The sequence below is a fragment of the Fundulus heteroclitus genome, chromosome 21, assembly GCF_011125445.2.
Source record: "Fundulus heteroclitus isolate FHET01 chromosome 21, MU-UCD_Fhet_4.1, whole genome shotgun sequence".
Taxonomy (NCBI): Eukaryota; Metazoa; Chordata; class Actinopteri; order Cyprinodontiformes; family Fundulidae; genus Fundulus; species Fundulus heteroclitus.
In genome coordinates, this window is record NC_046381.1 from 14287707 (window position 1) to 14575847 (window position 288141).

Consider the following 288141-nt stretch of genomic DNA (forward strand, 5'->3'; position numbering starts at 1 on the left):
CACTGAAGCACACAGAGGTTGACGCTGCGTCTTTACGCACGATCCAGCTGCTGATGTCTCCCTCTTTTCAGCTCAATGCACTTCTAGACTGTTACAGTTTATAACCATTATCATCACTTTTCACAGCAACAGGTTTCTCAGTCAGTCACTGCGCTGACCAGACAAATTTCTATTGCTCTCGTCAGTGCGGATTTTACCCCCGTTGGTGCGCTGCGGGGAAAATGCATAATTAAATACTGTAAAGGGCTCCTATAAAGGGAACAGGGGTACTGACAGATCTGAGATGAAGCCCCTGATGTTACAAGTTCTTTAAAATGACCCCTAAAAGTGCGCACCTGAATTAAAGCACGAGGCAGCAGCCCACCGAAGCACCACTGATTCTATGTTGTTAAAAACAAAAGAGCATGAAACACAGCTAACTCTCCCATTGACTTTAACTGGCACACGTTGCTACCGATGTGAGGACATTAAACGTAGTGATTCACGTTTTGAATGGTGAACGGTGATAAAAGCACCTGCTCCGAGAAAAAGGAGGGGGGAGAGGAGCAAGCGCTGATGCACAGAAATACGGTGCATGTAGTTAAAAAATGCAGAATTAATAAAAACGAAACTTATAAACAGACCAAGTGGCGTTTTAAACTGCATCTGGTTAGCAGAACTGTTTTATGATCCAGTGTGCAGCCATTCATCTGGCAAAATCTGAGCCTCTTCCCGAAGCAGTCACGTGGTACAGCCAGGCAACGAGGCTTTGGACGTCATCGTTTTCGGCTCCTCCCCTAAATGAAGCAAGCTTTGATACAACTGAGCTATATTATACACTGGAGTGCTGATTTTGCCGAAAAACTGAAGTCACTGGCCGCCATCTTGCTACTCCCTACAGTATATAAAGAGACATTTATTTTAAACAAATGAATTAACTTTGCAACAGAGTCAAGATGTAACATGTTCAAAACAATTATTAACATATGATTTAAAACAAAGAATTACCGTTTATAAACACCTTGGACAAATAGACAACACCTACAAACATACATTTGATAAATAATAGGAATGGAAATTAATTTACTCTCACAGAATCCCATAGGATTTGGTTGCAACAACAAAGCAGTTTTCTGGCTGTGTGAAAACGTTTCATATAGTCAGTGGATGTACTAACACTATCATTTACTAGGAAATCAGGTGCTGAAATATTTGACATGTTATTCATATTAAATATATATATATATATATATATATAAATATGTGATGATTTGCTGAGGTTGAATCCAATGTAAACCAGACACGGAGCTGATGCTTGATGGTTTTATTAAAAAGCTGATGACGATCCACAGAGGTACAGGACAGACATCCAGGGAAAAACAAAAAGCTGGGGCAGACTCAAAAAACAGGATAGATCAGGTCGGGCAACAGGCAGGTAAAATAACAGAAATACTGAGGTTGAGTGATCTTACCATGAACATACGGGCAGACATCGGAGGTGACGTTTTGGCACTGGAGACTGATCAGAACGGAGTTTAAATGGAGGTGAGAACAGGTGAAAACACTGGAAGTTAATTGCAGGCAGGGTGGAAACTGAACAGGTGTGCTGAGTGGTAATTAGATCAGCTCCAGTGCCAGAAACGTTACAGAGCCCCCCCCCCCCCCCCCAACCCCCTTCCCCCCCCCCCCCCCCCCCCCTCAAGGGTGGATACCAGACGCCCTCCAACGTCCTAAAAAGCCCAAGGAAAACAAAACAAAAGTCAGACCGGGCGGGTGGAGGGGGCTACACGCTGGAGGGTCAGAGTCTGAACAAAGAAAACAGTTAATAAAGCCTGACTACAGGCTGCTAAGGTGGGAGCCTGACTACAGGCTGCTAAAGTGGGAGCCTGACTACAGGCTTCTGGAGGCCCCGGGCTACAGGCTTCTGGAGGCCCCGGGCTACAGGCTTCTGGAGGCCCCGGGCTACAGGCTTCTGGAGGCCCCGGGCTACAGGCTTCTGGAGGCCCCGGTCTACAGGCTTCTGGAGACAAAGTCAGATCCTTGGTAACCAGAAGTATCAGGACCAGCTTCTGAGGGGTCTCAGAAAGTGACATCCAATACAGTCTCTCCCAGAGTTGGCTGTCCATGAGGGCAAAAAGGGGTCTAGGCTTATAAACAACACCGAGAGGCCCAAAGTCTCCAGGGGACCACGGTTGCTGACTCCTTTTCTGAGGCCCAGGGTGCCCGAAGAGCAAAAGATCCCCCTGGGTTCCCGCCTCACAGGTCGGCGACGGACCCCTCTGGGTTCCCACGTCACACGTCGGCGACGGACCCCTCTGGGTTCCCACGTCACACGTCGGCGACAGACCCCTCTGGGTTCCCACGTCGCAGGCCAGTGGAGGCAGGTCCTCCTGGAACCCCTCACAGGACTTGGGCGGGGGCAGGTCCTCCTGGACCCCCTCACCGGACTTGGGCGGAGGCAGGTCCTCCTGGACCCCCTCACCGGACTTGGGCGTGAGCAGATCCTCCCGGACCTCCTCACCGGACTTGGGCGGAGGCAGGTCCTCCCGGACCCCCTCTCGTGACTTGTGCGGGAGCAGGTCCTCCCGGACCCCCTCGTTGGGCTTGATTGGAGCCGGGGCGTCGGCCGGACGCTCTTTTAATTTCTGTTCCAGCTCCTCTGAATAATGCAAAAATAAAGCCTCCCTGAGACGCTTAATGATGGGGCAAACGTCCTTACTTTATTCTCCAGGGTCACATACTCCGAGTCACAGATGCCAGCAGGGGGAGCTGTAGGCTTCTCGGCTGTGGGAGGCAAGGAACTCCTGTCCGCTGGACCGGAAGTGGCCCGAAGCTGGGATTCGGCCCGGAACGGCTCGTCGGGTGGCTGCCCGCCTATGCTGGACGGATGGCCGGCAGGCGAGCGCTTTTTCCTTCGGCGGCGAGAGGGCGGTTTTTGCAGGGACACGGGCTCTTCATGTCGGAAAGGGGCCGAACAAGACCGCGGTGACAACCGCTCCCCTCCATCAGAAGACAGCGGCGGACCAGGAAAGAGATCGGGACGGAGCTCCCGCACCACGTCCTCACCAACCTCTTCAAAAAACTTCGGGTTTATATAGCACAATTCAGTACAAAGACAATGCAAAGTGCTTTACATGATTAAAATATAGCAAAATAAAACAGAATAAAAGCAAGTAGGAATAAAATGTAGAAACAAAATAGAACATTAACAACAGTTAGACTTAAAAAAAAAGACGACACACGCCTCGAAGCCTCGGCACATCACGTAACATCACTCGGAGCTCAACTTGTGTGTCTTGTCTGTTCTATACTCCTGGTCAGTATTAATGTATTTAGAAGCTGTATTTAATGTATCCGTAAGAGCTGACAAAACTGAGGGGCGAGTAAGAAGTTACAGTATTGAGTTTGTGAAGAGTGTTGAGTTGAAACGGGATATGTTCGTGAAAAAACTAACTAATGCTAATGCTAGCAAACTTTCTGCTTGTGTGAAGCGAGGCAGAGACAGTGTTAAAGGGACAGTATACCATTTCCGGTTTTGGAGTAAAAGAGTAGCATTGATTCATAGATATGAGATGGATATTCTGTTTAGACACTGGAAACATTTAAAAGTTCAAATGTGTATATATTGAGGTATTTACATTACCACAGAGTTTACTATTGCTTTTGTATATATATCCATTTTATTCAATTTTATTTTATTTTATTCTTATTTTTGTCTGCACCATCAACACCAAGTCAAATTCCTTGTATGTGCAAACCTACTTGGCGATTAAACTTGACTTTGATTTGTTTGTGCAAAACATTCATTTGTTTTGTGTTTTTCTGACTGATTTGTGTTGCTTTATTAACTCAATACTTATAAATGTCTCCCAGGGACGACAGCAGCATTCAGGACAAAACGAATAAGCAGAAGAAGCAGTTAGTTATCAGCTATTATATAGGTTACAAAATATGTTCGGTCTGCGAGTGTCATCTTAATTATACATAGCAGAAGCAGTCGTAAAATGGGCTTGCTTTTAGGTTTAACATGGGATCTATTGTCTGTTCGTCTATTATGAAGTAATTCCTTAATTGACATTTATGTTTTAAACAGGGGCCACAGAAGGGACCCAGGCCCTCATCAACTGGCATGTTCCCAATGAGGGCGTATTTACTGGCAGGAAGAATTCCTCCTAAACCGACCGGCAGTAAGTAATTTTACCTAAGTGTTTATGTTCAGCTCTTGTGACAATAAACTTATTTTCTATTAAACTAGTGATTTTGTGAGAACCCCTGGCCTGCAGGTCACACCAAAGCAGGCCTAAAATAAGTGGTGCACTTGCATAATATTAGCTCACATGTATTATTCACACTACATTTCTAGTATTACCAGAGAAAGTTGAGGATATTGTACAGATTAACTAAAATGGCAAACCATTTGACTTGATCTGAGACCAGTGGCAAGGGGACAGGGAGGCCACTGAAAGGGGCCATAAATTATTGTCCCCTTTTGGAAAACCTTGTTGACTTGTTATGAATAAAATCTATACATGTTTTTCCCTAAGTGAGTTTCTTTTGAGTGAGGACACAAAGAATTGAGAGGGGAAAGAAAACAATAGTAACAGTATATAAAGAGACATGTATTTTAAACAAATGAATTAACTTTGGAACAGAGTCAAGATGTAACATGTTCAAAACAATTATTAACATATGATTTAAAAGAATTAATGTTTATAAACACCTACAAGCATACAATTGATAAATAATAGGAATGGAAATTAATTTACTAATTATTTAATGTGTTTTTACAGGTAGTGGAAAAAATGAAATGAAGCAGCATGTGTACATAACTACAACCGATCTAGGTTGCCGGTGACGCCGCCCCTTCCCTCCCCCTCCCTCCCTAGCCTTGTTTTGACATTAACAGCTGCAGTCAGACGGACCAAGTAGAAATACATGAAGTGGAAATACAGACGGAAATAAAAAGGGCAGGCAAAAATACGTTCGGTAAAAAAACTGTTGGAAACGTTAGAGGCAGAAATAAATAATTGTTTCAGAAATAGAAGGTTAAAATAAAATAGAAAGAAATATTTATGGTGGAGTTAAAACATACTTTAAAAATTTAGTTTTAAAAACACGAAGTAGAAATACACTAAGTGGAAATACAGAAGGAAATAAAAAGGGTAGGCAAAAATATGTTGGGTAAAAAAACAGTTGGAAATGTTAGAGGCAGAAAGAAATGATTGTTTCAGAAATAGAAGGTTAAAATAAAATGTTTCCGGGGAGCCAGCCCTTGGCCAATAGCTGTAAAGCTATTGGCCGCCCCTTCCCACCCCCTCCCTCCCCGGCATCGTTTTGACATTAACAGCTGCAGTCAGACGGACCAAGTAGAAATACACAAAGTGGAAATACACGAAGTGGAAATACAGATGGAAATAAAAAGGGCAGGCAAAAATATGTTGGGTAAAAAAACAGTTGGAAATGTTAGAGGCAGAAAGAAATGATTGTTTCAGAAATAGAAGGTTAAAATAAAATGTAAATAAATATTTATGGTGGAGTAAAAACATGCTTTAAAAATGTTGCTTTAAAAACACGAAGTAGAAATACCACTGCATGAAAAGTGAGATTTTCGTCCCCTTAAACTACCGCAGATCTCCCTCATTTTCGGCAGTTGACGACAATTTGCAACCAGTGCCACAATTTGCAATCAGTGCCACAAATTGTCGGAACCGTACAATGACGTATGTGGAGAGCGATCAGCTGTACTAATGGCCCTAATTAGCATATGAATGCAGCGAACCCGCGCGGCTGGCCAGGTCTGACTTGAATAACATACTCAGTATTGGATGAAACCACTACTTTCAAACAAGTAAAATCACTTGTGATTGGCAGCAAAACCACACGTGGCCAGGCCAGTATATATATATATATATATATATATATATATATATATATATATATATATATATATATATACACTGGTAGGCTACCATCAAGGACATGACTGAATTTATACAGGAAATCCCAGGAAGATGTTTATGCAAAGAAAGAGCTTTATTACAATAAACACAACTATATACAACGCGAGGATCTGCCCACACATGGGTATCCAAAAACTACAACTCCGTGAACTGTCCGTTTGCCTCCTCGGGGTTGAAGGTAACTGGCAGCATTCTCTCCGAGGCAGGGCCGATGTGCAGACGCCTACTGTGCGTGGCTCTGTACTTCGGCGTCGCCTCTAACCGGGACTGCAGCTTCACACAGAGTTCAGAGAGATCCGGCCTACGAAATGACAGCGGCCGTACAATCCATCCAGAGACCCCGCCAACGACGCCATCTTCTTCGCCAGACATGAGGTCGACGGTGGCGGACTTCCAGAGTTCCACTTCCTCATCCGCTAGCACACTCTGCCTCGATTCCAGCAGCTGTAAAAAAAACAATGAATCAGTACTATGCGATGGGATGCACTGCGTATGGACACAATACATCTATCAATGCACCTGAAAAATAGTCACCAAATAAAGTATTACCCTCTTTCTTCTTGCTCGACTCCGAGCTGAATTCTTGGCAGCTTCCGCCCGCAATGAGTTCTCTGGCTGCTTATATCTGAAGCTCCTGCGTACCGTCTCATAAAACATCTTACAGGCGGCTGGAAAACAATTAAATGAGAGTGGTATGAATAAAAATCAAACGCAAGTCACAGTAACATTAAACAAGGAAGGAGAAACAGTAAAACAAGTCACTTACACACAATGTCATCTTTATCAACATCGTGTAAATCTGGACTTGCAGATATTGCTCCGAGCAAATAGGAGGTCACCGCCTCATTATGAGGCGTGCTTAGTCTGTGAAAACAAAATGTACAGTTATGATCGGTATCTATCCTATGGTATATATACGTATCTATTTCCTTTTACCACAGAATGAAAGCATATTCTTTAAATCTTACCCTTGCTCCGGTTCATAGCGCCTGTAATTTGTCTCCGAGTTGTGAAGACGGCGTACTGCTTCCTGTGAATCACAAAAAATACACTTTAATAAAGCTTGTTCTTGCACGGCTACTCTTAGCCGTAGTTTTAGGCTAGGCTGCTTTTAGCTTAGCTAGCAGTAATCAAACATGTATTTACCGCTAGCTTGGGATTGTGCACCCGTCTTCTCTTCTTGGAATTTGTCTCTGCCGCACAGTTGTTCGACTGCAGAGCCGCCATCTTGTCCTCTATGGACAGCAACCGGGAGTGTACCAAATTCTACAGTTGAGTGAACCGCTCATTCATGTCGGCAGCATGTTGAGTAAGCTGACGAGACAGTCCACTGATAGCAATCAGCAGTTTCTTCTCGTCAGTCTGCGGACTGGCTGAAAGTTGTAGTTCGCGTCCAAGAGGAGTTGAAGGCGAGTTGAACGCAAGACGTCGTCCAGCCATTGATCACGTACAAGCTGTTGTGGTTTTATTTCCTCTTCAGGCTCAGAAGAGGACATGAACACACAGGAGCTTCTTCTTCTTCTTCTTCGTGTGGGAGGAGTGTGAGTGAAGGAGCGGAAGAGAGAGCGCGTGAGAAAACTCTGTTTGAGTGTTTTTGTCTTACTTTTTTTCTATCCTTTTTCACTGGGTGAGTGTAAATATTGTGTATATAGTTGTTTTACTTTGGTTGTTAGGGTTTTTTGGTGGGGTTTGTGGGGTTTGGTGGCCGTCGGGTTTTGCCCGGCGGCAGGTCGGCGTCTTGAACGCCATGGTGGTGGGTGGTGGTGCTGGCGTCTTCTCCGCGCTGACACGGAGGAACGGCATCAAGGTGGGTGCCGGGTCTCCGTGCAGCGTGGAGGACATTTGTTTGGCGGTGGGTGAAGTTATTGGGCATGGTTCCATCAAGTCTGCGGCCCGCATGAACGGTGCCGCGGTGTTGTTTGTTGAGCGGGTTAAGCAGGCAAACCTGTTGGTCGAGTCGGGAATCTCGGTGAACGGCTCGTTCCTTCAGGTGTCGCCGCTCACGCAGCCCGCTACCAGGGTGATTTTATCAAATGTCCCTCCGTTCATCAGCGACGAGTTCCTCGTTAAAGAGCTCTCGTCACGGAAAGGTGGTTTCCCCCGTTAAAAAGATTCTGTCGGGGTGTAAATCACCTTTGCTGAAGCATGTTGTCTCCCACCGGAGACAACTCTTCATGATCCTCAACAAACGTGACGAGGAGCTAAACCTGCGTTTCCGGGTGAGAGTGAACGAATTTGACTACGTCTTGTTCGCCACCTCATCCGGCATGAAGTGCATCGGCTGTGGACAGGAGGGACATTTGATAAAATCGTGCCCAATCAGAGCCGGGTCGGCTCCGTCGGGCTCCGCGGAGCAGCAGCCTGCCGCGGTGGAGGAGTCTGGCGCTGCGGGGAACTCCAGCGTAGCCGCGGAGGAAGCCGTGGCATCAGCTCCGGTCGCTGGAGACCAGCAGGAGAGTTTAGTGGAGGAAAAGTCGGTGGATAAAACATCTGATCCACAAAAGAGTGATTGTGTGGTGAGTGAGGGCAGCACGGTGGTGTGTGGTGGTGGGGAAACTTGTGTGACTGGTGAGGAAGTGAAGACTCAGGGTGAGATGGAGCAGGATGGTGTGTGTGGAGATCAGGAGGGTGAGACTGGCAGTGAGGTGACTGGTGTGTGTCGAGATCAGGGAGGGAAAGGTGAGGCGGTGGCAGGTGGAGGGGAGGTGAGTGTGGAGGAGCCTGTAGTGGCTCCTGTGGAGGAGCCTGTGGTGGTTCCTGTGGAGGAGCCTGTGGTGGTTCCTGTGGAGGAGAAAGGCGAGGGGGCGCAGTTGATGGAGCAGGAGGTTCCTATGAATTTAAAAAGACGTAGTAAGAGAAAAAATGTGATGACTGCTTTTCAGATCAGTAAGCAGGTCAGCAAGCTGGCCACAGAGAGAAAGGAGGTGTCAGACAGTGAGGGTGAGCTGTCTGACAGCAGTGAGGTGTCTCTGTCCCAGGGTAGCAGTGCAGAGGCACGTTATCCTGTTGAATCTTTTAATAATTTTCTCCAGGAAACAAATACAATACCTAACACAAAACAAAACAACCCAGACAGGGTGAGCAGAAGAAAATAGTTCCATCAAAAACCAAAACCTAAACAAAAAACAACCCAGACAGGGCGGACTAAAACCATCAAACATGTTCCAAACAAAAAGGTCTCTAGACTCAAAAGTCTGGTAGACGTCCCGAAAGATGACCCCGGCATGACAGACGTTCCGGAGAGCGTCCAGGAGGACGGCCCCGGCGAGTCGGGATGTCCGGCGGTCGTCCCGGCAGGCGGCCCATGCGAGACAGGATCTCCGGCGGACGGCCCAGGCGAGACAGGATCTCTGGCGGACTTCCCCGGCGTGACAGGATCTCCGGCGGACCGCCCCGGCATGACAGGTTCTCCGGCGGACGGCCCCGGCGAGTCAGGATATCCGGCGGACGGGCCTGGCGAGTCAGGATGTCCGGCGGGCCTCCAGGAGGCCGTCGGCGGAGCAGGAACCTCGGAGACCGGCGGCGTAGCAGGAACCTCGGAGCGGCGGAGCAGGAACCGTTGGCGGGGCCTGGAGAGGGAGAAAACAGAACCGGGCGCCGGACTACAGGCTAAGGGAGGCGCCGGACTACAGGCTAAGGGAGGCGCCGGACTACAGGCTAAGGGAGGCTGCGCCTGGTTACTGGCTACAGGCGGCAGAGCCTGGCTACAGGCGACTGGTACGGGAGCCTGGCTACAGGCGACTGGTGCGTGAGCCTGGCTACAGGGGGCTAAAGAAGGAGCCTGGCTACAGGCGACTAAAGAAGGAGCCTGGCTACAGGCGACTAAAGAAGAAGCCTGACTACAGGCGACTAAAGAGAGAGCCTGGCTACAGGCGAATAAAGAGGGAGCCTGGCTACAGGCGACTGAAGGGGGAGCCTGGCTAAAGGCTGCTAAAGAGGGAGCCTGGCTACAGGCTGCTAAGGAGGGAGCCTGGCTACAGGCTGCTAAGGAGGGAGCCTGGTTATAGGCTGCTAAGGAGGGAGCCTGGCTACAGGCGACTGAAGAGGGAGCCTGGCTACAGGCCTGGACTCCTCGTGGGACTTGACGGAAGCCGAGGCGTCGGCCGGACCCTCAGAAACAGAATCAGGAGCCGAGGCGTCGGCCAGACCCTCGGGGACAGATTCGGGAGCCGAGGCGTCGGCCGGACCCTCGGGACAGATTCGAGAGCCGAGGCGTCGGCCGGACCCTCGGGGACAGAGTCGAGAGCCGAGGCGTCGGCCGGACCCTCGGGGACAGACTTGGGAGCCGAGGCGTCGGCCGGACCCTCGGAGACAGACTCGGGAGCCGAGGCGGTGGCCGGACCCTCGGGGACTGGTTTGGGTCGGCTATAGAAAGTCTGGAGGGCTGACCTATAATGTCCCACTACCTCTTTTAATTTCTCCTCCAGCTCCTCTGAATATTGGATGAGTAGAGCCTCCCTGAGATGCTTAATGATGGGGACAAAAGTATGGGGCTAAAATAGTAGCTTTAACATTTGCAAATGTGTGTGGAGAGTTGTGTGTCTGTATCTCGATTTGTGCGTGTGCAGTGGGATTTGTAAATGTGTGAGAAGATTTGAGTGTCTGTACAACAATCTGCAAATGTGTAAAACTACTTGTGTGTAATCCGTTTTGCAAATGTGTAAAAAATCCACAAATCTGTATTCAGATCTGCAAATGTGCACAGAGATTTGCAAATGTGTAAAAAATCCACAAACCTGTATTCAGATCTGCAAATGTGTACAGAGATTTGCAAATGTGTAAAAAAATCCACAAATCTGTATTCAGATCTGCAAATGTGTACAGAGATTTGCAAATGTGTAAAAAATCCACAAATCTGTATTCAGATCTGCAAATGTGTACTGAGATTCGCAAATGTGTAGATCAATCTGTAAGCACACACAGAGACACTTGTGTCTGAAGTGTTTTTGCTTCAAGACCCAGAAATACAGACAAATCATACAGACAAAGCATGTGTTTAAACTGTACTTATTTTCCTTTTCTTTCCATAGGGCATTATGTTTTTTATATTCTTCAAAGTTGATTGTAAAATTGATAAATGCTTTGAGCGCAATAGTGCCCAGAATTCTAACAAAGACTTTTGTCTGTTGTATGTAAAAGGATTTTCTCATGTTAAATTTTGAGATCCATGTATTCATCTTTTTAATACTCATAGATTATGTTCTAGTTTGGTCATCTTCTGGAGGTAGAAAACTTCCTTTCAAAAGGATCTTTCAGAGCACTTGTTAAAGGTACTTTTAATGTATGTTCTTCTGTGAGTTGATGTAACATTGCAGTATAATGTTATGTTTCTAAGGAAAGAATGAGTTGGTTTGATCACAAACCATAACACTTCATTTTGTAATGGGTTTTTACCAAAGATTCATTAAAGGTTTTCATATATCATTCGACCATATCGTCATTGTCAAACAGTACATAACTTGGGTCTCAGTGTTCAGTAACAGAGAACTATAAGTCTTGCTGTTATAAATATAAAAAGTATGTCTTGAATATGAGGAGCAGTGGTGGGGTTTACAGAACATGTCATTTAAACATTTTGTGTCCTGCATGATAGATCACAAGGCAAATGTGAAGTTAGATTTCTTGTTATTGTCCTAATATATGTAGCAGCATATATTTACTGTCAAACACAACAAGAATCACAGAAAATATAAAACCTAGCAGCAAAATTCAAAAAGTATGTACGTCATGATGAAACCTTTAAGTACATGGGAATCGAAGAAAACAGAGGTCTGTTTTTTTTCCCCTCCATCTGTATTTCTTTGACTGCCTGTCCTTTATGGGTTGTGGGGTCTGCAGCTGCCTATTTCTGACTGTGTGGGAAAGTGACAGGTTCATTCTGAACAGGCTCACAAGGTCATTTGCTCCACAAACTCTTTTTTTTACAAGAAAATATCACACGTGTCACAGGTTTGTGCGTATATTAGCTCTTAAAAATAAGCATAACTCAATTGTTTCATCATGTGTGGACGGTGCATGAAGAAAGTTCTCTGTCATCAGAAGGTATGATCCTTCGAACTGTCTCATCACGTGTGAACGGTCCTCTGAAGACGTTGGACTGTGCAAGTTCCCGCCGCTTGCTCAGAAACCTGTATGAGATTGTCTTGTTCACCAAAAAGCCGTGGAAGGGTATACATCATGTAGGACCGGCAACTTGGAGCAATAGTATCTCTAATCTTACGAATTATGTTCCATAAGTGAACCACTTTAAGAGTTCTTCCTGAAAGACAAGAAAATAAACAAGTTCTTAAAGTACATACTCCATATTTAAAAGCATATATCATATAGTATTTATCTTTTACATTCAAACACACCTCAGTGATATTTAAACAGGTGAGTAGAATTGGCTGCTTATCCAAGAAGTCACCAGTAAAGTAATCTGTATTCTTCAGTTTTTGAAAAAGGTTCATCCAGTACTGGCTGTTGATGTGCTGGCTGTGGGTGCTGGATCCCACAATGAAGTAGTTTTCAGGATAGCTGTCATCAAGACGCAAAAATCTTTGAATGTCTTTCATTGTACCATTCTCTGTCTCCATGTCGATATGAATTCTGGCTGTGGTACCCCCTCTTTTCTCAACCTCTGAAACAAAATATCCAGTAGTAACTTTTGGACAGCACCATCCATGTATTCAGCTTTAGAGATGCCAACCTGTAAACACAGCAGAGATTTTGTTATCGTTCTTTCAAGTTTTTTATTTTAAACAAAAGGTAAAAATAACAATTAATTTACTCTTTCTAAAAATTGAGCACGTTAGTTCTGCTAAATGTGAGAAGCTAAATATTCCAAATTCAAAGTTTTCAAGTATTTAAATTTTGTGTCAGATCAAATGCACAGGCATTCTAAGATGCAAAAGAGAACATTCATGCTTTTCTGGCTGTATTTTTAATGTAGCTATCTTAATCCTGGTCCTCCTTAATGTTTTTGTTTATGGGAATTTTAAAAAGTACTTTTACAGAATTCCCATCAGAAGGAGAATAGCTACTGTTTAAAATTGTGATTAAAGGTTAGACTGGATCAATGTTTAATTGCTCAAACCTAGACTGCAATGCAACAATGTTGTTGATTAAGATCTGTTTTCTTTTCTGAGTATCTGAACTGTTTAAAAGCAGTAGAGCTTTCTGAGCTATCTAAAATTTTAGCTTCATCTAAACCTTCTACCTGTATGTTAGACCCAATCCCAACCAAGTTGTTTAAGGAGGTATTCCCTCTGATCAGTGGTCCTATTTTAGACATGATTAATCTATCCTTGGTAAATGGATATGTACCACAGGCTTTTAAAGTAGCTGTTATTAAACCTTTACTTAAGAAACCATCTCTTGATCAAGATGAGTTAGTAAATTACAGACCTATATCTAATCTTCTTTTCTTATCTAAAATTCTTGAGAAAGTAGTTGCTAATCAACTATGTGAACATTTACAAAGTAATGACCTACTTGAGGAGTTTCAGTCAGGCTTCAGAGCTCATCATAGCACTGAAACAGCTCTGGTGAAGGTCACCAATGATATTCTCATGGCCTCAGATAATGGACTTGTGTCTATACTTGTCCTGTTAGATCTCAGTGCTGCATTTGATACAGTTGATCACAATATTCTCCTACAAAGACTTGAGCATACTGTAGGGATTAAGGGAAAAGCATTAGGCTGGTTTAAATCTTATCTGTCAGACAGATTCCAGTTTGTTCATGTTAATAATAAATCTTCCTCAAACTCTAGGGTCACTTGTGGAGTACCACAGGGTTCAGTCCTTGGACCAATTCTATTTACTATATATATGCTTCCGATTGGCAGAATTATCAGACAGCATGGGATTAATTTCCACTGTTATGCTGATGACACTCAGCTATATTTATCCATAAATCCTGATGAATCCAATCAGTTACTTCGACTGCAGTCATGTCTTGATGACATCAAAAGCTGGATGACTTTAAATTTCCTGCATTTAAATTCTGACAAGACAGAAGTTGTAATCTTTGGGCCAGAGTCTTCAAAAAATAAAGTTCTTAATCAATCCCTTAATCTGGATGGCATTAACTTGGCCTCTGGTAATAAAGTTAAAAATCTTGGTGTTGTTTTCGACCAAGACATGTCATTTAAATCCCATATTAAACAGGTTTCCAGAGTTTCCTTTTTTCACCTCCGGAATATCGCCAAAATTAGAAACATTCTGTCCAGGAGTGATGCTGAAAAACTAGTCCATGCATTTGTTACTTCAAGGCTGGACTATTGTAATTCTTTACTATCAGGAAGTCCACAAAATGCAGTTCGAAGTCTTCAGCTGATTCAAAATGCTGCGGCAAGAGTTCTGATGAAAATCAACAAGAGGGATCATATTTCTCCTGTTTTAGCTTCCCTTCATTGGCTTCCTGTTAAATCAAGAATAGAATTTAAAATTCTCCTTCTAACGTATAAAGCCCTTAATAATCAAGCTCCATCATATATCAGAGCTCTGATTACCCCGTATGTTCCTAACAGAGCACTTCGCTCTCAGACTGCAGGTCTGCTGGTGGTTCCTAGAGTCTCTAAAAGTAGAATGGGAGGCAGATCCTTTAGCTATCAGGCTCCTCTCCTGTGGAACCAACTCCCAGTTTTGGTCCGTGAGTCAGACACCCTATCTATTTTTAAGACTAATGTTAAAACTTTCCTTTTTGACAAAGCTTATAGTTAGAGTGGCTCATACCCTGAGCTATCTCTATAGTTGTGCTGTGATAGGCCTAGGCTGCTGGAGGACATCAGGGTCTTATTTTCTCACTCTACTGATTTCTACTGTTCTTCAGTCTACTGTTCTCCAGTTTTGCATTGTATTACATTGAAATGACTGTCGTAATTTCAGCTTTTAACTTTTGCTCTCTCTCTTTTTCTTCATAGTAGGTACACCTGGTCTGGCGTTCTGTTAACTGTGACATCATCCAGAGAAGACGGCTCACCCGCTACTTCCATCTAATGTAGAACAGATTACTAGATCAATGTGTGCTTCTGTGCTTTTTTGTTTCTCTTGTTGTGTCTCTGTTCTGTCTTCTGTAACCCCCAGTCGGTCGAGGCAGATGACCGTTCATACTGAGCCCGGTTCTGCCGGAGGTTTTTCCTTCCCGTTAATGGGTGGTTTTTCTTCCCACTGTCGCTTCATGCTTGCTCAGTATGAGGGATTGCAGCAAAGCCATGGACAATGCAGACGACTCTCCCTGTAGCTCTACGCTTCCCCAGGAGTGAATGCTGCTTGTCGTGACTTTGATGCAATCAACTGGTTTCCTTATATAGGACATTTTTGACCAATCTGTATAATCTGACCAAATCTGTATAATATGATTGAACTTGACTTTGTAAAGTGCCTTGAGATGACATGTTTCATGATTTGGCGCTATATAAATAAAATTGAATTGAATTGAAAAGTAAGTTTAAAAAGACATCAGAAAAAACAAATGCAACAACTAATAAACTGAGAACAGTTGTGCCTTCCTGCCAGGTGCTTTTATTGATAAATTCTGATATTAACTTTTGAATTTGCAGCAATAATAATCGATTATCAGTTTTTGCTTTTCTCCTTATTAAAGCATAAAGCAGTAGTTGACTGGGTTTATTAATGGATCTGATATAAATAGCTGTCCTTTACTGGCTTGTGAATAGTCACATTAGAAAGCTCTGTATTCATCACTTTGTTTTGACACAATAAAATATGGATAAATGTAGCTTTATCTAGCCTCACTTTTATTGTGTAGAATACACATACTTTTAATTAGCCTTACGAGTGTCGAATTTAAATTTATTTTAATTACATTTAATTCAAATACATAAAGGCATAGGTACTTTTGCAGTCACAGGCCCTGTTTAGAGTACTTAAACGGTGTAATTCCCATGACGCACCACTAGTAGCGCTGTGATTTTTCAAGCTCCGGGTCAAATTGCCCAGAAGAAGAAAACAGCGGCTGGCGGAGGACTGTTTCGGCTGCAAACTGTTGTAAATAAACCCACAGCTATAGCTAAAAGCCCCCCCTAAGCAACAGTTAAACCTTGTAGTGTGTAAATGGAGAGTACAAAGGCAACGCAAACCTGTTTTCACCGTGTAAACAGAGCCAGAGACTGTACTACAGGGCTGCAACTTGTGTTTCCATAGCATAGTTGTTAAATATAAATAACTGCCGAATTGATAAAATTTCAAGTAGAGGACTTGCTGTATATGCACGACTTACCTTGTCACTCCTCAGTGCAGAAATACATTCCTCCGACAAATGACGACTTTTTAAAAAGAAATAAAAGGCGCCCCTCCGTCTCTCCTCTTCTCCATGACACTCAAATATCCCGCGAGCTGATGCCGGGGTATGTTGCGTTGTTATGATGAGACAATTATCTGGTTTTAGCAAGATAAGTCTCTCATTAAAACAAGAAACCTTTGCCGTTAAAGGGAGAAAGTTATATAGTTGTAACAAGTTGCCTTATCAGCCGTCTGGAAGCAAAACGCTTTGGTAAAATCCTAGAAAGTCACGTGACCTACCACAGCCGGAAGAGGCAGCCTGTTTGCCTGTGAGCCTGCGCTCAGGGCAGTATGTGAGCCTTTGAGCCTGTGAGTCTGCGCAAGGGGACACAAATCGAAAAGATACGCATACAAATCCTTCCACGCATTTGTGCATCTCACGCGGCAGAACAGTAGCAAAAATCACGTGTGTAAAGAGAGCCAACCGAAAAACCGCTTGACTTGTAACCAATGATTTGTCTGTATTTCTGGGTCTTGAAGCAAAAACACTTCAGACACAAGTGTCTCTGTGTGTGCTTACAGATTGATCTACACATTTGCGAATCTCAGTACACATTTGCAGATCTGAATACAGATTTGTGGATTTTTTACACATTTGCAAATCTCTGTACACATTTGCAGATCTGAATACAGATTTGTGGATTTTTTACACATTTGCAAATCTCTGTACACATTTGCAGATCTGAATACAGGTTTGTGGATTTTTTACACATTTGCAAATCTCTGCACATTTGCAGATCTGAATACAGATTTGTGGATTTTTTACACATTTGCAAAACGGATTACACACAAGTAGTTTTACACATTTGCAGATTGTTGTACAGACACTCAAATCTTCTCACACATTTACAAATCCCACTGCACACGCACAAATCGAGATACAGACACACAACTCTCCACACACATTTGCAAATGTTAAAGCTACTATTTTAGCCCCATACAAAAGTTCTTATTTTATTCTCCAGTGCCAGATACTCGGAGTCACGGTCACCAGCAGGGGGAACTGTGGGCCTCTTGGCTCTGGGAAGCGAGGAACTCCTGTCTACTGGACCGGAAGTGGGCTGAGCCAGGGGTTCGGCAGTCGGGTGAGACCGGACTGGCTCGTCGGGCGGCTTCCCGCCTATGCTGGATGGATGGCCGGCAAGCGAGCGCCTCTTTCTCTGGCGGCGAGCCGGCGGACCTTGCTGGAGGGTAGATGCATCTTGACGGGACGCAACCGCTGTAGCCGATGGCGGTCTTGGCGGCTCCTCGTATAGAGAGAGGAGCTGCATCGGATCCGGAAAAAGATCCGGACGGATGTCCCGCACCACGTCCGCATGCACCTCAAGGAAAAAATCCAAGTCTGGACGGGAGCGCTCCGAGGAGGACAGACTGGAGGCTTGTGGTGAGTGTGCGTCGAGAGCCGGCATGTTGGATGGTATACCTGGCTCGTGCAACGTAGCAGCTCCTGAGCAGAGAAGGTGTCTTAGCGAACGGTTCATCTTTATGGCCGGGACTTACTGTGATGAATTGTGTGGAGATGAACCCAGAGTTTAGCCAGACGCGATAGTATTTCTTTTGTGGTGTTTATTGAAGGGGGGTGAGGGAATTTGACAGGCGAACAGACAGGTTCCAGACCGATAACGTAACAGACGTCGAAACTGGACAGAGTCAAAAAACAAGAACTGGTCAGACATAACCAAAATACTGGAGGCTCTTACCAACGAAAAGAATGCGAAGTCCCGGCAACAAACAGAAAACTAAGAGAGGTTTAAATAGGCGGGCAGACAATGTAGCAGGGAGGGACCAATTAACTAAAACCAGGTGGAAATGATCAAGGGAGCAAACAGAACAAGTCTAAAGATACAAATAAGCCTAAACAGAACACACAAAACAGGAAAGAGCTAAATTTAACCAAATAAACATAAACCAGAACAGAACATTACAGTTGTGTTGTTTTTAGCCTTTTACCCAACATGGATAATTTTAAAATAGCTTCTTTAAACGTTAATGGAGCTAGGGAGGCTGTTAAACGCACCATGATTTATGAAATAGCAAAACAGAAAAGAATCAGTGTTTTAATTTTACAAGAGACGCACAGTGATCTTAACAATGAAGCAGACTGGTGCAAGGAATGGAAAGGAGAAGCTTTTTTTAGCTACGGCACCTTCCAGAGTTCTAGGGTGGGCCTCCTCTTTTCCTCAGCTTTTACCCCGAACTCTTTTAATGTAGAAAGTATCGTCCAGGGAAGGTGTCTTTTAGTAAAAGCTCAATTTGACCATTTTAACGTGGTTCAATATTTATGCTCCTAACGTCGGTGCAGAGAGGAAGCATTTTTTAGAGAAAATTGGGGAGAGGTTGGGAGATTGCGGGTCTGACGTTTTTTTAGGTGGGGATTTTAATTGTACGAAAAATGAATTGTTAGACCGGAATCACAAAGAGCCTCATCAAGCCTCCCAACAAGCCATGCAGCAGCTGGTCTCATCCCACGGCCTGGTGGATGTATGGAGGAGGATGCACACAGGCTCCAGACAGTACACTTGGTCCCACAGTAAAGAAAACTGCCTCTCTTTAGCACGTATTGATCGTTTTTATTGTTTTAAACATCATTTTAATGTGTTTAAAACATGTCAGATTTTACCAGTAGATTTACAGACCACTCTTTGCTTTTAGGGAATGTTTTTATCACAAACATTTTACCTAAAAGCGCCTACTGGCATTTTAATCTGGCTTTTTTTATTTTATTTTTTTTATTAGTTTATTTGTCAGGGACAATGCAGCGCACATTATTGCATTCATTGTAATAGACAGAGCCATAACAAAATGTGTAGATGTGTTGCATGAAAGGTTTCTAGCCTATAGGCTAATTTGCAACCCCAGTCCCCAGTCAGGCCTTTATAAAATACATTTTCCTAAAACGTAGCTCACATTGCACAATCATATATAAAATACATTATAAAAGACAACCATTAACATTTTACACAATCCTAACAACATTACACAAAACAACACCTCACATCCAACATAATCATAATGACTCAATGTTCACATATTTGATTTTCTTTCAGCCAATGTTTCACCTTTCTATTAAATGTTTTCAGGTCAGTTTCTATTTTTATTTCCGTTGGTAAATCATTCCAAAGACGGATCCCTATCACTGAGAAACTTGACTGTCCAAAAGTGGTTTTGCGCCCCTCTGCTATAGAGTTGCCACCCGCTGCTCTCCTAGTGTTAACTCTCCGTGTATTTATTTTTGTCACAAAAGGACAGAGTACGGCTGGAGCTATATTGTTTGTGCATTTAAAAATCATCTTAAGAAAAGAAAACTTAATAAAACTATCAAAATCTAAAAGCTTATATTTCTGTACAATCAAACAGTAATGCCACCTAGTTGGTTTCTGATCCATAATTTTCAATGCTTGTTTGTATAGTGATAAAATAGGTTTAACTGTTGTCTGGGAGGCTTGGCCCCATACAGTAACACAATAAGATAAATGAGAAAGTATCATGGCATGCAAGAACAGCAAAGCTGCTTTAACAGATATATGCTGCCTTATCATTCTAAAACAGTTTAGATTTATCCAGAAGGTCTTACAGAGTTTATTAATGTGTTTATTAAATTTAAGTTGGGAATCCAGAATAATGCCTAAAAATCTAAATTCCTCAACTTCCACTATCGCTTCTTGATCTAATTTAATGGTACATTTTGCTTTCCCTCTTATTGAGAAGCACATAGATACCGTCTTTTTGACGTTAAGCGTCAGATGATTTTCTTTAAGCCATATGGATATACTCTTCATTTCCTTGGTAAGGGTCTGTGCAACGATAGTTGGTGTCTTAGCTGCTGCATAAATTACTGTGTCGTCAGCATACATTTGGCAGTTGGCTGACTGACAGCATGTAGGTAAATCATTTATGTATAAACTAAAGAGCAGAGGCCCCAGAATGGAGCCCTGTGGAACACCCATTGTAGATTGTAATGGTTTTGAAAGCTCTGTGTTTATTTTAACACGTTGCTCTCTATGCTCCAAATATGAAGCAAACCAACCAATGGTATGTTCTGATAGTTTGAAGGTTGAAAGTTTGTTCAAGAGTATGTTGTGGTTCACAGTGTCAAAGGCCTTTTTTAGGTCTATGAACACTGCTCCCACAACACTACCCTTGTCCAGCTTACTCTTAATGTTCTCGGTAAGGTAACAATTAGCCATTTCTGTAGAATACCCTGCTCTAAATCCAAACTGCTTAGAATTTATAAGTTTATTACTTTCAAGATGTTCTACTAACTGTTCTGTAATTACTTTCTCTAAAATTTTAGATAAAACTGGCAGTATTGAGATTGGCCTGTAATTGCTTGCTTGGCTCTTTGCTCCAACCTTGAAAATCGGTGTAATAATAGCTTGTTTCCAACTTTGTGGGAATTTACCCACTCTGTTGGAGAGATTTACAAGGTGGGTTATTGGTTTAATTAAGGCAGAGCAATAAGTTTTAACAAATGCAGTATCCAACCCAAATGCATCCTTTGTCTTTGATTTATTTAATTTATTAATAGTTATACGTACTTTTTTCCTCACTAACCTCTTTAAAATGAAAAAAATCTGTTTCATCAAACTTTAAAGTCTGCGAGGTGGTTGCTGGTTCAAAAGTCTCAGCAAACCCCTCCACAGACTGAATAACAAATCTGTTCAATTCATTTGCAATAGCTGAATTGTCAGTGCTGATAACTCCATCCACTTCCAACTCAGCTATTGTTTTTTGTGGAATAGGCTTAAGTTTTGTAAGGCTATTGAGATGCTTCCAAAGAGATGCACTATTTCTTTCCGATTCTTCAATCAATTGCATAAAATAAGCTGTCTTTGCTTTACGCAATTCTCTGACCACTGTATTTCTCAATCCTTTAAAGTTTAACAAGTCAATATTAGTTTTAGAGAACAAAGATTTTTTTCAATTCAATGTCTCTTTTTTTCATTAACTGACGAATGTTGTTGTTCAGCCTAGGTAAGGAGGCTTTACGTTGCATATCCTTAAATGTCTTACTGTATTTCTCAATCAGAATTGTTAGGGTTTTGTCAAGGTTTATGCTCTGATTTATGTTTTTATTTCACAGATTTGTAAAAGGAAGTAATGTATCAATTGGTTTTGTCACGTGGTATGGTTAATAAAAAGCCGAGTTCAGGTGGGTCAGGTATGCCCCGCCCCTCCTCTCTCAGAGCACAAACGCAACCAAAGTGTGGAGTCCTGTTTCTGATGCCGAAATCTATCTTCTGGATAACGGGTCTAGCTGCTGTGTAGCCACTTCTGTCAACAGGTTATGGGCCCAGGTACACACGGAGAACCAAGTGAAGAGTACCAGAAGCGCAGGTGAACCACCGCCAAGGAAAGACACAATACACAGCACCATGAACAGAAGAACTACAGAAGGGAGTAACCGGTGGTCACGGTTGGTTTTTGACGGAGATGCGGAGAAGTACGAGCTGTGGGAGACAAAGTTTCTTGGCCACCTTCGGTTACAAGGGTTAAAGGACGTAATTCTAAAGAAAGAAGAGGAAGCCGGACAAGAAGAAGTTGAAGACACGAAATATGCAGAGGCGTATGCAGAGCTTAACTAATTCTTGGATGATGCAAGTTTATCGCTAATAATGCGTGAAGCTGCTGATGATGAACGGAAGGCTCTGAGGATTTTGAGAGACTTTTATGCTGGCAAGGGTAAACCTCGCATCATCAGTTTATATACAGAACTGACCTCACTGCAAAAAGTCAGCAGTGAAGATGTGACAGCTTATGTCCTAAGAGCTGAGGCCGCTATAACAGCATTAAGAAACGCAGGTGAAACTTTGAGTGATGGCCTGCTCATCGCTATGATTCTGAAAGGACTGCCAGAGTCATTCAAACCATTCATCATTTATGTCACACAAAGTGAACATAAAATGACCTTTTCTGACTTTAAATGCAAATTAAGGAGTTATGAAGACACAGAGAGAATACGCACGGCTGCAGCGGAGGACAACGTCATGAAAGCCCGGGTCCAATCAAGCCTAAAGCACGCACAGGTGCGGACGAGTGACAGGAGAGCAGACGGCATCGACCAGGTGTGCTTCAGATGCGGACAACAGGGACACATAGCTGAAATGTGCCACCGCAGGAAATGGTGCAATTTTAGCGAAAACTCCACACACCGAGAGGATGAGTGCAGGAGAAGACAAAGACAGGACGTGGCGTGGACAGCTGCTGAAGAAGAGGACGGTAAAGAATATGTTTTCCGGCTGAGTGATGCTGACCAGGAGATCGGGAGGCGTGACGGAACCAGAACCAAAGGTCTGATGGTGGATACCGGAGCAACCTCGCATATCATCACAGATCCTGGCAGATTTAAAGATTTTGATGACAACTTCAAACCCGAGACACATTGCATTGAATTGGCTGATGGCACCAGATGCAATGGAGTGGCGAAGAGGAGATGCAGAGGTGTCCCTGATGGACAGCAGGGGGCACCCCCACAAGACAATTCTTAAGCAGGCACTGTACATCCCCTCTTATCCACAAGACATTTTTTCTGAAAAGCAGCCACAAACAGTGGGGCAACAGTGATCTTCAAGCAAGGACAAGATGCTTTGGTACACGGAGATGGAACAAAGTTGCCCATCAAAGAGCACAACAGACTGTACTATCTACAAACTGTGAGTAATGAATTGAATGACCAGTGTAAAGGTTCTTATGACATGCAAACCTGGCATGAAGTTTTGGGGCATTGTAATTATGATGATATACAAAACTTACAGGGTGTTGTTGATGGAATCAATATAAAGGGTAAAAATGAAAAACCAACAAAGCCATGTGAAGTGTGTATTCAAGGTAAATTTGCCCAATGGAAGAACAGGGAACCAGATAAAAGAGCTAGTGCTGTGTTAGAGCTGGTTCACACAGATTTAGCTGGACCAGTAGATCCACAGTCTAGAGAGGGCTACAGATAACTTAATTAATTAATTGATATGTGTTGTCATTTACCGATGACTTTTCTAGTGCAGTTTTTGTCTATTTCCTAAAATGTAAGAATGATACTGTGCAGGCAACAGAAAAATTCTTCGCAGACACAGCGCCCTACGGCAAGGTAAAATATATACGATCTGATAATGGTGCAGAATTTACTGGGAAGCTTTTCCAAACATTACTGAGTAAACATGTAACGAGTCCGGCACCTGTGAGGCCCGTTTAGCTAACGGCCCCTCACCCCTTCTCGTCTCACCCGGTCGGAGATTTGGCACACAGAGAAAAAAGGCAGTGAATTCAGAGGCAAAAACAACAGTTAAACATATATTTATTACAATTTGGAATTCCAAAGTGGGAGACACTTACACGTTTATCACAGCATCGAATACCTTAAGTTCTCTGCCTGTGTCTGAAGCCTGTCTCAACACATACACGTTATTCCCCCCCTTTTAAGACAGACAGTCCAAGCGGGGCTGGACCTACATGAGACATTCAGTCTGCTGAGAGAGAACATCTGTTTCCTAACCTTTGACCGTTAGATCTAATCTCTTCTATTAGCTCAGTTCCTGGGGTTAACTGGAACAATAGTAAAACCTTGTGACATGCACTTTTTAACAGAGTTATCTGCTCACAAGACTGTCATACTTCCTTGCTTATGACATACTCACTGAAGTGTGAATCCAACCATTGTTATACATCCTGATCTGTTTAGGTCACTGGGTTAAAGTTAAAATCTATATTACTTTAAACTACACTTACTAAATATACGTGATTATATTTCCATAACAATTCCCCCTTTGGACTCTCACAAAGAGAGTCCACAAAAATGCAGATACTGAATATAGAAGCATAAAACTAAAATTGTGAGACACAGAAAAAACACACCTGTGAATTTGGTAAACATACTGGAGCAAACATCAGAAACAAAGCATGCAAAAATTAACCTTAGCAAGTCAAACACATCCAAATCAACACAGTGAAATAAATCAGAAAAAAATAAATGAGTAACTCATAATCAGCATAAAAATATTACCAAACCATACTACAGTAAGTAATAAGGCAGTATCACAAAATCAAACACATGCAAAACAATATATAGATGCATAGAACAGCAGAAAATCAAACTGGATAATACCGGAAAAATCACATTATATCACCCCATGATACTGAACCAACTCCAATCTTACATCTTTCAGAGGAGGTTCTGTCCCCACCTGTAACATCTGATTATTGGGAGAAGACGAGGTAACTGTGCCCTTTTCAAGAGTAGTGACAATAAAGCGAACAGCGAGAGTTCTCAAACAGGGGACACAGCAGCAGCCGCACGTAACCAAAATTGCCAAAAATACTGACAGAGAAAGCATCATAGAAATAATTAAGTTCTTCCATTTACCCAGAGCCTGTGTCAGCCATTTATCCAGAGGATTATCTATTCCTGATTGTTCATGCATCGTTTTACTCAGAGTCCTCAAACCTTCTAAAGCTTTAGTCACCAACCCATCCGGTGCTGTATTATTAGGAATAAACGTACAACACATATCTCCAAACATGGCGCAAACACCCCCTTTTTCCGCCAAAAGCATATCCAGTGCCATCCTATTCTGAACAGCCATAAGAGAGGTAGGAGCTAATTGTTCAGCTAGCCCCTCAACTGCATCTCTAGTCAGATTAGACAAACGTAACACATTGTAATGTATGTAATTAATTCTATCAACATTCTTATTAGGAGTAATCCAAAGGAATATGGATTCAAAACCTGCTGCAACCTGGTCTACCAACTTATACCTGTCGGGAACCCCCCTGGGGACCCCGATCGAATCTATGTATGTAGGAGAATTACGTGCCAAATCAAAATCAGAACTACGCTTAATTCTATGTAACGAGTGTTCCTGGTTTAAACCCGGTCCCATTAACAACAGTGGTGCCACCAACCTTACCATGGCACACACACCCACAGAGTCAAAAGGGATCCGGACAAACAACTGTTTTCCGCCACAATAATAATACAAACCAGCTCTCGCCCATGAACCTATGCCTTGAAAATGAAAATAAAATTTACACCACTCCGATGGAATCACACCTAACGTTGATAAAGCCTCTGTCCCTTCCCCTGTGAAATTAAAGCACACATACTGCTTAATGTGATTACCCGGAGTAAACGGCCCAGGGATAGTGTCGTTGTTTATAGGTGGGAAAAGATCATGATAGTATTCACACCCCACCGAGCGGCCTTTTGTCAGTCCCAAAATGCAATTATATCCTGTAGGATCCTCAAAAGGAAACAAAGGTGCTGGTTCTGTTGTTAAAATTGGCCTAGCTGCGGCACATGCTACACAGCTCTCAGCCGTATATTGTCTGGCAGTCTGAGCCATCCAAGAAACCCACAAATTACGTCTCCTATCCCCTGTAGAACTCTTAAGAATGTTACCAGGGGTCAATTTATTATAATCTACATGAAGTCCTCCTGAAGAGGACAAGGCTTTCCCCACTTGTGGTGAAAGAATCTGTACTCCAGAAGTAGTCGCATTATGTAGAGAAAGTTTAATCAAACCAACGGGACCGTTATCCCATGCCCCTGTTCCAAGGACAAGATAAAAGCCTGACGGACTAATACTACAAGGTCTGGGCTTAGTAACTCCACTATTATATGCAGAATAAACCCCAGTGTATGCCCCAAAATAAGGATTAATATTCAACCCTGAAATGGTCAGGATAATGGGATTAACACCTTGTACTACCTGATGATGGCCTTTGGTAAGGGACAATGCTTGTTGTAATAATTTATCAAATCCCCCATGGCGCACCGGAACAGCCTCATTTCCGGTGTGCCACCTCATATAAATCCAGCGGTAGCACCAAGGTACAGGGGAGTCAGGAACCCCCTTCGGCAATACACAAGCATAAACATCAGATTCCTGCCAGATTGATGGATCACTACCACAATCTACCACTGAGCATAAATCGAATTCAAATACAACCCTTGTACCCAAAGTGTAATGCAGTTCAATACCACGATGTTGAGTCAGACAATCATCTGTATCCTGAATGGCCCGCTCCTGACGCCTGATAGGATCAGCAGCACCTGCTCCTCGAATAACAATGCTGAAAACAAGCATGCACAACATAAGAAGTAAAACCCATAAACCCAACGTCAGCCGCCGCTGAACCAATCCAGTACCCAATTTCTGCTCCATGTGTAACTTCATACAAAAACCAGAATATTCTAAATGTAAAAATCGAATCTGTAGACCAGGAAACACTTGCTCCTTCACCTGAAAAAATGTTATCTATAAAGAGTATGAAACAAAAATAAACCCTCGTTTCAGCTGAACAAAATCCTAAAACTATTACCAACTTACCATAAAGGTCCTTCACCAGCAAATGTAACCTAATGACTGTGTACCAGCTCAAACAGGTCAAAATATTATAGAAATATAAGATCAAAAAATATTGTAAAAAGTAGATCAAAACATTTGTTATATTTAAAGCTAGAAAGATAAAAAGCATAGAAAATCCCACAAATGATCACAAGGTTTTCGTTTTTCTTTTTTTTCTTTTTTTTCACAATGACATCAACTTCTTTCTTTCAGACGTTCGTAGAAGAAGGGTGGGTCCCACAGCCACTCAATACAACGTGATGAATCTGCAGGCTGGGTCTTCAACACACAGGTAGACTGCCTGTGGTGTCAAGAACCAGAGGGTGTTATTGTGACCCTGAGTCTGGTTCTATGCACAGCTGACTGAGCCCAATCAGCTGATCCGCTCCTTTAAACCTCCTGAACCTCCGTCAACGACCTCTGAGGTTCTGCTGCTGGTGCACACTGGCTCCAATGAAACCACGTATTACCTTTTCCTCCCAACCTCACCGCATGTGAGGTTCTCTCGATCACCTTGAAGGGTCCCGTGAACCTCGGCTCTGACCACTTTCTTTTGATGACCTTGAGCCAAACCCAGTCGACGTCCGGAGGTGGCGTTCCTCTTTCTCCTTCCTTGGGATGTCCACGGACCTTGGTGTACGCCTCCAGCACAGCCTGCAACTGTGAGAAGTACTCATTACTTGTCAGACTCTGCAGGTCGTCTGCAGTTCCCGGTGGTCGACGTTGGGGCCCAGGAAAGCTTCTTCCCGTCTCCAGCTCGTAAGGAGTAAATCCTGTGGTTGAATTAACCGAAGACCTGATTGACATCAGAGCGAGAGGCAAGGCATCAACCCATGATAGTTTCGTTTGCGCACAGATTTTAGCCAACTTATTTTTCAAGTTCAGGTTCATTCGCTCCACTTTGCCCTGCGACTGGGGGTGATACACAGTGCCAAACCTGTGTGTGAGCCCTAAACTGGACTCCACTCGTTGCAGGTCCTGGTTCTTGAAGTGGGTTCCATTGTCAGTCCTGATCTTTTCAGGGAACCCGTGCCTGGGAATGTAATGGTTAATGAGGCATTTTATCACAGTTTTGCTGTCCTCTCTTCTAGCAGGCCAGGCCTCTGGCCATCCTGTAAAAGCGTCCACACACACCAACAAATACTTAAAGCCTCCAGCAGGGAACACCATGTCTGTATAATCAAGAATCACTTCCTTTCCAGGAACTGTGATCAAAGGAAATCTGCCCTGCAAAGGTTTCAAAGTCCTCTTCGAGTTAAATTGCCCACACAGTGAACAACTTTTTACAAAATGTTTGACCATATCTGACATAAATGGATGCCACCAATGGTTCAAGTTGTCCATCATCTGTCTGACACCCACATGTCCAACACCATGTGCCTCAGAAAAAAGCTTCTGTTTCAAACCTGGAGGAAAAACCAGTCTGCCATCTGGCCCTCTCCAGCAACCTTCCTGCTCTGAGGCTCCTCTGAGCCTCCACATATTCTTCTCCTCCGGAGCTGCTCTGCTCTGAAACAGTTTAATGTTACTCATGCTCAACTCTTCTCTCAGCTCATCTTCCACCGTCACCATCATCATCTGAGGCGCATATCCAGCGGCTGCTTTGGCAGCCTGGTCTGCAGCCTGATTCCCTAATGCAATGTCTGAATTACTGTTATCATGACCTTTGCACTTTATCACGGCAATTCTGGCCGGTAATAACAAAGCATCGGCCAGCTCTCTCATTTCTATCTCGTGTTTTATAGGTTTACCCCCCGCTGTCAAAAATCCTGCTCTCAACCACTGACATAACTCCACATGAACTGCACCTGTAGCATATGCTGAATCTGAATATACATTCACCACCTGATGTTCTGCCAACTTTAATGCCTCAATCACCGCTATTAGCTCTGCTCTCTGTGCTGACTGAGGTCCTTGTAACCTTTCTGCCTTCCTTGTTACAAATCCTGAGCCTATTCGTTCAACAACAGAATAGGCTGCCCTGAGCCCTTCACTTTCATGTCTGAAACAACAGCCATCTGTGAACAACTGTCTCACCTGTGGGCCTTCAATAGGACTAGCTTCTAAATCTGGTCTCACCTTCTCCATCCTGGAAACCAATTCTTCACATTGATGAGGTTCGCCATCCGTCATGCCATCTGCCATGTTCACACCTTCATGTGTAAATGTGATGTTGGGTGCTTCCAAAATTTTGGACAGCCTGTGTTGTCTGAGTGCAGTCATAGTGAAGCTTTGTGAATTCACATAAGCCACAACACTGTGAGTTGTCAAAATGGTTAGACTGTGTCCCATGACTAAATGTGCAGTCTTTTGAATCATTCTGGCTATTGCTGCTGCATATTGTGTACATTGGGGGTGACGTTTTTCCACGTTATCCAACATGACCGATATATACATCAAAATTTTTCTGTCACCTGTTGTTCTCTGAAACAAGATGCCATTTAAAGCAAATCTGGTTGCAGAAACATCAAGAAAAAATGGGATAGAGTAGTCTGGAAGAGTCAATTCAGCAGCAGATGCAAGTCGTTGTTTAAGCAGAACAAATGCTTCTTCCGCCTCCTGAGTCCAAATCAAAACATTATTTAGTTTACTCATACCTTGCGCCTTCACGAGGTCCCTCAAAGGCTGCGTCAGGTCTGCATAGCCAGGAATATAGTTACGGCTGTAACCAGTCAATCCCAGAAAAGACAGCATGTCTTTCACACGCAGCGGTTTAGGATGTGACAAAATGCTCTGTTTATGACTGGAGGACATGCTGGTCGTTCCTGCGGAGATGACACGGCCCAGGAAAGAAACCTGTTTTCTGGCAATTTGCAGTTTATCCTTACTGACCTTAAACCCATGTTCATGGAGGTGTCTCAGAACCAGTTCTGTAGCCTGAAGACAGATCTCAGCAGTTGGTGAAGCCAACAGCAGATCGTCCACGTACTGAATAAGGGTGGTGTTTCTTGGCAGAGGACATGTCTGCAAAACATCTTTCAAAACCTGATTAAATATACCTGGTGATAGGGCAAATCCCTGTGGCAGTCTGGTGTAACGCAGCTGGCGACCTTTATAAGTGAATGAAAAAACATCTCTGCATTCTTCAGCCAAAGGAAGACAGAAAAATGCGTTCGCCAAGTCGATACATGTGTACCACTGCTGAGAGGGCTCCAAACTGGAAATGGCCACATATGGGTTAGGTACAGGGATTGTAGGTGTTGTCAAAACAGAATTTACGGTTCTAAGATCATGTGCCATGCGATATTTACCAGTTTGTTTCTTTTCCACTGGCAGAATGGGTGTGTTCCAGGCTGATACAGAGGGTTCTAAAACTCCAGCTGTCAAAAGGCCTGCGATGGTGTCAGCAATGCCTTCCTCCGCTTGAGGTTTATGTGGATACTGATTCACCCAAATAGGAGAGTCAGTCGCAACCTGAAATGAAACTGGAGCACATGAAACTAATCCCACATCCGTGGGACTGGTTGCCCAGAGTTGTGATGGGAGAGCATCCAACATCTCTGCTGCTTTATGATGGTCGGTACGTTCCCTGCCATGGTGTCGAGTCAAAAGCTCATGTTTCAAAAGAACTTTGTCAGTGACATCACAGACAATCTGATATGTGTTAGTGGAAGTTGAAAACAGCAAACCTGGGACGCTGGTCCGTGCCCAATCAGTAGTCTGGAGGGAACGCTTAACCATCCCTCCTAATTCACTGGCCTGTCGCTCAGAATGGAGAGAAAGAGAAATATGAGGAAATGCTTCATCTGACATCATATACCATTGCTGTTGTTCAGGAGTTAACATCACTGCGGCTGCCACCCCTTCAGGGGCCACATATATGTTCTTAGATGTGACTGTCCATGGGTTACCTTCAAGTTCTGCAGCAAATGATTCCTCATACCAATCTGCGTGATTTCTGTCGTAGAACAGAGTGACGTGTGGAGGATCAGGTGGAGTCAGGTAGGAACTTAGGCTTTGAATCCAAGGCTTCCACAGCTGGAACACCGAGAGAACACCAGCTTCAGCAGGTTCTGTTAAGAGTCCCCAGTAGATGTCAGCAAACTCTTCCCCCACGGGCCGAACCAGATATTGTCCATCCTGGAAAGTGTGACCACATGCTAGAGAAGAACCGTCCGGAAAGGTAACAGTCAAACCTTGAGGTCCACAAAGCACTGCGGCTCCCAGTTTAACCAACAAGTCTCTTCCCATCAAATTAACAGGTGTAGATGGAGACCATACGAATGAATGATGCAGTTTCTGGTTTCCAACTTTCACCGGAAGTGGTAAAGTCATCGGCAGACACTGTTCCTTCCCTGAGAAACCCATTAGTGACACAGTCTTAGTCGACAGCACAGAGGCAGATGGCTGATTGATTATAGTGGAATATGTAGCTCCAGTGTCGACTAAAAAGTTAATGTGTTCTTCTCCAACCTTCGCTGGCAGCATGGGGTCTGTGGTACTCATGCTGCTGGAGTCATTCTCAGGGATGTGTCAAAATTGTCCATAGAAGTTTTCTCCGTGCTGGGGGTACTGACCTTGCAGAGGCGGGGCCATATTAGGGTTTGGTGGCACCATCTCACCTCCTGGTGGGGATTGACAATCCCTTGCCCAGTGTCCAACTTGTCCACAGTTAAAGCAAATGTCGACAGGTGCTCTCCCAGGTCCGCCATATCCACCTCGAGCTCTCAGACCACGGTTCCAACCTGACCGTCCACGCCGTCCACCAAATCGCCATCCGAATCCACGCGCAGAACCCGCAGATCTGTAATTACATGGAGGATAGAAAACAGGAGGGGGGATCCCTCCCCCTTGCATTGGATTAAACTGAGGTGTCCCCATCGGGGATGGAGCCCCAGGTGATGCAACTGCCGAAACCATTACATGTTCAGTTTTTTCTTGTTTACGTTTATTTACCTGCTGTCGTGCGTCTAATAATTGCAATTTGATTAATTGATCATGCATGTCCTTTTTCTCTTGTTTTTTCTTTTTCTCCGCATCCTGAGCAACATGCAAATGATGTACAAGATGTTTTTCCCAGCGGGCATACTCACAGCCAGGCATCTCAGGATTCTGTTTCATCAGCTGTGACACCAAAGGAGGCACACCTTTCAGGACTGCTTCCCTGAATAATTCACCCAAGTTAGAACTATCCCCTTTTGGATTTACACCTGTGTGTTTAATCCAACTCTCTTCAGCTCGAGTAATGAAATCCTTTGGATGCTGTAAGGGATCCCAGTCAAACTTGGGAACCGCTGCAGGAGTTGATAATGGGAAATGTTCTCTAATTGCGTTCCCCAAACGAGTGATAACTGAAGAGAATAAAGTTTCATCTCCAATATTGGATGTTCGAGCTTCATATTCAATGTCATCTGCAGTTGAAGCAGGAACACAACGGCCTAAAACAGCTCTAAAATCACCCAAAGCCAGTTTAGTTCCTTTAGTTAGATTATCAAGTTCGGCAAGCCACAATCTGCCACCAGCTGCAATACTAGGCAATTTGTCCACCAGGGCTTGTACATCACCAAATGAATAAGGGACATAGTTTTCTGTGCCCACATTATTTTGTAATATAGGCATCTGCACTCTAGTGGGACCTTGAGAACGAGTTGTCATTGAATGCATGCTGTGAAAGCTATCCTTTAAATTTCTTCCCACACCACGAGTGCGTGGTGTTCTCTGTCTCCTGGCAAATTCTGCTTCTTCAGTAGAATGAAATAACCCATTATTATCAACCATGTCTTCTTCAGCATGCGTTTCTCCCTGTAAGGAGAAATCCAACAGTGGCACATTTAACAAATCAGTGGCGTTGTCCTCCTGCCAAATCCCTTTTAGTGACATTTTTACATTAACCTCAGGCTCCAATGAACATGGGTTATTAAACTTGACATTAGTTGATACTGCTGGTAATCTAGTTCCTGTTTTATTAAGATCAACATGATTTAAACCTGTTGCTGGTTGTGTGTCTTCTGAAGATACAGAAGAACAGTCCCTAGAGGGCGGTCTTACTCCAGGGTCCTGGGCGTGCAACGCATGCTCCTCAGGGCCTGCTTTCGTCATCTGACAAGCTGTAGGCGGGGAAGAAGGCCTGTTAACAGACTGAGACGAGTTCTCGCGAGCAGCTCGAGCGAGAAAAGGCTCACAAGACTTAAAAGGAGTGAGGGATATGGGTGGTGCATTAAATGACGTATGCGGGTGTTGAGCATTATCTGAACATATATCGCCCCTTGGAGTATATGCCGGGAGCGTTTCTATTACTAATTCTCCGCCTCTAACATCCAGAACTGGATACAATCCGGAAGAAGTAGTGTTCATATTGTATGGCGGAGGAGATTGTACTGTTTCTTCTTTTGTTTCAAACAAATGTTTAATTCCCTGCCAAATTACCAACAGTTTTTCCCATGATTTAACTTCTCTATCTGCCTTTTCCTGATCACGCTTTCCAAAATGCAACCAACCAACAGATTTTTGTCTTTGAATGCAATCATTAAGGTGTTTCTTACTTTTAGCATATTGTTTCACCAAATACTTGCCCAGGGGTTCGCTGTGTTCCAGCCGTTTCTCTTCTGCCGTAACGGCTCCAAGCACTTTCTGTCTCCACGCCGACTGGGTCTTTTTATCTAACTCTTCATGCGTTTCAACAAAACCCATCAGCGCCTCAACTTGTTCACCTAAGGACTTCCAAGGGGCAGATCCCCATGCGTCGTCCTGAAACTCCTGATCAAAAGCTCCCGCCATTATCCGGGCTATACACAGCTTCCTGACTCAGCACTTTTCCACCGCAAAAAGAACACGTGCAAAGCTTATTCACTGCCACACATACGCATGCGTAACCACCCGTTCACACACACACACACAAGAGACTTCGAAGCTGCGCACACACAGAGACAGACTCAGACCGGAGCTTCTAATCATTCAAACCATGGATCCCATTTAAACCAAAATAAAATTGTTAAACCGACCAGGACAGACAACGTTTAAGACAGACAGCCTTGCGCGCGCAGAGGGTCTTCTTTTAATACCCTTCCACTCGACGAAACCAACTATTCATTTAAATACCACCTCGGTCTAATCGTCGTGCAATCAGAATCCCCGTTCTGATGCTAGAGAACAATATAAATGTCCCCTTGGGGCCCCTTTTTTTTTAATCTTTTACAGCTCACTTTAAAGGTCTTGCTGTCTTAGCCTCAACTTTTAGATGGTTTTGTATTCTTGGCCGTTCCTATCGCTACGTTTCTTTGGAGAGTCCCCTTTCTCCGAGGTAACGTTCCACCTCAGTGTTAAAACCCCAGACTCGTCAGTCATGGAGAGGGAGCGACCAACTTCCGAGACTATTTTTTATCTTTGTAATTTTATCTTTTTTATTGTCTTTTATTTTATTTTTCAACAGCCTCACAACTTAACGGCTTCTTGGCTTTTATCTCTTTTATCATTTCTATCTTATTTTACGGTTTTCCGACGTGGACATACAGATAACTCTCATTCTCTCATTTCTCGGTTTCAACATAAATTCTATTTAAACCTATTTGTACTGTTCAGCCTCTGATATTTTGAGAAGAGATTCCCTAAAACCAAAAGCATCACTCAATTTTGCCTACACAACTAAGGTTTGCCAATGGAGAGAAAATCTCCTTACCTGTTTTGGGTCGACCCGTGATGCTTATGGCAAGGTCCTCCTTCGTGTCCAATATTCAAACAGACTTTTTACTCACAGCCAAAACCCGGGTCACGGCTCCAGTTAACGAGTCCGGCACCTGTGAGGCCCGTTTAGCTAACGGCCCCTCACCCCTTCTCGTCTCACCCGGTCGGAGATTTGGCACACAGAGAAAAAAGGCAGTGAATTCAGAGGCAAAAACAACAGTTAAACATATATTTATTACAATTTGGAATTCCAAAGTGGGAGACACTTACACGTTTATCACAGCATCGAATACCTTAAGTTCTCTGCCTGTGTCTGAAGCCTGTCTCAACACATACACGTTATTCCCCCCCTTTTAAGACAGACAGTCCAAGCGGGGCTGGACCTACATGAGACATTCAGTCTGCTGAGAGAGAACATCTGTTTCCTAACCTTTGACCGTTAGATCTAATCTCTTCTATTAGCTCAGTTCCTGGGGTTAACTGGAACAATAGTAAAACCTTGTGACATGCACTTTTTAACAGAGTTATCTGCTCACAAGACTGTCATACTTCCTTGCTTATGACATACTCACTGAAGTGTGAATCCAACCATTGTTATACATCCTGATCTGTTTAGGTCACTGGGTTAAAGTTAAAATCTATATTACTTTAAACTACACTTACTAAATATACGTGATTATATTTCCATAACACATGGCATTAGACACGAGACATCAGCCCCGTATTCGCCACACCAAAACGGCACTGCAGAGCAAAACTGGCGTACACTTTTCGACATGGCGAAATGTATGCTAATAGAGGCCAACTTATCTAAAACAATGTGGGTATACGCAGTTCAGACAGCGGCCCAAATAAGGAATAGGTGTTTTAACAGACGTACAGGGCAAACCCCTTATCAGATGATTAGGGGGAAAAGACCAAATTTATCTAGGATGCAGAGGTTTGGTTCAGCCTGTTATGCTTACAAACAAGAAAAAGGAAAACTGGATTCAAGATGTGAGGAGGGAATTTTTGTAGGATATGACAAAAACAGCCCAGCCTACCTAATTTATTTTCCTCACAAATGTAAAGTCTTAAAACATAGATTGGTGAAGTTTTTAACTAAAAATGTGATGGAGCAAAAGACACAAACCGACATAATATTAGAAGATGAGTTTGACATGCCTAATAGGATCACAAAACAAACAGATGAGTTTAAAGAGCCAAATCAGGAGGAACACACAGAGGAGGAAGAAATACCTGAGCAGAGTCCAGCCACCCTTTTAGAGGTGGACAATAAAGATGATGCCATTTGTGATGCAGACCAAGATACAAAGCGTTACCCTTCTAGGCTGAGAAAAAGGCCAGATTACCTAAATGAATATGTAACAGGAAAAGAAATCGATGACAAATATTGATTATTGCTACAGGCTTCTGTGTGACGTACCTTTAACATTTGAACAAGCTGTACATTCTCAATACTCAAAAGAATGGAAAATAGCAATGGATGAAGAAATGTTATCTCTTAGAGAAAACAATACATTCACTTTAACAACCCTTCCTGGGGGCAAACAAGCAGTGGGGGGGGGGGAGGGGGGTTTGGGGGAGTGGGTTTATGCAGTAAAAAAGAATGTAGATGGAACTGACAAGTTCAAAGCTAGATACGTGGCAAAAGTATTTTGTCAAAAGAGGGGTATTGATTATGAAGAGACTTTCTCTCCTACTGCAAGTCTGACCAGTATTAGAGTTTTGATGCAGAAAGCAGCACAAGAAAACCTTATTTTGCACCAAATGGACATTAAAACCGCTTATCTCCATGCACCAATAGATTGTGAGATATACAATCAGAGGGTTATGAAGAAGAACCAAACGGAAATGAACGGGTTGTGTGCACATTAAACAAATCATTATAACAATACCCTGCATGATTATCTTTGTGAAAACAAGTTTGTGCAAAATCCAGCAGATTATTGTGTTTACACCCAGCAGACAGAAAAAGATAAAGTCATACTTATAGTATGGGTGGATGATCTGATCATCGCTGCTACTGATGAGAACGTACTGAACAGTGTCAAGGAGGTTCTCATGGCAAGATTTAAAATGAAGGATTTGGGAAAGCTGAAATATTTTCTTGGCATTGATTTTGAACAAGGGGGAAACTGTGTAAAAATGTGTCAGAAAAATTATGTACAGAGAATACTGCAGAGGTTTGACGTGCAGGACAGCACACCTAGAGCTACTCCTTGTGAACAGAAACAGGACTACAATGATGATGGGAAAACGATGGACAATGTTACAAAATACAGAGAAGCTGTAGGCAGCCTAATTTATTTGGCTTCTTGTACAAGACCTGATTTAAGCTTCATAGTAAGTAAGCTGTCACAGTACTTTGCAGAACCAACAAAACAACAATGGACTACTGTGAAACATGTGTTAAGATATCTTAAAGGCTCTTCTGAAAAAGAACTGTGTTACAAAAAATGTGAAAATGGAAATCTAGGATTACATGCCTACAGTGATGCTGACTGGGCAGCTGATGTAAAAGATCGCCGTAGCACAACTGGTTATTGTATAAGTTTGTCTAAATGGGGACCTTTGGTGTCTTGGAAAACGAAAAAGCAGCCCACAGTCGCATTGTCTACTTGTGAAGCTGAGTACATGGCTTTAGCCGCAACCATTCAGGAATGTCTATATTTGATACAATTACTTAAGAGCATTGACTGTTGTGAATATGTACCAGTTAAGATTTATGAAGACAACCAGGGGACCATAGCAATAGCCAAAAACCCTGTAAAGAGACAGCGCTGTAAACATGTTGACATAAAGTGCCACTTTGTGAGATCAACTGTAAAGGATGGCAAGGTCAGTCTGTATTATTGTCCAACAGAACTGATGGTAGCAGATGTAATGACCAAACCAGTAACTAAATTCAAGTTAGTCAAGTTTGACAGTTTTATCTTTGGAATGTAATTTAAATTGTAATTGTATTTTGTCAACAGTCTCTTTAGTTTTGTGCTTCGACTTTTCTCTAACCAATTGATATTAAAATCACCAAGAAAAACAGATTCAGTTCGAGCATTTAAATATTTGAATTTTTTTTCTAAATTCTCATAAAAAGAAACATCATGTGAGGGTGGGTTATACAGCACTATAATGTTAAAATTCATCTTAGAGGATAATACAACATTTAAAGCCAAACATTCTAGTGGTGTATCCAGTACGATTTCATTACATTTTAAAGTATCCCTAACATAGAAAAGAACCCCCCCCCCTCCTTTTTTAGATGTTCTATCCTTTCTATAACAAATATAACCAGGGACATCAATCATGCTGGTCTGGATATTACTGTGCAACCACGTTTCGCTCAACGCTAAAAAATCTAAATTAGAATCAGTTAGCAGATGTTGAATCTGATCCCATTTGGGCAATATACTCCGAATGTTTAGATGTCCGCCTAGAATTCCTTTGGGCTTAGACGTAGGCTCCCATATTACCCGTGCATGGTTTACAGTCTGAAAAAGTCTGAATTCTCCTTGCTTCCCTACTGACTGGCTGCTGTCACCGCTTGGGATTTCTGTTACCTCGAGGAAGACGTCCGTCCATCCGGAGCTCAGCCGCTGCACACACAAACCACCTGCCGACGCACCCATCGTCGAAAGGCCAGCAACAGCCGGGCCCGGATTCAACTGCACGTCGCCAGACAGCAAAATCAAAGTCAAGAGAACACCAAAACCACGCCAACTGCAGCCTCTCCGGCAATCGTGCCTTCTCCCGCGATGGGTAAGTCCGATTTCTTTGGTGTTCAAGCAGATGGCGATGTTGTTTTGTTTGCTTTGCGTGCCGCGCCGGAGGTGATCTGATTGTGTGGTGGTCGAGTAGATGACAAGGTATCCATATCCAAAGAAGTTTAATCTCGGTAATCCTTCCATATTTTCTGGCTGATGGTTGTCAGCTTGAGACATCTGTTTGTTTGCGCTTAGGTGTTGAAAAAGTGGCAGCAGCAGAAACCAGCAGCAAAGCAGGAATACGCAAACATTTCCTTCTTCTCTATGATTATTATTTAACAGGTTTCTTTGTTTTGTTCATAAGCCAATAGCTTTGTATTAGTATTGAAGTGGTGCCTGACAAACCACCCAACACATCTTCCGCCATTTTGTTTTTGGTTCAAAACAACATATGATCATAGTTTTAGAGAAGCTTTAAGTTATTTTTGGACTATTTTTTGACAAAGAAAGGGTGATTTTACTTGTCTAAGGCAGTGGTGGGACCATGGAAAAGTTCAGATCAAGCAACTTTGTCAGCAGCATACTCTTAATGTCACTCGTGACGTCACCAGATCTATCAGAGATCTGGAGATGAATATAGTGGAACTAGAACATTTAAGTGAGTCCACAGGAAATCGAGAGCATATTGAATCTCTCAAATCCAAAAGGCTAGTTTTAGCCAACCTGCTGGAGTCTAAAGTCCAAGGCGTATTGGTCAGGTCTCGGGTTCAGAACATCACAGAGATGGATGCTCCCTCTAGCTTCTTCTTCAGCTTGGAGAGGAAACGCAGGCAGAGGAAGGTGATCCATTCCCTATTATCCGACACAGGGCAGCAGGTGAGTGAACCGGGCCAGATTAGGAGGAGGGCTGTTGAGTTTTACTCCTCTCTGTTTGAGAGTGAGTATAAGGAGAACGAGGAGCTGTTTGGGGAGTTCTGTGGTGGGCTGCCCCAGGTCTCTGAGGAGACCAACGTACAGCTGGAGCGCCCCCTGGGGGTACAAGAGCTGCACACAGCCCTCCTGAATATGCAGGGCCAGAAGGCCCCAGGCATAGATGGTCTTACGGTAGAGTTTTTCAAAGCCTACTGGGACATCCTGGCGGAAGACCTACTGGAGGTCTATAATGAGAGTTTGGCCACTGGTTCACTTCCGCTTTCGTGCCGCAGGGCAGTCATCACCCTCCTGCCCAAGAAAGGGAATCTGCAGGACATTTAGAACTGGCGCCCTGTGTCTCTCCTCTGCACCGACTATAAGATCCTTTCCAAAGCCTTGGCTACTCGGCTGAGAGAAGCTATGGAGCAGGTCATCCACCGGGACCAGACCTACTGCGTCCCCGGCAGGTCCATGGTAGATAACATCTACCTAATTCGGGATGTTTTGGAGGTCTCCGGTTCATTGGGTTTAAGAACGGGCTTGATCGCATTAGATCAAGAAAAGGCGTTTGATCGCGTCGAACACAGCTTCCTGTTGAAAACTATGGAGAGGTTTGGGTTCGGCGCTGGTCTGATCGCCAAGATCAAGGTGATGTACAGTGGCATTGAGAGTATGCTAAAGATCAACGGTGGTCTGTGTGCTCCTTTTAGGGTGCGTAGAGGTGTTCGCCAAGGCTGCGCCCTGTCCGGGATGCTCTACGCACTCTCCCTGGAACCCCTGCTTCAAAAGATACGTTCTAGTGTTCATGGTTTGGTTTTACCTGGTTTTAATAGTAGAGTGGTTTTATCTGCCTATGCTGATGATGTCGTTGTTTTTACTAGAAACCAGCAAGATGTTGATAGACTGGCCGAGATTACAACTAAGTTCTCATTTTTATCTTCTGCGAGGGTGAACTAGGGAAAAGCGAAGGCCTGGCAGTGGGCGAATGCCATGAAGGGCTCCCGGTTCTCCCTCAGAGACTTTTATGGAAAAAAGATGGTTTTAAATATCTTGGTCTGTTTTTAGGCAATGAAAACACTGGAAAAAAAGAACTGGGAAAACATGGAACAGAAAATAGAATGTAAACTAGAAAAGTGGAGATGGCTACACTCCCACATGTCATACAGGGGAAGGGTTTTGGTTTTAAATAACCTTGTAGCATCTCAGCTGTGGCACAAACTTTCCTGTTTATTTTTATTTATTTATTTATTTATTTTCTCCCCAGTGTCCTGTCTAGCAATGTGGCAATATGAATTGATATCTTAATGCCAAATAGAGCTCGACAGATTTTACTTTCACAAGTGGAGCAAACAGCTTTCGCCATAATGCTCCGCTTGATTTGTGCATGTAAATAGCTTTATTGGGATTCCTGTAGGGAGAATTTCAAATTATATAGACACTACAATGGGAAAGTAGGAGAGTAAAAGAAAAACAAGAAGAGAAAAAAAAGAAAGAAGAGGTGAAAGAAAGAAGAGATAAAAGGAAGAGAATGATAAAACGTCCTCTGTCTGCTCCATCACCTGGAAAGAGACACAAAAAGAACAGCACAACCAACAGACATAAAGCAACAGATACAGTCGTGTAACACCTTGATACCATTGCTAAATCATATGTATTATTATTTAAGCTAACATGTGCAATGTGATACCTAAAAAAGAAATACCTGTAAAAGAAAATAAATAAATAAATTATAGCCTTTCTGCATATAAGTGAACATTTAATAACTGGGACCCAGCACCTGTGGGAGTTTGTGAAAGTGCACTAGTTTAGGTGAAAATTATCCAGAAGGAAATAGTTCGATAGTGATTGTGGAGAACCGAAGACCCACCTTCCCCGAGCACAGAGGCAGGAGTCAGGGGACCCGTAACCCCGGACTCCCAAAGGGACCCCCAAAGCAGTGCGCCCGAGAGGGGCCTTCACAGGAAATCTGCAAAACCCCCCCCTCCTGAGGAGAGAGGAGAGACGACCCCGAGGAAATCCCCCAGCCACCGCAATGCCGATGCCACCAAGAGCCGCGGGGATGAGCCCGTGGGCTCCGCCGGCAGCCGGCCGCGCTGAAGTGGTCCTGGCCATGGGCCCTGGGGGCCAGAGGCCCCAGGGGCGCCCCGCCCCAGCGGCAGGGGCGCCCCTGTTTAGACTTTCCTGTTTAGACCCACCGTCTGGTTTGTTGGCCAACATACAAGCAAAAATTGTCAACTTTTTTTGGAACGGGTTTCATTGGGTGCCACAGTCTGTGTTGTTTTTATCCAGAGAAGAGGGGGGCCAGGGCCTTGTCCACCTGGCCGGGAGAACAGTAGCTTTTAGATTACGTTTTGTTCAGAAATACCTGGCAGGGTCCCCTGACTTAGTGTGGAGGGACGTGGCCAGCTGCATTTTTAGATAGCATTTTAGATTGTAAATAACCTGGGGCTGGATGCGGCTCTGTTTTTAACTGATTTAAATCTTTTAAAGTTAAGAGGATTGCCGAGGTTTTATCAGGGTGTTTTTAAATCATGTGCCCTGTTTAAATTAAAGCCATCCCAAACGACTAACTCTCTGCACTGGCTTTTACAGGAGCCTTTAATCTGTGGGTCCAGGCTGGACGTGTGTGACGGCACGGGACCAGGGCTGTCGGAGGCGCTGCGCCGAACCAAGACCATAACCGTGAAACAGCTGGTGAAGACTGCAGGACCGTCCCTCTCCAACGTCGAGGCCATGGGTTTTGTGATGGGGGTACGGTCTGCCAGGCTGGTGCGGCGCTTCCTGGACCTCCTGAGGGGAAAGATGTCGGCCAAGGAGAGGAGCCTCCTCCGTGCTTACTGTGAGGGACAGAGCCAACCAGACCCAACGGACTCCTTTCCTGGCCTGATCCTGGATCCTGGTTTCCCAGAGAGAAGTGGACCTCTGCTCTCCAGCCTGGACCCACAGAAGATGGTTTTATTCACTATGGAGTCTGCTCTAAGGTGATGAATGAAAGACACCTCGAGAACCGCGCAGTATGTCTCTGGACTGCTAAACTTCCTGGTAGAGCACCCCAGTGGAGGACTTTATATAAGCCTCCGATTAAAAAGCGAACTGGTGATCTCCAATGGAGGATTTTACATGGTGCCATCACCACAAACTCATTTTTATCCGTTATTAATCGGGCTGTTTTAAATGAGTGTCCTTTCTGCAGTCTGTCTAAAAACATTTTTCATGTTTTTATGGACTGTAATAGACTAAAGACAATTTTTAGCCTTTTAATGAATGTTTTTAGTCTTTTTGGCACGGTTTTTACTACTTCTTTATTTACTGGAGGAGTGTGCCAAAATAAAAGTAATAAGGCAAAGGCTAGACTTTTAAACTTTTTAATTAGTGAGGCAAAGATGGCTATTTATTTGTCCCATAGAGACAGACTGCAGGGAGGACCTCACCTTGATGCTGTGGCTCTGTGAAAGTGCAACGTTAAAGCCAGGATTAGGCTGGAGTTTCACTTCCACAGAGCCACGCAGAACATGGAGGATTTTATGCAGTTGTGAGGTTTTAACAAGATTTTATGTGAAGTGTCTGAAAGAGGAGAACTTCAATTTAACAAGCTTCTTATTTAAGAATTTTATGTTGATGACACTTGTTTTTAACTAAATTGTTTAACTGGTTGAACTTTTTGTTAATAAAGTTTTGTTAAAAGTAAAAAAAAAGTCTTCGGCCGCTTCTCAATATGCGTTCTTGAGCGTTCTCGTGTGCTCGTGACACGTCATCAGCCTCAGCCCGAGCACTGTTCCATTTGCCGAGAACGCCAAATCGAGAACGCGCCGAATTCCCCGGATGTTGTTCTCGCCCGCCCTCTTTATCGAGCATGCATCAGAGCAGACTTGTGCGTTCTTCAGATTGACCGCTTGCCCAGAATGCACCGCGGCCGCAGCTTGATTCGAGACAGCGCAAACAGAGCTCACAGCGGTAAGTAAAAAATTCCCTTTTCTGCTGCTGTTGTTCTTGAAAAGTACGTTTTCAGATCGTTTGAGGCGAGAACATTATACTTTAAGCTTCCCTATGTGGCCTGTTTACAGAGTTAGTGCGTAATTTAAAAAAAAGTAGTATGCATAATACCGCTGGTTATGATTTATTTGTTTTGTGTTTATCTGACTGACGCGTGTTGCTTTATAAACTCAATACTTGGTGGAATAAATTGTAAATGTCTCCCCAGGACGGCAGCAGCATATAAAATAAATAAATAAATTCTATAAATGTTTTTCCTATCTAAGTGAGTTTATTCTGAGTCAGGACACGAATAATTGAGAGGAGAAAGAGGGAAAGAAAATAATAGTAATAATAGTATATGAAAAAACAGACATTTATTTTATACAAATGTTTTATCTTTGGAACAGAATGAAGGTGTAATATATTCAACAAATTATTAACAGTTACTAACATGGTTTAAAACAAAGAAATAACTCCTATTAAGATCTCATACAAATAGACAATGCCTATAAACTTACAGTTAAAAATAGTTGGAATGGAAATTAATTTACTAATTATTTAATGTATTTTCACAGGTGGTGAAAAAAATGAAAAGAAGCAGCATGTAAACATGACTCCAACTGATCTACATTAGGTCAGGTGTAGTCATGTTCACTTAAACATGCAGCCAGCTGCAGCAGCTCCCTGTCTTCAGCTGCCAGATGGCCATCCTCCTCTGGGTCCACCTCCTCATCCTCCACGTCTAGCTGGTCACCTGCTGCTATACTAATATTGTGGAGGATGCAGCAGGCGGCGATTACTTTTGGGGCAAACGTCAGGCGGACCTCCAACGCCCTGAAGAAGATGGAACACCACCGTGTCTTCAGACCACCAAAGACACACTCAATGATGTTTATCAGCCCTGGCGTGGTATCTGTTGTAGCGTGCCTCCACTAGACCTGTACCAAATATAAAATTAACTTGTAATTTAGGTAATATGCTGATATGTCTTAATCTTCTGTCCAATTAAAATAATCTATGTATCAGCTGTGTGTCATTGTTGGCTCTATTTAAGGACAAGAAAGTAAGAGATCTTACTGGCAAGCTGTTTCCCTATAGGATGCACCACAGGCCAGCCAGTAGAGGGTCACCAGCACCTCTATCTCCCGTAGCCATCAATGGGCCTGGATGGATGGGCAGCAGCTGAAGGAGGAGGACGATGGTGGCCCTGTTTAGCCTGAAGGCTGGTTTCAGGTCTCCTTCATTAAAAAAATATTTGGAGGATTGGCACAGAGGTGTTTATCCTCACATATATTGTTTCTGTTTCTTCCTGTAAATAAAAAATGCCAAATGTTACCATAATTGTTTTTTGTCACCTTTTCTATGCATAAAACTATACCTGCTTTAAGATAAGATAAGATAGTCTTTATTGATCTCACAATGGAGAAATTCACTCGTCACATCAGTTTATACAAGAAGGTGCAGAGTATTATAGTTCTCAAGAAAAAAAAGATAAAATGTATAGTAAACGTAACAAATGTCTTCCCTTATCTGGTAGTTTTACCATTTCACTTAGAAAAAAATGAGCTGAACTAAATGCACATAATTTATAGATTAATCACTGTAAAGGTGGACAGACATAAAAATATGTTTTTTCCTTTCTTAATCAATGCTGTGAAGGTCAGGAGGAGCAATAAAGTAGCTTAACCCTACTGTTATGAATGTTAAAATTGGGTCTTCATTTTAATTATTTAATGAAAAATAGTCACAATTTCAACCTGATCACGTTTTTAATACCATCCTCAGTGTTTTTTTTAAAGATAAAAGTAAGAAATAGGCTGTCAATCTTAAAATGCCTACCAGTTTGCAATAGATGGGCGAGCAAAGAATGCCTTCTGAGCCTCCTCTGCTGCATCAATCTTCTCCTTGCTTGGATTTGCCTCCTCAACTGCATCACCTCCTCTTCAGCCTACTGGTAAAGCTGACCAACAACCAAAGCAATAGCAATATTGCTCGTATTGCTCATTTTGCTTCTACAAAGTGCTGATTTTTAAAAAAGATTCAATCGCCTCTATAACTACAAGAAATACAACTCCCAACAAAGACATTCCCGCTATTGCTGGTTTAATACCCACAATTCTGTAATTTTTTTTAGATATTTTTTAGACTTTTTAGAAATTAATAAAAAAACGTTTTCAATAAGATATGATGGTGTAGTGTATAAATAGTTTTGAACGTTAAAGAAATGCTCAAGAGCTGTGGGTGTGATGAAGTCACGAGTATACTTCTGTTCCAATACACAATACGTGCTGCGTTCTCACGTTCTCATCAAGTCCGATCTTCCTGTGTTCTTACCAAGAACAGACTTGACGAGAACGCGAGTCCGTACTTGAGAAACGGCCTTCTTGTTCTTCTTCTTCTTCTCTTCTATCATGGCGGATCGCAAGCAACTTTAAGGTGCATACCGCCACCTACTGTTCATGAGTGTGTAGCAACACTGTTTTACATCTATTAAATTCTATTTGTTAATTTTGTATTCTGAAGATAATAAATAATAAATAAATAATGCTTTCCTTAATCTATAAATATCCTTTATATTTCCTTTATTTCCCAATAATCCTTTAAGACTCCATTCTTGGCCTGTTCTTGTATTCCCAACAAGTTTGTAAAATTGTTGAAGTTTCATTTTCATCCATACTACTTTTAATTTTCATCCAATATACTAAACCTAATTTCATTCTTCTGAATTCCAGTGGAGTTTCTCCAGTCTCTACTAAAAGAGCATTGATAGGTGTTGTTTTCACTGCTTCTGTGCGTATACATAAAGCCCTACTTTGTAATCTATCTATTCTTTGTAATGTTGTTTTAGCTGCTGCTCCATAAATAAAACTCCCATAATGTATTATTGATTTCATGAGAGTCCTATATATGTTTAATAATGATTGTCTATCTGCACCCCAATTATTTCCAGCCACAGCCTTCAGTAAATTTATAACTTCTAACTAAATAACACATTTTATGAAGTGATCAGTCCACATGTGAAAAACCAGGAGACTTGTTGATGAAACTTCTGGCCATGATGCTTTTGTCATGGCAATCAACCTTCAAGATTTCTGACAATGCCATCACATCACTTCTTCTGTGCATCAAACATTTCATGTGGATACTTGGAAATGTTGTCTGTGTGTGCTAATTCCCTCACTGCCTTTGCAAGCAATATTCCAAAGATTTTGGAATATTGGAATATTTTGGTCCGTTGCGCGGACCGGACGGCTCGCCCTCCCCAACACCGGCTGGAGGTTGCTTCAGGGACGCCCGCTTCCCTCCCTCCGCTGGCGGGGACGGAGAGGAGGGGAGGGCGCCCCCTCGTACCTCTGCTTGAACAGCAGGATGCGCTCACGAAAACCTCACGACAGCCGACTGAATTTCAAACATGTTTGATTTTCACGATCGTCCGATTCCTGATCGGGAGGTAGTCGTGAGAAGCCAGTCCCCCCTCCTCCCCCCTGTACGATCAAGCTGAAATTCGTCCCGATTCAAAAAATGCTCGCACGACTGAAGAATCGGCCCGAAAAGGGGAAAAACTCGTACAGTGTACGCCCGGCTTAAGAAAGGCGAAACCTCCCCCTGCAACACTGATTTGCGTTTGTATAGCTCACAGCATTTTCATTTACATGTTAAAGGAGAAGTCCGGTCAAAATCAGAATTCAAACTGCTGAAAGTACTTTAAATATAAAACTACTACATACTGTGCAAAAAATTATACATTTTTTTAATTAAGAATAATTCTCATTTAATCATGTTTATGTGGAGGAATCCATCTTGGTCAAGAATATTACTGTCACCTCCCATTTTTTGACGTCACTCGGCGGACCCGCTGTTGAGCAAGTTTCAACGCTCTGTTTGTCACGGCGCACTGTTTTCCAAGATGGCGACGACTGGTGTTCTGTACGAAGCAGAGAGTGATGAAGTACTTAGTGACAGTGATGAGAGTTTCGTGGAGCTATCATCATCTGATAGCGATATGGATTTTTAGAAGAGTTTCTTGACAGAAACCGGACTTTTGACGGAATCCAGCGTACCTATTTACAGTGCAAACTCAGTCGGGTCCTACAGTATATATATATATATATACGCGTGTGTGTGTGTGTGTGTGTGTGTGTGTGCGCGCGCTCCGCCTCAACACGGCTTTGGCGGCGCTGCAGCGGAGCGCGCGCACACACACACACACACACACACACACACAGCGGAGGAGAGATCGCGCTGAAGTGACTTAAGTTATATATTTGCCCCCTAAATAGGGCAGGTGGTCATTATTGTATAAATATTAAAATATAAGAGCGTTCCAGCACATGCTGGGGCGGAGGGATACCACATCACATGTGGTATCCCTCTGCCCCTCTGGTCGATAACCATCCCCGTAAATTCTAAATTGTAAATTCCAAATTAAAAAATAACTTACCGAAAATCCTCGCTCTCATGTCATGTTCAAAACATTCTTCTTCGAAATGGTCGCTGCATATGACACGTTTTCTCTCTGGCCAGAAGTTAGATGGCAAATCTGCTCTGTTCAAGTTGGCAATCCAGCAACGAGCCCGGTGGCTCATGAATCGGGAAGTTGAAATAAGCAATGTTTTTTCTACTTTTACCAGTTGTGTTGGAACATCCGATGGCCATGCACGTGAGCATTGTTGCTTCAGCAAAAGCTCTTGGGAAATCCGAAAAAAATATTGATGATCGCAGCTGTGTAGAAGGGCTCCTATTGACTTTGCATGGAAAGCGGAGAGAAATGCTGTCGCCGCTTCCGCTTTTCCACGTGGCGGGATGTGATGTCAAACGCCCCTTACTGCCCAAATATGGGCAGTAATGTCAGCCCCCATACACAGGGATTCAGACGACAATTTATGTTTTTATTTTCTTATTGATTAAAGATAAGTTCATTAAATAACCACGAACGTATTAGTTTTAGTTATAGCTAATGATACCCTGATTTTTCCTTGTTGACCGGACTTCCCCTTTAAAGCCTCCCCTAGAATTAGGAGGAGGGGGTGATGGGGGGTCAACTGCCAAGGAAGGCCCACGTCAATTTCTGACAATTCATAGCAGTTTTCGGTGTTGACTGCAAATTACAGTGAACAGCCGTTAACCTGAACTTCCACGACAATCTACAGTGCCGCATAGTGACGAAAATCACACTTTTCATGCAGTGTACACTAAGTGGAAATACAGAAGGAAATAAAAAGGGCAGGCAAAAATATTTTGCCACATTTAATGGCACACAAATTCATATTATTAGCTACTTTTTCAACCTATTTTTATATTATTAAGTCCTTCATTTCTTTCTGTGTGTATTTTTTTTTCTATGGAGGATTGGTCCTCCATAGAAAAATAAATACCGGTACCAAGTCCCAGATTCTGAGTATCGGTTCAAATGACAAAGCTACCCATCCCTATGAGGACATTTAAAGGTCCTTCAGACAACCCTGACTCAGGTGTCTTTTGTAGTGTTTTTTTCACTGTCTTCTTGCTTAAATCAGCACTTTTATTTACCCAGATTCCCTTTTATTAGGTAAAAAAAAACATTTGGCACAGTTTTGGGTACATTTGGCTAAATTGTGCCAAAAGCACAGCTCTACTTGATACACTGGCCACTCAAAACCTTTGTGGCGCAAATATGCTAAAATTGATTCGGTTCTACTTTGTTACAGTTATTGTCAAGGTGTGGATCTATAAAATCTGAGGCTATTGCTGGGTTTTCACACATTTTTAGTGCTTTGCGCGGTTTATTTAGAAAAACAAAATGGCAAGGCTGAACATTTTGGATGTTTATTGGTTTAATCGTAAATAAATCAGGCACAGTAACAGTTGTGATAATGGTTCCTCTTGAGAAATATTCTTTTATGCTTTACCTTTACACGGGTACCAAAAGTTTGCTTTAGACCTTTTTAAACTGTGGGGCTGTTCTTCATTTATTTTGTGGTGTATTTTCAGACAAACTACTTCTAAAACCCCTAAGGGCTTAACAGGTTTTTAAGGTTCAGAAGGGAAACCCTGTAAGTCAAAGAAAACTAATTAAGAGTACAAATATTTTTACAATATTCCTGGATTTATTGATTTTGTTCAGCATGCAGCAAAAATTGTTGAATCCTCACTGCTGTTAAAAAGCTAAATTCTCTATCAGAATGTCCCTAAAAGTTAAATTATTATATTACGTTAATGACAAATCAACAACAATTTGTGTTGTTTTTGTTTGGGGGTTTTTTCTAAAGGGAAACATTTGATTTTTCTGAAATGAAAAAATGAGTTAATCTGGTTAAAAAGTTAAATAATAGCAAGTTATTTTTGCAAACCTTAGATTTTATCAAAAAAATATAGTAATAAAAATTGTAATAATGCAGTAATCACTGTGATTAAATCTGAATATATATAATTGCTGCAGCATTGCTTAGATCCTTGATAAATTAGAGTTTCTCTCATCAGATGCTGCCTATTCCCTTTAGGCAGCAAAAATTTAATTAGAATTATCGATAGACTTGCATTGAAATTGAGTTAATTAACTAGTGATTGTGTTTATATGGAACATAATCGAATTTAATCAGAATTATATGAATCTGATGTAATTTAATGTTTTCTGTTTTTTGTTTTTACAGCACAGAAACTTTATTTGGTGCCATAATAAAAACTTACTCAATGCAGCATTAGTTACTGCATTGAATACCTTGAATAAAAACAATCTACCCTGATTTGACAGCCTTTACAGTGTCTACTAACCATTTAGATAGCTTGTATTTAATTCACTTTGACAGTAGATGTAGACTAGAAACGTTCAACTTCTGAAGAAGTTGAAGAAGGCGCCCGCCTGGTGGTGTGGGTAACCGTTAAAGGCAAACCTTCTGAGTGTTGGTTAGGCTGAGAACTTGTAAGAATTATAATTGTGTCTCTCTCTGTATGCAGTGGAAAGGAAAATGTAAGCTGTTCAGATCGAATGCTGCTTATTTCAAATATGTTTGGTCGTTTAAAAATTATCCTTGGTTGTAGGCTTTTATTGCTTGGGGATTTTAAATCAAATGTTTTTAGAGGTTCTTCTTAAGCAGAGGTTTGATACAAGTGTTTGAAAAAAGATTTGTCTTCTATGTAAACGGTTGTCATTAAATAAACATCAGAAAACAACACAGGGAAGACACTAAAACCAATTGAATCAGTGTGCTGACACTGTGGAAGGTAAGACAAATACTCCAATATTTTCCAATATTTTAGTATTTAACCTTTTGCCACGGGTCAAAACTTAAGACAGGGCCTTACCTCCATTAGCACTCAGAGTCTCATTGGATTAGGCACTGGACAGCACCTGTGGTGACTACAGAGCCCAGCCCGAAAAGTCTGCAGCCATTTCAGCACTGGACATTTCTGTACCAGATTCAATGTGTTTATGGGTAACATATGACAAAAAGGTGTGCTCAACATAATATTTAAATATGTTCATGTGACACAAACAAAACCTACACCTTCTGGAAGTTGTAGCAACCAGATACTTAGCAACAACAAGCTTATGTTTCCATTTTCAATGTTTGCTGTCTTTATCTGCATGGGTGGTTCTCCCTTGCATTGCTAGGAATTGTGGGGCCCTAGAATGAAACCATTACAAGCACTGTTCCAAAGTTGGCAACATTTTTAAAAGAAGCCTTTTTCTATCATTGTGCACTTGTGAAATAAACTCCTAGTTTACTTAGACGCTTGCACTGCTTTTTCTGTTTTGTTACATTTGTTGTTTATTTGGATTTTTTAAGTTGCTTTCCTTGTGGTTTTCCCATAATTTAGCATGTATATTATAATATATAACTTTTTGCAATGGAGTACTGTCGAACACAGGTCAACAGCTTTGGTTATTTTGTCTTTAGCCCCAAAAAGGCACTTCTGACATTGACTCTGGTTTGGAGGGTCCTGACACAGAATACTCCACATTATAAGTCCATACCTGGTATGTAGGTGGTCTTTATCCACCAACTCTGTGTTTAGTCTTCTCATTGGGAAGCTTTCCCCAATTTATTGAATAGATTCTTGGCAATTCTCGCAAAGAATCTAGTTCTTGCTGTTGCTGGGGCACTGTTTAGGAGTAAATGTTTTCCTTTTGCTCAATTTTCTTTAACATGTTTGTATGTTTATACATTTTGCATGTTAAACCTTGTACTAGTTACCATTGTCATGTATACAAATAAACAGACATCAGTATACTGACAATAAACATATTTATTAACTGAAAAAACAGAACAAACTTTAAACAGGCAATAATTGTTAAAATTACACCTACAGCATGCTCTAGGATAAAGAGAAATCAAACAAAGTGAAGTAAAATACATATATCATATCATGTGTAATGGGCATTGTCTGTAAAAAACAGATCAGCTTTATCTTATAGGTGATGCTAATGACACATGTCATTGTTTTCTGTGTCCTGCATGAGGGCAGCTGTAGAATGTTGTCTTATAACCAAATGGCCAATCTGAATTAAAAAAAAATATATAAAAAGGTTACACGCAGTTAACAGACCACAGTCTGTTAACTGTGTGTAAGTATAAGAGATATCAAAATAATTCATTCACTTTGAATATCAGCAGGCTTTTGAGGACTATGGTGCTCATTTTAATGTTTGTACAAAAATTGGTGTAGGCACAGTGACGATGTAAAAAAGTGCATAATTTTTACTTTTGTTAAAAAGAGAAAGAGACATATTAATACTTTATTGTTCAGTTAATGGATTAAAATATAAAAAATACACAATTATTCAAATAATACTGAATAAATGTCATGATTCAGAGCAGAGGACCCAGAATTCAACTAGACTAGCAGAGGTTCGGTAAAATAATATTTATTAACAAAATCCAAAAACCAAAAAGGGCAGAGAAACAAACAGTCCAGTTGGGCAGGCAAGGCAGGAACAGACAGAAACAGGGTGGCTCAGATCTCTGGGGAACAAGGGGTCAAAAATCCAAAAGCAAACCAATAAACAAACTTGCAGGAGGAGACTCACCCATACTCAAACAGACGACCTGGCACTGATGTCTGGTCTCAACAGTTTATATGGAGGTGGAAGCAGGTGAAACCGGTGAGAAGTGATTGCAGCAGGGGTGGAGTTAGGCAGGTGTGCAGAATAAGTAATTAGACCAGACATCAGTGCTGAGGCTCAAAACAGGAACAGATCAGACAAATCTAAAAAGCTGACAAGACAAGTGGACAGAAACAAACTACACACCATCTAATAAAGAACAAAACAACCCTGAAGTACAAACCTAAAACAGAAAATAAAGCTAAGACTAAAACTGATGACAAAACAGGAAAACTAACAGTAAACAAGAACCTAGACAAGACAAAACTCAAAGCAACCAGAGAACCTAAGGAAGGAGGGCAAAATACCTTAAACATAAACCAGAACAGAACGTGACAATAAAAATAAGTAGTTTTAGGTTATTGACCGAATTATTACACTGTTACATATTCATCTATGGGTTTGTTTATCATTGTAGTTCTATAACCTGATTGGTGATTCAGGCTGAGTTTCATCAAGCCTTTATAGTCAACGTTTTCCCCTCAGCAGCAACACTAAAGCACACAGAGGTTCCCGCTGCGTCTTTACGCACGATCCAGCTGCTGATGTCTCCCTCTTTTCAGCTCAATGCACTTCTAGACTGTTACAGTTTATAACCATTATCATCACCTTTCACAGCGACAGGTTTCTCAGTCAGTCGCCTCGCTGACAAGTCAAATCTCTATTGCTGTCGTTAGTGCGCTCTAGGCGGTGAGGTGGGCGGATTTTAGCCCCGTGCACTGCGTGCGAGGGATAAACAGTGGGAGAAATGCATAACTAAATACTGTAAAGGGCTCCTATAAAGGGAACAGGGGTACTGACAGATCTGAGATGAAGGCCTAATGTTTCAAGTTCTTTAAAATGACCCTTAAAAGTGCGCACTTGAATTAAAGCGCAAGGCAGCAGCCCACCGAAGCGGCACTGGTTCTACAAGAGTATGAAACACAGCTACTAACTCTCCTATTGACTTTAACTGGCACACGTTGCTACCGATGTGAGGACATTAAACGTAGTGATTCACGTTTTGAATGGTGAATGGTGATAAAAGCACCTGGTCCGAGGGAAAGGAGGGGGGGGAGCAAGAGCTGAGGCACAGAAATACGGTGCATGTAGTTAAAAAATGCAGAATTAGTAAAAACAAAACTTATAAACAGACTAAGTGGCGTTTTAAACTGCATCTGGTTAGCAGAACTGTTTTATGATCCTGCGTACTGCCATGACTGGTAATGGACCGGTCATCTTGCAGCAGCTCTCCCTCCGCCCCCTCCCCTCCTGTGTACGCGGTACAGGACCTTACCGGCTCACTTTCACCACTGTTAAGACTAAAATTATTCATAACTCCGATCACTCTTCCTGCTGCTCTGTTAAAAAGAACTGCAGCAGGAATTACTGATGGCCACAAGCTGTGAAAGAAGCCGAAACAGCTCAGCAGAAGGCGGAGTTTTGTCGTCCGCAGCCCAGAGGGGCTTTGTGATTTTTATGCGTGAGAAATTCCATGTTTGCGTGTGAAATGTCATGTGTTGCGTGTGAGCGTGTGAAGTCAGTGAAATGCGTGTGTCACATGGTCAATGCGTGAGAGTTGAGAGCTATGTAAACATATGAGAACATGCCACAATGTACACAAAATGTACAACCAATCAACCATATAATAACACACAAGATCACTTTAACAATCATGATATATCAACCGGGAAAAAAAAAAATTATCAATAACTTCCCAACATGAGTAATAAATCTACCTTAGTATAAACTTCATTTCTCTTACAGAGTATAGCTCAATCAAACATTTCTCTTTCACACAGCCATGAAATAGTTTTAAGTTGATCAGTAGAACTCAACCCCTCTTGGGGGATTTACATTGACCAATACAATTTCATAGTGACAGTTGATTAACCAATATTCTTTTCTTGTTTTGTTATACCAATTAATATTATTCATTATAACCATTATTCATTAATGATGTCAGATTCAACTCATTTAAAAAAAAATTGACCAGCAAAATAAGTTCAATTTGATTGCATTTTATTAAAAAGGGTTTTAGTTTTCTTCCAGACATAGACAACTATTTTGATAAATATGTTGTTAGTATTTTTTTCTAAAAGCCCAGCAAATGTGAAAAGCTTCCCAAATTTTTATAACCTGCCCTTAAGATATTTTTGTTCCAGCTCAATGTGTTCAAAAGAAGCCTAATTGCGTGGAACCCTGCATAATTTGTTAACGCTGAAAACACTATTACTTTTTGTTTGTTTATTGAGATTTTATTGAGAGTTTCTTTTATTAGTACTGTAGGAGTTGTCACAGAGCCACTGTTCAGCCTGTAGCATATAAAATGCTTTTTTTTTTTTTTTTTTTTTTTAAAGTGTTGCCCCTCCTGAAAAAATGGGATTTGTTTCTTCAGCCGGTCCGAGCATGAATTTGAATTGCTCACAGCTCAGGTCTTGCGTTATTACAATGCGATTAAAACTATTTCCAAGCGACTTGCATATGCTGAACGATGACAATGAGAAAGAGATCTTTGCATCACATAAAGATGATCTACCATCAGGATTAACATTCAAGCAGGAAGTGAAGTTGTGGCACACAAAGTGGTCATCATCAGTGGAAAAACCCAGATCTCTCCCGGAAATTCTAAGGATAACAAATATGAAGTGCTACCCAAACATTTCTATGATTCTTCACCTTCTGTCAGTTATACCATTTACGAGTGCTTCTGTGGAAGGGGCTAACTCGAGCCTTAAAGCAGTAAAAACTTTGCAATGGTCGACTATGGGACAAGAAAGGTTTATGGCTTCGCTACTTATGTATGTCCACAAGGACATTGATTTAGACATCAACAAAATCATAGACACATTTGCCCCGAAGCATCCCAGAAGGTTGACATTCATAAACCCATTATCATCGTCATCATAAAGTTGAAGGTGTTGTAGAAGAGAACAATATTCTTTGTCAAGTCTTACTGTTCTATTATAGGCTTATGGCTTAACTTCACCATACATATTCATTGGTTTAACTTACTTTAAAGTTTTTTTTCTCAACATAGTTTATCTTGTTAAAATATATTCAAAACTCCTTTATCACTTGAACCATACCAAACTGTTCTAAGTCCTTGGGTCTTTTTATTTCATTTTACTAAATAAATATCCTTCCCGGAAATAAAGAAAATCTTTGTTTGATTAATTGTTGATATAGATGATTTTTTTCCCAGACTACTTTTTAAGCATGTGCAGGCTGTAAAAACTGAGAGATTTTGGCTCAAAAATCCTTTTTCAATTACAATAATGTAATCATGCTAATTCCACTTATGTTCATCCATTAAAATTATTATCAATTCAAAAACCCTTAGATGAATAATTAGGGTAGTGTGAAAGAGTAAAGATGGCATTCTTTGGTCATTTAGCCTCACATTGTCTTGACATGACCCTTAGATGTGCACCCCATTTTGAAAAATCCTGGATCCGCCCCTGGACAATGTTCTCAGATTTGGAGGAGCTGATGGTCATCCCGGCTGCTTTACACTCGGCTGTGAACCGCTCCAGTGAGAGCTGTAGATCACGCCCCGATGAAGCCAAAAGGACCACGTCATCCGCGAATAGCAGAGACGCAATCCTAAGGCCACCAAAACAGATCCCCTCAACACCTTGGCTGTGTCTAGAAATTCTGTCCATAAAAGTTATGAACAGAATCGTTGACAAAGGGCAGCCTTGGCGGAGTCCAACTCTCACCGGAAACGAGTCCGACTTACTGCCGGCAATGCGGACCAGACTCTGACACGGTCATACAGAGACCTGACAGCCCTTATTAAAGGGTCCGGTACTCCATACTCCCGGAGTACCCCCCACAGGATCCCTCGGGGGACACGGTCGAATGCCTTCTCCAGATCCACAAAGCACATGTAGACTGGTTGGGCAAACTCCCATGCCTCCTCCAGAATCCTGCTGAGGGTATAGAGCTGATCCAGTGTTCCACGGCCAGGACGAAAACCACACTGCTCTTCCTGAATCCGAGATTCGACTATCCGACGGACCCTCCTTTCCAGAACCCCTGAATAGACCTTACCAGGGAGGCTTAAGAGTGCGATTTCTCTGTAGTTGGAACACACCCTCCAGTCCCCCTTTTTTAATAGGGGGACCACCACCCCAGTCTGCCAATCCAGGGGTACTGCCCCAGGTAAGTTAGCCAATTTTTCTACAAAATCAATTTTAAACAGTTGTTATTGCCTAATATCATTCAACCAGTTTCTCTTCTTATGAAGACATACAGGACTGTTATGGTTGCCTAATAACGTTCATTCATGAAAGAAGTCAGTTGTGCTGTTTCTGTTAAAACATTTCTAGAGAAAAGCAAAGGTGTGACCTCCAGTTTTTCTCTCGTACATCTTAGACTGAGACAAAATATTAACGCCTCGGCTATTCGTCAGAATTTTGTTATGAAAGTGTTGAATGCTAACAATATTAAGAGTGTGTCAACACAGAACGGTATGCATTCAGTTTTGTGTAAAGTAAATAAAAAATGAATATCAAATAGTAACTCTGGGATGGTAGGAAGGTTCAGATAAAATCTGTTTGGTAAACTGCTTTCTCATTGCTATCTTTATCTTTTAGACATGCTTCTCTTTCTATCAGAAACACATTTCTCAGTTGAATATAGTTACTATAAATTCAAATATATCAGGTGAAAGTATATTTTGGGGGTAATATTGTGACAATTTATTTTTTTTACTTTACTTCAATATATATCGAATAGAAAAGTGATGGTTTATGCTCTTTTTGAAACCTTAAATTTAATAACACTGAAACACATTTCCTTCAGGATCATTCTGGTAGTATCACAAACTAAGCAGAGTTTTTTCAGCAACTGCTGCTCAAGTGACAGTAAAAAAAAGCAATAATTATCTTTATTTGTCATTGCAACATACTATATTCCAATGAAATTCATTCTCTTCAGCTAATCCCTTAGGGAGCAGTGGGCTGCCACTGTGCAGCGCCCAGGGAGGATTCTGGAGCTAATGATCTTGCTCAAGGACCCAGAGAGGCCGTCTGTAGGATTCAAACCCAGAACATTGGAGCCTCTCCAGGTGCCCTGCCCTTTAACCACTAGACCACCACTTCTCCTAATGAAGCCACGGGGAGCTATTAAACGTTTTTCTTGGTTGTGAAAGAAAAATGACTGACACGTAATCTGTCCATACAAACGTCAAGCCTCAGTCTCATTAATGCCCAACCTGCCGTTTCTCTGGAACTGTAGCAGCTATAAAGGAGGATTTTAACCTGTTTAACTAGAACTGGGTGATGAAACATTGTGTTTAGACGAGAGAAACGGTACATTTGTTTTGTTAAGTACAGGAAATGCAAAGCGAATAAGGCATATAAAATGCAAAGATTACAGTCTTATAACCTTGAAGTTTTCTTTTTGTGGTTTAAGGTGGACAGCGGAAAACACTTTGAACTGTTCTGTCTTTGGATTTGTTTGTTCATTGAAATATAGTTTACAGCTACTTCTACTAGTTCTACCCCACAACCAAAATTTTAAAACATTAAGAACAATACAAGGAATCATGTGAAGCTCTTCTAGTAGAGTACAAATATGTTCAAAACTCAACTGACATCCAACGGATTTCAAACATTTCAGACAACAGAAGTCATCATCAGAATGGTTGTCCTGATATAAGAACGGTCAGATGCAAGGCCTGCCACTGAGGAAATCTAGAAGTTCTGTGATCTTGTGAAAGGTAATTTGTTGGGTTACCTTTCACAAATGGTAACATTCAGCTCCTGACGGTTCAGTGTTTCTAAGAGTTTTGTTAAGACTCTGAGGCAGAAACCACCACAACAACATAAAAAGATGAAAGCATTTATTGGGCATTTAACAGAAGGAACACAAATGTATGTTTTGGCAATCAAACACACACTATAACAGTATTGTAAATGAAAATTGTTGTAGTTTAATCTCAGGATATAAAACTGTTCTTGTTTTTTTGTACCAGATCCTATTACAAGTTGAAACCCACTTTAAATTAGAGGTTTGGCGTAAATGGCTCAAGAGGATCATGTTTTTTGTGGTGCTCTTGTACCCCCCTAAGTGTGATCTTCCAGGGGAACCGTAAGCCCACATACATGAGGTAAATCAGCAAATGAAGGTATTGCCCTTCTTCCACCTGAACCTGCAGGAAGAACAGAAATTACACTAAAATTTATAATAAAAATTATTTCAGAAATGACAACAATTCAACATTCTTCCGTCTACGCTCACATCTTTAATCTGTTTGAAGTGAACCTGATCAGGAATAAAATCAATATTTTTTCACCTTGATGAGCATGGTCCATGGAAATGCACTGTCATTACCCCTGTATTCAGTCGCAAAAAATTCCTTATAGGTCCTCTTTGTCTTTTCTTCAACTCCACGCTGTACCTGTGTATAGATGAGCTAAAATAAGGCTTCATGGCACAAAAGGAAGTTCCCATATAGAGAATGAAGATTAACTGAATCTTACCTCAGTGCAAATCTCCTGAGCTTCTGCAGTAGCAGGCCTTGGTGGTGACCAATTTCCCACTGTATGAGCCATTCTGAGGACGTCTGCTGATTTTACCAGTGAACAAAGTCTCTGCTGTTGCTGCCAAATGCTTTACATCTGTTCGATGTCAAACCTTTATATATACCATAGGTGCTGTGGTTACGGGCAGGTAGGTGGTTCTTCTGCATGATGGGTGGAGCTTTGAGTTGACAGCACTCACCTAACTGCATTTGATGCTAATACTGTTGGAAATACTTATCAAATTCTTAGCTATAAAAAGTCACCTCTTGTAGGGCTATTTTAACTTTGAAGCAGCTTTAGTGTCCATTTCACAAAGATTCAGTTAAAAGAAGAGCTTATAAAGTAGCCAATATCAGAGCACATTAATTAAATTAATGCCTAAAACATCTGCTGGAGTCTCAGTGTCAAATGACAAGTCAGTCTACCAACGTTGGAGAAACATTCAGGCTTATACATCAGCCGCTTTACTGGGTGCTTCTGTTCAGTTTCTTTCAAACAAAGAATCAGAATGTGACGGAAAGGGAATTTATGAAAATTTGAAAGTGTGTTCAAGAAACTTCTGATGTGCAGGGATTTCAATACACAACCATATGTAAAAAAGGATTTAAAGAAGGGGAAATTTTGCAGTAGTGAGAATAAAAAGCTTTTGTTCGTGCAGCATGTAAGAGGAGAATGAGCTGGCTGGTTTCAGATGACAGAAGGTATGCTAGCATTTATTGTTTCTTTTAAGAGACACATACAGAAATGTTCACTTTTCTACTTCAATTAATAGTTAACAAAGAATTGGCTTTGCTTTTTGCCTATTAGATTTTCCCAGTATATTCTCACATTTAATAAAGTGGCTGGTAAGGAACTGATAGGAGATTTGGTTTGATTTTGTTAGCTAAAGTAATCTCTAATTGCAACTCACATTTGTCAGTTCTGCGAGTTTTGCCTTGAATACGGTTTGTCTGTTAAACAAAGGTTCTGACTTAGAGGAACTGTCAATCTAATCTTTACATCTGGAAAATCGGATGTTAAACCTCCTCCTTTATCTAAGAGGTGTTTAAACAATAATGACTCATGACTGAATTATGGAAAACCACAATATGACCATAAAACTTTGGCATATACAGTATTTTATCTCAGTTTATTAAAATCTAGATAAAAAGTGTAATTTGAGACTAATTTCTGTCATTTGAGAATAATTGAGACTTATTATTATTCTAAAATGACATTAAATTTTATATCAAGATCAATGCAACGTGGATTTGAGATAAATGAAATGAAACTGATATCAGTGTATTTGATCTTAACTGAAACATACCAGCGTTGCAGCTTCAGTGACAGCATCAACAATGTTGTCATATTCTCTTGCGGATCTGAAATATAAATAACTGGTCAGCTGTTTGATTAGAATAAACTACATTATGAAAATATGGCACAATAGTAGGAAAACAACTAAAGGGGGCAAATGTGGATAATGCATAATTAGAACCACAGCAATTGGACTTATTGTCGCATCTATTGTAATCAATAACTCCTTGTTAATGACTTGTTAAAAACAGCCCGTGTTTTAGCACATTTTGCTGTTCTCCTGCAACAAACTTGATAGGCAGAGCTGTACAGTCTCATGCAACACATCTGAAAAAAGTACATTATTAAAGTAGTTTTGTCTTATGATGTGTAGAAATGTTGATATTTCGTCTGGCATTATTAGCATGCTGCACTGTGCTTTATTAATAGTCATTTTAGTTTGTAATGCCTGTTTAATACGACTTCTGAGTTGTTTAACTTGATAGTAAATATATTAACTTGTCTGCTGTGGCAGTTAATAAGCTGCTGCAGTGAGCTTATTGCCAGCAGGAGTCACTGCTGCACTTTGTATCCAATAAGTATTTTTTAGGTTAGTATGATTTTGTCTCTGTTGCGATCTTTACTCCCTGACACAATTATTAGCCAACTGGGTATAGCTTTAACACCCAAAAGACAGAATTTTGACTTCTTCTCCAAAACGTTGAGAGAGTAAGAAACATTTTTGTCTCAAGAACGTGAAGACTGGGTGGCAGCCCCCCCCCCCCCCACCCCCCCCCCCCCCCCCTCTCCTCGAGGGCTCCAGGAAAAAAGTGGTCGTCAGAGAGTCTGGTCAGAAGTGCTCTGAACTTTTGTCTGGGGGGTGGTCTGGGTTCTGAAGGCGGATCCTTGGTGGCTGTGGATGTGAAACACTCTTTTTTTTTTTTTTTCATGTCACACATTGTTAAAAATTAACACTATTCAGCCATAGTGTAATGGCATAATATATATATATATATATATATATATATATATATATATATATATATATATATATGCTTTAAGCATTAGGACATTGCTTTCTTATAATCCAATGGAAACATGTGAAAGTGTTGTGTTTTCTGGGAATTCTGTGTGACTAAACAAGATTTTGGATGGTCTGAAACCCAGAGTAAGAAATATCACCAAGTGTATTCAGTTCCCTGGATGCATATCAAATGCCAAAACAATCACTTCCAGTCAACTCTTGAGATTTATAAGAGAAAGATATGAGAATGAGTTTGGGCTTTTCTTCCAGGGCTGACTTGTTCCTGGCTAAAACCATTAAGGGCACATTTTAAACATGTCTGATTTTTTTAAGGTGCCCCTGGCACACACCTGTAGTTGCTCATTGGAACTACCATGTTACTTCAGCAACTATGCAGAATTTAAATCATAATTTTGCTCAGTATTAAAAAGTGGAGTGTGTGTGATGGACATGTCCTAAAGGAATAATTTGGTTAGACCTTGATAGAAGAGAAGATTCCAATTTTATTCTGCTATGTTTAAATCAGTCAATAGATAATACTGTATAGTGCTGAACACATCCGCTGTAGAGAGGAAAAACTTTAATTTCTTATTACATCAAAACTTTTGTGATACTGAAAGTTTTATGTTTTGTAAAATGCAATTATCAAGCTGTTTTTTTTTCAAGAAAGCCACTTTATTCAGCATTATCAAAAAATAGAAACAATGGAATGTATCCTTAAAGTAGTAATTATTGTGCTGTATTTAAAAAGATATTCAAGAAAGTAAGAATGAATATTGGCAGTATAAACTATTTTCTGTTTAGAACATATTACAAGTTACACATTTCGTCTCAAACTACATGTAAGCTAATTAAAATATTGATGTTATTTCTAAGCCAATTACATCAACTGCCCTTGTTTGTCAGGTATGGAACAATAGCATCATGTCCTGAAAAATTTGTTCAAATTTTCTCAATAAAACAAATTCTTACTAACTTGATAATTTCCTTTTGCAAATGACAATTAAAAAACTCAGGGAATTCAGTTAAAAATGACAATGGAGTGATAACTTACTGCTACATATATTACAGCATGGCTAATATTGATGATGAAGGTTTTTAACTGAATAACATACTTTTTGCAAATCCTCATTGCTCAAGATATCATTATGATAAGCAGGACCATGGACAGTGCCTTAGTAAAAACATGTTTAAAACAGTTCTGTTAATGAGCATCTATCCTCAGCAGGTCTATAATCAGGCAGCAACAGGTGTTCCCTTATCAAAGATCTTAGGTCTCTGTAAAGTCCTATTGCCTTTGGAGCCTTATGAGCAAGTACCATGTTGTTTTCCTCCATCACCAACAAACAAAGCTCATGCAGGTCAGCATCACAGGAAAGGTCAGATTTCCACAGACTGACATCCTCTTGCAGAACAAGTTTGTCGTAATCTACTGTATGCCAGTAATCTTGTGCAAGATACAGCTCAGAAACGTTACAGAAACATACATCAAAAATAGTTTTCCATAAAACAAGTCTTGCCCATTTCCACCTGGTCGAATCCGGTTATCATCCCAATTTCTCACAACTGTGTCCAGTTTATTCTGCAAAACCACATACACAATTTTTTACGTAACATTTCGATTGCCAACTGTTAACTTAAATTCACTGGTTATTTAATTGATTGATGTTAGTCTTTAAGATGGCTAGTATATAGTAATAGTAATGATTTTAATATGTAAAGTTCTTACATTGTTTAAAAATACTTATATATAGCCTTATATCGGTGATGGTAATTTATCATAACAGAAAGGCAGCATAAAGATGGAAAACAATTATTCAGTACAAAACAAAACATTTTATGTTAGACCAGTTTTTTCTGTTGTGTTCTTTCCCCCAATAGCTTAAGTATTAGGCACTGTACCATAGCATTCCATCTTTGTTTATAAAGTACTTAAAAACAACCAGTAACTGAAACAAAGTGCTGCACATTGCTACAAGCTAAAACACATCCATTAAAAACTATGACAAAAAGATAATGCATTACAAATACTTGAAAGAAACAATAAAAACAATTTAAAATGAAAGTGGTAAAAGCTAAAGAACAATGGTGGGTTTTAAGGCGAGTTTTAAAGCTGGGCAGTGAAGGAGCCTCTCTTATGTACAGGGGCAGTTTCTTCCATAATTGAGGACTAACAATAGAAAAGGCCCGGCTCCTTCTGAGCTTCCTCTTAGACCTCGATGCCTCCAACAGATGCAGTTTAGCTGACCTGAGGGTCCAAGAGGGCGAGTAAGGATGAAGAAGTTTAGAGAGGTACGACGGGGCAAGGTCATTCAAGCACCTAAAAACAAAAATGAGCCAATGGAGTGGGACCAGAATAGGCGCTGTTTTTGGAGCGCCTGTTAAAAGACATGCAGCAGCGTTTTGAACCAACTGTAGACGAGAAAGCAAAGGCTGATTCACTCCAACATAGAGTCCATTACAGTAATCCAGGCGGGATGATATAAAAGCATGGATTATGGTTTCAAGGAGTTTTCTTGACAGAAAGAATTTTAATTTTGCCAGATGCCTTAAGTGATAAAAAGATTATCTAACAATTGCTCTCATTTTACCATCTAATTTAAAATCAGTCAAACTTAAAACCAAAATCAGTGACACTTGGTATAAAATGTGCTGTTAGGGTCCCAAATCAACAGTGCTTGGGTCACAGGAGTGACTTGGTCCAAACATGTTACCTCAGTTTACCTCAAAAGTTAGAAAGTCCATGGCTAGCCAAGCTTTAATATTTTCCAGACAGTCCAGTAGGGCCTTCACTGAGAAGCCGTCACCGTGCTTCAGGGGCAGATAGAGCTGACAATCGTCAGCATAGAAATTGAAAGGAATTCCATATCTCCTGAGAATGGAGCCTAAAGACAATAAGTATAAAGAAGAGAGTAGAGGTCCTAAAATTGAGCCCTGTGGGACCCCACAGGAGCGCAAGATGAATCTGTGTTTGAAATGCTGACAGCGAAAGATCAATCAGCCAGGTAGGATCTAAACCAGTACAGAGCAGTGTGCTGAATGCCTACTAAATTATTTCGATGTGATATTAAGATATTGTGGTCAACAGAGTCGAAGGCAGCAGTTAGATCAAGCAGAACCAAGACAGTACCAGAATCGCATGCCAACAAGACATCATTGACAATTATAGCCATATTCAAAAAGATGTTGTTAAAGTACATCGAAAGCAACATTAGTGAGTTCAAGTGGAAACTGTTTTTAGGGGTACCTGTTTATGGAAGAGTCCATTTGGAGGCCATTTTGTCTGCCAGAAAATTAAGGCATTTAAGCAGAGAAATTTGAGATGTTCAGGAGGGAGGAGAGATTCAGGTCAATGTAGCTGAGTGCACTTGATGTTAATTTTGGTTGTTTTAAGTTCAGTTATTATATTCTTTCACTGTTTTTGTTGTAAATAAACCACCTGCTACACTGGACATCATCTGCCTACTGCCTTCTTTAGCCACTTTGGCCAGGCTATCTTACACCTGCTCTCTTCACCCTTTTCACCCAGGATATTTCTGCTATCCACCCCACAAACAAAGTAGAGAGGTTTGCAAACAACACCCCTGTAGTGGGTCTCATCTCCAACAATGAATCCCACTACAGGGATGAGGTCAGCAATCTCACACAGTGATGCTCCAGGAACAACCTGATCCTGAACACCAGTAAGACCAAGGAGGTAATAATAGATTACAGGAGGTCCAGGAGGACTGAAAACGCTCTGTCACGATTTGGGTTTTGTTTTGGTTTATGCTTGTTCTTTGCTTCATTTTGATCAGCTCACATCTCTGTTACCTGTTCAGTTCTGTCTCCTCCCAGCAATCTGCCAGCTCTCTTCACCACTCATTCTGTCTCTCCCTGATCACCAGTCACCAGCCAGTCAGATCTGCTCACCTGTCAACCTCCAGTCACTAACCAATCAGTTCGGTTCACTTCAATCTCCATCTCCCTTTGATTATTTCCACCTGTCACTGGTAATTAGCACTCTGCTCTGTTCACCTGTTCACCTCCTTTTTTAAACCCACTTCATCCTGCTAAAATCTGCCAGATCATTTACAAACCCATGGTGAGTTTTGTTCCAGCGTTCTCTTTTCTGATTGACCTGTCGATGCAAACCCGATTGTCTCCTGATTCTGAGCCAGCCTGACCCCTGAACCTGTTTTTCCTGCCTTATCTGACTGCCTGCCTGTTTTGCCTGACCTGGTTCTGTTTTTGGATTTTCTGAGCTTGCCTGATCCCTGTCTGTCTTACCCTGCCTGGTTGTGTACCGAACTTGGATCTGTATCCCGACTCTGCACTTGGATTCTGTTCTGGATTATCCGGCTCTTTTTTGATTACCCGGTTTTTGACCTTCTTTAATCATACCTCCTGCTTGTCTGGCTGAATACTGGGTCGTCTGTCTCCGGTTCATGGCAACGTTCCTCTGTGCATATAGGGGGAGGTGGTGGAGCTTGTGGACAGAGTTAGGTTCCTGGGAATTCACATCTCGTCCGACCTCTCCTGGACTGTGAACACCTCCCACCTGGTGAAGAAGGCCTAACAACGGCTCTTCTTCCTTAGAAAACCAAAGAGATCTGGACTTCCCACTAAAGAACTTATGTAGAGCTACAATAGTGTGTGTTATGTATCAGCGTAACTGTGTGATATGGGAGCTGCACAGTCCAGAAGAAGAAGGACCTAGCACGGGTGGTGAGAACAGCGCAGGGTATTGTGGGATACCGTCTAAACGATTTGGACTCAATTTATGCAATACGAGTCCAAAGAAGGGCCAGACACATCTCCACTGATCCCACCCACCCAGGCATTGTGCTCTTTGCCCCTCTCCCATCAGGTAAATGCTTCAGAAGCATTAAATCATAAACAAATAAACTTATAAACAGCTTCTTTCCAAGAGCTGTAAGGGCAATAGCCCCCTGATCACCCCACTTTTACTAGCCCATCATCACATTAATGTTATTGCCTATTTGTAGACTATTATGTTATAATATCTAAATGCACATCTCTGTAAATGAAGCCTCAAATCACTGCACAAAAGCACGTTATTACCTCATTATTTGTTATCTGTGACTTATGAAGAACAACCAGTTCATACAAACTTTAAAAATCATCTTTTTAAAAACAATTTTACCTTATGAAAGCTATACCTGGGGGGGGGGGGGACTGTAACCTTTGTTCATCGTTTTTTTTTTTTTTTGTCTTCTTGCTGGAGTGGCCAAAAAGAAATTTCACCACGGTAACACGCCGTGACAATAAAGAATCTTTGAATGAGTGGAAATATACTCCTCCTTAGCCAACAATTTAATTTCTTTAATCTGCAATGGCCGCAATCAATTTTGTTGTGGAAATGATGACAATAAAGTCATAAAAGTCTGGATTGCTCCCAAAACTTATTTATGCATTGTTTTGTTTTTTTTTTGCATCAATCAAGCTTTAGCCTATTATACAGTACTGCAAAGATTTATTTTGCTTATTTGGTTAGTCATAGTCGTATAAATTCAATCTTATAAATATGATTAGCCCTCAATCTCAAACAGGTTCCTGTGGTTAATAGTCCAGGTCCAGCGTAGAAATAACTTTTTTTATCCACAAAGGCATGCGGCCTGCAAGTGTTGAAAGCTGGGTCTGGGTTGTTATAAAAGTCATGCCTCTCTGTTGCCAGTCAAATGGGTTGGACGGTTCTCAAGAAGAACCCTTCCTCTTCTATGACATTTAGCCCTGAACTTGTTTAACTAGTTTTCAAAATGGCAACGCAACATGAAGGTTGCATACTTAGGTTTTTTTCAAAAATCAGAAACAAGCGTAATCCTTAATTCATGTTTATTGATGTGATTTATGACATTTAACATTTCTGTTACAGATTCCAGCGCTACAGAGATTTAACACAGTCCATCTGGGAACTGAACATAGTTGGATTAAGCTGGCTGATAATACAAAAAAAAAATTCTTTAAAGCATTAATCTGGAGGAGACTGAAACAGGATTTGTTTTCACTTTAGCTAGATGTTTTGAATGGATCAAGATGATCGTCTTGTTTGTAGCCACCATTGGCTCCTAGAAATTGTGTTGTAAATGTGTCCCCCAGCAGAGGGCTTTGGAAGATCATCAGATGGATGTAATCATTTTCTCCAACCTGAACCTGCAGGGGGAAAAAACTGTCACTTCAGTCCACAAGAAGATGAAATCATGTTTAAAAAAAATATTTAAGCTGCTCTTGTACCCACAAACTTGCTAACTAAAGTTTTTTTTTATCCTGATTGAATTACCTCGTTCAATAAAAATGCAGCACAAACATAGGTGACTTGAATTAAGCAAATACAAACACAATCACATTCATTACTATTAAATAATATGTCAAAATATAAAATACATCTTCATTACCTTGATGAGATAGTTATACCCTGCCACAACCTGTGACCGGTATTCAACTGCATTGAATTCCTTGTATTTTCTGCCTGTTTTTGATTCTGAAATGTTCCACATCTGTGTGACAATCAGTGAAAAAAGATGTCAGAACGGAAAGTTTGCAAGGCAACATTTGGACAAAGAATAAATAATGCTCACCCATTTAGTAAGCATGCAAACTTCTTCATCCGCTGTCTTTGGGGCTGACCATCCTCCAGCCATCCTTTTTCTGTTTGCTACTTCTAGTAAAGTAAAGTATCTGCTGGTATCAGGCTCAAAAGTTTAACATGAGTTGGTTTTCAAGCATATTTATACTGTAGGTGCTCTGAGAGAGAACAGGAAGGTGGTTCCTGATGATGGGTGGAGCTCAGTGTGGAAACACCTCCAGATTTATGGGTAATGTCTTACTTCAATGTCTTCAAGAATTTTTCAAGAAAGGTGTTGACTGAGTGACTGTCAGCTATTATCTACAAAGACAGATCCTGTCACAAGGCAGAGAAAGGAAAATAACTTTTACTTGGGGTTGAAATAGAGAGAAAATGAACATACACAATTAAAAGGGAAGCAGATGACGGTTTAATAAATGACTAATTGGTGTTAAAGTTTTATTCAGTTCTGCTTCTGCTATTAACAACTAAAAGATAGTGACAGTGTTATAAGAGATCTCAAATACCACAGTGTCCACCTTTTAAAACCAGTTTATGTCAGCAACTCCCTCACTTGTTTCTACTTCACTAGTTTTTAACTCTGAATTATACGACTTCGACTTTGAAATCCAAAAATGTTGATCTGTGCATTGTTGCTAATAGAAATAAATGTTAAAATAACAAATGTTTCAAAATGTTTGATGTCCTCTAGCAGTGAAAAACCTTCAGTCCAGTAATACACCTTGGCTTGCAGACCTTGATAATTATTTAGTCTTAATCTAATCTTAGTCTCAAAGAAAGGGTCGACCTTGTTCCCTGAAATTGAATGGAGCGCAGTTATTTAGTCACTGTTTAGTTAATTAGAATAACAGTAACTAAAAACTGCTAAGTAAGGTGTACACTGTACTGAAGGTTTTGCTATGGCGCATGTAAAATGTGATGTTAGCTATACTTAAGTTTGAGTTTGAGTTTTATTTCAGAGTGAAAACTAAAGTTTGGTAACTTTTTACTTAATAATGTGGGTGTTTTAGGTGTATTCATGTGTACAAGTTTATTGTGAACAGACTGCATCTGTTTTGTTTTTCTATCAGTTTGTGCTCATTTCTGACATGTTGTGCTTTAATAATTTAAGCACTAGGACCATCTGAACAAAACATCTCAAGTTACATTAGCACATTAGACCCAAAAGTTACAGCTTTTAACCATTTAGATTTATATTGTACTTTATATTACTTTATATTCTACAATTTATTACTTTTTGCTGCAGCTAAGTTTTCATCGTGACGTCACAATAATCAATTAGGTTTCATAACTCTATAGCAGTAGTGGTATATCCATCACTGAAGTAAGTTATGTGGCATCTTCCTAAGTTACTTTCTGATTAAACACACAGAAGCACAGAAACAAGAGCTTCAGCATCTGATCCTTCTTATGTACATGTAAGAAAAATGAGAAATGCATGTGGTGACAGTAAGAAGGGAAGTGGAGGGGGTTTGTTGCTGTCTCCAGTGCTAATGGGCAAAAGGCGGGGCACACCCTAAGCAGGCTGCCAGTCCAATGGACATTATTTGTATTTGTGCTTCTCAGTTTTGATTTTTATATTAAAATCTAAAGATTTTCAAGCTTAGAAATGCCTCAAATAAAGGGGACTGTCAAAAGAAGCTTATTTTTCTCGTTCTTGTAATTGCATTTGTTTTGCTAAAGAATAACCGTTGAACATTTGTCATTGCCTAATAGCAGTTTTGTGTTGCTATGTTTATGTCTGTTACATGTCTTTGAATTCCTGCATGAGAAAAACACAGAGTTCAACAGAAAGAGGAGGATCGGCATTAAGTTATTAACATGTGAAGATAGGACTGATGCCAAGTTCTGGCAGGAGCGTGGTAATGATTTGGACAACCATCCTTATAGCAGACTCCAATATCCAAAAAAGAAGCAAACAAACAAAATATCAAAAATATAAACTGTGAAACTAGATAAAAACAGCAGTATTAACAGTGTTTAATCTCGGTTATATTTTAAGAATCACACACTGCCACTATGGGCAAATGTAGTTTCTCTACTCACAAATACAAACAGGATAGTTATTGTTGCCTAATAACATAATTTCATAAAGCAGTCAGTTGTGTTGTTTCTGTTGAACCATTTCCAGAAAAAAGCTAAGGTGTGACTTCCAGCATTTCTATTGTAAATCTTAGAGTAAGGCAAAATATTGACACCTCTCTTAATTAGTCCAAATATGTTCAGAGTTGTTTTGTAAAAATGTTAAATGATTACAAAAGTCAGTGTGTCAATACTAAATGAGCTGTGTTTAGTTTTATTAAATCTAGATCAAAACTTTAGATGAAATAAAGTCACTTTGGGAATAGGTAAGTTGAGATGAAAGCTGTTGGGTAAACTGCTTTCATGTTGTTTTGTTATCTTTTTATCAGAAACACATTTCTCAGTTTAATACATTTACTCAAAATTTAATCTGTCAGGTGAAAATATATTTTAGGGTTAACAGTATGGCAAAAAAATATGTTTGTTACTTTAATAAATATGCTATAGATGGTTTAGCCCCTTTTTAAAACTTTTTATTTCTGGTAGACGTTAAACATATTTCTGCTATTAAACTAAACCAGGATTTGCTCAGGAATTGACAATGAAAAAAATAAGAAAAGAACTATTAATAATCATATTTATTTGTCATTGCAACATATCCATCCATCTTCCCTGGGATCACGCAGGGATCAGGTTTTAACCCTATTGGGATCGCGAGGGGTTGCTGGTGCCAATCTCCAGCTGTCAATGGGGGAGAGGCGGGGTCCACCAGTCCATCTCAGGCCAACACAGAGACAAGCAGGACAAACAACCATTCACACACACACTCACACCTAAGGAGAATTTAGAGAGGCCAATTAACATAACAGTTATTTTTTTGGACTATGGGAGGAAGCAGGAGTACCCGGAGAGAACCCACGCATGCACAGGGAGAACATGCAGGGTCAGACTCAAACCCAGGACCTTCTTGCTGAAAGGCTACAGTGCTACCCACTGCACCACTGTGCAGCCCTATTGCAACATATGTTAGGGAGCTGCATGTTTAGGCTAATGGTCTTGTTTAAGGATTCAGAGTGGAAGTCTGTGGGATTGGAACCCAGAACCTTGCAGCCTCTCTAGGACACTAGTGTTGTGCTCTCTAACCACTAGAACACCACTCCTCTTATTGAAGCCACAGGCAGCTATTGAACATTTTTCTTGGTTGTGAAAGAAACATAACAGACTGACAGTTGATCTGTTGCAGCATACGTTAAGCCTCAATGCTCAACCTGCCGGTTTTCTGGAACTGTAGTAGGTGTAAGGAAGGATTTTAACCTGTTTAACTAGAACTGAGTTATGAAACATTGTGCTCAGACAAGAAAAACAGTACATTCATTTTGTTAAGTACAGGGAATACATGACAAGTAAGGCATATAAAACATACAGGTCACATCCTAATAATTTTTGAGTTTTTTTTTTTTTTTTGTGGTTTGAACTGTCTTTGTTTCTGTTTTTGTCATGATTTATGTGAACCCGAACACAACCACACACAAGCAGAGCTTAGTTTAGAGCAGGGGTGTCAAACATACGGCCCGCGGGCCGGATCCGGCCCGCCGAACAATTTAGTCCGGCCCTGTGGCTAAATGCATTATCATTACAAAAAAATAAAAAAAATTTCTCTCCAGTGTCCTGTCTGGCAATGTGGCAATAAGATACCACAAAGAGCTCATCAGATTTGACTTTCACAAGTGGACAAGATAAAAGGAAGAGAATGATAAAACAATTATTGAAAAAAAAACATGTACTTCGTTTAATTGAAAATATGCAGTTCCTATATTGTCCACGAGGGGCGCTGTGTTTTAATTAGCAGATTAAGCTTCAGGTGTGGAAAAATTCAAATCATTTCTTAATTTTTATCGGTTTGATGTATTTTGTCATGCAGGACAGTGTTTTTAAGTTCCAAAAAATGTGAATAAATGTTTTTCAACATTGTATAATCACTGTGATCAGTTCTTATGCATAATGCACAAGTAAATGTTTAACTGAGTAAAAGTATTGTTGAAATTGCACACACTTTTCTTAAAAACGCTGAGGTTATTCATAATATATTGTGTAAAAGTGAAATTAACTTAATATAAAAATCAACAACAAGTCCACATTTATTAGTTCTATTTAATCTTGCAATGAGTTAACGCGTGTGGCCCTCCTGAGATCAGATTAAGCTGAATGCGGCCCCTCAACCAAAATGAGTTTGACACCCCTGGTTTAGAGAGTTTATTGAAGGTGGTGGATAGTGGAGGATGGATAAACCAACAGTCTGTACCGGGCTGGAGCAGGAGGATGGTGATGGCAGGAACTGGCAGTTCGGCAGGTGAATACTTGCAGTACAGAGCAACAGCAGGACATCAGGGTGAATACTTGAAGGACCGGATTAACAGCAAAACATCAGAGTGAATACTTGCAGGTCTGAGGCAAAGGAAATCCACGCAGCCAGGAGCAGCGGTAAACAGACGAGCCGACAGGGAAGGGCAAACTGAGGGAGGTTTAAATAGTGAAGCTGACAGGTGGATTGAGTCCTGGCTTGATTAGTGACTGGCAGGTGTAGATGATTGCTGACTTAGTAACATGAAAATTAAACTTGATATTGTTGATTTATTGCGAAAGGAATCAGGAAGCAGAGGATACCAGGTCATATTTGATTTTTTTGAAACAGAGTGGGTTGTATAATAGGATATAGTTTTTTTTTTTTTTTTTTTTTTTTTTGTCATGCGGTCCACACTCCATACCAGTTGGTGGCGGTAATGCTCACCTAAACGTTTTTTGCCAACCGCCAATAAAAAAAATCAAGAAGAAGAAGAAGATGATTGCTGAGGTGAAGAGGAGACTGGAGTGTATGGAGGGTGAAAAGTGCCCTGAATATGTGCATGGTGCAGCAGACAAAGCTGCACCATGACAGTTTTTGGATTGGTTTGTTCAGTGAAATTGTGAAATTTAGTTTACAGCTACTTTAAAATTCCACCCTACAACTTAATTTTTAAAACATTTAAGCACATTACCAGGAATCATTTAAAGCTTTTCTCATTGAGCTATTCTTGATGTAAAGTGGAACCACTTTCCAGTCTTCATCCAGTGTCACTGGATGCATTTTGCTCTGGCTTTAGTTTACTTAAAGGTGTGGTGGACGGTCTTCTTTGATTTCTAGGCGGATCAACTTATCTATTGGTTGTCCCACTTGCAAATCATTTTGACGTGCTCACCTAACATCAATGTATGTGCATGTTCCTTGCTAATTTTCTCTTGCTGCACATGCACACTTTTAGTGCTAATGTATCTAGTGAGCTTCAGTTTTAGCCGCTCATTGTAGCTCCACTGCTCTCCCCATATACTTTAAAAATGGCTGAGAGTCGCAAGTAGCAAACTGTGTACAAGTTTATGAGAAGAAGAGGAAGGCATCTGAAGAAAAATATAAGATCAGCTTGTTTATTGGAAGATGGTTTCACACAGTACCCCCCAAAGAGCAAAAGAACAGGTAGGAAAAATCATCTGCTATACCTTTAAATCAACAATAAACATGGGCAGATTTGATCCCTATATGCAAGCCAAGACTTTGTTTAAAGGTGGGCAAGCTGCATTAGTCTCTGTGATGTATCTTGAATGTTTCCTGGGCACAACAGAGTCATTCTGGGGCATCAGGATTGATTATTTGCGTCTGATGAGGACTATGACATGATTACTCAGCAAAAATCAGAAAAACTTTACTTCAGATCATGTAAGGACTGCAAGCATCTTTTAAATAATTAGGTTACCATTTAATTTCTTGAAAGGATTTTTCAGAGATTTTATAGTGACGAACCTGCTTGATCCTGTGAAAAACAGAAAATCTGACTCATTATCTGTCAGCACCACGTCTGGTATCAGTCAAATCTTTACAACTGAAGGAAGTTTGGTTGCGAAAGAATAGAGCGACGAGTAAGGTTACAGATTTTTTTTACTTATGCCAAAAATGTCAAAATTAATTTTTTCTCACCTTTATAAAGATTTACTTATTGGTTTTCAGGGAGTAACTTTTGAAAGATTTTTGCAAGATTTTCATAAATCAGAACTAATGAGAGCTGAAATTTATGGAACACGTTTGAGTTATTTACAGAGAAAGCCTTTAACATGATAAATAAGATAAAGTTATTACTTTTGGATTTCTCTGTGAAATTCATTGAGTTAGAATCTGATCTGCTAATTGATTCAAATACAATTTTGTAGCCTAAAAATATTGGTCTCTCCTACTATCTGTAATTAAGCAATTTGTGATTTATTGATGATTATATGTTCAGTCTTACTGTTTAAAGATCTGAACTACTTAAGGTTCTTCTGAAAGGTTTTGCTCCCAAGTAAGAAATTAACCACAATAAAATGTGGCCCGTCCACCTGTTCTGAAGTGGACTCACCTTCCTGTCTTTATCCAGAGTAGATTCTGTATTAATAGGTTCCAACTCACCAGATGTTGAGCAGTTCAGACTGACAGCAGATGCTTTATCTCCTCTTCAGACCAGCAGATAACATCAGAATGTCTCTTATGCCACGAAGGAGGTTCAGGAGATCTGTGATCAAATGAGCTACAAGCCTCCCTTGTATTTCTGGTCAACTTCTACGCATGGCATTTTTGACCTTTAAGTACAACTTGTTTAATTTCTACACAGGTGAAGACCACAGTAGGAATTATCGGCAGAAACTTAGAGGAGTTTGAAGCATTTCTCTGCAGGAAGCAGAAGATTGTCCCTTCAACCAGATACCAAGTGAATGAAACTGATTTTATATAACATTATTTAGAAGCTATTAACAGGTGTCAATGCATTCATTAGCAGTGTTGCATCTGTGTCTTTTAGGCAGCAGTGAGTGTGTATCGAAAATCTCTGAAAATCCTTTCAGTAAATCATGTCAAACTCTCAATTTGGATTATTTCCAACAGTGGACAATTTTTAAAACAACAGCAATTTAATCATGTGAAATTTTCAATCACGTGAAAAAGGTTCACATGATCTGAAGTAATGTAACGTTTTCCTGACGTTGGCGTCATCAGGCCTAAATAATCAGCTCTGGAAAAGTGCACAGCAGATTTACAACCTTTAAATAATGCATTATGCATGTGGGGATCAATTCTTCCCATACTTCTTGTTTGTTGTTAATCAAAGCAAACTAAAGCCAGGGCAAAACATATTAAATTCACAAGAAACTGCAAATTATTTTTACACATGAGCAGAAACAGGTTAAAAAAAACAACCTGTTATGTGGCTGATTTAAACAAAAAAAAGAGCTGATGACAAACGTCCCAGAGGATACAATTGATTGTGATGCATTTGGTTTTCCTTTTTCCAGCAAGACAATGCTTCGACTTCAAATAATTTCTCCCTGTTTGTTTTTGTTAACGCATTTACCAGTCACTTCAAGATTAAATGATGCAGCAAAAAGCATTGATACCTTACTGGGGTCAAAAAGCTGAAATCAGAATATATATTATATTATATGATGTTATATTATATTATATTATATTTACCTTTTAATGATTTTGACAAAAAACAATTAACGTTTTTAGATTAATTTTGTGCATTAAAAACAACACATGAGTTAGTCTGAATAAAAAGGCTAAATACTAACGTGTTAGTAACTTATTTTTGTACACCTGAGATTTCATTTAGAAAACAAAATAAAGTTAATGGATAGAGTTGGATGGAAATTAAGTTAATTAAATAGTATTTGTATTTCTATGGATCACGATCAGATTCAATCAACAGTCTATGAATGTGATTGCATGTAATTGAATGTTTTCTCTTTTTGTTTTTATTGCACAGTAATAGAACCTTTATTTGGCTCCATAATAAAAACTGAACTGGAGTCAATGCAGCATTAATTACTGCATTAAAAACTACTTTAAAAAAAGTCTACCCTGATTTAGCAGCCTTTACATTGTTTCTGTGAAACTACAGAAAATAATAAATATTGTTCAAAAACGTTTTTGTTTACAAAAAATAATTATTATGTTACTTGTATTAGGATTGTGTTAGTGGGAACTGTAATGATAGCTAGGCAGCAGCTATGGATGGATACAATTTTGTTGAACATGTGTAACATGATGTCAAAATGATGTCGATGAATCTATTTTAGGAGGGTTTATGTCAAAATATCAGGGTTGCTCTCCAAGTTAAAAATTAATGTATATATTTTATGTTGATGCTATACTTTACTGGTCTTTTTTCAATTTAGGTATGGGCCTTTGCAATATATAGATTAATAGACGAGACAGCTAAGAAACTGCATCTCAAAGTTAGTCACATCATGATATTATCCTTAAGTTTGCCTTTAAATTCAATGTTTTTACAATAGAAAGATGCTTTGGATTTTACCAGGTAGAAACTTTACACATTGAACCTTAACTAATATCCAGACACTAGGGAAAATGTTCCACACTGCATTTGGGCATTAACTATCTTTACTAATCATTGAATTTTTTTTGCATTCCACTGAAATGTGTCCTTTGTATTTAACCTGTATATAAAAAAATAAATAAATATATATATATATATATATATATATATATATATATATATATATATATATATATATATATATATATATATTCACATATATATATATGTTCATTACTATTTAATTTCATGGTGTAGTAACAAATTTAGACCACTAGAGGTCAGTGTGTCCTCTCTGTTGAACGCTCTTACACATTAACCTTGGCCTGTGTTTGACTAACAAGGAAGTGTAAGGAGTATTAACCCACTGCCCTGTACTGAACACCTAACTCTAATCCTCATCATTAGGCAGCAAATAAATGTGCTGTACCTGCCTCCAGTTTCATATACGCAACAAACACATTTAGTATTAACTCACAATTATTCTGTTGTATAATTAAGGCCCCCAGCTTGGACAAGCATTACTCTGAAAAGACCACTCAACCATATGACTTTGCTAGGCTCTGGATGGGTGAAGGGGACAATCAGGTATAAAATTATATGTTGTTAGTGCTGGATTGTTGTGCCACATAATGTTTGTTACCCTGAGTTTTTCAGATTTGTGATGGACGCTTCTCTCAATCTCAATGTAACAGCGGCTTAAACAACTTGGTGTTTCATCAGGACCGTGTTACCACACTGGCATCTTTGGAAACCCTGACAGTATGCCTGTAAGTATACAGTAGTTAAATTAGCTCTGCTAATTCTGCCAAGACAAGATATCAGAGTCAAGCCAGAGGTGTGTTGATCTGGGTTTTTCCACCTATTCAACCTGAAAAGAGTACAGTTCAAATGCATTCCTAAAAGGCCAAACTAAATGTGCCATCTGTGGCCAAAATGAATGCATGTGACCAGAACCATTGTTTGACAATTGTAGACAAATTTCCCCACTATGGGACAAAAAATGTATTTCTATTCTATTTTATTATCTTGTGTTCTGTGTCTTACAATTAAATTTGAAGCATATCGATGATTGACCTGACCTCAATTATACAAAATATGTCAAAATGTTTTATATTCATGTCGTATTTACTTTGCACTTAGGTAAAACACTAGAACGCACCAAACTAGACAATACTGTATAGTTATTTTTTTATTTCCTTTTTTATTGTTTGGATGCTGAAAAGAACTGAAAATGTCATCAGACAAGCTACAGCAGTTTGCATCAAACTGAACATCACAATTGTGTTTGAAATTCAAACTAGAAGTTAGCTTATTCCCCTTCCTCATAAGAGTGAAATTAATTATATGTGAGTTAAGCATGTGGTTCATGATGCACTATTAACTTCAGTAATTTGACCATACTGTTGAGCCCAGAGGTCCAGTCTCTGCCTTATATGGAAACTGGTCTTGCCTTTAGGACTTCCCCTAAAATAGTCAGCCTATCTGATGGGAACATAAAAAACAGACAGTCTCTAAGCTTGGCCTCTGTTTTGTTTTTGTTTCTCACTTAGTCTCATCCTGAATTTCATTGTTCAGTTTTAACAGATGAAAACAATGCAAACGTTTTACTTCTGTTCCTATGCGGCCACTTTATTGGTTCTGATTACCAGTGATGGAGTAACACTAAGCACAAAAATAGCTTGTGAGATTGTTGGTGTTGGATTTGTGGAACATCAGCAAAGTGGGTGCCTTTAAAAATGTTTAAGACTTAAAGCGTTTTTTGGCTACAGTTACACCAATGGTATTACAGTATATGAAATATGTATGAAATGCTTAATTTTTCAATTATAAATCTGATCTTCTGCTCTTATACATGTGATGAGAGCTACTGTGACCTTTTCCTAGAACCAAAAGTCAAAGCTGAGTCCTAACACATGTAAATGCACATGTAGTATCCATTTCTGTTTTTGTTCTCCTTTACTCATGCATCAGAATCCAGTGCTTTAAATGTGAGGTGAGAACTTCACTGTTTTGTAACATTGCTTATATAAATGCAAGTCTGTTTATAGATCATGAGTTATTCTTATGTCCTGAAAGCTCTCAAAATGTAGAGACATCACTGCGTTCTGCCTGGGGAGGGAGGTACCTACCTCCACAACCCCGTGAGTTTTTGCCTTTCTCCAAATTTTCCAAAGGCAGCACAATTGACATCTCAAATTGTAATATAAGAAACTCCTTTATTGTAACACGAAATTTAGGTGTGAAGCTGGCAAAAAAAACTTACACATTACAGTCATAAATAACAGCTAATCTAATCTAAAATTATCAGAAAGGCTAAGATAAAAGTAAAATAAAAAAATACAACCAGAGTAAGCATTGCAAAGTTATTGATAATATAATACTATGGCATATTCAGGTAAAACAAAATGAAATATTCAAATTAAACAGAGTAAGGACATCAGCCGATTTAAACAACGATGTGACAAAAATATGCAATATGCATGATTGTACAAGGAGCACAGGCTAGCAGGGTAGCAAAAAATAAACGTCTGCATCTGAGAGACGTTATAAATGATTCATGATCAGATCAGAACCCATGCAACCATTTCCATGTTGTAAACACTTGTTGAATCTGTTGTGAGCAGCAGAGATTATAAAGTCTAGTAGCAGCTGTGATGAAGGACCTGTGGAAGCGCTCCTTAGATCCTCTGGGATGCAGCAGTCTGTCATCGAAAGAGCTCTCCAGCTCTGCAACAGCTCCATGCATGGGCTGGGAGACATTGTCCATCAGTGATGTTATTTTTCTTCCAGTTCTTTTGTCTCCCACCAACTGCTCTGGGTCCAGGGGATCCAGGGGTCCTTGGATGACACCTCTGTCAGTAAGGTGGGTTTGTGCCTGCAAATGTGCACCACCAGATTCTTTGTTTTTCCTGCATTTAACCTGAGGGGGTTCTGCTGGCTACTACGCTTTCTATCCACTGTCTGTACTCTGACCCATCCTCATCCGTGATGAGACCAACAGTCATCAGAGAACCTCTGAAATTATCACTTATAAATCATCTTTGTTTGCTATTTATTTCTGTTATAACACAGTTGCATGTATTTTCAAATGTTACAATGGTTATATCATAAGAAATAATTTACCTTAGTAGTTTCCTTGCTAAGATTTAAGTTGGAAGGAAAATATGAGATGTATTTTGGGGTGGGGGGTGGTGGTTATACTTGTGTTTCATGTTTTGAACACACGGCCATGTTTGATAGTAAACATTACTAGCAACAAGTCACATTTACAAAGAATACCACATGCACTAAATCTTTATCATCTTACTTTTAAAGTCCTTTATAAAAATAGGACAACCCATTAAAAGCCAGAGTGTCTTCTTAACACATCGGACAAGTGGATATTTAATATTGAAAGTAAAAGTGAAATACAGTGAAATTCAAGTAATACAGTGACATATTGAAAACAGAAGAAACTCTATTTTAAAACATTGTGTATCTGTATATTGAGGAGTGAAATGGGACAAACACACATTCATTCTGATTCATAATAGTTACAATCACACTGAAGAGTTACAGATTAGCTGCACAAGAATGGGGTATCATTACTCAGCAGAGGCCTTCAGAAAGAAGGTTGTGAGAGCTTGTAAGTCTGGCCAGGGTTTTTAAAGACATTTAATTTGATTTGGAATAATTAATTCATCAACCTACAAGTGGAGGACATTAACAACAGCTGTCAAACTCCCCAGATCTGGTTGTCTTAGCAGCTTTACTCTGACAGCAGACCGCAAGAAACTAAAAGAAGTCTCCAAAAATGCTGAAATGTTGTCACAGGATCTACTGCAGATTCTTGCTGCTGTTTAAAATATAATTGTTTTGGACACCAGGATGGAGGGTGGTGTTGAGTGTGAAACAACAGCATTCTAGCTGTGAAGCATGGAGAGGGAGGTTTCAGGTTTTGGAGATGTTTTTGCTGCAGGAGGATCTTTCCAGTCTATTATTAACATATCTATCGTGAATTCTACCATGTTGTTGAGGATGTTTGTGAAAAAGGTAGTTCTGTCTGGGATGATTTTTTTTTTTTTTTAGCCAAAGAGGATAACGCTAGCTATTAGAGTAAGGTGTCCAAACATTTTCCTCTGAATATTTCTTTTTGTTAATATATTTAATTTAAAGGACAAAACAAAGTCTATTTTTCTGGTTCACCTGCAAATAAATCAATATGGTTTCCAGAGTTAAATTAAAACAAATTTGGACATTAAATGCAAATGTTTCTTAATGAAGAACTGAATATTTCATGGGGTGTCCTAAATGTTTCAAATGACCGTGCCTTTGAATGACAACTTCTAGTTGCAGATTCTTCAGCTCATCTTTTATTTATAGACTCAGAAAAAGACGAAGCTGACTCATAAGACGGTCCTAAGCATAAGCAAACTATACACCGCCTACGATGACCAAATCTGGGTTGTCACATTGCCAGATTTTCTACATGTATTTGCTGTTGGACTCAGATAAATGTCACTAAAGGCTGCAAGAGAGAGCTGCTATTAAACATCCACTGCATGTTGCATATTTTATTAGTTGTGAAAAACTACTATTTCACAAATTTGAGTATAAAAATCCATCCATTCACTGTACTTGCTTATCTGTGATAGGTTGAACAGGGGAACACCCTAGTAGTGCTTATAATAACAACAAACTAATTCAACTAACTGATTATGTTTAGTTAGTCAATATCTGTTCAAGCTGCACAATTAGCATATTTCCAAATGTCAAATTTTAATAAAGTCATAAAGTCTACAACAGGCTGATATTAGATAACAAATACAAAGTCCAATGTATGAATTTATGATTTTTTTTTGTGCCAGCTTAACCCAATTGAGTGATTTAATTCAATTCAGTTTATTGAGATACAAAAAATGGATTCTGTTCCATTGCTCTAAGAAAATGCTTTAGTTTTGTTGGCCGGTGTAACGTTTAAAGTCTCAGTTCTGAGGTGTATTGCACCTGAAACATTCAAGTAATGACTGATGAGTGGTGACAGAATTAACATGCTTAGAAATCATTTCTACTTCTCAGTGCATTTTCATGCAAGATCCCATCCCTCCACTCACTCTTTACCAGGATAAAAACAAAAATAGGAAAGAGCTAAGTCTGAGCTCTAAAGTTTTAGTTATATCTATAGCGTTATCACTACTCTGTTATGCATATTCATGTAGAGTAAGAAAAATATTAAGCTTAAGGCTTTTTCTTAAGTAGCTATATTGTGTACCATAAATCCCTTTACAAAAACACTAGTTATATTATTATTATTATTATTATTATTATTATTATTATTATTATTATTATTATTATTATTATTATTATTATTATTATTATTATTAGCAATTCCAATAACAATTGAACTAGGGGTTGAAACCTGTGTCCATGCAGTGGCCTAAAATATCATGGACTTGGGTTTTCCTATATTTGCAATGGCGATGCCTGCTTTACCTTTATTCCCTAAAATATGTAATGTACCAATTATCCAATAACTATATGATGTAAACAAGCAGAGCACTCAGACAAGTGCTGCAGAAACCCACAGCTCAGGTGGGAGAATCTGTTCTGAAATCCAATAAAGAATTATGTGGCTGGTGTGCAAGGTGTCAGAATATAAATCAACATTTTTGGGGGGGTGGGGGGTGCCAATGGTTTCATGTTTTTAAATAGCAATATCCCACAAAATGTCTGTTCCTCGGAATATAAGACCTGCTTATATTTTTGATACAGAAAATATTAGCTGGATGACAAACAAAACATCAAAAAACGAGAGCAGAAAATGCATAATTTATGTGTTCCAACTTAAACTCTCCTAAAAACTGGTTATCAGTGCAACTAATTGGACTGCTCAGTTTTAGAAAAAAAATTGTGTTACCTTTACACTAAGACATTCCCCAAAAAAGTAAAAAACAAAGCAACTGGACTTGTTTTCCATAGTATGAAATTTCAAACTACGGAAAACAAGTCCAGTTGCTTTGTTTTTTACTTTTTTTGGGAATGACCATGACATGGATGACTGAGAATCTTCACCAGCATACTTACACTAAGACACTAAGCTTTTGCATCTATTCCAAAAGGTTCAAGAACAGCATCTACTTTAATCTGGGTATGCTTTTTGTGCGTTTTTTTTTTTTTTTGTTTGTTTTTTTGCCATTTTGGGGGTTGACAGTTAAAAGGTTAAAACGAAAGTCTCCTAAACTTTTTTGTTTGCTTGTTATTTAGTTTTGTTCTTCTTTAATGCTAACAAAACGTGCACTAACCCACAACAAAATCAAACACGGTCCTGTCGACAAGGTTAGTATTTCAGGTGAACATGGGCCCACCGGTCCGTGTACCTTCAGGCAATTCGATTTTTTTTCCGGAAAACCAAAACCACGGTTTCTTTAACCGGGTCCCTGAACGTCTCAGCGGAGGAAAGCCGCTCCGTGCTGCCTCACCGCGGCCGCTCCGTAACGTTACGTGACGTCGCTTCCTCTCTCCAACATGGCGCAGGAGGCAGGTCGTTGACGGCAATCTGAGGGATTTACCCCCCCAACCTTCCGCGTTTATGTATGCGTGTCTGCTAAGGGCTCCCGCGGCTGACAATTAGCGAAGGGATACATCTCCGTTCGAGGCGGCTGCAGGCCTCCACCTTCCTCCATTCCCTCCCTCCCTCCCTCCCCCGTCTCCTTGGGACCAGGCACACCTCGCTCCAGATTCCGGTGCGACATGTATGAGGGCAAAAAGACGAAAAACATGTTCCTCACACGAGCTTTGGAGAAGATACTGGCCGACAAGGAGGTGAAGAAGGCTCACCACTCGCAGCTGCGCAAAGCCTGCGAGGTGGCACTCGGTAAGTTCCGCCGCTTTCGCATCTCCACGGTCCCGACTTGGACCCCATTGATTTCGACACGTCACGCAGCCCTTTCACTTGTTATTTATCCCGGAACAATGTCGCAGTGTTTGCCCACCAGCAGCAGCAGCAGCGGCCCGCTGCTCCCAGTGAGGTGGGGCGGGTTGTTGTGTTGTATTATTGGGGGAAAAAATCAGTGTTATTTTCCGACGTGGCGTGGAAATGATTCCGTACGGAACACGGAAATGCAGCAGCAGCAAGGAGGACTAGTGGGTGTTTGCTGCGATGGGCAAGAGCAGGCCAGAAACATCGCTCAGAAACAAAGTAGCGCGAGAGAGAGACTGCAAACACTGACGCAATTTACACTGACAAGTTGTTGGTAAAACGACCCTAATTGATTATGTTTGTCCCCCCCCCCCAAAGGTGAGACTGTCCCCCCCCGTGTCTTCCTGGAACACCGTGAGCAGGTGTCTTTGTCCTTCACTGCGCCCATTGCTCGCTTAGCTCTCGAGTCGCCTATCGCGCAGGGCTCTCCCCGGCCTCTGGTGTGTTGTTGCTACGTGATGTGTAAGGGGGCAAGAAACGTGAAGGAATACTCTGTTCACGGCGGCACCGTTCTTCTGTCGGTGCCGTGTCAAGTGTCGGAAGCCCGATGTGGACTTCCGGTTATAGCCGCATTAAAAAATATGCGATAACAACACGCAGTGTCAACTAAAGCGTTAAAATAAACTAGTATTGTGTATGCTGCGTTTGACTCGTAACAATAAGGCTCGTAATGTGTGTTTACTGATAAGGCGCTTATAAAAAATAGGAAATACGACTCGTGATACGTGCTTTTATTTTGAAGTAAGCGCCGGTTACATCCGGTTTGATAGAGGCTGCGTTTGCTAGCTTCACGAAGCCGTTTGTTAGCATGTGTGTGTAACGAACTGTTTGCCGAGGCTTGAAGAGGGATTTTGTGCGATCAATAGTTTGTTTTAGTTCAGCGAAACTATAATCAAAAATAATCCCGCAGCTCAAAGCATACGAAGCCGATGAGGTGATTCTGTTTTCCCGGCTTTATGGTCCTTAAAAATGGTGTACAGTGGCTAGCAAAAACAAACTTTTGTGTATCTTATTGGACTGCTATGTGATAGACCAACTAAGGATATTGTGAAGGGAAAGGGGTACTTTATTTTCACAATTCCCAAAAAGAAAATATCAGAAAATTGTGTACCATAATTTTAAACAACCCCTTTTACCATGTTACCCCTAAATAAAGTCCAGTGCAACCAATTGACTTCAGAAGTCCCCTTGAGTAGTGTGTGTTTATTTATTTTTAAAATGTTTATTGTGTTTTGTTTGTTAGAGAACATTCATGAGCAAACTGCATCATGTAGACACAGCAGACAGACCAGGGAGAACGATGTGGGAAGGTTTAAAGCAGGATTAGCTTCTGAAACAACATCACATTGAAATGAAAAGAGCGTGGCACATAACCTGCAGAGACAGGGTAACTAGGGAGGAGTTGTAAAGATCCACAGCTTAGGTGAAGAAGCTTTTAGAAACTATTTGTCACCTAATTTTACAAAACTGCCCTTTTTAAAAAGGGCTAGATGGAGTCCTGTTTGGGACTCTTTTTTTTTTTATACGTGCCATGTTACGCACACCCACGTAGAAGAAGGTGCTCTGGTCAGATAAGACCAAAATCTAACTTTTTGGTCTAAATCTAAAACCACTCTGTGGAAGAAAACTAACACTGCACATCACCGTAAACACAGCAACCCTACTGTGAAACACAGGGGTTAGCAGCAGTGGGGATGCGTTTCTTCTGCAGGGACAGGAAAACATAATCTTGAATTTAACAGGAAACTGGATGGCGCAGATATACGGGGCAATATCAGAAGAAATTTTGCAAGAGGCGGCAAAAGACTTAATATCCGCACAGAGGTTCATCAGAAGGACAACAGTCCTGAACCTACTGGCAGAGCCACAATGGAGTGGTTTGGTTTAAAGCAGTAGTCATATGTTAGAATGGTGTAGTCAAAGTCAAGACCCGACTCTAACAACAATCTCCCAAAGTACAGTTTAGGTTCTGCACTTGAGTCAGATGTGCTGACTACAAGAGCGTACCACTCTTCTTGGACTCTTTGATACAGATCACGTTCAAAACTATGTATCGTTTTCCTTCTACCTCACAATTATCCACTATTTTTTTTCTTTATTTGTCTCTTACAATTCCAATAAAATACATTGAAGCTTGTTGTCACAGGACAAAATGCAGAAATGTACCAAGTATTTCAAAACACTGTGTTTCCACCATGGGACTTTAGACAGATACAAAGTAGATATCTTCATATTGTAACAGTTCAGTTGACATTTCAAATTTGCTAGCAGAAGGGGAAGCCCTAAATAACGATAAACATGTCTGGTACATACACTTCCTTTTGCTTCTAAAGGCTTTATAGACATTTGACAAAATATGCATACCCCACCCCCGGTAAAGTACACTATAAGATGCACTTTTCACCTCTGGCAGGATCACATCTCCTAGATAGAACACCTAAATCTTAGGCTCTTTATCTGCTCTGTTGCCTGGAAGTAGCCCGTGCTTCCTTTTTTTTTTTTTTTTTTTTTTTTTTTTTTTTTTTGGTTTCAGCGCTGTCAGTAACCTGACACCGTTGGAGAAACAAAGAGCCCATGTTATGGAGCAACCAAACATCCTACCTGTTCTGACAATGATGCCGTTATTGTCAGGCCCGGTGGTGCAAGAATTTGTATTGGCCTGGAAGGTTAAATGCTCCATTTATGTTCGCTCAGACTTGCTCTGTTTTGCTGCACCGACCGACCCACCCACCCACACAAACGCACATTCATCATAACTCCTCGCTGTCCGTGCGGCTACAGAAAGACAGCGTCCTTGAGAGTTGTTTGTGTTTAACTTGTGCTTAAAGTGTGGGGTTTGCATAGCGCTGCTCCTCCGATTTGTGACCTTCCAGACTTTTTCTGAGCATAAACATCTTAATTGACATGAGTAAGCGATGTTGTTTTCGGGCTGCTTGGAAAATGCATTTAGTGCAATTATTTTACTCAAAAAGCAGAGATGGATTAGAGTTAATAGTAGCAGCAGAATTCTCATATCAAAGGTGTATCCAAGGTACAAAGTAGGGGGGAAACCTGTTGGATGGAGCTGAGACACTCAGATTGTGCAAAATGAGAACCTCTGCACTGAGCGTTTGCGGCGGCATAGTAATCGTGTACATCCAAAACAACTGGGTGACCCAGTATACTGAGTGACTTACATAACCCCCTCTTGCTCCCGAGACATCTCAAAGAGAGTGTCTTTGTCGGTCTCCGCTTTGCTGTCTAAAAGTCTTCCAGTTGGAGATTGCCTCAGTGTGAAAACTAGCTTTTGCGTGATAGTTCACTGCCACAGAACAAGGGGCTGATCTGAGAAGCTTTACCTTTTTGCCAGACAGTCTAGCACCGACACCGACCTTTCTCCTTGATTTTTCAAAATGTCACTCTGTGCTTTCACAAGAAGTATATTATCTTAGTTTCCAACACTCTCCGAGCTACAGCAGCAACAGGGGTCCTTTTATCTTCGGATCAGTCAGCCGGCTCCTCAGTGCGGAGCGGTCTGATGGGAGAGAACAGAAATGGGGTAAGACTGACGGTTAACTCAAAATATCAAAGGCCCTCTGGCTGTATTTGGTCATCACTTTTTCCTTTTTTAAGCGGGTTCAGGCTTTGGTCCGTCGTCGTCACACAAATACGGTTTCAAATGTTTACAGATGTGGCTGATCGACGCCGCTTCTATACTCAAGCTAAAATGGAGAGGATGTATGGATTTACGCCTCAATTTACAAATCATTTGCCGAACATGCAAAAAATAAAAGGTTGAGTATTTCCTTCCAGGTTAGTTGTCAAGGCCTGGGCCGAGATGGCATGATAACCCTGAAAATGGTGTCCTGGGATTGCCTCGGGCTGCAAGACATTAGAAAATCTTGCAGAGGCGATAATATCTTGTGGTGATGATGTCAGTTGTGAGATATGCCTGTTTTCTTCTTTCTTATCTGTGCTTCCTACACCCTTTGACCTCTAGCATTTTGGGCAATGCATCTACTGACATGAGATTCTGTCCAACTGGCTGAATGTTACCATAGCATGGAAAATGTAAGATCATAATACTTGGAATATATTGGGCAACAGTTATTGCACTCCATGCATTCTTTTGCATCGAATAATATAGTTGATATTGCGTCAGTGATATATATCGTCCAGTGTCCGTAAAAATTGTAAAGATTTTTCACTTGACCGAATCGCTTAATTCAAAACAGAAAAGTGCATTTTTTCCCCCCACAAGGGTCAGTTCAGGGCCCATTATTTTGTTTTCATCTTCTTCCATTGTTCTGCCATTATTCTGTCTGTTTCCATTATTTGTTTCACATCTATGCTGATGACATCCAATTGTATGTATCTTTTTAACTGCACCAGCTGGATAGGCTTTCAACCCTCGTCGAAGTTTATCTCGGCTCGTTGAGTGTCGGTCCAGCAATTTCCTGGTTTTCAGCAAAGTTGGAGACCTTGATAATGGTTCCTACTCACCTGTGTTCTAAACTCAATCAGCTAGTTGTTTCTTTTTGCCCAGTAACCAAATCCGATGTGAAAAATCTTGGAGTTGCATTTGACTCCTCATAGGGCTTTGACTCTCACATCAAATCTATTTCTCGTTTCTGTCTCTTTCATTTAAGAAAGATTATCAATGCTTTGGTGTCATTGCATTTACTACTCCAATTATCTTCTTTCTGGTCTGGAAAAAGCATCAATTTCATGCCTGCAAGCTATTCAGAACGCAGCAGCAGCTGCAGCAGGCAGACTTCTTACTAAACCAAGTAAATACCCTCATATCACCCTGGTCTTATACTCCTACTCTGGCTCCCAGTAGATTAAAGAGTTGGGTTTTAATGTCTTGTTCTCACCTACAGGGATCCAAATGATAAGGCTGCTGATTATTTGTGTCAGCCTTTAACCAAACACTGCAGCTCATGGCCTTCGATCCAAACCCGAGAATCTGCTGGTTGTTCCTTGTAAAAGGCTAAAAACTAAGGGAGATTCAGTCTGTGGCCCTTAACTTGTGCAACATCTGAAATGGTTAAGAGTATAACCCCACCAAAGATCTGGTAGAAGAGACTCAGTGAAGGAGTCAGCTGGGCCGGTGCTTTGGGTGGATTCTGTTCTCACAAGCATGCTCAGCTCTCTTCTGTGGCTCCTGTTTTCCAAGTAAATGACTTTATTGGGTAGTTTGGAGCTAGCTCCTTTGAGGTTATGACATGGTTTCCAAAGATCCTTAAGTTGCTGGCTGGCCATCTTCACTGCTAGTCCATAGCACAAATGGTAGCCATGCTCTTTCGCTGCAAAACAACCTCAGTGAAGCTTTAGGTCAAGATGGTTGAGGGGAATGTCTGAATCCATATATCAGTTTGTCTTTCAGACCAGCTAAACTGTTGTGTGATTTGTCTCTTCTGCCATATTTATTTTACCTGACTCCGCCAGATAGATTTGCTCCGCATATCCATCTGGAAACCTTCCGTTGAAGTAATTTTGGGAAGGGGCGAAAATACTGGTTAGCTGATTGGCCTATGTTGGTGATAGACGGGCCAAATGAACCAATCAGATTCGTCGTCGCTCGTAACAGAGCGACGACGAAAACACAACCACAAGCCAAGCTACTCTTGCTGCTGCAGGTAAAGGCTCGTTAGTTCAGCAAAGAAATACTCTTTAATTCCGATAAAACTTGCTCGATAGCCACGCTAACGCTAGTTTCATCGGCTGAAGCCGCCATGCTGTTAAGACTGAACTGACGCGCTTCCCGTTGCGTCACACCTCAACCCGCCTCAAAGCCAACGCTGATTGGACGTTCGTTTGGTGAACGGCTCCAAATTTTCTTCAACGGAGAGTATCCAGACTGATCTGCGAGTGAAACCTTGAAAGCTCGCGAGATCAGGATGGTCTCACGAGGCTAATATTTATTACCCAATAAAGTTATTTTAATTGAAATGTTGGTGCAAATAAGACAACGTTCAATGGTGAGTACCAAACTTAACAAGCTTTAATGTAAAGTTTAGAGATTAAAACTGGGGTATGGAGCCCAACACATCACTTACTACTCCATCTTAGGACCTACTAGAAGGCCCTTTTTCTTTTTTTAAATTGACCAGGGTGCCTGGGATGTTTTAATTAGGAATCCACGACATTTATGTTTTCCTGGGGTATAAATAAGACACAATATAGATGCTTATTTCTCTTTATTTGAATGCATCTTCACCAAGACTGCTAAGACTGCTATTTTAAGTAATAAAATGCATACATATTTTTGCAAGTCTTGAAATTTGCATAAAGATTTAGATAGCTCAGACTCTTTTCAAGCTGTAACCCTTAGATGTATATTGGAATATTATACAAGCATGGTTCCCTCACTAATGGGCTGCACAGAACTGCCTTTATCTTGTGTACATCTCCTTCCAAGCCTACTTCCTCCAGCAAGCTTTTTGCTTTCACTTTTATTTACAAAGCCGCTAGAAACTCCAGTTTAGGAAAGGTCCGCTACTCCAAAACCTTGTTACTTATATTTGGTTTAATTCTCGTTGTTGAGGCCTAGTGCCCTGCCTTAAAAGCTAACCTGCCTCAGGGAACCTGATTTTAAATTGAAGGGTCATTACCAGGCTTCTGGTGGACTTGATGACCTGCTTAGAAGGTAATTAATGCTGATGTGTTGGAGCAGAGAGACGCCTAAAAAATACAGAACAGACTGACAGACGCTGATTCCGGGGCATCAGTTGTCTTTTGAATAAAGTCCTGAAAGCAGGGATTGCTTGCCTGTTATTGAGTTAATACCAGGAAATGATTCCCCCTCTGTTTGTTTTTGTTTTATCTTTACTTTTTACTCACATTTCTTAATCATTTCACTCATAAATTGCTTTTCCTGCACACCTGATTTCACCTCTGATATATTATCCAGCAGCTCATCATACATTTTCTCATTTCTGTCTAGCGTTTGATATGAATCTACTAATTGATAAACCAAATATCTGGTATAATGTATAATAACAGGTTTGTAACCTAGAGGAAATTTACCGCTGACCCTGTTATACTGTTTAGGAAACAACGTGAGAAGAGGACGTTGCTGTGATCTCTTTGAATACTCTGTGTTTGCAGGGAGAGCAGACAGTTGTTACATCTAGGCCGAGCAGAAATTGGCACATATTTTCTTTCCTGCAACATTTGTGCTGGTTTTGCACCATACGGTTGAAATGCAGCGGTCCTGTTTTGTAGGTCAGTTTTTTAGTTCGTAACTCTCTGACTAGTCAGTTCCCATTTTGGGCTGTTATGATTTTCTTTTGACGTGATAAACACTATATAGATAATAAGATTATTGACGGTTTTTGGGAGTAATACTTTGTTCACAGTGTAACATTTGCTTTTAAACCAAAGTTTTACAACAAACCCCATCGGTTACATGTCTTCTTTATCTCTTGCTCTCGCTCTGTCCTTTTTAAAGCATCAAAGTTTGTGTTGCAGAAAAAGTCAGATCCAAGCTTTATTTATTTTAGCGTGCTTAAAAACACACACAGTGACCTATGTGGTTTGAGATAAAATACACAAACATACAATTAACAAAAACAGATGATCAATATAAAACCAACACCCCACTAATATAGAGAAAAGATGGGTTTTAAAAGAGATTTTAAAATGGCCAGGGATGAAGATTGATAATTAATTGAATACATTTTTGCCAAAAGGCACAATGCAAGTGTCCACTGTTGCTACACGCTCGTACAGGAGAAGTAAGTGCTGCGAGTCTGTGAGTCGATGCAATCTGTTGGCGTTCCTTAGATAGAAAAATTTGAATTATAGACTAAAATCTGGACTATATTGCTTGAAAACTAGGATTTATTGAAATGGATGTTATTGACTTGGAGTCTGTCTGTCTGTATGATTGGTTTGAATTACGTCATTTTGTTATATATTATATTTATTTGGACTTGGCGCTATGCAGATAAATATTAAACTGAATGTCCTGAATGGACACCAGAGCATTGTTCCTGCAGCAATTTAGAAAAAGAGCCTGGATGGAGGGTTTGCACGTTCCAGAACCTCCAGTGATTATAGATTGGCTCCTCTAACCATCCTCTGCACGGCCCTCTTGTCTGCCATGTCACTGCAGTACTGCTCTCAGTAGGAAAGCAGGAAAACTTTAAGTGTGATACAGGTTTTAAGCAGAAAAATCAGATATGCCTATAACTGGTAGCAGGAAGTTGAAGCTTTGCAATCACCAAACATTGTAAGTCTCAAACTAAACTCTGATCAGTGCGTCTCTAAACATAATATGAATTTAGAAAACAAAAATTTAAGGACAAGACAGCTTTTCCATCTGTAAATGAATGGTGCAAAAAATGGTAAAAAGGCTTGGCTGTGGTGCGTTCACTGTAGCTGGTAAAGCTGAACATCAGCCAGTTTTCTTTGTATGATTACAACCTTCCCTCGACTGTACCATCTGTATAAAATTCAGAATGAAGCTTGATTCTTTACACATTCTCGACCATCAACTGGAAGTTATATTTTTAATACATCTGAAATGCTTTTGTTCTAAATTATATTTAGCTGTGCTGTAAAATCTCCTTTTTAGACAGGGGAGAAAAAAAAGCCCCCTTCACATTTCTGTGACGGTTTGCATCGCACCGCTGCCTTTCTTTTCTGCTGGAAAAAAAAATTCCCCATCCTTGAATTAGAGCTGCAAACAAATACAAAATAAGCTTGCAAGCTGTGCTTTTCGACAAAACACAAGGCCACTGTCTGCACCCCCCATCCTGATAGTTGGCAGAGAGGCCGCTACAACAAACACACCTCTGATCATCAGGAATGGCGATAGCATGCTCCGAGCTTCTCTGCGGCCGCCGTCTGTTCGCCCACGATAAGCGCTGGGTTATAAATGATCCTGTTGTTAATTGAGGTTTTGACCGTGACTTTCCAAAGACCAGACACAACCTTCCTAAAAAGGGGGAAACGCAGTGATGAAAGCGCTGCTGTCGGAAGCGAGCCTTGTCCGTTTGAGCACCGACAGAATAAAATTGCTCACTGATCTGTGAAACCGACAACCTCAGTCCAATGCGCATCTTATTCCTGACAGAAATGGAGTCATTTGTGTGCAGCAGCACACCTGGTAGAGACTGGTAGGCATGGATAGGAACAAAGGAGTAAAAAGGGAAAAGGACGACGGCCACGTTCAGTGACCTTTTTATGTTCCTTTTTATTTGTCAGAGCGCTCTAAAAGTCAAGCACTAAAGGAGTTTTTGAGGGGTGGTTTCATAACTTAAGTGTGCTGTAAGGGCTAATTTGAGCACTTCATATTTCTTAATGATAATAAGAAATTTAATTATGGTGAGTTATTACTCAAAAATTATTATTTTTTTATTTATTAGGGATTCACTGATCAGACTTTTCCTGATAGATGCCGATTTCCAGTTTTCTGATTTGGACCAAATAAGGTTTTTTTTTTATCTAGAGACACTGACACGCAAGAGAACAAATGTGTTGCAGGGTATTTAATATATTAGTGAAAATAACAGAGAAATCAAGGAAGTTTTATTGTCACTGCGTGTTACTGTGGGGAATTTTTTTTCAGGACATACTCCGGGTTAGGACACACGACACACAATAAGCAATGAGTGCAGGTTATAACAATATGTACATGTTTTTTTTTGTTAAGATCAGAGCATGCAAGATGGTCTCTCTGGTCTGCTTGTACTTGCACCATGTTGCGAAAGTCATTCCCACCTAAACATGATCCAATATGTTGGATGAATCAGTCACTTGAAGGTTTTTTGATTATACATTCAGGCTTATGGTGAATTTTGTGCAATGTTCTTAAACTTGATATGCAGCACTGTGCAATAAAACATTCCTGATTGTTAAGAGTGTGTGAGAGAAGTGTGTGTTCATAGTAATGGTATTGTAACATGTAAAGCATGCAGTAAATGTAATATACTTAACACCTTAATATGCAGAACTGTGCAATGAAAACTGTGCAGTGAAACCTTCCTGATGGTTATGTCTGCAACCTTTATCCGATTTTACCCAACCTAAAACTGCTTTTAGATGGAATTTCTTTCGAGCTAAAATAGCTGGACTTCTTACTTTTAATTTCTTTTAACGAAAGGGAGAAAAATTAATATTTTCACCATTTGATCTTCTGATCAGCAGTCTGAGCAGATCAAGGGAAAATCGGCCCATCTCTGGCTGACTCTTTCATATAGCTCCACTTTTTTCAGAACCAGAACTTCATTCGAACTGAGTTGGAAGTGTTAGTAGGTTTTCTTACACTCTTTGCCCTACAACGATACCTCCATCCATAATACATGATATCTCTCCACTGATGCAGCTTTCCGTCGTTAGAACGGTGATGAATTAAAGATGTTGCCAGCAGATTAGATGAAGAGAAACCCCAGTTTCTGGCCTGCTTTAGTTTTCTGTGCCAGTTTGGTAGTTTTTGTATTTTATCTAAATTACTTTTTGATCAATAATTAGGCCAAAGTAGCTAAGCGCTGCAAAGGCTTATTGTAATTCAGATGTTTCTTATTATTCTGCTGACAAATTAATTGGCTGTTTGGAGGCCTAAACGTTTTCAAAAACTCACAAAGTTTTGCACACACCTCAAGCCTGGTGGAGAATTATGTATATTAAGGGATTTGCAAAAGTCACACAACAAATGGCTCAAAAGCGCCCCCCCCCCCCCCCCCCCCCGAATCTGAAATTTTCAAGACACCCTCCGCATTAACTTTACTTTGTCGTAGAGTAATGAAATTCAGTACTCTAGTAGAACTACCCAAGACCTACTTAAAACTCTCTTGCACCAATGTTCTTTAACAAACAGGAACTCGGCCATCTTGGATCTATTTTAAACTTTTGACCCCATTTTTGCTGTTTATAGTTGATTAAACTCCTCCTAGCCATTTTGATCGATTGGCTTGAAATTGGGATCAGTTTGCTCAGAAAGGATGGCGGATCTAAAGTTATCAAAATAACAAGTTTTCGTGAATGCTGAAGGGCCGGGGCCAGACCTTAAAATGTGTTGACTCGGCAAAAAAAAAATTGCTATAGCTCCAACAAGGAAAGTCATACAGACTCAAAACTTATTGTGATTGGTCCACACGTGGTACTGAACAGAACCCAAAAGTCAAATGATGATGTTATTAAAACCCCGCCCCCTTAGAACAGGAAGTATAATGTTTTACATTTGAAGGCCCGTAATTGATCATCTTCACCTAATCAAAATGAAACTCTCCGCAATGATAGATAACAAGATGGTCCAACATGATCTCCAGTGCTGTGACTTTTGTGTGGAGGGTTTAGTCATGGCGGCATGGCGAAGTGCGGTGTCACGCCATAGCCATACGTTTGGCTCTAATTTCCACATAGATCATCGGCTCTGCGGCAAAATCGATCTGGTCTATCCTAGTCCAGCCCCCCACAGGAATCCACCCCAAAATTAGGTGGGTGTGGCCTGTCTCCTCCACAGTGCCACCCAGCTCACTAAAAGAATCAACACCTACAAAAATGTCTCTTGGAGCAGTGGTCCAAACCCGACAGGAAATGGGCCATTTTGAATCAAAGCCGACTTTTTGTGCCTTTCGCTCGTGTCGTATTTGAGCAAACTCCTCCCACAGATTTTGAGTTACACGCTTCAAAGTCTCCCAGGATAGTCAACACCCATTGGGGATCAAAAGTTAACTTGCAGCATGATAGTATGTGGGTGGGGCCAAGCCTCAATATCTGACTACTCGCCATGAAAGACGAAACTGTAATAACTTTAACACAGGTCACATTAGCACCAGACTTTGTGTGAGTCATCTCGCATAAGTACTCACTACAGTTGTGCTCGTTTGATTACATCACTTTAGCCACCCCACTTAAAACAGGAAGTTGCCAGTTTCTCCAGTGGATTTCCTTATTTTAAAAGCTTACAACTTTCAAGCAAAGTGTGATCTAACAAAGCATGTTGATGCTGAATCCTGTTCTGAACTGTAACAGCTGGCTTGATGGCGTGGCTGAGCGGTGAATTTCCATAGCATGCCGTTTGCATAAGTTTTGCTCTAAATCACGCACGCATGATGCGATTTGCTTCAAACTGAATATGAATGATCTTCGTCAACCTACCAACAGCTCCATTTGATTACATTCGAATTTGCATCAATGGCGACCCCTAAATTTGGGGAAGATCATTGGATCTTCCCCAAATTTAGTGTGCTTGATTGCTCTCATTGACATTGTTTATCTGTTTCAAATATTAACCAACATCAGATAATTTGAGCCGACATTTTCAAAACATGACGGGAAGTCTTTAGTAGTCCTTCACCACCAAAACAGGAAGTGACCACAGCTTCCAACAGGAACATCAGATTTCGTTCCAAATTTTTAACACTTCTCATCGGAGCACATCTAAACATGGTGGATTGCTTGCTTGTGGTACCCACTGGGTGTAAGCTCTTTTTGTTCTGTCCTTTTGATTGTATGAGCCTTATTTTTATTCAGAAATACTTAAATTTTTTACTTATGTTTGTAGAAACGGCTGCAACAGAGATGCTAGCTCACCTCCTCTCTGCTTCATGTCTTTCTAAATAATGTAGCTCAAAACATGTTTTTTTTTTTTTGCCGATTCCAAATCTTGTGCGGATAAAAGCAAATTTGCCTGTAAGTTTTTTGCTTCAGAAACTAAATGCTTTGCTATAAGTATAATGCTTCTAATGCTATTACAGCATCTACCAAATGGCTTTGATTATGGTCCTATCTGAGACGACCATATCAGGCACAATGGTTTCCCAAAAGGTCAGTTGTACAACTAAATGCTGTTATCTTGTTCAAAATTCACGCCCCTGGGGGTTTGTAGGTTGAGGCATTTGGCTAGAGATGGGTGTTTCCACCCCTGATTAGGACAGCTGTAGAATTGTACAGGCAAAAAAGCTGCAATATATGGACTAACCAACCTGTATCAAAAATACTCAATTACATGTCCTATAAAACAGTGTGGGGTTGTAAAACCTTACCCTGTTTGTGAAAGCAAATAATGGGTATTCTTAGCTTTCCAAAACGTGCTGCAAAGTTTTGGTTCTTTAAGCCAATTGCTTTGTATCATCTAGTCTCATCAGCTGGATGCAGTTTAAACCAGATATTCCATACACTGCATTAACAGTCCAAAGGACAGGAGTGTTTGGGTAAAGTTTGTACTCTTCTATGGCTTTCTTCTGAAGGATATTGGATTAGAAAAGTTTCTTTTGGCTCAATGAGCTAAGAAAGGTTCATCTAACACCAAACACACTGATTTTATCTTCACTTGACTGGATATTTGTCTCCAGTCAGTGCGATAAGTATAATACCTTCCTGTAACAGCACAGAAAGGGTACACCATACCCTTTGAGCATGAAGTGCTAAATCATTTGACCAGAGTGGAATCATTAAACTGAATTGATTTCAGTAACAAAACCAACAGCTGAGTAATCAAGGCCATGTGGAGGCGAAGTGCTTTGGGACTTTTTGGCTTGAAAATGAGAGCCTTGATTCAGCCACAGGACTGAGACTAGTGATTAGAGGAGGGCTTACGCAGGCGAGAGTGAGGGTGGCGGATTGGTGGAACACGCATATGCAAAGATTCAGATACACACATGCAGATCGCACTTGCACGCACGCATGCATAAACGCGTGCGCATGCGATTAGTCAGCCCTAACAACCTTTTGACACCACTTCCTTCTTCCACACCAAATTTAATTAGAGTTGTGCAACCTTTGCTTTCATCCTGGACAATGGAAATGTCTCGGTCGGATTTTAATCAAGCTCCCTATAATTGCAGCTGCTGTATATTTATATGTTTGTTAGAGAGTGGAGGTGGAAACATTGACGTTCATCGTCCCAAAAGCTAATTGAAGAGGCTTGGTGGTCTTTATTAGTGTATCTGTGCACGTCGTTGTGGTTAAATGTTCTCAAAAGCTCTTGCCAATGAAAACATTAAAGAGTCAATATTGACGAGAGTCTATATGATTGAATTAAAGCTGGGCATAAATCTTTCCTTTTTAATCCTTAAAACATAACATATTTTTTCATGTTGAAGTCTTCTTTATGTCACATTTACAGATATTAAAATAAGTATTGAACATTTCAATGTTCTTGTCTGTTTAACTATTTCTAATGTGCCAATTGACATAAAATTGCCCCCTATGTCTTTAGCAACCCAAAATTTCACTTATGCAAAAAAAAAAGCAAATTTGTTCACAAATGATATGGGTAAAGAAATTTTGAGAGAGACTGTGAATAAGTATCAAACAGGTGCAGAAATGTATTAAATATCTTTTGATAAAAAGTCTCCTGAAACTGGTCACATGCATCGCTCGGCTCTGCTTTGGACCCATAATAATTTCACGCAGTCTTTCAAATCTTCTGAGACTATGGAGGTCCTTTCTGTGCACTCTGGTCAGCAGTTGTTTCCATGGTTTCCAAGCCAGCAGTTGACGAGGCTTAATTAGCTATTTTACTTTCTTTATCCGAAGCCAATCAAGAGTTTCCTTGACTTTTGTTCGGTCTGTCTTGCTTAAAAACCTACGCTTGTTTGATATTCAGATTCTTATCGAGAACACCCTGGTACATTTCTCCATTCATCCTTCTTTCAATAAAATAAAATCAGCCAGTACCATGTGTTGTTTGAGAGCCCACTCCATGGTGTTTCCACCAGACAATTGTGATTTTTGGCACAGTGATTTTTAAGGTATGTGCAGAATGTTTTTTAAAAACAGGGTTCCTGCAATGACATCTAAAAAGTTTAGCGTTGACCTCATTTCACCAGATTATATTCTCCTTGTATTTTACTGGCTTTCTCAAAAGAAGATTGAGCATGTTTTGTTCTTCAGTCGTGGATTCTTTTGCAGTGATGTGGTTGGAGGCCATTGCATTTAGTGTGTTGCTTATTGTTTTCATTGGAAACACCGTACCTGCTGTCTCCAGATCTTTCTGAAGTTGTCTCTGAGTCCTCCTTTGCTCCTTGACAATTTTTGTTTATTATTCTTGTCAGAAGACTTACAGGGGACCCCTGGCCAGATGAATCATTTATGGTGAAGCAATGTTCTTTCCACTTCCACATTATGGCTTCAACAACAATTACTGGAACAATGAAACCTTTAGAAATGCAGCTGTAACCATTGCCATCGGTGTGTTTTAGAGCAGTTAGACTCTTTTTGTGAATGTCTCTTTGGTTTCACCAATTGTACCACTTTGATGAAATACCTTTTTGTAGGCCATCAGTTATTCTTAAAGCAGCAGATATTGATTTGCATCAGCATCAGGAAAGCTTTCTAAATCCTGACAGATTTAACCTTGTTTCTTGGCTTTCTATGCCTTTTTGCACATCCTTGTCTCCATATGTTCGATACATATTTCCATTACAGATTTTTTTACACATAACCACATTTGTTAAATAATTTGTTTTGGTCTCTTATACGTATGGATTGCTTTGGCTATGGCTGAGATCTGGTGTGGATTTCATGCCAATGGCCCGATTAGAAACGTATAAACCGAGTAAAACTCTGTACTGTTGTGTACTTATTTTGTCTGCTGTAAATTTGGCTTCCTCTGCATGACAGTCAAACTGCTGTTCTGAATATTACTCAAGTATTCCATAGATTCATGATGCACAGGGTGATTGCATTGATTTCTGTTCATTTGGAATTATGATTATGAATTACAGATGATGAACATTCATAATGCATTTTCTCAGAAAATTAAAGTATTACATATGGCCATGTTGTGGCCTAAACAGGGTAAGATATAAAAGGCTATTGTTAAAACAGCTGGCTTTTCACATGCAGCTATTAATGGAAAGTTGAGTGGAAGAAAGAAGGGTTGTTTTTAAAAAGGCAACGGGGATAATTGCAGCTTTGAGAGGATTGTGACGTAATGTCCATTCAAGAGTTGAAGAGAGATTCACAAGGCGGGTACTACGTCTGGGATTAGATGTATCCAGGACACGGGCCACTGCTGCCGCATTCCTTGTGTTAAGCCTCGTCTGAACATCAGTAACATTCAGAAGTGGCCAGGAAATTATACAGCGTTTCATACTTCCAGCTACTGATAAGCTTGAGTTTTTGTTTTCCAGCTGACTTTGACACCTGCCCTCACTGATTGAACTACCAATGCCTGCTTAAATGACAATGGTTTCACTGTGCTTCATTGTCGAGCGAACTCACCTGAAAATCTCCAAAACCTCATAGAGTGGCTATATAAACATCTTAGACATGAGATCCAATAATGCAGATAAGCTGAACAATGGTAACAAAGCAACGTGGGCCCAGTGCCTCCATGCCAAGCTGCATTGATGCAGTAATTCATGCAAAATATTAACTGCATAGATTGTGCAGTACGTGGATAAGCTTCTCAGTAGTCTCACATTTCTGTTTGTATGATCATCTTTTTATTGGTGTTATGCAACATTCACATAATCTGAAAAACTGAATAATGGGTTTTCATTTGTTGTAATCAACACAATTACCAAAAAATTAATACTGAAAAATCATCACTCTGAGTGGAATGAAACACTGAAATAAATTGACTGATTGGTGAGATTTTACCCTTTGTAAGATGCACTTGTATACAGATTTTTGAGCCAACCTAAGGCCAGAGAAGCTTAAAATGTATCTGTATGTTCACAGAGAATACTGTCCCTTGCTTTTGCCTTTGCAACACGTGAACACATGCTCATTTTTCTCATGAGCAAAGATCACAGGGAAAGGTACACGGACCAGATTTTTCTTTTCTTTTTTCCCCACAGGCCAGTCTGGTGCTTGTCTCCATCTCTCTTTTACTGTCCTCACTCTGTCTGAACTCGTTGTCCCCTCTCTGCGAGCTGTTATGTGTTGTAGAGCATCTCCAGGGAGGAGTCTGTTTATCTGGTTGCCTCCCTCCAGCTAAACATCCCCGTGCATCCTCTGTTGTGTCATAACTGATGAAATGGTTAAAGCTCTCCGGAGATCTGTGTGCATTTGTGCTCTTGCAGAGTATTTGCTGCTGTGACAGTGATACTGTGTGATAGGTATGTTGTTGGCAGAACATCTGGTTACTGAGTTAATGTTCATCTAACAGCTTAAGTCAGCAAGAATCTGTGTCCTGCTGAGTGTGGCTTTGTCATGTTACCTGCTGCACACACAGTTGTGGTTCTTACTAAATGATGATGCTGTTCATCAGACGGTAAGCTCCCTTAATGTCTTAGTTTAGTCTAACTGACCCGCAGGCGGATGGAAATGTCGATTTCTATAAAGTCATGATTGCTTTATGAGAACGTCTCAACATTGTTAAAAGGGGCCTTAATTTCCTCCTTAGAAATGGTTGAAAATATATGGAGAAAGATGATTAGGGTAAAGAGCTAAAGCTATGAGAGACATTTTTCTAGCTCATGTCTGTATTCCGGTTTGTGTCTCTGCCATTTGCTCTAGTAATAAAGCTGCAGTCACACAAAATATCGCTGCGATATCCGACGTGAAATGCAAGGCCGGCGGCGGGAATACTTCTAATCTGAGGAAACACCTGGTCACTGCTGCCAATTTAGAGAATTATCTCACTATATTTAGAAACTTTTCAGACCCATCCAGCGACCTTTTTTCAAAAAAGTGACTAGTTTCTTCTGTGTTATTGGTGACTTACTGTGAAAGAACCAATCGTTCTGCAATTATTGTCTTGAAAGAGTGGTGCTGCTGTGAGCCTCTTCCTACAAAGGCTGTCTAACTCGCCTGTGGTCAGAGTGCAGAGAGGAGAGTCTCTCTGTTCCCTCGTTGGAAATCTATCCCACCCAGAATTATAAAGAAAATGCTTTTAATAATTTTTTTTCTTCTCAGAAACGTGCACTAACACAATTCCCTGAATTCTGTTCACACATAGCTTCAACCTTCTTATTCACCTCGTGTCTCTAATAATTGTTTTGTCATGGGTAGCAAAACCTGTTATAAAAACAGGGTTTGGGCCACGACAAGCTTCAGCCTTATCTGTCCTCTTAACGGTATTGTTAAGGTCGTATTCAGCTTTTTAGGGAGACTCTAACCGAAACAACATTGTTTTAATTCAATTCAATTTTATTTATATAGCGCCAATTCATGAAACATGTCATCTTGAGGCACTTTACAAAGTCAAAATCAATGATATTATACAAATTGGTCAAAAATTTCCTATATAAGGAAACCAGTTGATTGCATCAAAGTCCCGACAAGCAGCATTCACTCCTGGGGAACCGTAGAGCCACAGGGAGAGTCGTCTGCATTGTACATGGCTTTGCAGCAATCCCTCATACTGAGGAAGCATGAAGCGACAGTGGGAAGAAAAACTCCCCATTAACAGGAAGGAAAACCTCCGGCAGAACCGGGCTCAGTATGAACGGTCATCTGCCTCGACCGACTGAGGGTTACAGAAGACAGAGCAGAAACACAACAAGAGAGACAAAAAAGCACAGAAGCACACATTGATCCAGTAATCTGTTCTACATTAGATGGTAATGGCGGGTGAGCCGTCTTCTCTGGATGATGTCACAGTTAACAGAACGCCAGACCAGGTGTACCTACTATGAAGATAAAAGAGAGAGAGAGAACAAAAAGTTAAAAGCTGAAATGACAACAGTCATTTCAATGTAATGCAATGCAAAACTGGAGAACAGTAGATTATTTTACCGATCTTCTCCACCTTAAGAAACACGCACTAAGGGGACTAATGAGAGGAGCTAACAATCTGCTGTCACATGTTCGCCTCACTTTCATCAACACTGACTGCTGCCAACTATTTAGCATCTTTCCAGACCGCCCCAGTGACTTTTTTTTGTTCAAAAGTGACAAGCAATGGATCTAGAGGTTTTTTTTTTGTTTTTTGTTTTTTTCAATGTTGTTTGAGACTTTGGCAACAAGGAAAAGCACTGATTGCTCTGAGTTTACGGTCTTTTCAGCAAACCATCAGCCCCTCCCGCTTTGTAAGCTCTGACAGGCGGTCAGTCAGTCAGCGCCGCTGTGCTGCTGCAGCAAACTCAGCTTGAAGTCAGTTCCCCATTGAAAATGAGTCACGCATGAGCACTAGATTACAAAGCGGGATGTAAATATGTTATAAACATAATCTTTAACGGGGAATGTCAGACATTTTAAAGTACGTATTTTTTTTTCATTTTAAGAGAACAGTTAAAAAAGGTATCCTGTTTTTAATGCCTAATTCTGCAGTGTAATAGTCTGCAGAGCTTTAACAAAGTCTGTGAATCTCTAGTTTTTATTCAGTTCTAGTGTGTTTCTGCAACTTCCTCTTCCAAACCGCACACAACGAACACTAAAGCTCATTAAGTAAATGGCTTTGGGTTAGCCACACAAAGCCATTGTTTGTATGGCTGTCGCAGGATTAAATGCCCTGTGCACAAGCAGGTAAAGGGTGTGCAATGGAGCCCATGCTTCAGAACCTGATATCACCCCATGCATATTTCACTTTTCTTGCATGATAATATGGTTTTGACAACAGCCCTTGATTAAAGAATATCAATCATGTGCATCCTGCAGGCAGAGAAAATGAATACAATGCAATAAGGCTTTTATTGTGAAGGTTTTCAGGAAGCTTTTTCTCTTCAGCTGCTGCTTTGATGGGTTTAATGTTCTTCGAACTGCCTCAGGCTAAAAGTCTTATATAATTATTTTTGCTGCCCGTTCGAGTATAAACAGACCCTCAGCTAAAATACTGATTGATCAAGCAATTTGATCAGCTGCTAGCAAGTAAAGATAAACCAGACCAGGCTGAAGGCCACACGTGTTACCCTAAGCTATCCTTGTTTCTCTCCGCAAGTGAAGATAAAACCCTCTACAAAAATCCTTTGTTGCTCAGCTGTAAAGTCTAATTACGGCTACATCAGGTGGTCTATCCACTGCTTTCTGCTTGAATCTGTAATGAAATGTGTGAGATGCAGTTTTAATAATATAATTTAAGAACCATAATGATAACCGCCTGACATTCTAACCCAGTGACCGTTAAACCCGGTAAAATGTCTAGATAAGTCGTTCATGCTAAAAAATTATATTTTACATCGGATATCAGCAGTTTCACTCTTTTTATTTAAAAATAATAATGATTAGTTGCATCTTTGACTGTTTCTTTTTCATAGCTATTAAACCAGCAAGAAGATCTTATCAATATTGGATGTATTAATAAGGGTTTAGGTTTATCGCTGTAGATTTATTTACAGGAGAAATTACTTCTTCTCCTTAATTTACATACCGTTAAGCTGAGCCAGTGCTGCAGCAGTTCATTTTGCTTAAAAAGGGATGATTTTTGTAATTCTAGGCCAGCATTTCATCGCTGTAATTAATGCTTTACCACCTGCTGAAGCCTCCTCCCTTTCACTGCCAGTTGATTATTGATCCTCTTGAAAAGTTTTTTAACCTCACAGCCAAGCCCCAAACCTTGCTAACCAAATTTGCTTCCATTTAAAAAAAAAAAGAAAACCTTACATTTCAATCTGTTTTCTTTATACAAACATGACGTGGATGCTGCACACGGTCATCTGAAATGACAGGCAGGATCACATTTGAATAATCTCATGTTACGCAACACGCCTCCCATGGACTCAAACAGGCCTGGGGAGTGAAGTGGGACCAGTAATTCAGGCGTCAGTGGTTGTGCCAAGTTGTAGCCATGGCAGACACTCCCTGCAGGCTTCTCTGCTGCTGCTGCTGCTGCAGGCTGAAGAATGCTTCGTCACAGCAGTCCGGCAGGGTGGGGCTCAGGAGGAGGGGAGACCCGGCTAGATCTTCAAACTGCTCTCTGCTGCAGCGGGACACTCGGAGCACTTTGATGTGATGCATGATGAAAGCTGGCTGCCTTTCTTCTTGTATTGGAGGCTGTGATACTTGGAAAAAACCGCGGAGCCAAAACTCTTATCGGAAATGATCTACTGCTTCGCTGCTTTGCAAAAGTATTAGTAACCATGGGATGTTTTTGTGACTTTTTGTCACGGTTGCAACTACAAACCACTACAGCTCCAGTATATTGTATGTAATAGGAGACCAACACAAGGTGCTTTTGATCCAAGCCACTTGTATTTAGCTTCTTAAATACAAGGCATCCTCCCAGCTTCCCTGCACCTGTTACAAAAAAAGCATCAGTTTTCCACCACACAACGTTCTGCATGTTGTTAAAAAACATCTAATGTTATGAGATCATATGAGGCCTGATCTGACTGAAGCACCATCTTGCATTTATTAGCTGTAGAGACAACTATTGGCGGGATTTCTTGTGGCTTTCTTCTCGCCACACGCCCATAAAGGCCGGATTTGCAACAGATTCTTTCACCTGAGCTGTGAAACTCCGCAGCTCCTCCAGAGTTGATATGAGGCTGGTGGGGTTGCAGTTGTGCCCTACTCTTATCAGTTCTGGATAATGGACCTTAGCCCTGATCAGTGTGCTTGGTAAATTGTTTTATAACTTAAGTTTGCCGTGATTTTCTCCACAAAGATGTCTCTTTTATTGATTGTTGTGTTCCTCAAACCTCATGGTGGTGTTTGTTTCCCTGATGTTCTTTAACAAACCTCTGAGGCTTTCACAGAGCAGCTGTCCACTGAACTTTATAATGAGGATAATTTACAGAAGGCAGTTGGTTGCATTGGATATTTTTGTTTAGGGGTAAAAGAGGTTGAATACAAATGCATGCCACACTTTTCAGGTTTTTATTTGTAATAAAATGTGGAGGACTATGTATCATTTACCTTCCACTCCACAATTTAACACTACTCTGTTTAGGTCTATTCTAATATAACATATCATAATCTCTATTGCAAAGTAAGTGTCCTAAAGGAATGCTTGGATGCAATATTTGGAAGTAAATAAACTGCAAGTGTTATGCATTCTTGCTCTGCATATCCGTGTGTGTGTGGCAAGTCGGACTCTGACTGCCCCCAAAGCCTGAGGTACGGCTTTGATGGCTGCGATGCTAAAGCTGACAGAGAGGCTTCCTTTACCACTGTGTGAATAACGACGAGTCTGAAAATGTTATAATAGTGACACAAAGAGTAGGGATGGGCATTTACCGTATCATTTTTATTGTGAAACATTTCTTATCATAAGAATTTAGCTTTATTGTGACGGTGATGAATTCCAATTAGTGGCGTCTGAAAAAACCCAAAAACCATCAGTATTGTAATTTTTACACATTTTTGCTCGTTTGGTTCCTTGAGAGCAGTAATAAATATCAATAAATTCCAAAATCTAATTATTTGTAGTTACTTTGAATTTTGCTTTTATATGTTACATTATTAAATATATCTTAAAGCACAGCATTTGCTTATTGGGGCTATAATTAATGTGACATGCAGTCACAGCCATACATTGAGTTAAAAAGACTAAATAGTATTTTATCATCACGTTTGTCATTATCACAGTAATACCACAATATATCGTTATAACATTTAAAGTAAGTTTCGCCCACCCCTGACAAACGGTATCAGAGCTGCAAATATATCTGAAATCATGCTTAGAGTCCCAATAAAACACATGGACCTTGGGACTGGGCCTCCGAATTAGCCTGTGGCTAGAGGGCCTAAAGATTAGATAACCTTTTCTTTTAAATGTAACATTGTTTTACAACGTGTCCCTGCTCAAAAGAATTTGAAATAAATGGAAGTTTGTGCATGTAAAGTGACAAAAATTCGTCAGGCTCTGCGGTTTTAGAAGAGTGTTTTATATATTCATGGAAGAGTCCATGGATGTTATTGCCCACATTTTCTTTGTGAATAAAGTGTGAATAATTTAAACATTGATTAAAATAAATAAGAAATCAGCTTCATGTTTAGATTGTCAGGTTTTTAACCACTGATGCTGCTGCAGTCCATGTTCCTGCTAATTCACCACCTTTCTCTATTATAGGCGCCTGCTTGCTTGCTAAGAGGCTGACTGTGCATTTGTGCAGCTGATATCTAAGAACCTGATCAGCTTTTAGCTCACCGTAAGCGTAGTTAAGCCCGCATTGAAGCGCGTATTACACACAACCAGGCAGAAACCTGTCATGGCCGACTTAAGGCTGAACAATATAGAAAAAAAAGCATATCAATAAAATAGAAATCAGATTAATCGATATTGATAATTATCAAAACATTCAAAAAATATATTTTAAGTGTAGGACTGGCCATTTTATTATGTTGCTTAATTACCTATTTTTAAATAACAGACGCTGAATTCAAACTCAGCCCTTTTATTCAACCAAATTTTTACCAAAACTGTGAATCTTAAAATAGGAAAAAAGAAAACAAGCTCTCTGAACTCTTTGAAGCTTATTTATGTCTGCGTTTGTGATTGGTTGGGAGGATGTAATGATTGTAATATTAACCTACATGATAGGCTAGAATGCAAAAGGAGGGAAAACTGTTCTTCTATTGAATTTTTTATTGAACCTCTTTTTTTCTGTTGAACCACACATCTATTGATCGATATATATCGTTATTGAATTATCGTCCAGCCCTAGGCTGACCGTCAGGTTGAGAAGATGAGCGTGAGGTGATGTTTCCCCTCCGTTCATGAGGCGTTAAAGTGTTGCCGTTGCGTCGTATGTCGAAGCTGGGGAGTTGTGGCTTTAGTTACTCAGTATTGTTCGCCTTATAATAGAGTCTCTCTTACTGAGTCACCAACAAATGCATGTATCTTACAATTATTTAATTCCCCTTAAATTCGATATTGCAGCCATGCTCAGTAATCCTGGCGCAGCCAACATTTGGTCATTTTAGCCGACTTCAGGTTAAGGTGCAGTTCATGTATTTTTCACCGACGCTCCTGAGGTTTCAGGCTCATATGTCAGACTCTGTGTTTAGCGTCTGGGGGACGCCGGGCTGTTGTTTTTGCTTTAATACATCTGCCACTATAATAAGCGCAGACGGATTCAGTTATTTAGATGCAGCTGTAAGTGAGACAGCTGATGGAGATGAGCCGCTAACATTCAGGAAGCTTTTTTGTTTCCCCATCGGCAGGCTGTTAATATTCTAGGTGTAACAGATGGGAAAGCAGCCGACCAAAGTGTGCGATTGTTTTCTAGTCTTCCTGGCAATTAGAGGCCCTTCTTGTTCCCCTCTTTACTGCCCGCCTTGCTTTGAAATTGCATCGACTCCACAACGAGAGCGCAAGGCGGCATGAGACGGCTTTAGCGGCGTACTTAGATAGATGACAACCTAAAGGCATATGGGCTCTCCCACTAAAGTGTCTGGATTGGATGTGGCCGGTGAGGATTGTGTGGAAACTGCTGCTTAATACGAGCCTCGCCTCTCGCCGTTGAAACGCAGCTCGAAAATGGGGGCTAAACCCCCCTGATGATGGAGGAAAAGCCTAAAACGACTCCCCGTTTAAGGGGGTGCGTTTGCTGCGCTAACGTCTCACTATCATCCAGTGTTAGAATCTGCTTCGTTCGGGGTAAAATGGGACCGTAGAGTGAAGCAGCAAGAATAACGAGAGGAGTCAAGGTTTAATGGCTGCACTCGTACCTCGTGGAGCTCTGAAAGGTTTTCTATTGAAGTGTCGCTCGAGCTCCAGTAAGTGAGACGGCATAAAGATTTGCCGCTGAGGGAAGCAGGTGGGTTTTCAGCTGACAAATGCCAGCCAGAGTAAAGGAGTCGCTCTAATGTTTCCTCCTCAGAAAGCTGTTATGTCTCATCATCAAATGACGTTTTTTATTTCTCGGCTCGTCGTGTTTATGATGGACCAATCCTGCCTGCCACCTACTCGTCTAATATATTGTTGGGCAAATTAATTATTGTGCCTTTTTAAATGCAACAACATAAAAGATTGATTCAATGACTTATCAAAATGTTAGTCAAAAATTTATATTTCAATCTTTAAATGTTAGACTTAGTCTTTAATTGTCATTTTGTATGCACAGAGTGCATGCAGAACGAAATTTTGTTGCATACAGCTTGTAAATTGCAGTAAAAATTTAATTACAGTATAAGGTGCAGCAGTAATTTAAAAGTAAACAATTTAAATGTAGACAATGCAGGAGAAGTCACAGTGTACAGGTGAGTATTTTTTAAAAACTCACCTGTTTTTAAAAAATACTCACCATTGTGCATAATGTTATAACTTGGCTTTGTGCCATTATGCTCAGTTTGTTTTTAAAGTCTCTATTTTTTACTTTAATTTCTTTTTATTGAAGCAAATTTTATAGTTTATTTCCTCCAGCCCTTTTTTGTTTTTTTTCATATTTATTTATCTGAAATGAAACTTTAAAAAAAAAAGCTGAATCTGTTGTTCCATTTGGAAACAAGCTACTTTGTTCCTTTACTCCATGCTCCATACGGCTGCTCACTCTGGCAGTTCTGTTGGTTTTGAAACAATATTTTTAACACCTTGAAATACCTAGATAAGAATGGCCTTTTACCACCTTACAGCAATATCAACCAGTCAGCTTTTCTTTATTGGTACATAAGAGGCTTCCATGATAAAAACATCCATGTGACACCTAGACAGACTACATTCAACTTTTCTCCACTCCTAGAGACTCTAAGTACACAACAGAATATATTTGAGGGTTTAAAAAAGTAGATTTTGCATATGTCATCTTGCCCTGGAGACCTACAGTCATAATAAAGTAAGTTTAGAGAATCAGGGAGAAGTTGTAAAGCCCACAGCTACTAAAGCAGCACTGGTTTTTATTCAGCATATATTACATTCCTGGAGGAACGTTATTATGGTCACAGATAAAGTGACCTCAACCAATATTGAGTTAAGGTCCTTGGCAACACCAGTCTGGAAAAATACTGAGCTCAGCCACTAAAGTCTAAACTCTGCATAACTGTTTGGTAATGGACAAAAAAACAGACCCTACAACGTTTTAAAACGATCCCATCATGTGAGTTTTGCTTTTTTTTTATCTCTCTTTAGCAGCTATCTGTGCTGCAGCTTTAATCCTGGTTTATATGTAAACGGGAACCATAAGTATACAGGGTTTTTGCTATTTTCTTTTGTTTTTATTTCACTCTAACTTCCTGTTTCATCACCTTCCTTAGACCTGCGCAGCTCATTGGACTGTGTTGGTCAATCCCATGAAAACAAATGTTATGGGTAACTTTGGTCTGACACTCTGGCTTTATTTACATATTTAGGCCAAGCAGTAAAAACATATTTGAAAGCAGCCGCACCTATCGTGTTTTACAGAAGATAACATTAGACAGACCAAACAGGGTAATTCGCTGTGCCTGTAAGGATTCAGCACATCCGCTTCTAAATCTCTCCATCTTCACATTTGTATCTCTCATCTCACTGCTCTGATTTGTCTCCATTAGGCCTCATAAACATCGACTCAAATAGTCTGTCAGCTTTAGAGGAAGTCATTTATTTTGATTCACATGCTGCCTTCTCTTGTACTTTAGCAGCAGTTAATGTTAAGGGGCAAAACTTTATCATATTTATCCGTCTAACGTTTTAAACCTGGGAGTATATGCCTTCATCAGCAGGAGGAACACCCATGAATAGACCCTTAGGTGGAGTTCCTTAAAGGCGAACTCCTAAATTGAGAAAATTTGACACATAAACATCCTGAGTTTATCAAAAATCTTAACTTCATGAAATGTGAGTTGGAGATGCTCTTAAATTTGGTAGAACGGGCAAAAACTCCCATAAGGCTAGTGTGCTCCTTTCAGTCTGTTCCCACCCATGAATGAGTTGTGTGTTGAAGTAGGCCACCTTGTCACAACGCTCGGTAAATGCATCGGTGCATAATTTGCACTAGGGCTGAACAATTTTGGAAAATCTAATTGCAATTTTTTTTCTTAATATTGCGATTTAATGCGATTTTTTTTTTTTCTAGTTTAATTTATCATGTCTTTTTAAACATATACAAACAATAAATCAACTTGTTTCCTCGCTGTGCAAATTAGTTGCTAAAAGACCCACAGCATCTAAACTCAGAGCAGTAATGATTGCGTTCTGCCTACAATATATTTCAACCAAAATTGCAATTTTGACTTTTCTCTGCATTAACCACAAGCAACAAAAATGGCCTCTAGATAAAGATGTTTGTAAACAAGGACTATTTAAAACAAGAACTTTTAATATTTCTATTAATCAGAATATTATTGAAGGGAACAGCTTTTAGTTGATTTGGACATCAGTCCTTGTTGAACATAAAGTGCAACCAACAAACAAGTCTATGTATTAAACTGATTGACCAGAACTTAATGCTATGTATGATTATATAAACTCTAATACAAGTAATAAAATGAGATTATCTCACTGCTGCAACTGTCTTCCCTTCCATGTGGAGGCAAACCCACTTTAAACATTTTACTGACACCTAATGGACGTGGCTAATTCCCTGATTATAACATAGCCAAAAATTGCAGACTCTGCGATTTGGAAATTGCGTTTTTTTAAATCGCGTTTATATTGAAAATGCGATTAATTGTTTAGCCCTAATTTGCACATTAATTGAATAAAAATACTTCCCCGTCGACATAAACAAATACATTTCGGAATGGTGCTTTTATTGCAGTTTCCCGACTGCAATAGGAAAAGAAACTGTTGCTGAACAAGACATCGTTGCCCTTCCCAGGAGCGTCGCATGGAAATTTCATACGGATAATTCAGTCCCACCCAGCTGAATGGGCTCGGGGTCGACTGATAGAGTCCCGCTTCCTTTGCCAGCTTTCTCTGAAATGCTGCTGTTGCTAAAGGCACCTCAGTGTGGTCAGAAAATCCTGCTTAAATTCAAGCTTTTTTGTCCCACGGGTTTAAAGCCATGTTTTTTTTTTTATATATTTAAGTATCTTTAAACCACTCTACACATAATTTCTTTGAAACATTATCTGAAGCTTTGGTGTCCAGTATTTGTTTTGTTTAGACACTTTTTCAAGCGTATCTGTTTATTGAATCAGTGGATAAGCTTTTTCAGAGATTGAATTCAATTTTCATGTGTGTGTGTGGGGGGGAAGGGGGCGTAATTGTAGGATACACAAGGCAAGGCAAGTTTAATTATATAGCACTTTTCAGTAGCAAGACAATTCAAAGTGCTGTATATGAACAGAAAAACATTAGAGGTAAATATTTCATGGGAAGTGAAAAACATTATATTAACACAGGAACAAGCAAATCCATGACTAGACTTCTTTAGTATAACTGGAAAAAGCTTAATCACTAACATTTAAAACCCAATTGTTTCTATTCACACAATAGCAAGCGTACAGAAAGTATAAAATCACAGTACTTGATTGTTTCTATTCATAATAAGAAATAAACTAAGCAAATCCTTGGGGGTTTCTGATCTAAAGTAATTGTATTACATTTATCTAAAGCTAGAACTAGAATAACTTATTTTGTTTTATTGTAATAAGAACAAGCTAAGTAAATCCTTGACGAGATTTCTTTAGTTTCACTGGAACAAGCTCCACCACTGATTCATCACAAGTAACACTGCAAAAGAAAAATGGATAAATCAGACCCTGTGAGCTAAGAGTCTTTAAATCGCAGCTACAAACACATCTGTTCAGACAGGCCTTTCACTCCTAGCTGTTCAGCTGTGGATAACGTCTGCTTTTATTTGTTTCGGAGTTTAATTTTTCTATATAGAGCTTAAAACTGTTTTGAATTGCGCTATTAAGAACTTTTTATCCTGTTATTTTCCTATACATTTTTATATTAGATCTATTTTGTCTCAGCATCTTTTTGTTTGTATTTTAGCTTGTAAAGCACTTTGTGCACCATATGGATAGTTGAAAAGTGTCATATAAATAAACATTGATTGATTGATTGATTGATTGATTGATTGATTGATTGATTGAAGAGTTTTGGTCTGATTCTGTGTCCGTCCTGGTCCACATATTGACTGTGTGCATGAATTTGACCCGAGTTCCACACAGTTGTTCCAGTTCCCAACCCTCTTCTTTTCATGGCTTGACCCACAAACTCAAAAAGATAATTACTGTGTAGAAAAGAAAACAAAAAGGAAAATATTTGAAACCAACTTTAATGCATTTCCACAGAGTGTTAAGAGCTAAATATTGTCTCTAAATGGGCGTCTCTGAAACGACACTCAGCCTCACAGCGCTGAAATAATTGAGCGTTTCTGAGGTTTTTTCCCAACAACCGCAGGCAGGTGCAGCTCTGTGAGGACGCTGCCAATTGTCTCTGTGCTTTTAAACACTCAATCACTGAGGGCCCTCATTAATGTCTAGTACCAATCAGCCTCCTATTTTTGTCTCCACCTCTCTCTCTCTCTCCCTCCCTCTCATCCTTCCCGTCATTTGTCGTTTCTTTTTTTTTTTTTTTCGCTCCTCTATATCTGTTTTCACAGTTTTCGGTGAGTTCATTCAATTCCTTGCCTGCCTGACGGTCTGTGAAATAAACACAGCGTCGGCCCAGAGCGCAGACACGGTGCAGAGTGAATAATGGTTGCGTTTTCAGCACCGTTCAGCTGCTGTGGCAATATATTAACAAGGTTCTTGGAGGTTTTTTTTTCTGCCTGTCGTTGTGCTGTAAATGAGACATCTTCACAGCTAAATGGCACTTATGCTAAAGACTATTTTTTAATGTAAGCATTCACTGTGTGTTTCAATTGCTGAGCAACAAGTTTTTGTTTCCCATAAATAAGTGAACGAAAAGTAATGTTTCTGATTAGAATAGTGCAAAATTAATCAGTTCTACCTTTCTTCTCTTCTCTTTCAGAGGAAATTAAGGCGGAATCAGAAAAGTTAAGGTAAGCCATTGATCATCCGGTGGGTTTTACGTGTCTTTGTGGATGTTGAGGCGCTCAGTTTCAGGCCTCTCTGTGTTGCTGTTCTCCAGCGTTCGTAAAGGGGATCATTAAAGCCGTGTGTGTGTGTGACCAGGTGTTTGTTGCTCTGCATCCAGCTTGTTTTTGGTTCCTTTCTCCTCTTTGAGCTTTTTTCCCCTCAAAAACCCCTCTGTGTGATCATTAATAGTTTCCTTTATGAACCCCTGCCTGTTGCTGGTCTCTTTTGTCTCACTGTATGTTTATTTGTGGTTTGCCCCCTGAAAGGAACCATGGCCTCTGGAATGTAACATAGCCCCCCCCCCCCCCCCCCCCCCCACTTTGTTCTCCCTGCCAAGTCCTTTTTCCCCCCTACCTTTGAATTTTTCTCCCTTCTCTCGCACTCTCCTTTAATTTTCCCCTCAACACTCTCCGTGTCATTGACTAATTCTCCAGTTTCACCCAAATTTCACAGTTAAAGTCAGATGAAATAAACATGCACACAGCCTCGCCCTGCTGGCAGGGCTGCCGCCGCTTTTGGGCCCGGTCCAGGTGGCTCACGTCTATTTTCTTGGTGCATCTCAATACATTAGAATGTCATTAAAGTTAATTCAAAGTAATCCACTTCAAAAAGTGACTGAATGTTATATAGGTTCATTACACAACGGGTGTATACACTGCAAAATCGGAACTAGAAATAAGTAAAATATTCTTTAAAATTAGTGTATTTGTCCTTGATTTGAGCAGGTAAATAAGAGGATCTGCCAATGGAATAAGATTTTTGCACTTAAAATAGGAACAACTCATCTCCATCTGCTTATTTTAAGTGCAGGATGTCTAATTATCTTATTTTAGGGGTAGAAATACTCGTTCCGTTGGCAGATAATCTTATTTACCTGCTCAAATCAAGGATTAAAAAACTAACTTTAAGAACATTTTACTTATTTTTTAGATCTGTTTTTGCAGTGATATAGTTGTTTTTCTGTTAATTATTCTGTGTGAAAACCCAAAATTAAGTTTATCAGAAAATCTTTATGCAGGACTGAAAAAATATTTTTGATGCCGCATGGCTAGATGCCAGTAAGCTTCTAGCTTTGTTTATGTAGCTTTGTTAGTGGCCTTGAGCTCATTTGGCTTGTTAGTCCTCATGTCCATCATCTTCCTGTGGGCAGTGTTTTCTGTGGATTTTGGATTCGGCCAGTTTGCTGCAACAGTGATGCTCTGGTCATTAAAGGCGGTATTGGTTCTTTTGGCCGTGTGGGCAGGCGCCAAGTCCTGCTGGAAAATGAAATCAAGCATCTTAATGAAGCTCGTCAGCCGAGGGAAGCATGAAGTGCTCCTTAATTTCCTGGTAGGCGGCAGCTCTGACTTGGAACTTGATAAAACCCCCGATAACCAACACTAGCAGACAGCGTGGTTCCCCAAATCTTCACATTCTTACTGGACCTCAAGCAGCTCTGTTTCTGTGCCTTTCCAATCTTTAGGCTTTAGGGCCCTCACTTATCTAGTTTTATTTTTTATTCTAAAAACACTCAACAGTCCAGTCATGAATCTCTCTGCTTCACAATCCTCTCAAGGCCACTGTTATCCTTTTTGCTTTTGCACAATCTTTGCCACACTTTTTCCTTCCACTCAACTTTCCACTTATCTGTCATTACCCAACCTCTACAGCTTTGTTGCTTAGTTTACCCCATTGTCATGTGGGCCATAACGATAGTATAGCATTTACTTAAGTTAAAATATCCCATCAATATTTGTGTTATGCAATTTTCTTTTTTATAAGAAATTACATTTGTTTGTTTTTTTGCAGGTAATGTTTTTGATGTTAACAATTTTTTTTTGATAACTTGGTATTGAAAGTTCTTCTGTTTCTGCTCTCCTGTTGCACATAAGTTTGTTGATGACTGAAACTCATCTAAAACCAATAAATGTTGAGTGGATAATTATAAATATAGCCTCAAATTTCCCGTTTGTCAGCTGAATGAAAAGAAAAATTACTCATAAGTTACATTAATGCATGTCATTGAAATACAATGTTTTACAGTATCAATGTATTTACACAGAAATAGAAAAGTAAAATGTTTAGTATGAATAATTTGTGTTACTTTAAATCACTAAAGCAACCACTGCTGCAAAATTTTATAGTTATAATAATTTGATAAATAACATTACTCTTGATTCATATGTTCTTAAGCAAAAATAAAGAATAAGCAGCTACCGAATGTTGTGAAAGTATCAAAGTGTAGAGTGTTATACCTTTTAGCTCTTTATAGAGTAACACAAGTACAAGCAGCTCAGATTAGCTGGTCTATCTGCTCATCTGCAGCCTGCAGCTTAACCAACATGCCGCTCATTGCCATGTTTAAATGCATGACTGTCCTGGTTTTTCAAGACCGGAGGTATATCCAAATATTCAGATTAATCTTTGAGGCAATGGAAAAAGTGTTGTTAACTTTTGTTTTTTAGCCAGCTGAAAAGCAGCATGCAGCAACAAGTGTGGGAGGGGTGGTGCTGTTGCTCTGTGCTCCTTATATACCAGAGAAAATCTATCCTCTGGCATAAATTTAGAGGTCTCTAAATAAAACCTTTTATATACATTGATACAGATATCTGGCCTGGGCTTAGCTGCTATAAATTAAATGTAGGTCTGTAGAGACAGGGTAGAGTGAACATTAATAAATGAACTCGCTTGGTTGTTGGATGACTGAAATGTTAAGGAAATAAACTATTTTAGCATTAAGAAAACACTAAAGATTCTACCTTTTGTGTTTACCCTTGAGATTTCAGTGCATCAATCATGCTTTGGCTTTTTTCACTAAATTTTAAGTACTCTATGCCTCCATTTTGTAACTATATACTGAAGCCATACAGAACAACCAGATGATGCAAGACCTCTCAAATGAGATTACAGATCTCTGCTAGTGGAAAGCCAGAGCTGGGTTGGTCTGGTCTTATTGTTCTCTTTAAGGACGGGTTCCCTGTGTGAAAACGTCCTCGTTGTACGGCTGCTCTGGCCTCAACGCTGAGAACCTGGAGAACGCTTTGCAGAAGACAGACCACAGATCAGAGCTGCTTGGATTAAATCACAAAGAGAGAAAGACGTTTGAATGACTAACTGGATCCTTATGAAGCAAATGGATCTTCACTGCTATATGAAGGTTTATATATAGGCAAATATTTACATTAGTAAGGTTTATACAGTACCTCTGAGGTACATAAAACGTCAGTGCAAAATAAAATAATTAACCCTAACCCTAATCATCTTAATGAATAAAATATCTAAACATAAACCTATAAAAACATCAAATGAACTAAAACACAATAAAATACAAACAATGGGATTAAGATTAGTTGAATTGTTGTGTAAATAAAAAAAATCAGCTGTTTATATTATATTAAATAATGAACTCTGTAGAAATGGCTGATCAGCTAAGGCTCTTTTGTTTTCTGCCTTTCCTCCAGAACAATCAGACATCAAGACGTGCTAATGCATATTTCAAAGTAGAGACGGGAAAAATGCACTTAAAATATTACCACAACAATGTGTAGCATTTCAAATCAATCCTTGTGTGCAGCCAGACCCCCACACAATACATATTCTGCTCTAAACTAAAACTTGCTCGACCCCGTCACTGAAATAGTTGCTGTCCGTTGCAAAACTGTGAGATGAGCGGCAATAATTGCTTTGGAAAATCTGAAAGCAGCATTTATTGATTCATTAAAGGAAACATTTGATGGATAACTCTAAAAGCAACTTTACTTTCAATTTTGGTTTATTGTCATTACAAGACTTATTCTATTACCAGCCTTTTCTCTAGTTGTACACTGTACAATAAGTACCTGCCCATAGTTAAAAGTACCTGTTTTCCTGTATTATACAAGATTTACTACTTAAACCTATTTAGTCTCCCACAAACTTCATTATTGCCTGTTCTACCTCACAATCTGCCATTAAGGTCTGTCTCCTTTCAGAAGTTGCATGTTCTGAATTGTGAAAATAGTCCCAAAAGGACATTTCCTCTCAGATCCCTTGAATCACTATTTAAGTTTATTATTCACATTTTCTCCAGTAACTCCATAAGTCCTGAACTGGAAGGTTTTCTAGCATTTCTTCACTTAAAACAAGCACAAAATGCACCTTGTCTAAATATAGAGAAGCGGATCAATAACTTCCCACAGTCCAGTTTACTCAGCCTGGCACGACGACTAGATTCGGGGGAAACATAAACACTAGCTTTGTCTAAAGATGAGAAAAGGTTCGCCAACAGGAGCAATTAAACCTCTTAATAGCCAGAATGAGACGTGTTTGTTGAAGTTGATGCAGAACACAAACCTTTTTAGGGACGATTGATGTTTTGTTGGCTGCTGTATGCTGGACTGAATCTTGGCAAGGTACAAAAGCATTATAAATAGTTGTGTTAGCAGAAAAGCAGATACACTTATTGTTGCACCTTTCACTCTGAAGCTCCTAGAAACATTAAAACCTATTTTTAAACACAGGCAAGAGCGTAGAACTGCATTGCATAGACTGTCCCTTATAGACAATCTCATGATCTCTCTGCTGTGGCAGTTTGTCAACATTATGTAATTCTTCATAATCTGTGATCAGCAGATCACCCACCCATCGGTCCATTCATTCACCCATATATATATATATATATATATATATATATATATATATATATATATATATATATATATATATATATATATATATATATATATATAAATAATATGGGAGTGTGTGTGCTGGAAACCTGTCCAGGATCAGTGTTCTCCTCTCTGGATCCCTATTTTCGTTCCATCTTGCTGCTCTCGTTATAATTTCCACCTCATCCTCTCTTCTCCTTTTATTTTACTGCCCTCTGTGATTATGCCCTGCTGTACTCTGTGAGGTGGTCCCTCTGAAACCGGCTGAAGTCACCTCTTTTCACTGCCAAGACATAAACAAAGCAGCCTCCTCCCTGTATCTGTCTGCCTCCCTCTCAGCCTCCCTCTGCAGCTCCCACCCGTTCTCTGCTCTCCTCTTATCCCAGCTCGTGCAGTGGGTGTGGCGGCAGTGTCTAGGGAACCAGCGGCCCACGTTTTTTGTTTTTTTAGTCTGTGTCGCTCCTCTTTAAAATTTCAGACACAAAAACATTTGTCCAGGACGAGCTTTGCCGTCATAAACCCGCGGTGACAATCAGAATCAAAACGGCCAGATGGGCTCAGCCTGCTTAATGCCTCTCTCCTGCTTTGCAACAAGAAGCAGTTCTTCTGTATGGCGAAACATAACATCCCTGGCACTTAATTTTTCATGCTCTGTTAGCCATGCGTGGATGTCAGGAGAAGTGCGAGTGTGTCAGACGGATTTTGAGCCCTTCTTCTTTTTCTCAAGTTGACAGATTGAACTCTGTGATCTGTGTTTTCTTTCCCCCCACCCCCATATTTACCCACTTTCTTTTCTTCCCTGCATCTTCCCCTCCCAGTCCGCCGAGTGGAGACGGCAAATCTGGCTCCAGCACGTTGCCGCCGATCAAATCAAAGACGAACTTCATCGAGGCCGACAAGTACTTCTTGCCGTTCGAGCTGGCATGTCAATCCAAATGTCCTCGCATCGTCATCACCTCACTCGACTGTTTACAGGTCAGTGGTAGGAGGACGAATATCCTCCAAAATGTTTGCATATTTGGTTTGGATCTGAAGTCTACATACACGGTGTTTATGTAGAAGCCATCACTAAACTAGGATTTCACTTGAAAATGGATAAAAGTCCCCAGTTGGGTGTTTCTCTTGAATGTTTGAGTTAGTTGCAAAATGAAACCTGGATCATTCATGCAGGGTTTTGCGTACAGTTCTGATTTTCGGACAAACACAATGGATAATTTCTGTTCTGGAAAGGGGTCCGCACAGACTCTTGGAGCTGCATAATAGGAAAGGAAGCAGTAGTGTCCAAGAATTGAAGGACCAATTGGCTTTTATAGCTACCTTGAGCTGAGTCACTAGTGGAGCAAATCACTAAGTGGGGAAACAGATTTGAGTTTGAAGCTGATTTCAAAACTGTGTGTGGAAGTAGAAAGTTTTAAATTAAGCAATTTAAATAAAAGCCATCTGGGAGAAAGAGGAAGGGGAAATAATTCAAAGATTTGGAGGAAATTAACGAAAAGCAATGGATGACAACCGTTTCTGCATCTACTCTGTATTCTGATATTTTGTTGCAATGCGGGGAAAAAATACCATGTCAAATGTTGGAGATTATGTCCGGTAAGTAAAGCGGATCATTGTCTAATGGGGACTGCACTTAAATTATCCATTTTAGGCAAATTCTGGAAAAGGTGCAGAGAGTAAAGACCTAATCTTTTCACACAGTTCATACATTTTCTATAGGGCTGAGAGCTGAGTTATTGCACAAATCTGAAATTATGCTCACTTTATCTCGTCCAACACCAGTTTTGATGCGTGTTTGGGGTCATTGTCTAACCGCATCAAAGTTTTATCATATATTAAGATAATTCGGGTTGGATGTTTAGGAATAACTAAGGTACCACTAAGACTTAGGCCTAGCTTGAACTGGAAACTGCTTAAGTAAACTAATAGGTGATCGACTGAAATGAGCAATAACCTGTACGGACGAGCCAAACGCCTTCTGGGGAAAAGATTTATGGTCAGATGAGACTAAGCTATATAATATAATAAGCTATATTTGAGTGAGTCCTGTAGGCATACAAAGCCAAGAATACACTAATTAACTGTGAACATGGTGGTGGTAGCTTCATGCTGAGAGTCATTTCGCTGCCACTGGTGCAATGCACAAAGTGGAGTGATAAAGAAGGGCTACATCTAAATGATTTAACTTGTCTGTGTTTCCACCGTTTTTCTCTTGAGTTTTAAAGTCATGGTGGCAGCCCAACAGGACAAAAATCACAAATATACATCAAAACTGGTTTTGGGTTGGATAGATCTGGCAGAAATTAAGCTTCTGGAAATGCCTCGACCTCAACAATTATTGGACATTTAATGCCAAAATCTGTTTGATTGCATAGATTTTATAGTTTGTCTTTGATTTGCTAATGGAGATTGAATTTAGTGTTAAGTGGACCGTATGCATATATCCTGAATCAGTATGTAAGTTTAAACATTTTTGCAGATTATAGAAAATCCACAATCACATTTTTGCTCTGGATTCTTGTTTTTAAAATTCATTGATGTACTATCACTTTACACCAGAATAAACAATGATTCAGATGGATCATTAAAAGCCCCAAATTAATGATGAGGGTATGTAACGGTATATCTGGAAGCTCTGAGTCCTACTGAGAGGTACAGAGAAAATAATGCAGGTGGGATTTTTTGTATTCCTTCCAGAACAAGTCAAGGCAAGTTTCACTGGTTGTGCTCTGGGGTTTTTTCAAGTTGTGCTACTATATGTGTTTACGTATCATCATATTTATGTGACTTGCAGAAGCTGATAGCGTATGGCCACCTGACGGGCAGCGCTCCGGACAGCACAGCACCAGGCAAGAAGCTGATCGACAGGATTATCGAAACCATCTGTGCTTGTTTTCAAGGACCGCAGACCGACGAGGGCGTCCAGCTACAGATTATTAAGGTTTTATCTGTTTTTCCCATCTCGGTTATCTCCTTTCACTATGAAGATATTCAACGTGTCTAGCTTTACTTTCATCTTGTGCTAACTGAGTTTCTTCCTCTCAAGGCAAATATTGAAACCCACTTTTGCCACTTTTGTCGATGCGTGACCAGAAGAAAATAATATTCTTTAGATATTGAATATATTTAATTTCTAATATTTATTTTAAATATATCTTTTACAAACGCATCGTTTCCCAATGTCCTTTGACCCAGTATGAGTTGACATGCTCCTTCAGTGTCTCTTTTGTTATGATGTTTTAATTTTCTGGTTTATTTCTTTTATTTGTCTTGTTTTTTTCTTCTGCTATTTGGATCAACTTGTTTTTTTTTTAATGAATATATTGGACTTATCACTTTGGGAAAGTGATTATTGGTCTTAGGAAAACAAATACCATCTGAGGCTAAGAAGTGAAATGATAATCATCGATGTAGCTGCTGCACTGTATAAATAAGAACCTGTTAAACTCAGGTGGTGGAAAGAACATGCTTGAAAATAGATTAATTTTGACTTGGGACGAGTTCTGAGATCTCAAATCTGCTCAAATGCATCATTTGGTTTTAGGACAATGTGGCTAAACAAATAGAACAGCTTTAAAATTAAATTAAAAGATTTTTATCGTGTCATTTTTTTTTAAAGCTTAGCTGCTACATCTGCAATTTGATGTTTCTTCCTGCAGCATAAACACTCTTTTCACCATGAGGAGTGTCTGTTTTTATTTACCAGTGGGGAATAAAATATCAGACAGTCTATTAGGATTGCGTTCATCTCACACCTCCTGTTTGTCCTTCTCTTTAGGCTCTGCTGACAGCAGTGACCTCCCAGCACATAGAAATCCACGAAGGTACCATTCTGCAAGCCGTCCGCACCTGTTACAACATCTACCTGGCGAGCAAGAACCTCATCAACCAGACGACGGCGAAGGCCACGCTCACGCAGATGCTCAACGTCATCTTCGCACGCATGGAGAATCAGGCAGTACGTCCAAATGCTGTAAAAAAAAAAACTCCTTGCAGTTGTGTTTATTTAAAAGTGCAGCTTCTTTCTTGAGCCACAGTCTCTGACATCTGCTCTAAAGGAAGCTAGTTGATGTTAAAATGAATAAAGACGTTTATTTATCGGGTAGGACAATCAGCATTTTTAAAGATGCCATGCTATATTAGCATTTTAAGAAAGCATCGGTTTGGATCGTAATACAGGTGCATCTCAGTTTATCAGAATATCATTGCTATGTAAATTAATAAAATTAGTAAAACTCATATAGTTGTTTAATTAACCGGTATATTATGGAGGAGACTGCCCACTTGACAGTTGTCCAGCCTCTCCACAAGCTACAAACAGGATGCTTGCGCAAGTCTTGAAAGTCTTAATAAGTATGGAATTTTGAAACACTGTTTTCCAGACCTTGAAAAGTCTTGAATTTTGTGTGAAAGTCTTAATAAAGTATGTGAAAAAAATGTATGGTAGAATTTTACAGTATGCTCAAAGGCATTGTGAAATGAGAAATAGGAAGGTAGGCTATAAAACTATAATTTTACTAATTGGTCACGTACTGTATTAGCCTAATGGAATCAAACACTTGTTTGATGTGAAATTCATGTACTTGTGATTTTCATGTTTTGAAACGTTTTCATCAGTAAAAGCATAATTTCCTGTGAATAATGCATTTGTTCATTGAATACTAGCCTATAAAAATTAACATTTCTAATAAACAGTTTGTACAATCTCAATCAATGAAGTAGGCAGTAGGCACACAAGTATACAAGTACATAAAGTTAAAGTCTTGGGGAAAAAAAATATCAGTTTTAAAAAAGTCTGAAAAAGTCTGGAATTTTAATTTGGAAAAAGAGCAAGCACCCTGTACAAAAGGTCATTGCTGGAAAAGCTGTTCAGTGTGTTGTATGGAAGAATATTGATGGAAAATTGAGTGGAAGGAAGAAAGGTGGTGGAAAAGGTGCACAAGCAACATTGAAAGCTTCAGTTTTGCAGGAAATGTGAAGCAAAGCTTATTTAAGACTTTAGGGGCGGACCACAAGGCTTGGACTGTGGCTGGAGTTGGAGCTTCAAGGACATGAGCTACAGCCTCTGTCCTTGTATAAAGCCACTCCTGAACCAGACGCAATATCAGAAATATACCAGGAACCTTTAGGAGCACGTCATGCTTCTGTCTGCTTTTCAGCGCTTGCCTTAAATAGCATTGCACCGCTGGGCTTGTTTGAATCTTTGGATCGTCATAAAGGGGAAGCTGAGAGCAGAGCAGAGGAGCTGAATGGGATCATCAAAGCAAGCTGACTCGTCCCATTCACACCACGCCTCATTGATGCTGTAATTTAGGCGAATGGAGGCTCGACCAGATACGCAATATTTTAACTGTTCAGTACATGGACATACTTTTTAGCCATAGGCCCACATTTTAATCATTTTTATTGATCTGAATTTGAGGTTTCATTAGCTATAAACCAAAAGTATCAACATTAGCAGGAATAAACACTCGACATGTATCACTCTGAGTGAAACTCTTTTAATTATTGAAGTTAATTTACATTTTGATGGTATTCCAATGTTTAGAGATGCACCAGTATTATCATATCAACAAAAAAACAACAACAAAAAAGCTTACTCTAATCTCATCTTTTTCTTTTTGAATGACACTTCTCCCCCTCCTCACCTGCTTCCCTCCCTCCTCCCCCCCCTTTTTGGACACATAGCTTACAAATCACAAGCTATCTTGGTCTCTGGCCTCCAGAAAGCGTGACCGCCAGGTAAAAGCGTGCAGGACTGCCCGTGACATTGCCTGATCAGAACACTTTCAACTCTTCCCTGTGCATCTGTGTTTGCGCATTCAGCTTCTTCTTCTTCTTCTTCTTTTTTTTTTTTTTTTTTTTTGTCCCCCTCCCTCATCCATCCGTGACTCATTTGTTCTCTTTCTTTGCTCCAACAATGCACACGAATGCTGCACACTCTTACTGCTTGCTCTGGCCTCTCTTGCTCATCTTGCTTTTACACATTAGTTTTTAATTGTATCAGGAAGTGGCAGATGTCTTTTTTTTTTTCTTTTTTTTTTTTTTAGTTTTTAGGTGCCGCATATTTGACTGGTAATGAGTTAAAAAGTAGAGTAGTAAAAGCAGACATGGAGAGATAAGGCAGACTTTAGGTCTTGTCACTGACCCTGTAGTGCAGCACAGGAGATCAACTTTCTGTATCTGTGTGTAGACGCATCCCTCTGGCTGCAGCTCAGCATGGTGTGATCTCACACACACACACACACACACACACACACAGGCAGTGTCTGCCTCACACAGCCTTCACTATCCGACTGAGGTGGCATTTAAATAATGAGCTTAGTTTGTTTGCGCTGCCTCGTCTGTCCCCTGCGGTACGTCTGTCTGCTCCGTTCGCCGCTCCTGTTCGATACTAATCGCTTATTTAGAAAGGCATTGTTGAATTAATTAGGTCTGGTTTCAATGTGACAGTAGCGTCGGTCCTGTTTAATTAAAAATGGAACAGCTTCTGGTAGGGGTTTGGTGTCCGAACTAAAAAAAGCATTAGGCCATTTAACAGTAGGAGATGATCTTGTGAGCAGATTTTCTGAGATTTTTTGATAAATCAAAAAAAAAAGCAACATTCATTCTTTCACTCAGTCTTTGTTTCCCCACTAGATCCTCTGATTTCCAGGTTTCATTACGTAAACTTCTGGTCAGACGTTTGCTTACACTTATCATGGGCATGAATGTTGATTTAACTTTAGGCTTTTAATGTATGTTGGATAATTCTTGAGTTGAATGGTTGTCGAAACAGAAATTTGTAGATGGTTTGAAACTCTGACTGAAATGGTTGTTCTAAAAACACAATAAGTTGAATAAAGAAAATTACGTATAAAGTTTCAAAGTGTGCAATATTGCAAAATGCATTAAAATATTCGGCCACTTGGATGTACTGTCGGTTGTTCAAGGTGGAAATATTCTGATAATCACTGAATTAAAAAAAGAGTTAAATAACAATTGGCGAAATCGATATCTTGATTGCTATTAGGGCTGGGCAAAATGGACCAAAAATAATATCTCTGTATTTTTAGGCTGAATACCAAAATGTATCTGTTTTTCTTTTCATACAGTAATTTTAAAAGGCATCTCTGAAAATAAAACTTTATACCAAATATATCATAGGCACATTTTTTAACAAACAGCTGTAGCTAAATATGAGAAACAGCTGAAAATTAACCTACTGGAATAAATAAAAGTATAATTACAACACAACATAGGCCATCTCGATATAAACAATATAGTCTGATCTTATATCTATTTTTTTTTAAAATGTCCATATTTTCAAAGTCTCGATATATTGCCCAGCCCTAATTGCAATGTTCAACTATGTAAATTTCTGTTTTCCTAATGATGTGATCTCAGCTTGATTTATGGAGTAAACTTAAAAGCCATAAAACACATTTTAAATAAATCTAATCAAATATGAGGGGATTGTGTATACAACATTTCACTCTGCGTGTACAGCTTTGAGCATGTTGGAACTACAGAAAAAAAAAACACTAGACTAAAACTTGTTATCGTTTGTTGGCATAAAAAGTAGAATCAGTGATGCAGCCCATAAGATAACATGTGAAGGATAATTAAACACTTTTTCCCAAGAGCAATGATTGAACATATCATCCCACCTTAAAAAAAAAAGAACAGATCAAATGTATCCTTGAAAGCCAAAAAACGAACAACATAAAGCCCTGCATGCATCGTCGAGTATCTTTCAAGTTTGAACGTGTCACGCTGTGCCTGCTCAATATAAAATGCTGAAAGCAGCCGGTCTCTGTACGACGGAGAAGGTCTGGTTCCCGCGGCAGAATCACGTCGCAAAGATCTAATGGAGATGTTGGTGCCACAGTGAATGGACAGCAGGGTAATTTTACCGCCTCCATATTGGAGAGGAAGGGATGGAAGCAGCTGTGGAAGAGCTCATGGCTGGTTTGAGGAGAAATACTTTATAATAGGACGCCTGTCACAACAGGAATCACACTGCATCATTTCCTCTAGAAGTTTCTGACGTTGCTTGAGATCATCAACTGGTTTTCCCGTCAACTCATTGAAAATTGAGATTTTGCCCAATATGTAAAATAATTGCACAGTTTGAAACGTGGCTTTAGACAATAAGAAATAACCCATGGTGAGTGTATGTAAATGTCTCACTGGATCCTTAAATCTTCCCATTTCAGTGTGAATTTGTGAACATGTCACTTTATCTACATTTTCAAAAGTCTCTCCCAGCTTCCTGCCTCGGTCAACTCTGCGTGTGTGATTTTCCCTTTTTATCTTAATAGTCTCTGCAAATCTACAAATGCACATGGATTGCTAAGCGTGTATTTTAAGTTTGTTGAGAAGATTTGCACTGCTTTAGTGTTCTTTTTCACTGTATTAAAAGTTGATTTTTGCATTAAAATGTTGTCTAGTAGCACAGATGCTACTTATTCACACCCCTGACAGATGTAGAGTTAATATTATTGTCATTCAAAGAATAGGTTAGTTTCTGATGGTTAATGACTCTGGCATCTCTCAAAAGATAATAAAACATGGGAAAGTGGCATCAGTTTACAAAAAAAACGTTTATCCTTTTTTGTTTTACATTAATCAAAAAAATGCTTTATTTTATCATAATCAATGGAAAATTATCAGCATTACAGCAATTGAACCCTTCTTACAATTGCTGGCCAGCCTTTTTACAAATTTTCACTGGTATTTTTAAAATGTATCTCTGGTGATGAGCTCCAAGTCTTTTGAGTTTGGAAAGCCTCCTTGCCATCACCCTAATCTATAGCTCCAGTCTGAATTCGGGATTGTATAATTTATTGTAACCAAGAAATTAGGATTTTGGCAATTAAGTAAAGCAATTAATTATACCACAAAACTCTGATGTATGAAAAACCCAAAATGGCTACATGGCTAGGATTGTAAAAAAAAAAAAAAAAAAAAAAAACATAATTATAAAAAACAAAAAATATGCTGGTTTGATAAGAACATCTAAATAGCAACATATGGCGATTACTGTTGGTATATTGCATTTTAATTTAAGATACAATCGCACTAGTTCATCTGTCGTATGGAGGAGGGCTAATTTATAATGTGTACCTTCTATTTATTTAGTAATATTTGTGTTAATGGGGCTCTGATAGTAAAGCCTTATAGCCAAAAATTTGTATTTTTAATACTTTGAGCGTAACTTTTATCATTATCCCTAAAAATATCCTGATTAAAGCCCATATCGCCCCATCCCCAGTCCAAAACATTACTATTACCTTCAGTCAGAACAAACAAGTTGATAAATGTAAAGAACTACTTTACAACATCTGCTTAACTTCAGCAGTTTTGAAAAATAGTCCCAAAAAAGCCAAATGTAACCAAGTCCAGCAGGCCGTCTGCTCTGTGAGAACCAGGCGTGTAATTATTTTTTTTTCCCTACAGAACGGCTTTCTGCCAGCAGAGAACTTAAATGGACCCGACACACACCGGCCAGCATGAAGTGATTCACTTTGTTTGTCTCATTGCTGCTTGAGTAGCATGCCGTTTTTTTCTCTCAGCATATTTTTGTGCATTCCCATGCGGACACACAGCAGATGTATGCTGACACGCTAAGTGTAAGGGGGGGGGGGGGCTCAGCTGTGAGCTCAGTGTCACGGGAAAGACAGACAGGTTGATCTTGAGTAACGTTTTCCTACTGATGTTTCTAATCCGTGCTGCTCTCTAATGAAGATTCTTCTGTCTATTTGTGTCTGTTCTTCTTTATTTTTCCTTTATTTTCTGGCCTGCTGTCCTGTCTGTCAGCTGCAGGAAGCCAAGCAGCTGGAGAGAGAGCGGCACCGGCAACACTCCCCCGTCACCCAGCACACCGAGCCAGAATCCCCCCAGCTCCAGAGTCAAGTTCACCCACCAGGCAAGGGTCCGACCCAGGAGGCCAACGGCCCCATCAGCCCCGCGACCCCCAGCATCGCCTCCCCCTCCACCCCGTCCACCCCTTCGACGCCGGCCCCGGAGTCCAGCAACAGGTCTGCGCCCAGGGAGCGGGAGGAGCAGGGAGAGCAGCCGGCCCCCGACGAGAACCCGGATCCCGAGAACGGCTCTGAGTTCTGCACGGCTGAGAACGAGCAGACCGAGGCAGACCAAGCCACCGCCGCAGTACAAAGTGAGACTTCTTACATAAAAACGCGTATAAAGACCAGATGAAAGACTCCTAACTGTGTTTGTGTGATTTGCTCAGATGCAGCGGCCAAACGGCGTGAAGCGGCAGGCGAGGTAGAGGATGAGGAAAGCCCAAACTATGAGGAGAAAGCCCAGGAAATTGTCCAGAGCATTCTGCAGGAGGTGGTCAACACCGTGGCTGGAGGTGAGACGTGCGCCCAGGCTACTCCATGTTCACGGCAGCTTCTTCAATGCTGCAGCATAAAACCACCAGGCCTGTACTTATAATGTATATTTTGAATTTGTTGATAATTATCGATATCTATCAATATGATTTCTGTTTTATCGATAGTCTTTTTTTTTTTTTCTGTATCTACCAGCCCTGCTAGGATTCTTTTTTTTTACTATTGAACTAAAACGCTGTGTGTTTGCCGGTTAAAGACAATTTAAACACATGTAATCATAATAATAGCAGGGCTGCTCTTAAAGGCATACTATGCAACATTTTTCAGTTAATTAATGTGTTCCATACCGTTTTGGATGATTAAATGAGTCATTTCAGGTCAAACAAAGGTTTTCTCGGCCGCCCTGGTGGTCTGTGGGGGAAATACCGCACTTGCAATTGCAAGAGCTCTCGGCCCGCACACACAGAAGTCTCGCTTTACGGCGAGAACTCCATGTGTTTTTGCCCTGCCATTCACTATATGCACGCGCAAAAGCAACAACAAAGAACCGCGTGTTAACGTCAAATAAACATGCAAGCATATCAAGTTTTTTTTTTTTTTTATGTTGGCGAGGCGGTAGCGTGAGTTTGGTGAGGCGGCCGCCTCGCCAAGATAGCGCTGCAGGAAACCCTGATGTTCATACTTTCACTGTGTTAGTCATTGTTTGTACTGCCGTTTTTTCCACTTTTCGTTGCGTTCGCCTGTCTGCTAAACTCAAAACAACCGCGCCTGGCTTGACGAGAAACCAGAACAGCTGAGCATCTTTACGACAGTGCACTTTTACTTTCGCCCTCTGTGGGGAGCCTCGCTGGAAAATCAACCCCGGTTGCATAGTATACCTTTAAGAAAAACATCACTATTATAAGAGACAGGCTTAATTCTTAGATAATGGCGCTGCGTTTCGGCTTGGCTGAGTCTGCTTTGTCCAGGTTGCGTCACGCTGCTGTCTTCTAAGAGAACAATTTTAACCATCTCCTCCTCCACTTATTGTGACTGCAGGCCACTGCCTGGACCCAACAAACCTCTGCTCCGACACCAAGGAGTCAACCGGCGAGGGCGAGCCGGCAGAGTCGCCGCCGACCGACGCAGCGACTGAGGGCACCCAGAGCTCGATGGAGGATGAGGGAACGGTGGGGAGCGACAGCGAGCACGTCCACGCAAACGGCATTCCCGGCACGCCTATTTCTGCTAGCTTTACGCCCTCGTTGCCTGACGACAGACTGTCCGTCTCCTCCACCGACACTCAGGTGAGGAAGTAACACAGCAGAGCGATGTTTCAGAACCGGTTTCCGAGGGTCTGAATCAGTCTTGAAGTTTTACGTTTAAGAGACTCTCTAGCTAAGTCCTAAATTTGGAAATTTCTTCATGTTTCTTATTCTATCGACACCTTATGTTCTGGAAAAACTACACAGTTTATGTTCCAGCGATCGTATTATTATTTTGATTTATTTCTTAGATTGTAGCACTGTTGGCACCTAAGAGCCCCGTTAAAAGCAGCATGTGGCTATAGCTTCCCTTTAAACCCGTGAAAAGTGTTCTCCAAAAACAAATAACTGGCCTTTCTACTTTGTTTAGAGAAATAAACGTTCTTGTTAGTAATTAACTAGTATCTCCTTTTTCATAAAGTTAATATTTTTTTAAATTGTTGGCTGAGACCTGTTGTAATGAAGCCTGGGAGTGTGTTGTTTGTAACCTATATGTGTAAAAGCATCGGAGTCACGTGCAGGAGCTGAAACACACCTTAAATAAGTAAAGGGAAACATTACCTGCTTAAGTTATGGAGTTAAAATCAGGCTAAGATGTAGATTATGAGGTTTACTTTGTAAAGTTACTGGTGTAATTCTCATTGGTCTTAAGTTTGCACTAAATTGTGCTTAACTTCCTGAAACTTCCTTTAATCTCCAACACCTAAACGGGTCTGAAATCTTCTCTGGTGCTTTTCCATAAGCTGTTGTGAAGTCAAAGTTCAGCCAGAGTGAATTATTTCATGTTCAACAAAGGCGGACTCTGGACTTTCTTTTTTTTTTTTTTTTGGGCCAGTGCCAAACAGGCGTGTGTTTCTTGCATCTGCTAATTTCCCTGTTAGCTAATCAGAGGAATCTGATGCGCCTGGTTAATGAATAAATAACTGAGCTGCCTGAGCCGTCCTCCTGCAAGTTTCTGAATGAATAAAATAAAATAACTTATAAAAAAAAAAAAACATTTGCACTGCGACTGCACTTTAGCTGTCGTGAGTTTTCCTGCTATCATGCGCTGGGATGTTTTGTAACATCGTTCTCTGTGGATTTGACGTTCAGTGGGAATTTAGCTGGTTTAAGGACATGTGATGAGAATATTAAATCCAGTTTATATCAACTACATTGTTACAGTACGATTAGATCCTCCCAAGTGCAATGCGTTTCTTCGGGAATTAAAATTTTCACATATTTTTGCTTTAATATGAGATGTTACAGTAATAGAACATCTGTATAAACATTTAAATTACCTGTAATCGTTGATTACCAGTCAAATCTTATGCAAATGATTAAATACTCTGTGCAGATTCTCTCCTTTTACACATTTCTGAATAATTCCTTAAAAGTTAAATGACTGCATAGCATCTGTTAAAGAAAATTACTAAGTCTATTGTTAAAGACTGTAAAATATTTAATATACTCCAAATACTATACTATAATATATATATATAATATAATATATAATTTTTTTGAACCTTTTAACATTTAGTCACACTACAGCCATCAAGACCGCTTAAATCTGCTGTATTTCACCTAGAGTTTGTTATAGATCAACACAAGGTATAAGTTGGGCCATAATTCTGAAATGAAAAGAAAATAATTCACAGTTTTCAACATTTTACTTGGAGAAATATATACATATATATTGCATTTTATTAGCTCCCAGTACCTTTAATGTTCCTAAATAAAATTCAGTGCATCCAGTTGCCTTAAGGGGATGCCTAATTTCTTAAGAGTCCACCTGTTTGTAATTGAAACTTGGAGAAGCTGTGGAGAATTTTAAAGCAGCTTTAGGTTATAAAATGATATCCCCAGCTTTGGTCATCTCTTAGATTTTTGTTTAATCCATCTGGAACTGGACTGTGACAGAGCTGCAAACCCACCGAGGCCTGGCCGCCAACCTGAACCGACAGGCTGGGCAAGGAGAGCGATAATGGGAGAAGCAGCCGTGGAGGAAGTGGAAGAATCTGTTGGCAGGACAGTGGTCCTAAAATTCAGCGTTTATTGTAGAGCCACAAGAAGAAAACCATAAGAAATTCTGTTTGTAGTTTTCTTAAAGCCATGTAGAGGTCATGGCAAACATGTGGAAGAACAGGTTAGACCCAGATAAACTTGTTTGCCGACTGCGCTTCACGTCCCCTGCATCATGCCGTGGAGATGCCTTTGTTCAGCAGATACAGGAAAACTGATGGAAAGACAAATGGAGTTAAATTCAGGGGTAACCCAGGTTTCCCTTCCCATAGAGCAAAACTGAGAGCTACTTCATTGTTGTTGTCATACGAAGGGCTACCTGCTAGAACTAGAAGAGTCAGAGCTCATTTGAACTTTATGTAAAATGAACATAGTTTTCACGGTTTGTTATATATGTTATTCTAAATCTATATAAATGCAAGTGTGAATAAACAGGAAGAGGAACAGAATGAAATAAAGTTTTAGACGCAGCTTACTGGCTGGTTGTGCTGTTTTTAGAACAGGCTCACGGGCGCCACATGTGGTCCTCACATGGCCCCCATGTTGGAGACCTGCCGTAGAACAAGGACCCTGAACACAGCCGGAGCTATAAAGTAATATTTTAAATCAAAGCAGAATCAGCCATTAGAATGGTATTTGAATGGTTTATTGACACATGATGTGGAAATGGTTCAAGAGATAAAAAAAAAAACACCTTTTAAAGGTAACGTATGTTTCCTATTAAGAAATCCTCCTCTTCATTCAGCTCTATGTGACCTTTGCAGGTCAGCGTAATTGTAATAGTAATAGTATTTTTATTTTTTTTTAAATCCTATTGATCTGTAGGTCTTCAGTTATGTACTGATGGTGTTAAATAGTCTAGAACACAGGTGTCAAACTCAAGGCCCACGGGCTGAATCCGGCCCGTCAAGGTAAATAATCAGGCCCTCAAGAGCCAAAAAAAAAAGGCATCATGTCATAAAGTAGAGGCATATATCCTTTTAAAGTGTATAAAGTGGCTAAATCTGTGCCTCCTGTAAGTGTAACTCACCCCAATATCAACTTTTTTTGCAGATAAACTGTATAAACTGGGCCTAAGGTTGCTACTTTTATGTTACTGTGCATTTTTTATACTTCTATGTGAACTGGAATGAAATTATGAAATGAAAAGTATCTTCTATACACGTGCAACCGGCCCTTTTAATGACTTCATGACACCAAAGTGGCCCTATATAGAAATGAGTTTGACACCCCTGGTCTAGAAGATCAAAGCTCTGACACAAGAAGTTTTTTTTTTTAATATATATATTTCTGTAGGAATCGGGAGCAGCAGCCGGGCAGCCGCCAGGCGCAAAGTTCTCCCACATCCTCCAGAAGGACGCGTTTCTCGTCTTTCGCTCTCTCTGCAAGCTGTCGATGAAGCCGCTGTCAGACGGACCGCCTGATCCAAAGTAAGATTTTAGTTTTTTTTTTTATACAATTAAGAAGGGGGGAAAAAAATCATTGTGAAAGACATGCCTTGCAAAATATATTTATGATACCCAAATCATAAGTAAAACTGACATTTTATTGTGTTGGACTTGTTTTTATTTGTTTTTCCTAGTTTGTGTAACTGATTAATTGTTAATCAGCATCCAATAGTGACCTCTAGTCCATTTAGATGGTGGGTCTATCATCTCGCCGGCTTTTATTATAAACTGCTTCAAATCTGAGAGTTAAAATCTTACTTGCATGAATTGCTCAGAGTCGTTTGTGATTGTATTCCTAGCAGAGGCTGCATGAAAAAGCCTCGTTTTTTATTTTCTAAGCTGCAGGTTTGACTGCGGACATTGTGAGTCGCGGTTTAAAACAAGGATTGCTCTTATTGTAGTGTTTTTTCTCATTTGGTTATGGAGGCGATGAGACATCAATCAGCATTTTTCTGAATCACTTCCTTCTTTCACGAAGCACAGGAGCCCTTTTAGTCCTTCCTCCTTTTTTTCAAAGCACTTCAAATGCAAAATGAATGATTTTTTTCCTCCGATTTAGTGTTTCTTCTGACCTTCCGTCTCTCAGGGGAAATATGATTGTATTCTGTGGAAACTGGATTTACTGCCTCTAGCTTGTATCTAAAACTCCATTCTGACTTTTCCCTTTTTATTAGTTTTTTTTAAAACTAATTGAATCTTAATTTCTGTAAATTTATATCAAACAAATAGAATCCAAGCTGGTTTCTGAACAGCTGTAGCTCACGTCTCAGTTGTAATGGGGTGTGTAAACTGCGTGTGTGTGGGTGGCCTTGAAGGCTGATGTTCTGTCTGTATCAGACAGAAAACTTTACTCTTCTAATAAGGTTTATTGGCCAGATAGCTCACTTTGTCACACCTGAACGAAATGACGCACAGCGCTTTACAGATGCAGTGTCTGCAGCCAATTAATCTGGATTGGTGTCTGCGATCACATCTGAGCTTCTGTCTTCACGTCTAAATGTTGCACTAGTTTTCTCTAAGAGTTCATCCAATTTATTCTTAGTCATTGCCTTTTTTCTTTTATTTTCAGCTTTTCTGCTTTGTCTGTTCAAATGGATTTTCACTTTCAAAGGTGGTTGGCGATGACATACATACAGAGAATGTGAAGGTTGCATCTGTATTTTCTAATGCTTCAGATGTTTCCATTACCACATACCCACATAAATGCTGTCAAAAGCCTCTTTTTGTAACATTTCAGTCCGAACTGCTTCACTATAGATCTTCTGGTCCTCATCACCGCCATAGAAGGGATTTTTTTCCCCCTCACATACAATTGCTGTTTGCTATTTGTTTCTTTACTAGTACCAAGTATAGGAACCTGAATGAAATTGTATGTAATCTTGAACTGAAATTGGCTCTCATCCAACAAATTACTTAAAGTTAAAGGATGTTGTTTTTGTGTTGGTGTTTTAAGCCTCGTGTTTCCTAGAAACAGAAGAAATAGAAGGTGAAGCATTGCAAAGAAGCAGTTAAACTCTGCTTTTAAAGTCGAGGAGTTTAAGCTATTTATTAAAAATGCAGTTGTTTCTTTCCTTGCCACTTATGCTAGAGAAAAATTAGACAAATGGAGGCAGAGGCTCCTGAACATTTTCTCTCTGCTGAGGACACAAATTTTAATGCGCCGTCGCTATGTAGTTAGTTTTAAATCCCCTCCAAGGACATTGTTTTGAGTTATAAAGAGCAAGGCACACAGAAGATACATTTGGGATGAAGCTGTGGACTATAAATCAGGGTTAGGTTATAAAACAATAATCCCAAGCTTTGGCCATTTCAGGCAGCACCGCTGAAAACAGAACGAGAACGTGACAGATGAAAACCTACTTGGCCGTTCACTAAAGCTGACGGGGCAAGGAGAAGCCTTAAGCAGGCAAGAGAAAACATCTCACAACTAAGGGAATTTGCCCAGAGGAAAACTACGGGTCATGTCCTCCATAAATCTGACCTTCTTGGAATAAAGGCAGAGAGAAACCATGCAGTGGTTACAGCAAGACTGTGGAAAACTGAACTTTTTGACCAGCTGGTAAAAGGGCATCTGGGACAAAACGATGAGACTGCATAGCACCCCCATAGTGGGGTACGGTGGAGGTCGCATCATGCTGTGGGAATGCATTTTATCAGCAGGGGCAGGGAAGTCGGTTAGAGTTGAGGGAAGACGGATGGAGCTAAATACAGGGCCATCATGAGGGGAAGATCATCTGCTATTACCATATAACATAGAAAGGATTCCTGGGTCAATGCTTATGTGCTTTTTTTGTGCCTCTGCTCTGTCTTCTCTAACCCCCAGTCGGTAGAGACAGATGATCGTTCACGCTGAGCCTGGTTCTGCAGGAGGTTTTCCTCCCTGTTAGAGGAGAGTTTTCCTCTCCACTGTCGCTTTGTGCATGCTTAGTATGAGGGATTGCTGCAAAGCCATCAACAGTGCAGACGACTCTCCCTGTGGCTCTACGCTCTTTCATGAGGAGTGAATGCTGCTTGTCAAGACTTGATGCAATCTACTGGATTTCCTTTAGATAGGAAACTTTTTGACCAATCTGTCTGCATGATTTGATTACATTTGACTTTGTAAAGCGCCTTGAGATGACGTGTTGTGAATTGGTGCTATATAATTAAAATTAAATTAAAAATCCTTGACAGGAACCTGTTGAAGGCTGCAAAAGACTTGAGACGTGGGTGGTGGTTCACCTTCCAGCAGATTATAAACATGCAGCCAGAGCTGTAGGGGAAAGGTTTAGGCCAAAGCATAGTCATGTGTTAAAATGCCACGGCCAGTTTCCAGATCTAAATATGAGTTTGAATCTATGAAACCTTTTGAAAATTAGTTTTTTTACGCCTGCTCCTCATCAAGTCTGGATGAACTTCAGCTATTTTGACATGAAGAATCCTTGCAGCTGCAGTGAAAGCAGGTTTTGCCACATTTTGGGGGCAGAATCCAAACGTAGAGCACATTTTTTTTAGGTTTTGTTCTGTAAAAAAAAGAAAGAAAGACAGAGACATTGAATCAGTCAAATCATCAGTGACTTTCAAAGAGACTGTAGCAGACAGATATCACATTTGTGTGAACTAATTTCAGCGTTGCTCTTTATTATCTCCTTTTTTAACATTCATTTGAATGTTTTAACCTTATAAACGTCCGAATCCTTCTCATAAATAAAGTTACTAACAAAGCTCTTCTTCTGGCTGCCTCAGGTCCCACGAGCTGCGGTCGAAGGTGTTGTCTCTCCAGCTTCTGCTGTCCATCCTGCAGAACGCCGGGCCCATCTTCAAGACCAATGAGATGTTCATCAACGCCATCAAGCAGTATTTGTGCGTGGCGCTGTCCAAGAACGGCGTCTCCTCTGTGCCTGAAGTCTTCGAGCTTTCTCTCTCCATCTTCCTCACTCTTCTCTCCCACTTTAAGACCCACCTCAAGATGCAAATCGAGGTAATATGTTTGCTTTTGCTCATTTGGTTTCTGTCTATTGCAACTTCTGCTGACAGCTCAGATAACCAAGTGATTTGATCTGTAAGATAAAATCAATCTATGGAAAATCTATTCAAGTTTAAATTTCCTAAACTAGGAATGTTTAGTTTGAATTTATGGGGCTCACAGTGAAAAACTTTGAAGTCAAGCTATCTCAATAGTTTCGGAAATCCTAAATCCTAAATTGGGCATTTGTATGATATTCTATGTACAAAATTTCATATAGATTCTAAAAACTTAACTAAAGGAAACAAAATAAGCATTTACTTAATAAATGTACAAATTTAACACCTAAAAAGAAAAAGCTGCCCAAAAGGCCTTTTGTACCTTCTGTTAAATCATAAAACCTTGTGAAAAGTTGATGCAAGGTTCTCGATGTGCTACGACCGTTTTAGTTCATCAAAGTATAAGCTTATGATTTAAAAAGATTTTATTGAAACTATAATAGAACAAAAAAGGATAAGTATATTGATCATTTTCTGCAAAAAAGGGAGAAAAGGCATCATTCAGTTGCTTCAATACTTAGTTGTTGGATGTGTTGAGAGAAATTGAGTAATTTAATAAGTGTAATATAAAAAAAACACCACCTCCTATTATGATTTTGGCAGTATTTCTAAAAGCATCTGGGACATGACACAAGCAGGCCTTGGTGAGGCTGTTGCTCTTCCATCTCAGCCAATCAGCTCACATTATTAAAAAATGTAGCCTTCAGCTAAAATCGACTGTTTTGGCCCTAGTAAACAGACGGAAAAAATGTGGCCATGGAGGAGTACATTTTCACCAAAAAATTCAGAGATGTCTAAATTAATTTCATATATTTCAGAAAAATTTGCATTTTTGTCTAATGACCAAAAGCCCAGAATTTTCACGAACATGTGGATAATTTTCCATAATTAAAGGCATACATTTACAGTGTATAAACTCAGATGTTTGACATTGTAAAGTCAGAACAAACATTAAAAAGCCAAACATTTGCAACAAAAATGTTGCAGGAAGATCCCAGATCTACCACGTACACTTTGGATATATCCAGATCTGCGTCTCATAAAGTCACCATTTTGAATTTAAATGACTTCTGGCATGTTTTTTTTTTGTTGAAAATGTCTGACTTTATAATCTCAGTGGACTTCCGAGTCTTTATCTGATTAATTTAAGAGGTTCTATCTTGCAGGTTTTTGATTTTCCAATGTCAGAAATTGCAGAAATTGCCCTGGTTTTAATATTTTAAATGTCTGCCTTTAATCATGGAACATTTTTTTTGGTTTCTTACAAATTTGCAGCTTATCAAGTTTTGGCTCATAAATATTTGAAATCACTGACATTTTCGGCAGACGTTTATTCCTCCATGGCCAAATTATATCCCTAATACTGAATACCTTGTTTTGCAATGACGAGTTGCGACAGCTCCTTTTCTAGGGCTGCTGTTTTTAAAATGCGATGTGGACTTTCTCTCTGTTTCTGCAGGTCTTCTTCAAAGAGATTTTCCTGTACATACTTGAGACGTCCACAAGCTCTTATGACCATAAGTGGATGGTCATACAAACACTCACCAGAATATGTGCAGGTTTGCTCCTCTTCTTTTTTTCTTTCTTTATTTTTCTACTGCTACATCATTAGTAAATATTAGTTCAATAATAAATACTTAATATGTAAGAACTTTATAAATGAATCAAATGCACTTTAATTTATTGATTAGAATCGGGTATTCATGAAAGATTACCTAATTCTTATGCTTGTATTATATTATCATTGTATTCACACAAACGAAATTAAGATGAAATCAGTCACATGGTCAAATTTATTTTATTTATAGTGAAAAAGAAACAAAATTTTCTGCTACTGTGAAAATAAAATAAGCTGTTGATTAATACAACATCTATCTATCTATCTATCTATCTATCTATCTATCTATCTATCTATATCATTTATTTTAAAATGTTTTATTTTGATTTTTACTTATAGAAATAAAAACATAGAAGCCTAGTTTTTCTTATTCGGTAAAGTCTGGTATCCTTTTTTTTGTCCAACTGAGTAGTACTGGGCAGCAACAGGTGGGGGAGGGGCGGCACTCTGTTACTAGATACTCCAGGACTTTAAATTGTACTGAAAAGTGCTTTATAAAATAAGCTTGCCTTGTTTGGCATACAGCCGGAGATTTCTCCCATCTCCTTTTTAAAGAAATTTAAACGATTTAAAAGGTGTGACAGAAATATTTTGAGTTTTGAAACAAGAACTGTTTTAAATGTTGCCGTCTTTGGAGCAAACTCCATATAAGGAGTTATTTTGATGGTTTTGTCTGGCTTTATATCAGAAGTGTGACCAAACTCTCCATTTATTCTTATTCAGATGCCCAGAGCGTTGTGGACATCTACGTGAACTACGACTGTGACTTGAATGCTGCTAACATCTTTGAACGCTTGGTCAACGACCTGTCAAAAATAGCCCAGGGCCGCGGAGGCCACGAGCTCGGCACAACTCCCCAACAGGTGACTCCTCTTTTAAATTTCTCATGTTCTTCTTTCATTCTGAGCTTGCTATAAAGGGATCGTTCAGGATTCATTTATTATAAATCCGGATTAGTTGGTATCAGGGAGTAAAGCTGACTAATTAGAGAGAAGCCAAGACCAATGTGGATTTCTACAAATACTAAAAAACGTCAAGGCGGTTTATTCAAACGCTGTTTTATGAACTTTTAAAACTTCGTCATATCTCCATCGGGCAGTAAGGCTACCTTCACACTGCAGGTCTTGAGGCTCAATTCTGATTTTTTTGCTTGAATCCAATTTGTTTGCCTGGTCATTCATTCTACTAATTAAATAAAACAGCCATCAGATTTCTGACTGAGCAATTCGCAACCCAGATGCACCGAAGGAGGAAGTAGACGTCACACAGCAGCGCTCTGTTTACGTATGTAATAATGGATGTAATTGTTACTAGAAGCATTCAATAAAGCTTAGTTCCAAAAAGAAAAACCTTATAGTTGATACTGCCGTGTCTGTGTTATTACGAAGTTGTTGAGCAATGGAAGGCATTAATATTAAGACCACATCAAGAAGAAAAAAAGGTAATAAGAAAACAGCACAGCTATTAACGATGATCTTTATTGGAGCCGTGACTGCTACTGCTGTAGAAAAGTCTGTGTGGATATGTAGTGAGAGCCAGGACAGTGACATAAAGACAGACGAAATGCGACATGACCGGTCAGACTGCAAACGTTCTGAAAACTGCCCTCTACATATCCAAATTAGTACCACATTCTGATTTTTTTTTGGGGTAAAAAGATCGCAATTTTCCTGTTTTTACACTGCCATGAAAAAGTCTCGCATACGGGCATAAAGATTGGATTTAGGTCGCATTTCCCTGCAGTGCGAATGTAGCCTGAGATACTCAGAAGTTGATAATTATTTAAACGGTAGTTGGAAGTGGAAAGCATTTAGACTTGCCCTGTGAATCAGAGTGAGAACAAAACATGTAAATTTTAAGCCAAGAGCTAGTGTTTGATATAAATCAAAATAAAAAGGAAAAATATTACAACAGTTTATGTGAACACAGTTTTACTGATGATTTTTATCCCGCTGTACTTTTTGTATCAGGTATTTATTGACGTGAAAGGGCTTACGTCTTTGATTCTTTGTACGTTTCTTTTGTTTCCAGTGTCATTAATAATCAGTTTTCCTGAATATTGGTTCATAAAATAGAAAATAGAAAGGGCTAGTCTACTCAGACTAGCCCTTTTGCTTCAACGTCTAGGACCAACTAATCTGGATTTATACAAAATGAAGACACCAAAAGTGTTGTCTACATCAAATAAGATATTAACTAACCATCCTGAAAAAAAACCTGAACCATCCCACCAGGATAAATGTAGCTTTAAAGGTTTTACTGATCACTTCTTTACGTTTCTTTATATTATTCTCCAGGAGCTGACGCTGAGAAAGAAAGGCCTTGAATGTCTAGTGTCCATCCTGAAGTGTATGGTAGAATGGAGCAAAGACCAGTATGTCAACCCTAACTCCCAGACCAGCCTAGGTGAGTCATTTATGAGACAAATATGAGGCAAATTGTGTGACTTTATCTTTCTTTTGGTCGTTTTTAATCATCAGCTTGTTGATGCATTTCAAATAATGAGTTGTCACATTTATATTTCATACACTGATATCGCAGTGATTATATGTTTGAGCTTTATTATGCAGCCCTGGCTGAAATGCTACTTTTTTTTTTTTTTTAAGCTAAGCTGCAGGTCCAATCTCTCTCTCTTTCTGCTTTTATAATGGCTCCAGAATGCCTGTAGCATTTCAGCTCCAACAATACACATAGCAGGCATGGAACCAACCACCTCCAGGTGAGGAGAGCAGGATTATTCAGCGTGGAGTTGCTGCATCTTTCTCTTTTTACCCGTGACAAATGTAGGGACCAATTGACCACATGACTACCTGAAATGTAGACTGTTCCTCCAGCTGTCAAGTTGCTGCAGAGTGTTCCCACAGGAGGAACTGGGGGGAAATTATCGGTGAAACTGAAGCTAAATGCAGGTTTAACACAGTAAAAGTGATAAAGTGTTTTTGTGGACAGGAACACATGGTTAATTTTAACTTAAAATGATGGAAACACGCTCTCTGTAATGTTATGCTTATCTCGCATTGAACAGAACCCTCCATATTGTCGCCTTTTCCTGCATTATTCTGTAAAACAGGGAAGGTTAAAAGCAGATTTTGGCCCTAATCTATCTGGATCGGTCTCGGTTCCCCTCTGAGGTTAATAGGAGTTTGCGATAAGACTTGTACCCATCAGCATGACTGCAGTCAGCTGTGGGATTGACCACTGGGAAGAAGAAGGAGGGATGTAGGGGGAAAGCGAGCACTCAGCGGCTCAGTTCCAGCCACAGGAGGCGGTGAGGAAATGCTCCAGCTCATAGAGGCTAATCCAGGAGGTTCAGACTCCAAAAAAGGGCAATACCTTACACTGAACTGAGATGAAACACCAATCTCTGACACGTGGAGCATATCCTCTCTCGGAGACGGGTGGCTGGGTCTTGTGCACAGCAGAGGATTTCTGACGTTAGCTGAAGGAGGAACCCAAACTAAAACGAAGCTGAAACTTGGAGAAAGGACTGAAAAGATATCCCTTAAGCCTCTGGAAGTATCCACAGGCCAGCCTCAGGCTAAGCTGTCGGAGCCAAGCCGCAGAGGCAGCTTTGTTGACTGTCAGGGATATTACCCTGCCAAAACCCATGATGGCTCATTAGTATACAAGCAGCAGCTCACATTAAAACCCTGAGTGTGGAGTTTGCCGTGCTGGATGCGACCCGGCTGTGCAGGACTGTTAAGAGGAGAGAGAAAATGTTACATTTCAAACTGAACTCTATTACAACAGCATACCAGGTCTTTTCTTTTAATGCTTTGTTGTCTTTATCCTCTTCTTTCTGAATAACCTCAAAGCAAGAACAGGTAAACCTGGGGACAGTAGTGAGTAGATAGTAGAATGTGTGTGAAAATAGCCAGTTATTAAACCTTTTTGTGACTGTAGTTCAGGTAGTTTTTTTTGTTATTTTGGTAGGTTTTCTGCATTAAAGGTACAGTCAGTGATTTTTTTCCAGAGGTTTTCCAGAGTCCCTTTTTTTAATAACTCTGCATGCGCAACACCGTCTTACCTCGCTCCTCTGCTCCTCGGGAGGATCGTGTTAAAAAAAAATCCACTCTGGTTATATTTCTTCCTACTGAGGCCTTCCTCTTCTTCTCATAAACATGAACACGTTTTGCTTCTTGCTTCCCTCAGCCATGTTCAAAGTCTACTGTGAGAGCAGCGGAGCTATAATGGACGGCTAACGTTGAAGCTAACTGGATACGTAGACACTAGAAGTGCGCATGCGTAGCCAGCAAGCGGAAACTAGCAAGGAAAGAGCGCGCACACTGGCGTTACGTGAGTGCATCAGAATGATTGGCGTGTGGGACAACCGATAGATAAGGTGATACCCATGAAACTGGAGGGGAGAGAGGAGGAAGGCAGGACCAAACTGCTGATCAATAATGCCCTTCTGTGCTAATGGCAGGATCGGTCAGTTATTACAGACATGCAGCTCTCAGAGATCTCTTTTTTTTAACCTCCTATTTGTAAATACATAATGTGTTTACTACTGTCAGGATGAAAGAAAAATTGCACCCAGTATAACAAAGTGTTTCTGAACAGGATTACCAACTAAAGCTTTAAATTCCTGCCTGATTTTGGATATTCCTGCAGCTTCTTCTCTGTTCATATTGCTAATTTTCTTTGGCTTTGGGTTATATCTGATAAAAACAGTGTGATTGGACAGAAATTTGAAGTGGGTTTGTGTACTAAATGGATATAAGCGGCAGAGGGAGGGACCTATGAGAGCTTCCTAGCTGCTCTGCCTCTGAGCTCTTAAAGCATGAAATGTCCTGACCAGAGAAAACTTTGCTGCTGTTCTCAGTTGCTGTGGGGTTTGTACAAGCTTCAAGATCTCATGCTGCATGCCAGAACAAACTGCAGACATCTGTGTTGCACACTTCTGCTCCATATTTAATTAAAAACTTGATGTGCTTGTATGTATTATACGAAGATTTGGCTTAATGTCTCCATTAAATAATGTCTTGAAGCAGGAGGTCAACAGCGCCCCCTGCTGTTTGGTTTGTACCTGCGGTCAGTAGTTTGATGAACACTATTATTAAACTTCTAAAAAAGTACAAATATTAATGTAACTGAAGTTACATTAAGATTTGTACTTTTTATATTAATGGCTTGATATAATCTTTTGTCATGACGTTCATAGCTAGTTAAAAATTGACTGCAAATACAAGTCGGGCTAAATTTATGTTGTTAATATTATATAGTTAAAATTGTGTACCAATGTTGAAACATTGTAGTTGTACGCAATTATTGTTATATGTAACAAATGAACCCATACTCAGTGGTGGGTAGTAACTAGTTACATTTACTCAAGTAACTTGTTGAACAAAATGCACTTTAGGAGTCGTTTTACTGCACTCTACTTTGTACTTTTACCTGAGTCATATTATTACTAAGCATCGTTACTCTTGCTAGAGTAAAATTTCTGGCTTTTTAATATTTGTCTGATATTTAATATTTGTCTCCATAATCCAGTAAAATACTTAACTACAACAAACACTAAATTCATAGACCACCATTTTAGTACAAAGGGCATAAAATAGTTTGTTTACAGTTACAAAATAGATGTAGGAAGGCTGAAATAGTAAGGTATAGGTTTAAAACAGTCATGCAAATCGGTAAAGTGATGAATTGACCCGCAGCCGCTGGCTACCCCTCCTGCTTTCTTCCTCTTCTTTTTTTATACATATGTTGTGTGTGTAAACCAATCATTTTTGTACAGTTTAGCTATGTGACTAGAAAGATATTGAAACTTATTGTTAATAAAATTGAATGTAAATATTTTAGATGCCTCATCAGGTAGAAAGTGAAAGCCTGGCTCTGGCATGGACTCGTGACACCAGAACACTATGAGGAAACAAACTCAGACTTTAAAAATACATCAGAAGAATCCTGCTGGATATTCATACTGATAGGGAACGGGTAATGTGTTGGGAACTAAAGGATCCGCATCATTCGATGAAAAATTATCAATCCACAGAAGGCTTAATCTGAAGTCACTAAAAAGCTGATGCAGCATGCTGGTCCAGTTTTGTGAATTATCATTGCAGAAACTACAAATGATCCTCAGTAGCTAGTACGGCCCCCATCTGCTTGTCTGCATGCCTGACAACGTCGGTGCATGCTCCTTATGAGATAACAGATGGTGCTCTGGAGTATCTGACCCTGAACTCCTGGACAGTCTGAGGTGCAACCTGTTGGGGTCGGCTGGACTTAAACATGATGTAGCAGAGATGTTCTGATGATTTAGGGTCAGGCAGCATGGATGTCAGTCAGTGACGTCCATTCCTTCATGCACCAGGAACTGCCTGCATCCTCCTGCCACATGAGACTGGGCCTTATCATGCACCAGGAGGTACCCTGGACCCACTGCACCAGTGAAGTGTCTAACAATGTGTGTAAGGATTTCCTTCTGATACCTAATGGAAGTCCAGGTGCCTTTGTACGTTCTCTAAGGCAGGGGTTCTCAAACTTTTCGTGGCCAGGGACCCCTTAGCAGCGGGAAAAATGTTTCCAAAGACCCCTTTAGATTCCTCATGCTGATAGTATTTTTAAACAGCCTTTTGTACTGTTAAATACATTAGAAATTATGTATGTTTTTAAATATAAATATATAAAAATACATCTAATATAAGGGACATGGTGGATATTAGATCCTTGTTCTCAATAAAGCCAAACTCGATGTAACTGTTGTCATACTTCCTAATTTTAGCTGATTTGGTTTTTACCTTACTTGATTAAGTGGACAGAGGTAAATATTTGTCCATTGTGTTACTTAGCTCAACCCAACAACATGCGTTTCACTAACCCCCAATCCATAGTTTGTGGACCCCCGAGGGTCCAGGGACCCCGGTCTGAGGGCCGCTGCTCTACAGGTCTGTGCGTCCCTCGGTGGATATGCTTCCACAGACCAGCACTGACCCACCACACCGATCATACTGAACAATGTTGCAGGCGGCATGACGTTCACCGCAGCTTCTCCAGATCCTTGTCAGTCACATGAGCTCAGAGTTCAGACCTGCTCTGCTGTGAGAAAAGTGCAGGACGCCAGAGCCGAACCTGTGAATTTAGGTGTTCTTTGTTGAGGCACGCATTGGTGTGCCACCCTGGTGGAGTTGGACTGACCTCTGTAGGGTCCAGGTATCGCCCCATGCTTACAGTAGTGTCTCTAGATCTGGTCAAATGCAAAACTACTATGAAGCAGTTTATGAAATGAGGGGAAAATGTCTGTGGCCTTCACCTACAGGATTCATGTCGCCTCATTGTTGCCTCTTCAGTGAACCTGCTGTTAATTTCTTTAACACCTGCACAGCTGACCCTGATGAGCAAACCTCTACTACTGAGCTGATCAGATCAATGCTCCCAAGGGTTAAACTAACTTAATTTTATACTCTGTCTAAAAAGTGTTCCTTTAATCTTTTTGAGCCCTACATTAGCTATCTGAAAAGGGGGATTTCTTTAAAACCACGGTAAACACTGAAACCAGAAACCAGCCCATCCCGGAGTCTGTTAATTCGTGTTGTAGGTTTGGTGTTACACCCGTACAATGTAACCAGAACCATGTTTGGTCTGACTTAAAACCTTTTGAGACCAGAAGTGACTTCTAAAAAGGGACATATTCAGTGTGGTTTTACATTCTGTCAAGTCTGAATAGATTCAAATATTGATAGAAACACTTGCTGAGTATTTAGTTGTCTTGTCAGTAGCCTTTGTTCTCTGTGGTTTAAGAATATGAAACATTTGGGCTTGCCATCACATCTGCGAGGCTCCTGAATGTTTTAAAGAGTTTCCGTTGGGTAATCGGACGCCTCACTTGGACCCAGCCTGGGTTACAGGGTGGACCTGTTCCAGCAACAGCAATGGATCCTTGAGCTCCTCTCACATGGCTTAATAAACCAACCATCTGGACCTTCAGCTCACGTTTCTTCCCGTTTTTACTGCCTGCAGTGTTGTAGATTACACCCAGCACATAAAAGTCCCAATTCTGCTCTGCATTACACCTTTTGTGTGTCTGTTTGGGTAGATGTGTGTTACTGGCAGTCATTAGGCTGTAGTCATGTGTCCGGGGATCCTACACTGTCGGGAAATGTAGAGAATAAATTCATGTATGTTTTGAGTCTGAATATGTAAGGAAAAGCAAAATAGTACATGGATAAATATATATATTACATTTACAGACTTTGTTCCCTTCCAGACATGCATTGGTTTGTTTGTCCCTCCATCCATTCAGACATCAGTTTGTCCTTCATCAGTCTGCATTCATCCAAAAGGCCTCAAATTCACCTTTTTATAGTTTCCAGATATTCTTATTTTTTGCATCCACAGTCCAGTTTGTCAGTTTTTTTTAACCTCCTAACTCAGGGTCAGATTCAAAGATAGGTTTCTGATGGTTTTAGGGTCCATTTCTCAACAAAACAGTAGCATTATTGTTTTGTTAATTATTGATTTTGCTTCTTTTTGCTCCTCAGGCCAGGAGAAACCTTTAGAGCAGGACAGCACGGAGACCAAGGCCCCAGAGACCATAAACCGCTATGGCAGCATTAACTCCCTGGACTCCACGGCCTCGTCCGGCATCGGTAGCTACAGCACACAGATGTCCGGCACCGACAACCCCGAACAGTTTGAAGTTCTCAAACAGCAGAAGGAGATCATTGAGCAGGGCATCGACCTGTAAGCGCACGGTGAAAATATCCTTTGATCCTGGTTAACACTGAGATGACCAGAGCTAAATTTGGTTTTACATGTTTGTGTTTTGTTTAGGTTCAACAAGAAACCAAAGAGAGGAATCCAGTACCTTCAAGAGCAAGGCATGCTGGGTACAACCCCGGAGGACCTTGCACAGTTTTTGCACCAGGAGGAGAGGCTTGACTCGGTAATAAATGAGTTTTTCTTTAGTTAAAAAGAAGAGGTAAAGATTAAAAGAAAAGTTGAGATGAGAATTCTTTCATGATTAAACAATTTGCTCCTAAAATGAATTTAATAATTGAGGCAAACCTTTAAAAACATATTTCAGCTGAGAAATAAGCCATACATCCATTGACTTCCGTTCCTCAATGATGGTTTTTTTTTCCCCCCCCGGTGTCTTTTAATGTAGATCAAACAACTGAGTTTTTTTTTTTTTTGTTTTTTTTTAAATCATTTGCAAGAAGAAGTGTTTGTGTTTCCAAAATAAGTCGGCAAATGAGTTTTGCACAAATACTTAAGAGTTTTTGAGCTTGCTAAACACATGTGATGATAGGGATGGGAACTGAAATCGGTTCTTTTATAGGTATTCCGGTACCTAAACGCATCATTGTGACACTGTCGGAGTGGAAGGGTGGGGGATTTTTCGTGCCGAACATGAACGCAGCATTTTATGTATAAGAGCGTAATGACGTCAGTAGCTGCTGGTCTAGTAAAAAAAGCCAGCATGGCTGATAGAAAGCGCTGGAAAGTATGGCTCCACTTTTTAAAACGCGCTGCAGATTATGCTCACTGCGATATCTGGGATGTGAAATGGAAGATCGGGGGGGGGGGGGGTACTTCTAATCTGAGGAAACCTGGTCACTGCTGTCAATTTAGTGAATTTCTGTCTATATTTAGTGACTTTTCAGACCCATCCAGCGATCTTTTTTTTTTTTTTTTTTTTTTTTTTTTCAAAAAAGCGACTAGTGAGAAATCTAACAACTTTCTCCTGTTATTGGTGACTAACTGTGAAAGAACCAATCGTTCTGCAGTTATTGTCTTGAGGGAGCGGTGAGTGCTGCTGTGAGTCCTTCACACTTCTCTTAGTGCTTTCTCTCATAGACAGACAGCTGCTGCCTCATCCTGAAACCCTCCTGCAGTCAGAGCAAAGAGGAGAGCCTCTCCGTTTCTTCATTGCAAATGTATCCCGACCTGGATTACAAAATGGAATAAAATGTTTTTTGTATAGTTTTTTTCTTTTTCTCTGAAACTGTTGCACTAAAACAATTCCTTGAATTTTATTCACACAGCTTCAATCCCTTATTCATCTTATTCACTCTGTGCCTTTAATAATTGTTGTTTTGGGAAAAATTGGTTTTATGTAGAGTAGCTTCAGGCAACGTATAAAAATTTGTAAATTATTTCATAAGGTTCATTTGTAGATCCAAACAAGTTTATATGTTGAGAAATAAATTTGTTAAATTGAAAAATTCACAGATTTTATTATTAAACACACAAAAGTACCGTAAATAAGTACCGGTACCAAATCCCAGATTCTGAGTATCGGTTCAAATGAGAAAGGTACATTTAAAGATCCTTCAAGTCTGACTCAGGTGTCTTTTGTAGTGTTTTTTTTTTACTGTCTTCTTGCTTAAATCAGCACTTTTATTTACCCAGATTCCCTTTTATATGGTAAAAACACATTTGGCACAGTTTTGGGTACATTTGACTAAATTGGGCCAAAATCACAGCTCTACTTGGCACACTGGCCACTCAAAACCTTTGTGGCGCAAATATGTTTCAATTGATTCGGTTCTACTTTGCTACTGTAATTGTCAAGGTGTGGATCTATAAAATCTGAGGCTATTGCTGGGTTTTTGTGAACAATTTTTTTGTGCTTTGCACGGTTTATTTAGGAAAACAAAATGGCAAGGCTGAACATTTTGAATATTTTATTGGTTTAATCGTAAATAAATCAGGCACAGTAACAGTTGTGATAATGGTTCCACTTGAGAAATGTTCTTTTATGCTTTACCTTTACACGGGTACCAAAGGTTTGCTTTAGACCTTTTTAAACTGTGGAGCTGTTCTTGATTTATTTTGTTGTGTATTTTCAGACAAACTACTTCTAAAACCCCTAAGGGCTTAACAGGTTTTAAGATCCAGAAGGGAAACCCTGTAAGTCAAAGAAAACTAACTAAGAGTACAAACTCTTATTTTTACAATATCCCTGAATTTATTGATTTTGTTGAGCAAGCAGCAAAAATGTTGAATCCTCACTGCTGTTAAAACGCTAAATTCTCCATCAGAATGTCCCTAAAAGTAAAATTTTTATATTACATTTACCTGTTAATGTTAATGACAAATCAACAACAATTTGTGTTGTTTTGTTTTTGTTTGTTTTGTTTTTTTTCAAAAGGGAAACATTAGATTTTTTTTTAAATGAAAAGATGAGTTAATCTGGTTAAAAAAGTTAAATAATAGCAAGTTAATTTTGTAAACCTGAGATTTTATCAAAAAATATAGTAATGAAAATTGTAATAATACAGTAATCACTGTGATTAAATCTGAATATAGATAATTGCTGCAGTATTGTTTGGATCCTTGATAAATTACAGTTTATCTCGCATTTAAAAATTAAATTAGATTAATCGATAGATTTGCATTGAAACTGAGTTAATTAACTAGTGATTGTATTTATATGGAACACAATCGAATTTAATCAGAATTATATGAATCTGATGTAATTAAATGTTTTGTGTTTTTTTTTTTTTTAATAGCACAGAAACTTTATTTGGTGCCATAATAAAAACTTACTCAGTGCAGCATTAGTTACTGCATTAAAAACTACATTAAATAAAAGCAATCTACCCTGATTTGACAGCCTTTAAAGTGTCTACTAACCATTTAAATAGCTTGTATTTAATTCACTGTAACAGTAGATGTAGATGAGTAATGCCACATGCAGCCTGACCTCTGTTTGTTGCTCTGCTCAGACTCAGGTGGGTGAATTCCTCGGGGATAACGACCGTTTCAATAAAGAGGTGATGTACGCCTACGTGGATCAAATGGACTTCCAGGGCAAGGACTTTGTTTCCGCTCTCAGGATGTTCCTGGAGGGCTTTCGGCTTCCTGGCGAAGCCCAAAAGATCGACCGGCTCATGGAGAAATTCGCTGCAAGATACCTGGAATGCAACCAGGGGTGAGTTTAATTTAGTATTTTATTTTTATATATATATATATATATATATATATATATATATATATATATATATATATATATATATATATATATATATATATATATATATATATATATATATATAGGAGGGAAAACTTTAAGGGTTTGGTGACCTTTACAGGTGATTTATTCTGCTCACTCGTTCTCGTTTTGTTTCCAATGCTCCAGACAAACTCTCTTTGCCAGTGCAGACACGGCATACGTTCTGGCCTACTCAATCATCATGTTGACAACGGACCTTCACAGCCCACAGGTAAGAAGCCCACCTCGGTTTTAGTGTTTTGACAACAGCCGCCTCCTTAAATATCAGTAAAACATGTCGTGCATGAACCGTTTTTGACATTTTCCATTGTGGTAATCTGCAAAGGTAAAGAATAAAATGACAAAAGAGCAATACATCAAGATGAACCGTGGCATCAATGACAGCAAAGACCTGCCGGAGGAGTATCTGTCCGCCATTTACGATGAGATCGCAGGGAAGAAGATTGCCATGAAGGAAACGAAAGAGCTCACCATAAAGTCCAACAAGCAAAGTGAGTCTGGTAACCGGTGGCGGTTCTTGCATGAAAGATGTCTTGAGCCACCTTCTAGACCAATTATAGATTATTAGGCAGGAAATAATCTATAATCTGGGGCAGGTTAAAATGCACTGCAGCCCCAAACAACGCACATAAATTAGTTTCCCTGTCCTCAGCAGCAGCTTTCCACAGACTAGACGTCTATAAAAGCTTTGGATAAACTGTTCAAAGCATAGCTGATGTATAGACTTAGACAAACTTTATTGTCATTTTTTAAAACGAAATTTCGTTGCATATAGTTTACGGCAATGTAATGAGATTGCAGTTGAAATAAAATAACATTGCAAAAGTGCAGCAGTGATAAGAATGTACAGTGCAGGAGAAAAAAGTGAGCAGAAGAATGTTCAACCATGTTTATAGTACAAAGATAATGGTGCAAAAATGCATTAAAATGTTCAGTTGTGTACTTTTAAATTTAAATTGATTATAGACTTAGACAACTTTATTGTGCACAGAGTGCATACAGAATTAAATTTCGTTGCATACAGCTTTGTAAATTGCAGTAAAAGTTAAATTACAGTTTTAGGTGCAGCAGAGATTTAATAGTAAACATAGATTTAAAATACACTATAAAAACAATTGAAATGTAAACAATGCAGGAGAAGGTCACAGTATACAAACCATTGAATGTGCAGAATTGGGTTGTGCAAGGGCATTTGTGCAAGGATGTTTTTAAGGACTAAGAGTTCGGTAGCATTTATAATGCTAGATGGAGGTGCAAAGTGTGCAAATATGATGCAAAGTGTGCAAATATAAAAGTTATAAAAGTTCAGCAATGTTGTCAGTGCAAATAATGATGCAATAAATTATTTATGTGGCATTGTGTGCCCCTTTCTGACGTTGCCCTATATGATCCATATCAAATGCAGCCACCTTTGATAGTCGAGGCCCATCATGTCATCTCACCTGAGCTGCCTTTATGACTCTCTGGAGTTTACCTGTATGCAGGTGTGGCCAGCGAGAAGCAGAGGCGTCTGCTCTACAACGTAGAAATGGAGCAGATGGCCAAGACGGCCAAGGCTCTGATGGAGGCCGTCAGCCACGTCCAGGCTCCCTTCACCAGCGCCACGCACCTGGAGCACGTCCGGCCCATGTTCAAGGTACATCGCCTGAGAATCCACACACACTGCTGGGAATGTGCTTAGAGCCAAACGCGATGTGGAAACCTCACCTGTGTGTGACGTTTGTCAGCTGGCATGGACGCCCTTCCTGGCCGCCTTCAGCGTGGGCCTGCAGGACTGCGACGACACCGAAGTGGCGTCGCTGTGCCTGGAAGGAATACGCTGCGCCATCAGGATAGCGTGCATCTTCTCCATACAGGTACGACACCCAGAATCCAGGCGTTACAGGCATGCGCAGTCTGAAAATTAATCAAATTAGATTAAATCGTTTTCCAAATCTGGATTAAAGAAAATAGGACAAAAGATTAAATTGAATTTGGAAACACCTTTGAGCTTCTAAACTTAATTTTTTGTAATTAAAAATAGAATTTTCTGATATATAAAGCACTTTTTATTTTGATTTACACTGTAAATTAAAACCTTTTTTCTTCGATTTGCCATATCACACCTTTTTAAAATTTGGTCCAATAGCATTTTGTTTACATACTGACCAAGAAGCTACAGAATAATACATAGAAAAATATGGAGTCAAAAATCATTTTGGAAAAATTTCACAGCCTCTTTTGGTATTGAAACCCTTTGTAATAAAGATTTTACATTCATCTAAATTAATTAAAAGTATTTATTGAAAATTTTACTTATTTCCGTAATTTAATTTGGAAAGAGAAATGTGTGTGTTTGTTTGTTTATTTATATATATTATGATATATATTTATTTATTTATTTATATATATATATATATATATATATATATATATATATATATATATATATATATCTATATATATATATATATATATATATATATATATATATATATATATATTTACACACACTTAGACTTAGATATACATATATATATAAAATGCTTATTTATGTGTATTTTGATGTTTTTTAGGTGGAATTTCATAAATTAACACTATATACTTATTTTTATGACAAAACTCTGTCTTATGAATCTTCTCCAAACTCTTAAATGGCCTTTGCTTCAATACTCTTAAGGTTGTAGAGTCATCCCTGTTCTTTGTCCACCTTTGCCTGCATGTTTTCTTCCACTCGACTTTCCCTTCCCATGCTTTCAACGTACAACACTCGTCTTATTTAGCAATGAGCTGTGGTGCCTTAATTCTCCTTGTAGACTGTCAATCTCTGTCTGCATAATATCAATTCTGTTTTAAAACCTATTTTTTAATTGGTCTTTTATAATTTGTGGTTTGCTTAGAAGCTGCATTTTGGTTGTTTGTTAGTTATCAACCATGATCTTCAAAAATCATAACTCTGTGTTATATAATCTAAATAAAATGCTACAGATTTTAATATAGATGAGTTCAATTACCAAAAATGGTAAAGAGGCTCTTTACCAGACTGACAAATTGTAGACCAACCTGATTGTGTTGTTTCAGATTTTCAGGAGTTTGAGATAAATGTTTCAGACTTAAATGAGCTGGAAAAAAAACTGACAGAAAACCCCAGAAAGTTGAGTCTGGAAATGTATTTGTGTACTTTGAAGCTGTCTATGTTGTAAGAAGCTCCTGGTGTGAGGGATTCTCTGTGCTTCTCACCGGCCGCCTTGTTTGCATGTCTTAACAGCTGGAGAGAGATGCGTACGTGCAAGCTCTGGCAAGGTTCACCCTGCTGACGGCCAGCTCCGGCATCGCAGAAATGAAGCAGAAGAACATCGACACCATCAAGACCCTGATCACTGTGGCACACACCGACGGCAACTACCTGGGCAACTCCTGGCATGAGGTCCGTATTAGCAGCTTGTTAGGGATTTCAGAACTATTGTGTGTAAGTCTTAAATTGAAAAAAATCAACCTTTTTTTTTTTTACCATAGCTGCTAAAATCAGCATCACATAGACTATGAATTAAAGACTATGGGCTGTAGTGGTCACTACAGTTTTACTGTGCAGACATTCCCAGTGGCTTTTATCTGAATGGTAGACGGTGTCCTGCAATGAGAGCTGTTGTGATAGCAATTTCTTCGGTCTGGACTTTGACTAGATCATTTTTACTCATCAATTTGTGTCAATCTTAGTTATTCCAGTGTAACTCTGTCCTAATCCTTATGTGGCCTTTAAAACCACCAAATCTGACATGGAGAGGCATCCCAGCAGTATGATGCTGCCCGCACTATTAGACACTGCTGGGATGCTGCGTTCAGGGTCCTGGACGGAGGCAGTGCTGTAAAGTCCAGATTTGTGGAGTGACGAGCTAATTTTCTCCAGTAAACAGAGCTCATCAGAGTTACCATGGGTGTCTCAGTTAGATAGACAGCTTTATTTGTCATTTTGTATGCATAAAGTGCGTACAGAACGAAATTTCGTTTGCATACAGCTTGAAAAATCACAGTAGATTGCACTAATTTTCAGGATATAGATGCAGCAGCGTTTTATGTAAAATCAAGGTTGCTCCCCTGATTGATACCCTCCCTGCCTGGTCTGGAGATGCAGGAAGTTATGTCAGACTCTTTTTCATCTGATGAAAGACGACTAACTGAATTGTGCTCCAAAAGAGGTTTAGAGCTTGACTCTAGAGCTGGCCCTTTATCGTTTTATCTCTATCGTGGATTTATCTTGACAGCACTAAAGTCCAACTAGTGGTGTCTGAAAACCCCCAAAACTGGCAATATTGTCAGGATTGCTGTTTTTGCCACTGTTGGTTTATTGAGAGCACCTATAAATATCAATAAATAAATAAAAATGACTAAATTAATTTACTGTGTGCAGTTTGATGATCAAAATCTTCCCTTTCTTATTCAATTCAATTCAATTTTATTTATATAGCGCCAATTTATGAAACATGTTATCTCAAGACATTTTACAAAGTCAAGTTCAATCATATTATACAGATTGGTCAAAAATTTCCTATATAAGGGAACCAGTTGATTGCATCAAAGTCCCGACAAGCAGCATTCACTCCTGGAGAAGCGTAGAGCTACAGGGAGAGTCGTCTGCATTGTCCATGGCTTTGCAGCAATCCCTCATACTGAGCAAGCATGAAGCGACAGTGGAAAGAAAAACTCCCCATTAACGGGAAGGAAAAACCTCCAGCAGAACCAGGCTCAGTTCTCTTATGTAACTAGAGTCCTGAGGAAATGTGTATCAAATTTTGTTTTAACATATGTTACATTTAAAATGTTTTTAAGGACAGTATTTGGGCTTAAAAGCTTTGAATAGCCTTTTATCATCATCTTTTATAGTTATCACAATATATCGTGATAAAATATTAAGTCCACATCGCCCACCCCTACTTGGCACATGGTTTTATAGGCTAACCACGCTCTGTGCTGTTTTTCATCAGGGTTCCCGCGGATCCTTAAAAAGTCTTAAAAGGCATTGAATTCTGTAATATAAAACTAAGGCCTTAATTGGCATTAAAATGTCTTAAATAAGTCTTTCTTAGGTCTTAAAATTGTTACCAGTTCATAAATAGGATTTTATTTTTGTAATCCTTACCAAACAGTAAAATAATTGACACAATTATAATTTTTTTAATTTACCAAACGGCTCAACGTAACCATTATTGGTTCCGTCCCGATAGCGGAACCGATAAAAACTGTTGCGGCCGGACCATAGCTGCAAAAAAGAGTTGGCACTGGTTATGTTGTGGTTTTTAAAACTGATTTATAGTTTATTTTAGCAGGGAACAAAACAACGTTTGTGAATTCAGTTCAGTAGTTGTTAAAAATATATCTGTAATTTGTGTGTTTTTTAGCTTTCTTCCTATATGGAATGTTTTTCAAAATTTTAAACATGTCTACTTGGCCAGAAAGTAATGGTTTATGTTAAAACAAACATTTGGGTGAAGTTGTCGCAACCTGGTTTATCTTGTTTATCGTGAAGTTGGTCTTAACTTTTTATTTCAAGTGGCATTAAAAAGTCTTAAAAAGTCTTGAATTTAACTTGCCTTATGCTGTAGGAACCCTGTTCATGGTCTTCTTGGTGTTGATCTTCTCTTACAAGCCTCTTAGGTCTTTATTTTGAAAAACGTGAATTAATTTCTTTCCACATCACAACTAAGCCCCACTTTGTGTCGTTCTATCAGCTAAGATCCCAATAAAATACTTTGTCGTCTGTGGCTGAAACGTGAGCGGTTTAGCTCTTCCTTAAGGCCGTTCCTCGTCCTCGTTTGCTGGCTGCCTCTCTAAGTCTCTCCTGTTTGTTTCCTCCTCTCAGATCATGAAGTGCATCAGTCAGCTGGAGCTGGCTCAGCTGATCGGTACGGGGGTGAAGGCCCGCTACATCTCAGGGACGGTCCGCGGCAAAGAGGGCTTCATCACAAGCACCAAGGAGCAGAACAACGACGAGTACCTGGGTCTAGGTCAGTAACGAGCCTTCGGATCCATCACACACACATAATACTACACACATCAGGGATAGCACTAAGGATCTAATGGATGTACTACTCCTGCGTACATTTTCTCTGTAGTTGGAGGAACAGTGGACCGTAAGCAGATCGCCAGCATTCAGGAGTCCATTGGCGAGACGAGCTCTCAGAGCGTGGTGGTGGCTGTGGACAGGTATGAGTGTCTCTAGTCATTTAACCATTAATCTGGTGCTCTGACCTTGTAAATTATAATAAATTATTGTTGTATGTTTTTTAGGATATTCACGGGCTCCACCAGGCTAGATGGTAACGCAATAGGTGAGTCAGGCTGCCTCCCTTTTTATGCCTCAAGGACCGTTGCCCTGTAGCTGTGACTCACGTTCCTGTTTTTAAAGCCGCTTGTTTTTTCCCCCTCATTGGGCTGATTTTTTCTGTCTTAGTGGATTTTGTGCGCTGGCTGTGTGCTGTGTCCATGGATGAGCTGGCCTCTCCCACACATCCGCGCATGTTCAGCCTGCAGAAGATAGTTGAAATCTCCTACTACAACATGGGCCGCATCAGGCTGCAGTGGTCCAGGATCTGGGAGGTGATCGGAGACCACTTCAACAAGGTGGGTGTGATGGAGACCATACTGCTGTACTTTTATCCTTCCTCTTTACATCCTGCCTTCTAACTTTTCTTGCTAGGTTACTTTCTTCCTTCCTTGATTTCTCCCTTCCTTCCATCTTTTAGTCCTTTTCTTATGTTGGCTCCTTTCCTTCTTGGTTCCTACTTTCCTTCCTTGCTTTTTCTCTTTTTTTCCCCTTTTCCTTCCCTCGTCCCTTTTTTTACTCTGTTCCTTTTCTTATTTCCTTCCTTGCTTCTTTTTTAGCTTGCTTCAGTTCTTTCTTACTGTCCTTCTCATCCTTTCTTCATTACGGGTGTAACAACACACAAAGATCACAGTTCGGTCCATATTCTAGTTTTAAAGTCACGCTCTGAAACATTTTCAATTCACTTCAGTCAAATATTACCTAAACAGGTTGTTTGTTTTTTTTACCTTAGTGAGCAGTAAACAAGTAACTTTTTTAATTTTGTGAAATTGATATGATTTTATTATGCTATATAAAGCTTAAAAACCTGGAAACTATAGTACTGATATAGTCTGTGCCTGGATACATGGATTATACACTATATGATCACACAAGTTTAGTTAATATTGATGTTTTGACATTTTTATATAAGCCGATATATGAGAATAAAACTTGTTTAAGTCTCTTCAGAGTTATTTTGATGTTTCTACTAGCTAATGTCCCAGCTGTGCCTGAATGCAGCATGAGCAGATGTTGCAGTTTCGTTAACGGAGACTCCTCCAGGTTGTGTTTTATACGATGAGGTTCAGCCGATGGGAAGCTACAGGCGGCCGTTTGGGCTTTAGCTGGTTTTTCTCCAGTGGCTGTGACGTTAACGTTCAGCTTGGCTTGTTTCCGGTGAGTAATTCAGTGCAAAGCAGAGCGAGCTGCATACCTTGGTTAAAAAATGCCTTCGCTGACTTAAGGTTTTGATTCAGTCCACCTTTATTTCTCCACTGTCGCTGCAACCAGAAACCTTTAATGTTCCCAAATAGCAGAGATTACAGATAGCTGGGAGTTCCTCTCTGGTTTGTTTTGGTGCTGCTTTTTAAACTTGTGCATTTAGTCCAGTGCACAAATATTCTGCATGTGTTCAGGTATAAAACAATCCTGTATTTGTTCAGTACGTGTGGACTGACCCAACAGGCCTGTACCGGATGTTTTCTATAAGATTATGTGTCCTTCTGCCCTTTTTCCTTTCTTCCTTTCTTCTTAACTTTTTCCATCTTTGTTCCTTAGTTGTTGCTCTCCTTGTCTCCTCAGCTTCCTTGGTTCCTTGACCCCTTTCTGGTTATTATTATTATTATTATTATTATTATTATTAATAGTAAGGCAAATCAGTTGCAGAGAAATCATCCATCTCATTTGCATCCAGGCTTCATATTAATGTGGAGAAACAGAATCTAAACCAAAACCTTGGAGGGATTTTTTTTTTTTTTTTATAAAAAACTGTTTTTGATGGTGCAGATTTATTTATTTTTCGATCCGCTATATTTCAGCCATATTTCTGACTCACTGCTTGGTTATATAGCACACATATTACAACCACTCAGCCGATCCTTTACAGATGCCACTGATCTGAACTCATTATGTGTGTAAAGTCCTTCTCACCAAATGATTATTGGCTCCTTATGTTCAGGCAATAACACAATGTTTCTATTAGCAGGTTTGCTAAACACATTAGAAATGCCGCTATGTAATTTAGTGTAAATCACATTCATGTTTGAGCATAGCTAATCCGGTTAGTTGTTCACCTTGTCTGAAAGGGAAATACGTGGTTCAGCAGCACAAGTTATAGCAACTGTGATCTGGTGCAGCTAAAGGCTGGGATCTCATATTAGTTTATTGCTTCAGCTGTTTCATTTTCCGTCTGCTTTTTACTCCCAACTGTGTGTCTCTAGTTTTATTAAAAAGTGAACATGACTTTTCCATTTCTGCATTTTGAGGGGAAAAAACAACTGATTTGTGAACTCCTCGTAATAAAACGCAGGTGCCGTACTTCTGTAGATACAAGCCTTTTACAAGATCAGGTTAAAGTGACAAAAAAGGTTTTCTATGTATTTTGAATCATCCAAAGGCTCAAGAATGCAAAGATCGAATAGGACTGAAATCGTCTTTATAAGGAAATGCTCCTCTGGATCTATTAACCAGATTAAAACTGAGGCAAAAATAAAAGCCCCATCTGCTAGTCTCTCGCTTTTTATTTGTCCATTTACATTATAACACTAAAATAGATTACATTATATTGAAATAGTCAAACCTAAACCTCTGATCTCACAAATTGAGAACTGCTTTGGTTGTTTGAGCTAAAACCTAAATATAAATAAATGTTGTTTCCTGTTAAAATAAGTATGAACAAAATTATAGATTTTATTTATTTTTATTTGTAATGGACTTTACATTTCCAACAAATTGCAAAGAGCTATAGTCAATAGAAAAACCACTGATTAAAACTGATTAAAAAAAAATACACAACTGGAAATTTTGAGGCCATTAAATATGCAAGAGAAATGAAAGCAAAACAAAGCTTTCAAAAAAGACCGTTTAAAAAAAATGTGATAAAAGGAAGGTTTTAAGGCTTATACATAATTGTATATAATTGTAATAAATTCTTTGCTTGCCCATATTAAATATGTTTCAGGGGGGATTGTGAGCAATAATGAATCAAATGCAAAAAAATAAATATAAACATCCTCATTTTGCAGTTTACTAAACAATTATCCTAAGAATTGTATATATTTTACAGAGAGAACATTTTCTCTTCTTTCCCTCAGTTTGCTCTGATAAATCTGAAGACGGATTATTAAATGTGAGAAATGCTGTTTTTTCTCCGTAGGTCGGCTGTAATCCCAACGAGGACGTAGCGATATTTGCCGTGGATTCCCTGCGGCAGCTGTCCATGAAGTTCCTGGAGAAAGGAGAGCTGGCCAACTTCCGCTTCCAGAAGGACTTTTTGAGGCCGTTCGAGCACATCATGAAGAAAAACAGGTACAAAAAGGGAAGCCGCTCTGCCTCTTTTCCCATCCTTCCTCCCTAAAGCCATGAGTGATTTGTTTGTTTTCTTCCACTCAGACTCATGCAAACATTTCAGCTGACCCATTTCAGTCTTCTTGCATTACTCCTCCACTGATTTCACATGAAAGGCCCCCTTTCTTTGCATCTCTCTTTGGTTTGAGTCAGTCTTTGAATGCAAACTGGTAAAACAATAATTTACAAACCAGGCGGATTGATTGAGCCGGCGCTTTTGTAACCGTCTGTTGAAAGCGGAGGCCGTTCCACTGCAACACTTTTCCGCTGACAGCAACCAGGAGTTTGAACGAGAATCTGCTCACCGACTGCAGCGGCGAGGGAGATGGCTGGTGGCCATGTAAACCGGGCAGAGCGAGGAGTCCATTAGTGGCTCTCTGTGTGTGTTAGCCACTGAGCTATATAATACACTGGAGTGCTGATTTTGCCGAAAAACTGAAGTCACTGGCCGCCATCTTGCTACTCCCTACTCTCACAGAATCCCATAGGATTTGGTTGTAACAACAAGCAGTTTTCTGGCTGTGTGAAAACGTTTCACAGGTAATTCTACAGTCAGTGGATGTACTAACACTATCAACTACTAGGGAATTAGGTGCTGAAATATTTTACATGTTATTCATATTAAATATATATATATGTATGTATAAGTATGTGTATATGTATATATGTGTATATATATATGTATACACATATGTAAATATATGTTTTTGTATATTGTTATTTATATATTTATAAATGTTAAACATATATATATTTAAATGAATAAAATGCAAAATATTTCAGCACATGACTTTCTCATTACTTGATAGCTTTAGAACATAACAAAAGTATATGGCATTTGACATTTTAAAAGTCTTAAGCCCCCCCTGTACATGAGAAAATCCTCGTTGTTCGATGCTGTAGCGCACATATTCCCTAGTTACTGGGGGGAAATAGGGAGTACCAATATGGCGGCTGGTGGCTTCAAAGCGACTCGTTCAAACAGACAGTGATTAGCACTCCAGTGTATTATATAGCTCAGTGGTGTTAGCACGGTTAGCGCAGGCAGAGCTCTTCTCTGGTTCATGCCCGCTGATCAGTAACAAACGCTCCTCACCGTCACAGCAGTCACTGCAGCGAAGCAGCCGAGCCGAAAGCTGTGACAACCACCACGTTAAAATGAACCTGGGGATGCAATCGGTCGCCTTTTAACTGCTAATCGACATCAATGAACAAACGAGTTGCCCTAATTCCTCTCTCTCTGCTGTGTTCCTCTCCAGGTCCCCCACCATCAGAGACATGGTGGTGCGCTGCATAGCTCAGATGGTGAACTCCCAGGCGGCCAACATCCGTTCAGGCTGGAAGAACATCTTCTCCGTGTTTCACCTGGCGGCGTCCGACCAAGACGAGAGCATCGTGGAGCTGGCCTTCCAGACCACCGGCCATATCGTCAGTGAGTCCCACGCGCTTCTCTCCCACCGCATTTGGTGGTGTCCCATTATTCAGCCCGCAGAAAATGGAAAGACTTGATAAAGTTGCATTTTTCATCACCAAACCCATTAGATTTGACTGAGACTCTAAATACTTGGGGCTGGACCCTGGTCTGGGACTAAAGTCTCAGGAATTTATCTCTCATTTAATTAAATGTGAAAGTCTACACACTAAATAACACTACAGTTATTTCTATGGTTTAGTTTAGGCAAGGCAAGGCAAATTTATTTATATAGCACAATTCCGTACAAGGACAATGCAAAGTGCTTTACATGATTAAAATATAGCAAAATAAGACAGAATAAAAGCAAGTAGGAATAAAATGTAGATAGAAAATAGAACAAAAAAGTGGTGCTTCGGTTAACTAGAACAGTTAAAGGCAATCCTAAACAAATGTGTTTTTAATCTTGATTTAAAGGAACTCAGGCTTTCCGCACCTTTACAATTTTCTGAAAGTTTGTTCCAGATAAGTGGAGCATAGGAACTAAATGCTGCTCCTCCATGTTTAGTTCTGGTTCTTGGTATGCAGAGTAGGCTGGAGTTTAAATAAAAGGGGGAATATATATTTAGTAAATGTATCCATAATGATCTAGGAGCCAGCATTTATCAAATAAACTATTATTGCTAAACATCATGAATAAAATTTAACCTCATAATGTGGTAAAGATATAATTATATCATATAATTATCGTAGTATTTATTGGATTATTTTGTAGTTCCTGTATTTTCAGTAAAATAGCCCCTAACATCTGATTGGTTAAACTGAGCAGGAAGTGATTTTCAGACCAATTATTTTCACTATAGCAATAGTAGCCCCGCCTACTAACTTTAATGGGAAAGGTGGGCATAAAAATGTTTTAATTATGTCCCAAAAAATTATCATCACTCATATTGTTTTGTATATAAATAAATATTTTATTAATTTTAAACCTCGTTCTGCAGGTTAACCAATCAGATTGTAGGTTTGATGGTCCACTCAAACAGCCACTGAAATATAATTTTAACATACAACAAATTAAGTTTTCAATAAACAAAAATCAAATTTTAACAATTATGTCATTATTTATGTAATAATGAAGCATTGTAGCAGTTTTGGCTCCTGATAGGATGAGACTCTGTGAAATGTGGTTTAATTTAATAACCAGGCACGTCCTCTGTTAATGATTTCCATTGATCTATTGAACTAATTTTCTGTTGTTCTTTTCTTTTCTTCTGCTCGTGTGCTTGTTGTTTAAATGTCCCTCAGCGAATGTATTCGAGAAGCACTTTGCAGCCACGATCGACTCCTTCCAGGACGCCGTCAAGTGTCTCTCGGAGTTTGCCTGCAACGCCTCTTTCCCAGACACCAGCATGGAGGCCATCCGCCTCATCCGCCACTGCGCCAAATACGTCTCCGAGAGGCCCCAGGTCAATGTCAGCCGATAAGTCCAGATGTTGTCAAAGACTCAACAATCTTTCCGTCTTAATTAATGCCTTAATGTTACCCATAAAAATGAGAATATATGTGTTCCTGCGCAGGCCTTCAAAGACTACACCAGTGACGACATGAATGTAGCCCCTGAGGACCGTGTGTGGGTGCGAGGCTGGTTCCCCATCCTCTTTGAGCTGTCCTGCATCATCAACAGGTGTAAACTGGACGTCAGGACCAGGTAGGCGGCGTTCTGCTAAAACCTCCGATCACTGGGCTTTTAAGCTTACAATCAAAAACTCACATTATCTCACGTTACAACCACAAATCTCAAAGGGTTTTGCTTGGATGACGTGAGATTTTCTGCATAATTTGGCATCTGGATGCACATTTATGCTACACTTTTTTTTATTCAGCAAGAAAATGAAGCTTTTTCTGCACACTTTACAGTTAAACTCTTCATAGAAACCAAATAAAATACAATGAGGTTTGTTCCAAAAAAAGTAAAAAACAAAGCAACTGGACTTGTTTTCCGTAGTTGAAGACGTTTCGCTTCCTCTCCAGGAAGCTTTCTCAATTCAAAAAGTCTGGAGTAATGTGGAGTAACAAGCTTTATACTACTGCCTACTAATGGCAGCAGTAATGTAATGTGGAGCAACTACTGGTACTCCACATTACTCCAGACTTTTTGAATTGAGAAAGCTTCCTGGAGAGGAAGCGAAACGTCTTCAACTACGGAAAACAAGTCCAGTTGCTTTGTTTTTTTACTTTTTTTGGAATGACCATGACCTGGATGACTGAGAATCTTCACCAGCAATGAGGTTTGTTGCAGCTGTGTAGAAAAGTTTGAGGGGTATTAATACTTTTGCACGGCACTGTATGAACTAAAGCAGACACCAAAACCTGTTTGCACTTCATTTAAACCAAGACAAATGACTGAATCTCTTGCGTTGGAGGATGATTGCGTTTTCCGTTGCTCTTCCAGGGGACTCACGGTGATGTTTGAAGTGATGAAGACCTACGGCCACACCTTCGAGAAGCACTGGTGGCAGGACCTGTTCAGAATCGTCTTCAGGATCTTTGACAACATGAAGCTACCTGAGCAGCAGACCGAGGTAAGCGGCCCGCCTCTCATCCCCGTCTGCATCGCCATCAGAGGGCGATGCATTTGTTTTGTTGTTCTTTTTCTTCTCACGTGTGGAGAAGTTGGCTCACTGGTGAGGCTTTTGTCGTTTATAACCCTCTCAGAAAGCAGAGTGGATGACCACCACATGCAACCATGCACTTTACGCCATCTGCGACGTCTTCACCCAATACTTTGAGTCCCTCAACGCTCTCCTGTTGGACGATATCCTGGCTCAGCTCTACTGGTGTGTGCAGCAAGGTGAGCTTGTTTTGGGGCTGCTGCTTTAGCATTATGCTCTAGATTAAATGATGTGTTTCATGCTAATGATGGGAAATGTTCAAACAGCTAATTGCTATCTGGAGCCAGTGCAGTTAAACCGAACTGAAAATGATTGCATTGCTTGTTTTGTTCCCTTGTAATTAATCTCCACTTCCTGCGCCTCCTCGTCTGCAGATAACGAGCAACTCGCCCGCTCGGGCACCAACTGTCTGGAGAACGTGGTCATCCTCAACGGGGAGAAGTTCTCCCTGGAGACCTGGGACAAGACGTGTAACTGCATGCTGGACATCTTCAAGACAACAATCCCCCACGCGTAAGCTGCCCCTCTCACACGTCTCCAGGCAGTTCTGCCTAAAAACAGGGAATACTCTGTGGGACGTCTGAGCACACATTTTGTCTATTCAACAGGCAATTAGTTGCTCTAAAATTGGTTCGTGGAACCAAATCGTGTAGAGCAGCTTCGAGTGGGAGGCTTTGACCTTCTTCTTCTGCTCTGTAGAGTTTCTACGCAGAAATGTCTGGATGTGATTTATCCGTTTCCCGGGTCTGGATATATAGATAAATACTAGTAGTAGTAGACTTTATCTACTTCATTCCTTTCTTCTGCCCTCCTTTCCTCCCACACTTTCATCCTTCCTCCATTCTGCTCTCCATCCCTTCCCTTACTGCCATTCATCCTCCCTTCCTTTCTTATTTCCATCCTTCCTTCCTTTCTCTCTTCTTTCCTCCCCTCTGCTCTCCCTCCCTCCCATCGCTCTTTTTGTCACTCCCTTCTAAACTACTTCCTTTCTTTCCTTCCAGTAACTCCTTCCCTCACTCACTACACTGCAAAAAGGGAACTAAATTTAAGTAAAATGTTCTTGAAATGGGTATATTTTGCTTTGATTTGAGCAGCTAAGTAATTATCTTATTTTTACCCCTAAAATAGGATAATTAGATATCCTGCACTTGAAATAAGATGATGGAGATGAATTGTTCTTATTTTAAGTGCAAATATCTCATTCTATTGGCAAATAGTCTTATTTACCTGCTCAAATCAAGGACAAATACACAAATTTTAAGATTTTACTTACTTTGAGGTCCCTTTTTGCAGTGTAACTCACTCCTCCTCTCCTTCCCTCTCTGATTTGCTTCGGCATTTAAACGCTGACCGCCCTAAAAGGACTCGACTAACATGTTCTCATGTTTTATCGGTGCTGAGAGATTCTTCTGCTTGTAAAGGCAGAAAAACAAACACGAAAAAAGCCAAAATGCTAAATCAACGCAATTGTCATCAGAACAGTTTGACCTTGATTTTCATAACTAATGTTTTCTTTTATCGATTTCCGTTGATTTCAAGGTTGCTGACGTGGAGACCAGCAGCAGCAGAAGGAGAGCACTTTGCAGCACACAGCCTGACTGACAAACAGCTGGTGAGGACACCTTTAAATCTCTATATCCAGGTTTTTCTTGACGACTCGGCTCTATTTCTGTTCCGAGTAAGATCTGAATTTGTCGCGTAGCGGTAACTCTGTGTGCTTCGACCTCAGGACTCCATATCCCAGAAGTCGGTGGATATTCAGTCCCGCTCTGACGACCAGGTCTCCATCAGCAGCGGCGACAGGGCTGCCATGGAGAGCCGCCGGCAGAGTCAGCACAGCTCGGCGTCGGGCGTCTTCGAGGACGGCTCGCGGAGCAGGACCTCGACGAGTGAGTCTGCCATTTTTACGGCGACGCCGCCGGTCGTCCCGGTCGTCTCCCCCTCCGTTTGTTTCCTGATGATGGTTTCTCTGTCTGTGGCCTGCAGAGATCCAGGAGCAGCGCTTGTTCACCTCCCTGCTGATAAAGTGCGTGGTGCAGCTGGAGCTGATCCAGACCATCGACAACATCGTGTTTTTCCCCGCCACCAGCAAGAAGGAGGACGCAGAAAACTTCGCCGCTGCTCAGGTGCAAAGTTTTTAGCCATCATCCTGACGTGGAGCCAGATGGGTGCTGAAACTTTAAGTAACGGTAGTTTTCTAATCTTTTTATTTGAAGCGGGATGCTGTGTGCGCTGCCGACGTCCAAGTGGAGACCCAGGACCAGGGGATGTATCGCTACCTGAGCTCAGAGCAGCTCTTCAAGCTGCTGGACTGCCTGCTGGAGTCGCATCGCTTCGCCAAGGCCTTCAACTCCAGCAACGAGCAGAGAACCTTGCTGTGGAAAGCAGGTAGGAGGAAGTCTGCAAAGTTCAGCCAAAGCTGGCGACGACGGCGTGAGGGGGGGTTTTAACCGGCTTTAACCATCTGCGTCTTGAAAGGTTTCAAAGGAAAGTCGAAGCCCAACCTGTTGAAGCAGGAGACCAGCAGCCTGGCGTGTGGGCTGCGCATTCTGTTTCGCATGTACACAGACGAGAGGCGACGGGACGCCTGGGAGGAGGTCCAGAGACGACTGCTCAAGTGAGGAACACACGCTGAGAGGCATTACGGCTTCATCTGCTGAGCTTCTACCACATTCAGTGCCGCTGAGAGGGAACGCCCACTCAGGGGGCTTCTCCACAGTGACGAATCTGTTCTGCTGCCTCAAATGTCTAAGTTTTAGGTAGAGAGCTGATTTTAGTCGGCTCTTTTGACATTGAATGGCCATCATTCAGGGCCTCGCAGCCTGTCTGCTCTCTGTTTTTCTTTGTTTCTTTACTTCCTGACTCCCTCTTCTCTTTTGATGCTGATATCGACAGCGATACAAAAGTGAGATGAGAACTAGGGATGCAGGTTATCAATTAATGAGTTAATCTAAAGGTGATTGATCTCATCGAACGACTAAAGATTAATTGACAAGCAGCCATTTTCTCAAAAACTAGTTTTCATAACTTGAAGAGTTAATTTCTTTATAATATGCTGAATTTTAAGAGGCACATAACTATATTTTAGCAGTTCATTGTGGCCACCTGTTAAAAACTGACTGAATAAACAAAAGTGTTGGTTCTCTCCCACGTTATTAAACTTGGACGTGTTTATAAAATGTAACAAAACATTAGGTTACTGATTAGAAATAAATAAATTGAACAGAATAAAATATATGAAACACTAATAATCCTCACAAAAGCCCTCACCATCAACTGAGGTTTTGGCGTCATGTCTTTTTATATCGTGTTACGTTTTTTTTATGTCATCACATCTCGCCTCCTGAGCGCATCCGTGAGTTTTGGTTGAGAAGTTGACCCTGCTCCGCCAGGCAGCCCGGCTGAATGGGAGCCATTTAGCTGGCAACTTAACGAGCTTGTTGAGTGTTTATAGTTAAAAACAGAACCACATGAAGAGCATTTTTGCTTCCTTGTTATGATCAAACAGTGCAAAAATAATCCCACCCTGGACTCCATTTGGACTGTTTCATGTTGCGTCCGCCTTGACCATCTAGCTCCGCTTTAGAATGACCGGCAGTGCCCTCTGCTGGATGGCGGCCATATTACAACACTGAAATAAGGTCCATCTAAGCCAGGGGTGTCAAACTTATTTCCTTATTGAGCCACTTTGGCATCATAAAGTCATTAAAAGGGCCTGTCGCGTCTTTATAGATGACACTTTTGATTTCATAATTTCATTCCAGTTCACAAAAGAATATGAAAAATGTACATTAATATAAAAGTATCACCCTTAGGCCCAGTTTCTACAATTTATCTGCAACAAAATAGTTGATTTTGCTGTGAGTTACACTTTAAACTCTCATAATTCTGCATCACTTTGTCTCTTTTTGGACATTTCTGGGGTGTTTTAATGTGTTGTGGGAAAACTGACATCTAGTGGCAGGATGCTGTTACTACACAGTTAAAAAAAATCAACATTCGCTACAGGAGGCACAGTTTTAACCCTTTTATACACTTTAAAAGGATATATGCCTCTACTTTAGGACATTATGTCCCTTTTTGGCTCTTGAGGGCCAGATAAATTGCCTTGACGGGCCGCATTTGGCCCGTGGGCCTTGAGTTTGACACGTCTGATCTAAGCGGACGTCATCAGTTAATCAGATGGAACAAACTTCATCCCAAATTAAGCTTTAATCAACAATTATTGGTTTGCGTCCCCAATGAGAACGATTTAGGGTGGGAAACAAATGAGGGTAGTGGCTGCATGTGTGAGTGGTTCAGGTAATGAATGAGCAGGGATGCTGCTGATTGTCAACCCGATGCAACACAGACATGTGTTCCTAAAGCAGACGTGGATGTTCAGTCAGTCCAGAGTCCAGACCAGGATGATGCTGAGGTCCAGTCACCAGATACAGATGGAAACTGGTGCTGGAGAAGGTTGCATGTTGGCCAAGATTTCGGGTTTTGCTGTTTATTCTGCTCAGTCTGTTGTTGTTGATGTATATCTGCAACTTTCTCTGCTTTGTTTAGCGTTTGCAGCGAGGCTGTGGCGTACTTCCTGGCTCTGACCTCAGAAAGCCACAGAGAGGCCTGGACCAACCTGCTGCTGCTGTTCCTCACCAAGGTGCTGAAGATCAGCGATGACAGGGTAAGAAACCAACACAACCCCTGAGTTTTTCCTAAAGACTATCAGTTAGTTCACTAATAACGTATTTAGAAGACCAACAAGCACAGGCAGGCTCTTAAAAAGGTTATTAACACTTTTATTTAATATTTTGTCAAGTTACAGCCACAAACTTGAGTGTTTTTTGTGGTGGTTTAACATGAAAGATCAACATAAAGGAGTGGTTCACTTAAAAGTGGAAGAAATGGATTAATGGTTTCAACACTTTGACAAAGAGGAATCTGTAAAGAGCTTAGTGTGTTTATGTGATGTGCTGATGTACCTGGATCTAGGTCTGAATCGAGGCCATTCTAACGCACAGGTTTGCCTCGATCTAAATCATCTCATCGTAGCTCTGCCCCAGTCTCCAAGCATCGCAGATTTTCTTCCAGCGATGCCTCATATTTAGTTCCAGTCATCTTTCAGCCGACTCGCTCCATCTTTGAAGAAAATAATCCCCGCAGGATGATGCAGCCACCAACGTGTGTCAACATGGGGATAGTGGTTTTAGGGTCAAAGTCAGTTTTCTCCCTCATAATGTTTTACATATTGGCCAAAAGTTACATGTTAGTGTTTTTTTCTGCCCGGTGCTCTTTCTTTAAGGTTGATGTTTGATCTGCGTGGCTTATAGGAAACTTTAAACAGCACTTTACAGTCTTGTTCAATAAATTAGAACATCATTAGAACAAACAAATTTTCCCCAGTCCTGCCACTTGTCTCTGCTGCGTCAATGTTTTTTACCCAGTGTCTGTAATAAAGCAAACTTGTACACTGTGTTTATCAACAGAATTTTGAAGAGTTTTATATGTTTTATTGCTTTTTCTATTTGTATTGTGGCACTGGAATCTTCTTATTGTTGCTTTTTAGGTAGACTATTTTAACATCTGTCCAGTGCCAGCAGATGAAAAATAGCCTTTTGGCTAATTCTGGTGCATTTGCAGCTTTCCCATTCAAATAAGTAAAGAAATATACCAACTAAAGATTAATTACACACAGACAGATGTTAATTATGATGGTTTTCAGCTTAGTTTAAGATTAAAATACCAATGAAAGCATTTTAAAAACAGCAATATGGGCTAAATGAAAAGCAGGTTTTTATTTGCAGACGCTGCTTTCACTCTGACAAACGAGCCTCATCTGGACACATGTTCTAATTTATTGAATATGACGGCAGCTCTGACGTCTGTGGCTGTAAATGTGAACGAGTGTGAGAAGTTTCAGAGGGAATAAATGCTTCAGCATGGCACCGTAACGGACTAATGAAAATGTCGACCTCCGTTTCTGACAGTTCAAGGCTCACGCGTCCAGATACTACCCCCTGCTGTGTGAGATCATGCAGTTTGACCTGATCCCTGAGCTGCGCGCCGTGCTGAGGAGGTTCTACCTGCGCATCGGCCTCGTCTTCAACATCGCACAGCTGCCTGAGTCGGAACCCGAGCGGAGGCGCGCAGAGCCGGAGACGGACACGGAGGTGGGGGAGGAGGCCGGGGAGGAGGCCCAGTGATGCCGCGCCACAAACACAGAAACCAACCAACCCACCGCACACTCCTGCGGTCGTGCTGCGCCTCCTCAGGGCCCCTTCCTTCTGTTGTACGCCGAACACTCACACCTGATTGGTCCGAGGCTGAAAAGCTAACCCGGCACCCTTAACCTTCACAGATGGCGTCCTCGGGATCGTCGTTGAGGCGATAATCTCCCGCGCCAGGCGCAGCGCCGGCGGGTAAAACTACTGATCAACAACTGACATGCATCCGTATCTCTGATCTGAATCTCAACACGCGTGCTTCTTACTGTATGTTTAAAAGAAATGACGGATGAATGATTTCATCCACATGCAAATATTCAGCACCTGTGAAACGTGACATTTATCTCTCACAACATGGCTGACGATGATCCCTGCACTGCAGACGGCTAACATTAGCATTGGTTAGTCTCCTGGATGATACTAGATGTACAGATCTGCCGCTGTGTAAAATAATCTTATAATAACACTAGATCTTGTTTATTTTTCTCCTGGATTTTTTTTTTTTTTTTTTTTTTTGCTGCACTTTTGATCTTGTTTGTTTTTTTGTTTGAATGCACTGGAGATTTTACTTTTGTGATAATTTATTTGACTGCACCTCCTCCTCCAGATTGTCCAAACACGGTATGATTTGTAATTAAACATGACTGTGGAAACTGAAGGGTTAAATTATTTCCATTTTATATGTTCTTAAGTTTTTAACAAAAGATAACCGGGCTTCTGGAGCTGGAAGACAAGGAAGCAAACTGATGCTAGCTGCTTTATGAAGTCACTATCCTACTTTCTGTTTTCACGTGAGATTAGTTATCGCTCTACTGTACAAAATCAAAAAACTTGATAATATATTTGTTTTGTTTTTTTTTCTGTTTGTTTTAGTTTTGGGAAGGATATATGTATAGAGAAAATGACAAATGTTAGCCGTGCTTTAAGTGTAAATTGGATGCATTCCTGCTCATGGATGTAGAAAACTTAAATGTATATGAAACAGCAATGTAAAGTTTTCTATGTTGCTAAAGGATTATGTACAACTTTCTGTACGATACATCATCTGGCATTCTAATCAGGTTCTAGGTCAATAAAGTTTTTGAACTTGGTTGATTTGAAATTAACAATCGGTGAGTTTTAACTCTTTATCGCATCAATAATCAGTCAGGATAAACGCACTAATCAGATTTACTCTAAACGTTTATTTCAATGCATGAATGAAAATAATTCTGTTTGCATATACAGAAGCTTTAGGGTTAAATTATCCTGCAGAACCAAAGAGAATGCATGCTGAACAAACTGTAAGTGGATGTTTCTAGAGGGTTTCTTTAAAAAAAAAAAAAAAAGCCTCCATGAATCTCATCTTCAGCTTTTAAAACATAAAGCTTTCAAGCCCCACTTGGTGTGAATGCACCGTGGAGTCCGGCTCATGGGGAGCTGGATGACGGGACGTTTTTGTGACGCAGCCAACCTCCATCCACATGGGGAGTATTTTTCTTCCCCCAACATTCAACCCGGGTTTGCTGCCAGGGCTGTGAGGAAGACAAGGAAGACGAGGAGTCGAAGAGACGGAGCCTCCCGCTGTATCGCCAGAGTACGTGCGCTTGTCCATCACTTGTGCTGCACAATGAAAGGTTAAATGTTCAGATTAAAGGATTTTGCTAATTCAATCATAAAATGAAAAATGTATTTTCTTCAATTTAAGAAAAAAATTCAAAAAAAACAGTGATTTTTAGTGCCTGGCCCTGTGCTATCGCCAGCCTGCAGCTGCCGTGGCCAGCAGGCTCCCTGTTTTGGCCCCAGCTGCTGAGCTGCTGCCTGCCAGTTTATCTGGCGGGGAAGCAACACTGATGGTGTAACTACCACTGGTGTCTTGGAAAATAAAAACATAAACACATATTTTTTTTAATTAAAACCGTTGAAGCTCTTACCTCTTTTTAATTTTTCATTTCTAGTGGAACAGTGACTCAGCCTCCTAGTAGAGTTTGTAAAAGCTATCGCTAATCACTGCATCCCTGAGATGCAGTTTGTCCTTATAGCTATTACCCAGACTTCTCTTTAACTACTTTAAGACGCAGTAGTGGTTCCACACCAAATTTAGCAGGGAGGGGCTGCCAGTCGGCCCCACCGTGGATGCATCTGCAGCAGCGAAGCCTTCACCATCATGAAGATTCATGGAGGAAGAGAGAAAAGCATCCCATGCCTGAGCAGTCGGGAAGATGTTTAGGTGTCGGCAGACTGCATGTAGTGCTGCTGCGTTGGCAAAAAAGTGTAACCGTTGAAGTTGGCACAAGTAGAACATTGCCGTTTGTTTTGGCAACTAAAAGCTTCAGAGTCTTCAGATTTGGCAAACGTTGCTTATTCACTTAGACGTTTACGAATACCAGCTGAAATACAAACAAAGCCAAGTTACTGTTTGTTCGTCTCCAGCTGTGCTTTTTTAAAAGCGTTATTTTTTCACTGTGTTTTGCCAAACTACTCGCCTGTGTGCTTTTTGTCAGTGCGCATCTGTAGGTGAAATGAAAGATGCACCAGTGAAGAGCATCTTTTTACAGACACATTTTACAGCTTTGAGTGACTGCGTCTGAAAACCACCCAAAGCTATTTTCTTTCTTGCCCTTCATTCATAGATTGCGCTGCTAAACTGTTGGGTCTCATACAGGAAGCACGCGCTAAGCTAAAGGGGCTCATCAACCTGAATTGGCTCTGGAAGGCCTCGTGCTTGCATAATAACCACAATCAAGGCAATTGTAAGTGGCAACATGGATATTTAGTTGCCACTTATTTTAGTGCACTAACGGCAGTAAATAGAAAAGTAGAGGCTCAGAGTTGCTCCTCTTGAAAGTACCTCTGTATATAAGCTGGTTCCATGGGGTGTTTCTGTTCAGCAATGCAAGGATTCATGGTTAACACTTCAGCAGATTCTTGGTTGGGAGATGTGAAGGCATCAGGATCTGGATCATCTCCTGTAAGTTAGAAAAATAGATTTATTTTAGATTTGGAGAGAAAAAAAAAACTTGCCATGCATGGTTTGCAGGACTGGAGCAACAGAAGGTAGCAGCAGAAACAGCCTCTCATAAGCTGCTATAGCAAAAATGTTATTGTATTTTAACAGTGTTAGGAAGGACTGAACTTCCAGCATCTTTCGTACTTTAATACTTGTTCAGGTGAGCGTGGCGAGTTTCCTTCGTCTGGCCCAGCTCAAGCTCCAGCTCTCTCTGTTCCCTCCTCAGAAAGTTACGCAGGGCTGACAGCTCTCTGATCACTTCCTGTTGACCTGCTGAGGAAAGAAAGAAGGGGAGGATGAGGATTCAGAACGTGGAAGTAAAAAGAGCAGACGTGCAAAACGTTCAGACCCTTGCGCTGTTTTACATGTTGCCGTATTACCTCAAGAACCCTGAATGTGTTTTAATGAGACCTTGAGTCATAAACCAACACAAAGCGGCATGCCTGCGGACGGCAAATTTCAAGGTTTGCCGAAAATTATCAATTGCATTTAGGTGTGGACTTTGACTAGGCCATTCTAACATGACTATTATTTGAGCTAAACCTACTGAATGTTAAGTTTTGTCCTGCAGAGGGTCAAACCTCCACCCCAGTCTCAGGTCTTTGGCTTCCTCTAAAGCCGTACAGTGTACGCCCGGCTTTAGGTTTTCCTCCAGGATTGCTCTGTGTTCAGCTCCTTCCATCTTCCCATCTTCAATGGCCGGCTGCCACAACATGATGCTGCCTATGCACTGCAAAAACGGATCTAAAAAGAGGTAAAATGTTCTTAAAGTTAGTGTATTTGTCCTTGATTTGAGAAGGTAAATAAGACTATCTGCCAATGCAATGAGTATGTTGACCCCTAAAATAAGATAATTAGACATCCTGCACTTGAAATAAGATGATTGAGATGAATTGTTCTTATTTTAAGTGCAAAAATCTTATTCCACTGGCAGATCATCTTATTTAACTGCTCAAATCAAGGACAAATACTCTAACTTTAAGAACATTTTACTTCTTTTTAGATCCGTTTTTGCAGTGTGGGTTTTACTGTGGGGATGGTGTCTTTGGGGTGATTTGCTGCCAGCCATACGTTTTTACATATAAGCCAAAAACCTAAGTCAGGTTTGTGGAGTTCTCCTGTCAACCGAACACCTGACCTGTAGTTCTCTGCAGCTCCTCCACAGTCACCATGTCTCCTTTGGGTGTAAACTACATCTGCTTTATGCTCTCCTATGACCGCCATGTCTAGGTAGGGTTGCGGTTTTGCCATATTTTACATACGGTACTCAGATGCTATGAACAGTGCTAATCCTTTAAGTTATCTGTAAAATATTTTGACAACGCACCCTTTGCCGTCCACTCCCCCAGTTTTGCACTATTCATGTTGGTCCATCACAAAACCTCAATAACAACCCTTCAAAGTTTGTGAATATAATGTGTCAAAATGTGAAAAAGTTCTGTGGCTATAAATGATTTTCTAAGGAACTAAAAATGATGTTTATATCTGACTCACCAGGTATCGGAGGCTTCCTCTCCGGGACTGGTTGGGGCTTTGGGGAAGATCCAGTGCACTCCTAGCAGAAATATGTGTGTGCTTTCATTATTGTTGTTTTATTTTAAAGCCCATGTACAGCAAATGTGACAATAGTCTAGTGCCTTAATAAGTGACTCACAGTCCCTGATTCAAGTGGAATGGCAACTGAGGAAGGCCTTGATGGTTTATTTAAATGCTTGCTCTGACAGGTCGGAATAGGAGGAGACGGCGATCGCTGTGAAAAAAAAACAAACAAAAAAAATGGTCCAGCCTTGACAAATCTGTTTAATAAAACCTGAACTCCTCTGAGGGTTTGTTGTACCTCCTTTTGACGGGCACTCTGAGGTGCAACCTGTTTTTTCTGCGTCTTGCTGAAAACCTCTTGGGTCTCGCGGGTTTCGCCTTGATTTCTCGGTTTCCATTTATTCTGCAGAGAGAAGGAAAAGTGAGCCGACAGCTAACGCAAAGTGAGAAGGAAGTCGCTGGGATGCTGTGGGGACGCCTCACCCTGACGTTTTTTTCTCTCCTCTGCTCTTCCTCGTATTCCTGCTGTATGCGGGCCCGCTCCATGGCCAGCCTCTTCTCCTCCTCCTCCTCGGTGAGCCTTACACGCTCTCGCTCCTCCGCCTGCTTTCTCCTGTGCTCCTCCATCTGTTTGAACACAGTGACAAGCTGCTAAGAGGAGACCCGAAACGGTACTTTTTAAAACGACACCAAAATAAGGTCGCAAAGCATGCCCCGCTTTGTTTAATGAGGTAAGCAGCTGTAATCTACCTGTTGCTTGAGTTCCTCCTTGTACCTGTTCTGCTGCACAGGCGACTGACGACTCGGCTCTGCAAAGTTAGACAAGAAGCAAGAAAGTGACAAACTGCAGAAACGCAAAAAGGTGGACAGAACCGATATGCAGAGACCTTGCTGAGAAACTGGCGCCTCGGCTCCCTGAGACGTCATTCTGTTGTTATTGATCCTGTGCATGTGATACAGGTTGCCTGAAAGCAGAGACAGAACGTTTAGTCTGTTTGTTGTTATTGTTTCAAGTTTTCAAAGTATTTTTCAGCTTCTGCTAACCAATCAAAATGAAGGGAAATCATCTAAATCCTGGCGCAGGATAAAATGCAGAGCAGAAATACAACAAAGCACATAAAATAGTCTCCCTATCCTCTGCAGCATGCAGGGGGAATCGACTCCTGCCCTAGCTGCACGTGTGTTTAGCTCATAGAAAACGTATTTAAGGCTCAGCTAAGCACAAGTTCACCACCGCCCCTCTTCTAATGCTACCCTGGGCAACTGCCCAAATAGCTCATTTCTAAATCTGCCCTGAATGTCAGTTTGTAAATAGTTCTGATTTGCAAAGAACTAAAAATTTGCATAGTTCTGATATATATATATATATATATATATATATATATATATATATATATATATATATATATATATATATATATATATATATATATATATATATAAATGGAACTGAAGGTTTCCCCAAATGAGTGGATAGCTGGAGCTCGCCATTCTTATGAAGCTGACCAGGGGGTAGGGATGTATTTCCAATTGAAGGAAAGAAATAGAGGTGATGCATTAATCCTAAAATGAGATGTCCTCTGTTTCCCTATTCTAATCATGCTATTCGTAATACGATTTCCACCTCAGCTTTCACTTGAATGAGACCGTTGCACCCAGTGAGGAGATTCAATCGAAAGATCGAAATCATTTTGGGATCAAAAGACCAGTAAGAGAGGAATGTTTCAGGAAGAATACGTCCTCTAAAAGGTTTTGATTTACAGAGATGAAGGTTTCTTTCTAAAGCTTTAATAGTGGCTGACAAATGTTAGAGGACTGATTGAGTCTAAATAAACACAAAGCTTCAACTTCGAGCCAACTTACTAACAAGGTTTCCATGTTTGTCTTTAATTGGGGCTCCTCCTCCGCCTTTCCCCCAGGGGTCATACACCACCAGCTCAGCCTCCAGCCGGGCAGCATCTCGCCTCTTCTCCTCGTTCTCCTTTCTTGTGCACTCTTCTTTTTCTGTAACCTGAACAAAGAAAGCCCCAACGTCGTGGCCAAGTCACCGGCGTTTTTCTTTCCTTTGTCATACAGCAATTATTATTTACCTGCTGCCTCAGAGCTTCCCTGTAGCTCTGGGTGCTCTGCCTCCTTTGCCAGGAACTGTCAGCATGAAGCGCCTCAACATCTAAGGGAGAACCGCTAGAAGCAGGACAAAAAAAAAATGTAATCGTTTAATTTTTAAGGTAAAGATCTGTCATGCAACACATTATTTAAAAAAAACCTGGGACCTTTTATAGCAGAATAAATATGAATATCAATTGGTGATATGGTGCCACTGATGTGAACACTTACTTAATGGCTCTGATAGTGGCCGGCCTTGGAGGGGGAGTCTCCTCCTGCCGGGCCCCTCCGATAGTCCTGTCTATAGAGATCATGTAAAAAAACATGAATTTAATAAAATAAGATGGCGAAAGGAAATAAGAAAGTGAAAAATATGAATCACTGTATTTCTAAACAGCACCTGCTAGATAAGATCAGAACCAGCTGTTATTACTGCATGTATGAAACGTAAACAGAGCTAAAACATGGCTTCCTGCAGTGTTCTGCAAAACTTTTAACACCACCTGATCTTTCTCCTGTTTTTCATTCTACAACCACAAACTTCAGTGTATTTTGTTTAATGTGATAGAATGACACAAATTAGTGCATAACAGGGAAGTAGAAGGAAACGGATACAAAGTTTTGAAACATTTTTTTTTTTTTAAATCTGTAAAGTATGCAGTTGTGATCACGCCCAGGTGTCAGACTTTATAACCACTGCTGCTCCCAACACACTTGAAAAGTGTTTACATCCCTGTTGTTTTTACGGTTTTTATACTTTTTTATGTAAATAGTATGTTTTTTTTTAAATACATATGCACAGTTTGTAAAAAAATAAAAGTTTTAATGATCCTACTCACATTTCTTTAAATCCTAAGTATGCTACTTTTAATAACTGTCCAGTATTTTATTCTTAGTTATTACAGTTGCCCTTACTGTGCAGAATTTTATTTCTCTTTCTTTCTTTTCATGTTATTTTCTGTCGTGTGAATCTGCGTGGTTCCAGAAGTGAACACCTTATGTAAAGGCGCTCATAGAGGGTCAGGCTTCCATTTCTGTGTTATTTTGCTGCTGGTCCACCTGGATTTCCCCTCTGTGGGACAATAAATGATGTTTCCATCCTATTCCATAAAGACCAAGGAACACAACGGAGAAGCCAGGGATGAATGTGAGGAGCCATAATCTGAGACGTATGGTGTTCATCCACGTTTACGCTAAAAACCTTTCTGACCCTGGGAAGAATGTGCATGCCACAAATCTAGAAAGGGCTAAATCACTGAGTCCTCTTTATAGTTTGTCACAAATGTGATAAACTGATCGACTCAGACTCACGTAGAGGACAAAGCCACCATCTGAAGAAACTGATCTGGTATAATGAAACAAAGCTGAGAAGATCTGGACGCGCGGCACTTCAATTTGTGAAAAAGAAAACTTTGAAGCAATTCAACAAACTTTCCTTTTCGGGCCCAACATGGTGTTTAACCTATCAGATAGAATCTCAACAGAACACAGGAAGTTCATGATTGTAATGTGACGAAAATGGGAAAAAGTCACAAATGTATTGACACCTTTGCAAGATACTGTGATAAAAGGAATAAAAACAGAAGCCATTGTAAGGGGTCTCTCACTCCAGCGCTCAGGGGCCAGTGCCCTGCTGCTGTCAGGAGCCTATCTGCTCAAACATGCCTGAAGTAATAAACCGTGGTACCAGAACTCTGTAGAACTGGACTGAACGCGGAGCAGGTCGTCTAGTCAATTGACTCAGATGTGTTGCACAGAGGACACAACTAAAAGTTGCAGGACACTGGCCTTTGAAGGCTGGTAAACAAACCAGTCGGCACATCGTACCAACAAGACTGCACATGCATGAGTGGGTTTGGATACTTTACTCTGGATTTGGTCAGAAGAATAATCCTGGTATCTGGTTCCTTCTTGGTAAAACGCGGCATCATGCTGGCTTCTGTCAGGGCTGGAAACGATGTGAGGCACAGGAGGAACAACAGGGACCCTGCAAAACGTGATCCCAGGATTTACACCCTGTTCACCTCCGTTTTGTTCAGTTTATCAATAAAATAAAGCAACTGTTAGCTACCATGGGAAGCCCACCGGCCCCTGCATGCCTGTGATGCCAGCGTAATAATCCAGCGGCGGGACCATTTGCACTGTTCCCATCCCTGGCGGGGGAAACGGGTTCACCGGCAGCTGACTGAAGGCTGGACCGAAGCGAACCAGGGGGCTCGGTCCAGGAGCTCTGTGTGGTGAGCTTTCAGGGCGATTGTCCCATTTAGGATCCAAAACATCCGGTGTCAGGCTCTGGTGCTCCCGAGGTGCGGCGCCCAACCGCTGTTTGCGAAATAATGTATCACGTTTGAGCGATTAGCCAGGCTGCAGGGCATTTTATCACCTTTTCTTTTTTCTTTAAATGCGGTTCATCTACCTCTTTCCCAGAATCTGTAGCATCAACGTTCAGCAACGCTTTCTTCTCCCTGAGAGCAAAAGATATTTACAAAATCGTCACATGTTGACACTCAAGGTCACGTCATACAGTGCTGTGGAAGCTCACAAGTTCATCATACATCCATTTACTGCCTAAACAGCTCGCAGTATGCTGGAAAATCATGTACTATCTGTCATAGATCCCCTTTTGGCCAATTTATTGCATAAAACCCTATACACTGCTCAAAAAATAAAGCCAACACTTAAACAACACAATATAACTTTAAGTGTCCTTTATTTTTTTGAGCAGTATATATATATATATATATATATATATATATATATATATATATATATATATATATATATATATATATATATCAGATCTCAATTATGTTTCCCCTTATGTTGCAGCAAAAACGGTACCCAACAGCAGAGAAAACCATTCATTCCCAGGTCTTTACAGAACCGTTAGAGAGCAGCGAAACATCGGAAAATCTTTGTGAACAGATTCTGAAACAACAAACTGAGAAAGGTTTGAAAAGCAGTAATGTTCATGATTTAATACAGGCTCAGGTTTTGCGTCGTCCACTGTCATGTCATGTTGCTCTGAAAGATGCTGTTGCTATTTTGTTGCTTTCGAACCGTTGTCTTATGATCTTACTTGACCATTTTCACTACTGGTTATTAAGAATTGTTGAACAAACCAAATATTATAAATATGGGGGTGAATGGAGAATGTGAAATCAAATTTAATTCATTCATTTTGAAAACATTTCATTTTGTTCCACAAATATGTATTTTCTGGAAGGCAAACATGCTGATCCTGCTTTGCCTGCTACAAAACAAAAATCTTATGTGCATTAATTTAATATTAACAGCAAATATCCCTTGGAATGAAAACACAATTTACAACTGGCTTTGTGTGCAAAAACTTCCAATAATTCATGATTAGATTCAGTTACGCTTTTAGCAAATCCTTCCTTCAGAGGCTTCCTTCACCACACAGCGTTTCCCTGAAACGTTGCCTAATCTTAAATACTTTATAAAACCAGACAAAGCGTCTCTCTAAAGCTTGATATAGACACGTTATTATTATTTTTATTTACTGTTCATGTCATTTTAAATTAAATGTAGGGCAAATGTTTCTGCTATCCTCTCTCACAGGTCCTGAAATCATCGTGCTTAGCGCTGACTCACATGCTGTTGGCCGGATGTCTGATACTGTTTAAAACCATCAGAGTGATGATTGGCATTATTAAAATTACAATTCCCTTGTTGAATACCAACTTTATCTTGTTTTTCTGTCGCTCTGCTATTTGCTGAAGCAGTTCCTGCTTATACTGCTCCTTCTTCATCTGCGTGACGCTGCGTTCCTCCACTGCGCCTGCGTCAGCAACAGAGAATCCATCAGTAATCCGGGGAATATTACAAATATTACACATCCCTCTCCGATAAGGAGGGTTTGGGGGGGGGGGGGGGGGGGGGGGGGGGCGTACCGATCATGAGTCCGGTTGCTAATTCTTTCTCCTCCTTGTAGGTTGGAGGTGTGGATCTTGTCGATGTCTTCTCGTTCTGGGGCGTTGGACTGATCCTGAGCAAAGACAGAGAAATCACGGCTCGTTTAGACTGTGAGCGTTTCTGGGGATGTCTTTGATGCCGCCGTGCTGGGAAACACACCGTCAGAAAAACTAATCAGGGCATTGCAGGAGCAGATCAGCAGGAAGCAGTCAGTTACCCGGCAGCAGCTTTCTTTATTCTTATTAAAACAGTCATTCAGAGCTAAACTGTTGAGCTTGCTTACCCTGGCTTCCGGGTCCCATCGCTGCTGCTTTGGTCTCGAATAGAAAGGGCCTCCATCTCTCTGGTGTTTTGCAAAGCTCTGCCATGAGACCACGATAAACAAAGTGAATGCAATCAGGATGCTGAAACCTAACCCTTAATTCTGTGGAAATGATCAAAAACTGTTTAGGTTCAAAGTCATTGTGGATGAGAGAAAAAAGGAAGCACCTTCTCCCTCTGCGCTCTGGCGTCCCCCGTCCCTCTCTGTACTCCCGCTCATAGGTGCTCCTCTCTCGCCTCCTTCTGCGTCTGAAATCAAAGTCCTCCTCCTCTTCATCCGTGTTCAGCTCCTCCTCGGAGCTCTGTGTCTTCTTTGGCTGATGAATTTGCCACCTCCTCCGCCTCCGAGGGCCATGACCCCGGCAGTCCGGGCTCCTTCTGTAATCTCCTGCCTCGGTCAGAGTGGCGGCGTTTCTCCTGGATTCGGGGCTCTCCTTTTGGCGGGGCGGCGCGCCCGTCTGGGTATTCTGGAAGGACAGAGCAGGGCTAGACATGTTTACGGTGTCGGGCGCTTGAGTTTCTGGCTGAAGATGATAAATTATGGGGAATAAATCTTAAAGAGGCGAGATGGCTTAGTATCTGTATCTTCAGTATCGCGTAACGCTGAAGTTCTGAGTAAGATCTTGTTGCAGTGTTTTATACCTTAGAGGTAACAGGAGGTGCTCCTCTTGTTACCCTTCTGGTTTGAGGTTGCTCCTGGAGGAAAAGGTTGTATTCTTTCTGTCTCTCTTCTCTCAGTCTATCCTGTGACCAAAAAATAAATAAAAAAGCACTCAGTGCTTTGCAAAAAGATTCATACAGTTTTTCCCATTTGGTTGTGTTACAGCCACCATATTTCAGTATATGTTAATGTATTTACAGGTGATAGAGCAAAACAAAATAGTGAATAAATGTGAAGAGGAGAGAAAAACAAGCTTTTAATGTTTGTTTTTTTTTAATTTGTAAATAAAAACAAGAGAAAAGTGCCTTATATGATTCATGTTCAGCCCCTCTGAGTGAACACTTAGTAAAACACCTTTAGCTGCACTTATAACTGCACCTTTTTGGGGGGGTCCATCTCTAGCAGCTTTAACATCAAGAAATAGACATTGTTGCCCATTCCCCTTTGCAAAATAGCTCAGTCTCAATCAGACTGGATGGAACGGTATTTTTTAAATCTCCACAGAGTTCCTCGATTAGATTTGGATCTGGAGTAGGACATCCAACGCAGGGATACGGTTTAATCTAAAGCAGTCCACTGCAGCCCCGGCTGCATGTTTAAGGTCATTGTCGTGCCGGAAGGGGAACCGCAGCCCCAGTCTCTAATCTTTTGCAGCCTGTGGGAATGCGTTTGCCTCCGCAGATCAGCGGGGTTTAAATTACAGGTGGACTCTATTGAAGGCAAGTAATTGCTGGGGATGTTGTTTGATGGAGTAATTGAGTTGAGGGAGCAAAGAACCAATGCATGCTACACTCCAGCTACACGTTTAGAATCGCAAATGTGACACAACTTATAATTTTTGATAAAAATCTAGTATAGACTACTATAGAATCATTTTTTAAAGAACCACCATTTTATGTTTATTTATTTGGTTTCAAAATAAAGAAAAACATAAAACTTTTGGAAAAAGATTTATGTTTTTCCAAAAAAAAAAGATGGGTACATTTGGTAGGCTGAGATTTGTAAAAAAAAAAAAAAAAAAAAAGTAAAAATGTTCCAAATATTTCTCGTTTACTGTACGACAAGAAAAAAAGATTAAAAAATATATTACTGTTGCTTTTAGTGTCATCCTGTTATAAATAAATAAATTCTATACAAATATTAGATGAAAAACCAAATAAAAACTGCAAAAACCTGCATCTGTTATTATATCTATGCCGCTTGCGGCTCCGGACCCTCAGGCTGCAGACCCCTGGTCTGTCCCATGAAATCCGAACAAACTACACTGACGTTTGTGGTTGAAAAGATTCTTGAAATGTACTATACCAAACAATCCCACACCTTTATTGATATCTTCTCCTCAACGACGGGTAAGGAGAGAGCCTGATGCTGCCTGTCACACACGCGACCTTTACTCTCCTTTTTCTGAAGAAAGAAAGGAGGCCCAAACAGAACTGTGAATCCTCACTAGCTTAACAACAACAGAAATAATCAAATTTAAACGTGTTAAACCCTCATTTATTTATTTATTTATGTATTTATTTGTTTATTTATTCAAAGAAAATGATCAGACCTTGGAAACATAATCTTTGTACTCCAGCTGCAGTTCCAGCAGCAACTTCTGCTTCTTCTTTTCGTAATCTCTTCCCAGAGCAGATAAACCTGAATCTGGAAAATAATACAACATATAAAGCACTATAACTAAGTTATACCTGACAATACCACAAGAAACACAGGAAGAGACTTGTACAGTACCTCCGTCCAGGTTGTGGGATGTCTCCTGTGCTGCTGAGGCGGATGGAGGCATGCTGGAGATTTATTTATTGCACAGCAGCAGTCTTTGCCTGCGTGAGACAATCACACAACAACACGGTCAACAACTCGCTGCTGGATCTCAGAGCATTGCTATTATAAAGTGCCTGCTTTGTTTAAGTGCAGATGGGAAATATTCTCACACTTCTCTGCGTCATGGTCCCCGGAGAAAGTCCAGTTGTCGTTCGCGTCAGCTCTAAAGAAACGCGGCTCTTGATATAATGGCTGAGTGAAATTAAATTCTTGGTTTTAAAAAGTTTTCGGTCCGTTTTCTCGACGGAAACACCGGACAGAACCGCTGTACCGAGGCGCGGCGGGCAAAGCGTTGCGCGTTGCTGTGGGCAACCATGACGCGACGCGGTCCCGACGGGCTCGTGCCAGTTGCTAACACGAAACCGCGACTAGAAAAAAAAAATGCCTGATTAAAAATAAATAACTAAATAAATTAATATATTAGAAAGAAAGAAAGAAAGAAAGAAAGAAAGAAAGAAAGAAAGAAAGAAAGAAAGAAAGAAAGAAAGAAAGAAAGAAAGAAAGAAAGAAAGAAAGAAAGAAAGGAAAAACGTAGGAGAAAAGTGGCAAATGCGTTTTTTAACATAATTTCTGACTAAATGAGCACCCGGGCTTCAAATTTAGGTTACTCTGGGACAATTAAGATGTTACCCACGGACACTACATACACTACTGACAGTATAAACACATATGTGTGCATTTCCAGTAGAAATGCAACCTTATTGTGAATATCAAACTTTGAAGATGTTTCAATTTCTTGCATGTTTCACTCTGACCCCCAAGTTGGACGGGTGTCGAAGCTGCAGCACATGGTCATAACAGTTGATCATCTTAGACACTGAACTGGTACAAATGTGTTTATATTATTGTGTTTATTTGTTTGTTTGTTTTGGAACTTGCTAAAAACATGCGAATGAAGAATAAGAACTACCAGGGGAAAAGTAAGAAGTATTGTCAACTGTCTTGTGCCCAATGTGATGTCACCAGGGGTTGTGGAAGCTTAATTTTGGGAAGTCGATTTGTTTGGCTATTTAAAGCAAAACTGCAGAATAAATAAACGGAAAAATTAACGCTCTGTGGGGGACAAACGATAGCTGAAGTGAGTTTGGAGGTCAGGCTAGTTGCTATGTGAAGACTGACTGCTTGTTAAAGATCCTGTATGAAATTGTTTAGTCATTTTCATACTAGGTGTCAATAAATACACAGACCCACCATTAGATTTTTAACTGTACTTAGCATGTCAATGTTCCTCTTTCCTGTCTGTCTGTATATACATATAATTACGTATGGCCTATATTTGTAAAGTAACACATAACAAATTCAAAGTAAAAAAAAAAAGGAGAAAGAAAAAGCTTATTTTTATGTTTTTAAGAACAGCCGCTAGATGGCAGTGTATCGCTAAGAGTCAGCTGTGATCTTCCATGGACGATACCATTCATTAGGGGTGTGTTGTAACTTAACGATAGTAATAAAAACACTAGTTATTCCGACTTATAATGAAATCACATAAATAGTTTATAAATAGGATGTCAATGATACTATGTATGAATAATAAATCACTAATATTTTTCGGAAACAGTGGGAATCAACAGCCACTGTGTTTTCTTCTTATCGTCGTCTTGGTATCGTCCAACTGTCATGGCTTCCTGAGCGAGTAGACGTTAGGCCCCAACAAACCTGGAAGAATTATCGGGTTTAGTCTCTTATCCTGAGCGGAATTGTCGGAATTTTGTGTTTTCCCCACATCGGCTGGTATCATACTCGGACGTTTGACTGACCATGGCTGGGAGCAGCACGGCTCAGAAAACATGGGAGCTGTCCAACAGAATGCAAGAGGTGCAGAGCATCGATGAAATTTACAAATACGACAAAAAGCAGCAGCAGGAAATCCTCGCCGCGAAGCCATGGACCAAGGAGTAGGTTTGCTCGTGTTGTCTGCTTTTGCTCAGCATTTGCTCAGCTACATTTGGGATTAATTATACATTCTGTTCTGGTTAAGTTAAAGCTTAGCTAGCATCGAGGCTAACAGGCTGATTGTCCACGGCAGTTCTTTATTTGTTTACAAACGCCATCATTATTAGGTTTCATACCTTTATTTATAGGTTGGATTGTTTCCTACTCTCTGTGACAACCGGTGGCTTGAATTTGTGTTCATACATTTATCAGGATGCTGTGAGGAAATGTGATATTGTGACTAACTTCTGAGGCAGGGGGTTAACATTGTTTTTTTTTTTTGTTTGTTTTGTTTTTTTGATCTAGGGTCATACTCATTTTTTTTTCAACCTTTGCAAAATAGGTTTTTTTTAAATATACAATTTTATTGATAAGATCTATGGATATTTTATGGTCATTTATCTCCAAAATAAACAAAGAACAACAAACGGATGTGATATGAGTCAGAAATGTTGTTTTATTATGGGCACAAAATGGGAGCAGGACTCCGAGAATTAAACCAGATCTGCTGTAAACACAGAGAGATGTGACGCTTGTTTGTGTCTCTCTCCCCAGTCACCACTACTTCAAGTACTGCAAGCTCTCAGCTCTGGCCCTGCTGAAGATGGTGATGCACGCCCGCTCCGGTGGAAACCTGGAGGTGATGGGTCTCATGCTGGGGAAGGTGGACGGAGAAACCATGATCATAATGGACAGCTTTGCTTTGCCCGTGGAGGGGACAGAAACCAGGGTCAACGCCCAGGCTGCGGCCTACGAATACATGGCTGCCTACATTGAAAACGCCAAGCAGGTAAGAAGCGGACTTCCGCTTAAAATCTATGAAGAGGCGCATGCAGGTTTAAAAAGTAGCGCACCAAAACCTTCTGGGGATGGCTAGAACATTTTTCTGTTCGTATGTGTTGTGTATGAAGTGCTATAATTTCCCTCTGGGATTATAAAAGTATGTCTGATTCTGAAATCCAGCCATCATTATCCTTCAAGAAATAGTTTATTAATTTTTTAATTTATTTATTTATAATTACCTTATAGATAAGGGTATGGTATCTAAAAACCTAAAACTTGAAAATAAGATATTTCTTTGGTGAACCTTGTGATAAATTAATCAGTCTTGCAGCATAACAAAATAAGTTCACTGTCTGTTTGCCCAGTGTGTTTCATTTGCCAGACAGAAGGGGAAACAGGCTGCGGTTAACACTTTTATTTTACTTATTATTTAACGTTTGTGAATGGTTATTAATCTTTTTTTTTTTTTTTTTGAGCATCTCTCATCTGACTATTTAAGTCCTTCATCCGATTCTCATTGTGATGCTTCTAGTTAACAGGCTAATTATTTATGTTTTGTACAAATCAACAATTTCCTGTGGCGAGTTTGGTTTTTTTTAATTTTCTCATATAGTACTCTCAATAGTTAATGGTACCTCAGGATATATGAAAGGCTTTTAAGGAAATTCACTGACAGAAACATTTAGAAAAATCCAAATTTAAATTTAAAAAAATGTAATAAGATTGATTTTTGCCCAAAGTAGTTTCTGTCTCATAGATGTTGCTAAACAATTATTGATTCGTACTTTACTTTTGTAAGCTGATCAGAGCAGAAACCTTTCAATGGTAATCTATTACCTTTTTTTTTTTTTTTTTGCTTAATCTACTCCTCTTTTATGTCCTTGCTATTTTTTCCCCCTTTAATCAACAATCCAGTCACTGTTTTTATTAATTCATACTGTTGATTCTTCAGTGCAATAAAACTAGAGACTAATGTTTAAAATGCAGCACCAGGTGTAGTTGTTTTGAATATTGACAGTAAGGATGATTATATGAACCATAAATCTACCTTATAGATGTTGGACTCTCTTGGATTGTGTTCCAGCATAAGAAAACTCTGAATGGATGTTTTTGACTAGGACACTTTTTTTCTGTACTTTGAAATATTTATTTATTTATTTTTTAGGTAGCTTACCTAAGATGCATGCCATCATATCTCTATATTCTGCCTTTTTCTGAGAAACAAAAAACGATAATCTGTTAGAAATCACTATCAGAAATCCAATGGCTGTGCAAAGATAGAACTTTTCATTTGGTCTGATATAAATCTTCAGGTTTTAGCTTTGTCTCGCCGTCGTTATTTGTGTAACTTGAAGTTCTCGACACCCTGCATCTAATCTGCTCCCTCAGGTGGGCCGGCTGGAAAATGCCATTGGCTGGTACCACAGTCACCCGGGCTACGGATGCTGGCTCTCAGGCATAGACGTCAGCACTCAGATGCTCAACCAGCAGTTTCAGGAACCTTTTGTGGCTGTCGTGGTGAGAAAGAAAACACAAGCTTTTATTTATTTTACCAAAAAACAAAGATCCGCAACTTCTTGGATTAAATTATTTTAGCTTTACACCATAAAAGTCTTAAATATGCTTAAACGTTCACTAGAAAGTCTCGACATAAATTTACTCAGATCTTAAATTTCTACATTTCTTGGATCATTTCTTCTGTATGTTTTTTTTTTTTTTTTTTTTTTTTTGCGGGTGGCATTTGTTAATTTTGCGCCTTGCAGCTCCAGCTGAGCAGCTTTTCCCATTAAGCTGTGGCTGAACAGGAGGTGCCACTATGCAGGCGAGCTCTGTCCAAAGCAGTTCAGATACTCAGCTGTCCCTACCAACCTGTGCGTTTTATGGCTCAATCCGGTTTATTGTATTTTTGAGCAATTAAAATCCAACTTTTCTTTATATTTTCCACTTCAAGCTCGCCGGTCATAGGGAAAATTCCTATCTTGGCTTGAAGAGGGTTTTTAATAACTTGTTTTATACCCATCAGCTACACAAATGTAAGTGTTGCAAAGATAAATTTGACGTACTGAAAGTGACCAAGTAAGTCCTGTTTAAACTAGAAAGCGACTAAATAAGTTGTAGAATTAATGTAATTTCAAGCCTTTTATGCAGGTTTTTAAATTTTAAATCATGTTGGGATTTAACTTTCAGCTCCTGAAACTTGCAGAAACCCCGAAAAAAAACATCAGCCACACGTGTAACTGAGATTTATTTCTGTTTTTGTTGCAGCTCTCCATGTTGTTCTGGTTCATTTTTTTTTCGCTGGCTGCAAACATGCGCGCTGTTTACACCTCATTTGGTGTAAATGCTGGCGGCGGCCCGTAATGAAGTGTGCGTTTCCAGCACGCTGACAGCCGGAGTTGGAAAGGCTCCTGGGGGCCCGGTTTGAGCGGTCCCAGGGGGCATTGTCCGACCTCTGACTTTGTTTTCCCCTCTCTCTACTGTATCCTGCTCTCTGCAGATCGACCCCACTCGGACTATTTCTGCCGGGAAGGTCAACCTCGGTGCCTTCAGGACGTACCCAAAGGTAAAGCAAAGGCATTTAATGATGCGATTGTTTTCTTGTGTTTCTAGTTAATTAGTTCCATCACTTCCTATTTAAACTCATATCTATGTCAGTAGTTTTATTTTCTTTTATAAATGTAAAGGATTACCTGTAAACGCTTAACTGTCTTGTGCTTATATAGTAAGGTTAAACGTATTTCTCAGCCAATCTGTTAAACCTTTCAGGGCTACAAACCTCCAGATGAGGGACCGTCGGAATATCAGACAATCCCCCTGAATAAGATAGAAGATTTTGGTGTGCACTGCAAACAGTGAGTACGTTTGTATTTAAACCGTAGCTCTTACGTTCTGATTGTAGCGCTCTGGCTTATATATTTTTTTTCCCCCTGGACGTATGCTGTGTAGGTATTACGCCCTGGAGGTGACTTACTTCAAGTCTTCCCTTGATAGAAAGCTCCTGGAGCTCCTCTGGAATAAATACTGGGTCAATACCTTAAGTTCTTCCAGCCTCCTAACGGTATGTAAGCAACCTCCAGAATCAAAATGCTCGCTAATTGTTTGGCATTTTGATTTATGGTTAATTATTAGACTATAACTCATTCGGACATGTGGTCACCGGCTTGTGATGTCGTGATTTATTACCGCGTATCGGCTAAGTCCCCGTGTTTGTTGGCTTTAGTAATAAGCCGTGAGTGAACTTTTTGATAAGGATTAGCAGTAAAGTCGGAGGAGGATTCCTTCCCACCCTAAATATTGAAAGCCCGTCACGCTGATTTGCATCGCGGCGACGTTCCTCTGTCCTGCGCCCGTGTAAATACCTCAAAAAGACATCGGGCCTATCCAAACAGCGAGCTCTTTGACGTTCTGGATGAAGATGAATTGACTAGATGTCAAGGAGCTGCTGCGCGGGTGACAGGCTTTGTCACTAGCTGCACTGTCTCTATTCCCCCCCCCCCCCCCCCCCCCCCCCCTCCCAGTGAGGGGCCCCTGAGTCATTGTGTTTAAGTTACCTTCTCCACTATAAACATAACCTCACCTTAAGCAAACGTTTCACCACTTTCAGTCATTCACCGCAGCTCACCAAGTGTTTTCAGCAGCTTGTCGGACAGAGTAGTCGCCGTTCTCTCTCTCTGGAAAACAAATCTGTTGTCTAGGTTTTTTTTTTTTTTTTTTGTTGGCAAATTGTGCATGGTTTGGTTTCTTTGTATATATAAATGGATGTTTGTGTGCCGGACGGCCAGAACTCGGACTACACCACTGGCCAGGTGTTCGACCTGTCGGAGAAGCTGGAGCAGTCGGAGGCCCAGCTGGGGAGAGGCAGCTTCATGCTCGGCTTGGACACGCACGACAGGAAATCCGAGGACAAGCTGGCCAAAGCAACACGGGATAGGTGGATATTTCCTCATTTACTTCAGAGCGGAGCTTTAATTTACACATGAGCTGCATTAATTACCCACACCGCCCTGCGCAAGCAGTCATACCCATACAATTTTCATATTGTGTCACATTGTAGCCTTCAATATGATTTATTATTAAGATGATTATGATTCTTAAATTTACTGGGATTGGATGTGATCACCCAACACAATGTAGCACATGATGGTAAAGAGCAACAAAAAGGATACATGGCTTTCAACAGTATTTTCAAACAATGTGAAATTTGTGGCACCCATGTATTTAATAGCTCCTCACAATTAATACTTTACAGTATATATATATATATATATATATATATATATATATATATATATATATATATATATATATATATATATATATATATATATATATATATATATAAAATCACAGCTTGAAGTGTAAGAAAAGCATCCCCCCAGTATGATGCTGCCACTACCATGGTTCACCATGGAGGTGTTGTGTTCAGGGTGATGTTCAGTGTTGTTGCATTAATTAGGGGACATCTTTAAGCAAGCAGTTGCACTGGAATGAATTTATCATTGCATAGTGAGCTGAAAACATATGAACCCCTATTTTTTCAGATGTTTATTTGTAAAGATGTTGAAAACCATGTGTCCTTTTCCTTAGGTAACGCATGCTGCCATTACCTATGACTCCAAACAAAATCATTTGATCAATCAATCTGGTTTTTAAAATATTTAAATGTATAAGTTCTATTTGTTATATATTTGTTCTGCAGCTGTGTGTTGGTAAAACGGTAGATAATATTTGCTGATGGATGGATAGTCGCGGAGATGATCCGTCTCTCTCTCTTTTTTTTTTTTCTTTTTTTTGCTCCGCGCGGTGAACTCTGATCTTCATTTTTTATTTTTTATTTTTCCGGCTTTGTTTCAGCTGCAAGACGACCATAGAGGCAATTCACGGCCTGATGTCCCAAGTCATCAAGGATAAACTCTTCAATCAAATCAACACATCTGCCAATTAAACCTGAAACACAAAGCAATCTGGATTGTTCTTTGAAATTATTTCTTGTCCATAGCGGGATCTCGGCTGCCAAGTTCAGCATCATTTTTGATTTTAGAGTTTTTTTTGTTTTGTTTTTATTTAGTATAATGCAGTAACACATCCAAACAAAAAATAAAAAAAAATATTAAAGACTCCATCCTGTTTGTGTCTCTTTTTTTATGTAATCCAGATCATTTGATTCATGTAGACTATGAACTAAATAACCCAAATACACAGAGTATAATTTGGCCTCTAAATCAAACACGTTTTACGGCAAAACATTTAAACAACCCACCGTGGTCACATTTAGCTCCCACCCTGCACCGGTCAGTCACTTGAGTTTAGCTTGTCCCAGCATTACATAATAGAATGACGATGTCCAGCTCCTGCACAGGTTCAGCGGGACGTGGGACGTCCCGGCGGGCTCTCTCTCTCTCCCCCGTCGCTGCCGGGCTCTGGGCGGTAGACGTGCCGGCTGAGCGGCCCGGCTGCGGTTCAGGCGCTGATGCAGCGCAGAGGCACAAGCCAGGCACACAGAAGTCCATTCACCCCGGCGTGGGTCTGCTCTTCATCGAGGCGGACGTTCGCCCTGGCCTGCCTGTTTTTTTTTTTCCACTGACAGCTGTTGTGGCCTGCGTTTGTGTCGTGTCTTGTGTTTTTTTTTCTGGTATTGTAATGGTTTTAATGTGTATTTGTAATGTCATGTAGCGGGGCGGTGGAGGTGCCTGGCGTTTCTCATGCACATGAGTCGTGGCACCACGTCTTGTAATGATTTTCTTTAGCTGCTGTCTAAATCTGCTTCAGGTTTGAGCCTATAATAAATTTAATTATGGATATAAAATCGTTAAGTAAGGTTCCTGCAAAGACCGCTGATCAGCTCGTGTTTCTGTGCCAGGTATTTAAATGACCTCTATAGATGTCGCCCACAGTCCTGATGAAGTATTTAAAATATGCACCTCTAAACTAGTTCCGCCCTATTCCCTATTCATCGTTATTTTAGATTCATTGAAACATACTGAACTTGTTCGGTGTGTAAACACGGTGATTATCTCCAGATGGACATTTGTATGCATGACTAAAATTACATTAGGAAAAGCCAAAAGTCCATTAAGCATATTTTCTTTGTATTTGAACCCCACGGCACGTCCCCCCCGCTCCTTCAAAGAGTGAGCGTATTAAACGCTTGACACTGCTTTGAGTGCAGATGATTAATGAGATTAGTAGCTATCGGCTACGGGCACCGAAAGCAGGCGCTGTTGCTCGTACGACCCAGGTAAGATCTTGAGATGTTTAATTTGGGCAAAGTGAAGAATTAGGCAGAGGAGGCGCGCGTGAAGATGGAGAACGCAGCCCTGGAAGGTGGAGGTGCAACACTTCCTCCCCACCGTGTGCTTCTGCATAAGTAAGAGGGAGGTCTCTCCCTGAGGAAGCTCAGGTCGTGGCACGATGTAGATTAACAATGTAGGGGTCACTGCAAGGGGTGGGTTCCTGGCTGGGTGTGCTTTACTGAAAGATTATCTCTGTAATGATTGGGGGGTCTAAACTGTCATCAAAAGCAAACTTAAAAGTGAATACATTTTAAAAATAGAAGGATAAATGTTTGGTTTTCTCCTATGTATGTGTGTGTATATATATATATATATATATATATATATATATATATATATATATATATATATATATATATATATATATATATAAAGAGAGAGAGAGATTTCTTGTTTGCTGATCGATAGAAAATAACTATTTGTTGTCCAACCCACATTTGCTAGATTTATAATTTGCAAATTATCCATTTTCCTTTAACTTTTTCTCATATTACATCATAATCACACACTTTGGTATATTTCACTGGAATTTTGTGCCATAGAAGAGGACTACAATAACTGTTAAACGAAAGGAAAATTATGTGTGTGAAGTTTGAAAGACTAATGTAAAAATTGTCATTGGTTGTTTTGTGTTTTTTGAGCTGCCCAAACCCTGACAACCCCAAATAAAACCCAGGAGAACCAGTTATCAATGTATTGGCTCAACCGAGTCCGTCTGTGTGTAGCTTAATCACAATGTGATCTGTTTCTGGCCTCAGAGGTTTGTTAGAGAAAAGCAGTGAACAACCAGCATCATGAAGAGCAAGGAACACAGCAGGGTCAGGGAGAATGATATAGGGATTTAAAGCAGGTTTAGTCTCATAAAACGTTTTTCCAAGCTTTGAACATCTCGTGGAGCGCTGTGCAAACCAACATCCGAAAAACAAAAAGAATTTGCCGCTACTTCAATCGTCCTAAGGCATTGGTGTCTAGCTGGAGATGGGGGAGCATTAATAAGAGGGAAGCAGCAAAGAGGCCCACGATACCTCTGGAGGAGCTCTGGAGATCCACAGCTCAGGTGGGAGAATCTGTTTACAGGACAAATAAAAGTCATGCACTCCAAAAATCAGATTTTTCCTACAGAACAGAGGCAAGAAAGCCCCAACAACTCCTGTCTGCCGTTTGACACAACCAGTGTGGGGGCCGCAAGGTGGGTGCTCTGGTCAGATGAGACTAAAATTGATTCTAAGCCTCCAGAACAAACCATGCACATGTAAAACATGGTTGTGGCTGCATCGTGGTGTGGGGACGCTTTTCTTCAGCAGGGTCAGGGGAGCTAAATACAGACCAATCTGAAAATAAAACCTAGAGGCTGGATCTCGTTTAAGTTTGCTGCCCAACTTTTCTTTACTTTTCATTTTTAACTATGTTTTTTTTCTTTTCTTATGTTCTAATAGTCACTGAAATATGCTGTGGCTAAATAAACTTGCCGTGCCTCGATGACTCCAGAGTAGGGTGGAGGTTCACCTTCCAGCGGTACAATGACTCCAAACGTACAGCTAGAAATATAAAGGCACTTTATGAATCCGAGCATCTTTGTGTTAAAAACGGCGAAAGTTAAACCCCAAACATGAATCCAGTTCAAATACAATAACTTAAAAATAGCTTTTCACGTTTGTCTGGACTTGAGCTGTTTTGCAGAGAAAAATGGGTAAAAAAAAACGTGTTTACGTGTGCAAAGCTGGATCTATCCTAAAACACTTAAGCTGAAATCACGCCAACGAGTGGTTGTATAAAGTGATTGTTCGCCACTTTTTCAGCTTTTTGTCTCTCTAAATGACATTAACGTGACAGCGTCATGTTAAACGTTTAAAGGGATTATTTAAAGGCTTTATGCTCTGTTAAACCAACTCAAAATGCACGTAAATTAAAGCGAAGACAACTCTATCTGACTACTTGCGCCGTATTCTGTAACTAGTGGTTGCGTTGTTACCGTAGCAACCGCACAACACAACCTAGCTTGCTCCGGGCTGAGTGTTTCGAGCTACTCTGTTGGCTTTAATTTAAAATAAAGACATTAACCGGAAGGAGATATTAGTACTTTTACACCTGTTTTTGTAGGCGGACCCTATACTACATTGTTTTTTATTCAATCCTGCGTCTAGGTTTTATCTGCCACTTTCGCGGACTGGACCGGTGCTGGTAATTCAGTCACTGCAAATTATCTTGCAGATATTTTGAAGGTCATTTGTTTTCTTTTTGTCCCTTATCGGTTCCAGTACGGGTTGTGTCACACGTTATCCATCAATTTCAGACTTGGTAAGACCAAGACCTCTTTTTAATATATATAAATATAATATATAAAATATTAATTTATATAAAATGAATAATTTTATTTTGGGTTTTTTTTTTTACATCTCTTCTTTTTAATGATGTTGTGTCAGTGTTTTTAATATTGTAAAACATCTTTATACCCATCCATCCAATTTCCTAGACGCTTCATCCCTGTTGGGATCAGGGGTGCTGGTGCCTAGAGGGGGGGTATACCCTGGACAGGTCATATATATATATATATATATATATATATATATATATATATATATATATATATATATATATATATATATATATATATACACACACACACAGAGAGAAAAATGAATCATTTTAATTTACTTTTTTTACATCCCTTCAAGGCCACTTCTCTTTATAGCTCATTTGAAATCTTTTTCTTCTTCATATAGCTGTTTTGTGTTTTCCTTTTTATTTCCCATCACACATCATTCTCTATCAAATTCAATTATATTTGTTCATAATCATTCAATTTGTTTAATTTTCTTCTTCTTTAGGCCAATAATAGAGTATATCGTATTCCTCTGATGGCACCGGGACCTCCCTGGGCTTTTCTGGGCCCTCCGGCATGTGCCTGGAGGCCAGTACGGTCATCTGTCAGTAGCTACCCATGCTGACAGCTGTTTATTTAGCAGGTGGAGAGGTGATATATAGCAAAGCCTATGCTACAAGCAATGTAAAATCAAAGTGCAAAATTTAATACCTCGGTGTAAGGTCAAGCTCATAAAAAAGTCCCCCGGGACCTAAACATGAGGCAGGAGAGGAAACCGCTCAGACGGCAACCTAGGGGGTGGGGTCGCTGTGGTTGCAACACAAACTGAGAGGTCACTCCAACTTTTGCCCTCCTTGCAAATGTTCACCTCTTGGACTACGGTGGAAGTTTTTTGTTTTGGTATTTTCAACAAGATACTTTTAATTAGACATTTGAGGTTAAATAAAGATGTTGAGCCTATTCAGATTAATTCAGCTGCCCTCAAAAGACAGTTTCTATATTTGGTTGTGTATTAATCCGGCTAATATGTGTGTATTTTTCTTACAAATGGCTCAGGTCACTGCTGTGGGCGCTATGATTCGCTGAAAAAGAAGCGGAGCCAGCATGGTACGTCTGACAGTAGATCTCATAGCTAATTCTAGAAAACACTTCAAAAAGAAAAGGGGCCTGTCGTTCCTGCACTACCTGAAGACCCTCACCCATCTCTACTTTTCCAACAAGAATATCGAAGAAATCGTGAGTAACCAGCGTCGTTGCTTATCCTGTTCTTCTGTTTGTTTCCCAAATGTTCACGGTAAATTCTCTCTCTTTTTAAATTCATTTTTTTAGGGAGATCTGTCCATGTGCAGGAACCTCACCGTGCTTTACCTGTATAACAATCACTTAACGAACATCTGCAGCCTGGACTTTGCCTCCAACCTCACCCATCTGTACCTGCAGAACAACAACATCACTCACATGGATAATCTCTCCAATCTGCAAAGTCTCTCCAAGCTGTGAGTGCAGACGGTTTAAATTCTGTGGACGTGTGTGTGTGTGTGTGGTTCTCCTGCTGATAAATACGTATATACACATTTTTTTTTTTTCAAGGTATCTGGGCGGGAACAGGATTGCAATGGTGGAGGGTTTGGAGGAGCTCCGCTCGCTCAAAGAGCTTCATCTGGAGAATCAAAAGTTGGAGCCGGGGGAGCAGTTGCTCTTTGACTCCAGGACCCTCCTCGCTCTCGCTGTATGACCGGCATTTCACACTATAGTTTGCTCTCTCTTTTTTTTTTTTCTTTATGGATGTGTTTTTAAATGCTGGTGATGTCAGAGAGACTTCTGTTGCCCAAATCAACTTGGACGGTTTACTTTGTGTCCGCTCCAAGCCGTGGATAAATACACCGCGACTCTCAGCTCCCCTGTTTGTTTAGATAACCTCAAGAAATTGCTGCGACTCTTTGCAAACTCTGGAAGCCAAAGCTAAAGTGCATTGATTAACACCAGCAGTAGTTCAGATATATAAACGGCAACAAATCTAGATCAAGAATCCTTGTGATTTTTCCAACACAAACAACAGCCCTGCAGTGTGTTTCCTTTAAAAGGAAAGCTTGAAACGCACTTCAGCTACAATTAGCTGCTTACGTTTCATACTTTCTGTGATTCGTACAACTGTAGGAAGTAACATTGATGGTCCGACTTCCAAAACGGGCTTTAACGTGTCAGTAACGTGACCTCCTCTCTCCTCATTGACGTGAATTCTTTGCGCAGGACTCTCTCTGTGTGCTGAATATTAATAACAACAACATTGAGGACATCAAAGAGCTGTCGGTGCTGAAGGAACTCCAACATTTTTCTGCTGCGCGGAACAAATTGCTTTTTATTGAGGTAAGTATCCAATTATTTAAGGCCTAATGTCTTCTCGTTTGGTCACCTCGACTACTGGGAGGTCACGTGAAAGAAATGCGTGAATGTAGAGTGGAAGAAAAAATATGTGATTTCTTCAACATTTTGTTATATTTTTTAACCAATGATAACTTGGAAAAGCATGGCGTCCATTTGTTTTCTTTCCCCAAGAGACAATACTTTGTAGAACAACCTTTTGCTGTTTTTATTTTTTATATTTATTTTGGGTGGGGAATTTGTCTCTACCGCCTTTGCAGAGACTGAGATTTTTGTCCAGTCTTCTTTGCAAAATAGCTCCTGGTCAGCCAGACTGGATGGAAAGCATCGGTGAACTTCAGGTTTCGAGACTAGCCACAGATTATAGATCGGATTTGACTGCATCATTGTTCACATGACCATCCTATATCAGCTTTTACCTCAAGGATTTCCACAATTAGTCCTCTAGGCCCAGTCTCCTGGATGTTTTAAATGCGCCCGTCCCAACACAGCTGATAAGTGTTTTTAACATGTTCCATTTTTTCCAATGTGTTTTTCCACGCTCATTCAAATTAACTCACACCAGCATCACTGTCCCCGGTGAAGCAAAGCGTCCACACGGCATGATGCTGCCGCCGCCGTGTTTCACTCTATGGCTCATGCCTTTAAGATGGAGACATAGCCTTTTGCCTTTCTCTCCCAGTTATCCCCTACTTGGCTTGTGGCAAGCTTGGCTTTCTTCACACATAAGTTACACAACGTTCCCCCGGACCCGTCTGCTGTGTTCCCTGGCCTTGGTGACGCTGTTTACTCAATAATGTTCTCGAGCAAACCTTCGGGGGCCTTCGCAGAACAGCTGGATCTGTATTGAATTAAAGAACAAGCACACTTTATTTACTGCTTGCACTTGATGTTATTTGGGGGAGTCAGAGGGAAGCGGGAGGAACACAGGTACATACCGCCTTTATTCACAGCTTTGTGTTGGTCTGTCACACATGGCGCGTTGTTATAAAATGCATTGTTTGCATTCTTTTTTTTTTACAAAAACTGAAGGGGTGTAACTGCTTCTACACAACGTAGTGGAAGATGTGAGCTGGTTTTGCACAGAGAGCTTGGTGGACTGAAGGAGAACCACATCAGGGAGACGTGGTAAATGATAAAATGACCACGCCGTCCATTAGCTGATGAGGCTGACTTTGGTGCAGCTTTCTGCAGCGGTGTGTGAAATGATATGGAGAGCAGGGTTCGTAGGGAACCGAATCCTGCAAAAAAAAAAACTACCAGAGGGTGCCGGTCTGCTCGACTCGCAGAGGATCGAAATTATGCAGCAAATCAGCAAGCTGCTCCCCGGAGACGTTTCTCACTGACAGCTTTTAACAAGCACAAGTTTCTCTCTCTCTCCTTGAAAGGCTGGGATTTTTTTTCCTCTCTTCACTACCATTGGATCGCGCGTTTGACATCCTGAACTCACAAGAATATCACTTAATGAAGATTTGTCTAATATGCGAATGTCTTGAACTGATTTACAAACGAAAGAGGCTGAAAGTTCTTTGTTTGTATAAAAACTCCATAACTCTGGCAGCACTTTGTAAGGATTTTATGATTGACTGATTTCTCTCTAATGCAAATAACTTTCTTTCTTCTATTTTTTTTTGACCATTGATGGAGGTAATTGTTGTGTATGTGTCACTCTCAGCTGATATCCCCTATAATTTATACAACCCGTCTGCCACTATCGACTGCACAGGGACAGCTCTCTAAAGGATCAATTTCTTTTTCCGCAGCATTTAGTGAAAATCCTGAGGAAACATTATGGATTTTTTTTAAAATAGATTATGACAGCCAGTCAGCCAGGGTGACAAATGGGGAGCTTCTTCGGAGGCTGTTAGCCGCGCGCGGGGCAGAGAGGACAGAGGAATCGAAGCGCTGGTCAAATGCAGGTTCATAACTGCCCCCCCCCCCCTCGTCATTAGCTCAGTCAGGAGAGCCAGCCGGGCTTTAGTGAGGCTCCAGTCTGCGCTGCTCCACACGCCCCCGCGTTGGGGGGCAATTTGGCGCTGGGCTCCTCTTCAGCGAGGGCCTTCTGAGTGACGGCCCTGACACGATCATTTATCAAAGCCTGGGAGCGCGTGGTGCTCAAGGGGTCCCCTCTGAACTGATTGCAGCTCAGGTTGGAAAAGTGGAAGCGCTTTGGCCAAGACAGGAAGGCAATGAACAATCAGAGCGTGTCCAGAGAGTATTCATATTTCCAGGGCTTGGATTAATGTGCCTTTAGATAAACATACAACCGCAGGCAAGTCGCTGGAGGAGCCGGCCCCGAGCCGCCCCCAGGAGAAAACTTGGGAGTTACACGACACCGGCGACACTGTTTATTAAAACAGACTGATGTGTTGTTTATGCCTTTTTCTGCCTTTTTGGCTCGCACCTCACCTCAGCCTTCACTTTTGCCACTCTTCTTTAGGGGCTTGTCCGTGATTTGCTACCATATTGCAGCCGTGAATTATGTCAAGTTAAGATTATTTCCTCTTCAGCGTGCAAAGCACAACAGTATAAACCCTGATGCTCCCGCTTGAATGAAAACGACGCGCTCAGCCGGTGTTTTTGTTTTCTGTTGGCCGTGTTTGCAGGAGTTGGAGGGTGTGTTGGAGCTCTGGCCTCAGCTGCTCGCGCTGGATTTGGGTGGAAATCCTGTGTGCAAAACACCAAAGTACAGAGATCGCCTCATACCCGTGTGCAAAAGACTTGGTAAATGTCTTTAGCTTCTCTCCTGTGAACAGCAGAAATACACACGCAGAGGCTTAAACTGTTTTTTAATAAATGTATACATGCATACATATATACATGTGTATATATTATATATATATATATATATATATATATATATATATATATATATATATATATATATATATATATATATATATATATATATATATATATATATATATATATATATATATATATATATATATAAATCTTTTAAATAGAAAAACATTGAATAAAAGTAAATGTTTTTAAACTTCCCTCCTCTGAACAATAGAGGAATACAAAAATACATTAATGCTTAGGCTATTTTTCTTTTTTTATATATTTTAAACAGAAAAACATTGAAAAAAAAAAGGTAAATAATTTATTTTCTGTTAAATTATTCTATTGTTTATATAGAGACTCTTGATGGTCGGGAAATTAACGAGCTAACCAGGCAGTTCCTTATCAACTGGAAAGCATCAAAAGAAGCCAAAGAGAGGAGAAACAACGATCAAATCTTGGCTTGGCCCCTGGCTGCTCATCCAACAACAAGTGAGTCACTAAAGTCATTAATCTATTGAGTTAATTAGTTTTGAATATTTTAAATTTAAGTTTCTTTTCCTATAATAAAATTCATCAGACTTTGTGTGTGTGTATGACAGTTTCCCAGTTAATCCTTTTGTTGTGTGGCTACAATCTGAAAAATCTCCCTAAACCCGCGCGGTTGACGTCCTTTATGAGGCGGATAACACAGCAGATGAAAAGTCCCTAATGAGAGCTGCATGTTGGAGAGCCTCTGATTCGTCACAGTTTCCCTTGTCCTGCATGTGTTTGAGCACGCCAGAGTTTCTCCTGCGTATGTGACTTTGTTTATGTTGCAGACGACTTTGATGTGGGTCAGGGTCCACATCCTGGTCACGTCTACCGGCCCGCTAACATGCAGGGCTGGGAGCCACTGCAGCCTCCTGAGTCCAGCGTGCCGCTTTATCAAAGCCGGCATTTAACTCTCTTTCATTAGGTAATAAAGAAATTCTTGATAGTCCTTATTGATGTGATACGTTTATAGCTATGTAGCTACACTCCAGAAGTAGACCCTTTTTTTTTTACAAAACAAAATAAGTGATCTTTGTTTCTGACTGATAACATGTGTTTGGTCACTCTGGACTTAGAAAATATTAAAATATTTTTTTTTTCAATTTGGACTTTTTTTCTTCTTCTAGTAATCAGTATGCTTCCTCACATTATTCCCCCCTTTTTCAATGTGCAGGGCACACTGAAGCCGGTCCGGTGGGTGTCCTGAAGCCCAGAGAATCCCTGATGTCTCGCTTCTGTTTTGTCTAAACGCCTTTTTTCCTCCATCATCAGCGAATATTGAAGTCAGTGTAGGGCCACGTACACTGTAAATTCATTTATTGTGACGGCATTTCCCCTTAATGATTTGATTTCAACAGCGAACTGAATTAATAACCCTAATCCCGCCTGTTTTATCGCTGATTAGATTTTGTTTTTCTGCAGAAATAAATCATTTGCACAACTCACGCGTGTTATTCCTCCCCCGCCCCCCCCTCTTTCTTTTCTTTCACAATGCGTTTGGATAAGTGAGTGGACCACGAGATGCAAAGTGGCACAATCTAAATGATCCGCCTGCCCTATTATTACAAGTCCTAAGCAAACAGCACATGCTCCTATTCAAACAAGCCTGATAAATGATCTGAAACAATGAGGATGTATTTATTGTCCTCTGAACGGGGCTCTCAGGAGCCACCCCTGTAAGATGCGGGGGTAATTAGGGGAACAAGCTTATTTAACCTTCTTTTTTTTTTTTTTTTTTTTTTAAGTCCTCCTCGTCATTAGTGGCCCGGAGCAGCGCTGTTACCCCATCCTTAGAAAAACAAGGTTTATTGAGGCCAGTCTGAGAATTTTCATAATATGAATAATTCCTTTCATTAATTCGCCGACATCTCCGTTTTGGAGCCCTGGAAATCAGAGTGATTAATTTATGAGCCTTGCAAGAATTTCCTAAAGGCCGGCCTGTTGATTGCAGCGCCGGACTTTATTTATTAGTCGTTCCAATGAGCTTGCAACTCAGGACAGCCTGGCAATTTGTCAAAAAAAAAAACCAACTGTATATATCATATTACACGTGTGTGTTTGTTTTTATGAACAGCAAATGAAGATGAGCTCCTGAGTTTTAGTTTTGAGGCGATGGTCTAAGATTTTATCTCGCTGCGACCTTTTTTTTTTTTTTTTTTTTTTTGATGGGCTCCCTCCCTCCAACCCCTGCGGCGTCAAGTTCGCAGCCAATTAGAGAGGGTTACGGCCGTCCGAGTTAAAAACCAAAGGGGAGAGAGAGCCCTGCCTCTGGCGGGGAAGTCCGGCGATCAGCAGGCTCCTGGTCCGCTGTGGAGGAGCGCCGGGCTACGGGCCGGGTGATTGATTGCGTCGGGAAGGGAGGGGGGGGTGAGAACTTGGGTCGCATGTTTCCAATAAATTAAGAGGAGCTCCGGAGACTTTTACGCACACAGGTGAGGAGCTGGATGCGCGCGTCGGGAGGACAGGAGGACGAGCAGGAGGCCGCTTCGGACTGTATATTCATGACGTTCACCAGTGCGCAGTGGATAATTACCAGAGGTAAAATTCACATTCATCTACATTCACCAGGTCTGTGGTTCAAATAATAAAATATAATATATTAAAATAAAAGCTGGTTTTAGGCGCTGAGCAGTCAGAGCGCAGGATGTCTGCGCGTAGGCCAAGTTGTGCACAAACAAGATCAGACAAACTTAAACAACATTTTTAAGCAAGTTTATTTTAGAATAACGAGTGCCAGAAATAAATAATAAAAACAACTACAATATATGGTCGACGTCTGTGCCTCAGACAACTGGCACCGATAAATATTATAATGTCGATGTTAAATCCGCAGATCTGTAGAACCCATATGGTGGGAAGTCCGGCGCTCCAAATGGACAGCGGCAATTGCTCGGTGGTGGATGTGGATGACAGCCCGGCGTCCAGCCCCAGCCCCAGCTCCAGTCCGGACGGCCGCCGCCGCGCTGAGCTCCACCGGCCCAGGGCGCTCCAGAGCGGCGCGCTCGGCGGCAGAGGACGGCCGGCGGCGGCCAACGCGGCGCGGGAGCGGAGCCGGGTGCAGACGCTGAGGAACGCCTTCTTGGAGCTCCAGAGGACTTTACCGTCGGTGCCGCCGGACACCAAGCTGTCCAAACTCGACGTGTTGATACTAGCCACCACCTACATCGCCCATTTGACTCGGACACTGCAGGAGGAAGGCGCAGATGAAGGAGAGAGCACAAAACACACGGAGGCGTTACACTCCCTGAAAGGTGAAGGATACCTGCACCCTGTGAAGGTCAGTGCTGTTCCCCCCATCACGGTGACGGTAACCCGGTGGTTCTCTCTCATTTAATTGCAATTGCTTTTCACAGAAATGGCCAATGCGGTCCAGATTGTACGTCGGAGCAAGTGGACAGTTCCTGAACAATCCTTCCGATTCAGAGAACCAAGGCCCGTCCTCCTCCTCGCAATAGACCCTAAATGGGTTGTTGCCATGTGACATTTGCATGAGCTCCAAACAGAATAGGAAAAAAAATTCTGACTGTCCCTTTCCACTGCAGCTCTAAGACTATGTAAATTAATATATTACGTGAATTTTACTGTATATAATTTTTGTAGCAAAACAAAAAGCATGTTTTTTTTCTTGTTTAGCGCATGTGCGCACTGCGCAGCTCCACGCATGTCCTGACATTCCGTGGAGCCCGTCATGCTTGAGCGTGCACTCCCGACTGGAGACATTTGCACTAAATGCATGTGTGAATAACCTGGCATCTGTCATGTGAAGTGGTCTGTCAGGGGGCCGACAATGGAGGCCCTCTATCTCATGTTTCTTCTTTTTACATGCATGGTGGTAAATGTGGGTTTTTTGTTGTGAATAAATAACAAGAGAATGTAAAGAATTTAAGTAGAAGTCTCCGAAGTAAGTCTCCAGAGAATTTAATTAAAGTGTAGCTGGCTAATTTGACACATAATGTTGTTTTATTATTACTATTATTATTATTATTATTATTATTATTATTGTTTAAAAATGTCTAACAGTAGACTGTAACATTATTACATTTAGTCTAATAAAGCTAGCTCTGGTACTTGCTTTTGAGAAATTATTGATCATATTAAAAAATATATATGTTTGCTCATCTTTATGATAAGGTTTCAAATAGCATCAGTGATAAACTAGAAATAGATTAAAGGGAAAATGTCAAATACGTTTTAGATCTTTATTCTAAAAATCTAAAATTGAAATCGCTTTTGAACACCTAAAAAAACTAACAGTTTAAAAAAATAATTTGAAATTCAGCATTATAGTTTATGCTGGTTTAAAAAGATTAACAGACAGAACAAACTGACCCGTATATTTTTTGTGAGGTTGTAATTTCTAAACTTTGGGGACCACGGGTTTAGAGACGATTAGGTGCAATACAACAAATGTTTTCTAAACTTTTTTTATTATTAATCCTTAATATTGATGCAATAATCTATTATTTACTTATGCATCGTCGAAAACATACAGCAGCGTTAACTTACGAAAACACATTCGTGAGAGCAAGAACACGCATTGCAGCTTTAAATATTGTAGTTTAAATAATTTGAACGCAGTCCCTTCCGCGGTGCGTCTCGGCGCACTGCGCAGCTCTGATGCGCAGGACGGAGAAGACAAAGCGGAAGAAGTCTCACTCCACGCCGAGAAGAGAAGCGGAGCGCTCCTGCTGCCACGCCGCCGCGGTTTCCCCGTCTACTGCTGATCGGTTGCGACGGTGAGCAGAAGTTGTTTTTATGTATACATGTCCTTATTTGCTTTAACTGTAGTAATCCATCCTGTTTTCTTTAATCAGACAGTTAGCCCACGAGCGTTTAGTTAGCATAGCTAGCCCCCCCAGCCACGTGGTTAAAGGAGCGCAGCATGGGTTTCTTCTCTTTGTTCAGGCCTCTACGCGTAAAAATGTGTTTTTCCTGTATGTGTAGGAACCAGAACGGCGGTACGTCGATTTTTATTTTAGGTATCTGGTTTGATTTTATACATTTAAGACGAGAAGTCTGGCCTGCAGAGTCCACGTGGTTTGGTTGAGCGCTGACTCCGATCTGAAGAAGGTACTATGTCGGATCGGGTCGAAGCGTTAAGGGACATCGTGGCTGTAAAATCAAGGATTGCCAAGCATGCTGCATCGTGTTTCTGTGAGAACGGGGCTTTTCCCTGAAGGACAACAATAAATCATTGTTTATGACACTTCAAAGGGGGAGACGCGTCCCCTGCTGTCCATATTTTAATGTGAGCAGGACTCATTGATCAGAGAGTCATCACAGAGGAGGGTAAGGTCGCTTTAAAGGTTGTGACCTGCTGTTGAACCTGTCCCCGGATTAGCCATGTTAGCTGTGCTCCCAAGCTGTGTTAGGCTGTACCCTTCGACCTTCAGGCGATCAGTCATCCACCCTCAATATATTGGCCACTGCAGTCACCAAAAGTCATGCATCCAGGCACAGGACGCGCCTAGCGGGCTGAAAAACGTGGAGCACTCACTCTGTCCCTTCTTGTGTTCTTATTTCAGATCCTGAACGTCGATCTTCACCACGTGGACCTCTAAGGTGAGCCTATAGCAGGTCCTTATTCAGGCCCTTGCTGCAGTAATGATGAGCTCATCTTTTTGCCGTTTACCCGTCAGACAATACCATGGTGAAAACGTGATGAACTGAAATGCCAGCATATTACAAAGTAATTTCCTGCTAGTGATGTGGAATGGGGATGCTTTGTCATTTTTAAACAGCTACATTTCTCCTCCCCCTCATTGTTTAGATGTCTTATGGTGGCCTAGATGCATCTGAGGTGCAATCCTTGGTTTGCTTCCAGAGCGCGGTGAGTAATCTTTCCACATTTATTTTGGTAATCACAAAATACCAATTAAATAAATCAGATTAATGTTGTAAAGAGCGGGAAAAACTATCCCAACAAAGATGAAATAAAAAGACTTGAGGATATTTCTGCTTCTGGCATTAGGCCTCCTTTACTCTAACTTAATGTTTTTAAACTAATTTTAAAAAAGTCGCAGCTTGGATTAGTGATGAATTCAACCTTTTGCCGTTTACCCATCAGACATTACAGTGGTGAGAAGGTGTCGACTGAATGTCCAGCTGTGGCTTTGGTTTCAACACTATAAGACTACAGTCTTATAGTGTTTTTATTGATTTTTGGAGGGGGAGACAGAAACATGACATCTTTTATCTCGCCAAACTTGTTTCCTAAAACTTCTAAAATTGTGTGGATTCTGCAGGTTTTTGCGGTTGCTGCAGTTTAGGACATCATCTCTGAGGGCCGGTAAGTTTGTGTCGTATTTGTTTTATACTTGGAGTTGTAATGATGAATATCACATTTCGCCGTTTACCCATCAGACCTAAAAGGGGGTGCTGAAAACGTGAAAAACTGAACTAAAACTGTTTTTACATTAACATAAAGGGCGATCTTCATTTTGACTTATGGGCCTATTTTTTTTGTTTTTATTTTGTCAGGAACCAGCTGGCTGGTTTCACGTCATCAGGAGGTAGGTATTATAGCCTCATTCTGTGATTAGAACTACTGGTGAATCGACCCTGGACTCTAAAGGACACATTATACAACATCTATTGGGTTTTTATGTTGTAAATGTTTACTGTACAGTCTGTTAATTCTTTTCCTTGTATTTTACCTTGTGTAAAAATGCCTGCTTTCATTTGCCTGAAGCTTTTTGTGTATTAGACCACATCTAATAAACTTTTAATCTCACCTACTGCAGTGTGTGTCACTTTGATTCTTGTCGCTCGTTCTTCCTACCTTACGGATTATGTCGAGGCGTTACTCCTCCGTAATGTACGCATCTGCTCCCGGAGCGAATGTGTAGACGAAGCGTAAGATGCTCTGGTGGAGCTCGTCCAGGACGGCGTCTCTCCTTTGTAGACCATCCGCATCTCCCAGGTCGCAAGGAAAGACGGCGTCGGGTGGAACGACGAGGGCAGACGCCCCTGGGGGAGGACGTCATGCACAACAATGTAGTAGTGTCAATGTTTGGGTTTTATACAAGATAAATCAGGTAATGCAACATTTATCATGATCACTGTACGGCTTGCCAGTGGGAAGTTGGGTATAACTAAAGCCTCCATGTTGCCTGAATTTTCTTAGCTGCTTATTTGTCTTTAGAAGAGTTGGGGTCTCTGCCAGTGTTCATGTCTATCATGTCCCTCTAGTGTAAAAGAAAGGCGTCTTTAAGACCCTTTTCTAAAATGTCAACATATGTGGCTTAATTACAAGACCCACTTTAAAAAGATTCCCTGTTTAACAATTCTGAGCTTTTTCCGAATTGTATTTAAATGAGTGGATAAATGTCTTATTACTGAAGCCTATACCCAATGGATCATACTATATTAAATATTAGTCTCAAATCTTGAGGTCAATATTAAAAAAGGGGTCAATTATTTTGCAACAAGTCTTAAATGGCATATGACATAAAAATGTAAGTTTTTGTAATAAGACATTGTAGATTGAATAAATTTATACTATATAGTCAAATACACACTGTATATAACCAATGCACCTTGTCCTACTTTTGGCACCTTCTGATTGATTACTGAGCTGATGTGACAAGTGAATTTCTCCAATGTGAGATCAATAAAGCCTATTTTATCTTAAATGTAAAACTTAAGAAATACACCAAATGATCATGAGACAAACATCTATTTTAAGGGGCTTGTGGACGAGTCAGAATGAGCTTCCAGCTGGTGAAAGATTAGTTCTCTGACGGTCTGGCCGTGTTTACATCAGTGTGAGAATAATTATGTTGAGGCCAGTTTTTGTTTCTTAACCCTACAAAATATATTATCTTTAGCGGTGTTTAATATATTAGCTCTGCCTAATTAAGGTGATTATGGGATGTAGCACACAGGCTAGGTCGGCTCTTGCTGAGGTTTTGCGTGGTTTTGAAGCACAACGGTTTGTAGGTGATTGTCAGATTTTTGTGTCTACTATATGAACTAGAAAGGACTGATGTATATAGATGACATACACGAACACCTGGTGGTTTATAAATCTTCACTTTACGTTGCTTCTCATTCAGAATAGGATTGAAAATGTGAATTTCAGTAAATCAAAAAGTGAACCTTGTTCTTTTGTCATTGAGCACACTGAAATGTTTGTTACAGGAATATAGCATTAGGTAATGAAGGCACAAAATTCAGTTCAAATTAGAATATTACAAAAGGATTTGTGATAGACACATGGTGATATCTCTCAGACAATCAGGGGGCAGGCTGCGTACAGCTGGCATCATCCAGAGAGACGGTAAACCAAAAAGGCTGCTTGCTAAAGAAGCCGATTGTTCAGTGTGAAGAAAAAGGCCTCCACACTACGAAGCCTTAAGGCGGTGGTGTCTGAACCAGAGCTGGCCAAAAGCAAATTTATATATAAAATAATGTTTGTCCATGTACAGCACTTTGAATAATCTTGTTACTGAAAAGTGCTTTATAAATAAACTTGCCTTAAAATACTGAATTAATACCAAACTAAAAATATTTTGCCTGTAATTTCTTTCCTGATTGGTCGACGAATGAAAAGTTTTTCTTTTTAATTCCCTAGTGGTATTTGGCCCAGTTTAATGAATGGATGTGCCCATAAAGTCTGTTTTTGACTAAAAGGTTGCTGTGTGTTTTTGGCCCTACTTACTATATGGTATTAAAATTAAGGTAAAATCATGGCCAGTAAATTGTCTTTTATTTGCCATGTTTTTAGTTTTTGTTGCCCATAACATGTTTTTCAATTAATAATACAAATTTGTCAGCTCCATTTGCTGGAGGACCAAATTTGTACCTTTCCTAAACTCCGGTCAAAACCCTAATTATTGCAGGGCCACAGTTGGCCCTGAAGCTGTAATCTGGACACCACCGCCTTACTGGCATTGCTATGGCTGCGATCTGTTTAAGAGCCACCAAACACAGATGTATTCAGGCTAGAGCTTAAAACTGCCACGCTCCTAGAGCTTAAAACACAACAGTTTTACCTTTTCTACTGAGAAAAAGGACCAGATTGTCACTATGTGGTCAAACAGACACAGAAACCAAGTTACTTAGAATCTAGCCTGAAACTTTCCCAGTCTGGTGATTATTTGGGGAGTTTTGTCCGTCCTCTGTCTTGTTTTTTTAAGTTGAAAGTCGGAGTAGCTGGGAAAGTTTTGGAGCAATTCACGCTTCCCTCTGCTGACAAGCTTTATGGAGGTTCTGATTTCATTTTCCAGGAGGACTTGGTACCGGTCAACGTTGTTAAACATAGGTATTGAATTTTACTAAATTTCTGTTGTAAAAAATACTTTAATTGATCTTTTGTAATATTCTTTTGAAAGATGAATTTAGTTTTTAAACTATAATATAGAGACTGTAAAATAACCAGAACTAAACAGTGTGTGTGTGTTTAATCTGTTCCCACCAACAACTGCACTGGCTATAATTAGCGCTATAATTAACGCCTAGATAACGACGTAAATATAAAACTGCAAGTTTGCTAACTTTAGGAGGAGGGGTTGTAGAACAGTAAGAGCTACTACCATGCTTGAGAGTGACAGAGTTCTCACACAGGAGCACAGCGATCACTGCATCTTCCTCCAGCACCTTAGTCCTGAGGCACAGCCTGCAGTGGGCCTCGGCCAAAGAGATCCTGTCAATCAAACGAGCGGGAGGTAAGAAGAGAGCGCAGAAGACAGCATTTATGCTGATGGTGGATGGCTAACGAGTAAAAGTATAAGACTGAAAGGAATGAATCAAGGCTGCTAGAGGCTGTGTGGAGTAAATGTCTTCAGATTAAGAGCAGAATGTGGCTTCTCTCTCCTGCCTTCTTACTGAAGACAGATTTATTTTCATAGGTTTTAGCTGCACATAAAAGTGTCACCACAGTGGAAGAGATTTGTAAACAGTTGTCATAATTCAGTGAAAAATGATGAGGGAGCAAAGGTTTCGGTTTGCATGCCATCTAGTGGAGGCCGATGTAATGACACTGGACGGCACCGCTGGTTGTAAAAATGGGATCTGGCATTTTGCAGGAGAGGGCTTACAGCAGTTTGATGGAGGCCAAGGAAATCTTGACTCCCTGACTCTGCGTCCGAGCCCGACGGCTCGCCATGTAGTAACCGTGGATCAGTTTCTTTGCTTCATGGCTGAGCTCCGCTTGCAAACCCCGACAATGAGCCACCAGCTGAAAATAAAACCCAGCGCGTAGAAAATCAAATAAAACACATTAAATCAATGCGAAGGACGTGGTAACAGAACTTGGTGGTGAACCTTCTGGTAATCTTCTTGGGAAAAGTCCCAGGAAGATGGATGGCGTTGACTTCCAGGCTGCACGGCCTGCTGGAGGGTGTGGACAGCCTGGGCGAGAACGCCCTGCTCTCCCACCCTGTCTCCACACTGAATGACGAGGCCAAAGGTTTCAGCAAGCTGTGCCTGCACGGGACCCATTTCCTGCTCACAGTAAAAATTAAACAAAATCAGCGTCCAAAGTGCTGTTGTTAAAGCATAAAGATCAGCAACAGTCTCTCTTTAGATGTGGAACTTAGACTCAGACTTAAATCATACATTTGATTCCACCTTTTCCCATCTTCACTTTCTGACACTTAAATTTATTTTTCAAAAGCACTGCTTTAATTTCTCATTTCAGACTTCCTCAGATAAATTGTTTCAGATGTTTTTGCTGAACTATTATAATACCTAAAAAGTAAAAACGCTGCACAATGGTCATTTCCAATTATCAGTAAGTTGAGGATGAAGTTAGCTTCTTGCACTGCAAAAAGGGAACTAAAAGTAGGTAAAATCCTCTTGAAATTAGTGTATTTTTCTTTGATTTGAGCTGGTAAATCAGACTATTTGCCAATGGAATAAGATTTTTGTACTTAAAATAAAAACAATTCATCTCTATCATCTTATTTCAAGTGCAGTTTAGCTAATTATCTTATTGTAGGGTTAGAAATTATCATTCCATTGGCAAATAATATTATTTAGCTGCTCAAATCAAGGAAAAAGTTACACATTTTAAGAAGATTTTACTTACCTTTTAGTTCCCTTTTTGCAGTGTGGTTTCTGAGTTTGGTAAAAGGTCATTTCACAGCATGTGGACCAACTATGATTATATCTATTTAAAAATCTAAACTTTGACTTGATTAGCCAAACTAAAAATACAATCTCTAAAGTGCGTCGATGATCTTGACACTTTTTTATTGTGTTTGCAACAGTTTAAAAAAAAATGCTGTTTCAGGCCTTTGTTCACAATATATAGAAAACCCAAGGTTAGTTTACACCCCAAGTATGTAATAGTTTAGATGCCCAGAAATTGCTCTTTTATCTGTGAATTTCCCAGCATTGTAACTCGAACGAAATGCCGATGGCTAAAATGATAAACCCAAGGCCTGATGTGGAAAATTAAAGGCAAAATATTTAGTTTAAATGTAAGTAAAAGTGCCAAAAAAATCTAGTGTATTTTTAGAAATTGAAACAAGGATGAAAGCCTGGAAACACAAATGTTTCATACTTAGACCTGAAAAATTTCCATATTTTTCCCAGACTTTCTTTTTTTTTTTTGTCTTTGGTTCAGTTCAGCCGAGTCAACCGAAGGATTTAAGTTCCCCAAACACATCTTGTTGCATGCTGTCACTACCACATCCGGTTGTGTTCAGCACTCACTGCAGTTCCCAGCACAGCAGAGTCCGTCCTGCCAGACCGCTGAGACGAGTCTGCGAGGCCCCAGAAGCTGCACTGGACTGGGAAGGAAAGCTGCTGGTCGGCCTCCTCGCCGTACTTCTTCCCAGGGATGAACACAGACACAGAGCGGCTCTCCAGAACTGACGAAATAAAACACACGCACTCCAAAACCTTCTTTAAAAACAGAGAAAATTGTCCTTCATCTGACAATTTGCTGCTCTTAAGAAACCGCGAGGGTGGCACACCTGACTGTATGTGATCCAGCTTGTCCTTTTTGTAAAGGCCAAGATCTCCCAGCATGCATATGCCCCCGGAGGCGAGTAACGCAGAACCGGCGTGGATGTTGGCGGTGCCTGCTCCGTGTTGGTCCCGGGACAGACAGGCAAACATCTCCCCAGAGGCCTGATGTCTGACGCCGCGACACGCCAAACCCAAACCGTACGTCATCAGCCTGGCACAAAGACGAGGGGGGGGGGGGGGGGGGGGGGTCGTTAAGAGTCCAGCTTCGTCTCTGTTTCATGCAGTTAACATTTTACCTGTCTAATACGAGCGTATCAGCCGTGACCACGAGGAGATCCAGGTTGTGAAAGGCGTCGTTTGCGTCTGTCCTGCTCTGCACGGAGCTCAGCAGCAGGCACAGTTTGAGTGTGTTGTAGAGGCCGGGAGGGCTCAGGCCCGACCCAAAGCAGTGAGCTACGACGGCAGGGAACCTCCAGGGAGAAGAGGCCAGGCAACCCAACAGCTCCAGGAATCTGGAAGGGAGTTCATGGCGGCCTGTAGGCAGAGACAAATACCTAAAAATACCTGTTCGTACCCTCTAAATGTTTTAACACGCTGTCACGTGTCCTCATAGGACATTCAGTTAGAGAACCTGTGTGTACACTGTGATACACCGTGGTGGCAGCATCATGCTGTGAGGATACTTTTTTCCCAGCAGGGACTAAGGCTACGTTCACACTGCAGGTCTTCATGCTCAATTCAGATTTTTTTTTATTTTTTTTGCTAGAATTGATTTATTTATTTTATTTTTTTTGAGGTGGCTGTTCACACTGCAAAACGACCCGCGTGCTGGATAACAAGAAGGAGACGTCACACAGCAGCGCGCTGTTTACGAAAGTAATAGAGAATGTAATTGCTTCTAGAAGTGTTTGATACAGTTCTGTTTAAAAAAAAAACACTCGAAAAACTTTTAAAAAAATGTATACTGGCCTCCTTATTATTAGAAAGCTGTAGCACAACGGGAGGCGACAATATTAAGATCATATCATAGCAAGATGAACTAATAATAATAACTAATAAGAAAGCAGCAGCTATTAACACTGGTCCTTTATGGAGCGCTAACTGCTGCTACTGTGTGTGGATGAAGTGAGAGACAGGAGAGTGACGTGAAAGACCGTTCAGACTGAGGACACTTTGAGAAATATCTGAAATATCTGAATTAGCACCACATATGTTTCGTTCTGTAGCACTCTGTGCATACAAAATGACAATAAAGTTGTCTAAGTCATATGGATGTGGGACAAATCGGATTTCTTGGAGAGCTGAAAAGATCGGAACTGGGCCATGAAAAAGACGGATTTGGGTCGCATATGGGCAAAAAGATTGGATTTGGGTGGCATTTCCCTGCGATGTGAACGTAGCCTGAGGAACTCAATACTTTGTAGTAGGTGGGGGGAGAGGCCAAACATGTTACTAAATTAATAGAAGGATTAACTAAAGTAAAAGAAAAAAAAGTAGCCATCTAAAAATTTATTATGCAGGAGTAAAAAAGTATTTGGTCCAAAGGGCGACTCAAGTGCTGAGCAGCTGATCAAAATGTCTGATTGAATTTGGAAAAATATGTAAACGGACGGACAAAAATATACGATTTTGTGGCAATTCAGGGATTTTAAAGACAAAGATAGAAAGGAACACAAACAAATATTAAATAAAACCCGTTTCCAAGTGAATATTTCACAACATAAAACTTATGAATCAAATGCTTGTAGTCGTGGATACAGCACATACACGTTAGAGCAGTGCAAATTACTTCCAGCGGCAACATTAATATCAGAATCAAGATCAGCTTTAGTGGCTAAGTTTGTGTGTACAGACACAGGATTAAACGAGAAGTTTCCTTTCAAGAAAAACTGCGAGTGTGTGTCTCTGTCTTGTGTTACTTTAAAAGAATATTTAGCTGAATATTGAAGTAAAACTACTTGTAGGAGTAAAGTTGGTCAAAAGTTACTTTAAGTTGCACTTCCTACTACCAGCTTGATAAAATGTAGAAAGTCCTGCAGGTTTCATGGTAATCCTGCTCAACATGTATGATGATTTCTATAAATATATCACTATATGTCTACAGATGCATGCTCTGACTCTGGATTAATCTGGAGCTTCCCTCTGACTTACACTGCAGCTCCCACGGTTGGACGCGGTTTGCCTCCACGCTCCAGGTCAGGCTTGGCCACTGATGCACAAGCGCAGGAATGCCCACCACCCTGTAGCGTCGACCAATTGCCATCGAGTGGCACAGCTCATCTGTGTGAGAGGAGAGGAGGGGGACACAAAGCGATAACACTCAACGGGGGCTGCTTTATGATCATTAAAGAGACATGCGTGCTAACAACAACCCCTGCCAAGAGAAACAAGAGTGTGGCGCCCAGAACAAGGATTTCTCTGTCAGCTAGCTAATGAGAGCTCCTTGGACTTATTAAAATATATGTTTAGTAACAGAAACCCCCTGTATTGGGTTCCTCCACATGACTGAGTCAACAGGCTATGTTAATCCTGCTGCTGAGATCTGGCGAGCTCCCATGGGTTTCTGGGCGGGGCGATATTAGTAGAAGGGGCAGAAACACTTCGCATCCCAGCATGAGACGCGGTTGGCTGCACAAGAATCCGTTTACCTTAACTCTCTCTCTCTCCTTCTGCGATCGCGCGGCTCAATTGGAAATCCACAGGAAACGAACGGCTAACGTCAATACGTGTGACCGCGGGTTTAAACAAACCTGACCTTGTTAGCCGTGACTGGGAGCCAGAGCAATGGAAGAAAATCGGATTGTGCAAACAAATAACACACTATCAAAGTTTTCCATCCATCCATTGTCTAAACCAACCCGGTACCTGGAGAGAACCCTCACAAGCAAGTGGAGAACATGCAGCTCCACACTAGGCTTTATTAGGGCACCTTATCTCTTTTCTCTCTTTAACTATTTTTTTTTCTCATTTCATTTACTGAAAATTGCAAGAACAGTGATATTTAATCACTCAATTAAAGTACCTTGCAAAAAGTACCTTGCAAAAGTACAAACAATAGTGTATTCCGAGGGTTGTTAAATGGAAAGAGTTAGGTCATAAAACTAAAGGCTGTTCAATCAACCATCTAAAGCTAGAAAGAGAAGCACCCAGTCAATGCTAAAGCAAACTGCAGTTTTTAGATTTTTATAAGACAACTACACTTTTCTGTTCTTCTATCATACAACCCCCCCAAAGATATGTTTAATTTGTGGCTGTTATTTGATGAAATGTGTAAGAGCTAGATGGGTGTGTATACTTTTTGGTTTATTTGGGTTCAGAAAACAGCAGGGCGCTCTTACCTCTCAGAAACAGCGTGACAGATTGGTATCTGAACGGACTCTGCTGGTGGCCTCTAAGACCGTCCAGCGCGTCTGCGTGGATCAGCTCCACCAGCTGCTTGTCTGTTTCCAAACAACAAAAAAAGGAACAAATCAAATACATTCACCCCTCCCAATAAAACACATAGCAAACCTGAAATAGCCTGCCCTGTTGAGACCAGTCTCTCACCTCCTAGAACTCGAAACTTCACGTCCTCCTTAAGCTGGGAGCTGCAGATGGTGCAGCTGAAGTCGTTTCTCACCGTGGCGGACTCGGTGGCTCCAGGTGCGTGGACTCGGATGTGGTGGAAGCCTTCAAGAAAACAAAATGAACGCAAGGAAAGGGGAATCCAAGCTAAACGTCACGGGCATCCCCTGATTTCTTTATATTACGCTAGGGGAAAAAATGGGTGCAGTTATTAGTTGAACCGTGCTCTGCCATGAACCAGGGGGGGGGGGGTTTGTGGCCGAGTGGTTAGAGCAGCACGCTTGCACTCAGAGAAGGATGCAAGTACCCGATTCGATCTCCAGTGCCGGCACTCTGGGTCCCTGAGCAAGACCCTTAACCCCAGATTGCTCCCCGAGTGCCGCACATGGCAGCCCACTGCTCCCCAAGGGTGATGGGTTAAAAGCAGAGAACAAATTTCGTTGTAACGTATGTTTCAATGTATGTTTCAATGACAATAAAGATGATATTACATTATTACATTAAATGTGAGATGAATGAAAGCTATAATGAAAGACCACCGATTACAGCCCTGATCGAGTCACATGGACATCCCTGGAGCCAGGTCAACAATGACACGTATCCCAAAGACAACATGGGAAGGATCGACCAATCCTGGAGCAGCTCTTTGCTGATCCACATAAACTGATGTAAACGAGAGGTTTGCCCCTCTCATGTCCATATTTTACCCACCTCGCATTGTTTTATGTATGAGAATCCAGTACTGAAGCTGTAAACAACCCCCTGCCTTGTTAGATTAAATATATTAAGGTGCAGGATTCTGTTTTGAGCGTCATTCCTTCAAAACTGCTATGCAACAAGCGGAGTTCGCTTAAGTGGTCTACTGGGCTGTTTAACCATCAACAGAGTGCGGTAACTTTAACAAGGCTTTACGTTAAGTGTATTATTTTAACGCTGGATTAAAAACAAAACTATAAAACACCAGAGGGGGGGGGGGAAGAGGAAAGGGGATCGCTTGAGGCTGCTTTAATAAAAGATAAGCATGAAGAAGTTTGGCGGAATTGAGTTACATAAAATACAAAGAAAGTGAAGGGCAGAGTTAGGATGGGGGGGGGGGGGGGGGATTTTACCTGTAGAGCCGGGGCAGCCGTCATCGGTGCACAGGAACCTCGCCCCCTGGGTGTACTTGGTGACCCTCGTGAGGGCAATGACTGCCCCTTCCATGGAGACGGGCCTCATCGGGCCGTGCACTCGGTGAAAACTGCTGAGGTCCATCGTGTACTCGGGAAAAGGAGGGAGGTGTGTGAGATTCAGGGACACGTTCACCTCAGATGAGAACAAGAAGGGAAAAAAAATAAAGTCTTAATGAAGCACCTCGATTTTGATGTTCATTTGTAAAAGTATCCATAGCCATTGGAGATTCACACCTTTTGTTAAACATTATAATAAAAGATTTTTTACGCATTTTACTGGTATTTTAGGTAATACTTTCAACAAAAAGCAGTGAACTGTAAAGAAAAAGGACAAAAAAAGTATTTTTTTAAATAAATGTGGCACAGATTTGCATTCAGCCCCCCTAAAGTCTAATCTTTATAAATCCACCTTTAGCTAAAGTTATACCTACAAGCAGTGTGCCAAATACCTGTCAATATTTGGGGGGGTCCCCATCTCCCGATTGTTGCGCAATACCGATCTAAATTTTCTCAATATGCAGTCAGTCAGCTTATAAAGTTAGCTTTAATTTCAATTCTTCACATTCACCAGACATACAAGGACTTGAGAGGACATTTATCATTCAGTATATAGGCACAACAGATAAGATCAGTTCCTAATACTAAAATTTAAACATTTTTAGTATTAATTGTTGTCAACGTTACGTCTTTCTTCTGTTTGGCACGATCATGGCTAATTTGCATACGCGAACAGGATTGGCTGGCTCCACTTGGCAAAAAACAGAACATATTTCCCCCTGGGATCATTAAAGTATGTCTGATTCTGATATTTGTGAATAATTTTAAATACTGGAAATGTTGAGGTTATAAAATTTTTTAGTGACCATTAGTGACAAAAAAATTTTAATTTTTATTTTTTTTGACACAATTTAAGACCGCCTTTAAATTTTCCTTTTGAGGCTTTCAGGGGGTCTCATGGGTTAATCGGAAGGGGTCGAGCCCCCCCGGACCCCCCCGTATTTCGCACTGTGCCTACAAGTCCCCAGATAATTCAGATGAGATGAACAGCCTCTGCGAACAGAAACTTATAACTCTTACTACATTCTCAATTGAATTTAGATCTGGGCTTTGACTGAGCCTCTCTAACATATTGATATGCTTTGATCTACTCCAACACTTTGTAAATCTTCTAGATGCATGTTTGGGTTTGTTAAGGGTCCTATACCCGCTCCATTCGTCTTCCCTTTAACTCCGACCAGCTACCCTGTCTCCACCAAAGAGACACCTCCTCACAGGACGATAATGCTACTATGTTGCTCCACAGTGGGGAGTACATGTTCAAGGCGGTATGCAGTGTCTTGGATGTAGGCCAAACTACTATATTTAGGTCTTATTTGACCAGAACACCTTTCATCCACACGTTTGCTGTGTCTCTTATATGACTTCATATGGCTTTCCTCTTGTCACTCTTTTATACAGGCTAAATCTGTGAAGCACGAGGAGGCTGGCCTGCCCTCTCCATCCAGGACTTGGACAGGTCCAGGTCGGGAAAAGGGCAGCTAACATCTCTGTAGACCCCATAGATCCTGCACACAGACCGTTTTAAACTTTCATCCTCAGGTCGGCGCCACAGAGACGGTTTCTTCCCCCTAGACTGTCTCCCTGATGAACAGTCAGAGTGCCCGTCTACACCACGCTCATTTAAATAAGGGTAAAGGATAAAAGTCAATAGTCCTGTCAACATTTCCTCCACCTGAGCTGTGAATCTCTGAAGCTCCTCTAGAGTTACCATGGGCCTCCTAGCTGCGTCTTAGAGCAATAAACTCCTTGCCTACTTTGCCAATTTACATCGACGGCCATATATCGATACGTTTCTGCCATCTTCCTTCAGTTTTTCGATGAACAGAGCTCCGGGCGACGCTCAGTGGTTTGGGTTATTGTTTTAGAAACCAACTCTGCTTTAAAGGAGCCTAGTGCCCAGGTCCTCACTAACACTAAGAAAGTAGAGCACATCACCCCAGTTCTAAAGTCCTTACACTGGCTCCCTGTTTCTCAGAGAATAGACTTTAAAATACTTCTGTTAGTCTATAAATCCCTAAATGGCTTAGCACCTAAATACATCACAGACTTATCATCAGTGTATCAACCCTCCAGACCATTAAGGTCTTCTGGCTCCAGTCTACTCTGATACCTAGAACCAGAACTAAACACGGAGAAGCAGCATTTAGTTCCTATGCTCCACTTATATGGAACAAACTTCCAGAAAACTGTAAAAGTGCAGAAAGCCTGAGTTCCTTTAAATCAAGATTAAAAACACATTTGTTTAGGTTGCCTTTGACTGTTCTAGTTAAACTGTGTTACTGTTTTTAATGGGTTTTTTTTGTTTCTACATTTTAATCCTACTTGCTTTTATTCTGTTTTATTTTCCTATATTTTAATCATGTAAAGCACTTTGCATTGTCTCTGTACTGAATTGTGCTATATAAATAAATTTGCCTTGCCTTGCCTAGTCACATGCTATGACTTCACGAATTTCTACGCCAGTAGCTCACTCTGGTTGCAATTCAAAGTTTTTCCGATTAAATTACCGCGCTTCCTGCATAGTATTTCTGTGTTTTGCACTTTGTTTTTGCTCTATTTAGTAAACGAAGCGGTTGTGTGTACTTTTATCGTAACAACACCACGTGACTGGAAGTATGATATTGCCCATTCTCCCAAACGCCCCGCATCTCGCCCATTGACAGCTGGAGATAGGCACCAGCACCCCTTGTGAGTGTGACCCTAACAGTTAGAAAAATGGATGGATGGATTCTCCCTAACCTGTTTGATTCTTTCCCTGGACATCATGTTTGCTCACTAATGTTCTGTAACAAACCTCTGAGGCGTTCAAAGACATCCGTCCTGAAACCGACACTAAATTACCGGACTCAGTTGAGTGAACTCTGAAGGTAACTGGCTGCACTTAACTTCATTTAGGGGCGTGAAAGTACTCGGGGCTGAATAAATGTTTCCGCAGCCGACTTTTCAGATTTGTATTTGAAAATAAAATCTTTGAAAACCCCGTCATTGGTTTATCATACCAAAAAAAAAAATGTGGTTTTAACCTGGAAAAATCTCAAATGGTAAACTACTGGTCGTACAGTTTGAGGTACGCCTTACCTGGCTGGCTGTGTGTATTTTGTCAGTAAGTGAAAGCGTCTTTATAGCCAAGAAACACACCTGGATGAAGGGACGAGGACATAAAGTCAGTCTTAATGTATAGATTTAGTCTAATTTCAGCTATGGTAGGTCCCCTTAAACTTTCCACTCACTGACTGAAACAGCGCAGTCGCTCTGCGGGGGTCATGGAGAACATAGTCCCCTAGTCCAGCATCCACCTCTAGTAAATCTGCGGGATTAACGAGAACCCTGAACCTGTAGACGGCCTCGGTCTGCCGGGGGTCTGGAGAGGAGGAGGAGGAGGAGGAAGAGGAGGAGGAAAACGTTAGCGTCGGTCCAACCGGAAGTGCTGCTAGCGTTCACGTTCAGCCGCGCCACGGCGAAGCGGTACCGTTCAGAGGCCTGCAGTCCTCCGCAAGCTGCCGAAGACCTCCGCTTCTGTCTAAATAAATCAGAACGGACTCTTTTAACGATAAAATGTCGGCCATTTTGCTAAAAAGTGGACATAAAACACTAGCTAAGGTTTTTCGTTCAGCACGAGGACGAAGTTGTCCTCCGACTAACGGCTCCAGATCGGGGCGCGTGACTCGGTTAAAGGGGCGCTTCACTGAATGAACGGAAATATGATTTGTAATTAATTTTCCTTATATAATTTAGACAAAAACAGATGGGGATTATTTTACATAAACGTCTTATCCTAGACTATAAAAAAGTACTGTTTGAAATCTGGGAAACCTAAAAAAAAATAAGGAATTAATTTTTTTGCTGAGACCACCTTATGGGTAACCTGTTAACGAAACATAATTTATAGTCTCTTTATTTGATGAAAAAAAAAATGTCTTCGGATATTTTACGTTTTAAGAAACAGAGTTGTCCTGTGTCTACGGAGCATGCATGTGCTGACAGTGGAGAGGAAATCTACCACTGAACAGGGAGACATTATGGCTGATTGGGTTTTTTGAAAAGACAAACTAGCCCAAACCTGGACAAAATTATTCCAAACTAATGACTTTGTTATAGTTTTTGCATTTAGATTTAAAAGGTTTTGGTGTCTTGTTTTTAATACATTTTAACTGGAAGTTCACAGCTCGGTTTCTCCATTTCTATCCTTATTTTCATTTGAAGCCCCTGTCACAACAACAAAAGAAAAAAATGTAGTTGTTAAATTTTTTTCCATTTACTTGAGATTCCTCTTTCCAGAGATTGTTAGTTTTTATCTCACCTTTCCTCCATCTCAGTAGGGAGGCTTTCATTTTCTTTCACTGCTGTTTTCAAGCTGGACCCCTCTCTCTCTCTCTCTAAAGAGAGAACACCTTAAAATATTTTTGGACGTTTCACAAATTGGGCAAAAGTTTCCTAAATATCAAACCATGTATAATATCTGTCATTATCTAGGAAAAACTCTGTCCAAGTTTGGACTGTTTTGGTGTTGTAGTTCAGGTTGTCTCATATCTAAAGAACACCCTAAAGTAATTTTTTTTATCATTTAGTTTATTGAGTTTTTACAAATTAAATAAATATTTCAGTAAGCAGAAGCCATGTTTTATAGTGTGATTAGTGTCCAATAATTCTGCCTGTTTACATACATTTGGGAAGCGGCCCTTTAATCAAGTGTCAAACTAGAAGCAGGAGGAAAGATGGACCGTCTTATTTATGTAAATCAGATATAGGTACTGGATGTTAAAGTAGCTCTGCTCCACAAGTCTGCACCAGAACATGACATAACAGACTCACATTAGGATGTCCCTTTTTAATAATAATTCTTATCTTTGTCATTGTAACTTCGTGACCTGATGTTAGATCCCAGACACAAGCGGCCAAAATAACTTTCTTGATCAGGATGCCCTTTGAAAGCCTTCCTTTAGACATTTTCCATGCACGTCCCACTGGGAGGAGACCACAGAGAATAACCACAACTTGCTGGAATGACTATATAGCTCCTCTGGTCCGCAGAATGAGCTGGAGTATGTCGCAGGAGAGGGTCTGGGTTTCTCTCCTGGACCTGTTGCTCCGGGCCCCTGATCGTGGATAAGCAGAGGACGTTGGATGAACTATGTAAATTAAAATGAAATTTGTTCTCAGCATTTAACCCATCTGTTTGGGAGCAGTGATCTGCCGCCGTGTGACACCTGGGGCTAAGCGTCTTGCTCAGGGACCCAGAGTGGCAGTCTGTGGGATTCGAACCAGGGAACTTGCAGCCTCACCAGGATGCGCCCCGCTCAAACCACAAAGCAACCACCACTTTCACTACACTGAAAAAAGTGACATCCTAAATGTAAAAAAAGCAGTAAGCATGGGGAAACTGCCATCTTTGTAAACACTTTTTGAATCTGAGTTGCAACATCACACACTAGATATTATTACAACAGAAACAATTAAAATACAAATAAGGAATGCAGTGTGACCTCTCTGCCTTTGTCTCTTTTTTTTTAATCATTACAGCAGAAATACAGGCGAGTTGAAGGCAAGCATTGTGAATCTTTAATTAATATGAACCAACGTGTTGAAGCAAATAATATGAAAAATAATATTCCGGTATAAAAGAAAAAACGAGACTGTTAGGCAACTGAACTAGTAGGACCTATGGTCCAAGATGCTTAATCCCCTGGTTTCCAAGAAGAACCTACAAACAAACGTGTCTATTTTTTTTTTAACGATAAGAACATGGACAAACACGACAGCGTCTACCAGTTAAAATGGTGTCTTTGTGAGCACAGTGAACTGTTCAAGTTTTCAAACGCCTGCTTCTTGATTTTTTTTTTTTCCAGGGATGATTTTAAGGCTCATTTTTAGAAGAAAAAAAATAGACCTGAAATCACATTACCAGCGAGCACATTAGCTTACTTCTAAAATATAGCATCTGTTATACATATTTATATAAATACACAACAGGTAAAATATAAAGACTTTCTTCCAATCAAAATCTGTTTTAAGTGCCGGTCATTCTCCGTCGCTTGCTTTGGCTTCACAGAACAAATAAACCCCTTTGTTTTAAACTTTTTCCCTTTAGTCACAAATATGTTACAATGGTTAAGGCAAAAGAGGACCCCCTCCACCCCCCAATGGGGGCGATTTATTGGAATGAGTCGTCAGAAGGCGGGGCGTATGAGAAGCCCAGAAAGGCATCGTCGGCCTCCATAACGCTGGCGTTGACGACGGACTGCTCTGTTGTCCAGCAGATGGAGTTGGGAACCGTCTCCTCTGTGAACTCGGGGTCAAAGTTTGCGATGTCACACGATGAGCTCTGTCAAAACATAAGAAAAAATTAATTTAACATTTAAAACTGCAGAACTGTAAGTACAACCATAAAGATAGCAGACAACGGTGTCTTGAAAATAGAGCAAAACGACATTTATTAGCTTGCAAAATGTAAAATTGCATTCTTTTAATTAATTAACAGGAAAAACGCTAAATAATGTGTTAAATTACACTTATAAGCGCAGCAAAATGAGGGAACCAGGTGTCCTTTCCTTTAAAGTTGAATAAAAGTACCACAGGAGCCAGTCAAGGCAGCTATGAAGAGGTTTGAATTACTGGAAGAAACTAAATATTTACCACAACAGGTTTAAATGGGGCAGGAATCTTCTTCTGCTCAAGATCATCCCAGTTGATGGATAAGAAGAAACTGTGGGTTTTGATCTCATTCTGAAAAACAAAAAAAACAAAAAAAAAAAAACACATCAAACATTTTCTTTATTTCCAAAGGGTTCCTACACGTTTATCCTGTCAAAGCCCCATGGTTTTCCAAACCGATCTGTCTCTTTATTCTATTTGGTAGAAATATAAAAGAGCATAAGGCCCGGATGATGGAGGGAAGGATGTGAGGGTTGAAGGAACAAAGGAATGAAGGACGGAAAATAAGCACCAAATGAAGGACAGGAGGAAGATAGGAACAGAAAAAAGGAAGGAAGGAAGGACGTCGCATGGATAAAAGGACTTGTGGGTAGGCGGATGGATGTTTACAACTTTTATCCCCAAGATATTTCTATACTCTATTTAAATTTTCTAGACTTATCCAGGCCGGTAAAAAGATTTAAATAAAAAAAGAAATTATATATATATATATATATATATATATATATATATATATATATATATATATATATATATATATATATATATATATATATATATATATACAGAGGCGGACAGAGTACACAGCTTCATTACTTGAGTAAAAGTACAGTACAAGTAAAAGTACTGCAGTCAGATGTCTACTTAAGTAAAAGTACTGAAGTACTTGTTTTTAAAAGTACTTGAGTATCAAGAGTACATTTTGCATTACTACTGCCACAGTGCTTACAGTTATGTACATAAATGTCCTACACATCGAGTTATGAAAAATGTTAATGTTAATACCTTGGAGAATGTAAAAGGAATTGAAAGTAAAACCAAGTCATTTAATCTTTTTACCATGTTGCTTTATTTAACATTTCTCACAAGGCAGTAGCACAATGGCAACACTCTGACAAACCTCTGCTAGAGTTTGAATGGATTTTTTGCACCCACATTTGAACCTGTGTTAAACACACCGCATACTAAAGAACATCAAACCAAATGCTCGGCTTAATTTTTGTAGGCAGTGATGAAGTTCTGTTTGGGTAAACACAGCAAACACTTGAAGCAAAAACTATCATTCAATTGTTCCGAAAATTGAAATAGTCGGGCGAGGTGGGGCCACGGGTTGACACATTCCCGGGATGGAACTGCGGCGTCTTCATCCATTGTTCGTCTCTTGTCTAATAAATCTGACCATGGAGTTGATTTCGGCGGAAAGCTGAATGGGATTGCTGATGGGCTGTCCCAATCAGTGGCGCCTTGCCGCCTGCACAATCCAATCACGTTTGAGAGGGAAACAACAAATTAAAGGTTTCCGAGATTTTTTTTATCCCCTCCCTGGGCTGCCACCTTACCGTGGTGGAGGGGTTTGAGTGTCCCAGTGATCCTAGGAGCTATGCTGTCAGGGGCTTTAAGCCCCTAGCAGGGTCACCCAAGGCAGACAGGTCCTAGGTGAGGGACCAGACAAAGCGCAGCCCAAAACTCCCCTTATGATGAGTACAATTGTTGGACCTCGTGTTCCCTCGCCCGGACGCGGGTCACCGGGGCCCCACTCTGGAGCCAGGCCTGGAGGTGGGGCACGTTGGCGAGCGTCTGGTGGCCGGGCTTTTGCCCATGGAGCCCGGCCGGGCTCAGCCCGAAGAGGCGACATGGGTCCCCCTTCCGATGGGCTCACCACCTATCGGAGGGGCCAAAGGGGTCGGGTGCAATGTGTAACGGGTAGCAGTGGAGGGCGGGGACCTTGGCGTTCCGATCCTCGGCTGCAGAAGCTGGCTCTTGGGACGTGGAATGTCACCTCTCTGGTGGGGAAGGAGCCTGAGCTTGTGCGCGAGGTTGAGAGGTTCCGACTAGAGATAGTCGGACTCACCTCGACGCACCGCTCTGGCTCCGGAACCAGTCTCCTTGAGAGGGGCTGGACATTCTTCCACTCTGGAGTTGCCCATGGTGAGAGGCGCCGAGCTGGGGTTGGCATACTTGTTGCCCCCCATCTCGGTGCCTGCACGTTGGGGTTTTCCCCGGTGAACGAGAGGGTGGCCTCCCTCCGCATCCGTGTGGGGGGACGGGTTCTGACTGTTGTTTGCGCTTATGCGCCAAACAGCAGTTCAGATTACCCACCCTTTTTGGAGTCCTTGGAAGGGGTACTGGAGAGTGCCCCTCCTGGGGACTCCCTCGTTTTGCTGGGGGACTTCAACGCTCACGTGGGCAATGACAGTGGGACCTGGAGGGGCGTGGTTGGGAGGAATGGCCCACCTGATCTGAACTCGAGTGGTGTTTTGTTGTTGGACTTCTGTGCTCGTCATGGATTGTCCATCACAAACACCATGTTCAAGCATAAGGGTGTCCATATGTGCTCTTGGCACCAGGACACCCTAGGTCGCAGTTCAATGATCGACTTTGTTGTCGTTTCATCTGACCTGCGGCCACATGTCTTGGACACTCGGGTGAAGAGAGGGGCGGAGCTCTCCACCGACCACTACCTGGTGGTGAGTTGGCTCCGATGGCGGGGGAGGAAGCCGGTCCGACCGGGCAGGCCCAAACGTACTGTGAGGGTTTGCTGGGAACGTCTGGCGGAGTCCCCTGTGAGGCGGAGCTTTAACTCCCACCTCCGGGAGAACTTTAAACACGTCCCGAGGGAGGCGGGGGACATTGAGTCTGAATGGACCATGTTCCACGCCTCTATTGCTGAGGCGGCTAGTCGGAGCTGTGGCCGCAAGGTTGTCGGTGCATGTCGTGGCGGCAACCCTCGAACCCGCTGGTGGACACCAGCGGTGAGGGAAGCCGTCAAGCTGAAGAAGGAGTCCTACCGGGCTTTTTTGGCCTGTGGGACTCCGGAAGCAGCTGATGTGTACCGGCAGTCGAAGCGGCAGGCGGCTCGGCTGGTCGCCGAGGCAAAAACTCGGGCGTGGGAAGAGTTCGGAGAGGCCATGGAGAAAGACTTCCGTACGGCTTCGAAGCGATTCTGGTCCACCATCCGGCGTCTCAGGAGGGGGAAGCAGTGCAGTACCAACACTGTTTACAGTGGGGGTGGTGTGCTGCTGACCTCGACTCGGGACGTCGTGCGTCGGTGGGCGGAATACTTCGAAGACCTCCTTAATCCCACCAACACGTCTTCCATTGAGGAAGCAGAGCCTGAGGACTCTGGGTCGGGTTCTCCCATCTCTGGTGCTGAGGTTGCCGAGGTTGTTAAAAAGCTCCTCGGTGGCAAGGCTCCGGGGGTGGATGAGATTCGCCCTGAGTACCTTAAGGCTCTGGATGTTGTGGGGCTGTGTTGGTTAACGCGGCTCTGCAACATTGCGTGGACATCGGGGGCAGTTCCCCTGGATTGGCAGACTGGGGTGGTGGTCCCCCTATTTAAAAAGGGGGACCGGAGGGTGTGTTCCAACTACAGAGGAATCACACTCTTAAGCCTCCCTGGTAAGGTCTATTCAGGGGTTCTGGAAAGGAGGGTCCGTCGGATAGTCGAATCTCGGATTCAGGAAGAGCAGTGTGGTTTTCGTCCTGGCCGTGGAACACTGGACAAGCTCTACACCCTCAGCAGGATTCTTGAGGGGGCATGGGAGTTTGCCCAACCAGTCTACATGTGCTTTGTGGATCTGGAGAAGGCATTCGACCGTGTCCCCCGGGGGATCCTGTGGGGGGTACTCCGGGAGTATGGAGTACCGGACCCTTTAATAAGGGCTGTCAGGTCTCTGTACGACCGGTGTCAGAGTCTGGTCCGCATTGCCGGCAGTAAGTCGGACTCGTTTCCGGTGAGAGTTGGACTCCGCCAAGGCTGCCCTTTGTCACCGATTCTGTTCATAACTTTTATGGACAGAATTTCTAGGCGCAGCCAAGGTGTTGAGGGGATCCGCTTTGGTGGCCTTAGGATTGCGTCTCTGCTATTCGCGGATGACGTGGTCCTATTGGCTTCATCAGGGCGTGATCTACAGCACTCACTGGAGCGGTTCGCAGCCGAGTGCGAAGCGGCCGGGATGAAAATCAGTGCCTCCAAATCCGAGACCATGGTCTTGAACCGGAAAAGGGTAGAGTGCCTTCTCCGGGTTGGGGAGGATGTCCTGCCCCTAGTGGAGGAGTTCAAGTATCTTGGGGTCTTGTTCACGAATGAGGGGAAGATGGAGCGGGAGATCGACAGGCGGATTGGTGCAGCGTCTGCTGTGAAGCGGGCGCTGTACCGATCCGTTGTGGTGAAGAGAGAGCTGAGCCAAAAGGCGAAGCTCTCGATTTACCGGTCGATCTACGTTCCTACCCTCATCTATGGTCACGAGCTTTGGGTCGTGACCGAAAGAACGAGATCCCGGATACAAGCGGCTGAAATGAGTTTTCTCCGTAGTGTGTCTGGGCTCTCCCTTAGAGATAGGGTGAGGAGCTCAGTCATCCGGGGAGGACTCAGAGTAGAGCCGCTGCTCCTCCACGTCGAGAGGAGCCAGTTGAGGTGGCTCGGGCATCTGGTCAGGATGCCTCCTGGACGCCTCCCTGGAGAGGTGTTCCGGGCACGTCCCACCGGGAGGAGACCCAGGGGAAGACCCAGGACACGCTGGAGGGACTATGTCTCCCGGCTGGCCTGGGAACGCCTTGGGATTCCTCCTGAGGAGCTGGCCCAAGTGGCTGGGGAGAGGGACGTCTGGGCCTCCCTACTGAAGCTGCTACCCCCGCGACCCGACCCCGGATAAGCGGAAGACAACGGACGGACGGACGGAGATTTTTTTATTTTATTTTATTTTTTTAGAAGATTTTTTTTTTTTTTACTCACAGTTGTGGATAGAAATGTAGCGGAGTAAAGAGTACAATATTTACCTCTCAGATGTACTTGAGTAAAGTCATGAGTACTCCCCAAAAATTATACTCGAGTAAAGTACAGATCCTTCAAAATTGTACTTAAGTACTGTACTGATCGTCTACCCTAAATCTGACCTGTCTGATATTTGCTTAGATAGGCGACTGTAAAAGATTGCATTTTATTTTAGGGTATCAGATTTAAGAGAACTGAAAGCGGTGGCATGGCGTGACGGAAATCTGTAAATCACAGATAATTTTTTCAAAAAACGGCCCACCCACCTTGTGTGGATCTGTCACATAAATTACCAGAACGACACACTGAAGATTGTTGTTGTAGGATGGAAAAAAAAAAAAAACGTGGAAGAGTTTAGACAGAAAGGAATCGTAGGTAACAAACTCACAAAGTCGTCTCTGGAGCCCAGTCTGTGTCTGCGATCTTTCTCCAGCAGACCCTGAAGGAGAGACCAGGCTATGCTGGAGGCTCCGGCACGCATTGCTAGAGGTTTGTGGAGAATGTTGTCATACATCTCATGTGTGTCTCTGCTGTAAAATGGCGGCTAGGGCATGAAAAGAAAAAAACGAACAGCTTTAGCTCGTCTGTGACTCAGTGCGATGATTCAGCGGTTTGAGAAGTTTAGGGATTTCAAATTTAAATGATGGAAAGCTCTGGGAGGGAAACTCACCAAGCCGAAGAGCATTTCATACAGCACAGATCCCAGACACCACCAGTCCACGGTGTTATCGTACGGCTGCTTCCTCAGGACTTCTGGAGCCAAATACTGGAGAACAAAAACATAAATGTAACATTAACTTTGATATTTTGCTTTAATTTACTACATTTTAATGGATAGAGTCCAACATAAAGGCTGCCGTGAATATAGCGAACACTGGGCATTCTACCTCAGGAGTTCCACAAAACGTGGAGGTGGTATCCGTCTGGGAAATGCCCTCCTTGCACAATCCAAAGTCGGTCAGCACGATGTGTCCCTTCAAAGACAAGACGTGGACATTTTTAGGGGAACGTGCCACACAGGCACCTCATTATCCCCGGACACTGGGGCCTCCATTGTTGCCAGGAATGCTGGCAGCGATGTAGCTCGGTCTGTCTGAATTCACCGGTCCCACACAGGACAAGCAGGACACAGTGAGACCTAATCCAATCACATGCATCACGACCAGCTGGAACAGGACATTACAACGTCGGGTGCACATTATTCCCAGAAACCCAGGTTGTCCGACAGAAAAGGAGAGGATGGAGCGCCGTTTCAGTGAGTATTCAGGGTTCAAATGAAAAATTTTAAACAAGTATGGTCGCTCACCTCATTGTCAAGCAGGATATTTTCTGGCTTTAGGTCTCTGGAATAAAAAACAAAACAAAACATAAACAGTTGTTTTGTTGTTTTAGCACGTTTTTGATTAGCAGTAACGTTTCCTGAGACTTGTGTCACTCACAGAGGCCGGCTAACTAATATGGCTAACTTATTAGCTTAGCATTAAGTTAGCTTATTTAGCATCTATCTACCTTGTTCTAGTAGCCCAAACCACACCCAGCGCTTGCTCCCCCTTGTGTGTTCCCTGGTCCAGCGGGGCATCGTGCATTTTTCAAATATTAGATGATCAACTCTTTACATGTATTCAGTTTTAATCTGTGTGAACCAAATTTAGAGCTAGTTTCTAATATCTAATTTATGCGATTTCAAAGCGTTGCTAGTCCACCATAAAGGCCAGATTTTTAGTATGCAAGACATTCACGCTGCAGGTCTTATTGCTCAGTTCCATTTTTTCCATATTTTTTGTCAGGTTGTTGACATTACTTTTAAAATACTGCCTATATCTGACTCCAGTGTGAACTGATTGTGGCTCCAAACTGACCGGAATGCGCAAAATAAAATTATGAATGACTTCACACAGCCTGCTTTGGTCCAGCAAACATGGAAGAAACTGGTTTTATGGATTAAAGTTTCCAACAGAAGCCATTTATTGTGTGAGCGGGCGCTGAGGGGGAAATAAAAAAGAAAGCGAAAGTCTGGCATTTTACAAAGTTTTGGCTGCACAGACACAACCGGGACTGGTGGGGCAGGGATTTTAACAGCTTCACAGAGACAGAGTTCATTCATAACTTCAGAACACTTTTCATAAACATCAGCGCTTCTCATCTCGACTCCAAAGTCAGGACATTCGTCACAATCATTTTTATCGTTTTGCAGCGTGGACAGATTACCATTGCAAAGAATGAAAAACCTCTTCTGCACTGCAAAGTCCTCCGTGTGCAGGATTGTGCACAAACCTTGTAGCACGTTTGCCCGGGTGCTACGTCCCTCATCCAAACTGTTTCTATACGAGGCGTGTTGAGTAGAAGTTTTCCTGAGGTCTAACATCTCGCTGTCCCTCCACTGAGCAGCTCTGTGGCAGACAGCTGCCGCCTGCTTTGCTAATGCTAACTTCTATCCCCTCCAGCTGCTAACAGGGCAAAAGTTGTGACAATATCGACATGAAGTGACGTCAAAGTCGCATTAAATCCACCTTGGTGGAGTCACATTTACAAAGATCAGATACGAATTGGGTTCAGGACCACATAAGGAAGAAAAAATTGGATTTGGGCCACGTTTGCCTGCAGTGGGAACGGCGCCCCTAATAGTCTTGCTGTAAACAGAATTTCCTACCTGAGCTGTGGATCCAGAGTTGGGGCCTGCTCTCTGATTAATCATTTCCTCCCCTGGTCTGCAGTGTACCATAATGTCTGCATGGTCAGATGCTGGGAGACGTTCACAACTTAGGATATCGTTTTATGACCTAAAAAAAGTATCGCCGCAACTTTCTCCCCAACCTGTCTGCCTGTCTTGGTCTTCATTTTGCCACTTGTTCACTAATGTTCTCGAACAAACCTCTGAGGCCTTCACAAAACAGCTGGATTTAGACCAAGAGGCAATTGGTTGCACTGGATTTTTATCTAGATGTATCCAAGTGGGGCAAAATGCCAATGCGTGCTAGACTTTTCAGATTCTGTTTTTTTAGTAAAACTCTACTAAACACTAACTTGCGTTGCTCTTTTACACAAACTCCCAAAGAACTAACTGAGTTCTGCCTTTTATTGAAACACGACAGGAAGTAAAAGCGTTCAACGAGTCATTTTGCCACTAAAACCTTGACCGTAAACACGGCGTTGTCCGGCGTACCTGTAAACAATGTTGAGAGAGTGCAGATATCCGAGCGCACTTGCCATTTCAGCAATGTAGAACTTGGCTCTGGACTCCGGAAAGGTCCGCTCTCTTTGGAGGTGAAAGAAAAGCTGAAACGAGAACGTCCCAGTGAGTTTTTTTTTCTGAAGACGCAGCAGCACACGTACATTTTCTTTACTTAGATTTAAAAATGCAGCGTTTTGATACGGTGTGTGAAGAGACGTCGGGCCAGAGCCAGTCATTCTGCCGTTAGTCACAGTCACAGTCGGCGGCTATAAGAAGGCTGCGATTCACACTCGACCTCCAGAGGAAGTCACACTTTGCTCTGAGTAATAGTGCAATTTCTAAGAGGAATGTCACACACACGCAGATGTTTGGAGCAGCAAAAGCACCGCCCCGAGGTTATTTTAATCAAAGCTGCTGAGTATTTCTATCCCGTGTTACTTCATTCCACAGCTGAGTCATGTGAGTCAGTGTGAGCCCCCCCCACCCACACCAAACCTTTACTGAAACGACTCACTTCTCCTCCGTTGACGAAATCCAAGACGAAGTACAACTTGTCTGTGGTCTGAAAGGAATAGTGAAGCCCGACCAGAAAGGGGTGTTTCACATTCTTCAGCAGCACGTTGCGCTCGGCCATGATGTGTTTTTGCTGATCGGAGGAATCATTTAGGAAGGTTACGACACAGACCGGCATGACCGACCGACACCACTCATACCATGCGAGGACGTCGCCTGATTTGGAAAGTTACCTCTTTTCTGTTGAGGATGACTTTTTTCTGTAAGACTTTGACTGCGTAATACTTTCCGTCGTGTTTTCGTTTGGCGAGGAAAACCTGTCGTGAGGAAAACGAAGCTTGTTAGTTGCGCCGAGAAGTAAACAGAGTAATTCCCGAAGAGACTCTCACTTCCTGAATGGAAAGGCCAACACATGCAGAACTAAAACTGAAGTTGTTCCCTAGCACACAAAACACAGACAGCTTTCATTCAAACCAACTTAAAACACAGACCGATGTCTCCAAAGATTTCTACTAAAGCAATTTGTATAATTGAACAACTATTGAACTGTTCCATGTTGTCTCGTTAAAACCACATTATCAGGGTATTTTATTGTGATTATATGGACTAACTAAAGTGAAAGCAAAATTAAACGTTTTCTTTTCGCTCTGGTTTTTATTTAGAGGTACCAGACTGAAAGGGGTCTGAACAGAGATGCACGTTACAATAATTGGATTTTAAGTAAATGCCTTCACAATTCAGACGTGTATTAATTAGCTGGATGTTTAACTGGATGTCATTCAGGGGTACCAGAGTAAAAGGGGTTGATATATAATATTACTCTACATGTTTCAAATTATACGGTAAAAATAGATAAAAACAAAAAACTGCAACCGTCTTTAGAATTCACTCAGTTTAATAATGGGGTGACTTTTTAAGTTTTCAGTAAACTTTTTTTTTTTTAGTTTAACTGGATTTTACTCAGGGGTATCAGAGTTAGGGAAGTTGACTAAGGCCCCGTTTACGCAACGTGCTTTTTACCGTTCGTTTACACGACAACGCCAAATGTTTGTTCTTACGACAGCACAGTTTAAAAATGGGAGTTTTCCCGAGTGCGATGGTTCAAAAACCTCCCTGGCAGGGAATCCCAGGCTAATGCGCTGTATGTCAGAAATCAGTAGAAATTAATGCACACAGGCACAAGATTACAGCTGCCTACAATTTTAAAAACCACAGAAGAAGTGGCGGATAGCGGGGCAGTTTTGGCTACCGACTCTGCTGAAAGTAACCGCAACTGTGCACGGCTATAATTCAAAGTCACCTTAAGCAAAAGTTGAACTTCATTGTTTGTCCATAGGAAATCTAGAAGGTTGATTAGCTTTTAGGCAGTACACGTGTGTGTATTGAGTTTCAAAGAACAGAGCACTACTAGTGGCGTGGAGTGGGAATTACACCGTTTTCCCGTTTATACTGTTGCATTGTAAAATGAGATCGTAATTAGGACGTTGTCGTGTCAACAAATTAAGTTTTTTCAATGAATCTAAGATTTTTGAATTCTGTTTACTAGTTAGGGGACGTCTTGGGGTAACTATAGCCCATATTTAGGGATTTCAGAGTAAAAGGAGTATAGTATAGGCAACGCTGTGTTTCAGATTTTCTTTCTCAAAACTCTTGTGAACCATCTGTTTACAACTTATGTGGCTTTTCAAGTAAATGGGTTGAAGTATTTAGGGGTATATGAGATTTCAGTATTTTCTAACTTTGCTGCATTTACTAATTATGTAACTCCTTCTTAAAGCAGTTGGCCCCACTGGGTTACATTTAGGGGTGTCAGAGTTAATTGTGCTGGATTGATTTGCAAAGCACAATTTTCATATTTCTGTTTGTAAAAAAATTAAAAAATATGCATTAATTATATTGCACTTTAATTTGGGTTTGTCTACCACAATATACTCCAATAAAACACACACACAGAGGTTTTAGGTTTCAATGTGTGACATTGTTAAAAAAAAAAGTTCAAGGTGTGTGACAACTAATGAGAGGAACTGCATGTGTCGTAGTACTGCAGGGTTCCCATACCTTTCCAAAACTCCCCTTTCCTATAACTCTTAAAAAGTCAAAGTCTGTTGGCTTTGCCCTGAAAGAGAGAGATACAACATTAAAGTTAGCAAGATGAAAACGTCTGTCTCTACTTTAAATGTTTAGTATAAATATCAGGACAGACAGAGTAAGGTAAGCAGGGAAACGTACTGTGGATTTCCAGAGGGTCCCAGGTTAATGTTTCTGGAGGTAGAGCTGTTCTGTTGAAACCCAGATAAACATTATCTAGATTAACCACCAGGACACAACTAGCCGAGAAAGAAAGCTGAGGCATGTAGCTGCACATTTAGAGCACATCCAGGCTAATCAGGATGTAATAAACACCAAACATGGCCTGTTTCACACATCTGTTCACCAGCTGCATTTCAGCAGTTAAAAAAAAAAGACAATAAAAAATGAAAAATGGTCCTTAGAGTCGTACTTACTTTATCGTCCTCATCCTCAGAGGCATCTGAAAGTTGGTGAGCCTTCTCCATTAGAAGAAAACTCCTCACATCTGGACTGTAATGTTTCATAAAAAACATCAGTAACTATCTTTAGACAAAGCAGAGCTGAATATTTTTACAACACCAATAAATGTTGGTTGAAGAAATGTATCAAAGGATTTCCAATCAAATCCACTCGGGAGGACAGAAACATTTGCTCTGAACTTGTAACTTTTTGCATTGCAGATTAATTTTAATGTGCAGAGCGAATATCACCCAACAATCCACTCCAGCGTTAGAAACTAGTCTGCATGTCAACTAGTGCAATAAATATCTGCAGAAAAATGTAGTATTTGTCGCAGCAATCTTTGATGACGAGAGGTTTTTGTACTTTTTTGTCACCAAACATCTCATGAGGGATTTTGCCTCTACGCCTGTTTTTATTTTAATTGAAGAAAAAAAAAAAAAACTGTCAAACAAAACAAACCCAGGGAATATTAAACACAAACAACGAAAGTCTCAGATAAGTAAAAACTAAATGATCTGTAAAGTAAAAGAAAAAAGAAGAGCGCTGGGTGGGCTGATCCACCAGCTTTCTGTCTCCTTTAAACTTTTTCTCCTTTCTCAAAGCCGCCACCTCCTCGCAATGTTTCCGCCTAACTGTGAATTTTGACCGAACTTTTAAAATGACGCAAAAAACAAAATGTGAATTAGCCGTGTTTCCACCTACTGGTTTGGGACGAATTAAACCAGGCTACGCAAAGCGTAATATCGTCAGACGTTGATGTAATAAACAGGAAGTAGAGGTTGTAAACTAGCATGGATCACACATCTAAAAAAACAAATGGAGAGGTTTTCAGGAATGTGTTGCTATCGGACAAGTTGTAATTGTTCTGTCATGTCGACTAGTATTAGCGATGTTACATGTGGTCTGGAGACGTAGAGAAAGAAATGCGATTTTATGCGAATATCCGGGAAGACGTCCGGGAAGCTGATCAGTCATCTGAGATAAATGTTTGCTACGTCAGACCTTATTCTGCAAATGTGTTTCCATTTCCTGTTTTGCATATTAACTATGTTTTTCCACAAAATCCAAAAACCACCTCAAGCAACCATAAAAGCCTTCTTTTGTGAAATTGGAACAATTATTTTCCATCAACCTCTTACACGATATTTCAAAACGTGCATAAAAGAACGATGTAAGAAACAGATTAATGTCAAGAGAATCTGTAATTGATCGACTCCATTCAGAATTTCTCTTAATGAGACACATTTCTCCTTTTATGTTTTTTTTTCTGAATTTTTAGCTGGTGTTCCATCTCTCCACATCACAACAAATCCACCCGCAGAAACAATAATTATCATCAAACTGGCATTTCCTCCAGCGTATTTGCAGCAACACTCACTGGCTGGAAAGCTGAGGATTTGAGACGATCTTCTTAATGAACTCGTGTAGCCCCGCTCTTCGTTGCTTGATGAATTCTGCAGTTTGGATGCATATGTGAAACAGAACAGGGACAAAATGCATCAACGTGATAATTATCAGAGCTTTTACTTTGGCGGGCATAGCAGCAGACACCTACCCGGGTCAAAATTGTCCCCGAATATCCGTTTTGCTGGAATTTTCAAGTTCATAGTTGGAAACTGTTTTCTTAACTGAGTCAGAAAGAAAAACGTAAAAGGGTTTAAACAAAAAAATTAACAGAAAGGGTGCGTTCAGCAGCCCTGTTCTTATTGTGCCATGCACACGTATAAATTAAAGAATGAAATCTCGATTTATTTGTGAAGCCGAAACTGGACTCACTGTGTTATAGAGTTTATCGAACTCTGCGTATCGCCTGAAGACGAACCACTCGTGTCGTCCAACGGACACCATCACCTTGTAAACCTGAAGGAAACAAAAGTACGTGGTAGAGAGTCACACCAAAACTTTGATCATGCCGTTTCCAAACTGTGAGACTTTAAAGACCCACTCTGACATTTGCCAAGTTCACAAAAACAAAACAAAAACAGACGTGTGAATGGAGGCAACGCACTGTGTAACGCTTCTTCTTGTCCCTCTGCTCATTGTGGCAGGGTATGCTGACATTGGGGAAGCTGGACTGCTCCTCCATCTTGGAGGGGGGGGGAGGTGTCTGTCAGCGTTCAGAGGCACCGAGTCTTAAAGTAATGAGCTCCCCCGGGTACGGCTTCAAGTGTGCAAGCGGCCAATCGCCATGCTGGGACTCTGCTGCACAGAAGAAAAAGAGAATAGACCACTCTGAAATGCAGGAACTGAAACCGGTGTTGGTCTGATCTACTGAGTATGTCAGCCTGTTGTGTCTGTCCACTCCCACAGTCTAGCGTGTGCTTTTAAAAAACAAGAACCTTTAGCTGCAATTAGTTTTGCTTCATCTTTTAATCACACAAAGGGCACACATAACAGAGAAAAAAGTAGCCGCTGTGCTGCTACATGCACATCCCTGCACTGTCTAGTTTTTTTTTTCTAGTTTTGAGAAGCAAATGATCCCTTATGTTGCGTCTTAAAACAGCATTTTGCCACTTCACACTGTCACAAACGTTAAAGTCTTTCGTTGACAGCTTTGAGCGTCTAAAAACTGAGAATTTTTCCAATTCTTTTGTTGCTAAAAAACACCCAAACAGAACTCAAACTCAGTCAATTACTAAAGATCTGTAAGGATCAGTTTCCATTTAGCGGGACCAACCACACGTCTTACCTGAATTTGTGGCAAACGGGACATTTTATGGCTCTGGCTGAACGGCGCTCAGTGAAACACCGTTTCAAAATCTAACCCTTCCTTAAACCCGACGAGGTAAAATCTAATTTATCCATTTCTTTCCCAGTTAGTCAAACAAGCTTGCTGAGGTTCTGCCTGCTCGCACCACGAACAGAGCCGATCTATATAAAAGCGCCGGCCCTTTAAGTGAGAGGACTCCAGCTCCAAGCTGGGAGCTACTCCACTAAATAAGATGCTAAACATTTACTCCTTAAAAGCACCGTTAATTAGGGGTGTAACAACACATCAATCCACAACGATGTATCGATTAAATGATTAACGATACAATTAATGCAAAATGAAAATATAATTTTTAAGATACGCCTTTATTTTGATATTCACGCATAAGACTGTAGTGATATATTATTATTTTTAAATGAGAAGAATGTTTTTATTTAAATGCCTGATACCTTTAAGGGCTTAGAAATAAAATGGTCAAATCATATTTGTTTTTTGTGAGTTGACATCAATGTAAATGTGTCAGATGGGCAGATAATATTGCATCATATCGATTGGAAATCGTAACAGTTTGTTATATCCGCAAATATCGTACCGTCATCCAAATAAATCAATATAACACCATATTGTGACAAAGCTGGTGACTTACACCTCTACCATTTCTATAAACATTTGTTTTCTATAAGTATCGGCCAGTTGCCTAAGGTTTACCTTTACTTAGGGCAGGACAATAATTCAATAACGATATATATCAATCGATAGACACATATTGATTATAGAAAAAAGGGGTCAATGAAAAGTTCAACGTTAAACGTTTTAAGGGTTGAGTTTTAATTCAGCATTTGTGTGTTCTGTATCTAAAAATAGGTCATTAAGCAACAGCATAAAATGGCCAATGAACTTGTTTATAATTATCAATAACCTTAACTAGCAGACCCAACATGAGAAAACACGAGAGCACAACGGTGGCGACAGATGAGTCGGTGAGCCTCGTTATGGCGGGCAAACATTTAACTAACTAACTACTAATGCACAGTGACGGTCTGTCCCCCCCGTGTTGCATATTGCAGAGAGGAGAGGTTAAGAGTCCATTCCTGAAAACCCTTCCTCCGCATTCATTCACCCGCTCTGCTATCAATCGCCCACACGCCTCTCATACAAGCAGGCTGTCGCACTCTGGTTTGTTGTTGAAAGGTTAAACACAAATGCAGAGCTTTGCTAGGACACTCGCACGCCTTTTGTTCCGTACGGCCCTTTGTTTTAATCAGACGCCGCTCCATCACGTTTATTAAACAGAGGCTGGAGTCCAGCCGCGTGCGAGTTGAACGGCAGAATAGACACGGCTTCGCTGTGAAGGCCTAAATACACCCTAACCCGCTGTGAAACATGGCAATGGCAGGATCATGCTGTGAGGGTAAATCGGGACGGGTTTACCGCCACAGGGTAATTCGGGACGTCACAGGGTCACACGGTTAATTGGGACGGGTTTACAGTCACAAGGTTAGCCGGGATGTCACAGGGTCACACGGTTAATTGGGACGGGTTTACAGTCACAAGGTTAGCCGGGACGCCACAGGGTCACACGGTTTATTCGGGACGGATTTACCGCCACAGAGTAATCCGGGACGTCACAGGGTCACACGGTTAAGTGGGACGGGTTTACAGTCACAAGGTTAGCCGGGACGCCACAGGGTCACACGGTTAATTGGGACGGATTTACCGCCACAGAGTAACCGGGACGTCACAGGGTCATACGGTTAATTGGGACGGGTTTACAGTCACAAGGTTAGCCAGGATGTCACAGGGTCACACGGTTAATTGGGACGGGTTTACAGTCACAAGGTTAGCCGGGATGTCACAGGGTCACACGGTAATCCGGGACGGGTTTACCGTCACAAGGTTAGCCGGGACGCCACAGGGTCACACGGTAATCCGGGACGGGTTTACCGCCACAGGGTTAGCCGGGACGTCACAGGGTCACACGGTAGACTGGGACGGGTTTACAGTCACAGGGTAAAGCGGGACCTGCTGCCCCTGCAGCAAGTTCATCTTTCCGGATGATGGAGGGCTTTAAAACCAGAGCGATTCATTGAAAAAAGCTAAAGCAGCGTTAAAAATATGCATAATTGAGGGAGGGGTTGGTTGTTTGACGGCGGAAGATGTCCAAAGAGATTTTAGGCAGCGTGCAGCAGCGGAGCCGAACGCTGAACGGAGCAGCACATCCTCCGGGGGGGGGGGGGGGGGGGGGGGGGGGGGGGTTATACAACGTCTGGGTTACAACAAAGCCTTTTGTCTGCCGTGCTGACTTGCCCATTGTCTGATGTCAGTGAGGTCAGCCCAGTTTGTTTAGTAGTTTTTGTCTAAGAAAAAAAAAAACAGCTCCCTTCTGTTTGCACACGGAAAACCTTTGTGTATACACTCTCTGCCCCTCTCTCCCTCTCTCTGCATGTTGCTCCTGAACAAAATCCTGCAGGTAAATGTCTTCCTGCCGGCACAAAGCAGGCCTCTTCATCCAGAAGTGTTGCCGTGTCTTTCGCCGCTGTGAGAAAATGCTGCTTTAGTTTCACTCTGAGTCACGTTGGTGAAGACAATAGCGACAGACCGCTGAGACCTAAAACACCCTTCCTAGAAAGCTGCCCCGGTGCTTGAGCAAGGCTTGCAGAAGTTCTGGTCAGGGCAGCGGTTCAGCAGAAGTGGACGAGCCAAGGCCTTTTTTTTCTGTGTCATACAAAACTCTGACATTTGTGCTACGGAGGCTTGTACGCACTTTAAAAAGAAACAGTCTGCTCCTGTTTTCATGGTGAGCAAGGCTCTGAACACGTGGGTACGGCCCGCGACAATTAAAAGCTAGTCGCTGGAGGGACAACGAAGGACGAACAGGAAGCGGATCAGGTCGTTGTAACCACATTCCTTACAGCCCGTCCATGCTCAGCATGAGTTAACTCCTGGCGAAACGCACAGAGGATCAAAACGAGCTGCGCTAGCGCCGAGCGCACCACAGAATGCCCTACGGAGACGTTAACTTCTCTCCCATCGTGCGGTTCAGTATCGCACATGTCGAGGAATTTGTGAAAAACCAAAAAAAAAAAGCGTCCGTGGTGTGCGAGGCCTGACACGAGAGCCAGGCGGGGCGTGTGGCTGCGGATAAACACAGCAGTGAGCGTGCAAGCCGAGGAAGATCAATTACCTTCTCCTTTGATTTTACATCTAATTATAGGAAAACTTTTACTAAACCCAAGGGAAAGTTTTTAGCGTTTTTCTTTTAACATCTCAAAATTTTACTTAGGGTTAAAGTTCTGACTTAAGTTCATTCAAATATTGTGTTAAACTTCTGATAGCCTGCTCTTCTAAGAACAAATCAATGTGGTTGACTGATTTCATTTACTGACCGATCGTGGTCAGATTAGTCTTTTTTCTGGGATAATAAAGATAAGAAGACTGCTTGGTGTTTTAAAATATTTTTTTTCCTTTTAGTAAGACCACAACAGGTATGTTAATAAGTTAGCCATTAAATATAACTTGGATTCAACCTTCCTCTTCCTCCAACAACCATCTGTTAACATCAAGGAATAAGCAGTGAAAAGGCAGGTCTCTAATATCTTGTAAATAACAACAAAAATATAGAAAAAGTAGCTTTTAAGTGACACATATTCAAGAGAAGAGTCTTTTTTTATTACTTTTGTTACTTATACGTAGGGCTGGGCGATATGGGTTAAACATAAAACCTCTGATTTTATTATATCAAATGCGATGAATAAATGTTTCCCCCTTTTTGTTTCACAAAAAGAAATTCTTTTAAAACCTTAAAAACCAAAAAGTCAAGCTTTTTACCAAGGAGTTGACCTGAATTCAAAGTGCAACTAAATAAAGCTGTGAAACACTTCAAACTAACTTAAAAAAAGTAAATAAGTAAATTTAGAAAAAAAAGGTTTCATCCTTACAATATTTTGTCAATATATTTTCCTAAAAATAAAGTAAAATAATAATAAATTCAATATTGTATGTTATTCTCTTCACGGAAGCCCAATGAGTGCAATGGGAAAATAAAATCCAGATTTCCCAAAAATAAAATTGAAAAAAAATTTTTGTAAATTTGAATTAATCGATTAATCGCCCAGCCCTGCTTAGAGAAATAAATCATATCATATTGATCGATATCGATAATTATCAGAAAATTCAAAACATGCATTTTAAATGTAGTCCTTGCCATTTTATGCCAACTAATCTCTAGATAAGGAACAAACAAACTAAATTCAAACTCAACCCTTTATTCATCGAAAAAAAAAAAGAACGCATGCTCTCTGAACTCTTTGAAGGGGGCGGGGTTTGGGGGGGCGGAGCAATCCTGAGTCTGCGTTGTGATTGGTTGGGAGGACTGTAACATTAACCTACATGATAGGCTAGAATGCCAAACGAAGGAAAACCGATCTATTGAACATTTTTTTGACCCTTTTTCTATCGCACCACACGTCTATCGATCAATATATATCGTTATTGAATTACCGTCCAGCCATACATATATGAGGCATGGGACAAAACTAGCACATCCCCCTAAATACACCGGCCCAATAGTTAAACATGGTGGCAGCATCACGCTACAGGGAAGGCATTCCTCTGTAGTGGTGCTGGTAGGATTTGATAGGAAAACGGATAAAGCAAATTACAGGCAATTCCTGGGAGAAAACCTCTTCGAGACCCCGGACAGAAATGTTGTCCCCAAACTGCAGTTCAAGGATGATTTTTTCAATTAGAGCAAAAATGATTCCAGATGTTACGGAATTAAAATCAAAAACAAGTTAAGATCTTCTCACAATTGACACTGTTAGCCGGGGAACGACGTTTTCCTCGTTGAACAACAACACTTTTTACCTTCTCTGTAATTCTGTAGTACATACGACCACATCCATCCAACAACTTTAACTCAAATGCAGACATTGGTGCACCGAAACCCGTCTTTCATTTTATCATTAACATTGGCAAGAGTTCTGAAAGAAAGAACGGCTCTTATTGCTGCAAAGAGACTTTTTTTTCTCCCCCCTCCTTTCCATGGAGCCAAAGACAATTTGCACTTTTAATAATGCAAAACCCTTTTTAAGTTTTGGATCTACAATTATTTACACATCCATTTCCTTTCAGACAACCGGACTAATTTGTTTAACTAAAATATTGCACGCTCATATTTTGTGGAGCAGGTAAGATATATTTTATTTTTTTATTTTATTTTTGGACACTCAGAATGGGCTTATTCAATGTTGAGTCTCCAAAAAATGGCAAAAAGAAAATGAATCTATCCATCCAGTTTGACTGAGCTTGAACTCTTCTCATATTCTTTGTAAGCAATCAGCTCCTACTGTACCTGTTTGGCAGGGTTTTTCCCACCCCACTTTCTCCTGTGCTTACCTTTAAAATCTAAACACGGATCACGTGTTTGAAGGGAAAAGTCTCTCCGGCAGAGCCCGGAGGAGGGAAAAATGAGCTGGAGTAGGGAGGAGCTGACCACACACACACACAGAGACAGACACAGAGAGAGAAAAATGAAGACATGCAGAAGATGAGAGATTCAACAGGCTCTAACAAGCTGTGAAAATCCCAGCTGAGCCTCGGAGGGCTGTCAAAGCGAGCTAGGCAGCGAAGCAGCCAAGTCCGCCGCTTCAAGGCTCTCCGAGGCCGGTTAAACACTCCCGTGTTGTCACGTAACGAGACACGTCGAAGTTACCGGGCTGCTTGGAGTGCCATTAAAACATCCAGGCTCGCGTTAGGACACGTTCCCTGTGAACGAGTTAAGCCACAAACTCCGCTCCGACAGCCCAGCGCAGGCAGTGTGTGGGGGGAGGAACTGTTGAACGTGAACATCACGTACCTTTACAGTATCTGGATGCTGCGCTCACTTCCAGCGGGGATGTTTCCTTAAACTGCGGCCGTTTAAAATGTCCGAACAGGTGACATTTTTTTTTTCTTCTTTCTTTTCTTCCGTTAGACGCGAGGCGAAAGCCCCCTCCCGCCCGGCCGCCGCCCCCCCTCCTAAAGGACTTTCAGACCGAAAGCGTGTTTTCGGCCGCCGGCCCTGAACGCCTCACGAGTGAGGGAAGCAGGAAACATCGGGCTTTTCCTGCCGCACAAAAGTTCCAGAGAAATTCGTCACGGGAGCGCGGCGCGCGGCTCCGACCCGCCTACGAAACCGGGTGGCCGCTGCACTTCCGGTCAGCGCTTTTCAAAATAAAGCCAGAATAAATAAATAAATTAATTAATTAATAATACCAGGACTGATCCATTCAGGCAAAGTATGCGTACAATAGTATTTGTGCATTCAGGTCCTGCTTTTGTAGATTTTGCATATTTAAATAGGTCCAGAATACGTCACACCTGAAGTAATTTGTTTTCGAAATTAGGCAAGTATAACCCTTAAAAATAGAGCATTAATCTGAAAGACAACAACAGCGCATCTGTTTTTATTTGCATTTAATTTTAAAAATTACATATCAGAAATTATTTATATGCTTCTGCCGAAGGTTTCTTCCTGGTAAAGGGAGGTTTTACCTCACCACAGTCGCTACACGCATGCTCTTGCTGCAAAGACAACAACACAACACAAGTGACTGTCCACTGTGGTTATGCTAATTCAGGAGGAGTGAATGCTGCCAATCGATGACTCAATGCAATCTGCTGGGTCTCCTCAGATATAAAACTTTTTAGCCTATCCATCTGTATGATTTCATAGAATTGGCTTTGTAAAATGCCTTGGAATGACATATGTTGTGAATTGATTTCTCAATAATCAGTATGAAAAAAAAAATGCTTGTTGCATTGCATTACAGCAATCAACCTTTTTCATAATGACTCACCACCACCTGTATGTTTCTAGTGGTGTTTTCTTTGCTGATGAGCTCCAAATCTTTTTTGTCATGTTTTTAGTTAATTATCTATTTTGTTTTGTTTATTTATTTATTTTTGCCATTCTTGAACTACTTTTGATCGGGATAAGATGTTTCACCTTTAGAGATCCTTTAGCCTATCTCTTGTTGTCATCCAGGTTCTATTTAAGTGATTCCTAGATTTTAGTGGGCTGGCAGGAATCAGGCCTGGCTGTGGCTCCTTAAATTAAGCAAAAGTGTGATTTGTAAATGAAATTGTCATTTGAAGACAGTTGAAATTGTCGAATCTTTTTCATTTTCGAGGTACAGGATTGGGGAACACTGATGTAGCGGACACCACAAACATGTGAATGATTAAACATTGTTAACATTGTGTGGAGAAGGACCAATGTTGCACATCACATTGAAAAAAAAAACATCCACACAGTAAGACATGATGGTGGCAGCAGCATGGTTGGGGACAGTTGTTTTCAGCAGGGATGGGTAAGTCGATCAGAGTTGATGGCTAGACAGCAGCAAGAATGTCTGGAAGAAAACTGGTTATTTTTTTAATTCTAGAATAGAAGTTCATCTTCTAACAGGACAGCCACCCAAAATGGGCTAACTGAATTTAAGTTGTAGCTTCAATAAAATAGTTTAAACTATTGCATTACTAACAAACAAACAAAGGAGCTACAATTAACAACTGTAAAACTAAAGTTGATATAGCCTTTCCCATACCCATCTAATATAGATATATTAGATGTATTTATTTTGTGGAGTTTTTGCTTTTTCTCCCATCTGTTCAATCTGAAGATTGTCCTACTGATCCTAAATGTTGCTATTTTTCCCTGTTAACCGTCATATCATGACTAAGGCTTCTTATTGGTGTCTCTTTTGGGAGGGCCAGTGCTCCCTGAGGACCCAAAAGGAGTCAAATGTGTAAACTTTTAATTCTGTTCAAGTAGTCCTGCTAAAAAAGTTAATTTCTAGTTAGTTAGTTCACTTCTATACAGAATGCCCCTCATTTATTTATTTAAATATTTATTTTCTCTCAGCTATCACATTATACATGTTAGTTTAAATAATATATATAATTCAGCAATGATATCAAGGTGTTACTTCATTGTATCTGTTACACTATGTCTGTTGGTTGTGCTGTTCTTTTTTCATATCTCTTTGCAGGTGATGAAGCAGACTAAAGCCGTTTTATCACTCTCTCAATTTTATCTCCTTTTTCACCTCTTTTCTTTTTTTCTCTTCTTGTTCTTCCTTTACTCTTATACTTTCCCATTGTCCACATAATGTGATTACCTCCTGCATGAATCACAATAAAGCTATTTACATGCATGGATTAAGCGGAGCACTATGTCATAACCTGACTGCTCCACTTGTGAAAGCAAAATCTGTCGAGCTCTATTTGGCATTAAGACAACAATAAAAAAATAAAAAAAATACGTTAGTTTCTCACATTGCATATTGCTGGGAATTTTGTTGAGCAAGACTTGAATGACAAGCAACAGTTGCATCTTGACTTACTTCCTCCTGTTGCTTACCTTAGTAGTTTTTCAGATTGCACGATGGGCACAGAAATACCTTGGACTTCTGTTTTCTGTTCATGTTATTATGTTCTGTCATGATTCCCGCCCCTCCACATTAGAAGCCAACCATTAAATACATAAATCAAGGTTCAATGGGTCCCTCCCAAACTTCTATAGGTTCCTGTTTCTATTGATATGTAAATTATCTAAGATTAACTACAAATAGGAAGGCTGAGCACAGCTGCATCTTCGAAAACAGAATGATGATGGACTCTGGGGGTGGGGGTGGGGGGGGGGGGGGTCATTGGAAGCCTAAAGGGGGAACAACACTGTCATCTACTGGCAGATAGGTTGAATAGAATAGAACAGAATAGTGTGAAGCGGACTATTGACTAATATATTGATTATATAATATATGCTGTGTTACTAACTAATAATTAATTTAATCTGAACATTGTTTACAAAGTAATATTACTTTTCTGCAGGCCCACACCATCACCATAATTACATCCATCCAATTACCAAGCTGACCTTTTGCTGTCACATTTTATTCAATACGTATCAGTTTATTTATTTTGTAAGTTACAGTTTCTTTTTTCAGTTTGTTACAGTGTTTAAATAACTTTTCACATATGAACAAAACAATAATTTAAAAAAATAGCTGTTTTAGAGAGAAATTTGTCTTCTGAAAACCAACATCCAGGAATTCTAAACACGAAGGATTTTTTCCACACGATGGCAGCAAAGCACAGGTTGTAGCACTGAACACGCGCCAAATTTATTGTCGCAGTCATGGTTCTCAAACTTTTTTTTTTAAACAGGTACCAACTGAGAAAATACCACGTTTTCTAAACACCACCCTACCAAGGAACAATTTATTATCAACGCATTTGTAAATAAATACATTTTATCCTATGGCACTCCATGATTGTTTGACAGATAAGGTAAAATTTTGTGATCCATTTTACTCAGAAGCAGAAATGACCAAGTGTACATTTGGGAAAGTTAACTTAAGTCCCTGGAAATTGCAACTCCGAGTGGAAAAGCCTGAGATTCCTCACCAACCAACCAACCAATATGGATGCCTTGCTTCTAAAACTTCCACAGTGACAGTAGGACACAGAGAATATGCACCTCATGACATCGCTCACACACACTCTCTTTTTTAACATGTTGCTACTATGCAAAATGCAGAGAAATACATTTTCATTAACTTGCATTGCCAAAAAAAGTTAGTTTAATCCACTGTGCACCTGTTAGCCTCATTATATCCAATATAAAAATGCAGCAGCGGTAAGAGCCCCAAGACATTGATTTTTATGTTTCAGTGAGTTGATCCCTGAAATTCAAAGGTGAAAGAAATTTCATGCTTCAGTTGGATTCTAATATAAGGTTATAATGTTTGTAAGACTAATAAAGACCTCAATGATCTAAAACATGTTTGATTTGCGTTTTGTTTAGATTTTAGAGTTGGAATTTGTTTTACTGGGTCCTATTTGCTTGTTCCAGATTACTATTACAGATGTTGCAACTCACAACCGCAACATTTTCAAGGGTCTAAATTAAAATGTGTCACTGATGTTTCCACATAAAATCTGACTAACAGAAGGAAAGTTGCATTGTACCCATTATGTCAGCATAGATTAATTTTTTTCTTATTATTGTCACCGTGTGTTACCATGGTGAAATTTGAAGTTTGTCCACTCCAGCTAGGAGTAAACATGAGAGACAAACAAACAAACAAACAAACAAACAGGCGATGAACAAGGGTTACAGTGTTTTTCTCGTCCCATTATAGCATTCACAAGACAAAAAATAAATAAAAAGATAGTTAGTCCTGTGGCATAGAGCCACAGACATGTTCTCTTTCAGCCAGAACATAAAAAAACATCCTTATTTTCATTGTAACATGTGCAGCGGAAAAATGGAAAAAAAAGGCACATAAAACAGATGAATAGATACACACACAAACATACATGCAAGCATTATTGCACCATATACTATCTATCATATTTTCACCACATTAAGTGTGGCAGCTGCAATGAGATGAACACTTTTCTTGTGTCTATTTGACTTTGTATAATTCTGTACTGTTTACTTGATTGGAACATTGCAAAAAATGGGTTTCCAGGATGAGAAAATCCTTTTTTTTTTTTTTTTTGCCTTTTTGGGGCACAGGGACCTGTGCAGGCAGCCAACGTCCTTCAGCGGTTTTATTCACCCTCTGAAGCACGGTCCTCTGGGCCATTGTGCAGCTGCTGAAATACACAAATCTCCGGTTGTCAGGATGCTCTCTATGGAGCACAGATAAAAGGACACCAGCAGCTTGTAGGATGTTGCCTTTCCTCAGAAAAGGTCCACCAAGGTCCACTGTGGTCAACGTATTTTAATGATGTTGTCGCTGTGTTGGTGGCAGGGAGGGTGAAGGGCTTAGTACACAGACCAATGGGGAGCCAGTCCCAGCTTCTGATCCATGTACAATTTTCCACCAGTTTATGAGAGGGGATGCTCTTAAAATTAGAGCTGCAGTCCACAAAGAGCAGCCGTATATCGGTCCCCTGCTGCTGCAGGTGGGACAAAGCAGCGTGGAGGGCTGTGGCTACTGCATATTCATTGGATCTGTTCGCCCTCTATACAAACTGGAGTTGGTCAAAAGTTGGTAGGAGGAGTGGTGGTGATTTGACCTCAGACCAGTTTTTTTCAAAGCACTACATCATCACTGGTGTGAGTCAAACTGGAGGGTAGCCATTAAGGCTGGTAATACGAGGTTTCTCAAGTAACTATTATAGAGGGCTTCAGGCAGGGTGGGGCAGGGTGAAGAACCCTTGGTATGATCGTGGTGGGAGTAAACACATGCGATATTGATGTATGCATGATACCTACAGAGCATCACATGTTTGTATTCTTTAACTTATTGTTTTGATTCATGTAAATTTACAGTGCCTTAAAGAAAGTTCCATACTCCATGAACATGGTCACATTTTCCTACATTACAACCAGAACATGGATTTCTTTCCAACCACTGCACAATGGTTTTATTGTTACCCTCAAGTAGATGTTATGTCCACTAAAAATACAAATAACTAATAAGATCTTAGATCTCTCACTTGTTGCTTCTAACCCCTCAGCAGGCCCACATGAATGGGCAATAAAGTTTTCCTGTTTGTATCCAAACTTTTAAGTATTTTATGGGGATTTTGTCCGATAAGCCCACACAAATTAGCGTATGAATGTTAAGTGGATAGAAAGGGAGGTGTATTGTGCTGATGCTGATATTATTGTCCACCATTTCTACAACATTTCCCCCTCAACTTAACCTTCCAATAATATAGCTGTATAGCACATTCTGTGAACAGCCACAAAAATCACCAATGACATTTCATGTCCCAGTAGTCCCAGTAGTCCCAGTATACCCTATAATTGAGTAGACAATGACATGATATTTCTGGATTAAAACGCTTACATTTCAGAAAAGGTATGTTGGGTTTTCATTAGCTGTATGCCAGCCATAGTTTTCAAAATTAACCCTTATGTCCCTTCTAGAAGTTACTTTTCTTCCGCTCATTTGGGGAACTCTTTTAGATCAGTTTTATCATATCCTATGTCTTTTTTAATATTTTCATACCCCAGTGATACTTTTTTTCTTTTTTAGCTTTTATAGACATTTTTGAGGCAAATAATGTGTACATTACATACAAAACCTGCAAATCAACTACCATACAGCCTTAACTTTTTCTCAGCCTTTTTTCTCACTGTCAAGGCCAAAGAACACACTTAAACACAGACCTAATAAAAGTCACCATTCATTGCATAATTTTCAGGGTTTTTACCTTTCAAATATGTTTTTTTTAATTATTCATAAAACTTTTCTTAACTAACAAAAAATATTGTTTTTATAGAACAAAAAGCAGTGGATGGGGCTTTGGTGGTAAATTAAGTCTTTGCTTTGTTAACGATTAGCAAGAAAAGGTTGCTTGACACAATCTCTGGAGCATAGTAAATTTGAGGATGGTACAAAGGTCAACAGAAATAAACATCGGCAATATTCCCCTCTGAGTGCAATAAATCTACACAAAAGTTTCACTTTCGAGATTAATGGTAACAGATGGACAGAATTTATACAGTGCTTTTCTACCACTCAAAACATTTTACACAATCGCCTCATTCGCCCAATTGCAATGAACATGCACATATTCAATGCACCCATATGTAGAACGGTAGGTGCCTTGCCCAGGGGCACATCGACATATGACAGGGAGAAAATGCAACTGAACCCTGATCCACAGTCGCCCTTTTAAAACATACTCAATAACTGAAATAAATGAACTTTTCAGTGAGACTGCCTGGTAAAAACATGTTACCAGGAACCCCCTGAGAAAACATCCCCTCCCCTAAGAAGGGCCTCCTGAGATCCCGCACACCCCACTCCCAGCCCCCCACGCTCTTTATGAAAAGACCCATTCTGCTGTGGAAGTTGACAGTACAGTGGTCTAACCGAACGCCCGCCTCCTCACATTCCCAACCAATGACAGACGAGCCTCTGGAGGACGCGACCAATAACCGTCGAGCCCCTCCGCCTCTGTGACCTATTAGCTCAGAGCACCGTGCGACTCTGGCCAATCAGCGACGAGGCCGCCTGCACGGGAGGGCTGGGCGCGAGAATCGGCGGGATGGACAAAAATTCTAACGCCACACAGTAAGAGGGACAGACGGAGGAGAGATCCTGGTAGAAACGTCTCTGAAGGAAAGGGAGGAGAGCCATGTTAGTCTGAATACAGCTAGCTCTCTTAGGGTTTAATGTCGCACTTTAAGACACGCGAACGAGAGCAAGACAGGTCCCCGGAACGATGCTATCGGAGGTGAATGGCGCTTTTTGTTACCCAGTAAATTTGATGTAACTCTGCCTCCAGCTCGCTCGCTCGCTCGGCACCTGAACGCAAACAGCATCTCTCCGACGACTACCAGCGATTTCTATGGATAGGCGGCTCTTAATGCGGCGTTTTAGAGCTTTGCCAAACACAGGTTCGTCTTTGAAGAGGTTCAACCGTCCCACCGGCTGTCATGGACAACGCGACAACACGCAGGTAGGAGCCGTACGCTTTCAACAACAACAACAGAGCCGTGTCACGGTGTCGCTTCGCCTGCCATCTGGTTTCGACGTGTCCGTGTCATTGTCCTGGAAGAGAGGGGCGTCAGCTTTCACAGTCATACACCTGCGCACAGAGTACTACATTACAGCTGATGTGGTTGTTAGTATCTGTACCCAGTGGTGATATATTACCTTAATTTATTGTTTATGGGGTAAACAAGTGCAAAAAAACAACAACAACATATGAAAACTTAAATTAGACTGAAAAGCTGATAAATAGCCAAAATAAATAGGTAATAAACGCCTTATAAATGCACAACCTCCATTATGACACAAGTGCATTAAGGAGGTCAAATTAGTGCAGCGGGGTGTCCAAACGTTTTGCACCATGGGCTAAAATTGCCAAGATGTCCCTAAATTTCTTTTCTCTTTCTTTTTTTTTCACTTAAAAAACGTAAAATAATTTTATTGCGGATCCAATAGTTTGTTTTACCTTTGCAGCAATAAAGCGCATAACATGGCATTATGTTATCTAACTCGACCGTGACTTAGCATGGTTTTTTCCTTCCCGTTAAAGGGGAGTTTTTCTTTCCACTGTCGCTTCATGCTTGCTCAGTATGAGGGATTGCTGCAAAGCCATGGACAATGCAGACGACTCTCCCTGTGGCTCTACGCTTCTCCAGGAGTGAATGCTGCTTGTCAAGACTTCATGCAATCAACTGGTTTCCTTATATAGGAAATTATTTTGATCAATCTGTATAATCTGACCCAATCTATATAATCTGATTGAATTTGACTTTGTAAAGTGCCTTGAGATGACATGTTTCATGAATTGGCGCTATATAAATAATTTTTTTTTGAATATTTTAGTGAAAAGGGACTAAATTATTATAGTAGGTCTGAAAAAGAGTCTCAGACATTAGCCTTTTATTAAACGAAAAGTTGTATAGTTTTATTTATTTTTGTTATTTTTGGGTCGAATGTTGGCTGTTTTGTTGGTCTATAAAATGTTATTAGTTAATTTCCAGCAACCATTGGTTTATTTATTTTGAATGAATAGTTGTGCCCAAGTCTGTTTTTGATTAAAAAAGGGATGTTTGTGACCCAATTTAATACGATATGAAATGTAAGACAAAAAAACAAAAAAGCATGGCAGATAAACCAAAAAATACTTTATGTTATAACAAACATTTTCCATTTAAGAAGCCTGTACATTTTTCATGGTAACCCTCATCCTTAAAATATTAGGAGGTGTTGTGGCACACAAAATTATTCCCAGCGCCACACTGTGGACACCCCTACTTTAGGGAGTTAGAGAATTGCTCCAGCAATAACCAATTTGGCCCAAAGACATCTCTGATGAAAAAACACAAACTATTTGCCATGTGTTGCACTATGCTGGTTGGTCCGTCACAAGCAAGCACACACTGTTTCCAGTTGACTCTAGAAGTGTAATAACTTTACACAATAAACCTCCTGACTGATGCCATGAACTCAAACTTTGTCCCTACAGCACCTTTTACACCATGTTGTGCAAAACGAACATAAAAAAATACAATTAAATATCAATTAGAATGTACAAGCTGCCATCCAAACGTTAGATTTCTTTTAAATGTGCAGCCAATACTGGTAGAAAAATAAAAATTATGTTGTAAATAATTCTAAAAAGGGTGAAAGAAACATTAGTAAGAATGAATAAAAATGTGAAATTAAATAATTAGGTAATAAAGGTAGTGAAACAAGAGATCGGGGGTTTGTTGAAAGATGGCTAATAAGCAAAAAATTCTAAATAAATAATCCTCCCATCAGAGTTATTCTTGATCTCAAAACAGCAGCTATAAGCTGTTTTAAAATTTGACTAATAATAAAACATTCCATTTTAAAATCTCAGGAAGAACTTCTTTTCACTTTCTGTGTCTGGCCTGTGCTTTGCATAAACATTAAGTATAACACACCAAAAGCACCAAAACGGAGGGAAAACCCCGGAGACTAGATTTAAAAAAAAGCCCACAGATTTGAAATGGATGGACGTGAAAATTGATGATAGTTTCCACTCTTCACAGCTACAGGACTTTTGTTTGAACTAAAAATGAACCAGAAAAACACAGAAAAGCCAGTTAATTTATTCAGATATTACATCTGCAGTTGTTGCTGCACTAGCAACAACAATGCCACATGGGGGTGGGGAAAAGTTTTGTGCAAAAAAACAACAAAACAAAACAGATTTTAAGGCGCACCATCAGTTTTTGAGAAAATTTAAGGATTTTAAGTGCGCCTTATAGTACGAAAAATACGGTATACATGAGTGGGTTTGTTAACTTCCTACATTATAGTAACCTTGATTAAATATAATGTGGTGGTATAGTGTTTACGCAAGAATTCAAAACAACTTGTAACATACAACTTAGTTTCTGTCAAACAGAAAAGCATTTCTTATTCATACCGCAGCGACTATAATATGCAGAATATTGCACTTAAAATAAGATCTTACTTTTAATACAAGTAGTTAAAAAAATTAGAGGAAATAAAAGTGAAACATTGTAGCGTAGATAATTTAGGCGTTTGCTGTTTGTCTCAGGTTGATAGTAGCTGGTTAGTTAGTCAGGCAATCTGCTTAGTAGCAATCAGCTGTTTCACTTGCAGCTCGCTAACTTTATTTTTAAAACGCCGTTACCTCAATAAGAATAAAGGCTGATGTCCCCGTAACTCGTCATGGTTTTCTCTAATGGAAACGTCTCAAAACAGCTGAATTCGTTTCTCTTGCAAGCAAAGGAAACGCGCAGCAGCCGTCTTTCAGCCAGCTGGCCAGCAGTGCAGCCGGGCCAGACCAGACCTGTGTTTAACCACGCAGGACATCTGGGGTTGCTCCTGTATGAAGTTGTGTAAACGTGATCATGTTTATTTACACACAGTCAGGCTGCTTGTTAGCATTAAAACATCTAAAGTTAGATTATTTGGATTTTTTTTTTAATAAACATGATAAATGTACTAACTTGCCTAATAATTTATCCATTAGGGTTAATCATAGTTATGAGTTCAGACACTTAAAAACCCAGAACATCTTCTGGCTTAAACTGCATAAATACAGACATCCTTTAGTTTGGATTATGTAAAGTAAAAAAAAACTTTGGAGTGACTTGATGCTTCAGTTTAAGAGTCAGACATGTAGATTTTTGAACAACGTCGTCGTTTTGGCTTCGCTGCACCTTTAATCGTCCCTCTACCTTACCGACACGCCCACTCCTGTTCTCCTCGGGTTTTATGTCATTGAATCAGAATCCCAGCGCTCCAAGAAAAGCAGAGCTGGTTCTGGGCAGGAGAACCCTCTCTAGATTGTCTGTTTTGTGTTTATTTTCCTTAATTTTTATTAGTTTAATCTGGGGAAACAGACCATGTTGTAAGTTGGACTCATTTTTGACTAATTTTTCCCCCCATGCCCAGTTTGCTAAAACATGCTAAAACGGATATAACACCACTACATATTTGCTGGCTGTGATGCTGTAAACAAATAATCAAGTGATTTTTATATCACGAGTCCCTTCTAATGACATGGCCGCTTGTATAACTGCATCTTTCTGCATTATTTTGGTTGCAGCTCGAGCCTTGATGAGGATGACGAGCTCCACTCCACAGATCCAGAGAGTAAAGAGAAGAGCAAAGACAAAAAGCTCCTGTGCAAAGTGAAATGGTCCCGAGACGAGGTAGGAGGATGAAAAATAACACGCGGGGGGGAGAATTTGAGCCCACAAGACTGGTTCACACTGCAGGATTTTAAAATAGTCGGCCTGTTTACAAAGCCTGAGGGAACTGGCCTCCATAGGAGTCCCAGGCTGAAACGCTAGTGATCAAAAACAACACAAAGGCCTGTCTCACACAGTCCAATCAAAATCTGAAACATATATTTATTTTCTGCTCCTGGGTTATGCAGCAGGACAATGACTCAAAGCAAACCAGCAAGCCCACGTCAGAATGGCTCGAAATGATTATTTTGGAGTGGCCTAGTCAAAGTTTGGACCCGGCTCCATTTGACATACTGTCATAAGCTAGGACAGGGCTTAAAAACGGCTCCAACCCTGGCTGAAATGAAACAATCCTGCAAAGAAGAGCCAGATGAGTTTGGGTCGCCCTTTTCCTCCCTGAATAAACAAAATCATCATGCATGTTGCATATTATTTCACGTGAATATTTAATCTTTTATTTTAATTGGGCAATATTTACTCTGCCATTTATTTTTGGCTTTCATTTTTGCCGTTTCTGACAAAGCTAATTTAGAACTGACTGTTGTTTAGATTAGGTTGTTTTTTTCCACTATTATAAACTTTGCCACGGTCACACCCAGATTTGCCCTTTGTTGGACAGTAAAAGGAATTTCTTGTCATATCTTAAAGCTCCCTTTTTGTATTTTTCGCAGATTATCTTCGTCTAAAAATAAAAAACTTTAAACAAATTGAGAGATTTAAGTGCAAGGAGGGTGGACACTTTGTCACGGCTCTGGATATTAGGGGAATAAAATGAATTAGCCAGTTTACAACTGGTTCCACAAAGAAATAAACCAGCCTGAACTAGGGCTGGATATTAGCCGATTTGATATGATTCTCGATACATAGCTCAGCTTGATTTGATCTGACGCCAATATCGATATTTTTTACTTTCAAATTAATGCTCAAAGTCATTCTGTCAAAAAAACAAACAGCCAAATATTATATTTGTCTTTATTTTATTGAACACTGACATATTAACAGGAAAACAAAGTGCATTTGGTTCAATGCATTTAACGTATCACAGAAACCAAAAATGTTGCGCTGTAATAATGCCCCCTAGGGGTTGGGAGGTATATCGACATTGAAAGCCAGAATATCGATATTAAATTGTTTTTAAAAACATCAATATTAATCTTTGTATCGATTTTTATGCACAGCCCTAGCCTGAACATGTATTACAGTTTTTTTCCCTCTCTCTCTTCTCATCTTCTAAGGATGAAAAACTGAAAAAACTTGTTGAGCAGCACGGAACCGAATCCTGGAAATCGATAGCTGCCTTGTTTCCGGTGAGTATTTCCTACATAATCTCCGGACGACCTTTTCTTCAGAGAGACGATCCGTATTTGAAGCTGACGTGTCTGCGGCTACAGGGGAGGACAGACGGTCAGTGCCAGCACCGCTGGCAGAAGGTTCTCAACCCGGAGCTGGTGAAAGGACCCTGGACAAAAGAAGAGGACCAGAAGGTAAGTAGAGCTGGGAGGGTCTGAGTACAGGGAGGGATTACTAAAAGGAGGATCATAATGGGAGAAAGAGGGATGCTGCTGGGGAGGGTGTGAACAAACAGTGTAAACACAATGTGCAACTTACTGCTTACCTTCAGGCTAAATACATTCTGCACAAGCTTCTCCTCGCAGGTTTATCTTTCATTCCTTATTTTTACTCTCTGCCACGCCGTTTCCTAACAAAACAAGCTTTTTCGAATCAAAAGTATTCAAACATTTCCAAACTATGCCTTATTAGAAGCTGACGTTAGTGCAAGTTAATCACATAAAATCCCACTGAAATCATCACTTTGGCACGGGAGTGCAGTCCAGCGCTCATGCGCCACATTATCCCTTTGCACTGCAAAAACTGAACTTAAAATAAGTAAAATGTTCTTGAAATTGGTGTATTTTTCCTTGATTTGAGCAGGTACATAAGATGATCTGCCAATAGAATAGGATTTTTGCACTTAAAATAGGAACAATTCATCTCCATTAGGGCTGGGTATCATCTAGGATGAGCCGATTCGATACGATTCTCGATACACAGCTCACGATACGATACGATTCACGATACATAGCTCAGCTTGCTTTGATTCCAATAACGATATTTATTACTTTGAATTAATGCTCAGTGATTCAATCACCAAAATCAGCCAAATATTATGTTTATGTTCTATTTATTGATCACAGACATATTAACAGGAAAATAAAGTGCATTTGCTTCAATGCATTTAACGTGTCACAGAAACCAAAAATGTGCCCAAACATCTGATTTTAGGGACAAAGGAGCTTCTAAAATCCTGTCGGCCGTTCCACAAATTCGTCTCACTTGCTCTCCTTCGCTGTGAACTGTAATGGTTGCGCTGTAATAACGCCCCCTAGAGGTTGGGAGGTATATCGATATTGAAAGCCAGAATATCGATATTAAATCGTTTTTAAAAATATCGATATTAATCTTTATATCGATTTTTATGCACAGCCCTAATCTCCATCGTCTTATTTCAAGTGCAGTATATCTAATTATGTTATTTTAGGGGTAAAAATACTCATTCCATTGGCAGATAATCTTATTTACCTGCCCAAATCTAGGACAAAAACACTAATTTTAAGAAAAGTTTTACTTATTTTTAGATCCGTTTTTGCAGTGTGCAGATGACTGTTGCTAAAATAAACTCATGAATAATGCCGTTCTCGAGTTTAAACATTACCAAACCTGGCTTTGTCTGATCAGAGCCGTGACGTCGCAGCATTTTTTAGCCCTGACAGAACGGGCCGAAAACCACAAAGCATTTCACCGCCTCCTGAACACCTCCAATTCTTTTGAGCATGAGATTTCTTTATGCTGCCATGACCCATAGATACATACTGTACGTTTCAAACATCATTCTGTAAATAAAACGATGAAAGGTGGCAGAATTAGATGGGGTTGTCGAATTAAAGGTTAGACGTGTGTGTTTTCTGTAGTGTTGCGCCGATGCCATTTTTTGGCCCCGATACCGATACCATCTGTTTGGAATTGATGCGTTTGTGTATATATGAAGAACTGCATACTACTTAGGGTAGTAGAACTTTTTATTGCCTACCTGGAATGGGTCACAATAGTTGAATAAACTTTTGGCTGTCAAAGGCCAAAATAGTGCAACATTGGGGAAATTATAACATGTATAATAGTAGTGCAACAGTAAGACGGCAAAATTACATTAATAATTGAATAATCTCTTTTAAACCCTGAGTTTTGGCTCTCAAATGCCAAAAGAGTGCAACTTTCATGAACTTATATAACATGCACAGGGCCGTGCAGAGACCACTAAAGGGGCAGGTGCTCCCAAAAAAAAAAAAAGGGCACATCTAATCGCATTTTAGGACAGAATATTAACAGTCACATAGCTTTCAGAGTTTAATGAACAATGATAAATTACAAAATTGTGAGACATACAATCATAGCTAAGGAAAATCTCTACATAGAACATAGAACTATGCATATGTAAAATATTTTATTAGTAATTTCTTTCTGCAATAATAATAATTTCAGTACAGGTGTCAAATAAAAAAAAAAAAAAAAGACCAAAAGGGCACATTGGGATCATGGAGCAAAAGGGGCAGGTGCTCTAGCCCCCTTAGCACCCCCCTCTTCACGTGCCTGAACATGTATAATACTAGTTGGGAGAGAGAAGGCTGCGTTCAAGTGACATACAAACATCAAAATGGTATCGATGCCCTATTTGTTGGTACTCGCTGATACCGATACCACCATTTTAGTGCTGGATTGGAGCCCCGTCCCATACTGGTATCGCTATCGGTGCAACACTAGTTTTCTGTCCTGTTCAGTAAAGGGTATCCACGTTCCCAGAGTTTCATGTCTTTGTGTTTGCGCAGGTGATCGACCTGGTGCACAAGTACGGCCCAAAGCGCTGGTCCGTGATCGCGAAGCACCTGCAGGGGAGGATCGGCAAACAGTGTCGCGAGCGATGGCACAACCACCTGAACCCAGAGGTGAAGAAGTCCTCGTGGACTCAGGAGGAGGATCGGATCATCTACGAAGCCCACAAGCGGCTCGGCAACCGCTGGGCAGAGATTTCGAAGCTGCTTCCGGGCCGGTGAGGTTTTTTTCCCCCGCACGCACGTTCCTCCTGCTGGCCGCATGTTTGTCAATGTCGTCGATCCTGTCCCTCGCAGTACGGACAACTCCATCAAGAACCACTGGAATTCCACCATGAGGAGGAAAGTGGAGCACGAGGGTTACCTGCAGGACGGCGGCAAGACCCACAGCTCCTCCGGTAACGGGAAAAGGCGCGCCGGCAGGTCGTGTCCTCCGACGGAGCCCCAGCACTGCGTGCGCAGCCCTCCGCCCGTGACGCCGTCCGCCCAGGTGCGCTTTCAGCCTCCGCTTCGGTTTGTTTTAAAAGTCCCCGCTCTGAGGAACCGCTAAGCTTTACGCTGCGTGTTGCAGGTGGGTCGATTTCCCTACGGTCCTGCCGGCGGACACGTGATGGACGACCTCCAGGAAAACTCCAGCTTCACATCTGTGGGTCTTTTTTTATGAGTTAATCTCAGTAAAAAAAAAAAACACCAACCTCTCCTCAGTTTTCTATCTTTATTGTTACGCTCGCTCGTTGTTTGCTAACTTTGGACAAATCAAGCCAATCAAACACTTGAATGTCCCGTATTGTTGTTTTTCCTCCCCTTTCCCCCTGCCTAACCACTCAACAATCGTTTGTAAATTTGTTGTGTTTTTTTGTCCCCTTTCATTGATTATCTTAATCTCTCTTAACTCTTCCTCTCCTCTTGTCGAACTCTCCTCTCTCTCTCTCCCCGACGCTCGTACTCTCCAGTCATCCTGCCTGGATGATCCTGACAGGGAACAGAGAATTAAGGAGCTGGAGCTGCTGCTTATGTCAGCAGAGAGCGAGGTCCAGCGGCAAGTGCAGTGCAGAGGTTCACGTGTAAGAACACACTCCGTGCGTGTGTGTGTTTTTTTTTTTAGCAGACTTAGTTAGCAGCCTGTGTGGGTTTGCCGCTTGTGTGACACTATAGGGGGAAAAAAAAAGCTCATTTTAGAGTAAAAAATTGGATAAACAGTGAGAAATATCTTATTTTTAGGTTTTCTAATTTGCTGATAAACCAACACTGCAAAAACGGAACTAGAAATAAGTAAAATGTTCTTAAAATTTGTGTATTTGTCCTTGATTTGAGCAGGTAAATAAGATGATTTGCCAATGGAATAAGAATTTTGCACTTAAAATAGGAACAATTCATCTCAATCATCTTATTTCAAGTGAAGGATGTCTAATTATCTTATTTTAAGGGGTCAAAATACTCATTCCATTGGCAGATAATCTTATTTACTTGCTCAAATCAAGGATAAATACACTAACTTTAAGAACATTTTACTTATTTTTAGATCAGTTTTTGCAGTGAACATCAACAGATCTCTGGTTGTTGACTTTCCACGGTGAGCTTTTTTTTTTTTTCTGTGTATGTGTGTGAGCACAAGATTTGAGCAGATTCATGCGTGCCTGTAGTCTCGGCTTATTAAAAACCCTAATCCCATCTCACATCTTCTGCGGGACTGGCCCGAAGCTGTGCTTGGTAGTCACCTCACCTCCTGCAGTAGTTTCACCTCCGAAGCTGCTCCGTCGCCTCCTGTTGCCCCCAACCCTTCGCCACGCGCTCCAACATCGAGCACCGTGGGGTTTTGACCCTGTAGTCTTTTTTCGGGCTGTTGTTCTGTCCAGACCGAACCGCCTCATTTATTCATGGCGTTCACGCCGCCTCGCAAAGGTATTCACACCCCGCCTTACAAAATAGGGATTTTATGTGACGGCTCAACTCAAAGTAGCACATGTCAGTGAAGCGGAACAAACATTGTTTCAACAATTTTTTTTAGAAATAAAAGTGTGAAAAGTGTGAAGTGCAAATAAAACCTCTAAATCAGGGGTGTCAAACATACGGCCCGCGGGCCGGATCCGGCCCGCCGAACAATTTAGTCCGGCCCTGTGGCTAAATGCATTATCATTATAATTTTTTTTTTTCCCAGTGTCCTGTCTGGCAATGTGGCAATAAGATGCCACAAAGAGCTCATCAGATTTGACTTTCACAAGTGGACAAGATAAAAGGAAGAGAATGATAAAACAATTATTGAAAAAAACATGTACTTTGTTTAATTGAAAATATGCAGTTCCTATATTGTCCACGAGGGGCGCTGTGTTTTAATTAGCAGATTAAGCTTCAGGTGTGGAAAAATTCAAATCATTTCCTAATTTTTAACTGTTTGATGTATTTTGTCATGCAGGACAGTGTTTTTAAGTTCCAAAAAATGTGAATAAATGTTTTTCAACATTGTATAATCACTGTGATCAGTTCTTATGCATAATGCACAAGTAAATGTTTAACTGAGTAAAACTATTGTTGAAATTGCACATACTTTTCTTAAAAACGCTGAGGTTATTCATAATATATTGTGTAAAATTAACTTAATATAAAAATCAACAACAAGTCCACTTTTATTAGTTCTATTTAATCTTGCAATGAGTTTACTCGTGTGGCCCTCTTCAGATCAGATTAAGCTGTATGCGGCCCCTCAACCAAAATGAGTTTGACACCCCTGCTCTAAATGAAATCCAAGGGAGCCTGTTCAGAACTCACTTAATCATTTTTGTGTTATTTAATCTCAGTATAAATGTAGTTGTTCTGTGAAGTCCTCCGAGGTTTGTGAGAGAGCGTTGGCGAACAAAGAGCCCCAGGAAGTCAAAGCGACACAGCGAGACAGGTCAGGGGTAAAAACGGGAGAAATTTAAAGCGGGTTGATGTTATAAGACTTAGACTTAGACAACTTTATTGTCATTTTGTATGCACAAAGTGCGTACAGAACGAAATTTCCTTTGCATACAGTAAATTGCAGTAAATTTCAGGATAAAGATCAGGATATAAGACAAGATCCAAAGCTTTAAACATCACAGCACTGTTCACTCTTCAAAGGGAGAGAGAGCGTCTGGCACAACCACAGACCTACTAAGACCCTGAACACACCATCCCCATGGTGCAGCATCACGCTGTCAGGATCCTTTTCTCCAGCAGGAACCAGAAAGCAAGACGATCCTGGAGGAAAACCCGAGTCCGAGGTCCACCTTCCCGCAGGATGGCAACCGTAAATATAAAGTCAGGAAAAGCTCAGACAGAAGCATGAGTTTTTATCAGGACGGCCCAGACAACGTCAGAAACAAACGAGAACTTTTGGCAATATTTTAAAAAATGTATGTTCTCAGACTCTGTCCTTCTGATCTTATCCAACTGGAGTTATTGCCAAGAAGATTTGGTCAAAATTTCTATTTCTGGTTCAGACATCCCCCTCATAAACCTGTAAATACAGCAGACGGTAGCGCCACAAAGTTTTGACCTGAATTTAAACGCACAGCACACTTTTTAGATTTTTATTTGCGAACGATTTCAAACCCCTGTTAACGATTCTCATTGCAATTTGCTTACGCATCAAAGCACATTTCAGGCTGTAACGTTGCAACATAAGAACCATCTCGAGGGGTGTGAATACCTTTTGCGACCAAATTTCCATTTTTGTTCAACTAGCGTCGTAGTTGTCACTGCAAAAAGAGAACTAAAAATAATCACAATTTTCTTGAAATTAATGTATTTGCCCTGGATTTGAGCAGGTAAATAAAATTATTTGCCAATGGAATGAGTATTTGTACCCCTAAAATAAGATAATTAGAAATACTGCACTTGAAATAAGGTGATGAAGATGAATTGTTCCTGTTTTAAGTGCAAAAATCTTATTCCATTGTCAAATAGTTCTATTTATCTACTCAAATCAAGGAAAAATACTTTAATTTAAAGAAAAAAAAAGTCTTATTTTTAGGTCTATTTTTGCATGCAAACTACCTGTGTGGAAAACCTTTGTTTAAATATATTGTATTTTTCCCCCCTGCTGACCCTCAGAGTGTGGAGCCATACCCGGCCTGCTCTGACACGCTGTCTGAAGACTCGATGACCGCCAACAGCAGCAGCAGCCTGGAGGAGCAGGCAGAGAGGGGGTCCTGGAGTTGTCCGGAGCTCCCGGCGCCTCCTCAACAGCTTCCGGTCTCTCCAAGCAAGTTCCTGGCTGCGGAGGCCAGCGCTGTGCTCTCCAGCCTTCAGACCATCCCGGAGTTTGCAGAGACCATGGAGCTCCTCGACTCAGTGAGTTAGAGAAGGGGAAAAAAAAAACAGAATCAGATGTGATGGATGTTTATATAGATTATTTCCCCCGCCAACAGGACCCTGGAACATGGAGCAGCATGGCCAGTTTTGATCTGTCGGACACGGCGACGCCGCCCAAGCACAGCCAAGCAGGCTTCACCGGTATCTTCCAGGAGAGGACGGTTTATAATCCGATGGGCTACACCGTCAACGATCCCGACGCCTCCAAACCCGCCACGGGCTCCAGTGGCAGGAAGAAACGTAAAGAAAGGGGGCAGCCTCTGTGCGACAGGACCTGCTCCTCCTTCTTGGAGAATATCTCAAACTCTCCCAGGAGAACCCCCACCAAGCCGCAGCCGTTCACGCCGTCAGGAGTAAGCGAGACGTCTTTGCCGTCACGTGTTTATGTCCTCGTACGGCTGCCGTAAAGATGTTGCTTTTCAGCGCCGTGTCTGTCGTCCCAGTTCTTCAACATATCGGTGACGGAGCATCTGAACCTGGACGATCCCACCTTGACCTCGACGCCTGTGTGCGGTCAAAGATGCCTCCTCAACACGCCGCTCCTCAAGGAGAACACGCCCAAACGTCAGAAGGAAAACGACGGGTAAACAGTAAAACTGAGAGAAATGAACTTTAAAATGTCACTAAAACACGACAAAATGTTGTAGCTGAAGCCCTTTTCTTAGCTCCAGGACCCCTAAGCTCCGTAAAAATGCCGCGGTCCCAACCCCACGGACCCCGACCCCCTTCAAAAAAGCTTTGGCTGCCCAGGAGAAAATGCACGGCCCGTTGAGGATGGAGGTAAGGCACTGATCGTGTTATTACCACCGGCCCAGGGTGGTGGTTATTTATGCTCCTGCTGCTGCGCTTTGCAGCCGCAGCCGTTGGCGTTTCTGGAAGAGGACATCCTAGAGGTCCTGAAGCAGGAGACGGGAAGGGACGTCTTCAACAAAGCAGACTTCCAGTCCGACCACAGAGCATGGAAACATGATGTAAGTCTGACTCTTATCTGTTTCGTGCTTTTATAGAACAAAATGCTTGATATGTTGACGCTGATGTAACCTTCAACGATAAATGTTGGACTAAACACATTTAGATGGATGGTCCAGTCAGAAAAGTACGCAAGTCTCTTGTACTCGACCCTTGGGTTAAAGACAGCCTTGATGTCCAACTCTTCCAAGAGCAGCTCAACAACGGCCAGGTGAGTCAGCGTTTTAAACCACAGGCTCACATATTCAGGGCAACGCCTTCATCTCACCTCGTCATCTGCATCCTCTGCATGTGGAACCGTCTTGAACTCGTCCTCATTTGTTGTTCCAGTCTTTGCAGCTTCCCCTCTGGCTAACCTTCACTTACGCCAGGGCTGGACGATATAGGGAAGAAAAAGCATATCGATATAATAGAAATCATATTGATCGATGTCCATAATTATCAACAAATTCAGAACATATATTTTAAGTACAGCCCTGGCCATTTTATGCTGTTGCTTAATGGCCTATTTTTAGATAAAGAACACACAAACACTGAATTCAAACTTTCTTCAACAAACTTTTTACCCAAACTGTAAGTATTTAAAAAATGAAAAAGAACGCGTGCTATGCATCTATCGATCAATATATATTGTTGCATTATCGTCCAGCCCTAACTCACACACTGTCATGCTTTTTTTTTTTTTTGACACGCTGTCATACTAACTTTATTACAACCGTCTAGAAAAAGAAGTGGTGTGAAAGAGATGAGGAATAGCTTGCAGGACTTGGTTGTACAAAAAAAAAAAAGCCTCCAAGGTTTGTCACAGATCGCTACGTCTTTATGCTGCTACATTTATTGGATTTCTACAGGGGCTAAAAAAAGTCAACTTTATTTGAAAAGAATCAACCATCTCCAGAATTTTCAAACTAGCTCTAATAATTTCTTTAAATTAGATCTAAAAAACTGTTCAGTATTTGAATATGCTCTGAGGTCATCCATCCATCCATCCATCCATCCATCCATCCATCCATCCATCCATCCATCCATCCATCCATCCATCCATCCATCCATCCATCCATTCAGTCTGTGTTGTAGTCCTGACTAAGGCGTTCAGATGTTAGCATGTGAAAGAACTACAAGGCCCATGGATCAGGGCAGCATAGGCCTTGTTAGGAGAGATTCACTGCATTTAGTTTTCCCCTTCATTGAATTTAATTAAAATTTCTTGTTACCTTAGTTGTCTACTGTCAGCTCTTTTGTTATTGTTTAGTTATGTCAGTCGTTCACTAAACCTGTCATCAGCCATTATTACAGCGGCGTGCCCTTTGATGATAATGCTACGCAGCTTTGTTTGTTTCCACCAAGCTACCTGATAAAACTGAGTTCAAACCAATCTGCAGTTAAAATAAAGACTTCATTTTCAAACCTGCGTCACGAGGCTTAGCTTATTTCCCTCAGCATCTTTTCAAAATAGAAAAGACTAGAGATCTTGGTTTAGCGGCTCATTTTTAGCTCACTGCAAAAAGTGAGCTAAGTGTTTGTCCTTGATTGGACTGCCAGTGGAATAAGATTATTGCACTTTTAAATAGGAACAACTCGTCTCCATCTTATTTCAAGTGTATCCATTTATCTTATTTTAGGGGTCAAAACATTTTTCCATTGTTAGATAATCTTAATTACCTTCTCAAATCAAGGACAAATACACTAATTTCAAGACAATCTTTACTTACTTTTAGCTCTCTTTTTGCAGTGCTGTTGCTGTTGTTCTGGAAACATTCTCTATGAATCTGTCTAGACAAAAACATTAATTTGAGACATTTCCTGTGAATAAAATAATGATGATGAAAATAATGAAGGCAAATTAATTGACAGCTAGAAACTAGCTGCGTACGATCAATTACCCATAGCTACAGTTAAAGCCTTCACTGCCATGTTTTACACAATTGGCAGATGATGCTTGGTGAGAAACATCCTGAGACCTGGTGAGACTGCGTGGCATCACGAAAACTCTGAAACACAAGACGATTTTATTAAAAACCTAAAATCAGGAATAAAAATCCAATCTAACTTTATTTATAAAGCACTTTAAACACACTGAGACCAAAGTGCTGTAAAAAAAACACACAAATATAAACGGGATAAAATCTGTAATGATTAAAAAACAATATAGCAAAATAAACAGAAAAAAACTGGCAGAAAATCAACCAACATCCTCTTGAGTATTAAAAGCCAAGGTAAAAAGCTGAGTCTTTAAAAGAGATTTTAAAGTGGTCAAAGGGGAAGCCTGCCTGATATACAGCGGCATACACTGCAAAAACGGATCTAAAAATAAGTAAAACTTCTTAAAATTAGTGTTTTTGTCCTTGATTTGAGCAGGTAAATAAGATTATCTTCCAATGGAAAGAGTATTTTTACCTCTAAAATAACATAATTAGATATCCTGCACTTGAAATAAGACGATGGAGATGAATTGTTCCTATTTTAAGTGCAAAAATCCTATTCTATTGGCAGAACATTTTACTTATTTTAAGTTCAGTTTTTGCAGTGCAGGGGTTACGCCTGGTTCTTGAGTAAAACGTCAGCTGACCTGAGAGAACGAAGCGGTACGTAAAGACATAGGAGCTCAGAGATGTAGGTAGATCCAAGGTAATTTAAAGATTTAAAAACAAATAAAAGAATTTAAAGATGAATCCTAAAATTAACCAGTAAAGTGAGCTGAACCCGGGGAGATTTGATCAAACTTAGTTAAACGTTGTGCAGCAGCATTTTGCACCATCTGCAGACGTCCAATTAAAGATCCACTTACACCAAAGTAAAGTGCATTACAGTAATCCAGCCGAGTGTTAAACAAAGGCGTGGATTTCTGTCTCAAAGTGTGCTTTGCTCAGCATGGACAACAGCTTTGATCTGGCTGTCGAAGGTAAAGCAATTATCCATTTTAAAACCCAGGTTTGTGGCCGTCGGCTTTAAAAACTGACCAAGATAATCCAAGTCTAAAGGCAGAGTTTCTGAGGTGCCACCAAAAACCATCACTTTTCTTTTTTTTCATTAAAACTTAAAAAGTTTAAAGCCATCCGCGCTTTCCCGTCATGCTGTTAACTTTCTGTTTAAAGAGCTTCCAATAAAGTTTTTCTGTCTTGTATACGTGCTGTGATAAATAGCAGTAACTTTATTTTGAGAAGTGCTGTTTCACTTTGACTTTGAGACCCTGTTCTTATTTACCTCGTGTGATTCTGCAGGTTTCAGAAGAAAGTCTGATGGCAAACTCTTCGCTGGTCATCCCGGCCACTGAGGAAGAAGAGGGTCGGCGGTCGGCCTCTGAGAGAGAAGAGTCCTTATTAGGCGTCCATAGTCACACCCACTCCTTCTCCAGGCCTGAGATGAAAAAAGTTTCTTCCTCACACAGAGCACCAAGATCCCCTCATGCACAGGTACGCGAGTCCCAACCTCGGTCCCCATGACACGGCTTCAGAAAGACAGTAAAAAAAATACACATGCCGTATTTTCAGATCATAAGGTGCACTGGATTATAAACTGCATTGAATATTCTTCCCAAGTGTGTAATATTACTCCCCACCGCAAAAAGGGAACTAAAAGTAAGTAACATTTTCCCTGATTTAAGGAGGTAAATAAGACTATTTGCCAATGGAATAACATTTTTGCACTTAAAATAACAACAATTCATTATTTCAAGCACAGGATATCTAATTATCTTATTTTGGGGGTAAAAATACTCCATCGGCAAATTATTTAGCTGCTCAAATTAATGAAAAATATACTAATTTTAAGAAACTTTTACTTACTTTTAGTTCCCTTTTTGCAGTGCGCCCCTCCGTGTACCCAGCCCCTCCTGAGAGGGAGAGCTATCCGTCTCTGTTGGGAAGACAGAGTGGTTGGACTACACTGCCCTGTTTCTAATATAAGGCCAAAATAAACGTAACTTTTATATTGAATTAACTTACTAGGTTTATTGTTGCAAGCGCATACTCTGGGTGCGGGCTGCCTTACATGAATGAACTTCTAGTTTAGACATTACAGTCAGGCAGTCTTGTAGACAGCTCAGGGGTCCGATCAGGTAGTGACACAGTGTGCCGTAATGCTCCATATGTCCATTGAGCACGGCGGCTTCATTACTAACCAAAGTTGTACTTGAACATTTTAACATATTTTTGAGCGCATTGTACCACATAAAATTGGTCAATAAGCACAACGGTAATAATATATAAGGCGGACTATCTATTTTTGAGAAAATTTATGGATTTTAAGTGTCTTGTAGTCCGAAAAATGCAGTAATCTTGAACAAAAGTCCAAATCTAGGTGAATTTCCAGGACATGAACCTTTTCTAGGTTCCAGTTTTGTTTTCTGGGGCCAAAATTTTCACTGAAAGAACCATTTCCAAAGAGTACTTTTTGATGTACCTAGGACAAAAAGTGGAGTTTTGTGAGAGGGGACCGAACATTTCTTTCTGACTGAATATCCTCAGCATTTTGTTTCAGTCATCTTCCAGTTTAGACTTTTCTGCAGATCAAATATTTATTTGAGCTTTTAGTTGCATTTTTTTTTTATGTCAGCGAAAACAACATTCAAACCAAATCACTCATGTTGAATAACAGTGTTTTGCACATCTTACATTTAAATACGTTAATATTCCGCTAATCTTTGAGGAGATTTTAATAAATTATGTAGAGATACACGATATGTCGGCATTAACATTGGTATCGGCCATTTTTTAACATATCGGTTTCAGTCCGATAAGTAAAACTGGGCCAATATTAACAACTAGGGCTGGGCGATATGGCTTAAAATTAAAATCTCCAAGTTTGTTATAACAAATACGATTACGGGTAATTGATTTTTATTTTAAGCATTTCATCTAGGAGTTGACCTGATTCAAAGTGCAACTAAATATAAGCTGTGAAACAGGCTTGTAAAACAAGATGGCAGCCGTGCCATTATAAACAATAAAAATATAACAAAATGTTTGCTGCTAGTGGTTTTACACAATGAGCTAAAAACAGGCTTCATTTCACTCGTGTAACTTTAAAACAACTTTGGCAAAAATCAAAATTGCAGCATATTTCCACCATAATTGCGACTTAATTTGGACTTGCATTGATCTCAAGCAACAAAAATGGCCTCTAGATAAAGAGTTTTGTAAACGAGGACTATTTAAAATAAGAAATTTAGCTATTTTTTATTATTCAGAATATTCTTTTTCAAGAGAATAGTTTGTTTTCGCCAAGGATCGACATCCAACTCGTTTGTTGAATTAGGACGTCAATCCTTGTTGAACATAAAGTGCAACCAACAAACAGCTCTATGTATTAAACAATTTGACCGCTACTTAATGCTGTGGTGAGATTCCTGAAAGTTTCTAGTTTAAAAAAGTATTTATTATATAGATCATCTGACTGCTGCAACTCTCTTCCCTTCCATGTGGAAGCAAACCCATACATAGCCAAAAATTGTCAGACCTCTGCTATTTGGAAATTGCATTTTTTGAAAATTGCGATTATATTGCAAATGCGATTAATTGTCTTCCTCTCAGAGCGGGACCTACTTTATGTAAACATCCTGTTTTTGTGCCCTACGGTGAGAACACCCACAGCTGACAGCCAGGGTAGAATAGACGGTTGATGTGGGGGGGGGGAAAAAAACAACGTTTGCATATTACAGCTCAGTGCACCGATAATGACGTTCAGTCTAACTAAGCAGCCGCCGCCTTCCCTGCAGGTGAGCGAATGGGAAGCGGTGGTTTACGGGAAGACTGAGGACCAGCTGATCATGACAGAACAGGCCCGGCAGTATCTGAATCCCTACCCGTCGTCCGGCTCTACCTCGAGGGCTCTTGTCCTTTAAAGCCGTCCAGGCCTGGCGAGCAGCACTACACCCGTCCAGCACCTGAAACCGTCCACGGAGTCCCGGAGGAGACAATCTACATCTACGCTGCCAAGGATGTGCACCCAAAGCCCTGACTGCTGGTACTGTTTTTAACTAATTTCTAGGCAGCCTAGTCTTTTCTGCTCACCTATAACTCCGCCTTCATTAGAAACTATATAAATAGGGTGTTTTGTTACTAGCGACAGCTGCTTCAGAGTGACGTATTCTTTAAAGCATCTTCAACACATTTCCTGTCGTGCCTCCCTCGGCTCGTCTTAACAGCCCAGCCCCATCGCCGTTTGATAGAAATCACACACATTTGTAGCTTTTCGCTGGCTTAATATGTACTTAAATCACACTACAACGCAACCTGACCATAACCTGTCCCTTTTATTTTAACTAAAACTACAACGAGCCGAATGCAGCTGTGTGCGTTTCTAACAGCAGCCGTTTGAGATGCTATAATTCAAGCCGGTCGGATGAGAGGAGGAGGGAAATGAGAAACTGTCAAAATTGCACTACTGAGATGGATTTGCTGCTGAGGGAGGAGCAGTGTGTTCAGTTTTATTTTTTATTTAACTTTTTTTTTTAATGAGAGGGCAAACTGGATAGCACTTGTGATGGTGTCTGTTTCACAAACAGCGTTTCCTATCAGAGGCCCTGGAGTCCGTGGAGACATCCGTTGAATGTATTTCATTGCAATGTACATGTGAAAGAACCTCAAACGTGGAAGGGTACCTTTTTATTATCGTTTGCCTCGAATTATTTTATTTATTTTCTTACTCTTCTGAAGTGTAGATGTTAATATAAATTGGACACCGTGACGTTTTTTTTTCGTCTCTCTATCTCTCTTTTTTTTTTTCTTTATGTTTGCTGACTAAAACAGCCTAAAAAAAAATAAAACCCATATTTGCTCCAAGCATGTCACTGTTGAAATAAACCCGAGAACAGCGCCTTTGTCAGATGTTTGATTGTGACGGCTGATGCCGACAGGTTTTAATATCGTCCAACGTTTGGCTAAGGAGGATCGAGTTATTTGAAGGCTGTAGATTTTTATTTATTTAATATCTACTAATTTATTTATTTCTTTGAAAAGGAAACCTTTAAGAGAAACTATTGAAGAATTTTATTGTCGTTTTTAATAATAATAATAATAATAATAATAAAAAAGAAAAGAAGCAGGACTGGGCCGCCATTCAGTTTAATATCTCCAAGGTAAAAAAAAAAAAAAACATGCACTACCCCTAATTTGATGTTGGTTTTATCTCCTGATTGGGCTTTTAAAAAATAAAAATACATTTTGTAGATGTTTGTATGATCTTGTAACATTTTAGATAGTATTTTTTTTCCCCATTTTAAATCAAATTTCTTTGCAATTAGTTAGCAGGACTCATCCTCTGAAATCTAATCATAGACAAACTGCACTTTTTTTTTATCTATAAGTTTAAACTTGTTTGTTCATTATCATGATGTAGCTCCTTGTTTGTGCGTTTGGGTTAGTTTTTAATGAATGCTGACATGAAGAATCTGCTGCTTGATTTTTTTTTTTTTTTAAGTTTTCTTTTACTTTTTGTTTCTACTGTTTGGCTGTAGATGTGTGTGTGTTTTTTTTAACTACAAAACAAAAAAAAACTTGCAATAAGCCTTTTTTTTGTAGGCAGAAGGTTCTGATTAGAGCAGCTACGGTCTCCTTGTATCCTGTCGACATTCCCTCAACCAATTCTAACTTTTGTTTTTATTTTTCATGATCTGTAATTGCCGTTTGTGTTTCATGCTGAGATTCATTTGAAGTCAATTGTGGTGGTGAAAAGTATTAGCGGTACTGGACAATAACATATTTGTCAGCGTTTTATGCGTTCAGGCACTAAAATTCACAAATAGATACACAGTACAGTGGATTATTAGTTTACTGAGATGCAAATGATCACACTTGCAAATAAATAGTTTATTCCCACGGTTTTCACTACGTTTTATATGCGTGGCAGCTTAGCGAATTTTAACTCATGTATTCATGAGACTTCTCTGACTTGTCAATTAAAGATGCCTTCAGCCCTGAACCAACTATGATTTATTTCCCTTTTCCCTGAGACTAGCGTTGCTCCCCTTGAATAAAATCCAGTTTTTAACCTATCTTCAACACCATCGATCTTTTAACATCAGCAGGTAAAGTTAATGAATCCTGCTCCAAACCTCTTTGATGCCCATTTTCCAGCAGTGCTTAGGGGTCATTTTTGTTTGAACCAGCAAAATAAAGTTAAAGGAGCATAGCGCAAGTTCCAGAGTTTTTGCAGAAGTCTGCCCCCTCTGGCGACAAGTTGAAATTACTCCAGTGTTGTGCAGAAGATGAAAAGCATGTGTCTCTGCAACTGCACAGGTCTTTTGTTTAGAGCAGGGGTCTGCAACCTGTGGCTCTTAATAACCTTGGCTACACGTTATATTTTTATTATGGTATTTAATTGTAATAATGATAATAAATGCAGGTTTTTGCATTTTTTTTTCTTGTAATAATTGCTTTTAATTTTCACAACAGAATGATGCTAAAAGTGCCAGTAATATTTAATTTTAAATCAATATTTTTTCATCATGTTGGAAACTATGATTTTCTTTTACATCATTATCCACAAATATCAACAACCTATTTTTTTTAAAACCTCAAAATAGGCATAAAAGGGCATTTCTTTAACAATGACAACATATTTCCTACAGTAAATTATAACTTGACTTTTTTCAAAAGGCCAGGCAACATTTGTGACTCTGAACAAGGTTAATTCAAGTGGACTGTAGGCAAAAATGGCTCTTTAGACTGTGAAGGTTGCAGACCCCTGGTTTAGAGGCATGATGTCTTCGAGGTAAGAAAGCTGTGAATATTGAAGTTAACCCACGTTCTCTCGCTAATTCATCGATTACGGCGGAAACTCATCCAAGTAGTCAGGTGAAGAAGAGCACGCAGAGCGTCATGCACAGGGAATTTGAATTAACCCTTTAAACTAGCGCAATGCTGCTTTAAGAAGGTACAGAAGGCGCATTTATTTTCAAGGATACTGAGACAAATATTTGTGTAGAAAATCATAACAAAACATTTACTGGGCGAGACACTTACAGGCTGGTGGAAAACCAGGCCGGTTCTGTTTTAGGACCAGTAAAGTACTGGTACTGCTCCAGGTCCAGCACCGACCAGCGTTTTGGTTGTTAAAACCCCTAAATGACAATTACAGATTGTGCTTTTTGTTTTTTTTACACTGCATCGGAGGAGAATGGGTTCTGGTACTGTCCAACTACATATAATTAGAGCTGAACGCCTTGTCTTCCATTATTGTAGCCTGACGCATGACTATTTGTAACCATGAAACTTCCTATAATCTGCACTTCGGCTGTAAATTGTACATTATCAGCATTTAGTTGATCCAGCATTGCCTGTAATCTGGATTATCCTTCATTTAAGCCTCTGAGTGAGAATAAAGAAGGGAATCAAGGAGAAACATCAGGAGAGTTTGGTCTAACATTATGTAATTTATACCGAGACGTGTCTAATCTGTTTATATGTGTCGTGTGTTCCTGCTGGTTGGTTTGACTTATGTTTGCAAATTTCCATCCATTAAGTCCAAGTTCATTTGTTTCTAAGTGAACGTCGAATCCTAGGTTTTTAAAGGATTTAAGCACAAGCGCAAGATGGTAGCAGCTGCCGTATACTACTGTAGTTATGCATGAGCAATAAAGGCCTGATGCTCGATGAATCACATTTATAAAACCTGCTGTTTAATGTTGCATTTCAGTTACCGTAGATAGCCCGCCAGCTCTCTTTGTAACCCTTGTACTTTTTGGAATAAATAAATAAATAAAAGCATTGGTTGCATCAAATTTTCTTGTCTTTCTTTCTCTGCCAAATTGTCCTACTGGGCTTCCCACGTAATGAAGATTTGTCCTGATCTTTTTTTACGGTTTACTGACACGGTCACAGCAGGGGTGGGAAACATACGGAGGTTTTGCCAAAAGCGCAAAGGAGAAACTGGAAACCCGTGAAACCTCTTTTTGTAATTTATCTGGATATTGTTCCCCCTGTTGGTTCTGAAAGTTGTATTTCAGGAGGAAAGCTGGGCTTTAAAATGTACAGAGTGGTTAAGGATGACTTGTTCTTCGGGGTGATTATGTGTTTGGGGATGTTGTCATCTTGGCCTGAGGTCCAGGGACACGAGCCCCCTCCACCAGGACAAGACGCCTCTCCACAGGGTCAGCTGCTGGCCCTAAAGGGGCCCACTCACCCATGACTTAATGCCCCCAGGGTCCTTTGTCCTTTAGGCTGTTGGTTTTACACACCCATTCACTCGACCCCCCCTCATCCTTCCACCAATGGAGTGAGACAGAAAACATGACAACCTGTTTTATGCCGCAGCAGCAGCAGCAGCACGCCGGCATGTAAACAATTTACACATGGGCACCACAAACACACCAATTCATCAATCTGCGCTGCCTGTGCCGTCCTCTGATGATGAGAGGGGCCTTTTTGTTAGTGGGCGGGCGAAACGAAGAACCTCAAGATGTCAGGAAGCTTAGAGGCCCTAAATGGGTCGGACCAGCAACCTTTCAACCTGGTTTCTTCTGCAGGATTTTTAAAGGGTATCATAGCGACTTTTTGATGCGAGTTTCAGTGAAACGCCTTTAAGCAGTCTGTATTTAACCTGCAATTGATGATCTTTGTTTAGTACAATATTATCTGTTTGTATTGTTTTAAGAAAGCCTTACAAGCAATTGTATTATAGACGCACCCGGCTGCTCAGGTGGGATTATTAGGACTTGATTGGTGAACGTATAGCTGTGTTTGAGTCCATTTTTTAGAAATACCTGCAGCAGTGAAGAAATGAAAGAAAACATTACACACACACACACATGCTTTTAAGCATGTGCACAAACTCCCAGGAACACACTTTGGCTTTGTGTGCGCACGAGACAGCAGATGGGGGCCCATTATAGGGATGACGGAGCAGTCATCTGGCGGGCAGCCCGTTACCCCTCCTTTGCCTCGCCCGCCCTCCCCCAGCAGAAACCCAACACAGCCCAGCAGGGAGAGGACGGCCTTTTAGGCGGGAGACTCCACAGCCAGGCAAAAAAAGTGTGTGTGTGTGTGTTAAAATTGGACTCTGGTGTTTTCAGGCCAAATGAGGTCACAGTTTCCACTGCTGCTTACATTAGACAGGTCTGGGCTGAAGTTAACTTGAGTTTATCAGGAGACAGAAACTTCTGAGATGGAGGGGTTGTAAAAGCACAGCTCATCAAAACGTATTTTAAACATTAGTTTGTGAACCTGTTCACGTTTTGTCTTGTAGTTTTCAGGATTTTATGCGACGGACACCAAGCCGTGCGGCTGTGCGTTTGTATTTATCCTCCTTCTGTCTGATGCCCCTAAATAAAATCAAGTCGCCTTTAGGTCCAAGGTTCACGCCAGACCGGCCAGGGCGTGAGTTGAAGTCCTGTTTGTCACAAACCATGTGGGAGACACATTTGAATTATTTGGCCTACATGCAAAACACCATGTGTGGGTGGGGAAACAAACGCGGCACAGATCTCCAAAACACATTACTAAACTGTTTGAAACATTTTGAAACAGTGGCGGCTGCATCATGCTGTGGGGATTATTTCTTTTAATGCCGGCAGGGGGAATATTTTCAGAGTTGATGGAAAGCTGGATGAAACTAACCTGGAAGACAACCCTAGAGGCTGAAAATGACTTGGGACCGTGGAGAGAGGTTCAACTTTCAGCAAGGCAACAACCCCAAATAGAGCTGCAATGGAAAGGTTTAGATCAGAGCATATTTATGAGGGCAAATTGTGGAAACCAGCCCAGTTCTAACTGAGCTTCACCTATTTCCAAAGAAAATCAAACAAACCGGCCTTTAGATGTGTGAAGCTGGCAGCAAACTACTGAATAAGGGGTTTAGAGCGCTGAATAGAAATCCAAGCCACACTTTAAAGATTTGTAACAAGATTTGAACAATGAACATTTTCCTTCCACTTGATTACACACCACTGTGTTCCTCTGTCAAGGTAAAATCCACTGGAGTTTGTGGCTGTTGCAAAAACAAAATGTGAAAAAGTTCAAATAATGTGACTCCTTCTGCGAGGCCTTGCGGTGTATTATTCTGTAATCATGCAGGATTTTCTCATTGCTACTTAAAGGTCACTGATAAACGCTCCCTGTGTGCCAGATTGAGCTCAGATTACCGGAGAAGCCGTCTCCCTTCGCAACTTTTACACCCTTTCCTGTACAAGACGTGCCTCCCAGACGCTGGCCCCCAGAGTGGCTGCCCCCCCCACAGCCTCGAAGAACAAAAGATTATACAACGCAGAGCATCAAACACCGAGCAGAGGGGAGGAGGTGTTTCCTTTGGAAGTCAAGGCCAAGGCTGGGGTTGTGTTTGCAGTTTGTTTTCCCTGGAAGGAGGTGTGATCAACAGCCGCAGGGCCGTTCTGAGGAGCACCACAGAAGAAGACGGGCCGCTTTGGTGCTGCTGGGGACAACAGGGCACCGCCTCAGCTCTTCTGGCAAGGCTGTGGGCAAAACTAGCTCACACTTCCTGTTGCTTCTGGGTTGTTGTTTTTTTTATTCTGGGAAATAAAAAAGAGATTCACAGTGTTTGAAGGAAAATGAACGGACATTTCAATATGTAAGCCAGGGAAGGTTTACAGGTTTTTATTATCTGCATAATGACTTGAGTAATAAACAAAAACACATATGCGTACACAGCAGAAAATGTTAGAAGCATGCATTCCTCAGACAAAACACTTCTTGCAACTAAAGCAAATGATTGCTGTGACTCTAATTAAACAGTTTCAAAGCTAAAGCGTAGCTAGGTCGGCTGTTTTAATGGTAAAATAAAAGATCTGGAAATCTTCACTCAGTCTTTGGACCTTGTCTCAGCTGCCACAAAGCAGTAACTAGAAACAAGATGGAGCCAACCTGGTTAATTACACTTTAATTTTACCATTTTATATATATATATATATATATACATATATATATATATATATATATATATATATATATATATATATATATATATATATATATATATATATATATATACACACACACACATCCTGTGGGACTTCAAGATACTAACTGACAAAATGGTAATGGGCATCCAACCAAACATTGTGACCACAGATAAGAAGTGGAGCTGCGGAGGTCAGCCATTGTGATCGATCTGGCCATCCCGAGTGATGGAAACACCAAAAAAATTGCACGAGAAACTGGAGAAGAACCAGGGGCTCAGGGAAGAACTAGAAAGAGCCTGGATGGTGAAGACAACAGTGGTGACCGTGGTCATCGGAGCACTGGGGGCAGGAACCCCCACTCTGGAGAAGTGTTTCCAACAGATACCTAGAGAAACATCAGACATCTCAGTCCAGAAGAGTGAGATCTTAGCTAATATCCTAAGAAGAACCGTTAAGCTCCCAGGCCTCTGATAGAGGACCGAGCTTGAGAAATGCAGAGCCACCTCAGGAGTATGAGGGGTGGGTGAGAGAGGAGTTTATATATATATATATGCATTTGTGTCACCAGAGCTATCTAATGTGTAAGCTTCATGTACGAGATTTAATAAATGACGTGTAGCTTTCACAGGGCAAAAACCGAAGTAAAAATAAGGAAGGATTTTAGTGAAATTAGTGTATTTGTCCTTGATTTGAGCATGTGAATAAGAAAATCTGCCAATGGAATGTTATATATGGAGTATTTTGACCCTTAAGATAAGATTTACTGCACTTAAAATAAGATGTGGGAAATGAGTTGTTCCTATTGTAAGTGCAAAAACCTTATTCCATTGGCAGATAATTGTATTTACCTGCTCAAATCAAGGATAAATATACTAACTTCAATCAATTTTTATTTATTTTTAGTTCCCTTTTTGCAGTGCAATCATGACATCGCTCCTAATTGTGACTCTACTAGCTGGGTTTGAGGCTGGATGTTCTGTTGGGATCACACAGCGTCCCCATTTATCATGGAACAAGGACGAGGAGGTGAACGCCTAATTTCCCCTTGTACTTTCCTTTTTCTTTACCAAATTGGTAGAACAGGGTGATCTGGTCACATCTGAGCTTTAGCACCTAAATGGAAAATGGAGTGTGTGGAGGAAAACTAATCCGCCATCAACTGCAAAACACGGCGTTGTGTGCAACATGCTGTGGAGTTGTTGTTGTTTTTTTTTTTTTTGCAAGGACAGGGAAGCAGATCAGAGTTAATTAAAGACAGATGGACTGAGCCAAATACAGAGCAAATCTGGAGAAAAAACCTGTTAGAAGCTGCAAAAAAGACTTGAAACTGAGGCAGAGGTTCACCTCACCGCAGGATGATAACCCTAAAAACATGGCCGACACTGCAGTAGGGTGGTTTAGGTCAGAGTTGCGCAATATTGTCATTGCAAAGGGAATGCTTGAATGCAATATTTCCGAAAATGACATATTTAATTTTTGTTTTATGCCAATATGCCCATTAGATTTTTTTTATTGCTTTCTCCACTTCCAACTAAAATAGTGTTTTGTTCAAAGCATTCAAAGAGCAGTTTGGACGTTGTTATTCAAGGCAAAGGAAGGAAGAAGTCAGAAACGTGGATTAATCATAATCAATACCAACACGACAAAATTCAGAGACAGGATGGATTACATGCTATCCTGAAGCCTTGCTTCAGACCAAAGCAGGTTGATGTGCAATAACGGCCTAGTCAAAGTCCAGACCTGAGTTCAATTTGAGAAAATCAAATTGGCTGCATGTGCAGAGCTGGTGGACAGCTAATGAATATTTTTTATGAACTCATAGATGAACCGTAGATTAACTCGCTCACTGCTCTGTGTCACATGATTGTCCATCTGAAATAACGTGCAGCATCAGCATTCATCTTGCTCTTCATTCACATTCACCATTTTGACCTCCTGCTCGCCTGTTGAAGTTTAGCCGAGAACATTTGCCTTCAGCCCCATGAACGGGGCAGTCAGACCTCTTCTCGTTACAACTTTCAGAAAGCCGACTAATCCCACAGCCGCTGCCAACAAAGTCAACTCCTCTCGGTTACCACGGACAAAGAAAGGTTGCTCCTTAGTCCCCCTCGAAGGCCCCATTGGTGGCTCCTTGGCATTCACTCTTTCTGCGGCACTTCGACAAGATCCTGTGGAGCAAGCTTGGAGATCTGTGCGCCTGTGGTCGGGGGGCCACGGACACGGGCGGAGGGCTCTGGGGCCTCCTCGGCAGGAAGGGGCCCTGACGCGTAACCTGGCTCCGGTCCAGCCCCGCTGCTCCTCCTCTGCTGCTGCTCCCCCTCCTCAGCGCCTGCAGAACGTGTCCACTGAGGGGGGGGTCAAAGAGGAAATAACAAACACAAAGGCCCTGTTTATTCCCTGTGACCTAAATTAAGCCGGCAGCAGAAAAGAGGGACAAGAAGCCGTGCAGAGGACTTGTGTCCAGAGGTTTTCACAGAGAGCATCTCACATGGGGACACGTCCCGTAGTTTATAGTCAGGAATGAGAAGAAATAAAGGCTATAAAAAAATTTCCCCCCACAGATGATATAATTTAATTTCACTCCTCCAATAAGAGGAGTCTGGCTTCTGTGCGTGTGTTTGGGGGGGAGGAGGGGGGGAGGGGGGGTTGGCAATCAGCGTGCTTTGTTATCTAATGAGAGGAGAGAGGGGCCACCTGTTCAGGGGCGCTGGGAGGAGAGCAGCGGCATCAGATCTGGACATGGGGGGATGTGGGGAACATCTGCTAGGTGCTGAGCGTGAGGTGCAGTGTGCGGACCCGTCTAAGGCAGGGAGGGAATGCTTCATACGGCTGTGTGTGGTGTTTGTCCTTCCTTCCCATACCTGCTGCGTTCTGCGTTTCCTGCTGAGACCCTCACAGATAAGCTCCTCTGCAGGGCTTTAGCTGGCAGGTTAGCCTGAAAAAGGAAAACAGGAGTTACGTGTTGTGTCATCTTTGGATGCATCTCAGGGGGGACTCCTGCCACTTGCCATTTCATTAAATAGAGCAGGCTGGAAATCGCTCCTTTTTTTGTTTGGATTTGCTCTGATTGTTTTTTTTTTCTTTCCTTTTGAATAAAACCTGCAGCTAACTACCATCAGAGATCCACAGGTGGGAGACTCTGTCTTTAAGACAGTTATTAGCGGTGTGCTCAAACTTCTGGCTTTTGTGGAAGAGCTGCAAAAAAAACAACAACTATTGTTTAAAGGAAGCTATAAAAAGTAACACTTAAAGTAATGCGGGGGACTCATGAGCTCTGGTTTGAAGCCAAACCTTGAGGTCTACATGGAAAACACTGCAAACCGTGAAATGACGGTATGACAGCATCTGTCCGTGGGGAGATGTGGGACAATCTTGGAAGTAAGAACCTGTTGGATGCTGCAAGAAGAGCTTTTCTGTTCCAGCAGGACAGGAGCCAGAAACACACAACTAGAGATCCAATAGGACGGTCTAGATCAAGGAGTCTGCAAGCTGCGACTCTTTGGACCTTCCACAGTGGTTCTAAGTGACTTTTGCTGGAGATGATGCAGAAAAAAGGTTGTTGAATACAGACATACTAAGAAAGGCAAGTTTTTCAGTTGTTTTTATCAAATGCATTGAATTTCCATAACATACTGACACTAAAACTAATTATAATATATATATATTTTTCTTGACATTAGGTTGGAGATAATGAGCGTTTCTTACATAATTTTCCACAAATATGAACATCCCATACAAAAAATGCATCATCCTCTTAGCAAAATCGTTTTTTTTTTCTTTACTTAAAAAACGACAGTTCTCTAAAAATGGCAACAAATGTCCTTTAGTAGATATTCATCAAACATGATGCGCTGTCGTACGGCTCTAAACAAGTTTTAATTAGGCGGACTGGGGGAAAAATGCCTTTTTTGGAGTGTAAAGGTTGCAGACCCCTGATCTAGAGTCAAATCATATTTATTTAGGTGTTTGAATGGTCCAGTCAAAGTCCAGACATCAAACCAGATGAGAATCTGTCATAAGACTTTAAAATCAATCTTCACAAAATATCCAGCCTGACTCAATTGGCCTCTTTTGCCAGGAAAAACGGTCAAATATTTCAATCCCTGGCAGTAACACCTGATATATATATATATATATATATATATATATATATATATATATATATAAAATTCCTAAGTACACATAATGAACAAACAAACAGGCAATGAAAAGGGTTACAGTGTTAGTGTTTTTCTTTTTTGTGTGTAGATAGATAGATAGATAGATAGATAGATAGATAGATAGATAGATAGATAGATAGATAGATAGATAGATAGATAGATAGATAGATAGATAGATAGATAGATAGATAGATAGATAGATAGATAGATATTTTTTTATACATCCCACCTGGCACAGCTCCATCACGCATGAGGCGGGGAAGTAGCCCCACTGGCCGTCCTGCAGCCGCCCGAACCATCTCCCCCCCTCATCGTGTTTGGACAGCACCAGGATGACGTCACCTGGAGCCAGGGCCAGCTCGTCTGGCCAGTGGGGGCTGTAGCTGCGCACCACCGCCACCTAGCGGACACAGAAAGAACCGCGCATGATTTTTTTATGTATAAGGAGAAAGTTCTGGATTTTGCTCAAAATAAATAAAAATCTGTGAGGTTTTGATGCTGAAACCGGTCGGTGAGTGCTGGGCTTGTCAATGTCTGCGGTCTACAGGCAGGATCGTGTGAATGAAGGGGATTAAGTGTGAAAGCTCAGAGATTATCTGCTGCGCAGCAAAATAGACACGCTCAGTCTGGGGTTGCTCTTCAGTATGTTGCTCATAAATGTGATGCATGCTTGTCAGCTGGCTCACACCCACTGATGTGTTTTCACGTGTAATAATTCCTGGATTATCTTTACATTTGGGGCTGTTAAAGTAAAAGAAATGTGTAAACTTGCCTTTTCAGCTTCAGCTTTGAATCTATATCTCCCTGTTGTCCAGTGAGAGGGGAGATGAATCAGCAAAAAAAAAGAGAGTAAAATACAAAAGATAAGTTAAACCAATCGCTCCTGGCAAAAAACAATCACACAAGTGCTTGTGCAGAGGCGCCCTGCAGCGGCATTCTCTAGTCCACCGGGAGAGAAAGCAACAGAGTCAGCTGATCCTGATCTAATAGTACCACTGAATCATATCATGCTAGACCAGACTTCACTGCAGATGTGCTCCCACTCACCTTGTGGAGCAAGGACGGTGGTGAAGACTTCAAAATGTTCACTGCTCTGCGTGTAGATGTGCTGCATCTTGCAGATCTGACCCCAACGGAAGCTCCTGCGCTCTGGATAAATGCAGCTGGCTAATCCACTGCAGCACCGCCTTGAGCTTCCTTCCTTCCAACAGAGACTTTCACACAAGCACATAGAGCACAAGTCACGATGGCACTAGAGATTTTAAAAACGAGGACTTTTCACAGAGCTTAGTCCGTTTACGTCCATTTTAAGATGTGACACACAAGTTTGACATGAATTTATTGCAGATATTTTTGTTGCAGTGAACGGGCTTTGAATGTGGAACCGAAAACCACAAATTAAAAACACGTCAGGGCACCAGAAAGAAAGAGATACGAAAGTTTCTGGCACAATTTCATCTACTTCCATCACTTGAAGTATTAGGAGCAAAATTTATTTGAAATCTTTCTGGATTGTCCTTCGTATTTAAATATAACTAGTGTGGTGATTTGTAATGACCCTGAAGAAGGCCACAAGCCAAAACACGTTGGTCCACAACAAAGGAAGGAATTATGGAAGGATGCAAAGAAGATAGATAGCACAAGGAAGGAACAAAAGGACAAAAGGTCACATAAAAGTTAAGCAAGAAAGGAAATCACTGCTGCACCTTATCCTGTAATTTACCGCGATTTTTCAAGCTGTATGCAAACGAAATTTCGTTCTGTACGCACTCTGTGCATACAAAATGACAAATAAAGTTGTCTAAGTCTAAGTTAAGTAAGGAAGAAAGACACAAGCAATTAAGGGATGAAACAAGGACAAAAGACAAAGGGGAGTTAGGACACAGTGAATGGGGAGAAAAGCAAAAATGGAAAAGAAGGAAAGAACGATGGATGGAAAGAAAGAAAGTAAGTAAGAAAAGAAGGAAGTAGGACAAACGAAAGGGAGATAGGCGATAAGGAAGGAAGGACGCAAGGAAAGAAGGAAGAACTCATGGAAGAATAAACAGGAAGGAAGGAGGACAAAAGGTAGAATGGACACAAGTGGATACAAGAGAAAGGACAAGTGAAAGTGTACAAGGAAGGAAGGAAGGAAGGACAAAAAGTCTGGAAATCTAAACATTTCCAAATACTCTTGTTTTCCCACTCTTGTCCATTCTGGAAAACATGGAAATCAAATTCCATATATAAACAGATCCTAATCAAGAAGGTTTCGGTGAATCTTTTGTAGATGAATTTTAAAAAAAACATGTCATTTTCTCTCTACGCTCCGTGGCCACGTAGCTGGTGCAGAGCAGTGGCCATTACCACAAACCATTTCATCCAAAGAGGGGGGCTTTGACTGATTGAGAGTTATTGACTGCGTCCCACTTTGCCGTGGCGTGACTGAGCAGGAACAAAGACCCACGCAGGCCTGGCCATGGGCTGCTCAACAGATGGTGATAGAAAGCCACTGCTGCTCCTCCTCCTCCTCTCTGCTGCTCTGTGCTTGTGTCAGCGATTAAAAGGCATCCACCAGTTCCCCACGGGAGAAGTCACTGAGCCAGACGAGCATGCGTGAAGAGAAGTCAGCAAAAACCCTGCATGGCTGCAGGACAGCTTCCATTTCAAAAACACCCAGAATGAGGAAAAGTGCGCACAAAGAGCTCAACAAAGGAGCACTGCTTTGGGGTAATATGTGGTTTACTCTGCAGACTTGCTTAAAGTGTAAACCCTGGCTTTGTGAGCTGACACCCTCTTTCCTCTCTGCTTCCAATTCAGCACCATGTCCCCAGTCCACCAGAGCTCGGTTCATATTAATGTGAAGTACAGCTTGCATCTTCCTGGCCTGAGCTCATGGCGTCCAACAAACATCCTGATAGGACGGAGGAAGGAAATTTGAGAAAAAACAAACAGGAAAAGTCGTCTGAGCCTTTGTGTCATGGTGCCTGTTGAATGTATTCATACCCCTTGATTGTTTGTTGTAATTACAAACGGTGACATTGTTTTTTTGTTTTTTTTAGGGTTTTATCTGATGCACCAGCAGCAGAGTGGCGCACCATCATGAAAATGATACGTTGGTTTCTACATTTTTTTAAACAGATAAAACTTAAAAGCTATTTATGCACTTGTTTTCACACTGCAAAAACTGATCTAAAACTGAGCAAGATTTTTTTTTAAATCAGAGTTTGTCCTTGATTTGAGCAGGTAAATAAGATAATCTGCCATTGAAATAAGATTTTTGCACTTAAAACTGGAACAACTCATCTCCGTCATCTTATTTCAAGTGCAATATATCTAATTATCTTATTTTGGGTTCAAAATACTCATTCCATTGACAGATCATCTTATTTACCTGCTAGAATCAAGGACAAATACACACATTTCAAGAAAATGTTACTTATCTTCAGTTTCCTTTTTGCAGTGCAGCCCCTATATATATATATATATATATATATATATATGTAGCGTGGAAGGAAGAAAATTCATTCCACCAAATATCCTTCATTTTATATTTTCATATTTTTTTTTTATGTTGGAATTATTATTTTAAAGAAAAATACTCTGTATAATAATTCCAACATAAAACTGAAAAACAACAACATTAATGAAAATATAAAATGAAGGATATTTGGTGGAATGAATTTTCTTTCTTCCACGCTACATATCTATCTATATATATACATATATATATATATATATATATATATATATATATATATATTGTGAGTGAGTCTCCATCAGCTTTGCATGTAGAGACCAGGTGTTTTGCGCTATTTTTTGGTAAATGTCTCAAACTTACTCAGATTACACTGGGAGCGTCTGCCAACATCAGTTTTCATCTTAGGTCTGGACTTTGACTAGACCACCCAAACACCTGATCTCAAGCTAACTCTTAACTGCAGGTTTATGGTTGTTTTAATGCCTCTCCGCCCTCGTTTCATGCCTTTTGCAGCCTCTAAAAGCTTTTTCCTTTCTTTAAGTCTGATTAATCAATCGCTGAAAATGTCAGCCACCTAAAATATCTGTGACATTTTTATTTGTATTCATGTTTTTCTGTTTGTTTTCTCTTTTGGGTGAAATAGTGGATTTCCCTTCCTTTTATTTCCTTTTCCTCTTTTTTTTTTTTAATCAACCCTCATTTCTTCAAGATCCATGGAAAAGTTAGGAACCCCCATTAAAGAGAACGATCTGCAAATTTCTTTGGACAATCTACCTGAAACATCCTAAATTCACTCAGCAAATCTCTGTAGAAGACACTTCCTTGCCTGTAAAACAAACAAACAGCATATAAATGTAGATTTTTCTAAAAGTTGACATTGCGAGTGGAATGAAATTTTAAAAGGTCTCTTAAAGTGACATTTCATATATCTTGTTCAAATGAAACTATATTTTTAATACACAAAAAGTTAACACCTGGCTGGTTTTGGTAAATCTCCCTGTTTAGCTACTTGTTCAGCTGTTTACATTCATCTCCATCTTCCACTCAGCCTCCTTGTCCCTGCCTGAGAATGCCCTCAGCATGATGCTGCCAACACCGTGTTTCCCCATGCTCTCATGTCTAAGCACTGCAAAAACAGAACTGAAAATAAGTACAATTTACTTGATTTGTCCTTGATTTGGGCGGGTAAATAAGGTGATCTGCCAATGGAGTGAGTATTTTAGCCCTAAAATAAGATACTTCGATATACTGCACTAGAAATAAGATGGTGGAGATAATTGTCCCTATTGTAAGAGTACACTGCAAAAAGGGAACAAAAAGTAAGTCAGGTTTTCTTGAAATTAACATATTTTTCCTTGATTTAAGCAGGTAAATCAGACTATTTGCCAATGGAGTGAGTATATTTACCCCTAAAATAGGATAATTAGATATCCTGCACTTGAAATAAGATGATAGAGATGAAATGTTCCTATTTTAGGTGGAAGAATCTTATTCCATTGGCAAATAGTCTTACTTAGTTGCTTAAATCAAGAAAAAAATACATTAATTTCAAGAAAATTTTACTTACTTTTAGTTCCCTTTTTGCAGTGTAAAAGTCTGATTCCATTGGCAGGATCTTTGGTTTCGTTGAAGCATATAAGGTTGAGCAGATCCTGCCGGCACAGGCCGTTTGTTTAGATTTTACCCGATCAAAACTCCTTAAACCCTGGAAAGCTTTTCTAAATATGACTAATGATGTAAAAGCGGCATTCCTGCAGTTTGATAGGTTCAATTGGCAACAAACCTGCCTGTAAGATACAGGCCGCCACTCGATGTAAGATGCAAATGAAATATTTGGTTTAAAATTGTTTTAGTTTTAATAGAGAAAATATCGGATGCCATTTTTTGTACCTTCTGTATTTATGAATAAAAAAATAATAATTGAATTCCTTGCTGCCTTACCATGTACCTTTGAAGCAGTTTACAATAATCAACTTATTGTAATTTATTAAATTCTCTGTGGCCGTGGAATGGGGCTTTGACTCCAATTTTTCTCTTCCTCACCTGGTCAGACTATATGTAGCGCTGGGCAACAATAACAACACTTAAAAAAAAAAAAAAAAGAGTGACAAAAGATGAGATTATCGTTTATAACGAGATGGTCTGTACAACTTTTGTTTTCCAGTAGGTTATTTTTCAGCTGTTGCTCCCATTTACCTATGGCTGTTTGTTAAAAAATGTGCATGTGAGACGTTTTGGGATAAAAGCTTTGCTTCAGATTCATTTTTATAATTACTTTATGAGAAGAAAAACCATCATATATCTGCATTCAGCCTAAAAATATTGAGATATTTCTGGTCCATGTCGCCCAGCCCTGCTTATACGTAAAATTAAATCTAATTATTAAAAGAAAGCTGCTCAGGCAGGAAAACGCAACCTGCAAACAAGAGACTCAAGAAAAATGTTATTAACCAGTATATTAACCAGAAGATATGGTAGTTTAAAAAAAAGTGAGTTTGTTACAAGTTACACCAGCATCCCAGAGTTAAAGCTGTTAGTAACTTATGTTATAGCAATGATAATAATAAACAAATACAAATCTACTTTTGTAGCACTGTTACAGTAAATACTAGAAATGTAAATTGAGCAAGCCTCAGCGGAGGTGGTATCATGGTTTGGAGACATACAGGCCGTCTAGGACATCACATCTGGAGTTTGGTTCAAAGAAACCAAATACTTTATAATTAGTATTATTAAATGCAAATACTTGAATGCAAATAATCAGCTGCAATATTAAGTCACTTTAAAAGCAAAACTTTTTGAATGAAGCCTGGGTTGTGGCTTGAGCATATTCTGACAGATGTCTGGTGAAGAGACTTGAACTCAGATCAAACCGGTTTCAGGATCAGTTTGCACATTTATTCATACACAGGTTTCATGAGGAAATCAGTTCATTCTGCAGCACAAATGTCCAACACCTCCAGAGGAGCCCTCAGTGCTTCCCTGCTTTTCCTCTCCTCTTCCCCCCTCCTGCTTTTCCTCCCTTCCCTTTCCCTCCGGCCCCCTTACCCTTCCCCTTCGCCGGCGTGCCGCCTTTGCGCCCCTTCCCTCCGGCCCCCTTGCCCCCGGCGCCCTTCCTCCGCCGCGCCGCGGCCTCCTCCCTGTCCTCCTCCCTCATCTGCGTGTTCACGGCCCTGGTGATGTCCAGCCGCGGCGTCTTGCTGCCCAAGCTCTTCAGCAGCTCCAGCTGCCTCTGCTTCTCGCTGGAGAAGTCCCCGATGAGGGGCGAGAACTTCCTCCTCTTGCCGGAGTTCTTGGGGGGCTTCTCTTTGGGCAGCCGGTCCTGGAACCTGCCCACGGACGCCGTGGACGTCTGGGCCACGCTCACGGCCTTGGCCAGCTCGTCTTTGGACTGCTGCGCTTTGGGGAGCAGACCCACGCCGGGCGTCTTGATCTTGTGCGCCCTGGCGATGTTCCTCAGCCGGTTCAGCTCGTTCTTGGCCACCCGCTCCTTCTTGGCCTTGTTGCGCTGGGAGAACTGGTCCTCGTTGGGGTCGGCGGTCTGCGGGACCTCGATCAGCCAGTCCTTGGTGTTGTCGTTGGCCCGCTTGTAGCCCCAGCGCCTCCTCCACTCCTTGGCGACGTCGTCCCAGACCAGGTTGGTCTTCTTCTTCTTCTGGATGCCTTTCAGCTTGGCGAACTGCTCCCACTTGGTCGGGGGTCTGGGCTTCGGCGGGGGCTTCTCTCGGGGCAGCCGGGTGCTCTGCTCCGGTAGTTTGGCCACGATCACCTCCTCGACCCGCTCCGTGGGCAGCTTCCACAGCTCGTTGATGAGGAGCTGCGTGTTGTCCCGGGCCAAGGCTCGCAGGAAGTCCTCTTTTTTCTGCTCCCGGAATTCCCGGGAGTCGATGCGGTTTTTGTCGCAGGCCAGGAGGTTCCCGACGTCAAACTCCAGCTCCAGTTCCTTCTGGACGGAGATGCTCCGCAGTTTTTCTGCCTCTTCTTGCTCCGCTTTGGCCAGCAGCTCCTCCACACTGCACGCCGCCATCTTGCTCAGCTCACTGCGCCAGGCAACACGTGCGAAGCAGGAAAAAACACGAGGATTTATTTCCGGGTCAGAGGCGGACTGAGGATGTTCCTGCAGTGGCCACAAGGTGGCGGTGTTTAACCAGATGTCCAGAGTTCGCTTTCTTCTTCAGAACATTTTAAAACTTTTTGGTACATGGACCAAATTTGTCAAGTCAAAGGAACCCGAGGGCCAAAAAATTAACACATTTTTTTAAAACAATTTTTTTTACATGTTCTACAAAATATGATCATTTTAAATAAATAAACAAGTCCGATTTTTTGTAGGAAATGATTCAAATTATTGTACGTCCAAAAGAAAATAAAAAGGGTTTTGCTCATTTGTTGAATTAAAAGATATTCATTCAGTTTTTAAACTATTTTCGAATAATTTAATTTGACTCTTTAACGATAATAAACTTTACCTTATTTTTGGTCCAGCAATAAAAGAACAGTGTTTGGTTCAGTTGTTCTTTCAAAACACTTGCTGTAATTAGCTGATTTTAATAATTGAATTCAAAGCAGATTTTAATGCACCAAAGGCTGCATTTGATTAATTAAATGCCATTGGATAGATGTTCCTATGAAATTAAAGAGAATGTCAAAAGTGTGTTTATAAAACGATGAATACTTTGTGTTGTACTTAACATATTCAATTGTAGGATTTAACCTTTCTGTAATAATTTTGCCCTAATTAAAACCGAAAAATTTCCATCTGCATCAGCCACCTGTGCTGGTGGACCAAATCTTTCTTGAAATACAGATGGTGGGGCCACCCAGAATCAGTACAGGGGCTGCAAATGGCCCCCCAGGCTGCACTTTGGACACGCCTATTTTAAAGTATATTAGAGTTTATTTATACATTTACACATTTATACAGAGACCAGACTTTAAATGTGGAACATGGAAAAATCAGACTAGGAAAGAAAGAAATAAATTATGGAGGGAAGGAAGGTATGAAAGAATGAAGAAGGGAGGGAAAGAAAAATAGAATTAAGGAAGAAAGATAAGGAAGGAAGGAAGGAGAAAAGAAATAGGGCACAACTGAAAGAATGTATTTAGATATGAGGGAAGAGAAGGTAAGAAGGAATGAAGGTGAGGGGAGAAAGGAAGGATAGGAAGTTAGAATGCATAGAAGGGAAGAATGAAGGATACAGGAAGTGAAAGAAGAAAAGACAGAATGAAGGAAAAAATGAGAGAAGGAAAGAACTAGGGGACAAAGAGGAGAGGAACGAACGAAGAAGGGAAGGAGCTGGTAATGAAGG

General features: G+C 40.8%; 10 protein-coding genes and 4 long non-coding RNA genes across 22 annotated transcripts; 6 read left to right on the forward strand and 8 right to left on the reverse strand.

Moving 5' to 3' along the window:
• Positions 1-11666: 11666 nt before the first annotated feature.
• Positions 11667-16201, reverse strand: LOC118556887. The gene is made up of 3 exons (XR_004927451.1): positions 16164-16201; positions 12293-12627; positions 11667-12198 (listed from the first exon to the last, which is right to left on the reverse strand). It is a non-coding gene; the product is annotated as an uncharacterized LOC118556887 (long non-coding RNA).
• A 41566-nt stretch (positions 16202-57767) lies between these two features.
• Positions 57768-58533, reverse strand: LOC110367810. The gene is made up of 3 exons (XR_002427729.2): positions 58329-58533; positions 58142-58246; positions 57768-57997 (listed from the first exon to the last, which is right to left on the reverse strand). It is a non-coding gene; the product is annotated as an uncharacterized LOC110367810 (long non-coding RNA).
• Positions 58534-66674: 8141 nt separating this feature from the next.
• On the reverse strand, positions 66675-67432 carry LOC118556888. Its single transcript, XR_004927452.1, has 3 exons — positions 67248-67432; positions 67065-67166; positions 66675-66822 (listed from the first exon to the last, which is right to left on the reverse strand). It is a non-coding gene; the product is annotated as an uncharacterized LOC118556888 (long non-coding RNA).
• A 14715-nt stretch (positions 67433-82147) lies between these two features.
• Positions 82148-170083, forward strand: arfgef1 (ADP-ribosylation factor guanine nucleotide-exchange factor 1 (brefeldin A-inhibited)). Of its 4 annotated transcripts, XM_036125324.1 has the most exons (41): positions 82148-82528; positions 112245-112275; positions 117759-117915; positions 119732-119878; positions 120716-120895; positions 122626-122679; positions 126739-127096; positions 127172-127297; positions 128316-128563; positions 131819-131952; positions 135196-135430; positions 136934-137033; positions 137816-137955; positions 139390-139498; positions 140908-140916; positions 145582-145783; positions 145874-145985; positions 148774-148979; positions 149187-149271; positions 149386-149551; positions 150545-150696; positions 150788-150916; positions 152308-152466; positions 154897-155041; positions 155150-155240; positions 155325-155365; positions 155488-155657; positions 158495-158646; positions 159945-160117; positions 161402-161562; positions 161674-161804; positions 162549-162678; positions 162812-162947; positions 163143-163281; positions 164308-164380; positions 164498-164657; positions 164755-164894; positions 164985-165156; positions 165247-165385; positions 167320-167437; positions 168741-170083. In XM_036125324.1, exons 1-41 carry the CDS (start codon positions 82405-82407, stop codon positions 168954-168956), a joined length of 5850 nt encoding a protein of 1949 aa, XP_035981217.1. In that variant the 5' UTR covers positions 82148-82404; the 3' UTR covers positions 168957-170083. The 4 variants fall into 4 exon arrangements, with proteins under 4 accessions (XP_035981217.1, XP_035981219.1, XP_035981220.1 ...); XM_036125326.1 differs by lacking the exon at positions 122626-122679; XM_036125325.1 differs by lacking the exon at positions 140908-140916 and having other exon boundaries at positions 82405-82528; positions 168741-168956.
• A 58-nt stretch (positions 170084-170141) lies between these two features.
• LOC118556849 (centrosome and spindle pole-associated protein 1-like) lies at positions 170142-175940 on the reverse strand. The gene is made up of 12 exons (XM_036125328.1): positions 175843-175940; positions 175596-175689; positions 175369-175516; positions 174393-174470; positions 174256-174314; positions 173989-174132; positions 173804-173908; positions 173621-173716; positions 173461-173521; positions 172111-172239; positions 171808-171925; positions 170142-170579 (listed from the first exon to the last, which is right to left on the reverse strand). The coding sequence occupies exons 1-10, from the start codon at positions 175935-175937 to the stop codon at positions 172112-172114; spliced, it is 1008 nt and encodes a 335-aa protein (XP_035981221.1). The 5' UTR covers positions 175938-175940; the 3' UTR covers positions 170142-170579; positions 171808-171925; position 172111.
• Positions 175941-177250: 1310 nt separating this feature from the next.
• Positions 177251-182666, reverse strand: LOC105937944 (centrosome and spindle pole-associated protein 1). The gene is made up of 13 exons (XM_036125746.1): positions 182464-182666; positions 182264-182352; positions 182082-182176; positions 181850-181933; positions 180511-180612; positions 180037-180335; positions 179831-179908; positions 179526-179620; positions 179317-179413; positions 178028-178076; positions 177683-177933; positions 177480-177598; positions 177251-177318 (listed from the first exon to the last, which is right to left on the reverse strand). Exons 2-13 carry the CDS (start codon positions 182313-182315, stop codon positions 177251-177253), a joined length of 1389 nt encoding a protein of 462 aa, XP_035981639.1. The 5' UTR covers positions 182316-182352; positions 182464-182666.
• Positions 182667-184106: 1440 nt separating this feature from the next.
• Positions 184107-190159, forward strand: cops5 (COP9 signalosome subunit 5). Its single transcript, XM_012879536.3, has 8 exons — positions 184107-184248; positions 184841-185075; positions 186458-186586; positions 187566-187631; positions 187835-187920; positions 188015-188126; positions 188851-188999; positions 189923-190159. The coding sequence occupies exons 1-8, from the start codon at positions 184112-184114 to the stop codon at positions 190011-190013; spliced, it is 1005 nt and encodes a 334-aa protein (XP_012734990.1). The 5' UTR covers positions 184107-184111; the 3' UTR covers positions 190014-190159.
• A 4335-nt stretch (positions 190160-194494) lies between these two features.
• Positions 194495-200327, forward strand: ppp1r42 (protein phosphatase 1, regulatory subunit 42). The gene is made up of 8 exons (XM_012879547.3): positions 194495-194920; positions 195014-195180; positions 195275-195413; positions 195935-196051; positions 198673-198790; positions 199211-199345; positions 199675-199811; positions 200061-200327. The coding sequence occupies exons 1-7, from the start codon at positions 194789-194791 to the stop codon at positions 199809-199811; spliced, it is 945 nt and encodes a 314-aa protein (XP_012735001.2). The 5' UTR covers positions 194495-194788; the 3' UTR covers positions 200061-200327.
• An 884-nt stretch (positions 200328-201211) lies between these two features.
• On the forward strand, positions 201212-202467 carry LOC105937970 (transcription factor 24). Its single transcript, XM_012879566.3, has 3 exons — positions 201212-201424; positions 201720-202163; positions 202240-202467. The coding sequence occupies exons 2-3, from the start codon at positions 201735-201737 to the stop codon at positions 202339-202341; spliced, it is 531 nt and encodes a 176-aa protein (XP_012735020.1). The 5' UTR covers positions 201212-201424; positions 201720-201734; the 3' UTR covers positions 202342-202467.
• mcmdc2 (minichromosome maintenance domain containing 2) lies at positions 201961-219382 on the reverse strand. Of its 2 annotated transcripts, none has more exons than XM_036125331.1 (15): positions 219071-219382; positions 218832-218962; positions 218680-218739; positions 215479-215674; positions 214352-214474; positions 214144-214245; positions 212957-213085; positions 211102-211339; positions 210811-211016; positions 210548-210705; positions 209153-209332; positions 208927-209066; positions 208423-208532; positions 205688-205855; positions 201961-202070 (listed from the first exon to the last, which is right to left on the reverse strand). In XM_036125331.1, exons 1-14 carry the CDS (start codon positions 219165-219167, stop codon positions 205689-205691), a joined length of 2037 nt encoding a protein of 678 aa, XP_035981224.1. In that variant the 5' UTR covers positions 219168-219382; the 3' UTR covers positions 201961-202070; position 205688. The 2 variants fall into 2 exon arrangements, with proteins under 2 accessions (XP_035981224.1, XP_035981223.1); XM_036125330.1 differs by having other exon boundaries at positions 201967-202070; positions 205668-205855.
• Positions 203416-205623, forward strand: LOC105937991. Its single transcript, XR_002429194.2, has 5 exons — positions 203416-203622; positions 204412-204448; positions 204657-204716; positions 205132-205175; positions 205367-205623. It is a non-coding gene; the product is annotated as an uncharacterized LOC105937991 (long non-coding RNA).
• A 1707-nt stretch (positions 219383-221089) lies between the features above and the next one.
• On the reverse strand, positions 221090-242091 carry sgk3 (serum/glucocorticoid regulated kinase family member 3). 3 transcript variants are annotated; one of them, XM_021324977.2, is made up of 18 exons: positions 241811-242091; positions 241351-241442; positions 235252-235445; positions 235020-235103; positions 234799-234871; positions 234622-234697; positions 233216-233291; positions 232941-232990; positions 232770-232827; positions 230945-231028; positions 230713-230844; positions 230190-230302; positions 228333-228369; positions 227914-228000; positions 227697-227792; positions 227415-227570; positions 222235-222324; positions 221090-221923 (listed from the first exon to the last, which is right to left on the reverse strand). In XM_021324977.2, exons 3-18 carry the CDS (start codon positions 235327-235329, stop codon positions 221753-221755), a joined length of 1461 nt encoding a protein of 486 aa, XP_021180652.1. In that variant the 5' UTR covers positions 235330-235445; positions 241351-241442; positions 241811-242091; the 3' UTR covers positions 221090-221752. The 3 variants fall into 3 exon arrangements, with proteins under 3 accessions (XP_021180652.1, XP_012735070.1, XP_021180648.1); XM_012879616.3 differs by lacking the exon at positions 241351-241442 and having other exon boundaries at positions 235252-235442; XM_021324973.2 differs by lacking the exon at positions 241351-241442.
• Positions 242092-249005: 6914 nt separating this feature from the next.
• On the forward strand, positions 249006-269454 carry mybl1 (v-myb avian myeloblastosis viral oncogene homolog-like 1). 3 transcript variants are annotated; one of them, XM_036125518.1, is made up of 16 exons: positions 249006-249426; positions 253027-253132; positions 254407-254478; positions 254563-254655; positions 257053-257273; positions 257353-257545; positions 257627-257701; positions 258009-258134; positions 261130-261369; positions 261447-261743; positions 261834-261973; positions 262056-262170; positions 262245-262361; positions 262466-262570; positions 265581-265772; positions 268076-269454. In XM_036125518.1, exons 1-16 carry the CDS (start codon positions 249404-249406, stop codon positions 268199-268201), a joined length of 2241 nt encoding a protein of 746 aa, XP_035981411.1. In that variant the 5' UTR covers positions 249006-249403; the 3' UTR covers positions 268202-269454. The 3 variants fall into 3 exon arrangements, with proteins under 3 accessions (XP_035981411.1, XP_012735082.2, XP_021180669.2); XM_012879628.3 differs by having other exon boundaries at positions 258009-258119; XM_021324994.2 differs by lacking the exon at positions 258009-258134.
• Positions 269455-285708: 16254 nt separating this feature from the next.
• Positions 285709-286900, reverse strand: rrs1 (ribosome biogenesis regulator 1 homolog). Its single transcript, XM_012879639.3, has one exon. The coding sequence runs from the start codon at positions 286857-286859 to the stop codon at positions 285804-285806; it is 1056 nt and encodes a 351-aa protein (XP_012735093.2). The 5' UTR covers positions 286860-286900; the 3' UTR covers positions 285709-285803.
• Positions 286901-288141: the final 1241 nt, after the last annotated feature.

Excerpts from the sequence above, each read along its gene's own strand:
- LOC105937970 (XM_012879566.3), top strand. The coding sequence starts at position 201,735 with ATGGTGGGAAGTCCGGCGCTCCAAATGGACAGCGGCAATTGCTCGGTG. Across the intron at positions 202,164-202,239 it reads GATACCTGCACCCTGTGAAG|AAATGGCCAATGCGGTCCAG; the intron begins GTCAGTGCTGTT and ends TGCTTTTCACAG.
- LOC105937944 (XM_036125746.1), bottom strand. The coding sequence starts at position 182,315 with ATGCCTCCATCCGCCTCAGCAGCACAGGAGACATCCCACAACCTGGAC. Across the intron at positions 182,177-182,263 it reads ATCCCACAACCTGGACGGAG|ATTCAGGTTTATCTGCTCTG; the intron begins GTACTGTACAAG and ends ATTATTTTCCAG. Across the intron at positions 181,934-182,081 it reads ACAAAGATTATGTTTCCAAG|AAAAAGGAGAGTAAAGGTCG; the intron begins GTCTGATCATTT and ends TTCTTTCTTCAG.
- cops5 (XM_012879536.3), top strand. The coding sequence starts at position 184,112 with ATGGCTGGGAGCAGCACGGCTCAGAAAACATGGGAGCTGTCCAACAGA. Across the intron at positions 187,632-187,834 it reads CCTTCAGGACGTACCCAAAG|GGCTACAAACCTCCAGATGA; the intron begins GTAAAGCAAAGG and ends TAAACCTTTCAG. Across the intron at positions 189,000-189,922 it reads GCCAAAGCAACACGGGATAG|CTGCAAGACGACCATAGAGG; the intron begins GTGGATATTTCC and ends GCTTTGTTTCAG.
- arfgef1 (XM_036125324.1), top strand. The coding sequence starts at position 82,405 with ATGTATGAGGGCAAAAAGACGAAAAACATGTTCCTCACACGAGCTTTG. Across the intron at positions 137,956-139,389 it reads TCGGCACAACTCCCCAACAG|GAGCTGACGCTGAGAAAGAA; the intron begins GTGACTCCTCTT and ends ATTATTCTCCAG. Across the intron at positions 155,241-155,324 it reads GTGGTGGTGGCTGTGGACAG|GATATTCACGGGCTCCACCA; the intron begins GTATGAGTGTCT and ends TATGTTTTTTAG.
- rrs1 (XM_012879639.3), bottom strand. The coding sequence starts at position 286,859 with ATGGCGGCGTGCAGTGTGGAGGAGCTGCTGGCCAAAGCGGAGCAAGAA.
- LOC118556849 (XM_036125328.1), bottom strand. The coding sequence starts at position 175,937 with ATGTTTTTTTACATGATCTCTATAGACAGGACTATCGGAGGGGCCCGG. Across the intron at positions 174,133-174,255 it reads AGGAGGAACTCAAGCAACAG|ATGGAGGAGCACAGGAGAAA; the intron begins GTAGATTACAGC and ends GTGTTCAAACAG. Across the intron at positions 172,240-173,460 it reads GAGGAAGCCTCCGATACCTG|CAGGTCAACAGGAAGTGATC; the intron begins GTGAGTCAGATA and ends TTCTTTCCTCAG.
- mybl1 (XM_036125518.1), top strand. The coding sequence starts at position 249,404 with ATGGACAACGCGACAACACGCAG. Across the intron at positions 254,656-257,052 it reads CAAAAGAAGAGGACCAGAAG|GTGATCGACCTGGTGCACAA; the intron begins GTAAGTAGAGCT and ends GTGTTTGCGCAG. Across the intron at positions 261,744-261,833 it reads AGCCGTTCACGCCGTCAGGA|TTCTTCAACATATCGGTGAC; the intron begins GTAAGCGAGACG and ends CTGTCGTCCCAG.
- ppp1r42 (XM_012879547.3), top strand. The coding sequence starts at position 194,789 with ATGGTACGTCTGACAGTAGATCTCATAGCTAATTCTAGAAAACACTTC. Across the intron at positions 198,791-199,210 it reads ACCCGTGTGCAAAAGACTTG|AGACTCTTGATGGTCGGGAA; the intron begins GTAAATGTCTTT and ends TTGTTTATATAG. Across the intron at positions 199,346-199,674 it reads GGCTGCTCATCCAACAACAA|ACGACTTTGATGTGGGTCAG; the intron begins GTGAGTCACTAA and ends TTTATGTTGCAG.
- sgk3 (XM_012879616.3), bottom strand. The coding sequence starts at position 235,329 with ATGGAGGAGCAGTCCAGCTTCCCCAATGTCAGCATACCCTGCCACAAT. Across the intron at positions 227,571-227,696 it reads ATGAAATGCTCTTCGGCTTG|CCGCCATTTTACAGCAGAGA; the intron begins GTGAGTTTCCCT and ends TTCATGCCCTAG. Across the intron at positions 222,325-227,414 it reads TGGGCTCCAGAGACGACTTT|AATGAGATCAAAACCCACAG; the intron begins GTGAGTTTGTTA and ends TTTGTTTTTCAG.
- mcmdc2 (XM_036125331.1), bottom strand. The coding sequence starts at position 219,167 with ATGGCCGACATTTTATCGTTAAAAGAGTCCGTTCTGATTTATTTAGAC. Across the intron at positions 213,086-214,143 it reads TGTCACGCTGTTTCTGAGAG|ATGAGCTGTGCCACTCGATG; the intron begins GTAAGAGCGCCC and ends CCTCTCACACAG. Across the intron at positions 211,017-211,101 it reads GATACGCTCGTATTAGACAG|GCTGATGACGTACGGTTTGG; the intron begins GTAAAATGTTAA and ends TCTTTGTGCCAG.